Genomic DNA, 288,358 nt, shown 5'->3' with positions numbered 1-288,358 from the left:
ATTCTGGATATCTGGAGAATCTAACCATTTTTGGATATATGTGTTGCTAAACCACCTATTTTAAAATAATACTAGTTGGAGCTAAAATAGAGTTTCAAGGTTAAGAAACTTCAAATCTATGGTCTGAGTGCAATGATGTTTACACCTCACAACCAGTTACAGATTTCTTTGTTCCTTCTGCATTCCCACTGCTTCACTTATCTAGACTTATCTACAAAAAAGATTGAAAGAAATTTCAAATCTAGAAGAGTATCTGCTGTCAAATAGCTGATCAGACATAAGCACAAGGGTAAAATGAGCACACTAAAAGCCATACAACGCCTAGTAAATAATGAAATAGCAAAGATATCCAACTAACAATCAAAGGTTTTTATACATGTTTTTGTTCTAATTCATGATTTGTGTAGTTTCTGAAACCAGCTGGCTGGAAGAAGGAGCTTTACTAAATGGAGCAAAAGTTTAAGGTAACAGGTCTCAGAAGATCTTTAAATCTTAGATGTGCACTGTATGTTAATACAATGTTGAAAAGAATACAAAAAGAAAAAAATCAAAATAAAAATCTTTGATGTGCAGGAACTACGTCATGCTTTTCAACCTGGGCTGCATATAAGCATAACCACAACATGGTTACAAAATACCCAAGCCCTTGCCCCATCCTTAGAAACTCTGGTTCAGTTGTCTGCAGTGGGAACACAGACTGGTATTTATTAAAAATATGCTGGCCAGGTGTGTTGGCTCATGCTTGTAATCCCAACACTTCTGGAGGCCAAGGCAGGAGGATTGCTTGAGCCCAGGAGTTCAAGACCAGCCTGGGCAATGTAGTGAGAGCCTATCTACATAAAAAATACAAAAATTAGCCAGGCATGGCCATTTGCACCTGTAGTTCCAGTCACTCAGGAGGCTAAGGCAAGAGGATTGCTTGAGCCTGGGAGGTTGGGGCTGCAGTAAGCCATGGTTGTGCCACTGCACTCCAGCCTAGGCAACAGAGACAGACCCTATCTCAAAAAAAAAAAAAAAAAAAGCCACACACACACACACACACACACACACACAAAGCATTTAGGAAATTCTAATGTATCAACAGGGCTGAGACCCACTGAACTAAATGAAAGGATTAAATGAAAAGGTAAGAGAAAGGTCGGGCGCTGTGGCTCACGCCTATAATCCCAGCACTTTGGGAGGCCGAGGTGGGTGGATCACTTGAGGTCAGGAGTTTGAAGCCAGCCTGGCCAACATGGTGAAACCCCATCTCTACTAAAAATACAAAAATTAGTTAGGTGTGGTGGCACGCACCTGTAATCCCAGCTACTGAGGAGGCTAAGGCGAGAGAATTGCTTAAACCCAGGAAGTGGAAGTTACAGTGAGCCGAGATCACACCACCTGCACTCCAGCCTGGGTGGCAGAGCGAGACCCTGTCTCAAAAATTTTAAAAATAAAAAATAAAAAAAAATTAGCTGGGCATGGTGGCATATGCCTGTAATCCCAGCTACTCGCAAGGCTGAGGCAAGAGAATCACATGAACCTGGAAGGTAGAGATTGCAGTGAGCTGAGATCGCACCATTGCACTCCAGCCTGGGCGACAGAACAAGACTCTGTCTCAAAAAAAAAAAAGAGAAAGCAGATGACAATCTAGAAATCTGAAGATCTGTCATGGAAATTACTTCATTCATGCTAATGTAAAAAATATTAGTGACTAAATTATTAAGATTGAACACATTCTCACTGTGCTTAATTTTCTTTTTTTTTTTTTTTTTGAGATGGAGTTTCACTCCTGTTGCCCAGGCTGGAGTGCAATGGCGTGATCTAGGCTCACTGCAACCTCTGCCTCCCGGGTTGAAGCGATTCTCCTGCCTCAGCCTCCCGAGTAGCTGGGATTACAGGCATGTGCCACCACACCCAGCTAATTTTGTATTTTTAGTAGAGACGGGGTTTCACCATGTTGGTCAGGCTGGTCTCGTACTCCTAACCTCATGTGATCCACCCACCTCGGCCTCCAAAAGTGCTGGGATTACAGGCGTGAGCCACTGTGCCCGGCCAAACATTCTCTTCTATATCTCATCTATCTCCTGAATCCATCCCACCAGCATTTAAATACTTGTCTCTCCCCCATCTTAAAACATGCATCCCTGGACCCCCTATTGGTAACCTTGCCTACAATCCTATCCTAACAGTGGCTCATTGCTCAGTGCGCAACAAGACCATCAGCGCAGCTACTGAGAATCCTGGGAGTCTTCCCTCACAACAAATCATCACATTCTTCTGTGATATGGCCTTAAAATATAATCTCCCAAACATGTCACCTCTCTCCACGTTCACTGCTACTTACCATCCAGCATTGCCCCTGTACTGTATGTGTTAGTAAAAGCCTTGTAACTTTGTAGCCTCATATCCACTTTTCTCCTCTCCAATCCACTCCCCACACTGTAGCCTGACTAGTCTCATCTTAGGCAAGTACTGAATCATGCTCCATGTTTCCCATATGTGAAGTCCACTTTTTCTTCAAACAGAGCTCATAGGATTGTTGAGAAGATCAAATACTAGACAAAACCACTTAGCAACTGCAAAGCATAATAAATGGTAGCTATTATTAGTTTAACATCCAAACATTTAATACCAGTTGAACTACTGACATTAGGAGAAGAAATACTATAATATTCAGGGACTCGAAGAGCCTGCAAAATCTTGTTCAATCTGGCCTCCACCAACATTTCAGTATCATTTTAGATTTGACCCAGCAGCCTCACTCAAAGGTGTCACAATGGGGGTCCCTTTGCCTGGAATGCTCTCCCTGCCCCCACTTGGCCAACTAACTCCTGCTCATCTTTCAAGTTCTGGCTGAAACCATAATTTATCCAGAAAGCCTACCCTGAGTTTCCCACTGCCCAACCCCACAAACACTAGGTCTTCCAAACCTACTGTGCAACTTCCTGATACGACACATTTGTGGTTATCTGTCCTATGACCTTCCTTCCCACGAGACTATGAATCCTGTGAAGATCTTGTCTATAATTCCGAGTAGCACCATGAATGGAACAATATAGGTTTTCAAATATTTGATAACCGACTTTAATGACATAACTGAAAAAAAGATACCCTTTAAGTGCTATACTTAAAGGTGCTTTAACAGCCACTGTGCCCAGCCCTTGGCCTATTTTATTATAACATTAGGAAACTTTATAGTGAAGGAAAAATATTGACTTGCTTTCCCATCTTAGATTGTAACTAATTGAGCAGGATCTCAATTTTTCTCTAACTCATTACCTTACAGTTGCCTATACTTGTTATTTACTATTGAATCACAGGAGAATAGATGCCTGTAGATTTCCATCTCCAAGAGTTTTACTATATATACTACTTCCATTAAAAGTTAAATAAAAGGGCTGGGAGCAGTGGCTCATTCCTGTAATTCCAGCACTTTGGGAGGCTGAGGCGGGTGGATCACCTGAGGTCAGGAGTTCGAGACTAGCCTGGCCAATATGGCGAAACCCCGTCTCTACTAAAAATATAAAAATTAGCTGGGCGTGGTCGCAGGCGCCTGTAATTCCAGCTACTCAGGAGGGCTGAGGCAGGAGAATATCGCTTGAAACTGGGAGGTGGAGGTTGCAGTGAGCCGAGATCGTGCCACTGCACTCCAGCCTGAGCAACAAGAGCGAAATTCTATCTAAAAAAAAAAAAAAAAAAAGAAAGTTAAGTAAAAGATCAGGCCGGGCGCAGTGGCTCACACCTGTAACCCCAGCACTTTGGGAGGCCGAGGCAAGCGGATCACGAGGTCAGGAGTTCGAGACCAACCTGGCCAACATGGTGAAACCCCATCTCTACTAAAGATACAAATAATTAGCTGGGCATGGTGGTACGCACCTGTAATCCCAAATACTCGGGAGGCTGAGACAGGCTAATCACTTGAACCTGGGAGGCGGAGGTTGCAGTGAGCCAAGATCACGCCATTGCACTCCAGGATGGATGACAGGGCGAGACTCCATCTCAAAAAAAAAACAAGTAAAATCAAAACTAAAAGTGTAAATACCCATATAAGCAAAAGTTTACTGTATATATCTTTATGGGTATTTTATATACCCATATAAGCATATTTTATATACCTATATAAGCTTATATGGGTATTTTAAATACCTATATAAGCTTATATGGGTATTTTAAATACCTATATAAGCTTATATGGGTATTTTAAATACCCATATAAGCAAAAGTTTATTGTATACATCTTTATTTTTACATACAAGTTATCTTAAAGCAGTGTACTTTTTCTCTGAGCTTCTGCACTGAGAGGTGATGACTCATTTTTCCCTTGAAGTTTATTTCCTAAAACTGAGTCTGGCTTCTGGCTCAGCTCTTTCTCAGTCTGCCTTATGGTTTCATCCACATTTGCTATAACTCTGTTTTAAGGTAGGTAAAGTTGATTTTCCATGTATTTCATTTCTTTTTCCATCTTCTTTTATTCCCTACTATCAACTTCAATTCATTCTATGCCACTTTCTTACCTATCAGTTTTCTAATTCATTTCTAAAGTAAAATTTCTCCTTTTCAACCAATCACATAAATACTTTTTCCCCTGAAAGTGCCTTTTCCATTGCCCAATTTTGCTCCTTCTGCATAATTGGAATATTTCTATTTGCTACAGATCACACACAGAGTATTAGTGTTAATGTGTTCTAATGTACTATCTTCCATCAGAAATAATTAAACATGAGAAAGACAGTACTTACACAACTTATCAGCTTAAACTCCTTACCAGAGGGGAATTGGTTAGAAAAGGACTTCAGAGTCAGTAAGGGCCAGAAAGAACCTCAGGATACAGGCTGGTCCTGAAGCCACCAGTAAAGAGGAGGCTTGGGGTTAGGCTTCAGTTTGGCTTGATAAGGAAGGGGGCAGTGGAAAAGGGGAAGCACAGGGTTTGAAAGAGATCTCTGCTGTCATAATCTACATAATGAACCCATTAAGTAATGAAGACACAAATGACACAAAATCAGTGGCTAAATATACAGCAGACTGTTTAAGTGTTGGAAAAGTTTGAACAACTGGGAAATAGATCAGCAAGAACCAAAACAAACATGGACAGCTTCATGGAATAGCCAGTTCTTGAAGAACAGATAGAATTTTTTAAGTTGAGGAGAAGAGAATGAGTGGACTCCCAAGCACACAATGCATTTACTGAAGTTTAAAGATGTCAATTTAAGTAAAAATATGAGCGTCAGGTCAATTCACAGGAAAGGAGAGCAGGTTATGGGGATTCCTGAAAACATAAGAATTTAGATTTGACACAGTAAGCCATTAAATGCTTATGAGCAGAAGAGTAGAAAAAAATCAAATAGCTGGTGTTGAAAAACCTGAAAATGTTGAAAAGAATACAAAAAAAAGTAACAACAAAAATCTTAAATGTGCAAGAACTAAGTCATGCTTCTCAACCTGGGCTCACTCTCATTCATAGCAATTATTTGGGCAACAGACTAAAAGGTCACTAAGAAGGACCTCTGAGATTTAAATACCAGCCCTACCACTGATTAGTTTTTAAGTGTATTTAAGACCAGTTATTTTATTTCAGACGAGATCGGGCACGTTTAGGATGATATGACCGTAGACCAGTTACTTTGTTTCTAAGCTTTAGTTTCCTGTGTAAAATGGGTAAGAAAAAGCCCACCTCACTGGACCACTGTGATAATTAAAGGAGAACACAAGTAAAGGTCCAACAGATAGTGTGGGATATAATAAGTGCTCAAGTAATGTTAAAAGTTATTAAGGCTGGGCGCAGTGGCTCCTGCCTATAATCCCAGCACTTTGGGAGTCCGAGACGGGTGGATCACCTGAGGTCAGGAATTTGAGACCAGCCTGGCCAACATGGGATAACACAGTGAGAAGTTGAGGGGAACCACTCTCACACCTTGCTGGAATACTCTCTAAGGAGGAAAGAACTATCAAAATTAAAAACCTAGCCTTTGCCCATTTACACATCTAGGAATCCTTCCTACAGCTATACTTATATAGCACTATTTTTTTAAGAACAAAAGATTACAAAGCACTAAATAAATCATGGAACATTAATACAGTATAATACTTTGAAGCTGTAAAAGAAGGGAGCTGCTTTATACATGAATATACAGTAACTTCTAAGATACACTTTAAGTGAAAAAAGTAGGTGCAGGATATCATACTACCATTTGCGTGGGAAAAATATATGAAATAGTAAATTTGTAGAATATCTCTGATGGGCATACAAAATTGGTAAAAATGGCTGTCCCTGGTTAGAGGAACCAATAACTAAGGTTCAAAAGAAGAGAAGCAGGACTTTCCGCTGGATGCCATTTTTTTTTTTTTTTCTTTTTGAGACAGAGTTTCACTCTTGTTGCCCAGGCTGGAATGCAATGGCACAATCTCGGCTTACTGCAACCTCCACCCCACTGGGTTCAAGCAATTCTCCTGCCTCAGCCTCCCGATAGCTGGGATTACAGGCATGTGCCACCATGCCTGGCTAATTTTGTATTTGTAGTAGAGACGGAGTTTTACTATGTGGGTCAGGCTGGTCTCGAACTCCTGCCCTCAGGTGATCTGCCCACTTCGGTCTCCCAAAGTGCTGGAATGACAGGTGTGAGCCACCACACCCAGCCCTGGATGCCTATTTTTACAAGACGGAGTCTTACCACGTTGCCCAGGCTAAACTTGAACTCCTGTACTCAAGCAATCCTTCTGCCTCAGCCTTCTGAGTAGCTAGGACTACAGGTATATGCCACCATGCCCAGTTCTGGATGCCTATTTTGAAAATGTTGCCAATGTAAAAAAAAAATTGTAAAAAGATAAATGAAAATAAAATGAAACAAGAAGTTCACAGTTACCTAGACTATGTTGTGACATGACAGGTGGTTTGTGCTTTCTTATGCATTTCTGTAATATATTGAGCTTATTTTCATAATAAAATATTTTAAAGATGAGAGTATAAAGGAGGAAATTCCCAAAAAGATTACAAAAAAGATCTAGAGGGCAGGATGAATACAGAATATTTACGCTATAATAGGCAAGGCTAAATAAAGCAGACTGTTATTCTAACAATGAGATATACAACTGCGCCTTTCATAGTCTGAACTAATCCTGGCAAAACTGTGAAAGGCTAGGCTGGCGACTATTTTGATGCTGCACAAAGCAGTCTAAACTTCAGTCCATAGGCCTTTGTTGACATTAGAGCTGAGAATGATGAAAATACTATTAAGATTAAACTGATATAACAGAATGGGCCATTCTAGGAGGAAGAGTAGCCTATTTCTGGCTGACAGACATTTCTTATGTGGCTCTGGTAGTGTCTGATGGGTCCGGAAGAGCCATAAAGTCCAAAAGCTGTGCATTCTCAAAGCCAACCACCAATATGAGGATAATGTGGTTTCCTTTAGACAGGTGCTTTCTGTGTGTTTTCCTGTGCTGTCGCCTGACTAGGCTTATTGCTTTCATGTACCTAACTTTTCTGGTCTCCAGACACTGAGTTTCTGACTGCTAACAGGTACCTGAATTAAGTCACCAGACCAGATACAAGCCAAAGGGTCTGGACTAGAAGGGTGGTGGTAGATCTGGAAAGGCACAGTGGGGGAACACAAGATGCAGGCTGCCTCCTGGGGGTGTAGAGACTCAGAAGCCAGAATGCCCAGGTTTGAGTCCTGGCTTCCCCACTTACTAGGTCCATAACCTGGCACTAATGAGCTACTTAATCTCTGTCTCGTTTTTCCCCATCTGTAAAACTGTGATTTAAGAGTACCTACCTCATAGTGGTCTAGGGTTCATTGAATAAATATTTGTAAAGCATTAGTATAGTGCCTGGCAGAGAATTCATTTTTGTTAAAACTTATTGCATGCCTACCATGAGCTCAGTTCTAATAAAAATTAAAATTCAGACTTTACATTTGATAGGTACTGCAAAGGAAAAAAAGAGCAATCAAAAGTTGACAGTACAGTGGACACTAGAAATTATCTACAAAAAGGTAATAAAATCCTGACAATAAATGAATTATCCAAGGGAGAAAATTTAGATAAAAATCAAAGAGCAGATGACTAAATCTAAAAACAAAAAACAAAACAAAACAAAAACCCCCAAAAACAAAAACTCTCTGATTGGATGTGGGAAGACAGGAAGATGAGGAGTCAGATAAAGCATGATTAGAATAGTGTATCACTTGAAGGCCAGGTGTGGTAGCGCACATCTGTAATCCCAGCACTTTGGAAGGCCGAGGAGGGCAAATCACTTGAGGTCAGAAGTTCAAGACTAGCCTGGCCAACACGGTGAAACCCTGTCTCTACTAAAAATATAAAAAATAGCCAGGCTTGGTGGCAGGTGCCTGTAATCCCAGCTACTGGGGAGGCTAAGCCATGAGAATTGCTTGAACGCTGGAGGCGGAGGTTGCAGTGAGCCAAAATCGCACCACTGCACTCCAGCCTGGGTGACAGAACAAGACTGTCTTGGAAAAAAAAAAAAAAAAAAAGGTTACCACTTGAGAAACTTCTAGTAACAATAAATCCATTGCACACTGGTAAATTTTTAGTTTTCAAAGCACTCATCTCTCACTGGATCCTAATTAATGGCCCCATGAGGCAGAGGAATCATCTCCATTTTAATAAATCTCCAATTTAGAGATTAAATAAATCTCCACTTTAGAGATTAAAATATTGCCTAGGATCACACAGCTCATGAGTTATAAAACAGAAAATCAAAACCACTATTTTATATATATCATATTCTCCCGTAAAAATTCTGTAAGAATCAGGATAATTCTAGCTCCATTCAGTGGAGCAAATATTATGCTCCCTCCCATTTTTTAAAAATAAAAACCAAATGACAAAATAAATGAAGACATTTGAGACACCTGCTTTTTTTTTTTTTTTTTTTTTGAGATAGGATCTCGCTGTGTCATCCAGGCTGGAGTGCAGTGGCATTATCTCGGCTCACTGCAGCCTCAATCTTCCAGGCCCAATCAATCCTCCCACCTCAGCCTCCCAAGTAGCTGGGACTACAGGCACTTGCCACCACAGCTAGCTAATTTTTTTTTTTTTTTGTACAGTCAGGGTTTCACATGTTCCCCAGGCTGGTCTCAAACTCCCAGGCTCAAGCAATCCTCCCACCTTGGCTTCCCAAAATGCTGGGATTACAGGCATGAGCCACTGTGCCTGGCTGAAATTTGTTAAATATTGATAAATCAGAAATAAGCATGCCCAGAAAAAATACATGTAACATTTTTCCTTTTGCCCAACAAGTATATTTATGTTTTACTGATTTTTAAAAAAACTTTGCTCATTCCCCCTAAAAAAAATCTGAGCATTTACTATAAGTCAGGCACAGCTACAAGGTTAATGTGAAGACTCACATCATTATTGTACCCCATAAATATGCACAAATATTATGTGTCAATGCAAAACAAAACTTAAAAAAGATTCTCTTCTCAGAGAGCTTAGCAGGGGAGAGACACTGGTAAATATGCAATTTTGATATAATGTGATAGATGCTACAATGAGTATATGCACAGGAGCAGCAATCCAATCTGGGGAGAGGCAGGTATGGTGTCAGGAAGGAAACGAATGGAAGATGCATGGGAATTAGTCAGGTAGCACAACTGCAGGGAACTGGGAAGTGTGCCAGGCAATGTGTATACAAACAGGCTTAAGAGTAATCAACATAGGGAAACATCACACACCAGGGCATATCAGGGGGTGGGGGGAAGGGAAGGGAGAGCATTAGGAAAAATACCTAATGTATGCAGGGCTTAAAACCTAGATGACGGGTTGATAGGTACAGCAAACCACCATGGCACATGTATACCTATGATACATTCAGCACATGTATCCCAGAACTTAAAATAAAATTTAAAAATAAATAATCAATAATGCTTATACCACAAGTATATAATATCCACTCGATTTTAATTATGTTACCTTTTATTATTTTACAGTGTATTTCAAAAAATGCTGTTACAGTTGTCTTAACTACTCTATATGATCTGGAATAAAGAACTCTTAGAATTAGAACACACAAACATCAAGCTGTAAAAATACCTACTTGTCCTGAAACATTACTACCAAAGGGATAGAGTTTTTAGATAAGCAGATGTGTGGCAATGCAAAATAAAATACAAATTTGTTAGAACAGTAAAGTTTGCTTTAATGGCTATAGAAAGAAGGTGGTTTTATTTTCTTTTTTAAACACATCTGGTTCTGGCAGCAAGTTATATTATGCATTTAGAGCAATAGGTGCCCTGAAAGTTATTGTCGTTTTTTTGTTTTTTTTTTTTCAGTTTGTGCGTGTCACTTGAATCAGAAACCAAACACATGTAAAAAAATATCATCCTCAATGCCCCCCAATAACTCTCTCTCCAGAAGGTGACAATGTTAGTGAACTCAAGACTCTCATTGATGACGGTATTTTACAATGAAAACACAAGGAAACCCTCTGAGGTCCAATTTTCACATCATATTCTCCAAATAGTAAAATAGCAGCTCTACGTGTTGATGAAAAGAAATTTCAATTTCTTCCTATTTGTTTTTAGTCATATCAACATTAATATGTACCTGGATTTATTAATTTCCAAAAAGAAAATTTTAGTTACCAAATATTTCAGAAATTTAATAAAGCATTACATATATGTAATTAGCACTTATCTACCAAAAAAAATATGTGTATGTATTTATTTATCTTACCTTCACTGAAGTTCTGTTTTCTGGCTGGACATGAGAAACAGGATTAAGTGATCAATGCTGGCTTTATTTCTTCATAAGCAGTAATTTGGGTCTTTTTCATTCAATACAACTGCAGCATTTTCATAATAAATTCACAAAAGACAATACAAAGAAACACCTACTGAATAGAACTCTGTCGAGCAATTCATGTTTTGAAGTTGGACTTTATACCAAACTGGCATTATGGTATTATAGGCATTTGATTTTTGTTTTCTTATTTTCAGTCTGTCAGTTTCTTTACTACCATTATTTTTTTCTAGCCGGAGATAATGTATAATCACAAAGTAAGGCCTAGAGACCATTTATAGTTGTTTGCAATATCATGATCACACATTAACTCTCAAGAATTGATATAAGCCAAAGTGAAAAGAAGTCAACTAGAACCACATTTGGTCACATTCAAACAGTCTCCAAAAACACTTCACTAATATACATGTTTCCTTCTTGACTGATTTTGTGTTAATTTTATTAAAATTATAATGAATAAGGCTGCAAAATTTTTGTAGAGTTGTTTTTCTAGGGGACTACTGTGTTCAAATGAATGTTTTTAATCTGCAAAATGTCATTAGTAATGTCCTTTCTATAAACACGGTTGGCAAAATAAAAAGGCACAAAAGAGGGTAACAAGAAATGTTTTCAGCTTTCAGTGAAGAGTACAAAGCATGTACCCTTCATGAAGAAAAGCACAGTAAAATATTCAGTAATTCATGCACAACTTGAGCTACAAGAAAACTTCTCTTCAGGTAGGTCCTGAGGCTTGAGAAGAAAATGAGTTTTCCTAATCACATGCTTCATGTAAAATAAAATGTAAAGCTGCACATACACATGTGGTTTTAACAGTGGACCCATGGTTTTTAAATATGAGGCAATTAAATGAAAGAAAACAAAACCAAAATACTTTCATAAACAAAGCAACTCCATCTGTAGCCTCTGTCCTTTTTACCACTCAGTGGGGTAAAATGTCCAATAAAATGTGAAATGCAGCATATGCGATCATGTAATCTAAAAACTTTTCATGATAACTTATTGCAAATTGCACTTGACAGTTCACCACAACAATGGAAAACTGGCCCCTTGTTGGTTCACACAGTCCTTGAGCCCAAAAGTGAAGTCACCAATAAAATGATCTGGATAAAAAGTTTGCAGCTGTGCTAAGCCAGCTAGCTCCACCTTCTGGGTGTGAGCCGACCCGGGACACCGCTTTGTCCTGTTCCTTTGTGGGACTCTCATCCTCAGGCAGGTAGTCAGGTAGCTCTGTGTTCTGTTCAACTTCCACAGGAGTATCTTGGAATGGGACCAACATCTGATACAGAAAATATTGAGAGTTATTACAAAATCAACTTTACTCCTTATTCTAATTACCGTGGTTATTCTCAGGGTAAATTTTCCTCTTACATGACAGTAGGCCCAATTGCTGAGCACTGTGTCAATACAGAAAGGAGTAAGCAGAGTACAAATAAGAACTCAGAAGTTGATCTGCTGAATTCTAGGAGTAAATGAGCAACCTCTCTCTGCGTAATAATAACTAAAGCAAGTGTCTAGCCACTGCAGCCACTGGATAGCCATGGAACCTCCCGTCTATGAGATGGGAACCCAAATGAGCTCAAGGTATATTTGTTTCCCCCATCACAAAGCTAGTGAAAAGAGTAGCAACAGACAAGGATTTTCACCCTATTTACTTGCCCAGTGGTTACACCTTTATTTTCTGGATTGTCAAGATTAGTTAAGGTTAGGAAGAAAGTATTTAAAAATAAATGCAAGGAAGACACATATCCTTTATTTCCATGTAAAATCAGCAAGAGCAGACTCTGATATCCACAAAAGATCTCTCTATATTTCTAAAACAGTTAACTGTTAACCAAGAAACAGCACATCCTTACATACTTGGCACTATTAATTTAGAAATACTGGCAATCTGCTAGCCATAAAAAATAATTGAGAGTGAGCTGGATACAAAGAAAATTAAATACAACTTTTACCTCTTCTCCACTTTCACTTTTCACAACTTGCTGAGCTTTCATAACCTTGGTTGATGCTATTGCCGATGCCAAAGCCTAAGCCAAGATAAAAAGGAACAATTTTGAAATTGATTTGTTTACCTGTAATCTCAAATATATTCAGCCTTTTAAAATACTTACCTCAGCTTTCAAATCTGAACGGATTCGCACCACACACCTTTGAACAGCCATTTGAAAAGTAAAGCTAATAACACCTTTAATTTTTAACAAAGCCTCTTCACATAGATTTCTCCGAGACTGAAAAAGTAAAAGCAAATTGTTATGAAAATAGGCAAATAAAAGGTAATAAATCAGCGAAAACCAAGCTATATTTTGGAGGGGGGAAGAGAGCAAATGACCTATTTCAGTTTTACCATCTTATTTCAGGGCAGAGTGGGGGAGTGCTTAGTCAAATTTTTTAAATTTTACAGGATCAACAGAATAGTAATTCCTGCTAAATTTTAAAAGCTTCAATACTAATATGTAGTTTTAATAATTTTTTATCAGAAAGAAGTTAGCCAATGTTAATTTACATCTTAAATAAAGCAGAACACAACACAGGGGGAAAAAATACCAAAAAGCAGAAAAGCAGAGGTTCTTCTAGCTCACGGGTGGGGAAAACTATAGTCCACCAGCTGTTTTTGTAACTAAGTTTTATTGAAACACAAGCACACCCACTTGTTAACGTATTATCTGAGGCTAGTTTCACGCTAAGGCAGAGTTAGTAGTTATGACAGAGACCATCATGGTCTACAAAGCCAAAAATATTTACTTTCTGGTCCTATAAAGAAAAGGTTTGGCCAGGCACGGTGGCTCATGCCTGCAATCCCAGCACTTTGGGAGGCTGAGGCGGGTAGATCATGAAGTCAGGAGTTCAAGACCAGCCTGGCCAATATGGTAAAACCCCATCTCTACTAAAAATACAAAAATTAGCTGGGCATGGTGGCATGTGCCTGTAGTCCCAGCTGCTCGGGAGGCTGAGGCAGGAGAATCACTTGAACCCGGGAGGCGGAGGTTGCAGTGAGCTGAGATTATGCCGCTGCACTCCAGCCTGGGCAACAGAGCAAGACACCATCTCAAAAAAAAAAAAAAAAAGAAAAGGTTTATGATCCACACGCTAGCCTAAAAATCTCCAGGGATAAATTCCAATAGACTGAAGTTAGAATCAGTGAGCATTCAGTGTTTAAGTCACTATTCCTTAAATCACCTGGTATTACAAATATCACTGCATCATCCATTTATGGCATTCTTATGGTTACTATTGCATTCTCAAGGGTTAGACATACCCTCTGTGTGGTTCTCATTTTCCTAATACTCTTCAAAACACAATATAACATGTACCCTTCAATACTTCAATGCAGGGTACTACATTATCCTGGTCTTCCACTTTCCCACTGATTATTCCAGCTTTGTCTCACCTTAACTCCAAAGTCCAGTTCCTAAACTGATTTTCTTTCTGCTTCAAACCTCAGAAGACTATTCTCATCACTTTAGCCATCACTAACATTACTAACTCCAATATGACTTTCTTATTTGTCTGTCAGACATATCCACTTGACCATCAAGTGGTCATCTCAATACAAGATCCAAAGTGAAAATGGAAAAACTAATTGCATTTTCTCCTCATAGCTCCCTCCACCTCTGGCCCACACACCAAATCACACTCTCTACATTTTCTGATTTCTGTATTGAGACCAAGTTTTGATTTATATTTCTGAGGGGTCAATCTGCAACTGACCCACGTGCCAAATCTGTAGACTATATCCAGTTTTCAAACTTATTTCCACATCCTTCAAAACAACTGCTCATACCATTGCTCATCTCCCTACTTCCGCATTTCAACACTACTCAGGGAGACCTGGGACACGTCAGTCTGTGGCACAGCACAGGCCCACAGTGGGCTCATCTAGTGCACTGTGTCTGGACCCTGCTCTGCAGCGGCCTGCATTTGGTGAAGCCCCTTAGAGGATTGGTGCCAAATAGCACCATGTTTATCTCTTCCACATATTCAACACCAGGTAAACTTGAAAGTGAAGTAAAGCTCACACAATATATATAAGTTAGGATACTATTAATCTGATCCCTTATTTTAAATGTGAGGAAAGTGAAAAGTTGAAAAACAACTTGCCTAATTTACCACAGGTAGAGTCTGGTACTAAATGCCAACCACATGCGACAGTGAGAAACGAGATTCATAAGTCTAATTTATCTTTATTTTAACATAAATTAACACACTTTTTTAGCAAGCTTATTGCCTGCCTCCTCCAACTATGCTAGCTCCAAGAGAGGAAAAAGTTTTGCTTTTTGGTCATCGCTGTATCCCTGGTATCTAAAATAATGCCTAACATTAGGTGCTCCTTTTTATTGTAAAAATTAGTACATTCTACCATGTGAACTTTTAGATCGGGAAATAAAGTTCCAAAATCATCAGACTGATTGGCATTATTTTAAGTCCACAAATTTAGGAAGAACTAACATCCTTACAAACTTTCAGAAACAGGCATTTCATTCCATTTATTCCAGTCTTCTTATAATACTGAAGACCTTTAATTTTTTTTATTAAGTCTTGTATTTTCTTATTAAGAATACCCTTGCTACTATCACACTGGTCATTAGGTTTAAAAAAACAAAAAGAAAAAAAGAAAAAATACCCCTGCACTCTTCCTAGCTGTTTGTTTTGTTTGGGAGAGTAAAACTACTTTTCTCCTTTTAAGAAGTAACTGATTTCCATATATTTAATAATGTCACTGGATTTTTAAAATATTTTTAAGAAATTTCAGATCATTCTCCTGGATTTTCTATATTTACAGCTATACCAATAGCAAATTATCAAATTATTGACTTACTGATATTATACTAAAATATTTCACTATGTTAAATCATATTTACAACTCCAGGATAAAACTAGATTGTTTCTAGGAAATTATAATATTGTGATTAAAAGTTCGATTCTGGGCCAGGAGCGGTGGCTCACACTTGTAATCCTAGCACTTCGTGAGGCCGAGGCAGGTGGATCACCTGAGGTCAGTTCAAGACCAGCCTGGCCAACATGGCAAAACCCTGTCTCTACTAAAAATACAAAAAAATTAGCAGGGCGTGGTGGTGGGTGCCTGTAATCCCAGCTACTTGGGAGGCTGAGGCACGAGAATTACTTGAACCCAGGGGGTGGAGGTTGCAGTGAGCTGAGATCATGCCACCTCACTCCAGCCTGGGCAAAAGAGCAACTCTGTCTCAAAAAAAAAAAAGAAAAAAAGAAAAAAAGAGTTCAATTTTGAAGTCACACTACCTAGTCCAAAAAATGTTGACTAAGCTAAAGTTACATAGGTAGAGTAAACAGTTAAGTTATTTGACCATTCTAAACTCAACTTCCCCTTCTATTATAACCTAGCACTTTGGGAGGGCAAGGCAGGCAGATCACTTGAGGTCAGGAGTTCAAAACCAGACTGGCCAATACAGTGAAACCCCGTCTCTATAAAAATACAAGAAAATTGGCCGGGCATGGTGGTGGGCATCTTTAATCCCAGCTACTTGGGAGGCTGAGGCAGGAGAATTGCTTGAACCTGGGAGGTGGACGTTGCAGTGAGCCAAGATCGTGTCACAATGAACTCCAGCCTGGGCGACAGAGTGAGACTCTGTCTCAAAAAAAATAAAGAAAGAAAGAAGATATACATCTCTCTGTGCTGTCAGAAACAAATGAGAGAATCGATGGAATAAACTTATCACTAGTGCCAAGCTATGTCACCAAAAAAAGTTAACATGATAGTACAGTACTAGAGTTAACTTGCTAATATTTCATTTTGGACTTTGGTAATCATGTTTTTACTATATATTGGCCTATATATTTGTGTTTGGTTTCTGCTCGTTTTTTTTGTGTTTTTTTTTTTGAGATGGAATCTCGCTATGTTGACTAGGCTGGTCTTGAACTCTTGGGCTCTAGCAATCTTCCTGCCTTAGCCTCCCATATAGCTGAGATTACAGGCATGTGCCACCACACCTGGCTAGCCTATATTTTTGTGTGTGCTTTGCTGGGTTTTATTACTTGATTTGTGCTAGCTTTAAAAAGAAACTATATTATTCTTATTCATTAAAATTAAACACATGGTATTGGAGATATTTTATATATCTTAAGATCTTCCAGTGAATCAATTTACCTTTATCAGAACTAGCTTTCTAGAAATTGTCTTGTGACCCCACTTCCAGTAAGATAGCTGTGGACTGATTTGGGTCTGACAATATGCATATGGAAGGCTTATTTACTAAACCCCATATCCTGAGCCTAAGCACCTAAACACAACTAGAAAAAGCTGTGGGCCAGGCGCCATGGCTCAACGCCTGTAATCCCAACGCTTTGGGAGGCCAAGGCGGGTGGATCACAAGGTCAGGAGTTCGAGACCAGCCTGGCCAATATGGTGAAACCCTGTCTCTACTAAAAACACAAAAATTAGATGGGCATGGTGGCGGGCGCCTGTAGTCCCAGCTACAGGGGAGGCTGAGGCAGGAGAATCATTTGAACCTGGGAGGCAAAGGTTGCAGTAAGCCGAGATCACGACACTGCACTCCAGCCTAGGGGACAGAGCAAGACTCTGTCTCAAAAAAAAAAAAAAAAAAAGAAAAAGAAAAAAGCTGTGAATAATCTAATGTAACCTACCTGGCATTGCTAAAGAGGTAAGTGGTAATCTACCAACTGCTACCCCTAAATAGGTAAAGTTATATAACTTATCTCTGTGCAAGGTAACTTCAGGTGAACTTCCAGCTGCAGTCCAGATGGATTAACAGGGACCAGATTTAGCCTCTAGAATTAAACAACTAAAAATACAGACAAAATAAAAATTTCTGTGTGTGTGTGACGGGATCTCGCCCTGTCACCCAGGCTGGAGTGCAATGGCGCAATCTCAGCTCACTGCAACCTCCACCTCCCAGGTTCAAGCGATTCTCCTTACTCAACCTCCTGAGTAGCTGGGATTACAGGCATGCACCACCACACCCTGCTAATTTTTTGTATCTTTAGTAGAGACGGGGTTTCACCACGTTGGCCAGGCTGGTCTTGAACTCCTGACCTTGTGATCCACCTGCCTCGGCCTCCCAAAGTGCTGGGATTATAGGAGTGACCCACTGTGCCCAGCTGACAAAATAAAATTTAAGGCCGGCTGCAGTGGCTCATGCCTGTAATCCCAACACTTTGGGAGACCAAAGCAGGCAGATTACCTGAGGTAAGGAGTTCAAGACCAGCCTGGCCAACATGGCGAAACCCCGTCTCTACTAAATACAAAAAAATTAGCTGGGTGTGGTGGTGGGCACCTGTAATCCCAGCTACTTGGGAGGCTGAGGCAGGAGAAAGACTTGAACCCAGGAGGTGGAGGTTGCAGCGAGCCGAGATTGTGCCATCGCACTCCAGCCTGGGCAACAAGAGCAAAACCCCGTCTCAAAAAAAAAAAAATTTAAAAACCAATGATTTCCAGACACTAGAAAACATGCTTCTATCTGGGCTTGAAGTTTTATTTATGGCATGACTTTTAGCTACAAATTCAATTTCTTTAGCAGATATTCAACTAATTGGGTCATCTGTTTCTTCTTGAGTGAGCTTCGGTCATCTGTGTCTTTCATGAAACCTGTTTCATCTACATTATGAAATTTATTGGCATAAAGGTATTTAAAATATTCACTTATCCTTTTTTTTTTTTTTTTGAGATGGAGTTGTGCTCTGTCACCCAGGCTGGAGTGCAGTGGTGTGATCTCCATTCACTGCAACCTCTGCCTCCTGGGTTCAAGCGATTCTCCTGCCTCAGCCTCCCATGTAGCTGGGATTACAGGCCTGCACCATCACACCTGGCTAATTTTTGTATTTTTAGTAGAGATGGGATTTTACCATGTTGGCCAGGCTGGTCTCAAACTCCTGACCTCAAGTGATCCACCTGCCTCAGCCTCCCAAAGTGCTGGCATTACAGGCGTAAGCCACCGTGCCTGGCCCTCACTTACCCTTTTGATGTCTGTAGGATCTATAGTGGTATCCTCTCTCATTTCTGATATTGATAATTTATGACTTTTCTCTTTTATTCTTGATCTGTCTGACTAGAGGCTTTCAATTTTAACAATCATGTCAAACACCAGCTTTTGATTTCATTGGTTTTTCTCTATAGTTTTTCATTTCCCTGATCTTTCTTGTTTCTTCTCTTCTGCTTGTTGTGGCTTTAATTTGTTCTTCTTTTTCTAGTTTTTTTTTTTCTGAGACAGGGTTTTTGTTGTCTATGCAGGAGTGTATAGTGACACGATCATAGATCACCATAACCTTGAACTCTTGGGATCCAGTGATCCCCTTCAGCTGCTTCTATTTTCTTAAGGTAGAAGCTTAAGTCACTGACTTGATACCCTTTCTTTTTTGTATATAAACAGTTAGGCATCTGGAGCTAATGAATTTCCACTTTAAACTTTGTTTAACTACTTCCAACAAATTTCAGCTACATTTTCATGTATATATCACTTTCACTTTTACTACACTTTCACTTTTTTTTTTTTTTTTTTTTTTGAGACGGAGTCTCACTCTGTCACTCAGGCTGGAATGCAGTGGCGCGATCTCGGCTCACCACAACCTCCACCTCCTGGGTTCAAGCGATTCTCCTGCCTCAGCCTCCCGAGTAGCTGGGACTACAGGCGCACCACCATGCCCGGCTAATTTTTGTATTTTTAGTAGAGATGGGGTTTCACTGTGTTGGCCAGGCTGGTCTCAAACTCCTGACCTCATGATCCATCCGCCTTGGCCTCCCAAAGTGCTGGGATTACAGGTGTGAGCCACCGTGCCCGGCCTACACTTTCATTTTTATTCAGTTCACTTTCATTTTTATTTTTATTCAGTTCAAAATGCTAATTTCTCTTTTATTTATTGACTCATAGATTACTTTAGAAATGTGCTATTTAGCTAGGTGCAGTGGTTCATGCCTGTAATCCGAGCTCTTTGCTGGGTTGAGGCAGGAGGATTGGTTGAGGCCAGGAGTCTGAGACCTGGCAACACAGCAAGAATCCATCTCTGCAAAAACTTAAAAATTAGCCAGGCATGGTGGCACATGTCCATAGTCCCAGCTACTCAGGAGGCTGAGGCAGAAAGATTACTTGAGCCCAGGAGTTCGAGCCTGCAGTAGACTATGATTGTGCCACTGCACTCCAGCCTGGGCCACAGAACAAGACCCTGTCCCTGAAAAAAGAAAAGGAAAAAAAAAGAAATGTGTCACTTAGTTTTACAAATGTGGGGGAAATTTTTCAGATATCCTTCTGTTACTGATTTCTAATTTGCATTCACTGTGCTCAGAGAACATGCTTTGGGCCGGGCACGGTGGCTCATCCCTGTAATCGAGCACTTTGGGAGGCTGAGGCTGGCGGACCACCTGAGGTCAGGAGTTGAGACCAGCCTGGCCAACATGGTGAAACCCCATCTCTACTAAAAACACAAAAATTAGCCAGGCATGGTGGTGCACACTTGTAATTCCAGCTACTCGGGAGGCTGAGGCAGAAGAGACACCTGAACCCGGGAGGCGGAGGTTGCAATGAGCCAAGATTGTACCACTGTGCTCCAGCCTGGGTGACAGAGTGAGATTCCATCTCAAAAAATATATTAAAAAATAAATGAAATAAAATAAAAATTAGGTTAAATTGGTTGATAGCATTATTTGAGTCTTCTATATCCTTACTGATTTTCTGTATGCTTCCTGTATTGAGAGAGTTGTGTTAAAATCTCTATTTCTAACTGTGGATTTTTCTATTTCTCCCCATTTCTCTAAGTTTTACTTCATATATTTCGATGTTCTATTATTAGGGACATACATATTTTAAATTCTTATATCCTATGATTAACTGACCTCTTTAGCACAAAATGACCCTTTTTATCAGTAAAATACTGATATCGAGATTTATTCTCAAAGACTGTTAGCAAGTGGCACTGAAGAAACTATTCAGTAAACATGATTTCTCTTTCCCATCTAACAGACCTTACCGTATCATCAAGGCCATCTATATGCAAAACCACTGTTTTGGCACGTTTGTTTGTAGTTCCCAGAAAAAACTGAGCTTTCCTTCGACGTGAATTCATCTCATTAAAACTATCACCATCTGCCATATTGGAGGACTGAAGAATGTCATAGATTTCAGAGGCCAGAAGTTTTGTTTCTCCTGGAGTTGTAGTTCTTGAAAAGAAACACATATATAATTAGTCTTGTCACTTCTACTGATTCTGTAATTTTACTTCTCCACTAAAAGGAGCCTTGTTTCTTTTACTCTAATGCCTTGTTCAATTTAAAAGCAATAGCAGTGAATCCTAGAATAATCAATAATGTAAAAAAAGCATCTTGTCTATAATAATCTTCTAATTTCATTTTAAACTCGTGGCTCATTGAGATTCAAAATCCAACACTATAGAGGTATAAAAACACATTTGGCCAGGCACAGTGGCTCATGCCTGTAATCCCAGCACTTTGGGAGGCCAAGGCAGGTGGATCACTTGAAGTCAGGAGTTCAAGCCTGACCAACATAGTGAAACCCCATCTCTACTAAAATACAAAAATTAGCTGGGTGTGGTGGCGCATGCCTGTAATCCCAGCTACTCAGGAGTCTGAGAGAGGAGAATCACTTGAACCCGGGAGGCAGAAGTTGCAGCGAGCTGAGATCACACCACTGGGCTCCAGCCTGGGCGACAGAGGGAGACTCCATCTCAAAAAAAAAAAAAACCACACGTGTTTAATAAAAATAATCAAATACAAAATCAACTAACAAGATCAGGTTGTAACATGTTGCTGTATTATCACTAACATTCAACTCTCAATTTGAAAGTACCTTGACTTTTAAGAAAATACAACATATAAAAATCCAAAAGGAGAAACCAAATTTGAAAAGGATCATTCATACTATCAACTAATTTCAAGATTTCTTTGTATGTTAAAACCAATTTTTTAATTTACATTTTTTACATATTACAAATTATGTGTTTATCATAAAACCACAGCTCTAACAAAAGTTTTCATTCTTAAGTTTTAAATCCTACTACAGATCCTCACATCAACATCTAGGGGACTGTGCTGTCCAATAATCTTTCTGCAATGATAGAAATGTTCTATAGCTGCACTCTCCACTCACATGAGGCTACTGAGCACTTGAAATGTGGCTAGTGCAACTAAAAAAAATTAATTTACCTTTAATTAATTTAAATTGCCAAACAGAGTGAGTGGCTAACCATACTGGACAGCACAGTCTAATGGCTCTTATTAGTGGAACTGAACAAAGAGTAAGTACATGTAACTGTAAGAAAAGAATCCTCATTTCACCTATCAATGGGCTCAACTAAGTCCAAACCCTTTAATGTACACTCAAGGCCTTAAAATCTGGCCCCATTTGGCTATCTCCATCAGCTCATTTTGTCCTTCTATTATTCTTTGGGTTGACTATGACACTTGGCCATCTCCTACAAAGACCATGCATTTTTATATGTTCTTTGTTCTAGAATGCTTTCTACCCTTAAGTTTTGTTCAGGTCTTTCCTCAGCTGGAAGAGCTTCACCCAGACTGCAGGCTTTCCAACTCTTATTTCAATGCTTGAAGGCTCAGCTTGACCAACACCTTCTATATAATGCCTCTACCTAATAACCCAGTTCTCCCTTTGCATTCAGAGTACTATGCTTGTACTTATACTACTGATCTTAATTTTCTATTTCTTTTATAAGTATATGAACTTTTTAAGAGGAGGAAGGTATCCTTTTTGTACCTTCCATAGAACCTAACAAAAATGTTTGCAAGTTATTTAGTGAATGAGTAGGAATACTTCAATTTCTGATACTCAGATTGTATTATGTTCTAGCTACTTAGAGCTTTAATTCCAGGGGTGATAATCTGACAGTATTCCAGACACTCAATTACTATATCAAGTGCTTTTCTGAGCCACTGTTGACCACAGAGATAAGTTACTTTGGGTGACTTTAGCCGTGTGTTACAGAAAGCTATCAAAAGGACTAATTTGTATTAGTTGCCTCAGCATTTTTATTGATAGCTATTTTAGAGTTCATTGAAAAGTCACTGCAGTTCTCAGATATTTTAAATATTAACCAAGAACAAGTTATAAAGAGCATGAAGAGACAATGATTAGAGAAACTTATGAATTTAAGTTAAAAAAAAAAAAACAGGGCCGGGTACAGTGGCTCATGCCTGTAATTCCAACACTTTGTGAGGCTGAGGTGGGTGGATCACCTGAGGTTAGGAGTTCGAGCCCAGCCTGGCCAACATGGCGAAACCCCATCTCTACTAAAAAAGTACAAAAACTAGCCGGGCGTGGTGGCAGGCGTCTATAATCCCAGCTACTCAGGGGGCTGAGGCAGGAGAATCACTTGGACCTGGGAGATGGAGGTTGCAGTGAGCCAAGATCCTACGACTGCATGCCAGCCTGGGAGACAGAATGAGGCTCCCTCTCAAAAAGAAAAAATGAATAAATAAAAGAAAATAAAGTAGCCAGGTGTGGTGGTGGGTGCCTGTAATCCCAGCTACTCAGGCGGTGGAGGCAGGAGAATCACTTGAACCCAGGAGGCGGAGGTTGCAGTGGGCCGAGATCATGCCATTGCACTCCAGTGTGGGCAACAAGAGCAAGACTCCGTCACAAAAAAAAAAAGAAGAAGAAAGAAAAACTGTATTTTTGTTACTCCTTTCCATTGTCAATAGTTTTGCATCAACTAAAAAATGAATCATAACACATAATAAAACATCCAATAACTGTCATACATTTTTTGAAAACCTGGATTATTTCAAAACTGTTTAATATGCTTAATGAAGCAATAGTGATAAAAAATATTAAAATACTAAAACATAAATTATCTTTGTTTTGCATAAAAACTGTAACAGTAATTCCCTCTCCCCTCTCCCCGGTCTCCCTCTGATGCCGAGCGGAAGCTGGACTGTACTGCTGCCATCTCCGCTCACTACAACCTCCCCGCCTGATTCTCCTGCCTCAGCCTGCCGAGTGCCTGCGATTGCAGGCACGCACCGCCACACCTGACTGGTTTTCGTATTTTTTTGGTGGAGAGGGGGTTTCGCTGTGTTGGCTGGGCTGGTCTCCAGCTCCTAACCACGAGTGATCTGCCAGCCTCGGCCTCCCGAGGTGCCGGGATTGCAGACGGAGTCTCGTTCACTCAGTGCTCAATGTTGTCCAGGCTGGAGTGCAGTGGCGTGATCTCAGCTGGCTACAACCTCCACCTCCCAGCCGCCTGCCTTGGCCTCCCAAAGTGCCGAGATTGCAGCCTCTGCCCGGCCGCCACCCCGTCTGGGAAGTGAGGAGCGTCTCTGCCTGGCCGCCCATCGTCTGGGATGTGAGGAGCGCCTCTGCCCGGCTGCCCAGTCTGGGAAGTGAGGAGCGCCTCTTCCCGGCCGCCATCACGTCTAGGAAGTGAGGAGCGTCTCTGCCCGGCCACCCATCGTCTGAGATGTGGGGAGCACCTCTGCCCCGCCGCCCCGTCTGGGATGTGAGGAGTGCCTCTGCCCCGCCGAGACCCCGTCTGGGAGGTGAGGAGCGTCTCTGCCCGGCCACCCCGTTTGAGAAGTGAGGAGCCCCTCCACCCGGCATCCGCCCCGTCTGAGAAGTGAGGAGCCCCTCTGCCCGGCAGCCGCCCTGTCTGAGAAGTGAGGAGCCCCTCCACCTGGCATCCGCCCCGTCTGAGAAGTGAGGAGCCCCTCCACCCGGCAGCCGCCCCGTCTGGGAAGTGAGGAGCGTCTCCGCCCGGCGGCCGCCCCGTCTGGGAAGTGAGGAGCGTCTCCGCCCGGCAGCCGCCCCGTCCAGGAGGGAGGCAGGGGGCAGCCCCCGCCCAGGCAGCCACCCCGTCCGGGAGGTGGCGGGGGGGGGCGCCTCTGCCCGGCCGCCCCTTCTGGGAAGTGAGGAGCCCCTCTGCCCGGTGGCCACCCTGTCTGGGAGGTGTACCCAACAGCTTATTGAGAACGGGCCATGATGACGATGGCGGTTTTGTCGAATAGAAAAGGGGGAAATGTGGGGAAAAGATAGAGAAATCAGATTGTTGCTGTGTCTGTGTAGAAAGAAGTAGACATAGGAGACTCCATTTTGTTCTATACTAAGAAAAATTCTTCTGCCTTGGGAGGCTGTTGATCTATGACCTTACCCCCAATCTGTTGCTCTCTGAAACGTGTGCTGTGTCCACTCAGGGTTAAATGGATTAAGGGCGGTGCAAGATGTGCTTTGTTAAACAGATGCTTAAGAGTCATCACCACTCCTTAATCTCAAGTACCCAGGGACACAAACACTGCGGAAGGCCACAGGGTCCTCTGCCTAGGAAAACCAGAGACCTTTGTTCACTTGTTTATCGCTGACCTTCCCTCCACTATTGTCCTATGACCCTGCCAAATCCCCCTCTGCGAGAAACACCCAAGAATGATCAATTTAAAAAAAAAAAAAAATTAATCACACCTAAAATATACCTTTACTTCATGGCAACAACACACACTGGGAACGACTAGACAGGGGCAAGGGTTGAAAAACCAACTGTTAGGTACTACGCTCACTCTCCGGGTGACAGGATAATTCATGGCCCAAACCTCAACATCAAGCAATGTACCCATGTAACACACCTGCTCATGTACCCCTGAATCTAAAATAAAAGTTGAAATTATTAAAAAGAAAAAAAAAAAACTGTAACGGTAGTTCTTAGCCAATTAAGGCAGTATACTAATTAATCCTTTTTTCGGCGGCGGGGGAGGGGGCGGACAGAGTCTCACTCTGTTGCCCAGGCTGGAGTGCAGTGGCGCAATCTTGGCTCACTGCAACCTCCACCTCCCGGGTTGAAGCGATTTTCCTGTCTCAGCCCCATGAGTAGCTGGGATTACAGGTACATACCACCATGCCTGGCTAATTTTTATATTTTTAGCAGAGATGGGGTTTCGCCATGTTGGTCAGGCTGGTCTCGAACTCCTGACCTCGTGATACGCCCACCTCGGCCTCCCAAAGTGCTGAGATTACTGGCATGAGCCACGGCGCCCAGCCATTAATCCCTTTAAGAACCTAATGTAAGGCCAGGCGCAGCGGCTCACGCCTGTAATCCCAGCACTTTGGGAGGCCGAGGCAGGCGGATCACAAGGTCAGGAGTCTGAGACCATCCTGGCTAACACGGTGAAACCCCGTCTCTACTAAAAATACAAAAAATTAGCCGGGCGTGGTGGGGGGCGCCTGTAGTCCCAGCTACTCGGGAGGCCGAGGCAGGAGAATGGCCTGAACCCGGGAGGCAGAGCTTGCAGTGAGCCAAGATTGGGCCACTGCATTCCAGCCTGGGTGACAGGGTGAGACTCAGTCTCAAAAAAAAAAAAAAAAAAGAACCTAATGTAAAGTGTCTCACCAGAAAACTCCAAGTAAAAAGTTTTCCACATCAATTTCAGTGGAATTATGTCCCCATCCAAACCATCCATTTTCTATCAGTCTCAACACAGACATTTAAATTGTTTTTAAAGTTGATTTCAAATTAAACAGGGAAGGAGAACTATGATGTCAAGAAACTATCCCAATGTTTGGAAAAATCTAATAAAAAGGTAACTGTCGGGCTGGGCGCGGTGGTTTACACCTGTAATCCCAGCACTTTGGGAGGCCGAGGTGGGCAGATCATGAGGTCAGGAGACCGAGACCATCCTGACTAATGCAGTGAAACCCCATTTCTACTAAAAATACAAAAAATTAGCCGGGCGTGGTGGCACGTACCTGTGGTCCCAGATTCTTGGGAGACTGAGGCAGGAGAATCGCTTGAACCCAGGAGGCAGAGGTTGCAGTGAGCCGAGATCGCGCCACTGCACTACAGCCTGGGCTACAGAGCGAGACTCCATCTCACAAAAAACAAACAAACAAACAGAAAATGGCAACTGCTGGTAAAAGCATCATAGGTATCATTTGAAAACAACAGGGATACAAAGACAAAGATATTTACATCTTTGACTTAGTAATTCGCCAGTAAAATCTGTTAGGAAAATAGTCCATGAAACAAAAATAATCCAAAACAAAAAAAGGCCTAGAGGCAGTTAAGCAAAGAAATTTTAGAGCAGGCCAGGGGTGGTGATTCACCCCTGTAATCCCAGCACTTATAGAGAGGCCGAGTGCAGGTGGATCACCTGAGTCCACGAGTTCGAGACCAGCCTGGCCAATATGGTGAGACTCCGTCTCTACTAAAAATGCAAAAATTAGACGGGTGCAGTGTCATATACATGTAGTCCCAGGTACTCAGAAGGCTGAGACAGGAGAATCGCTTGAAACCGGGAGGAAGAGATTGCAGTGAGCTGAGATCACAGACATTGCACTCAAGCCTGGGTGAGAGTGAGACTTTGTCTAAAAAGGAAAAAAAAAGAAATTTTCGAGCAGCTGGGCATGGTGGCTCACACCTGTAATCCCAGCATGTTGGGAGGCCGAGATAGGAGGATCACTTGAGTCCAGGAGTTCGAAACCAGTCTAGGCAACATGTCGAGACCCCATCTCTACAAAAAAATACAAAAATTAGGCCAGGCGCAGTGACTCACACCTGTAATCCCAGTACTTTGGGAGGCTGAGACGGGCGGATCACCTGAGGTCAGGAGTTCAAAATCAGCCTGGCCAACATGGTCAAATCCTGTCTCTACTAAAAGCACAAAAATTAGCCGGGCATGGTGGTGGGTGCCTGTAATCCCAGGTACTTGGGAGGCTGAGGCAGGAGAACTGCTGGAGCCCAGGAGGCAGAGGTTGCAGTGAACCAAGATCGTGCCATTGCACTCCAGCCTGGGCAACAGGATGAGACTCAAAAAAAAAAAAAAAAATTAGCAGGACATGATGGCCTAAGTCCCTGCTGCTCAGGAGGCTAAGGCAGGAGGATTACTTGAGCCCATGAGGCAGAGGTTGCACTGAGCTAACATCATACCAGCCAAGGTGACATATTGAAACCTGGTCTCAAAAAAAAAGAGACAAGAAAAGAAAAATTTTAGAGCAGCACTCTACATCAGAACTTTCTGAGATGATGGAAATAGTGTCACTAGCCACATGACTAAACACTTGGAATATGGCAAATGTGACTGAGGAGCTGAGTTTTTAATTTTAATTAATTATTATTATTATTACTTTTTTTTTTTTTTTTTGAGAGGGAGTCTCATTCTGTCGCCCAGGCTAGAGTGCAGTGGTGCGATCTTGGCTCACTGCAACCTCTGCCTCCCGAGTTCAAGTGATTCTCCTGCTTCAGCCTCCTTAGTAGCTGGGATTACAGGTGCCCGCCACCACACCTGGCTAATTTTTATATTTTTGGTAGAGATGGGGTTTCACCATGTTGGCCAGGCTGGCCTCGAACTCCCTACCTCAGGTGATCCACCTGCCTCCCAAAGTGCTGGGATTACAGGTGTGAGCCACCACTCCCTGCCATTAATTTTAATTAATTTAAATTGCCACATGTTGCTATTGATTACCATACTAGACCCGTTTCAGAAAAAAAAGGAAGATGCTTCTGTTGTCATCCTTAAACCAGCCCTCCTCTTCCTGGTTAATCACTGCTTCTATCCCTCTGACTAATCACTTCTCTAGCATCCTTTCTGAACTGAGGTCCTGTAAAAGAATTTAGTTCCATTTAAAAAAAAAAAAAAAAACACAACTATCTGGGCAGGGTGTGATGGCTCATGCCTGTAATTCCAGCACTTTGGGAGGCTGAGGCAGAAGGATTGCTTGATCCCAGGACAGCAGCCTAGGCAACATAGTGAGACCATGTCTCTGCAAAATAATTAAAAAATTAGCCAGGTATAATGGCACATGTCTGTAGTCCCAGCTACTTGGGAGGATGAGGTGGGAGAATAGCTGGAGCTTGGGAGGTTGAGGCTGCAGTGAGCCATGATCATACCACTGCACTCTAGCCTCAGCAACAGAGCGAGACCCTGTCTCAAAAAACTAACCAACCAAACAAAAAAACCCAGAGTTATTATTTTCTCAATTACTCCAAGGATAGTATAGAGCTGAAACCATTCCAGATACATTGCACAGAAGATAATCCATTATATCCAATGGATTCCTTAGGGCTTTAGGGCTTAATTCTCTTATAAACCAGTTCTAGTGGCTTCCACATTAGCAGCAACAGGATGAGGGGAGAAATAGCCAAGTATTCATATTCATATTAACAATGTGCAAAGTGGGGGTATGCATGCTTATGACTGCCAGTATAACTACTGAGGCTACTTGCACTATTTTAATTATAAACTTAAGAATTTACTACAAAACTATATTACAGAGTCACACAAGCTTCTGTCTACTTAGATAAACAAAGCAGTTACAGATGAGAGATCAGCAACAATGGTTATATAAATTTTATTTTTTGAGACACAGTCTCGCTCTGTTGCCCAGGCTAGAGTGCAGTGGTGGGATCTCACCTTACTGCAATCTCCACCTCCCAGGTTCAAGTGATTCTCCTGCCTCAGCCTCCCGAGTAGCTGGGATTACAGGCACGTGCCACCACACCAGGCTAATTTTTGTATTTTTACTAGAAACGAGATTTCACCACGTTGGCCAGGCTGGTCTTGAACTCCTGGCCACAAGTGATCCGCCTGCCTTGGCCTCCCAAATTGCTGGGATTTCAGGCATGAGCCACCATGCCCAGCATGTATGAAATATTAAATGCCTCTACCAGTACCATCTTAACTTTCTTATTTTATAGTTCCACAGTTTTACCATTTTCCTACAGTAATAAATTACTTCTTGACTAATTTGTAATTTTTCTCTACCTAAAATTGAAATTTTTTTTTTTTTTGAGATGGAATCTTGCTCTGTCGCCCAGGCTAGAGCGCAATGGCACAATCTCAGCTCACTGCAACCTCCACCTCCGGGGTTCCAGCGGTTCTCCTCCCTCAGCCAGCTAAATGATTAAAAACAGTTAACTACGGGACATTAAAACATAGTAATCCAATAATAGTAGTAATCATGCCTATAATTCCAGCACTTTGGAAAGCCAAGGTGGAAGGATCGCTTGAACCCAGCATGGGCAACATAGTGAGGCCCTGTAAGTAAGTAATATAAGTAAGTATATAAATAAATGAGACACTGTCTATTGTACTTACTTCTGTATAACATTTTGTAAGCTCAACATCATACCCAGTTCTCCTTTCATCTTTTCTCTGTTTGCACGGCATTCTGCCAAGTATCGAAGAGCCTACAGCAGAAGAAGTAATAAGTTAATTCGTCTGTCCAGACTATTCAAAATTGAAACTACTACTAATTTACTGCAAGAAAACAAAAAAGGAGAAAATAGGTTTTTGTTTTTAGAATAAAATCCTTTAAATGAGATGATTCAGAATTATTCCCTAGGGAAGAAATGATCCTTTGAGCTGTAGTAGCTGATCTACTCTTTGAAATGAAGGTTCCTAACTTAGTCACAAGGTCAAAATTAGGTTGTTCTGGTTTTACTTTCACCACTTGACAGAGATGGAACTATATTCCATTTAGTGGGGAAGTGAGCTGTGATTGCGCCATTGCACTCCAACCTGAATGACAGAGTTACTGTGCCTCAAAAGAAAAAAAAAAGGTGGGGGGGGGAACGACGTGGGCGCAGTGGCTCACACCTATAATCCCAGCACTTTGGGAGGCTGAGGTGGGCAGATCAAGACCATCCTGGCCAACATGGTGAAACCTCACCTCTACTAAAAATACAAAAATTAGCTGGATGTGGTAGCATGTGCCTGTAGTCCCAGCTACTTGGAAGGCTGAGGGAGGAGAATTGCTTGAACACGGGAGGCGGAGGTTGCAGTGAGCTGAGATCACGCCACTGCACTCCAGCATGGCAACAGCGAGACTCCATCTCACAAAAAATTAAAAAAAAAAAAAAAAAAAGGCTGGGCGCAGTGGCTCACGCCTGTAATCTCAGCACTTTAGGAGGCCAAGGCGGGTGGGTCACGAGGTCAGGGGTTCGAGACCAGCCTGACCAACATGGTGAAACCCCATCTCTACTAAAAATACAAAAATTAGCTGGGCATGGTGGCAGGTGCCTGTAATCCCAGCTACTCAGGAGGCTGAGGCAGGAGAATTGCTTGAACCAGGGAGGCGGAGGTTGCAGTGAGCCGAGATCGCGCTGCCGCACTCCAGCCTGGGCGACAGAGCAAGACTCCGTCTCAAAAAAAAAAAAAAAAAAAAAAAAATGTTGGGCGCTGAGTGGTTCACGGCTGTAATCCCAGCACTTTGGGAGGCCAAGGCAGGCCGATCACTTAAGGTCAGGAGTTCGAGACCAGCCTGGCCAACATGGCAAAACCCAGTTTCTACTAAAAATACAAAAATTAGCCGGGCATGAAGGCACGCACCTGTAATCCCAGCTACTAGGGAGACTGAGGCAGGAGAATCACTTGAACCCAGGAGGCGGAGGTTGCAGTGAGCCGAGATCACACACTGCACTCCAGCCTGGGCGACAGAGCAAGACTGCATCTCAAAAACAAAACAACCAAAAAAAACCACCATCCATATCAAAGACATCATAATTATTTGCTGAAAATCACTAATAAAGTTCCAGAAGAAGCCAGAAAAAGGCATTATATAAGGTAAGAACAAGAATTACAGCAGTTTTCTTATTAGAAACCATACATGCCAGAAGACAACAAAGTAAAATTTTTTTTTTTTTTTTTTTTTTTTGGTGTGATGGAGTTTTTGTTCTTTCACCCAGGCTGGAGTGAAGTGGCACAAATTCGGCCTACTGCAACCTCCACCCTCCGGGTTCAAGCGATTCTCTTGCCTCAGCCTCCTGAGTAGCTGGGATTACAGGTGCCAGCCACCACGCCTGGCTAATTTTTGTATTTTTAGTAATGATGGGTTTTTGCCATGTTGGCCAGGCTGGTCTTGAACTCCTGACCTCAGGTGATCCACCTGCCTCGGCCTCCCAAAGTGCTTGGATTACAGGCATGAGCCACCACGCCCAGCCAAGACCCTGTTTCAAAACAAAAACGAAAACAAAACCCAAAAAACAAAAATGAATCTATATTGGGGAATAAAGAACACCAGAAATGTAAAAATGAAGGTAAATATAAAAGACCTTTTTTTGCTAGGCATGGTGGCTCACGCCTATAATCTCAGTACCTTGGGAAGCTGAGGGGGGCAGATCACCTGAGCTCAGGAGTTCAAGACCAGCCTGGCCAACATGGCAAAACCCCGTCTCTACTAAAAATACAAAAATTAGCCAGGCATGCTGACATGCACCTGTAATCTCAGCTGCTAGGGAGGCTGAGGCAGAAGAATCATTTGAACCCGGGAGGCAGAGGTTGCAGTGAGCTGAGATTACGCCACTGCACTCCAGCCTAGGTGACAGAGCAAGACTCCATCTCAAAAAAAAAAAAAAAGACATTTTTAAATTTTTAATCTCTTTAAAAGATAATTGACTGTTTAAGGCAAAAATATATACACTGTAGGTTTTTAAACATATGTAGAAGTAAAATGTATGACAAAAATAGCACAAAAGATGGGAGAAAGAAATGGAAATATACTCTTGTGTGATTCTTACACTACATGTTAAGGGTATGATTCATTTAAAGGTAGGCTGTAAGAAGTTAAAGACGCATATTGTAAAACCTACAGCAACCACTAAATAAATTAAAATAAAAACAAAAGTGTATACTAATAAGCTAACAGTGACGAAAAAAGGAAATCATAAAAACAACACACCCAATGGCCAGGCGTGGTGCCTCACACCTATAATTTCAGCACTTTGAGAGGCCAAGACAGGCAGATCACCTGAGGTCATGAGTTCGAGACTAGCCTGGCCAACATGGTGAAAAACCGTCTCTACTAAAAATACAAAAATTAGCCACATGTGACGGTGCGGGCCTGTAATTCTAGCTACTCAGAAGGCTGAGGCAGGAGAATCGCTTGAACCCAGGAGGCGGAGGTTGCAGTGAGCCAAGATTGTGCCATTGCTCTCCAGCCTGGGCGGCAAGAGCAAAACTCTGTCTCAAAAACAACAACAAAAAAATCTTTTCTTCAGCCTCTTGGGAACTTTCACTCACTGATCCCTCTCCTTAGCTCTGTCCCTCCATGACTTTATACTTCCTTCCTATTCAGCCTAGTATCTAGTGTATATCATTTCAACCAATCCTGCCAAGATCCTAAACTCCCTTGCACAATCATTCTGCCCAACTTAACCTGGCCAAGTAACAACTCTGGACAAATCCAAGTACTTGGCTCTCTGAGCCTACAGCAGGCCTGAATCATATCGATTCAGTATTACCAAACTAATCAGCCCTCAACACTGCTGAACAACTTTATCATTCTCCTCAGTTAGCAAATCTTTCCTATTTTCTGCAATTATGAGAGCCTTCCCCTCAAACCTCTCCCATTCTAGTAGCCCTTGCCCTCTGAACTTAGACATGTTATAGTCTATTTAAAAAAAAAAAAGACTTACTTCCTTTAGCCCCAAGTCCCTATCTATAGATCAACCCCCTCTTTCTTCTCATCCTTCTTGCATTTCTTATTGAAATTGAACCCAGACTGGGGGCTGTGCCATTTTTCCCATTTGTTACTACTGTTCTCTTATACCAATGTCTTTTTTGACTGCTAAACTTCATTCTGTAAAGGCAAAATAGAAATTTTTTTCCAAAAGGAAAAGTCTATATGCCTTCTGTACAAACTTGTGAAATTAGACTAAATGGGGAATCATCATGAGTCCTTAAATAAAGGGCAATAGATAAAATTTCCAAAACATTAATTTTTGTAACAACTTTTTTTTTTTTTTTTTTTGAGACAGAGTTTCGCTCTTGTTGCCCAGGCTCGAGTGCAATGGCACAATCTTGGCTCACTGCAACCTCTGCCTCCTGGGTTCAAGGGATTCTCCTGCCTCAGCCTCCTGAGTAGCTGGGATTTCAGGCACCCACCACCACGCCCGGCTAATTGTTTTATATTTTTAGTACAGACAGGGTTTCACTACGTTGGCCAAGCTGGTGTCAAACTCCTGACCTCAGGTGATCCACCCACCTCGGCCTCCCAAAGTGCTAGGATTACAGGAGTGAGCCACCACGTCTGGCCCTATTTATATGCAAAATATATAGGCATTTTTGCCAGAATAGGCAAATATAGACATACAAAAAGTAGACTAGTAGTTGCTTAGGGACAGGGAGTGTTGGGGTCTGGGAAGCAATAGATAAAAAGCTGTGGTGGGCCGGGCACAGTGGCTCACATCTGTAATCTAAGCACTTTGAGAGCTCGAGGTAAAAGAATCACTTGAGGCCAGGAGTTTGAGACCAGCCTAGTTAACATAGCTACATCCTATCTCTACTTAAAAAAAAAAAAAAAAAAAAAAATTTATTTATAATAAAAATAAAAAGTTGCGGTGATGGTGACACACAACTCTGTGAATATACTAAAATCACTTAATTGTATACTTTAAATGAGTGAATTATATGATGCTGTGTGCTTACATCTTAAAAAGCTGTTATAAAATAAAAACAAAATAAGTGCCTCTTTGAGTGTCTCTGTGTATGATATGATCCAATCCTCAAGATTGTTAAATGAAAAGGAAGTGGTAGGACATTCCATGCATGGAGTATGCAACAATTTGTATAAAAGAATAAAAACAAGGCTGGCCATGGTGACTCACAGCTGTAATTCCAACACTTTGGGAGGCTGAAGTGGAAGGATCACTTGAGCTCAGGAGTTTGAGCCTGGCCAACATGGCAAAACCCTATCTCTACAAAATATCAAAAATTTGGCTGGCATGGTGGTGTGTGCCTATCATCCCAGCTACTTGGGAGGCTGAGGTGGGGGGGGATGGTTTAAGCCCAGGAGGTGGAGATTGCAGTGAACTAAGATCCTGCCACAGTGTACTCCAGGCCTAGATGACTCAAAAAAAAAAATAAAGAATAAAAACAATGTAGCATGTTACCACTGGTGTAAACAGACCACAGACCACACATACATATGTTTGTACATACATAAATACAAACTACTAATTGCTCTCTTTCCGTTTTTTTACCTTGTCATCTAGCACTTTTTCCAAATTCTCACCTTAACTGCAAAAATAAAACAGAGATTGAAATTACTAAAGGCAACTTACAAGCAAAGCGGAGTGGACGACTGGAGGGTTGGGATGGTCCATAAATAAAATAAGGCCAGGCAGACATCCCTGATCCTGGACGATGGCTCTTCTGTTTAACGGATCTGCTGCTAGATCCCGTAACTGGTTAACTACCGATAGAGCATCAGGCTCTTCACTCATGGTGGAAGTGGAAGAATTCATCTTCTATGCCAGGCACATGAATAAAATCTTAAATTCTGTAGAAAAGGTTTGCAGAATTAGTTCTAGGCTGCTGAGGTATATTATAGCACTTGTGAAATAACCAGGATTACAACACCTTTAGAAAGAATCAGGTAACTAAAACTAAATCACATAAAAACTTAGAAATCGGCAACTCTACAGTTTGAGAAAAGTAAAATGAACGTAAGACGACCGAAAAAATTTGTGTGCACAATGTTTAAAGAACATATGTTATCCTCAATATTCCAATAAATTATGTTTTAGCATACATATTTTAACAATAAAATCACAATAAAGATCTTTACAGTTCAAGCTAGTAAGCTTTGCTATACTTCTAAAACTGTTAATATTGCCAGTGCTTTTTATCCTCTAGACTATTTCTAGCCCTAAAACAAGTGCCTGAGGGAAAAGTGGCTAGTTTACAGCTTTCTTATTCATCAATGAACAAAAACCTAGCATACTCTCTCTACAAAGAATAAAATGCCCTTGGAAAAAGGAGGCAGAAGTCTGTATATCAAGAAGACAGGAAAGGTATTTAGCCTGTGGCTCAGGCCAGTAGAGTGTGAAAGATCATAGTGAATCTACACTGAATCTAAATACATCTGTCCATCTGATTATGCCATATTCTACTGCCTAACAGAAAAGCAAAAATAGGAAGAACGAAGTAGAATTTGACATAATTCATTTGCCAGATGAGGAGACAGTCATAGAGAGGTTCAATAATTTGCCCCACATCACAAAATCTAGTTAGCATAGAACCGGCCTAAAATATTATCTACTATTTCCTAAACTCATCAGCAGTCTTTCCACTTTGCATACTTTGTTTTCCTTGTTTGTTTTGTTTGTTTTCTCCAAGACAGAGTCGCATTCTGTCACCCAGGCTGGAGTGCAGTGGCGCAACCTCAGCTCACTACAACCTCCGCCTCCCAGTTCAAGCAATTCTCCTGCCTCAGCCTCTTAGCCACGCCCGGCTAATTTTTTTTTTTTTTTTTTTGTATTTTTAGTAGAGACTAGGTTTCACCATGTTGGTCAGGCTGGTCTCAAACTCCTGACCTTAAATGATCTGCCCACCTTGGCCTTCCAAAATGCTGGGATTACAGGCATGAGCCACCGTGTCCAGCCTCATACTTTCGTTTTAAAATCAGTATTTTGGCCTGGCATGGTGGCTCATGCCTGTAATCCCAGCACTTTGGGAGGCCGAGGCAGGCAGATCTGAGGTCAGGAGTTCAAGATCAGCCTGGCCAACATGATGAAACCCCGTCTCTACTAAAAATACAAAATTAGCCGGGCGTGGTGGCACGCACCTGTAATCCTAGCTACTCGGGAGGCTGAGGCAGGAGAATTTATTAAAGCCAGGAGGCGGAGATTGCAGTGAGCTGAGATTGTGCCACTGCATGAGCAAAACTCTGTCTCAAAACAAGCAAACAAAAAAAATCAGCATATCGGCCGGGTGCAGTGGCTCACGCCTGTAATCCCAGCACTTTGGGAGGCCAAGGCGGGTGGATCACCTGAGGTCAGGAGTTCAAGACCAGCCTGGTCAACATGGTGAAACCCCGTCTCTACTAAAAATACAAAAATTAGCTGGGCTTGGTGGTGGGTGCCTGTAATCTCAGCTACTCAGGAGGCTGAGGCAGGGAGAATTGACTGAACCTGGGAAGCGGAGGTTGCAGTGAGCCGAGATTGCGCCATTGCACTACAGCCTGGATGACAGGGCGAGACTCCATCTCAAAAAAAAAAAAAAAAAAAAAGAAAGAAAATGTGATATACATACACAATGACACAATGGAATACTATTCACCCTTAAAAAAGAAGGAAATTCTGTCACTTGTGACAACATGGACAGAACTGGAGAACATTGTGCTAAATGAAGTAAACTAGGCACAGAAAGAGAAATGCTGCATGTTGTTGCTTAACTGTTGAATCTAAAACAATAGAACTCAGCAGCAGAGAACAGAATGGTGGTAAAAGGCTGGCGGATAGGCAAAATGAGGAGATGAGGATCAAAGGATACAAAGTCGTAGTAGGAATAAGTGAGGGTTTTTTTGACATCTATTGCACAAGATGGTGAATATAGTTAATAACAGTGTATTCCAGATGGGCGCGGTGGCTCACACCTATAATCCCAGCACTTTGGGAGGCCAAGGCAGGCGGATCATGAGGTCAGGAGTTCAAGACCAGCCTGACCATCGTGGTGAAACCCCGTCTCTACTAAAAGTACAAAAATTAGCTGGGCGTGCTGGCGGGCGCCTGTAATCCCAGCTACTCGGGAGGCTGAGGCAGGAGAATCGCTTGAACTTGGGAGATGGAGGTTACAGTGAGCCGAGATTGTACCCCTGCACTCCAGCCTGGGCAACAGAGCAACACTCCGTCTCAAAAAAAAAAAAAAATCAAAACAAAACAGTATATTCTCGGTCTTAAAATGGCTATGAGTTGCCAGGGGTGGTGACTTATGCCTGTAATCCCAGCACTTTGGGAGGACAAGGCGGGTGGATCACCTGAAGTCAGGAGTTTGAGACCAGCCTGACCAATATGGTGAAACGTCATCTCTACTAAAAATACAAAAATTAGCCAGGCATGGTGGCGCAAACCTGGAATCCCAGCTACTTGGGAGGCTGAGGCCAGAGAATTGCTTGAACTCGGGAGGTGGAGGTTGCAGTGAGCCAAGATCGTGCCACTGCACTCCAGCCTGGGTGACAGAGCTAGACTCTGTCTCAAAAGCAAAACAGAAAAAAATCGCTGAGTAAATTTCAAGTGGTCTCACCACAAAAAATAAGTATAAGGTGATAGATATGTTAACTAGCTTGATTTAATTGCTCCACTTTATATTCATGAATCATAACATCATTTTGTACCCCATAAATATATACAACTATAAATTACCAATTTACAATAAAATGTTTTAAAATAAATCAGGGAAAAAAAGAACCAAACACTCTGGGTGTTGGCCTTTTGCATACAACGCTGGCCTTGAAACTGAAGAGTTCCATTCTCATTCAAGGAGCCATTAGATAACTATTCAGTAGGAACTCTACTGAAAAAAAGTTACATAGCTTTCCTGTTCCTTTGGGATGAACAAAAATCAAAACAACTAAAACTTCCAATCTTCGGCCAGGAGCAGTGGCTCACGCCTGTAATCCCAACACTTTGGGAGGCCAAGGCAGGCGGATCGCTTGAGGTCAGGAGTTTGCGACCAGCCTGGCCAGCATGGTGAAACTCCGTCTCTACTAAAAATACAAAAATTAGCTGGGCATGGTGGTAGGTGCCTGTAATCTCAGCTACTTGGGAAGCTGAGGCAGGAGAATCGCTTGAACCCGGGAGGCGGAGGTTGCAGTGAGCCGAGATAGTGCCACTGCACTCCAGCCTGGGCAACAGTGCCAGACTCTGTCTAAAAAAAAAAAAAACACAAACAAAAAACCTTCCAGTCTTCAAAGAGCACTGATAAGGATTGGGCTCAAATCAGCATCTGCACAGGATCCATCAAAGACCTTAGCTAATGCAGTTGGTGCTCTGTATCCACAGGTTTCAAATCCTGAGAATATTGTACAATATTTTCGATTCATGCTTGGTTGAATCAGACGATGTCATGGGTTTACTGTATAACAGAGGCAGAAACTGTGGTCACTGCATTTCCCATGGCATTTAAAGGAAGGCAAGAAAAGCTGACAGAAGCTGTGATTTGTCCCTCAAATTAGAAGGGTTTTATGTAAAACTTCAGGAGAGAACTCCTCACAGTTAAGACTCATTTTTCTTACCTTGATATTCTTGATGATATCAAGTTACTCTGACATCCATTTCTAACTACCACATTGCTTGAATTTTTGGGGGGGAACAGGGTCTCATTCTGTCACCCAGGCTGGAGTGGCGTGGTACGATTTCGGCTTATCACAACCTCTGCCTCTCAGGTTCAAGCAATTCTCCTGCCTCAACCTCCCAAGTAGCTGGGACTACAGGTGCCTGCCACCATGCCCGGCTAATTTTTGATTTTTAGTAGAGACGGGGTTTCGCCGTGTTGGCCAGGCTGGTCTTGAACTCCTGACCTCAGGTGATCCACCCTCCTCGGCCTCCCAAAGTGCTGGGATTACAGGCATGAGCCACCACGCCTGGCCATTGCTTGAATTCTGTTTAATGGTCAATATTTCTGTGGATTGCAGCGTTCACAAAGCAGATTTTATGAGATAGCAATAGAACAGTTAGGAAACTGAAAACAGATAAACCAAAGTTACAACTCTAACCCCAATCATGTATTAGATACATATTATGTTTCTGTGTTAATTTCATCAACTTCACACACTCAAGTTGTTTGATAAAAATCTCTGCCTTTGCTGGGTGCAGTAACTCGGGAGGCTGAGGCAGGAGACTGCTTGAGGCCAGAGTTCAAGTCTACAGTGTGCTATGATCTTGCCTGTGAACAGCCACTTTACTACAGCATGGACAACATAGCAAGACCCTGCCTCTTAAAAAAAAAAAAAGTCTATCTTCATAGGATGGAAAAAATGATTTTAAATGAATATTTCAGGATTCAGTCTATCCTACCCACTATATGCCCAATTTGGCAAAGTGCAAAATAATTTTTATTTTATTTTTAAGATACGGTCTCGCTCTGTTGCCCAGGCTGGATGGCAGTGGCAGAGCCACTAAAACTTTATGCTGCTGTATAAATGCATCTCTTTTAAACATGGCTATGAACATATGAATAAAATGCTAAGCTCTAAAACTCTGTAAGATGGCCAGGTACCATGGCTCAGGCCGGTAATACAAGCACTTTGGGAGGCCCAGGGGGGTGGATCTCTTGAGCCTAGAAGTTCAAGACCAGCCTGGGCAACATGGCAAAACCCCATCTCTACTAAAAATACAAAAGCTGAGGTGGGAGGATCACCTGAGCCTGGGAGCTCGACAGAGTGACAGCTCATCTCAAAATAATAATAATAAAATTTGGGAGGCAGAGGCGAGCGGATTACGAGGTCAGGTGATTGAGACCATCCTGGCTCACACAGTAAAACCCCGTCTCTACTAAAAATACAAAATATTAGCCAGGCGTGGTGGGGGGCACCTGTAGTCCCAGCTACTCGGGAGGCTGGGTCAGGAGAATGGCGTGAAACCGGGAGGCGGAACTTGCAGTGAGCTTAGATTGTGCCACTGCACTCCAGCCTGGGCAACAGAGCGAGATACCGTCTCAAAATAATAATAATAGTAATAATAAAATAAAACTCTACAAGACACCGGGCACAGTGGCTCACGCCTGTAATCCCAGCACTTCGGGAGGCCAAGGCCTCTGGTACTCCAGAGGTTGAGGCAGGAGAATCGCTTGAACCCGGGAGGCGGAGGTTGCAGTGAGCCGGGATCGCGCCACTGAACTCCAGCCTGAGCGACAGAGCGATACTCCGTCTCAAAAAATAAAAAATAAAAAATAAAGACCATAGCCTCACTAACAAATGATGAAAATGTGAAAAGACTTTTTATACCTTTACTTTCTCTTGTTTAGTTCAACTTGGAAAAACAAATCATTCTATGACAAAGAATACTTCTCATGCTTTAATGAGCACTCTGGTCACTTAAAGGTTCCTGTTAAAAAGCAAATGCTGATTCAGTAGGTGGGAGAGTCTGAGATTCCGCATTTCCAACAAGCTTCCAGGTGAGGCCTATGCTACTTGTCACACTCTGAGAAGCAAGCAGTTAGAAGATACATGTGAGACACCTGTAATTAGGCAGATGCCTGCAAGATTTTTACTTCTCGTACAGTCAAGATTCACCATTCAATTCAAAGATTTAATTCTCACATGCCAAGAGATGCAGAGGGAATACGTTTAACCTAAATCCTTATTCAGTTAGGTGGGCTTTGATAAAAATAACATAAGCGTTGATATTAAATCTGACTTTCCCCTTACTCGAAGAGTTAACTGTAACTTTGAGAAGTTAAGTTCTTAGAGCCTCAGTTATCTCACATAACAATCCTCAGCGGTTATCAGATTAAAGTAAGAACGCGAAATGGTAAAATCAAACACCAGCAATTACCAAACCAGAATACTACTTGCTCATGTGGGGACATCTGTCCTGCCAGGTGTTGGAGGTACCTTCTGCACTGCCCTGACACTTCAGTGCACTAAGTATCACGAAAGGAGTTGCTAACTGCAAGAATACCTACCCCCGCCCTCCCAAAACACAGTCTTAAATATAAAAATGGGAACACTGGTCTCTCTTGAATTAAGCCTAACACAACTATGTCTTTCCGCTCTTAGGAGACACGCAGGTGCACAAAACTAACAGAAAGTTACCAAAGAATAACCTGGAGAGATGAAAAGATGAGATGACACCCATTAATAATACTGGGGTTAGTAAAAGTCAGATGTGAGGGGGGACAAAGAAGAAATGAGCAAAGCTAACAGATTCACGGGACACGTGGGGGTAGAGCGTGCTAAAGCGCCTCACTGGGACCCACTACTGGATCTGACAAGAGGCAGGCGAGGCGCCCCTCCCAGGTGGATTCGCTGCCTCGGTGCAGGGGCCGCTTCCCGCGGCCTTCCCGGCTCCACTGCTTTGTCTGCCGCCCGTGGACCCCACATACCGCTCCAGAGCTTTAGGAGTCCAGAGCCTGCCACACCATCAGGGCCACACCTACGGATGAGGTAGAGACCCAGGCGGCGCGGAGCGAGCCCTTCGGTTCGCAGCCCCGAACGCGGCGATCGCAAACAACCGGACTAACTCAGGGAGCCAAAGAGCGAAGGCGCTGGCGGGCAAAGGCTCTGCAGACTCTTCCCAGGTGACCTGACGCCTCTGTCGCTTATGCCCTCCTATTGGCTGATAATGAGTCCAACGTGAAGATAAAGTATCCAATCAGTGAAGGTCTTTTTAGAGTGAAGCGCTCATAGGTGGTTTAGGGAAATACACTAAGAGTCAAGGGACTGATCCAATGAGGACCCAGGAACACTATATTGGCCCTAACTACTCGCCGTCCACCAAGCCCTAACCGAAGAAATTTGATTCCGGCTGGGAAACTGTCACGCTTTCGCAACCTCAATACCCAGCTTTGCGGGGTCGGCAGGACTTCTCCGGTCCTGCATTCGGTAATTCAAATTGAGTATTTCTTCTTTAGCAACTCTTGCAATTCTAATAAAGGCAATACCTAATATTTTATTCGCTTCTGTGAGTCTTAATTCATAAATTTTTTTTGTTTTGTGTTTTACTGTGGACGTTAGCACTACATTAGGCGTTCCTTGGATTTTCGTTAATTTCTTCTTGGTGTCCACTGTCTCCCTAGCAGCTTGAAAGACGCAAAGTACAGTTTTCGTTTAAGTAGCAATTTATTTTGGGGAAGAATTTTTTTTTCTTGTAAGGAATTATCAGAATCTTCTCAAATTCATATTTTAAAATATCTTCTATGTAGTTTATCAAAGTAAGGATTTATATACTTGTTTTATGGATGGCAATCACTTGAAGTTTTTGTTTAGGCATAGATTTTATTTTTTTTTTTAATTTCTTTAAATACAAACCTACTCTTAACCCGCAGGCAGATCTTTGAGAATAATGTATCCATTGCAGTCAATAACCCCAATAAACAGATTCTGGATTCTCTCTATAACAGTTTGATTCGGCCACGTAGCTCATGTATTAAAGTCAGAAGGAATATGAGAGGCCTCTAATAGGAAAAGAGTGTGGATAAAATAAATATCCCAGATTGTATTCAATGCTAATATCTCCTATACTTCTTGAATTTAAAAACCAAGCAGCTACTTCTTGAATTTATTTACGTTCCCTTGTTCTCGGTTATCCTCTTGCTTCCAATGAACTCAAACTAGGAGCAAAATAAGCTAAGTAGAAAACAAATAGGCCGGGTGCGGTGGCTCACGCGTGTAATCCCAGCACTTTGGGAGGCCGAGGCGGGCGGATCACTTGAGGTCAGGATTTCGACACCAGCTTGGCCAACATGGTGAAACTCTGTCTCTACTAAAAACAAACAAACAAACAAAACTAACCAGGCGTCGTTGCGGGCGCCTGTAATCCCAGCTACTCGGGAGGCTGAGGCAGGAGAATCGATTGAACCTGGGAGGCTGAGGTTGCAGTTAGCCGAGATCGCGCCACTGCACTCCAGCCTGGGCAACAGAGTGAGACGGTCTAAAAAAAAAAAAAAAAAAAAGTCCAAAGGGCACAGCCAGGTTAAACATAACCCATTTGGTTGAGTTACTTTCTTCAGTATAGTTATTAAAAACAACTAAAAAAAAACCCCAGGAAATTAAACTTGCTATTTTTGTTAACGTTAATATATTAGGAAGGCAGGTACGAGGGCTCACGCCTGTAATCCCAGCACTTTGGGAGGCCGAGGTGGGTGGATCACCTGAGTTCAGGAGTTCGAGACTAGCCTGGCCAACATGGTGAAACCCCGTCTCTACTTTTTTTTTTTTTTTTTTTTTTTTTTTGAGACAGAGTTTCTATCTTCCTGCCCAGGCTGGAGTACAATGGCGCAATCTCGGCTCACCACAACCTCCGCCTCCCGAATTACAGGCATGCGCCACCACGCCCGGCTAATTTTTGTATTTTTAGTAGAGACGGAGTTTCTCCATGTTGGTCAGGCTGGCCTCGATCTCCCGACCTCAGGTGATCCGCCCGCCTCGGCCTCCCAAAGTGCTGGGGTTACAGGCGTAAGCCACCGCGCCCGGTCAGCCGTCTCTACTAAAAATACAAAAAATTAGCCTGGCGTGGTGGCGGGCGCCTGTAGTCCCAGCTACTCCGGAGGCTGAGGCAGGGGAATTGCTTGAACCCATGAGGCGGAGGTTCTAAGCCGAGGTCGTGCCACTGCACTCCAGTCTGGGAGACAGAGCGAGTCTCCGTCTCAAAATAAATAAATAAATAAATACTAAATATAATCATGCTTCTGTCATTATTGAGAAAAGTAATTCTTCCTGCACACTGCCATTACAGAATAGATGACTGCTATTAAGAAGCAGGGGATGTGTTCACAAAAAAATAATTACCAGTTTCCTAAGCACCTATGGATTATAAGCTTTAGGGAGGTATTTAAAGATTTTAATAATTTGTATTCCCATATTAAAATGTCTAAACTTGGCCTGGCGTGGTGGCTCAAGCCTGTAATCCCAACACTTTGGGAGACCGAGGCGGGCGGATCACAAGGTCAGGAGATGGAGACCATCCTGGCTAACACGGTGAAACCCCGTCTCTACTAAAAATACAAAAAAAAATTAGCCGGTCGTGGTAGCAGGTGCCAGTAGTCCCAGCTGGAGGCTGAGGCAGGAGAATGGCGTGAACCCGGGAGGCGGAGCTTGCAGTGAACCGAGATCGTACCACTGCACTCCAGCCTGGGCGACAGAGCGAGACTCCGTCTCAAAAAAAAAAAAAAAAAAAAAAAAAAATGTCTAAGCTTGACACCAGTGAAGTTATACTACCTCCCATTGTGAGTCATTGCTTGTTCTTAGCCTCAGGTATCTTCCCACAGGACACTGGAATGTCGTTTCTCAGTAGCTGTGTTGCTTAAGACATGATTCAGATACTGGCAGTTTCATTCATTTAATTATTTAACAACCGGTTTTTGAACGCATACAATGTGCCATAGACAATCTTAACTATGGATTCAAAGGTAAGGAAAATCACAATCCCTGCCCTCAAGCAGCTCATGGTCTAAAGAGCTCAAGAAACAGTGGATTTCAAAACTTTTTGATCAGGCAACACTTTCAGCTTTATATATATGTATTCGAGTACATAGCTCTGACATATTTATATGTATTTATTCCTAAATTCTATACATGTACTATCAAATTAATATGTAGTTTTGAAAATGTCAAAGTAGAAATTTTTAAAGAAAGAGAAATATTTATAAATTGAAGCTCTCACTACCCATCCAGATGAAAATAAAATTGGATCCATATATTACATCATTTACCAAAAAAATAAATTCCAGGTGTATTAAAAACTCAAACCTTGAAGACTACATATATGACCTAGAAGCAGAGGGAAACCTTGAACAAAACTGGAAACCCAAAAATTAAACAAGAAAAAAAATGGATACATTGGACTTGTTTTAAAAAGCAGCTGGCCAGGCGTGGTGGCTCACACCTGTAATTCCAGCACTTTGGGAGGCCGAGGTGGGTGGATCACTTGAGGTCAGGAGTTCCAGACAAGCCTGGCCGACAATGGCCAAACCCCGTCTCTGCTAAAAATACAAAAATTAGCCAGGCATGGTGGCACACGCCTGCAGTCCCAGCTACTTGGGAGGCTGAGGCAGGAGAATCACTTGAACCCGGGAGGCAGAGGTTGCAGTGAGCAGAGATCACACCATTGCACTCCAGCCTGGGCAGCAGAGCGAGACTCTGTCTCAAAAAAAGAAAAACAGCTCTATAGGTCAGGGTCAATCCCAAGAGCTGGTTTATAGAAAAGAATACCACAATCGCTGGAAAGTGGTGATCCTTTAACCTATTTGGATATAGATTTTTTTTTTTCTGGTCACTATGCACTGATCTAAGAAGAATTAAACTGTTTCAAGACTCAGAACAACCAAATATACCCCAAAGTCTATGACTGAAACAAAATAGCTCAACAATTTTTCACTGGGCACCATGGTAAAAACATTCATTCAAATTGAGATTTAGATAATAAATGCAGATTAAAATGTTATCTTTTCCCAACAATATGTGCTTTTTTTTTTTCTTGAGATGGAGTCTTGCTCTGTCGCCCAGGCTGGAGTGCACTGGAGTGCAGTGGTGTGATCACGGCTTACTGCAACCTCTGCATTCTGGATTCAAGTGATTCTACTGCCTCAGCCTCCTGAGTAGCTGGGATTACGGCATGCACCACCACACCTGGCTACTTTTTACATTTTTAATAGGAATGGGGTTTCACCATATTGGCCAAGCTGGTCTCAAACTCCTGACCTCAGGTGATCTGCCCGCCTCGGCCTCCCAAAGTGCTGGGATTTTACAGGCGTGAGCCACCTCGCCCAGCCCAATATGTGCTTTTATTAGTAATTAAAGGAGCTTTGAAGTCAATGGGCACTGCATGCATCACTGACTCTTGCCTCAGGTGAGATGAAGTTGGCCCACTAACTGGTCTTGACCAGCTCTCCTGTAGCCCAGCCTCTCCCAGACACATCTAGCCTCACCGTGTCTCAAAGCACCCTTCAGAAGGGCACTTCACCGTCCTACCCAATAATCTTTTACCATCCATTCCTATATTCTAATGCAGAACCTCCTGAAGCTTATTTCAGTGTGTTACATTTTCTCCAGGGGGCAATTAGAGCTGGGGAAAGAAAAAACAGAACTGGAGGAAAAGGGTCTCAACTTCCAGGAAAGATCCTTTGTAAGCTTTGCAGATTATTCAACCTGTCTCAACAAATGGGGCTGTCATTAAGCCTTATATGAGAAACAGGCTGACATAGACATTGGTCTGTTCCTACTTTACTAACCACTGGATCGCAACCACCCAAGCTGACTATATATCCTACATGGTTATTATTTATTGGGCCCTTGAGCTAAACCAGGCACTCCCTTGAGCATTTGACAAATGTTACATAATCGGTCCTCAAGGCTACTCTTTGAGCCGTCTACTACTGCCACTGTGAAAGCCAAGAAATTGAGACCCTGGAAGGCTGACTGTCTTGCTCAAGACCACACTGCTAGTCATTGGCAGAGGCATATTTCCAACAAGGGTCTGTCTGCCTCTGAAGCCCATATTCTTTCTACTACAGTATACTGCTTCATTGTCTACCAATATTAATGGGAATCTGATATTTTGTTAAATCTCTATGATGAAGGAAGCTCACAATCAGCCTTGGTCACCTTTCTTTTGCCTAATACATCTAACAATGAATAAATCTATTTGCCTAAATAATGGCATTTATAATCCTTTAATTTCCTACTCAGAATTCGGAGGCCCAAAAAAGATAAGGGACTTTTTCAAGGCCCTTATACAGTGAGTAAGAGAGCTCTGTTTCTTTCTCTTCTATTCAATAAAAACTGCAAATGGCAGACAAAGTTTCAGTTATTCCAGATTCTGCCAAGAAAACTGAGCCCTTAACTTGGGTCAAGAACTCTAGGATCAAGTACACTAAAAAGAAAAGTATTCTATTTTCTTCTCACATCCCCAAATGGATTGCCCTATAATCTTCCACATTTGTTTCCAAAGCTAGCTATGCAGAACAATCATAGTTCTGCTGAATAGACCTGCAGATGTAGAGGCCTGGGCATACATAGTTTTAAACAGCTCCATTGTGAAATTTGAGAGCCACTGATCTTGTGGAGGAAACATAAATTGTATTAATTATCTAATGTGTCATTTGTATTTAATTTTATTTATTTAATTTAACTTAATTTAATTTTTGAGACAGAGTCTCATTCTGTCACCCAGGATGGAGTGCAATGTTGAGATCAGGGCTCACGGCAGCCTCAACCTCCCCAGGCTCAGGTGATCCTCCCACCTCAGCCTCCTGAGTAGCTGTGACTACAGATGCACACCACCACACCTGGCTACCTTATGTATATTTTTTCTTTTTTCTTTTTCTTTTTTTTTTCTTTTTTTTAAGACAGTGTCTTGCAAGGCCCCCCGGGCTGGAGTGCAATGGCGCAATCTCGGCTCACTGCAACCTCCGCCTCCTGGGTTCAAGTGATTCTCCTGCCTCAGCCTCCAGAGTAGCTGGGATTACAGGCGCCTGCCACCATGCCTGGCTAATTTTTTTTATTTTTAGTAGAGACAGGGTTTCACTATGTTGACCAGGTTGGTCTCAAATTCTTGAACTCAAGTGATCTACCTGCCTCAGCCTCCCCAAGTGCTGGGATTACAGGTGTGAGCCACGACACCAAGCCCTTACGTATATTTTTTTCTACAGATGAGGTTTCACTATGTTGCCCAGGATGGTCTTGTACTCCTGGGCTCAAGCAATCCTCCCGCCTTGGCCTCCCGAAGTTCTGGGATTACAGGTGTGAGCCACCGTGCCGGTCCTGTATATCGCTTCCTAATACATTTCTACAAAAGTTGTCAACTTAACACTATAATAATTTACTAGCTTATAGTTTCTGTGCATCAGGCATCCATGTGCAGCTTAGCTGGGTGCCTCCGGCTCAGATCTCTCAAAAGGCTGCTATCAAGAGGTCAGCCGGGGCTTCAGTCATCTCAAGGGTTGAGTGAGAGAGGCTATTTTTCCAAGCTCACCTCACATGGCCATTAGTAGGACTCAGTTTCTCATAGCTGATGGAAGGAGAGCCTCAGTTCCTTGCTGAGTGTTGGTCAGAGGCTTCCCTCAGTTTCTTGCCACAGGGGCTTCTCCTTAGGGCAGCTCACATATGACATTGTCTTTCCTCAGAGCACGTGAAGGAGAGCTAGAAGGAGCAAACAGGATGAAAGCCACAATCTTTTTGTAACCTAACCTAGAAATGACATCCTTTCATTCTCGCTGTATTCTATTCACTAGAAGCAAGTTGATGCTCAAGGAGAGGGGATTATACAAGGGGCATGAATACCAGGAGGCAAGGATCACTGGGGGTCACCTTAGAGGCTGACTATCACAGAGATGTAAACAAAGAATTAAAAAACAAGGTGGTAATATATTTCCTAGCTCTGTCTTATAAGAGAAGCTAAATTCAACAATATCCTGGGCCTGGCATGGTGGCTCACGCCTGTAATCCCAGCATTTTGGGAGGCCAAGGCAGAAGGATCAGTTAAGCCCAGGAGTTTGAGGCCAGCCTAAGCAACACAGCAAGATGCCATCTCCATAAAAAATAAAATAAAATAATAAATTAAGTGATATCCCAGTAGCAATGAGATCATCCAGTACCTAAATCTTGGTTTCTAAATACCATTCCAGGACTCCTTGGAGAAATGGCTGATTTTAGGGCTGGGTAAGGAAAAATACAAGATAAGCACAGAGCATCTTTTAGTTCCAGAAAAAAGGAGATAATCAAAAAACAAAAGGACCACATGAACCTAGTTAAAATAACTCCCAATGGCCAAAGCTGAAACAATTTGAGTAACAGTAAAAATCATAGTATACTTATGAAACAAAGTATAAAATAAATATACAAGAGTCTATATGTCTATATAAATAAATGATCAAATATAAATCAATAAATGAGGAAAGAAAAATCTTCCTTACAGAATTCCAAATAAGGCTTATAGATTGTCCACTCCAGAAGTCGAAGTTTAATCCCCTATTCCACTTGAGTGTGAGCAGTATTTAGTGACTTGTTTTCAAAGAAACGAATATGGAAAGTGGGAAAATACAACTTTATAGTGGAGTAACTAGCAAATATTACCATGTGTGAGCCTCACCAGTAATAAGTTGGGGTGATAGCATGTATCCTCTGACATAATGTGATGAGAAGGTCATCTCATCATGTGATGTTTTCCCCAAACCCTATAACCACAGTCTAATCATGAGAAAAACATCAGACAAACACAAATCGAGGGACATTCTACAAAATACCTGACCAAACTTCAAAACTATCATGGTCATATCAGGGTCATGAAAAACAAGAAAAGACTGAAAAACGGTCACAGATCAGAGGAGACTAAGGAGGCTTGATGACTAAATGCAATGTGGCATCTTAGATTAGATCCTGAAACAGAAAAATAACCTTACTAAAACCCAAATGAGGTCTGGAGTTTAGTAAATAGTAATGTACCAATATTGGCTCTTTAGTTTTTTTGTTTTTTCTTTTTATTTATTTATTTATTTAAAAAATAGAGATGGGAGTCTCACTTTGTTGCTCAGGCTGGTCTTGAACTCTTGGGCTCAAATAATCCTCCCAGTTTGGCCTCCCAAAGTGTTAGGATTACAGGTGTGAGCCACCATGCCTGGCTGGCTCTTTAGTTTTGTAAGTGTATCATGGTAATGTAAGATGTTAACATTAGGGAAACTGGGTGAGGAGTAGACAGGAACTTTACATACTCTTAACTTTTCTGTAAATCTAAAATAATTCTAAAGTAGTTAATTAAAAACAAAAAGCAAAGCATCCTGCTTACAATTTTAGAAGCGTGATGATCAGAAGAGCTCCCCTAGATTAGCTTCTGGCTTAGTGCATTTCAAACTCTCTTTCTCTCTTTTTTTTTTTTGAGGCAGAGTCTTGCTGTGTCACCCAGGCTGGAGTGTAGAGTGCAGTGGCGTGATCTCGGCCCACTGCAACCTCCGCCTCCCAGGTTCAAGCGATTCTCCTGCCTCAGCCTCCCGAGTAGCTGGGAACAGGCACCCGCCATGAAGCCCGGGTAATCTTTTTTTTTTTTTTGTATTTTTAGCAGAGACAGGGTTTCACCATATTCGTCAGGCTGGTCTCGAACTTCTGACCTCAAATAATCCGCTCATTTCGGCCTCCCAAAGTGCTGGAATTATAGGCGTGAGCCACCGCGTCCAGCCCTTTTGTTTTTTTTTTTTTTTTTTTTTGAGACAGAGTCTCGCTTGGTCGCCCAGGCTGGTGTGCAGTGGCGTGGTCTCCGCTGACTGCAGCCTCTGCCTCCCGGGTTCATGCAATCCTCCTGCCTCAGCCTCCTGAGTAGCTGGGATTACAAGCACGTGCCACCACACTCAGCTTTTTTGTATTTTTGGCGGAGACGGGGCTTCGCCATGTTAGCTAGGCTGGTCTCAAACTCCTGACCTCAAGTGATCCACCTGCCTCAGCCTCCCAAATTGCTGGGATTACAGGCATGCACCACCGCGCCTGGCCTCAAACTTTCTTTCTCCTCCACTAGCCACATACTTCTAGGGCCAGGTGCCAAGGGACCCATCCCTGTATCATAGCACTGAGTGAGTTGGCAGAGCATGTCTTGCTCGAAGCCAATCCAGCACCAGGAAAGACAGCAGTAACTTATCACGAAGTGGCCCAAGTTCAATTCAACTCTCTTTTCCCCACCTAGATCCCCAAAATGTCCAAGGCCACTCCAGCGTATCTAGCATGAAAGGAAGTATGAAGGAAGGGAAGTTGGAAAGGAAAAAAAAAAAAAAAGACAGGTTTTAACCCATGCCTCTTTGAGGGGTGCTTTAAGACGTTTTCCTTTTAATAAATAAGTAGAAAACAACATATAATCTCGTAAACTCGATGCTAAAGTTCCTCTATGGACTTTGGAAACGCTGGCGAAAGTCAGCGTGCCTGAAACACAAGCTTCTTTAGCTTAGCAGTAAATACCCTCCGGAAAGATCTCAGAGGAAGAAATTAGTGCCCTTTGACAGAATCGCCACCGTCCATTGCTCCCACCCTTTCGGCTCCAAAGCTCCTGCTCTTTCATTCAGCCTCAGACAAGCACTCACTTCTCAGGAAGTATTCCCTGAGACATTATGGAGGCGCCCAGGCTCCCACCTCGATTCCATTATAATATTTGATCACATACGTTAAGTTTGTGTTTTTGTTTAGTTTGTGTTATCTCCTCGTTATCTTGTAGGCTCACTTAGGGCGTGGCTCAAGGCTTATAACAACCTTTCTGCTGTCATAGTGGTCCCCCAACAAGCCGTTGTTGAGTAAATGAGTTAATGCTCTGGGTGAAGGAGGAAAGCCCTCACTAGGAAGAGACTTGTGCCACCCGGGGCAAGAACATCAGAGATCCAGTGACAGCCCAGCGACCTCCGGGGTCAATTGCAATGGGAGGGTAAGAGAGACAGCCAATCAGCAACAGCCTCTTCAAAAGCCATACAAAAATACGGACAGGTTTCCTACCCTACATAGGAATCTTTCATCACGCCTACGCACATTACTATACTGCATAAGTTAGCTAGAAATGTAATAATCATATTTTCACGACAATTATTTGAAATCCAGAGTGTCCTAGAGTATTCAAATCTTTAGAAAGCACGTGCCCCAAATGAATCGGACTGAACAGACGCTGGAACTGAACATGGTAAAGTAAAATACTTATCCATGAGGCACTTTGTAATCCCCGCACTCCTGCTCTGCCTAAAGAGAAACATCTCGGATGTGAGGTCCGCATAGGTATTAGATCTGCCGAGTGGACACAGGTCCCTACAGCGTGGGGTGAAATGGGCTCCACATGTTAGGTTAACAAAAGCTTACGACTCGCAGCCTCTTTCAAGGTAATACACATCTGCGGCTACATTCAGAATGTGGGTGTCCCTAAACCCCTAAAGCATGAAGCTGACAAAAGCACTTCCCAGGGCAGGACGGTGAAGGCACAAAGCAAGGTCCGCACAAAAGCACACGCCCCTCGCAGAGCTCCGCGCGTGCGCACACCGACTGTGACGCTCAGCAGCCGGCTTGCGGAGCGGTTGCCGCGCCCTCTGCCGAGCTTCTTGTGCCCGCCTCCGAGCCTGAGGAAACAGCTGATTGATCAGCCTGGCTCAGGCTTGGGGCGGGGATTGGCTGATTGGCAGCAACGCCACGGGACAGCCAAGCTAGAAGCCTGAGGAGCCGGAGAGGGTGCTGGCTGCCGCGCGGCCGAGGTGAGTAGGGTGGGAACTCGGAAAAGCGGTTGGCTAGGGGGTGATGAAGTCGGCTGCAGGCCTGACGGCGATGGGATGCACTGGAAACAGTCAGAACAGGAGTTGAAGGAGCTCGGTTCGGGAACGCAGGGAGGCCGGTGGGATCCTGGGCCGGTTGAGTGTTTGCCCCGCGGCCGGGAGGCAGAGACTGCCTCGGCTGAGGGCGCGTGGGTCGGGGGCTCCGGAGGAGCTGAGGGAAGTCGGCTGACTTGCCCTGAAGGCTGAGACTCGCCCACCCGCCAATCTACCCCTACACCTCCTGTCCCCTCCCCCGACCTTCGGTCCATCTTTCGGACCCCCGGTTCCCGCGCCGGCCGCCAGGCGGCGGTCCTGGGGAGACCGCCCTTCGCGGCGGCTCCCTTGGGTGCTGCGCCCTTCAGGGGCTCAGGAGCCGGACTGCGCGGGTGCACCTCCAGCCGGCGTCCGGGAGGAGCAGTGCGCTCGCTGATCCGCCGGGAAGTTTAACCAGCTTCCCGTGGTTGCTGTGTCGTTTTTCGCCTCCTAGAACTTCCCAGTGTATCTTCTGACCATGACCAGGGTTTGCAGGAAGCCCCAAAGCCGGCCTTTGGACATTAACAACAGCAGCATTTTATTACGGAAATCTTCAAACTGTGGAGAAATTGAACGAAGTATATAAGGAATTCACTGTACTCATTACCTGGTTTCAGTAATTATCAATACATGGGCAGTCTTGCTCCCCTAATCCGGGTTATTTTGCGTTTTTGAGACAGGGTCTCTGTCACCCAGGCTGGAGTGCAGTGGCGGGATCTCTACCCACTGCAGTCTCCACCTCCTGGGCCCCAGCGATCCTCACGCCTCAGCCTCCCCACTAGCTGGGACTACAGGCAGGCGTCATCACGCCAGGCTTTTTTTTTTCCCCCCTTTGTAGAGATGGGGTCTCCTTATGTTGCTCAGGCTATCTTTGAACTCCTTGGCTTAAGCGATCCTCCCTCCTTGGCCTCCCAAAGTGTTGGGATTACAGGCGGGAGTCATCGCACCTTGCTATCCTGGGTTATTTTGAAGCAAATCCCAGACATTATATCATTTCAATTATTTTACATATTTCTATGCCTCTGTCATGATGAATAATCATACATATAATAATTTGCTTTCTAGAGGGGTCAAGTAAAATAAGGGACATATTAAAGTGTAGACAGTGCTCGTTTAGTTTGTACTACCAGAATTTAGGTAACTGCTACAGTGCAGTTTCATTATCTTGTGCTCAGGTTTTCAAAATCAGAGTTACCAGATAATCTAGACAGTAGTGCTCTTGCTTTTGAATAGTAATAATTGTACTGATAATTTCTATTTGTCGAGTTCTTAGTATGTCTGAAGGACTGTGAAGTTGTTTCCACCTACTCATTTAATTTTTGCAATAACCCTATGAAGTAGGTATTATTATCCCCATGTTAGAGTTAGGGGAAAGAAATTTGGAGAGGTCACAATTTACCTGAAGTCACACTGCTGAAAGGATGGGGGTGGGGGTAGAATTCAGAATGCTAATCTTGGCCTTTGTCATTGCAAAGTTCTTGCTCTTTTAACTGTAACTGAATGTCCTAGGAGTTGTGGAATAAATGGAACTGCTGTGGAAAATTATTTCTGTTAAGCCACAAATCAGTAATGGAAAAAAAAAGCCTGAAAATTTACACAAATACAAACAATAGTGAGAGAGGTATGTTTGTTCTTTGAAAAGTTAAAGATTATTACAACTAAATTTGATGTCCTGAGAAAACATAGCTCAACAAATACAAGTGCTAAAAATTTTATTCTTGGCCAGATGCATGGCTCAGCCCAGCACTTTGCAAAGGCCGAGGCAAGAGGACCCCTTGACACCAGCCTGCGCAATATAGTGTGACACTGTATTTAAAAAATAAAAGTAAAATAAACATTTTATTCTTTAATATGTAACCAGTTAAAGAGAAAAGGAAAATATACATCAATGAATAGCCTCTACCACTCCTTTAGCACATAGCATATATTGGATATTAATGCTAAATATTTCATCTATATCCTTCATCCTCCCAATCTTAAACTACTAAGACAACATCTTCATCCAAATAGTGTTAGATGAATAAGGAATGAGATAGAAACAGCTGGGCCTCCTCTACTTATTCAAAGGACAGTAGAGAAGGACGATTAGCTTGGAGTTTAGGAATCCTACTGGATAGGAGTAATTCAGAAGTCCGCGAGTCAGGTCAGAATCCTTTGTGAAGGAACTTGAGTGCCACTTAAAGAGTTTAAACTTAATGAGCAAAGAAGTGACATGATCAAAGTTATCTTACAGGAAGATAGACACAGGAAGATAGCTGGTAACTGTCAAAGGTGGCTTTACCAGTCATGTGAAAGGATTAGCAGTTGGTTGACCTGATAAATATAAAGGAAATAGACGTGGGGAACTGGCAAATTTATGGATATGAGGAAAGGACCAGACAGAGAATACAGCCTGAAACAGAGAAAAGAGAATGGTATATAGTAGGATTTTTTTTGTTTTTGTTTCTGTTTTTTTTGAGATGGAGTTTTACTCTTGTTGCCCAGGATGCAGTGCAGTGGTGTGATCTCTGCTCACTGCAACCTCTGCCTCCCGGGTTCAAGCGATTCTCCTGCCTCAGCCTCCCATGTAGCTGGATTACAGGCGTAGGCCACCATGCCCAGCTAATTTGTATTTTTAGTAGAGACAGAGTTTCACCATGTTGGCCAGGCTGGTCTTGAACTCCTGACCTCAGTTGATCCAACTGCCTCAGCCTCCTAAAGTGCTGGGATTATAGGTGTGAGCCACCATGCCTGGCCTATAGTAGGTTTTGAAGTGATGATAGACTTCATTTTCCATGGGTTTGTTTTCTTGGGCCATCCTGGTGATGAGTTGGTGATGAGTTTTTACTGTATCACTGTTCTTTGAAGTGGTAATTACTGCCCAGCTACTGAACTATTCTTTTATATATTTATTAGATACTATTGATAGAAATTACACAATTTAGATAAGCAACAAAAAAAAATGACACTATAATCCTACCCTTTAAAGATAACTACTTGATGGGGAAAAGGTGATAACAGTTTTAGTTAACATTTATTTGATTACTGTTGGACATTTTTCACATTTTATTTTCTGTTTGTATTTCTACTTGTAAAATGCCTACTGACGTACTATGCCTGTTTTTCCATTGGGCTTTTGATCATTTGTTTCTTTGTTTGTTTGTTTGTTTTGAGATGGAATCTCGCTCTGTCACCCAGACTGGAGTGCAGTGGCGCGATCTTGGCTCACTGCAAGCTCTGCCTCCCGGGTTCACGCCATTCCATTCTCCTGCCTCAGCCTCCTGAGTAGCTGGGACTACAGGCGCCCGCCACTAAGCCCGGCTGATTTTTTCTATTTTTTAGTAGAGACGGGGTTTCACTGTGTTAGCCAGTATGGTCTCGATCTGACCTCGTGATCCGCCCACCTCCGCCTCCCAAAGTGCTGGGATTACAGGCGTGAGTCACCATGCCTGGCCCATTTGTTTCTTTATTTGCAAGCACTTTTTATTCATTAGGGATATAAATCATTTGTTACATTAAGTTGTAAATAGGTTTCTCAATTACATGGCTCTTTTCAAAATCTTCAGAGTGGCTAGTAAAATGAAAAATATGTCAGCTGGGAGAGCACTCAGGGCTGCTGTTTTAGGGACCAGAACATTCCACCTCTGAAACAATTCCTTCATTTATGATACTGAAGTTATTGTCAACCAGTCAATCTGCAAGTCATTTTTACCAAATAAATTGTTTTGCGTAAATAGTTGATATCATTTAAAAATTTTTTTTCTGCTCCGACTCCACCAGGAGATATCATTTAACGTGTAATTTATACAACTGGAGTTGACTAGTGTGAGTTGGTTGCGGTTAAAATGTAAACAGTCAGACAAGTTAAACAGGAAAGTTAAGTTTCCATGATTGAAAAACATACATTGTAATGTACATATAAATATATATATAAAGCAGTATAATTAAGATCTTTTTAAACATTTAAGTTTTTTTTTTTAGGGACAGAGTCTTTCTTTGTTGCCAGATTGGAGTGCAGTGATGCTATCATAGCTCTAAGATATTTTATTAATTTTTTTCACCTCCCTCCCTTGGTTACTTTTTGAAATGGCCGGTTTGATATATAGTCGGCCTTCTGGATTCATAGGTTCTGTATCCGCAGATAGAAAATATTTGAAAAAACAATGATAAAATAACAATATGACAATAAGAAACAATACAAATAAAACAATACAGCAGACAACTGTTTCCATTATATTAGGTATTACAAGTAATCTACAGATGACTTCAAGTATATGGGAGGATGTGTATAGGTTGTATGGAAATACTATATCATTTTATGTTTCTTCTTTTTTTTGAGATGGAGTTTTGCTCTTGTTTCCCAGGCTGGAGTGCAATGGCACACACGATCTCGGCTCACTGCAATCTCCACCTCCCAGGTTCAAGTGATTCTCCAGCTTCAGCCTCCCGAGTAGCCGGGATTACAGGACCCCGCCACCACGACCTGCTAATTTTTTGTATTTTTAGGAGAGACAGCGTTTCACCATGTTGGCCAGGCTGTCTTGAACTCCTGACCTCAGGTGATCCACCGCCTCAGCCTCCCAAAGTGCTGGGATTACAGGCGTGAGCCACTGCGCCTGGCCCATTTTATCTTTATTTTTATTTTTGTGGGTACATAATACGTATATGTATTTATGGGGTACGTGAGATATTTTAATACAGGCATATAATGTGTAATAATCACATCAGGGTGAATGGGGTATCCATCTCAAGTATTTATCCTTTCTTTGTGTTACAAACAATCCAATTATACTTTTAGTTATTTTTTAATGTACAATAAATTATTGTTGGCTATAGTCATCCTGTGATGCTATCAAATTCTAGGTCTTATTCATTCTAACTGTATTTTTGTACGCATTAACCATCCCTACTCCATCTCCCCCCCCCCCCCCCCCACACTGTCCTTTGCAGCACCTGATAACCATCCTTTTGGGTTTTTTTGTTTTGTTTTTGAGATGGAGTCTCGCTCTATCACCAAGGCTGCAGTGCAGTGGCGTGATCTCGGCTCACTGCCACCTCTGCCTCCTGGGTTCAAGTGATTCTCCTGCCTCAGCCTCCCAAGTAGCTGGGGTTACAGGCGCCCACCACCACGCCCGGCTAATTTTTGTATTTTTAGTAGAGATGGGGTTTCACTACGTTGGCCAGACTGGTCTCGAACTCCCGACCTCAGGTGATCTGCCTGCCTCAGCCTCTCAAACTGCTGGGATTACAGCTGTGAGCCACCATGCCCAGCCTAATTTTTGTATTTTTAGTAGAGACAGGGCTATGCCATGTTGGCCAGACTGCTGGTAACCATCCTTATACTCTTTTTTTTTTTTGAGACGGAGTTTTACTCTGCAACCTCCGCCTCCTGGGTTCAAGCAATTCTCTGCCTCAGCCTCCCGAGTAGCTGGGATTACAGGCGCCCACCATCATGCCCAGCTAATTTTTTGTATTTTTACTAGAGACGGGGTTTCACCATTTTGGCCCAGGCTGATGTTGAACTCCTGACCTTGTGATCCACCTTCCTTGGCCTCCCAAAGTGCTGGGATTACAGGTGTGAGCCACCGCGCCCAGCCAACCATCCTTATACTCTTATCTGCATGAGTTAAGTTGTTTTAATTTTTAGGTCCCGTAATAAGTGAGAATATGTGAAGTTTGTCTTTTTCTGCCTGGCTTATTTCACTTAACATAATATCCTCCAGTTCCATTCATGTTATTTTCAAATGACAGGATCCCATTCTTTTTAATGGCTGAATAGTACTCCGCTATGTATATGTATCACATTTTCTTTATCCATTTGTCTGTTGATAGACATTTATTTAGTTGCTTCCAAATCCTGGCTGTTGTGAATAGCTCTGCAACAAACATGGCACGGCAGTTATTGCTTCAATATACTGATTTCCTTTCTTTTGGGTCTATACCTACCAGTGAGATTGACGAGTCATATGGTAGCTCTATTTCTAGTTCTTTGAGGAACCTCCAAACCATTCTCTATAGTGGTTGTGCAAATTTACAGTCCCACCAACAGGGTATGAGGATCCCTTTTCTCCACATCCTTGCCAGCATTCATTCTTGGCTGTCTTTTGAATATAAGCCATTTTAACTGGGGTGAGATAGTATGTCATTGTAGTTTTGATTTGCATTTCTCTGATGATTGGAGCACTTTTTTAATATACCTGTTTGCCATTTGTAAGTCTTCTTTTGAGAAATGTCTATTCAGATCTTTTGCCCATTTTTGAATTAGATTATTCGATTTCTTTCCTATTGAATTGTTTGAGCTACTTATGTATTCTGGTTGTTAATCCCTTGTCAGGTGAATAGTTTGCAAATTTTTTTTTCCATTCTGTGGGTTGTCTCTTCAGTTTATTGATTATTTCATTTGCTATGCAGAAGCTTTTTGACTTGATGTGATCTCATTTGTCCTTTTTTGCTTTGATTGCCTAATACCCCATGTGGGGTGGTATTCAAGAAATCATTGCCCAGACCAATGTCCTGGAGAGTTTCCCCCAGTGTTTTCTTGCAGTAGTTTCATAGTTTGAGGTCTTAGATTTAAGTCTTTAATCCATTTTGATTTGATTTTTGTATATGGCAAGAGATGGGTTGTAGTTTCATTCTTCGGTATGTGGATATCCAGTTTTCCCAGCACCATTTATTGAAGAGACTGTCTTTTCCCAATGTATGTTATTGGCACCTTTGTTAAAAATGAGTTTACTATACACCTATGGATTGATTTCTGGGTTCTCTACTCTGTTCCATTGGTCTATGTGTCTGTTTTTATGCTACGACCATGCTGTCTCGGTTACTATAGCCCTGTAGTATAATTTGAAGTCCAGTTATTTTCTTTTTGCTCAGGATAGCTTTGGCTATCCTGGGTCTTTTGTGGTTCCATATAAATTTTAGGATTATGTTTTCTATTTCTGTGAAGAATGTCATTGATATTTTGATAGACATTTTGATAGATATCTCATTGAATCTGTAGATTGCTTTGGGTGGTATGGACCTTTTAACAATATTGACTTTTCCAGTTCATGAACATGGAATATTTTTTCCTTGTGTGTGCCCTCTTAATTTTTTTTTTTTTTCAGACAAGGTTTTGCTCTATCATCCAGGCCAGAGTGCAGCAGCATGATCACAGCTCATGGGCTCAGGAGGCCCTCCTGCCTCAGCCTCACATGTAGTTGGGACTACAGGCACATGCCACCATGCCTGGCTAATTTTTTTTTGAGACGAAGTCCCACTCTGTCACCCGGGCTGGAGTCTGGGGTGCAGTGGTGCTATCTCAGCTCACTCCAACCTCTGCCTCCCAGGTTCAAGCAACTCTCGTACCTCAACCTCCCAAGTAGCTGGGATTACAGGTGTGCACTACCACACCCGGCCAATTTTATATTTTTTAGTACAAAAATATAGGCTGGTCTCGAACTCCTGGCCTCAAGTGATCCTCCTGCCTCTGCCTCCACCTCCCAAAGTGCTGGGATTACAGGTGTAAGCCATCATATCTAGCCCTTAATTTTTTGTTTTTTTGTAGAGGTGGGTCTCCCTATGTTATCCAGGCTGGTCTCAAACTCCTGAGCTCAAGTGATCATCCTGCTTTGGCCTCCCAAGGTGCTGGGATTACAGGCATGAGCCACCACCCTGACTCTCTTAAATTGCTTTTGAGTTTTCATTGTAGATATCTTTCACTTTGATTTCACTTTGGTTAATTCCTAGGTATTTAATTTTATTTGTGGCTATTGTAAATGGGATTAATTTATTGATTTGTTTTTCAGATTGTTCACTGTTGGCATGTAGAAATGCTACTGAGTTTTGGATGTTGACTTTGCATCATGTAACTTTACTGAATTTATCAGTTCTAATAGTTTTGTGGTAGAGTCTTTAGGTTTTTCCAAATACAAGATTACATCATCTGTAAACAAGGATAATTTGACTTCTTCCTTTCCTATTTGGATGTCCTTTATTTCTTTCTCTTGCCTGATTGCTCTAGCTAGGACTTTTTACTATGCCATTTTATATAAGGCACTTGAGCATCTGTAGATTTTGGTATCCATGGGATTCCTGGAACCAATCCCCTGTGGATACTGAAGGACAAGTGTATAATGTGTACGGGCAGGAGGGTAAATTGCTTTCCTAAAGAGATGATTTTAGGTGGAAGAAGAATCAACTTTGTATTTATTTTAGTCAAGATATCCTTTTCTGTCTGTTTTGGCTCAGATAGGGAGTACAACGTATAGTTAAGTACTTTAAAGTATATCCTGGAACAAACTTTGATTGCATCAATATTATTGCTTGGCATGAGGCTAAGTTTATTTAATTTTTAAAAAATGAGTTTATTTAAGACCAAGCACGGTGGCACACGCCTGTAATCCCAGCACTTTGGGAGGCCGAGGTGGGTGGATCGCCTCGATCACCAGGCAGTTCGAGACCAGCCTGACCAGCGTGGTGAAACTCCGTCTCTATAAAAAATACAAAAATTAGCTGGGCGTGGTGGTCTGCACCTGTAATCCCAGCTTCTCGGGAGGCTGAGGCCCAAGAATCGCTGGACCCCGGGAGGTGGAGGTTGCAGTTAGCTGTTATCGTGCCACTGCACTCCAGCCTGGGCAACAGAGCAAGGCTCTGTCTCAAAAAATAAAAATAAAAAAGAAAGAAAGAAAAAAACAGTTAATTTAAATTAAAACATTAAGAGCATCCAGATATGACAAAACTCATAAACCAAGTATGAAGGTTTGAAGTTGAGAAATACTAGTATAGCCTGTAAGGGTTCCCAAAGTTTATATATTGCTAATGTTTATTATTTACTTAGATGGTCCAAATTAGAATAATTTTTATGTTTTTACTTTTTAGATTTCAGTTATTTAATTTAGAAAATGTTACTAGTCTTTAAAAATTACAAAAGTAGGCTGGGTATGGTGGCTCACGCCTGTAATCCCAGCAATTTGGGAGGCTAAGGTGGGAGAATCACTTGAAGCCAGGAGTTTGAGACCAGCCTGGGCAACATAGTGAGACCCCATCTCTACAAAAAAGTATAAAGTTAGCCGGATGTGATGATATGCCTATAGTCCTAGCTACTTGGGAGGCTGAAGCAGGAGGATCACTTGAGCCCGGGAGCTTAGGGCTGCAGTGAGCTCTGATGGTGCCATTGCACTCCAGCCTGGGTGACAGAGTGAGACCTTGTCTCTCAAAAAAAAAAAAAAAAAAAGGAAAATCACAAAAGTACATGTATCCTATTGGGGGGAAAGAAAACATACAAACAATACAGGAGCGCATAAGTGTATAATAAAAGTGGAGGGTCTCACCACCAAGCCCTCAGGTATAGTAAGTGTTAAGTTTTGGTATGTTTTCAGATCTTTCCTCTATTTCACCACTGTTTCTGTTACTTTATTGTTTTTTAGTTATTTTTAATAGAATTAATATGTGTTTGTAACTTTTTTCATTCAGCATTTTATTATGAAAATTGTTTCATGTATGGCTCTATCTTTTTTGTTTTAATGGCTGTAAACTTAGAATGGGCATATTTAATTTATTGAATTAATTTTAACCATTTCCCTATTGATGGTCATTTAGATTACCTTTGGATTTTCTCTTTCACAGTAATGTTTCAGTGAATACCCTTGCCAGCTTTCAAAAACTAAACGTCTTTCTCCTTGGAGAAAGGTATAATTTACTGAGTTCTTCCATTAAAGCAATTTTTTTGTGTGTTGTGTTGTGTTTTGAGACAGTTTCACTCTGTTACCCAGAGTGGAGTACAGTGGCACACTAATAGCTCATTGTAACCTCAAATTCCTGGGCTCAAGCGATCCTTCTGCCTCAGCCTCCTGAGTAGCTAGGACTACAGGTGCATACCACTGTGCCTAGCTAATTTTTAAATTTTTTGTAGAGATGGGGTCTTGTTATGTTGCCCAGGGTGGTCTTGAACTACTGGCTCAAATAGTTCTCCTGCCTCAGCCTCCCAAAATGCTGAGATTGCAGTTGTGAGCCACCGTGCCTGGCCTGGCAATTTTTTATACACATAATATGCAGGGGACAGTAACTATTACACAACTTATCAACATCAACTTTATAGTGATTTTGCATCACTTCCTTGGGCCTAAGGGCAACATTTTTAGTCATTGTTGACTGCCAAGTACTTTATTTGCTTCTACTGATGTCCAGCCCAGGATCACTTAAGATATTTGAATAGTGTTTTCAAAAGATTGTTTTAAAATTTATGCCTCAGTACTTAATTCATCTGCATGTGGCTGCTTAAAATATTATGTGTCAATCACTGTGGGGTTATATTTCAGAGATTCTCACATGAAAATGTCAGCCTTTAGTTCAAATATGAATATGATCTCTGTCTCTAACTTCTTTTAAATCATAAAGATAACATCTAAAAATGTCCTTCAGAAGTTTAATTTTATATCTAAATTGCATTAGCTTGAAAGAATTTGCACCAAGTTTGATTAGCCTGTGTTCATGGACCTCTTATCTTACTAGTTTTTTTGTTGAGAGATGTGGTATAGGTCATGAGATTTATTCCCTTGTGGACTGAAAAAATGACATATGTCCGATCCTGTGCTGGTACTGGGAGTAGCAGTGTACTTAATTTTGCATAAGCCATATGGAATATTAATTCAAAATTACTACCAGTAAATTGTACCCACAGATTGAATACTATATTTTGTTTTATAGTATGGTAAAGTGTTTTGACTTAAGTACCAACTAGACTGATGTGAAGGATAGCAATGGTCCCTGGACTTGAATTTCAAAGTTTAATTTTCAAAAGGTAGTATAGGGGCCAGGTGCAGTGGCTAAAGGCTGTAATCCCAGCACTTTGGGAGGCTGAGGTAGGTAGATAACCTGAGGTCAGGAGTTTGAGACCAGCCTGGCCAACATTGTGAAACCCTGTCTTTACTAAAAATACAAAATTAGCTGGGCATGGTGGTGCGTGCCTGTAATCCTGGCTACTTGGGAAGCTGAGGCATGAGAATCACTTAAACCCAGGAGGCAGAAGTTGCAGCGAGCTAAGATCACGCCATTGCACTGGGTGACAGAGCAAGACTCTGTCTTAAAAAAAAAAAAATATATATATATATATATAGGATAGTGGGTTGATGTAGGGTTGACAACTAAACATTGTGACAAGGACATTTAAAAAAAAATTATAGCCAGGCATGGTGGTGCATGCCTGCAATCCCAGCTACTCAGGAGGCTGAGGCAGGAGAATCGCTTGAACCCAGGAGGCAGAGGTTGCAGTGAGCCAAGATCACATCATTTTTCTCCAGCCCGGGCAACAAGAGTGAAACTCTGTCTCAAAAAAACAAAACAAAACAAAAACAAACAACATTCATCTACTGTCCCTGTATCATAAAAGGAAAGTAGTAGCATTTACACCATAAGCATAGGAAGGACATAGTCTCAAAATAAAGGACATTAACTTTATTCTTTAATTTTTATTTTTATTTTTGTTAGAGCCAGGGTCTTGCTCTGTTGTCCAGGCTGGTGTACAGTGGTGCACTCATAGCTCACTGTAATCTCAAACTCCTGAGTTCAAGAGATCTTTCTGCCTCAGCCTCCTGAGTCAGTAGGACTACAGGCATGTACCACCATGCCTGGCTAATTTTTTTTTTTTTTGAGATGGAGTCTTTCTCTGTCGCCCAGGCTGGAGTGCAATGGCGCGATCTTGGCTCACTGCAACCCCCGCCTACTACCAGATTCAAGCGATTCTCACGCCTCAGCCTCCCAAGTAGCTGGAATTACAGGCACCCGCCATCAGGCCTGGCTAATTTTTTGTATTTTTGTAGAGACGAGGTTTCACCATGTTGGCCAGGCTGGTCTCAAACTCCTGACCTCAGGTGATCTGCCTGCCTCAGCCTCCCAAAGTTCTGGGATTACAACTATAAGCCACCATGCCCGGCTGCCTGGCTAATTTTTAAAAAATTTCTGTGGAGAAGGGGTTTCAGTATGTTGCCCAGGCTGCTCTTGAACTGCAGGCCTCAAGTGATTCTCCTGCCTCAGCTTCCCACAGTGCTGAGATTATAGATGTGAGCCACCACACCTGCAGGACAGTAACTTTAAACTGAATACTTTTTTGTTCTTTTTTTTAGTTCATAATCCTCATTTATTTATTTATTTATTTATTTATTTTTTTTAGACGGAGTCTCACTCTTATTGCCCAGGCTGGAGTGCAGTGGAGCAATCTCTGTTCACTGTAACATCCGCCTCCTGAGTTCAAGTGATTCTCCTGCCTCAGCCTCCCAAGTAGCTAGTATTACAGGCATGCACCACCACACCCGGCTAATTTTGTATTTTCCATAGAGATGGAGTTTCACCATGTTGGCCGGGCTGGTCTCGAATTCCTGACCCCATTTGATCCACCCACCTTGGCCTCCCAAAGTGCTGGGATTACAGGCGTAAGCAACTGCGCCCAGCCTATTTATTTGTTTTAAACCAGATTTTATTTTTAGAGCAGTTTTTGTTTTTGTTGTTGTTTTGGTGGGGACAAACCATATTCACACCATAGCAGGGTTCAAACTAAATCACTTATATGGTCTGGGCACAGTGGCTTATGCCAATGTTTTGGGAGGCTGAGGCAGGAGTATTGCCTGAGCTCAGGAGTTTGAGGCTAGCCTGGGCAATGTAGTGAGACCCTGTCTCTAAAAAAAATTTAAAAAAATAGCCAGGCATGGTAGTGCATGCCTGTAGTCCCAGCTACTCAGGTGGCTAAGGCAGGAGAATCACTCGAGCCCCAGGAGTTTGAGGCTGTGGTGAGCGATGATCATGCCACTGCACTCCAGCCTGGGTGACAGAAGAGTGAGACTGTCTCTAAAAAAAAAAAAAGCACTAATTGGGTAATGATTGTCTTCCTCTGAGTGGTAGAGAGAACAATAACTTCATGTTCCTTTTTTAATTTAACACATAATAATTGTACATATTTATGGATACATTATGATGTTGCAATACATATAATGTGTAGTACTCAGATCATGGTAGTTAGCATATCCATTATCTCAAACATTTATCATTTCTTTGTGTTGGCAACATTCAGTATCATAGTCCTTATTTTTATTTTCCATCATTTGGCCTTAAAATGTGGACTGTCATCTGTGTTGCCTTATCTGTTAGCATTCTGAGAAGAGTAAACATTATTCCAGTGATTCCTAAGGAACCTAGAAAACAAAATGCCAGCCACATAACTAAGAATATTCTATTAATCTTCTTATTTTCCCCAACTCTAAAATGAGTCATACTCATCTTTCATAATGAACATGTAGTTAAATGGCCATTTCCTTGAATAGTTCTCAAAAACCTTCTAAAAATAAGCCCCACCATGCTGTTATAATTTTGTAAATTTTTGGCATCTTAAATGTAGTGACAACATTGTCATTATTGCTAACAGAGTTATTATGAAACTACTGCTGATAACTTTTTATTATAACTATCTCAAAAACAGATATTACATTAGTTGAAGACAGTATTATTTTGTATTATTTTCAATTTGACTGCTATAAATTTTAGTCGAGCTACATACTATTATATATTTTCACAGTGTTGGTAGAAGAAAAAGAAAGTCTATTTCCAATATTTATCTAGGTTTCTCTTCTACCAGCTGCCAACCAAAATTAATTTGCTATTTCTTATACTCTATGCTAGAGTAGAGTAGATAGTCTAGAATATAAGCCTGTACCATCTTCATAACACTTGTAGGAATTGAATACACACACATGTGTGCATGCACATACACACACACACACATTTTCATTGATTCATAAGGAACCTAGAAAACAAAATGCAGCCTGATTCTTAGCAATTTTTTTAAAAACCTTATTTATTTTGAAGTGTAACACAGAAGAAAGTACAGACATAAATACAGCTCAATAAATTGCCACAAAGCAAATATCCATGTAATGACCACCCAGGTTAAGAAATAGAATGTTGTCTGCACTCTGGGGTAGTTTTGCTTTTGAGCAAGAGCTTTTAAAAGAGCTTAGAAAAACAGGTGACAGGAAACAGCACTGATGTAAAGTGTAAGAGAATAAGCAAGCAGAAACCCTTTGAGAAGGCAGTAGCTGTAGGAGAAGCAGTATTCTAAAGGGAAGCCAAGTTTCATCACGGGGAGGGAAGTAAGCCAGGGGAGTTCAGTAGTGAGTGAATCTGTTGAAGATAAGATACAGAGTTGGGGGATGTTTATAGACAAACAAGTACCAGAGAGCACTGTGAAGAAGTTTGGAGGAAGGGATAGCAGCAGGAGTCCACCGTCTATGTCACCTCCCTTCTGTGTTTAACAAGGACCATTACCTTTCTCAAAATTTTCCTTTTTGGTGATAATACCACTCTTATTTTTCTACTACTATTTTGATCTTTTTTTGGTTAGTGTCTGTTGGATATAAAAATGCTCTAGGAATAAATTCTCGGTGCTGCAAAGTGAAACCAGCACTCAGGCAAAAGTTTTCTCAGCAAGGCAATTTACTGCTGCAGAAGGGTGCCACTTGCATCAATCAAGATCACAAAAGATCACAATCAAGATCACCGAACAAAGGAGAGGTTTTTCTTTTTTTTCAATCCCTGACACGTAGTCTTTACCTCTGTGTCACTCCCCCATAGGCTGGGGTCGGACCACGCAATCTGAGCTGACCTGATTGGCTACTTGCAAATATTTTTCTAAATATGGAAGAGAAGGGGGACGTGAGGTACAGTGGTGACATGTGCAGTTTCGGGGGAACAATGTTGCAGGTAACCAAGGGAACAGATGTGAGTTATTGATTAGATCTGACAGGAAGCGGGTAGGCTGTTTACAGTAACTAGGGGCAAGGAGACATGTAGAAAGAGAAAGTTGAGTTTGAGAACAAAGGACAAGGAAGTTAACAGGCTAAACCTTTGAAGATAAACTGATTCATTGTATCTTATAGTGTCTTTTATTTTTTTCTGTTTGTTCTAAAAGTATTACTATTTCCTGAGCTTTCTGTCCAGTCTTCCCTTCTTACTCTATATGATTTAACTCATTTCATCTGTTTTTTCTAGCCAGTGCTCTGTATTCTTTATCTCTAGCCTAGACTTAAGAAATATCTTTTCCTGGCAAATAAGGATGATTTTTCAAATAATAATTTAAAAAAACCATCTGTGGGCCAGGCATCGTGGCTCACGCCTGTAATCCCAGCACTTCGGGAGGCTGAGGCTGGTGGATCACCTGAGGTCGGGAATTCAAGACCAGCCTGACCAACATGGCCAAACCCTGTCTCTACTAAAAATACAAAAAATTAGCCAGGCATGGTGGTACATGCCTGTAATACCAGCTACTTGGGAGGCTGAGGCAGGAGCATCTCTTGAACCCGGGAGGTGGAGGTTGTGGTGAGCCGAGATCGTGCCATTGTACTCCAGCCTGGGCAACAGGAGTGAAACTCTGTCTCAAAAAAAAAAAAAAAAAAAAAAGACAAAAAAAAAACCCATCTGTGGTGGTTAATTTTATATATCAACTAGACTGGTCTGAGGGATGCCCAGATAGCTGGTAAAACATCACTACTGCTGTGTATTTGTGAGGGTGTTTCTGGAAGAGATTAGCATTTGAGTATGTAGACTGAATAAAGGCATCACAAATCCCTTGAGGGCTTGAATAGAATAAAAGACAAAGAGAGAGCAAATTTGTACTCAGCTTGAGCTTGGATATCCCTCAGGCCCTCCCTCAGGCCTTCTCATCAGACTGAGATTTAACACTATTAGCTCTGTCGGCCTCCAGCTTGCACACGCAGACTGTGGGACTTTCTAGCCTCCATAATTGCATGAGCCAGTCCCTCATAATAAATCTGTTTCTATATATCTATATTTTGTTGGTTCTCTCTGGAGAACCCTGACTAAATACACTGTTTAAAAAAGGAGTAAAACTTGCACAGAGATGTTTAGAGCAGCTTTATTCATAGTTTATCAAAATGTGGAAGCAACCAAGGTGTTCTCCAGTAGGGGAAGGAATAAATAAACTGTGGTATCTCCATAAAATGGAATGTTATTCCACACTAAAAAGAAATGAGCTATCAACCATGAGAATACATGGAGGAACCTTAAATGCATATTACTAGGCGAAAGAAGCCATTCTGAAAAGGCTATATACTGTGTGATTCCAACTTCATGACATTCTGGAAAAGGCAAAACTGTGGAGACAATAAAAGGATCAGAGATGCCAGGGGTTGGGAAGGAGGGTAAATTAATAGGTGGAACACAGGATTTTTAGGGCAGTGAAACTATTCTGTATGATATAATAATGGTGGATACATATCATTATTCATTTGCCTTAACCCACAGGATGTACAGTACTGAAAGTGTACTGTTAGGTAAACTGTGGACTTTAGATGATGATGTGTCACTGTAGGTTCATCCATTAGAATAAATGCACCACTCTTGTGTGGGATATTGATAGTGGGAAGACTGCCCAATTAAGAAATCTGTACTTTCTACTCAATTTTGCTGTACATTTAAACTGCTCTAAAAAATAAACTCTGTTTTAGCCTGTAACCCCAGCACTTTGGGAGGCTGAGGGGGTGTATCACTTAAGGCCAGGAGTTCCTGACCAGACTGGCCAACATGGTGAAACCTTGTCTCTACTAAAAATACAAAAATTAGCCGGGTGCTGTGGTGCATGCCTGTAATACCAGCTATTTAAGAGGCATGAGAATCGCTTGAACCTGGGAGGGGGGTTGCAGTGAGCCAAGATCCTAGCATTGCACTTCAGCCTGGGTGACAGAGCGAGACTCTGTCTCAAAAATAAATACATAAATACATAAATAAACTCTGTTTTTAAAAATGAGCAAAAGGCCAGGCACGGTGGCTCATACTTCTAATCCTAGCACTTTGGGAAGCCGAGGTGGGAGGATCACTTGAGGTCAGGAGTTCAAGACCAGCCTGGCCAACATGGCAAAACCCCATCTTTACTAAAAATATCAAAATTAGCCAGGCATGGTGGCATATACCTGCAGTCCCAGCTACTTGGGAGGCTGAGGTGGGAGAATCGCTTGAACTCGAGAGGTGGAGAATGCAATGAGCTGAGATCACACCACTGTACTCCAGCCTGGGCAACAGAGCAAGAGTCCGTCTCAAAACAAACAAACAAACAAAAAAACAGAGCAAAAGACTTAAACAGATACTTCACAAAATAAGATCTCAAAATACCCCCAAAATGTGAAGAAAACCCTAGAATTGCTAAAATTAAAAAAGTACTAACAATACCAATTATTACTGACAAAGATGTAGAGTACCTGGAGCTCTCTTAATTACTTGTGGGAGTGTAATTGGTCCAATTACCTTGGGAAATGTTAGGCAGTTTCTTTCCCCCTCCCCTTCCCCTTCCCCTCCCCTCCCTTCCCTTCTCTTCTTCCTTCTTTTTTTTAATTTCTTTTTTTTTTTTTTTTTTTGTGACGGAGCCTCACTCTGTCACCCAAGCTGGAGTGCAGTGGCGCCACCTCGGCTCACTGCAACAACCTCCGCCTCCTGGGCTCAGACGATTCTCCTGGAATAGCTGGGATTGCAGACATGCACCACCACACCTGGTTAATTTTTGTATTTTTAGTAGAGACAGGGTTTCGCCATGTTGGCCAGGCTGGTCTCGAACTCCTGACCTGAAGTGATCCTCCCACCTCAGCTTTCCAAAGTGTCAGGATTACAGGCATGAGCCATTGCACCCGGCCATGTTAGGCAGTTTCTATTAAAACTATATATATCCTATGATCTAACAGTTTTATACCTGGGTACTCAAGCGAATGCTCAAGAGAAATGAGCATTTACATGTACCTTGCTATCTTTGTGTAAGAATTACCTTAGCACTCTTATTTGTAATAGCTAAAAACAGACAGATGAGTACATGAATTGTGTTACAATAATATAATGAAATACTTTACAGCAATGAAAAAGAACTGTAATTTGTAAACAACATGAATGAATCTCACCGTGTTGAATTATAGAAGTCAGAAGGCACAACTAATATATGGTTGCAAATGTTAGAATAGTGGTGGTTAGACAGGCAAGGCATGGATATTGACTCAGTTCTTAAACTGTTTTCTGTCTAGATCTAGGTGGTGGTTACAAAGGTATATGCATATATAAAAATTTGCTGGACACTTATGTGTATATTTTTCTGTGTAGGTTATACCTCAATTTAAATAAAAATGATAGGTTTTCCTTTGTTTTTTTTTTTTTTTTTCTCCATCTCCCAGGCTGGAGTACAGTGGCACAACCTCAGCCCATTGCAACTTTTGCCTCCCGCATTCAAGCTATTCTCCTGCCTCAGCCTCCCAGGTAGCTGGGATTACAGGCACACACTACCATACCCGGCTATTTTTTGTGGAGATGGGATTTTGCTATGTTGGCCAGGCTAGTCTTGAACTCCTAACCTTAGGTGATCTGCCCACCTTGGCCTCCAGAAGTGCTGGGATTACAGGCGTGAGCCACCGTGCCCCAGCCAAAGAAATATTTGACATTTTAGTTTTTCATGCTTTTAAAAAAAATTTTTTTTTTTTTTTTTTTGAGACAGAGTCTTGCTCTGTCACCAGGCCAGAGTACAGTGGCGTGATCTCGGCTCACTGCAACCTCTGCCTCCCGGGTTCAAGCCATTCTCCTGCCCCAGCCTCCCAAGTAGCTGGGACTACAGACACGTGCCACCATGCCCAGCTAATTTTTGTATTTTTAGTAGAGACGGGGTTTCACCATGTTAGCCAGTTTGGTCTCGATCTCTTGACCTCATAATCTGCCCACCTCAGCCTCCCAAAGTGCTGGGATTACAGGTATGAGCCACCATGCCTGGGCTTTAATGATAGGTTTTCAAACTCCACATAAAACCATCCTTTCTCCTTGCCTGTTTTTTTGCCAGTCATTTCCAGCTTTGACATCATTTTTGGTTCTTTGCTCTTTTTATTCACCATTGGCTCTCAGAGGATTCATTTATAAAACTGATAATAGATCCTGGTAACATTAAGATATATCTGCCTGATCAAAGATATAGTCACAGACCTTTTTTAGTAATCAATAAATATATATTCCTGCCAGTGTTTAGCACTCTACCACATAGTTTCATCTAGATACACTTCTGTCATCTTAGACTCACCTTCATTAAAGAGTTTTACTCTCCAGCATTTCCTTATATGATAGCCATAATTTCTCTCATCTCCAATCAAAACCTTGGAGTATTTTGATTTTTCTCCTCTTCCTCATTGCGCTAGCCAGCCACTTTACGTTTGTTGTTGTTGTTTTAAAAAGTGATGGGGTCTCGCTTTGTTGACTCTTAACTCATGAGCTCAAGGGACCCTCCTCCCTCAGCTTCCTGAGTAGCTGGGACTTCAGGCATGCAACGTCACACCCAGCTTTACCAGCTACTTTACCAACTTTGGTTAATTCTTTTATTGGCATATTGAATCCATCTATTCTTTTCCATTCCTGTTAGTATTAACCTACTTTTTTAGGATTTTTTACTAAAATGGCTTTATGCATTATCTCTATTAATTCCTACAACTCTGTGAGTACTGTTCCTATCTAGAGATAACTTGTTAATACTTACCATTTAGTAGGTGGCACAACAAGGGTACAAACTCAAGTCCAGAGCCTTCATACTTCAATATTTTATGTCATTAGCTTTAGAATATAAACGTGTTGAAAGTTGAGTGTAATCACAATATGAAAAAATTAAAATAGAAAACACCCAGCTGGGCACAGTGCCTCAGGCCTGTAATCCCAGCACTTTGGGAGGCCAAGGTGGGTGGATCACCTGAGGTCAGGCGTTTGAGACCAGCCTGGCCAACATGGTGAAACCCCGTCTCTACTAAAAATACAATAATTAGCTGGGTGTGGTGGCGCATGCCTGTAATCCCAGCTACTCAGGAGGCTGAGGCACGAGAATCACTTGAATCTGGGATGCAGAGGTTGCAGTGAGCTGAGATCGCGCCACTGCCGTCCAGCCTGGGCGATGGAGTGAGACTCTGTCTCAAAACAAAAACAAAAACAAAACACTCAAAATTTCGAATAGGTTTTTCAAACTACTCCCTTTTTGTTTAGTTACATGGTATAGTGGATAAAAGCACAGACTTACAGAAACATTTAGTTTGAGTCCTAACTTTGCCACTTATAAACATGTGACCCTTACTCAAGTTATACTAACTATGCTTTAGTTTGCCCCTCTACAAATAGAAGATAATTTGATCTCTACCTTAATAAGATGGTTTGTGATAATTGAGACTTTATATGTAATGACTTAATAAGCATAAAAATGTTCCTGATAATCCCGGGTACATAACAAATGTTCTGTGAAGTTAGCTCATTATTAATATAATTTAGTGGTGTTTGGATATTTTAGCTAAGGGCCCTTGTTTGGAATACCAATAAATAAAGGAGACTAAAAGCATTATTTCACTAATTCAAATATATATCAAAAGTTCTTTTACACTCCCTGGCACCATAATCCCTCCCATTCACTCTGTGCCCCACTTCCCATACCCAGATATACATACTGTATATCTGATAGAATTATACTTATAAAGGTAAGTGAAAAACATATTAGAAAATTAGAACTTTCCAGCCGGGCGCGGTGGCTCACACCTTAATCCCAGCACTTTGGGAGGCTGAGGTGGTGGATCGCCTGAGGTGAGGTCAGGAGATTAAAACCAGCCTGACCAACATGGTGAAACCCTGTCTCTACTAAAATACAAAATTACCCGGGCATGGTGGTGCATGCCTGTACTCCCAGCTACTTGGGAAGCTGAGGCAGGAGAATTGCTTGAACCCGGGAGGCGAAGGTTGCAGTGAGCCAAGATTGCACCATTGTACTCCAGCCTGGGCGACAAGAGCGAAACTCCGTCTCAAAAAAAAGAGGAAAGTTAGAACTTTCCGTCATGTTAAAATTTTCTATAGAGCCAAATGTGTATACTGTTTTTTTTTTTTTTTTTTTTTTTTACAGCTTTTCAAAGGATTAAAAAATAATACTTAATTTAAACTTTGGTGAATTCAGCAAACTTTCTTCTTTTTTCTTTTCTTTTTTTTGAGATGGAGTTATGCTCTTGTCACCCAGGCTGGAGTTCAGTGGCGTGATCTCAGCTCACTGCAACCTCTGCATTCCGGGTTCAAGCGATTTTCCTGCCTCAGCCTCCCAAGTAGCTGGGATTACAGGTGTATGCTACCATGCCCAGCTAATTTTTGTGTTTTTAGTAGAGATGGGGTTTCACCATGTTGGCCAGGCTGGTCTTGAACTCCTGACTTCAGGCAATCTTCCTGCCTTGGCCTCCAGAGTGTTGGAATTACAGGTGTGAGCCACCACACCCGGCCAAATTCAGCAAACTTTCTAAAACAACTATTCTACCATATTGAGTCAAACTCTTCTACCTAGGTTCAAGGTTTGTCTAATAGGATTTCTGTTTCTTTTTCCCTTTTTCCCAATATAAGCTTTTAGCTCAGATTCTCATATGAACTCACACCCTATTATACTTCATCCTGTTTTCCCCCACTGCTGTTCATTTTTACCCATGATGCTCATCCTCCTTCTTTCATTAGCGCTCAGCTCTTTTCAGTTTATTTTCACCCAGCACTTGGCATATTTGTGGCACCTTTACTTTTTCTTCGTATTCTCTGTCGTTATCTATAAAGCTCTTCTCACAACGTAGACCACAAACTGTTTCTGGTCATGATGAGATAAAGGGCTTACATCACTATGTAAATCAACTATGGCATACAGCATACTGTTTGGTTTAGCTGACTTTTTGAGCAAGATTTTCTTTTTTTTTTTTTTTGAGAGGGAGTCTTGCTCTGTCACCCAGGCTAGAGTGTAGTGGCGTGATCTCAGCTCACTGCAACCCCCCACCTCCCAGGATCAAGTGATTTTCCTGCCTCAGCCTCCTGAGTAGCTGGGATTACAGGTGTGCTCCACCACACCCAGCTAATTTTTTTTTTTTTGTACTTTTAATAGAGATGGGATTTTACTATGTTGGCCAGGTTGGTCTCAAACTCCTGACCTCAAGTGATCCGCCCGCCTCAGCCCCCCAAAATGCTGGGATTACAGACATGAGCCACCGCACCCAGCCTTTAAGGAAGATTTTCTTTTTTTGTTTTTCTTTTTTCTTTTTTTTAAGACGGACTCTCACTCTGTTGCCCAGGTTTGAGTGCAGTGGCGCTATTTGCAACCTCCGCCTCCTGGCTTCAAGCGATTCTCCTGCCCCAGCCTCCCAAGTAGCTGGGATTACAGGTTCCTGCCACCACGCCCAGCTAACTTTTGTATTTTTATTAGAGTTGGAGTTTCATCATGTTGGCCAGGCTGGTCTCAAACTCCTGACCTCAAACAATCCGCCTCCCTTGGCATCCCAAAGTGCTGGGATTACAGATGTGAACCACCACGCCTGGCCTTAAGCAAGATTTTATTGATGAGAGAGCAGTGTATTGATTCGTGTTCTGGTGCAAACTCCTTTATCTTGTTAGAGACCAACACTTCCAGTAAACTCGTCTATACCATACAAGTTAACATTGTAATTCTGTCAGATATACAGTATATTGATGGGGAGTGGGGCAGAGAATGAATGGCAGTGGTTATGGTGCTAGTGAATATTAAAAGACTTTATTCATTGGTTTTGGCCTTTCAGCATCTGAATTTCTGTTCTGTATTTCTGGAATTCATTCCTTTATGATTTTTGGTGGGAAGCTTAACCTGCTTGTTACAATAGCCAGGTACTTGCTTTGTCAGCCTCCCTTTTGCTACAACACGTGAGCTGTGGACTTGGTCTAGCAAATGCACCAGTACAGACAGCATCTTTGGAGTTGGGGACATGGAAAAGGAGGAACTGCGTGGACCCTGTCTGTGGTGGTAGTAGCAAATGCAGTGGTGTTTTCCCAGGGCCAAGTCTGCTGCAGTTTTGAACGTCCTTGGTTGTGTAGCCTATAAATTGGTTTCTCTGAAGATTATTATCCACCAGATATCTTTTCACAAATGTATTTTTTACTTAAATTAGCCATACTAGGTTTTTGTTGCTTCCAGCTAAGAACACTGACTGAAAAAAATACTAACAAAAGAAAACAAAACACCTTATGCTGTTACAGTTACTTTAAGCAAGCTGATCACAAGCAAATCTTGTTTTCTCTTAAATTACACATGAAGTTTTTTTTTTTTTTGAGACAGAGTCTCGCTCTGTCACCCAGGCTGGAGTACAATGGCGTGATCTTGGCTCACCGCAACCTCCACCTCCTGGGTTCAAGCGATTCTCCTGCCTCGGCCTCCTGAGTAGCTGGGATTACAGGCATGCACCGCCACGCCCGGCTAATTTTGTATTTTTAGTAGAGATGGGGTTTCTCCATGTTGGTCAGGCTGCACATGAAGTTTTAAAAATGTTTTAGGCTTGCTCTGTGAGACATGTAGACAGTACAAATTCTAAATAATAATGATTTCATTTTAGTATTTGCATTTTAAATTTTCAGTGTGTTTTATGGACCATGTGCTGCTATGTATGCCTGAAGAAGTACTTGAAATGCAAATGTGGGGAGACTTTGCCATATAAATGCTTGGCTGGATTAAGCGCCTAATTAGGATGGTTTTTCAACAAGTTGGAGTAAGCATGCAATCGGTGAGTGCTCAAAATTCATTTTTTAAATCCCGACATTTAGATATTTTAAGAATTTTTTCTGAGAAAATGAAATAAATCTATATATGACCAACATCTTGAATTCAATATGTTTATGTACTGTTTAATTTGCTTTCTATTTAAATCATAGAAGTGAATCTTTTCTCAGCATCTGAAGTAAGGAAGTAACTTTCTGGGTTACATTGAAAACTTACCAGTATTCATGTGACCATTAAGAGCAATATATTTGTTATTAGTGAGGAAAAGGCTTAAATAAGCAGAAAAATCATTGCATAAAATATGCTTGGCCAACACTTGACAGCGCTCTTAATGTTGTAGAATCATTAACATTGAATGCTGTTATAATGTGTTTAAACAACACAGTTGCTTAAAAGGTAAGTTATGTCTCTTAAAAATAACAACTATTGATAAGAAGAAAAAAAAGTTACTATAATGATTGTTCTATGCTAGAGATGTTAGTTTTTACCTTGACATTTTTTTATAAGTATTTTCTACTGATATATAAAGTTTGTTTAGACCTATAAATTATTAGAGCAAGTATTGTGCCAAGTACATTTTGTAGAATATTTTGTTTTACATTTTGAAATTCATTTATTTTCATGGCTATGACATAGAATTAAATTTTATTTATTGAAAATACAGGCAGGTTACATAATTTGAATGTGGGTATACTTTTTTTTTTTTGGACAGGGAGTCTTGCTGTATTGCCCAGGCTGGAGTACAGTGGAGCAATCTCGGCTCACTGCAACCTCTGCCTCCCAGGTTCAAACGATTCTCCTGCCTCAGCTCCCCGAGTAGCTGGGATTACAGGCTCACACCACCACAGCCAGCTAATTTTTGTATTTTTTAGTAGAGATGGGGTTCCACTATGTTGGCCAGGCTGGTCTTGAACCCCTGACTGCCCACCCTGGCCTCCCAGAGTGCTGGGATTATAGACGTGGACCACTGTGCCTGGCAGAATATGGGTATACTTTTTAGTGCACTTTTACTTTTTTGTTTTTGTGCCTGAACTTTGAATCTCCCCAACTTCCAAGGTTACATCTGTTTTCTTCAGCGATTAAAAAGTAGAGAACCAAATAAAATTATCTTTGTTTATAGCTGCATAATTTTGAGATTATTAGCTTGAAGATAAGCAATAGGAAAATGACTTGTAAATTTATTGGTATTTTCATATCTTTCAGATATATGTTGCTATGTTTTAAATTTCACTTAGTGGCCAGTCGCAGTGCTCAGGCCTGTAATCCCAGCACTTTGGGAGACGGAGGCAGGAGGATGGCTGGAGCCTAGGAATTCGAGACCATCCTGGGCAATATAGTGAGACCCTATCTCTACAGAAACTTTAAAAAATTTAGCTGGGCATGGTGACACGTACCTCTAGTCCCAGCTATTCGGGAGGCTGAGGTGGGAGGATTGCTTGAGCCTGACAGGCAGAGGTTGCAGTAAGCTGAGATTGTGCCACTGTACTCCAGCCTGAGCAATAGAATAGAGCAAGACCCTATCTTAAAAAAAAAAAAAAAAAAAAAAAAAACTTCACTTAGCTCAGTTTTATCATAGTGTGGATTGACATTTTAGTAATGACAGCAAAAGTTTCTTTTTCTCTTGCTTGCACAAGGAAGGGAAGTTTTTGTTATTTATGATTTCCAAAAACCAAAGCTTTATAATTTCTATTTATTATAATTTTAGTAAGAAGTATAGTTTAATGGTAAGATTGTGGGTCCTGGATTTAAACACACTTGAATCTGAAATTTGTCTCTGTCAGTTATTGCCTTCGTCTGCAAAGTAGCTGTAAGAATTGCTACTGCTATAAGAATTGTTACCTGTGGATTAAATGACAGAGTGTGTAAAGCATCTAGCACAGTGGCTTGTACAGTGTAGGTACATTCAATAATAGTTTCTTAGATTTTGCTGTTACCAGCCTCCCACCCCAGGACAGGTCAATATGAGTAGTGCTAATTGAGGCCAAAGTGCAGAATTCTGTTTCAGGCACAGATAGCATGCTTTATTTAGCTTGTTCACTTTAAGCTGGAAAGTGGGTGCCGTTCATCAAAGAATGGACCAGCTAAAGGAGGATTAACTTGCTCAAAATATTGTAATTACAACTGAGAGTCCTTCCTACTAATGGTGGATTAGCAAGATCTGTTTTTAACTTATTGAAGCTAGCATATAATCGTCAACTTTAATCAGTTAGCTGAAAATTCATATAAAACCAAATTTTCTTCTAACATAAAGCAATGTGATCTTTTGGGGTTAACTAATTTCCAGTATTTTTTAGCTTGTTGCCTAAGAATAAAAATACAAAGGAATCTTTCGAGATTTTATATTTGGGCACCAGAAAATAAAAGAAGCTTTCTTAGCTCTACCTTTCAGTGATTAACATGTATTTTCCCATTGATCTGATATATACAGGCATACTTTGGAGATACTATGAATTTCATTTCAGATCACCACAATAAAGTGGTAGTGAAATACAGTGAATCACTTTTTTTTTTTCTTTGAGACAGTCGCACTCTGTTGCCCAGGCTGGAGTACAGTGGTGCAGTCTTGGCTCATTGTAACCTCTGCCTTCTGGGTTCAGGTGATTCTCCTGCCTCAGCCTCCCAAGTAGCTGAGATTACAGGTGTGTGCCATCACACCAGGCTAATTTTTTAATATTTTTAGTAGAGATGGGGTTTCACCATGTTAGCACTTCATGCTTCTTCATCTTGCACTTTTATGTTATAGAGATGGCTTTTTTCCTTATGCCTCATTAACCAACTTCTGCTAGCTTCAGCTTTTCTTTTGTAGCTTCCTTGCTTCTCTCAGCCTTCACAGAATTGAAGAGAATTAGAACCTTGCTCTGGATTAGGCTTTGGCTTAAGGGAATGTTGTGGCTGGTTTGATATTTATTTTCTCTATGTCAGAAATAAGGCCTTCTTGCTTTCTTAACATTCATGTGTTCACTGTAGTAGCACTTTAAATTTCCTTCAAGAACTTTTCCTTTGCATTCACAACTTGGCTAACTATTTGGGCCAGAGACCTAGTTTTCAGCCTGTCTGGACTTTGAACATGCCTTCTTCACTAAGCTTAATACTTTCTAACTTTTGATTTAAAGTGAGAGACGTGCAGTGCTTCTTTTCACTTGAACACTTGGAGATCATTGTAGCATTAAACTGGCCTAATTCCAGTGTTGTTTTGACTCAGAATAGGGAGGTCTGAGATTGCGGAATAGCTGGTGGGTGGAACAGTCAAAAAACACATAACATTTATCGATTAAGTTTGCCATCTTACATGTGCTTGGTTCATGGCACCCCAAAACAATTAAAGTAGTAACAAATAACGTCAAAGATCACTGATCATAGATCACCATAATAGATATAATAAGAATGCATAAGTCAGGGCCTGGCCTGTAGAGGGATGGGGGGCAAGGGGAGGGGGAGCATTAGGACAATGCATGCGTTGTCCTGATGCATGTGGGGCTTAAAACCTGGATGACGGGTTGATGGGTGCAGCAAACCACCATGGCACATGTATACCTATTTAACAAACCTGCACGTTCTGCACATGTATCCCAGAACTTAAAGTATAATTAAAAAAAAAAAAAAATAGGCCAGGCGCCGTGGCTCACGCCTGTAATCCCAGCACTTTGGGAGGCCAAGGCGGGTGGATCACAAGGTCAGGAGTTCAAGACCAGCCTGGCCAATATGGTGAAACCCCATCTCTACTAAAAATACAAAAATCAACCAGGCATGATGGTGGGTGCCTGCCTGTAGTCCCAGCTTACTCAGGAGGCTGAGGCAGGAGAATCGCTTGAACCCAGGAGGCGGAGTTTGCAGTGAGCCGAGATTGTGCCACTGCACTCCAGCCTGGGCAACAGAGCAAGACCCCGTCTCAAAAAAAAATAGTAATGCATAAGTTTGAAATATTGTGTGAATCATCAAAACATGACACAGACATGAAGTGAGCACATGCTGTTGGAGAAATGGTGTCAGTAGACTTGGCTTGACACAAGGTTGCCACAAACCTTAAATTTGTAAAAAGAACAATATCTCTGAATTGCAGGAAAGTGAAATGCATTCCCGGCTAATTTTGTATCTTTAATAGGGATGGGGTTTCACCATGTTGGCCAGGCTGGTCTTGAACGCCTGACCTCAGGTGATCCACCCACGTTGGCCTCCCAAAGTTCTGGGATTACAGGCGTGAGCCACTGCGTCTGTCCTTTTAAATGAATTTGATACTGTGCTTGAAAGCATTCCAAGAGTGAAAACTACCTTCATCCTTTATTTTATCTTTTTTTTTTTTTTTTAAAGAAAAAAAGGCTGGCACGGTGGTTCATGCCTGTAATCCCAGCACTTTGGGAGGCTAAGGTGGGAGGATCACTGGAGTTCAGGAGTTTGAAGCCAGCCTGGATAATACAGTGAGACACGATCTCTACAAAAATTACAAAAATTAGCCGGGCATGGTGGTGTATGCCTGTAGTCCCAGCTACTTGGTAGGCTGAGGTGGGAGGATCACTTGACCCTGGGAGGCAGAGATTGCAGTCAACTGAGATCATGCCACTGCACTCCAGCGTAGACTATAAGAGTGAGACCCTGCTTCCAAAAAATAAAAAATAAGAAGAAATTGCATGCTTTTAGATTAGATTTTGTTTTGTTTCATTTTTCCCATTAGAACAGCCAGTGGTGATTGGCTCATTGTCTTTGACTCTGCACACTAATATTACTGTAATAGCCATCCCTGCTTAGCTTACTATGCCAGTGCTTACTGTGGCCAGTGCTTTTACATAAATTGCCTATATTCAATAGAACAATGCACTTTACAGATGAGAAACCTGAGGTTCAGAGTGTTTAACTGCCTTGAACAAAGTTACCTAAGTAGTAGAACTATAATGTGAACCCAATTCTGATTCCAAAATCCTTTCTCTTTTCAGTGTACTTTGCTACCCTTAGAAGGGAAAGATGACTGTTAATGTTTATTAAAAACATTATATATGGCCTGGTGCAGTGGCTCACACCTGTAATTCCAGCACTTTGGGAGGCTTAGGCAGGCGGATCACCTAAGGTTAGCAGTTCGAGACCAGCCTGACCAACATAGTGAAACCCTGTCTCTACTAAAAGTATAAAAATTAATTGGGCATGGTAGTGCATGCCTGTAGTCCCCACTACTCGGGAGGCTGAGGCAGGAGAATCCGGTTTGAACTCGGGAGGCACAGGTTGCAGTGAGCCAAGATCACGCCACTGCACTCCAGCCTGGGCGACAGAGCAAGACTCCGTCTCAAAAACAAAACAAAACAAAAAGGCCGGGCGCGGTGGCTTACGCCTGTAATCCCAGCACTTTGGGAGGCCGAGGCGGGTGGATCACGAGGTCAGGAGATCGAGACCATCCTGGCTAACACGGTGAAACCCCGTCTCTACTAAAAATAAATATAAAAAATTAGCTGGGCGAGGTGGCGGGCACCTGTAGTCCCAGCTACTCGGGAGGCTGAGGCAGGAGAATGGCGTGAACCTGGGAGGCAGAGCTTGCAGTGAGCCAAGATCACGCCACTGCACTCCAGCCTGGGCGACAGCAAGACTCCGTCTCAAAAAAACAAACAAACAACAACAAAAAAAACCATTATAAATACCTTAACTCATTTAATGCTCATAGGCTCATGAAGCAGATAATATCTCCATTTTATAGGTGAAAAAACAGAAGCATAGAGGGGTGAATAATTTGGCCAGCTTTATACAGGCAGTAAATTCGTAGAGGCTAATTTTAAAGCCAGGCCTATATGCTATAATGGCCTGTTTTCTCTTTACTGCCTTTTATTTTCCCTCAACATTTGTTTGAATTTAAAACTACATGCTCACATATCTCCAAACTTTTTATGTCCCTAAGCAAAAATGTTTTTTAAATTGCAGGAAGTGAGAATAGTGTGAAGCTAATGTGATTCTGATTAATTTCAGTATTTTATATTGGAAGAAAAGTTACTATAGCAAGTATCTATAATAATTTGTATTATTGTACTCTGGTTTTCTTTTGGTGCTTTGGAGGAGGAATGTGAGTAAGGAAGAAGAGAACTGAGGGAAGTGTTAATCTTTGGTTAAGGATTTAAAAATTGTTACAGAATTTCATCTTCCCATTTTCACTCCTTCCCCCTTCCCAACACACACTTTTAATTTTCCCTTAGCTCCCTGAGAATTAAGAATTTACATTTTGTTGGGTCCTAACTTTTTAAAGATCTGATTAACAGTATGGATGCTCTTCCCAGAAAAGTAACACATACACAATTTTGTGTGTAATTTTAGGGATACATGAACCTAATGCATTAATGCATTAATATCACATAGCTTGTCATGAAAAATATATTTTATTTATTTTTGTTTGTTCTTTGAGACGAAATCTTGTTGTGTCCCAGGCTGGAGTGCAGTGGCGCATTCTTGGCTCACTGTAGCCTCTGCCTCCCGGGTTCAAGTGATTCTCCTGCCTCAGCCTCCTGAGTAGCTGGGATTACAGGTGCCCGCCATCACCCCTGGCTAATTTTTGTATTTTTAGTAAAGACAGGGTTTCACCATGTTGGCCAGGCTGGTCTCGAACTCCTGACCTCAAGTGATCCACCCTCTTCAGCCTCCCAAAGTGCTGGGATTACAGGCGTGAGCCACCACACCCAGCCAGAAAAACATATTTTTCTTAGAGTTAAATTTATAGTTTTTCCTGCTAAAAGTTGCCCTCAAATAATAATGTATGTAAAACTAGTCTATAATAAATGAATTACCACATACAGCTTGAGTGCAGTCATCATGGATGAGACAGATGACAGCTTCAGATTCCAGCCTCACACGTCAACACTTTCTACAATAGCATTTCACAATGTTAAAAAAGAACAAACTACTTTCCTGTTGTCATCCTCCTCCTTGCTGTCATCACTTTCAAACACTGTTGCTAAATGTTATGGACTGTCATTACTAGACACAGACATGCATGTGCGCGCACACACACACACAGATTCACTGTTAGATTATGTAAAAGCAGTTTTCATAGATAAAGCATGGTTTTTCTGTTTAGCTATTTCTCTCTTTTTTTTTTTTTTTTTTTGAGACAGAGTCTCGCTCTGTCACCCAGGCTGGAGTGCAGTGGCGTGATCTTGCTCACTGCAACTTCTGCCTCCCGGTTCAAGCAATTCTGCCTCAAGCCTCCTGAGTAGCTGGGACTACAGGCACGTGCCACCACGCCTGGCTAAGTTTTTATATTTTAGTAGAGACGGGGTTTCGCCACATTGGCCAGGCTGGTCTCGAACTCCTGACCTCAGATGATCCACCCACCTCGGCCTTCCAAAGTGCTGGGATTACAGGCATGAACCACTGTGCCTGGCCCTGTTTAGCTGTTTCTTTTTTTTTTTTTTTGAGACAGAGTCTTGCTCTGTCCCAGGCAGGAGTGCAGTGGCACGATGTCAGCTCACGGCAACCTCTGCCTCCCAGGTTTAAGCTATTCTCCTGCCTTAGCCTCCTGAGTAGCTGGGATTACAGGTGTGCACCACCACACCTGGCTAATTTTGTATTTTTAGTAGAGACAGGGTTTCACCATGTTACCCAGGCTGGTCTTGAACTCCTGAGCTCGTGACCCGCCCACCTCGGTCTTCCAAAATGCTGGGATTACAGGCATGAGCCACCACGCCCAGCCAGCTATTTCTTAATGGCATTGGATTGTCTTATTTTCTAAATGAAATTGGATTATCTTGCTAGGCTTGGTGGCTCACGCCTGTAATCCCAGCACTTTGGGAGGCTGAGGTGGGTGGATCATGAGGTCAAGAGATCGAGACCATCCTGGCCAACATGGTGAAACCCCGTCTCTACTAAAAATACAAAAATTAGCCGGGTGTGGTGGCACGTGCCTGTAGTCTCAACTACTGGAGAGGCTGAGGCAGGAGAATTGCTTGAACCCGGGAGGCAGAGGTTGCAGTGAGCTGAGATCATGCCACTGCACTCCAGCCTGGCAACAGAGGGAGACTCTGTCCCAAAAAAAAAAAAAAAAAAAAAAAAAGAAATTGGATTATTTTATGACCATTTTCTTCTCCCTGCCTTCTCTCTTTCATCTAAAGAAATATTAATGACAGTTTGTCTTTAGAGGAAGTCTTTCCTTCTCTAAACTAGCATACTGACAAGACATAGTTCAGCCACAAGTTACGGTAGGAGATGCACTTGGGTCATACAGCCTCCCAATGCACAGATGGTGACTTTTCAGTACCATCTGTTCACTGTTTCTGCACAGCCATTTACAATTTCTCCCCCTCTATGAGGGCTGAATAGAAAAAAATAGAAAAGTAGTCAGACCTAGTTTTAGAGTTCCTGGAAATTAGCTATTCTTTCCCCTCACTTTTTCGTACCATCCAATAAAGGTTATGGCTCTTCATTCTAAATATTTCAGTCATTAGTTTACACAGACCCTTATTTGATATTTATTGGTGCTAAGTACTATGTAATTCACAAGTAACAGAAGAACACATTATGTTAGTCTACTGTGTATGCTTGAAAAAATAATCACATAAAGCAATCTGTTCTTTTCCTTCCTTTAACTTTGTAGAAGATACCTAAATAATCTACTTATTCCTTATAATTAAAAGCTGAATCGGCTGGGCGTTGTGGCTCATGCCTGTAATCCCAGCACTTTGGGAGGCCGAGACAATTAGATCACCTGAGGTCAGGAGTTCGAAACCAGCCTGGCCAACATCGTGAAACCCCGTCTCTACTAAAAATACAAAAATTAGCTGGGCATGGTGGCACCTGCCTATAATTCTAGCTAGATAGAATTGCTCTAACCCAGGAGGTGGAAGTTTCAGTGAGCCGAGATCGCACCACTGCACTCCAGCCTGGGTGACAGAGCGAGACTCCATCTAAAAAAATTCAAAAAAAAAAGCTGAATCATTGGCCACTTCTCTTGTTGAAGGCACCTAGTATTTTTCTGATATTAAACAGATGGAAACATAATAGTTGACATTTCACCCTGCAACATGTGTAGTGAAGAATGCTAAAAGCTGGCAGAAACATTAGTTCCTGACCTTGGCAAATCCTTTCTAAATTTTTCTTTGTGAGCTTTTTGTCCTCTTCATCTCCAGACAAGACCTTTGCTTGCCGGAGGGGAGAAAGATTCACTTTAGACTGTCTAATTGTCACATTGTGATGCACAAATAGCATTCCACTTGTACTACATCATAGGAGAATTTTGACTTGTGACTAAATAGAAGACTCAAGAAGAGAAATGACTGAATGGTATACTTACTTTTGCCCTATGGATTTATTTGTAAAAGAACAGGATCTATTAAAATGTATAAGGTAGGGCCATGTGCGGTGGTGCACGCCTGTAATCCTAGGAGTTTGGGAGGCTGAGACAGGTGGATCACCTGAGGTCAAGAGTTCGGGACCAGCCTGGCCAACATGGTGAAACCCCGTCTCTACTAAAAATACAAAAAAATTAGCCAGGCGTGGTGGCATTCACTTGTAATCCCAGCTACTGTAATCTCAGCTACTCAAGAGGCTGAAGCAGGAGAATCACTTGAACCTGGAGGGGGCAGAGGTTGCAGGGAGCCGAGATTGCTCCACTTCACTCCAGCCTGGGCGAAAGAGTGAAACTCCATCTCAAAAATAAATAAATAATAGTAATAATAATAAGGTAAAAAGTTTGCTTAAATACTGTCTTAGAGTTATTTGCCCATGTTTGTTCTTTTTTTGGTGGGTAGTCTGATGTTGACATTGTAGAACTGCGAGGCTTCCCATTTTTCTCTAGTCAGATGTTTTCCTTTCCCTTAGTCCTCACATGTTATTAAGACTACTTGTGTCATAATCCTGTATGATTATTGATGTGAATGATGTTTTCTTCTAAGCTTCAGAGTAACTTTGCTTCTTAACATTCTTTGTATACTATTCATATTTTAAAATTTTTATCTTCCTTTCTACTTACCAGTTTTCTAATCTTTGCCATCCTTTTTATTTACATTTCCGAAGCAAGAGCTATCATTTTTGTTGGTTATTGGAGTCAGTATAGGTTATAAATACTTTTTGGAACTCTTCTAGGTAAGATTCAGTGAAACTTTGGAAAATATGTGATGAAAATTATATGAAAGCTATGGCAGGTGCCAGGGGTATTATATATCCTTCTATGATTTCCACTTTGTTGGTTTTTTTCTCAGGGGGTGGGGGGCGGGGGGACATGGTCTCACTCTGTTGCTTAGGCTGGAGTGCAGTGGTGCAATCCTAACTCACTGCAGCCTGGAACTCCTGGGCTAAAGGGACCTTCCTGCTTTAGACTCTCCTGTAGCTAGGACGACAGCATGCATCACCACCCCTGGCTAATTTTCCAATTTTTTGTAGAGATGGCGGTCTCACAAAAAGACCCCAGGCTGGTCTCAAACTTCTGGCCTCAAATGATCCTCCTACCTCAGCCTCCCAAAGCACTGAGATTACAGATGTTAGCTACTGTGCCCAGCCCTGAACTCCACACTGACTCATACTGTTATCCTTGAATTGGACTTGATTGCTAAAATTTAAGAAATCAGATAGTTTCTGTGCTCATTTTATAAGTTGTATATGCTTTTATCTAAGGGTCTAGTTTGAGTTAGGTTTTGGAGCCTCCACTGTTTACAGTGAACAGTTGTTTGGTTATGCTGTTTGTTTATATTGGGGTAATTTCATTCTTTAAAGTAGAATGATCACGGATTGATCTTAAAAAAAGGGGTAGTATCCATTTCTCCAGAATTCATACTCAGCTGATTTGGTTCTTTTTAGTCTTTAGAATATAATTGTTTTTTGAGTTTTTATTTTGTTTTATTTTTGAGACAAGGTCTCGCTTTGTCACCCAGGCTGGAGTGCAGTGGTGCGATCTTGGCTCACTGCAACCTCCGCTTCCTGGGTTCAAGCAGTTCTCATGCCTCAGCCTCCCAAGTAGCTGGGATTACAGGTGTGCACCACCATGCCTGGCTAATTTTTGTATTTTTAGTAGAGATGGGGTTTTGCCATGTTGGCCAGGCTGGTCTTGAACTCCTGGCCTCAGGTGATCCGCCCATTTTGGTGTCCCAAAGTGCTGGGATTACAGGCGGGAGCCGCCGCACCTGGCCTTACATAATTGAATGTTAAAGTTTGATGAATTAAGTATAATAGTCATATAATTCTTACTCTTTTCTTTTAAAATTGCTTTTAATAGCATACTACCTTTCTTTACTTATTCTGTCCAGGCTTTCAAGTGTAGCACTCAAAACAGATGAATAGTTTTTCCTTTAAAGAGAGGTCATATACTTGGGGAGAAGTTTCAAGGTACAATTTGTAATGATTTACCTAACATTCAACACGTGTGCTTTTTGTTTTTTTTTTTTTTTTGCTTTGAGGGTTTGTTTTTGTCTTTAAGCATAGCATAATGTCCTGTTTTATTACGATTTCATCTGAGAAATTCTGCTCAGATGAAGTTTCTTACCTTTCCTTTGGGGAGCAGGCCTCCCAAGAGCAATATGCCTGGATTTCAGCCTTTTCTCACCCTTGGCCAAGCATTCTTGTGCAGCAAACAACATGGAGCACCCTGCATGGTACACATTCAGATTCTGAACTTTGTACTAATTTGGGATTGTTTTGAAAAGTGTATTACAGCAAAAGTAACATACATTTAATAAAAACTATGTATATCAAAATTCTAAAACTAAAAATATAGCAGAAGAGATAAAATAGTGTTTCTGTTGCAGAATAGTATGCAAACCTGATGAAAATAAAATTTTTACTGTAAGTATAGTATTTAAAAATTACTGGCTAGTTTATATTTTTATATAATATCTTACATTAAACTTTATTGAATTAATAATATCTATCTATCTATCTATATATGTATTCTTTATTTTTGGATTGAGAAACATTAGCTTATTTGCCATAATATTTAGAGCATTCTGATCCTGTAATTAATGTGTTAGTATGTCATACAAATAATTGTCTAATGCTTTGTCTTAACAGTTCTGTACATCTTGTAATTAAGCTTTCGGTTTTTCCTACTTCCTCAGGTACTTTGGTCTAGGAAGCCATATGGTTCGTCTCGAAGTATCGTAAGGAAAATTGGTACTAATTTGTCTCTGATTCAGTGTCCAAGAGTTCAGTTTCAGGTACTATATTTTATATATTTTAAGTATTTTATTAATATGTACATTAGAAATATAAATAGGCAAGATGGTTTTAAAAGCATTTTGTTTTTGAGACTTTTCACCAATTGATGCCACTATCAATACAATAAAAGAGGATTAAAAACCACAGTAAAGCCTTTCTAATTTTAGTTTCTCTGTGACGTGATTGAGATTTTTAAGATATTTATCCTTCTTAAGGATGCATATGTGAAGATTTAGGAGCATATAATAAGCTAAGCAGTTGTTAATTCCTAGGTGACCTCAAACATAGGCTTTATATTATTTCAGGTGCTTCATGTACCACCATTATTTTTCTTCTGTAATTATATACCTTCCTCTTTGGATAGCCACTCTGTTCCCCTGCTTTATTTTTAGATCTCTGTGGATGCCATATAAGTTGCTTTCCCTGTCATTGGTTTCAAGCTCAGCATTAATTATAGGATCCATTGCCTTGGCAATGACAGTGTCAAGACAAAAAGGTAATTGTGGTTTTCACAGTGAGGTGATAGTCAAACCGTGAATCAGGAGAACTTTTGAAAGTCTTAGTCTTAGAACTTTTGAAGGTCTTAGTACAGTATTCTCTTTTAGCACCAAATCTGGAGCAACTCTACTCTTTGCTTGGAGATATTGCTATTTTCCTTGATTTGTGCTTTTGTTTCTTTCTTTCTTTCTTTCTTTTTTTTTTTTTTGAGATGGAATCTTGCCTGTTGCCAGGCTGAAGTGCAGTGGCAGGATCTCAGCTCACTGCAATCTCTGCCTCCTAGGTTCAAGCACTTCTCCTGCCTCAGCCTTCCGAGTAGCTGGGACTACAGGTGCACACCACCACGCCCAGCTAATTTTTGTGTTTTTAGTAGAGATGGGGTTTCACCATGTTGGCCAGGATGGTCTTGATCTCTTGACCTTGTGATCTGCCTGTCTCGGCCTTCCAAAGTGCTGGGATTACAGGTGTGAGCCACTGTGCCTGGCCTTGTTTTCTTATTGTTATTATAGTATTAGACATTTATCACATAACTTTGTTCTTTTTTTAGCAATTCTTTACAACCGTAATGTAAGAACATTTCAGTTCAACATTGAATAATATAAAATTCAACAGATATCTCTGCCGCTTTTAAATAATAGATTAACATGTGGAGATATGGAAGATGTATTTAACTCATCATTCAGAAATTCAGAAGTGCCCATGTGTACCCGTTTGATAACATGTCATGTTCTTAAATCACTCCTCCTGGTAAATGGAGGTGAAATCTGTTTCTTTTTCTTTTTTTTTTTTGGAGACAGAGTCTTGCCCTGTGATCTCAGGTGATCTGCGCATCTCTGCCTCCCTAAGTGCTGGGATTACAGGTGTGAGCCACTGCACCCGACTGCCTTTTTTTCTTTTTAATAATCAAAATGAAGAAAATCTGTGGTAGTAAGTCTCTCAAGTACTTTCCAAGAATTCAATTCATTTAGACATGAACTGCTCTTATTTGCCAGTTTCCTTCAAATAGCTATTATGTTAACTAAGTTTTATAAACTTTTTTCTGATTGTTCAATTCCATCAATGTCTTTCTGGTTAACTATCTTACCTCCCTCCTAGTTCCAGGAAAATGTGCTTCAGCGTTTGCATTCATATAGCTAGAGACGTGGAGATATCTAACGTTTTCTGATTGCAACCCCCAAGTCTGCCTTGACAGTCAATGGGCTGAAGTACTAGAGTCAAGTACATTTACTTGGGAGAATTCTTTTTCTCGATGTTATCAGTCTTTTAAAAGGGTATGAGCAGAAAAAGAGTATTAGATTTAACTAATTTGAACTGCATTTGAAAAAAATGGATTAACATAAGGAGAAGAGTAAGGTACGAGAAACATTGATGACCTACTTGAGAATGTAGTGAGAGACGGAAGCCATTTGTTTATAGTTATAGATTTGTATTTCCAGTTATATTGAGTCTTTTTTTTTTTTTGAGACTGAGTTTCGCTCTTGTTGCCTAGGCTGGAGTGCAATGGCACAATCTCGGCTCACTGCAACCTCTGCCTCCCGGCTTCAAGCAGTTCTCCTGCCTCAGCCTCCCAAGTAGCTGGGATTACAGGCATGTGCCACCAAGCCTGGCTAATTTTGTATTTTTAATAGAGATGGGGTTTCTCCGTGTTGGCCAGGTTGATCTCGAACTCCCAACCACAGGTGATCCATCCACCTCGGCCTCCCAAAGTGCTGGGATTACAGGCGTGAGCCACCGCACCTGGCCCATACTGAGTCTTTTAAAATTCAACATCGGTGTTAAAGTATTTTGTCTGGTGGCCAACACCTACAATCCCAGCACTTCGGGAGGCTGAGGTGGGTGGATCACCTGAGGTCGGGAGTTCGAGACCAGCCTGGCCAACATGGAGAAACCCCATATCTACTAAAAATACAAAATTAGCTGGGCATGGTGGCAGGTGCCTGTAATCCCAGCTACTCAGGAGGCTGAGGCAGGAGAATGGCTTGAACCTGGGAGTTGGAGGTTGCTGTGAGCCAAGATCGCGCCAATGCACTCCAGCCTGGGCAATAAGAGTGAAACTCTGTCTCAAAAAAATAAAAAGCATTTTGTCTGCTACTTAAATGTTTTACATATGCTATCATCCTTCTGTATCTCCACTGCTTCTTTGTTTATCAGAAATATAAAAGATGTAGTCTTCAAAATGTATACAGGAGGCAGTTTTGAGTAAGAAAATTGAAAATGCATTTTTTCCCCTATTTTTTGTAGCTCATTTAGGGGCTAACTGATGTGGAATATATCCAGGCTATCTGGGAGTCCAATGTGGGTAAATATTATTATTGAAAGTCTGAGACTGAGAGTCTAGTATGGGGCACAGGGCAAGTGGACATCATTATACTGAGACCATATCCAAGTTGAAGTGGATTAAACTGAGAACAGGACAGTCATACGGTCAATTCAGAATAACCTGGGTTGGGAACTTGGCTGTGTGGTTATAGTAGTTTGAATACCAACTCTATTGGGTAATTTCACATTTTTCTCTCTGGTAAACCTAACCCAAGCTATTTTCTTGGACTGCAAGGAGTGGTTTTTGGAATTGGTGGTGGAAAAGGACTGTTTAGTAACCAAAAAAGTAATGAATGAGATTCCTACTAAAGCTCACACATGGTGATTAAATCTGGAAGTAAAATGGCCATTTGTTATGGCACATCTTTATATAGCAAGTAAACCTGAAATTCATATTTTATGCTAGGTGTTGGTATTGAGTGGTGAATGAAACAGCATGTATGTTTGCCCTTATTGGTTATATGATTCAGTGGGAGAGATATTTAAAAAGTCAATATGCTAATAAAGGTATAATTATCATTTGTAATAAATGCCATATAGTATGAAGTAGTGTAGCATGAGGGAGAAGATCAGGAGTTCTCAGGGAAGGCCTCTCTAAAGGAATGGCAATTAAGGATTACAAAGAGCCTGCTCTGCAGAGTTGAGGAGACAAGTAGAGGTTGAGGGAGTCATTGTGTGCAGACAGAATAGCATGTGTAGAGATCCTAAGGCCAGATAGAAATTGTTTGAGGAACCAAGAGAAGGTTCCAGTCAGTCAGGAACTATTAAAGTGGGAGACGTAGTAGTATGGTATAGTGATCTTTGAACATCTGAGCTGTTTGAAGATGCATACCTGGATTAATATGTAAAATAACTGTTAAATTTAACCGTGTGCTTCAATAACTACTAGATAATTTGGAATATGCTAGCATGTGATGTCATACTGTATATGATGTTCATTTTTTATTTTTAGCTATAATTTTATAGTCAGTTGGCCCTTAAAGATTACTGAATCCAGCAACAAATAGTATGTTTTATAAATTTTGGCATTGTGGAGCCCAGCACGGTGGCTCGCACCTGTAATCCCAGCACTTTGGGAGGCCGAGGCGGGCGGATCACCTGAGGTCAGGAGTTCAAGACCAGTCTGGCCAATGTGGTGAAACCCCGTCTCTACTAAAAATACAAAAATTAGCCAGGCATGATAGCAAGTGCCTGTAATCCCAGCTACTCAGGAAGCTGAGGCAGGAGAATCAGCTTGATTCTTGAACCTGGGAGGCTGAGGTTGCAGTGAGCCAAGATCATGCTACTGCACTCCAGCCTGGGCGAAAGAGCGAGACTCCATCTCAAAAAAAAAAAAAAAAAAAAAAAAAGGCACTGTGAAATAGTAGTTTTGAGACTAACTGAGTATGGCTGGGCACGGGGTGGCTCACACCTATAATCTCAGCACTTTGGGAGGCTGAGGCGGGCGGATCACCTGAGGTCAGGAATTTGAGACCAGCTTGGCCACTGTGGTGAAACCCCGTCTCTACTAAAAATACAAAAATTAGCCGGGCGTGATGGCAAGTTCCTGTCATCCCAGCTACTTAGGAGGCTGAGGCAGGAAGAATTGCCTGAACCCGGGAACTGGAGGTTGTAATGAGCCAAGATCACACCACTGCACTCCAGCCTGGACGACAGAGCAAGACTCCATCTCCAAAAAAAAAAAAAAAAAAAAGTAACCAACAGATGTTTGTGGCCATTTTATTCATCTCAGGCAGTTGATCTCTTAAAAATCTTGTATTTCCACAAGGATACTGCTGCTTACCCTTAAAGATTATTTTCCGAAATAGACACATTTTCCTCCCTCTGGTGGCTTTGTTCTCTTGCCTTCTACTATTCTAAGTGTGTTATGTATAGAAACTTTTAATAAATGTTCACTTAAATAGTGACCATGCAAGAGATACATTTACAACATGGTGACTATAGTTAACAGCAATGTATTGTATATTGAAAATCACTGAGAGAGTAGATTTTAAGTGTTTTCACCAGAAAAAATTGAATTGGAGGTAATCCAATTCAGTTGAACCACTGCACATATTTCAAACATAATAAATATATACAGCTTTGTAATCTTAAAGAATACTTTTTTTTTTTTTTTTGAGATGGAGTCTCACTTGTCACCCAGGCTGGAGTGCAGTGGCGCGATCTTGGCTCACTGCAAGCTCTGCCTCCCAGGTTCACGCCATTCTCCTGCCTCAGCCTCCCAAGTAGCTGGGACTACAGGCACCCGCCACCACGCCCGGCTAATTTTTTGTATTTTTAGTAGAGATGGGGTTTCACCATGTTAGCCAGGATGGTTTCGATCTCCTGACCTCGTGATCCGCCCGCCTCGGCCTCCCAAAGTGCTGGGATTACAGGCATGAGCCACTGCATCCAGCCAGAATACATTTTTAAAAAGTAATCACATTCAGAAATAGTAGTGACTGAGTCTGGGCTAGAATATTGAATTTAGTGTTCTGTCTTTCAGACTGTTGTTCTTTACACAGGTATATCACCTGGCAAGTTGATGGTGTCACTGTATGTCACTATACTGTATTAAAATACAGAAATTCGGCTAGGCGCGGTGGCCCACACCTAAAATCCCAGCACTTTGGGAGGCCAAGGCAGGTGAATCACCTGAGGTTGGGAGTTCAAGACCAGCATGGCCAACATGGTGAAACTCTGTCTTTATTAATAAATACAAAAATTACCTGGGTGTGATGGCACGTGCCTGTAATCCCAGCTACTCGGGAGGCTGAGGCAGGAGAATCGCTTGAACCTGGGAGACAGAGGTTGCAGTGAGCCGATATTGTGCCATTGCACTCCAGCCTGGGTGACAGGGCAAGACTCCGTCTAAAAAAAAAAAAAAAACAGGCCAGGCATGGTGGCTCACACCTATAATCCCAGCACTTTGGAAGGCTGAGGCAGGTGGATTACTTGAAGTCAGGAGTTTGAGACCAGCTGCCCAACATGGTGAAACCTCAACTCTATTAAAAATACAAAAATTAGCTGGGTGTGATGGCAGGTACCTATAATCCCAGCTACTTGGGAGGCTGATGCAGGATAACTGCTTGAACCCAGGAGGCTGAGGTTGCAGTGAGCCGAGATCACACCACTGCATTCCAGCCTGGGTGACAGAGTGAGATTTCATCTTAAACAAGCAAACAAAACCCCACAAATTCTGCTTTCCGTTTTTCTTTTCTTTTTTTTTTCTGAGACGGAGTCTTGCTCTGTTGCCCAGGCTGGAGTGCAGTGGCGCAATCTCGGCTCACTGCAAGCTCCGCCTCCCAGGTTCACGCCATTCTCCTGCCTCAGCCTCCTGAGTAGCTGGGACTACAGGCACCTGCCACCACGCCCAGCTAATTGTATTTTTAGTAGAGACGGGGTTTCACCATGTTAGCCAGGATGGTCTCGATCTCCTGACCTCGTGATCCGCCCACCTTCAGGCTCCCAAAGTACTCGGATTACAGGCGTAAGCCACCGCGCCCAGCCTGCTTTTAATTTTTCTTAGCATGGAAGCAACTGGTAAAAGAGAAATAATTAAATCTATGTAGGTAAAAAGCTAGAGATTATCATTTTACTATGTTGCTATTAAGACTGTGTATATGTGGGCTGGGTGTGGTGGCTCACACCTGTAATCCCAGCACTTTGGGAGGCTGAGGCGGGTGGATCACTTGAGGTCAGGAGTTCAAGACCACCCTGGTCAACATGGTGAAACCCCATCTGTACTAAAAACACAAAAATTAGCCAGGCATGGTGGTGGGTGCCTGTAATCTCAGCTACTCAGGAGGCTGAGGCAGGAGAATTGCTTGAACCTGGGAGGTGGAGGTTACAGTGAACTGAGATTGCACCACTGCACTCTGGCCTGGGCAACAGAACAAGACTTGGTCTCGAACAAACAAACAAAGAATCCGTGTATGTTATGCATTTGGCTATAAACAAATGGTAGTAAACTAGAATGAGTGTATTTACTATTATGCCCTTTGCAGAGAATCCTAGTTCCCAGCACTGTTGTGTTTATTTTATGAAGTCACAAGAGGATGAAGTTAGTACTTCTAACATTTTTATTCTAAGCTTTTCTACTATTGTACAACATTTGTATTTTACGAATATGCACTTTATTAAATGAACTGATTTTTTTGGTATATTATCAGAATATTTTAAATTAAAGTTGCTTCAGTAAGATTTCTAAAATAAAATTGAATTTTGGGTAATTTAGTGTTATTATTGAATTTTTGCTCTGAATGAAATGTGATTTTGAAAAAAATTTCTATCTCTTCACTTTTTTTTTCTTTTTCCACTAATAATAGCTGTAGTAGGACAGGACCTTGCTGGGAACCTTCAGTAAGTTGTCCTTTTCTTTCTCAAACTTCCCATCGGTCATCTATGCATGTCGTGGTGTCTAAATCATATTTCCAAGAATTTCTTCCTGTCAGTCCTTGCCAGGGCTGACTTCACCTTGACTTGTACTTTACTAAGTGCATTGTCCTGGAAATTGTCCTTTGCGTCCCATGCCTGTGTCACTCAATGAATGCTTCCCTCACCAACACCTGAAACGGCCTTTTATAAAGAAGATTTTCTTCTAGTTTTATTTTGTCTTTTGAATGAGTTTGACTTAAATGCCAAAACTATTTTGTTTTGTGGGACAGGATTTCAAGTAGAAATGACATACATCTTATCGGTTTTGGAATTGGTTCTTGAGAGCATCATTAACATTTTCATCTTATTGAGCACATATTATGGACTTGGTATCATTTGCATAATTAAGGCTTAAGTAAGATCCAAATTAAGTCCGTGGAATAGTTTGTTGTATCTTGTTGTTTTGTTTTTTTAAAGTTTGTGCAAAAGCTGGCATTTTATGTTGAATATACTAATTTTATGGAGGCATTATTTAATTTTATAGATGTAAAATTGAGAAATGTGTTTAATCCTTAATTACTATTTATGATATCCTGAAAATGAGTTAACTTATATTTCTTTGAATATGTATTCTTAGAAAAGTAGTACTGGCTGGGCGTGGTGGTGCATACCTATAATCCCAGCACTTTGGGAGGCTGAGGCAGGTGGAACCCCCGAGCCCAGGAATTTGAGACCAGCCTGGGCAACATGGCGATACCCCCCATCTCTACCAAAAATACAAAAAATGAGCCAGGTGTGGTGGTGTGTGCCAGTAATTCTGAAGGCTTACGCAGGTGAATTGCTTGAACTTGGGAGGCGGGAGGTTGCAGTGAGCCGAGATGGTACCACTGCACTCCAACCTGAGTGACAGAGTGAGACCTGGTCTCAACAACAACAAAAAAGAAAAGTAGTACTTTGTTTTTCTGTTTTGTTTTTCTTTTTTTCTTCCCTCCTCCCCACACTTTGTTTCCTTTTATAGATGTTTTAGAAGAAAACAGCTATTTTTGTAACTTCTGTAGGAAAGTAAGAAGTCTTTGTCTTAAATATACCTAACTTTCTACCAACTAGTCATTATATTGGAACAGAATTTTTATTTCTAAACAAAGGGTCATGATCAGATTGATCATCTCATGAAATAGCACCTTAGGAAGGCACCATTCAGATTTTAGTCTTAGGATTTGTCTAACACTTGTACAAAACAGCCCATTAAATACCATCTCTGCTAGGAGCCTCACAGGGCTTGGGGAACATTCCTGCTGAAGGATAGCCACATAACCCATTTAGAATCTCCTTATTACAGTGTTATGGGAATATCAGGATACCATTCTGTTTTCAGTAATGGGTAGGAACAGAACATTACCTGATTTCTCAACTCTTGAGATCAAATATGATACCCAGTTGTGTTATTTAAGTTGTATGAGATACCCATTTGCTGAATATCTGTTTGGATAAGTTTCTGAACTACAAAGGGAAGTACAAAAATCTTCCCTTTGATCTTATACCTTGAGAATTTACTTACTGAAGTTCATGCTTTTTTCCTCATCTGACTACAAATTACTTCCACTACATGCAAATTAGTATTTTGAAAGCCTTTTTATCATAATTTCATTATTAGGTTTATTTGTTTTTGTTTTTGTGGAAGGCAAGATTTTAAAATTTCTATTTTTTGAGACAGAGTCTCACTCTGCTGCCCAGGCTGGAGCGTGATGGTGCGATCACGCCTCACTGCAGCCTCTGCCTCCTGGGTTCAAATGATTCTCCCACCTCAGCCTCCCGAGTAGCTGTGACTACAGGCGCATGCCACCATGCCTCGCTAATTATTTTGTATTTTTAGTAGAGACGGGTGTTTTGCCATGTTGCTCAAGCTCCTGGGTCCTCAAGCCATCCGCCATCTTGTCCTCCCAAAGTGCCAGGATTACAGGCGTGAGCCACCGCACCTGGCTGAATTTAAGGTGCTTTAGATACTCGATGTTCTTAGTACTTTATTGTTAACATGTTTTTGGATTTTGGTTTTTTTTTGTGATCAAGTCTTGCTCTGTCGCCCAGGCTGGATTGCAGTGGCGCAATCTCAGCTCACTGCAACCTCCACCTCCCATGTTGAAGTGATTCTCATGCCTCAGCCACCCTAGTGGCTCGGGTTACAGGCGCCTGCCACCACGCCCAGCCCTTAAAATGTTATTTTTAATGCTACTTTATTAAGTTGATTAGATAATTATACCAGGAGAGTACACATACCAACAACTGATATGTTTAAAGTTTTATTCATAATATCACATTAAAGATATTTTAAACTTTCAACAATGTTAGTATTATGTGTCGCATGATATATTTTGTGTTTAAGGAAGAGGCATTATTTAAGTATATCTTCCAAAAGTTTGACTTAGCAGTGATGGCATTGAGGAGGTTTGAACAATGCATGAGTCCCAAGGGTAACCTTTTTGATAAACATATTAATGACTGAATCTCTTTGGCCTTTTCATTTTTTCCTTAATTAAAAAGTGTGGATTGATTATTTTTCTTTTTTATTTAAACCTCACTCATACTTTTAGTAAGTATTAATCTGATAACTTTATTTAAAAATTATTATTCGTTGACTTTTTGACTCAGGCATTATTATATGTATAACTAAATCTAAATTTAACTCAGTTATCTTTTTTGTTTTTCAAGATAAATTTCAAGATATCCTGCTTGTCTTTTCTTTTTCTTTTTGAGACTGTCTCACCCTGTCACCCAGGCTGGAGTGCAGTGGTGCAATCTTGGCTCACTGCAACTGCTGCCTCCCGGGTTCAAGTAATCCTCCCACCTCAGCCTCCTGAGTAGCTAGGATTACAGGTGTGTGCTACCATGCCTGGCTAATTTTTTTTGTATTTTCAGTAGAGATGGGGTTTCACCATGTTGGCCAAGCTGGTTTCGAACTCCTGACCTCAAGTGATCCGCCTGCCTTGGCCTCCCAAAGTACTGGGACTGTAGGCAGGAACCACTGCACCTGGCTGTCTTTTTTTTTTGTATTTATTTCAAAATATTCTGTTTGCATCCATGTTAAGTTTAGGTAGAGAATTCTGTTCTGCTGTTTGTTCTTTTGTTCTTTAATGCTTTTACTTAAAATTTAGGGGATTTAAGGAGTTTTAAAAAACATTTTCAACATTATAATGTATACATATGTAAAAACATTGAACAAAACAGCTATATAATAGCCATTTTAAAATATTCCTGGATTTAGCTCAAGTTGGTCTTTTGCTTGTTCTTTTTTTTTTTTTTTTTTTTTACCCCCGAGACAGAGTCTTGCTCTGTCACCCAGGCTGGAGTATAGTGGCACGATCTCAGCTCACCGCAACCTCCACTTCCCGGTTTGCTTGTTCTTATACCCCCCGCTTACACATACCTTTTAAAATCTCTTTAGAAAAAAGTGGTTTCTCATGCTTAGATTCTAAAACTTTTCTTAATTTTCTAGGATAGTTTTTTAAAAAATCAACTTATAGGCTGGGCGCAGTGGCTCACGTCTGTAATCCCAGCACTTTGGGAGGCTGAGGCAGGCCGATCACAAGGTCAGGCGTTCGAGACCCGCCTGGTCAACATGGTGAAACCTCATCTCTACTAAAAACACAAAAATTAGCTGGGCGTGGTGGTGTGTGCCTGTAGTCCCAGCTACTCAGGAGGCTGAGGCAGAAGAATCGCTTGAACCCGGGAGGCGGAGGTTGCAGTGAGCCAAAGATAGAGCCACTGCACTCCAGCCTGGGCGACAGAGCTAGACTTCGTCTCAAAAAAAAAAAAATCAACTTATAAAATGAAAACTGAATAAAGTTATAGTTCTGAGATTGTCATATACTATTAGGCAACAATATGATTATGACTATTAATCATGGAGACCTTCACTGGAAGAGTTAGAAACCACTCATGTGTTTTTAACACCAGAGCTGACAATTTTCCTTTAGGTGACTAAAAAAAATTTACTCTAACATTTTGGTGCCATCTTTGGTGAAGAACTTTCCCTATTTTTAACTTACAGATTAACAGCCATGCAACAGAATGGAGTCCCAGCCACCCAGGAGAGGATGCAGTGGCGTCTTTTGCTGATGTTGGATGGGTAGCCAAAGAAGAAGGAGAGTGTTCAGCAAGACTAAGGTTAGTTTGGAAGGCTATCAGAACTGAGATGCAATATCTATTTTTTTAAAGAATGATATTATTTGCAGTTCTTATTTTTAATAGCCTAATTTTATCTCTAGTAATGCACCCTCTTCTTTTTCTTGAACAGTCTTCTTTTCTGTTTATTTTTCTTTTTTTCTGAGATTGGGTCTTGTTCTGTTTTTCAGGCTGGAGTGCAGTGGTGTGATCTTGCTTCACTGCAGCCTTGACCTCCCAGGCTCATGTGATTCTCCCACCTCAGCCTCCCAAGTAGCTGGGATCACAGGCATGCACCACCAACCCCGGCTAATTCTTTTTTTTTTTTTTTTAGATAGAGTCTTGTTCTGTCACCCACGCTCCAGTGCAGTGGCGTGATCTCGGCTCATTGCAACCTCCACCTCACAGGTTCAAGCGATTCTCCTGCCTCAGCTTCCTGAGTAGCTGGGGCTACAGGCACGCACCACCACACCCAGCTAATTTTTGTATTTTTAGTAGAGATGGGGTTTCGCCATGTTAGGCAGGCTGGTCTCGATCTCCTGACCTCAGATGATCCACCCGCCTTGGCCTCCTAAAGTGCTGGGATTACAGACGTGAGCCACCACGCCCAGCCTATTTTTTACTTTTTTTGTAGAGATGAGTTTTCACCATGTTGCCTAGGCTAGTCTGTTCATTTTCAAGACTTGACTAGTATTTGTAAAGTTTTTAGAGACATATAATTATGTCCTAAGTCCTCATTGACAGAATTCTTTGTCCTTCAGCAGTTTACATTCTAATGTAAGAGACCAGAAACAATGATCATTAATTTTTAGATAAGTACAGTAATTATAATGGTCTCATTGGGGCAAAGGGATCAGTCTGGCTCATAGTAGAGAATTTGTGTAATTGGAGAATGTTTCCTAAAAATTTTGAGGCAAAAGGAGAATAAGAAGGAAATCAGTTGATACTGTAAAGTCTACAAAGTAATTACAGATGGTCACTGCAGGATGAGAGATGTTCAGCAAGACTTCTCAGGAGGAAATGCTAGAGCTCCATCATGAGGGCTGAGTGGGAGCCAAGTAAATGGAAGGCTGGTATTCCTGGAAGAGTAAAGAACTTGTTTAAAGGTAAAACCAGGAGACACTGTGGCATGTTTGGGAACTGCCAGATGGCTCAATGAGACTAGAGAGCAGAAAAGAAGGATAAGCTGTAGGAGATGAGGACGAGAAGTAGGTAGAGGTTTAAAGGTCTTACACGTGACTCTAAGAAACATAGAAAAGTTCACGTTTGTGGAAAGCAATATAGAACCTGAAAGCAGTGTGGAACCATGGAAGAAATTTGAGCACTAGTAAAATCAACATGTAAACAGTATGAAGAATAGAAAAGAGCCAGACCAAGAAATAGACCAACTAGGAGATGATCAGAATTTAACTGAATTAAGAAACTGGCAGAAGAGGTTCAAAGCCAAGTGAGATTCATAAGAATTAAAATGACATAGAAACTTATTAGATATGGAGATTAACGAAGGAAGAGCCTACGTAGTCAGAGTCTAGTTATCCTAAATTCTCAGGTTTCCATGTAGGATAATTATAAGGATGGTAAAACAATTTTTTTTTTGTTTTGTTTTTGAGATGGAGCCTCACTTGGTTGCCCGAGTGAGGCTGGAGTGCAGTGGTGCGATCTGGGCTCACTGCGACCCCCACCTCCCGGGTTCTATCAATTCTCCTGCCTCAGCCTCCCGAGTAGCTGGGATTCCAGGTGGCTGCCATGATGCCCAGCTGATTTTTGTATTTTTAGTAGAGACGGGGTTTCGCCACGTTGGCCAGGCTGGTCTTGAACTCCTGACCCCAGGTGATCCACCTGCCTTGACTTCTTAGAGTGCTGGGATTATAGGCGTGAGCCACCGCACCTAGCTATAATGTATAGGAATATAGGAAAACAGATTGTTTTGGCTGGGGGTAATAAGAGAGGGTAGTCTAGTCTGGAATATATTATGTTTGAGTTTTCTGTGAGATATTCACCTTGATCTAGAAACAGTTTATGTGAACGGATATTGGTAAGGAAGGCCTATACTCTATAACATTTAGATAGAACGGCTGAATATGAGAGTGCCCAAGAAGCATGTATAGAACGTGAAGAGCATTTGTACCCTGAGTGAAGCCAGCATTTTGAAGTTAAAGGAAAGAAAAAGCCTCCTCCCCCTATCACCCTCCCCAACCCCAACCCATCACCCAAAGAGCTAAGCGGCAGGAGAAGACCTGGTAGAGGGTATTGTTATGGAAGCAGAGGAGGTAGAGTTTTTGTTGAAGAGGAGTAGTGATCAGTGTCAAATACTTAGAGGCTGGGTAAATAGAAAAACTAGCAAGTTTCAATTTTGTTTTTCAGTTGGAAGATTATCATTGACTTTAGCAAGAGTAATTTCATTTGAGTAGTATTAGCTGGATAAAATAAGAATAAAATAATCTTAAGAGCAAAGAAGGAATTTGATTTGAATGACAAATAGAAATAAGGACATAGCAGTAGATAAACACAGGGATTGCAGGATTAGCAGGTAAAGAGCCTTTCTTTTTTAAGATGTTTATTTTATTTAAACTTTTTATTTTGAGATAATTGTAGATTCTTCACATGCATATTTATAAGAAACAATACAGAGAAATTCCCCATGCTTTTCACTCAGTCTCCTTCAATGGTAACATCCTGCAAAACTATAGTACAATATCACAGCAGGGTATTGATGTTGATAAGTCAAGATGCAGGACATTTCCATGCTACAGAGATCCTCCAGTTGCCCTGTTATGGCCACACATACTTCTCTTCCATCCCCAACCTCAACTCCTTCTTAATGACTAGCAACGACTAATCTGTTCATTTTAACTATTTTATCATTTAAAGAATGTTACATACATACTTCTCTTCCATCCCCAACCTCAACTCCTTCTTAATGGCTAGCAACTACTAATCTGTTCATTTTAACTATTTTATCATTTAAAGAATGTTACATACATTGAATCATGTAATATGTAACTTTTTTTTTTTTTTTTTTTAAGACAGAGTCTCACTCTGTCACCCAGGCTGGAGTGCGGGGATGCAGTCTTGGCTTACTGCAACCTCCGCCTCCTGGGTTTAAGCAATTCTCCTGCCTCAGCCTCCCAAGTAGCTGGGGTTACAGGTATGTGCCACCATACCTGCCTAATTTTTGTATTTTTAGTGGATACGGGATTTCACCATGTTGGCCAGGCTGGTCTTGAACTCCTGACCTCAAGTAATTCATCTGCCTCGGCTTCCCAAAGTGCTGGGATTACAGGTGTGAGCCACCGTGCCTGGCCAATATGTAACCTTTTGGGACTGGCTTTTTTTTTTTTTTTTTGAGACAGAGACTCACTCTGTCACCCAGGCTGGAGTGCAGTAGTGCGATCTCGGCTCACTGCAACCTCCACCTCCCAGGTTCAAGTGATTCTCCTGCCTCAGCCTCCCAAGTAGCTGGGATTACAGGCGCCTGCCTCCATGCCTAGCTAATTTTTGTATTTTTAGTAGAGACGGGGTTTCACCATGTTGGCCAGGCTAGTCTCGAACTCCTGACCTCAGGTTATCTGTCTGCCTCAGCCTCCCTAAGTGTTGGGATTACAGGCCTGAGCCACCGTGCCTGGCCAAACAAAGGTGTCTCTCCAAGTCGGAATCGAACCAGCACCTAAGGATGGCCACGGGCGTGCACCTACAGTCCCCCGCTCTACCAGCTGAGCTATTGAAGGGGGCAGGACTGGCTTTTTAAACTCAGCATTATTCTTTGGCTATTCATCTAAATTGTTGTGTGCATCAAGAGCTTGATCCTTTTTAATTGCTCAGTAGTAGTCATTTGTATGGATGTATTATAGTTTGTTTAATCATGCAATAGTTGATGGACATCTAGGTTGATTCCAGTTTTTGGCTGTTAAAGAAAGTTAGTATATAAACATTTGTGTATAGGTTTTTGAGTGACTGACTATAAGTTTTCATTTTTCTGGGATAAATGTCCATGAGTGCAGTTGCTGGGTCAAATAGTAGTTACTTAGTTTTTCAAGAAACTGACAAGCTGTTTTCTAGAGCCTATTTCATATCCCTCTGGCAGTATATGGCTAATTCAGTTTCTCTGCGTTATTTCCTTAATAGCTAATGATGTTAAACATCTTTTTATGCCATCTGTGTATTCTTTCAGGTAAAACGTATCGTGTCTTTTGCTTATTTTCTAACTGGATATTTTTAAGATTTCTTTATATATTCTAGATATGAATCCTTGTCACATATATGGTTTATAAATATTTTATCCTACTCTGTGGCTTGTCTTTTCATACATTTAATGGGGTCTTTCATGGAGCAAAAGTTTTTCATTTTGATGAAGTCTAATTAATTTATTTTTTTATTGATCATGCTTTTGGTGTCAAATCTAAGAGCTCTTTGCCTAGCCCTAGATCCTGAGACTTCTTTTTCCTTAAGAGGTTTATAGTTTTATATTTTACATTTGAGTCCATGATTTTTTTTTTTTTTTTTTTCAGAAGGATCTGGCTCTGTCACCCGGGCTGGAGTGCAGTGGCATGATCATAGCTCACTGTAACCTCTGCCTCCTGGGCTCAAGCGATCCTCTCACCTTAACCTCTTAAGTAGCTGGGGTTACAGGTGTATGCCACCATGCCTGGCTGTTTTTTGTAAAGATGGGTTTTCGCCATGTTGCCCAGGCTGGTCTCAAACTCCTGAGCTCAAGCGATCCGCCCACCTTAGCCTCCCAAAGTGCTGGGATTACAGGTATGAGCCACTGTGCCCAGCCTTAAATTTGTGATTCTTTTCAAGTTAATTTTTTCATACAGGTTGAGCAACCCTAATTTGAAAATCCAAAATCAGAAGTGTTCCAAACTCCAAATTTTTTAAAAATGGAATTAAAAAAAAACTTTTAGGTTCAGGGGTACATGTGCTGGTTAGTTACATGGGTAAATTGCATGTTATGGATGTTTGGTGTACAGATTATTTCATCACTCAGGTAATAAGCATAGGACTCAACAGGTAGTTTTTTGATCCTCACCTTCCACTCTCAAGTAGGCCCTGGAGTGTGTTGTTCCCTTCTTTTTTTTTTTGAGACAGAGTTTCACTCTTGTTGCCCAGGCTGGAGTGCAATGGCACGATCTCGGCTCACTGCAACCTCCACCTCCTGGGTTCAAGCGATTTTCATGCCTCAGCCTCCCAAGCAGCTGGGATTACAGGCGTGCACGACCACACCCACCTAATTTTTGAATTTTTAGTAGAGACAGGGTTTCACCATGTTGGTCAGGCTGGTCTCGAACTCCTGACATCAGGTGGTCACCTGCCTTGGCCTCCCAAAGTGCTGGGATTATAGGCGTGAGCTACCGCGCCCAGCCGTTCCCTTCTTTTTGTCCATGTGCACTCAGTGTTTAGCTCTCATTTACAGGTGAGAACATGTGGTATTTGGTTTTCTGTTCCTATGTGAGTTTGCTTAGGATAATGGCTTCCAGCTCCATCCATGTTGCTGCAAAGGAATGATCTCCTTGTTTTTTGTGACTGTGTAGTATTCCATGGTGTCTATCTACCACATTTTCTTTATCCAGTCTACCACTGATGGACATTTAGGTTGGTTCCGTGTCTATGCTGTTGTGAACAGTGCTGTGATGAACACGTGTGCTTGTGTCCTTTTGGTAGAATGATTTATTGTCCTTTAGGTATATACCCAATAGAGGGATTGCTGGGTCAAACAGTAGTTCTCTTTTAAGTTCTTTGAGAAATCTTCATGTTCCTTTCCACAGTGGCTGAGCTAATTTACATTCCCACCAGCAGGGTATAAGTATTCCCCTTCTTTGCAACCGCACCAGCATCTCAGGCAGTGGGCAGGGCCATAAAGCTCCCAAGCAATTATGTCCTTTGTCTTTGGAGTTCCTCAGCTTTCCCACAGAGCCTGTAGCTGCAATCCACCTCCTTCAAAGTGTCTGTGGATTCTCTGGCTTTCCTGGTATGTTCCTGCAGTAGTTCTTGGAGCAAAAGTTCACCATGTGGATCTCTACACGCTGCTCTGTTTGTCCAAGTGGGAGCCGCAAGTTAGTCCTGCCTGCTCTCTGCCATCTTCCCCGAATGGAACCTACCCTTCTGTGTTTATAACTTACAGTTTAAGTCCCTATAGAAACAAATTCTATTTAAGACTGTTCATATGTTGCAGTTTGTTTTTCTGCCTCTCATATTTATATTTGTATGAAAGCTGAAGCTCTTCAATATATTTCTTCCTTGAAATTTATGTTGATGACGTTTCTATAACAATTATTTATAATGTCATACTATTATGTCTCCAGGAAAACAGGATACATATGAGCCTTTCATAATTGGTTATTATAGAAATGATTTTTTTCAAATGCACCGAACTTGAGATTTTTATTTATAAACTAGAAGTACAGGCCGAGTGTAGTGGCTCATGCTTATAATCCCAGCACTTTGGGAGGTCGAGGTGGGTGGGTTGCTTGACCCCAGGAGTTCAAGACGAGCCTGGGCAACATGGCAAAACCCCATCTCTACAAAAAATAGCAAAATTAGCTGGGTGTGGTGGTACACACCTGTTGTCCTTGCTACCTGAGAGGCTGAGGTGGTAGGATTGCTTGAGCCTGGGAGGTCAAGGCTGCAGTGAACCATGAATGCACCACTGCATTCCAACCTCAGCAATGGATCGAGACCTATCTTAAAAAAAAAAAAAAAAAAGAAAGAAAACAAAAAAAAGGGCAGCATATTTCTGTGAAATAGAAGTATTCTACTTTGAGAAGAGAATTTTCAATAACATGAGAAAACTGTTAGTACAGTGGCATGCACAAAGTAAGGCCTCATTGTTTTTTCTCTTTTCTGTACACATTTTCATTTCCTTTTTAACTAACAGAAGCATTGACATCCTGATAACTGATGATCAGTTATCAATATAACTGATAATCTCATCTAAGATAATGTGTTCTCTTTCATAGTAGTATTCTAAGGAGAATGTATAGTCTGTGAAAGGAAAATAAACCTTGGGACTCCCAAATCACTAAGCCAAAGGGAAAAGTCAAGCTGGGAACTGCATCAGGCAAACCTGCCTCCCGAAGCTTTGCATCAGAGCAAAGCTGCCTCTGTAGCTATGTACGATAGCTACATTATAAAAAAGCTACATACCTCTCTTACAATTTGCCTGCTAGGAAATTCCTTGTGGGCCCCAAGATCCTTACCCTAAAACAGTTCTGCTAAATTTGACTCTGACAATGTGAATTGATAGCTTTTCTTCACAGGTATTGGAAAAGGACAGAACTCAAAAGTTACCCCTCTGCTCACCTGAGACAAATGCATATCTGATTGCTTCCTCTGTCCTATGTTTATTTTATGTAAAAATGCAGATTTACTGAGCTAGAGGAATGCCTAAGTGACTATTCCTCTACTGCCCCTCACATGTGAACAGCTGATCAGAGACTTAAAAGAATGTAAACTTTTGTCTCTTATCTACCCCCACCTTTTAAAAATTTCTTCCTCTTTCTCTAATATCTGCCCTTTCTCCTTTAAATATTGAAGCCCTCAAAATCATCTTTGGAGAAAGGCACTGATCTGTCTCCCAGGCGCACATCTTTAACCTTGGTAAAATAAACTTCTAAATTGTTTGAGACCTGTCTCAGATACTTTTTGGTTTATAAGTCTTTGGATAAATATACAGTATAACATTTGTACTGTATGATGAAATTAAAGACTGTAATCTCTGAGGCCTTTAGTTAACATCATAGACATTGTCATCAAGCGTTTGATTGGTTCCGAAGTAGAAGAGCAGCTAAGGAGTTTTGAAATATTTCAAGTTTAATTTGTTCATTCTATATTAATATATTAATTTCTAGTTGTATCCAGTTCTTCTGTAGAGTGTCACATACAATATCAAGCTCACTTACTAAATACAAATTTATAGGTTCATAGGGCTTAAAAATGTTTTGGATAGCTGTTTTCCTTATCCTAGGATGCTTGCAATCTAATGAGGAAGATGAACATACTTATAAAAGTCTGTAATATAAGGATAGTGAATAAAGTGAGACTGAGGTGATGATATCCAGCTTAATTTTTCAAGTGTCAGCATGAAGTATAAGATGGAATGTGCTGTTTTTTAAGGAGTGTCAGGGAAGATCCCCAACCTCTTAGAGGGTGACAGAGTAGCAAGAGTCCATAGGAAATACTTAACAAGCAAGCAGGCTGGCTCCACAGCGCCAGAGGTGCAAGAGTAGGCCAGGAGACTCGGTGGATCAGAGCAAGGTTTCCTACTCACAGCACATCAATCTGCAGATGTTACTGGTTTCTATTTTATTCTTCATTACTTGACAGTAGACATGAACTGATAAACATATGTTATTAAAATAGTATATTCAAGGAAGAAAGATTATTTTTGTTAAATACCACTTTTAGGAAGATTGAACTTCTGAAATATAAAACAACAGAAGGGTTGTGTTGAACAGAGCCTAAAACAGCTAATGAGGGAATCCCACTAGTTTTCTGGGTCTGTAGCCTACAACACTCCTGCCTGTTCCCACTGTAGATTTCTCATGGATTGCTTCCTCTGTCAAAATGATTTCCCATTCTGGTTGTCTTTATCCAGCCACTTGCCCACTTTGAAAAGACTGTTAGTTTTCTTTTCTTTGTTTCTTTTCTTTCTTTCTTTCTTTTTTTTTTTGAGACAGAGTCTTGCTGTGTTGCCCAGGCTGGAATGCAGTGGCATGATCTTGGCTCACTGCAACCTCTGCTTCCCGGGTTCAAGCGATTCTCTTGCCTCAGCCTCCCAAGTAGCTGGTATTACAGGCACCCGCCAACACACCCAGCTAATCTTTGTACTTTTAGTAGAGATGGGGTTTCACCATGTTGGCCAGGCTGGTCTTGAACTCCTGACCTCAAGTGATCCGCCTGCCTCAGATTATTAGTTTTCTACCAACTTTATATTTCAGGAAACTAAATTACCAGTTTTTTTCCCCTGGATTCTAGGACAATAGAGTATGTTTTTTTACCTTTCAAGGTTGTTCTGTAAACTAAAAAGATGAAGGAGGGTCAGTAGAAATCATTTTGGGAATAGGGCACATCTAATTTAAAACTGTGTCAGATTTTGAGTTTCCCTTACCTGTGAGATGAGGGGACAGGACCCCAGAGGTGTATTATATTTAACTTAGGGTTCTTTGATATGGGTGATGGAGCTAAAAAGGCCTTTGCATTTATGTAAATTGTGCTACAAAAGTGGCTTCCCTTGACAGTAACAAGGAAAAAAGAGAGCTAGATAATTCAGTGTAGTGTTATTCTAAGTAAGAACCTGTGTGCCTTAGGGAATTTTGGACCCAATATAAACAAAATATAACCAAAACAAATGAATGAAACCAGTAGAAATCTCACTAGCAGAAATTGGTATCCAGAAAATGGTTTTAAGAAACATCAGTTAACTGTTAAACGTTTAAGGTAATGGAAAAAAAAAAGGAAAGGAAGAAATATCAGGCCTGCATAATATATAATCCCAACACTTTGGGAGGCTTGAGGCCAGGAGTTCATGACCAGCCTGGGCAACATTGTGAGACCCTGTCTCTTAAAAAAAAGAGAAAAGAAAAAAATTAGCCAGGCATGGGTGGCACGCACCTATAGTCCTAGCTACTCAGGAAGCTGAGGCAGGAGGATCACTTGAGCCTAGGAGTTGGCAGTGTGGGTAACAGAGCGAGATCCTGTCTCAAAAAGAGAAACATCACCCTTTGGCTGTTTATCTTCTGTTTTTGGTACATCCATGCTTGATGTCTCTGGTTTTTTTTTTTTTTTTTTTTTGAGATGGAGTCTTGCATTGTCATCCAAGCTGGAGTGCAGTGGCGTGATCTCGGCTCACTGCAACTGCCGCCTCCCAGGTTCAAGTGATTCTTGTACCTCAGCCTCCCAAGTAGCTGGGATTACAGGTGCCTGCCACCATACTCAGCTAATTCTTGTATTTTTAGTAGAGACAGGGTTGCACCCTGTTGGCCCGGGCTGGTCTTTAACTCCTGACCTCAGGTGATCCACCCACCTCGGGCTCCCAAAGTGCTGGTATTACAGGTGTGAGCCACCCCACCTGGCCTCTTTGTTATTTTTGTTTTTGTATTTGTTTTTATTTCTTAAAATTTAAATGAATTACAAAAATTCTTGCAAGAGTCTATCCTTATTTTGGATTTATTCTGTCTTTGTAATCTAGTTCTTAATAGCCCTCTGTTCTTAAGGGTAGCAAAACAGATTGGTTTTAAGAATGAATGGTTTGTTGACTGTCTTAAAAAATAACGCAGGGCTCGGTGGCTTATGCTTGTAACTCGAGTACTTTGGGAGGCCAAAGCTAGAGGATCCTTTGAGCCACGGAGTTATACCAGCCTGGGCAACATAGGGAAACCCTATCTGGGCTCTTAAACCTTCATAGGTCCTATAATTACTATGTTTGAGCCCATAAATATTAAAGTATTTCACATAAGGAAATGCTGAATTATATAATTAAAGACAGAAAAGTAGTATAAAGTACAGTTCTTCACTGTTAATTAAATTGTTTTGTCAAAGGTCCTAAACTTTTTTGCTCTTACCCTGGCACAATAGTGTTCAAGATTAAAGAGTAATTTGTCCTTTATTTTCAGTAAAAAAAGCAAAAAGATAAAAATTCATCATGCAAGGTATAGGGAGATATAGAAAGTTAATCCTTTTCAGACATAACTAGTAATTAGCTTACGACTTTGAAGGGCATAAAAAGCTTCTTAGTTTAAATCAAAAGAAAACGTCAATTAGCAAAAACTTTGCTAAAATCTGTGATGCCTCTTGATGGAGTTGGTTTGTGCATATTATGTAGAGATTGACTAAGAAAAAGATGGCAGCAAGAACCCCAGCTGTGGTATGTAACTACATAAGGTTGACAAATGCTTTGCTGTTTTTGTCCTTACATGAAGGGACTTATGTAAGATCAGCCTGAAAAGAGGTTCTTGGGTGTTAATGCGGATACACTGTCAGGTGAGGATGGTGTTTCACGTTCTCTTACAAAGCCTGTGACAGTCCACCTTATGTCTTCCTTGCAGGACAGAGGTCAGATCAAGGCCACCCCTTCAGGATGACCTTCTTTTCTTTGAGAAGGCCCCAGGCAGACAGATTTCCTTACCAGACTTGTCTCAAGAAGAGCCTCAGCTGAAGACCCCAGCGCTGGCAAATGAGGAAGCACTGCAGAAGATTTGCGCTCTCGAAAATGAACTTGCTGCTCTCAGAGCTCAGATTGCCAAAATTGTGACCCAGCAGGAGCAGCAAAATCTCACTGCAGGTCTGTAAGTCCTACATTTGTTAGTTTTAACTTGCAAACTCGAAGTTAGGAGAATGCTACTTACTTTAAAATTAATTAGTAACAGCTATTGAGGTTCTTAGAAAACCAGGTGTCGGCCAGGTATGGTGGCGCATGCCTGTAATCCCAGCACTTTGGGAGGCTAAGGCAGGCAGATCACGAGGTCAGGAGACCGAGACCATCCTGGCCAACATGGTGAAACCCCATCTCTACTAAAAATATAAAAATTAGCTGGGGGCGTGGTGGCACGTGCCTGTAGTCCCAGCTTCTTGGGAGCCTGAGGCAGGAGAATCTCTTGAACCTGGGGGGTGGAGACCCAAGTGAGCCAAGATCACGCCACTGCACTCCGGCCTGGCGACAGAGCAAGGCTTCTTCTCAAAACTAAACAAAAAACAAACAAAAAAACCAGGTGTCAGTCCTTTTTGCACAGTCCAACAACAACCAGGTCAGGTTTAGATGGTGTTCATTTTGAACAATCTTGGTGCTGTCAGAGAAGGTGACTAGGAAGTATCTTTTGGAAAACACTGGAATTCATACAGTTGAATTGCTATATAGTGGATGCTTTCCTTTCTAATGGGAAACTTAGTTGTCTAGGATAATGGCATCAACCATATCAGACATGAGGTAATGCCATGGGTTGCTATCTACTTGGTGAAAGGAGCCTGGGTTTCTGTGTGGTACGTGTTGGACTGAGTGGTGTTTACTACCTGCATGTCTTGATGCAAGCACTTGACATCTCACCTGCCTTTACTGCTCTAAAATGGGGATAATAGTACCTATGTTACTGAGTTATTGTGAGAATAAATATGGAAAGTATATAAAATGCCTTTAACACAAAGCAGCTATTTAATAGTTATTCTTCTTCCTTTTGCACAGAGTAGAACCTGAACTCAAGTCTTCTGGTCTAACACCATTGGGTTTATTAGTGTGACATTCTCACATTGGGGAGCAAACTGTAGCCTTGAAATTCTAGCCCACTAACCTATTGGCAAGTAGTGGTTATTTTCCTATTGTTGTTTCCAAGGCCTGGCAAGACTCAGTATTAACCAGCTCTGTTGGATAAGGACAATTAATTACCCTGCCTCTGAGCCACTTGGCTTATACTTCTGGAGTTTAACGTAATCCAGCATGGAAACCTCATTTGACCTGGGCATGGCAGAGGTGGGTGGGGGTGGAGGCACTCTGGGCACTGATGCTGGACTGTGCTTATGCCTGTAACTTGCTAAAATTCTCCACTCCTACCCTTTTCTTGTCTTAAATTGATTTTTCCTTTTGCTTTACCTCCCTCTTCTGGCTGACTGGGAAAGTGCTACCATAAATAGATAATTTTGAAGCTCTATTTATAAGCTGAAACGTTTGAGTAAAAATATTTTACATCAACACCTCCCCAATCAAACTAGTTCACCCAATAAACAACTTTCTAACCTCCAGTTATGCAGAAAGAGGATTTTTAGGTCCTTACTTCATTTCCATAACTCTTAGTTACTTCTTGTTTTAGAGACAGGGTTTCACTGTGTTGCTCAGGCTGGTCTTGAACTCCTGAGCTCAAACTACCGCCTTGGCCTCCTAAAGTGCTGGGATTACAGGTGTGAGCCACTGAGCCCAGCCCAGTGCAGGCTTTTAATGCTTAGTAAGTCTTATATGAAAATATACTTAAAATGAGTCACAAATTTGTTAGTTTTCTCAAATCATTAAAATAGTACTAAATTGTCAAACTGTATGTAATGAAGATAGACTTGTTTTTGCAGTACTTTGTTTTATATTTCTGTTAAAAGTGATTACAAACTGTGCCATAGTCAAACTTGAACATTTGATATCACAAAAACACCTCTGTTAAGTTAAATAGAAATTTTCCATCTGGATAGTTTTGGATTGAATGATACAGTGGCTGAGATTCAGGCATATCTCATGAAGTAACTGAAACTGTCTTGCTTCTTACATAACTGAGACTTTAAGAATATTGTTTTTAGGGGTACAAAAATCTTTAACATCATTTTGCTTTTAAAAACTGATATTTTCTTTGCTTAATACCAGTGGGATTAAGTTTGTTTTCCTTTGTTTCTGTAGGTGACTTAGATTCTACCACATTTGGTACCATACCACCACACCCTCCACCTCCCCCACCGCCCCCACCTCCCCCTCCACTGGGGCTCCACCAAAGTATATCTGCTGTTGATCTGATTAAAGAACGAAGAGAGAAAAGAGCCAATGCTGGAAAGACTTTGGTTAAGAACAATCCAAAGAAACCTGAAATGCCAAATATGCTAGAGATCCTTAAAGAGATGAACAGTGTAAAACTTCGGTCAGTGAAGAGGTGAGGATACATTCACCTTCTTTCTTCCCCATTTGTTTGTCTTATAAAACCAAAGTACCAGGCTTCTTGAGGAATTTTGTTTATAACATGACTGCCATGAATAGTTAAGTTTTTAGTTTAAAAAAAAAAGATGAGCCCCAGTGGCTTCTATACACAGTAGCTAAGAGATTAGCAAAATAAGCTAACATTTCCCAGGTGATGTTTTTAGTTTTCCCATTTTATTTAAATATCAGCCTTTTCATGTAAAGTCTTCACTGCAGTTGCTCAGTGAGCATTCACTAATTCAATAAAGGTGTGCTGTGTACCACTAGCATAGTCACTAGACATGCATGGAACAGGGAACTCTATTTGCCCCGAAGGACAGTAGAGTCCATGTTCTGCAGACATATTACATGGCCTTTTATTGGACTTCTGTGTGCTTTTGTTGAGCATTAGCTCTAGGCTTCCATCTCAATGCTAGCAGTATTTATCAGGTCTCTATGGAGTAGCTATGATGCTGGAGAGGTGCTGTCAGGCTAAAGGTTGACAAAGTACTTCCCTGAGGGTGGCCAGTGTATTGTCCTGTCCCCTTGGTTTGTGTTCACTTCTCTAAGGTCAGAGCAAGATGTGAAGCCCAAGCCAGTGGATGCTACTGACCCTGCTGCCCTCATAGCAGAGGCTCTGAAAAAGAAATTTGCTTATCGGTATCGAAGTGATAGCCAAGATGAAGTTGAAAAAGGAATTCCAAAGTCTGAATCAGAGCCCACCTCAGAGAGAGTGTTGGTGAGTTATTTGCCCAGATTTCTTTCCTGTTACGTAGAAATCCATCCCATTGCAAAGCACTTGCATTTTGCAAGTGATTCACCTGTGTCATCTCTAAGTTCCAAAGGGAGGTGATACAGGATTTGGTCCCTGCCTTACAAGTAGATCACGGCTGGTTGGGAAAAGGATGACATCTTTGCTTAGCATTTACACTTTTACTTTTCTAACTATGAAAATAATAGTTGTTCATTTGGAAATTTGAAACTTGTAGAAGAGCAGAAAGAAGAAAGCCAAAGTTAACCCCTGAGCTCACTACTAAGTAATCTCCAATGTTACATTTTCTATGCAGGGTTGTATTTTTATTTAAGCATAGTGAAGTGAAATTCAGTATAGTAACAATGTATATTTTGTGATATAGAAATTCAAAGTACAGTGAGATCATTTTCTCTCAGGGCACCCTATGAAAGTCTTCTGAAGAGGGTGACATTTGATGTGGGCCTTGGAGGATGTGTACCATGTCAAAGGTGGAGACTGAGTACATTTCATGGAAGCTCCCACATAATAATTGATACATTCCCTTTATTAACATTACTGTCCTGGGGCATGTGTGTGCTAATCTATTCCAGAGAGGCAGGCATCTCAGAAATTCCAGCACCTTTGAAACTTCTTAAGACATTGGAAAGGAAACTTTGTACTTTCTCTCTTTACTCAGAGAAGTAAAATTTAACAAAAGCAGGGTATTGCCAAGATGGTTGTAGTTTTCATTTAGAGGAAGCAGTTTGGCTACTTCTTTACCTTTCATTCTGTTGATATGTTCTGTGTTCATAACAACCCATCAATTTGTAAAGGTTTTAATATTCCCAGTAGTTGCTTGGTTTTTCATGCAGAACATACCCAGCCCTCTAATCCATGATTGGGAGGTGGGGGCATATCGTTACTGTTACTTGAACCAATATCTTTATTTATACTTTTTGTTTGTTTCTAGTTTGGGCCACACATGTTGAAGCCAACAGGAAAAATGAAGGCTTTAATTGAAAATGTATCAGACTCCTAATAGACAATGAGCTGCGAAAAGACTCCTGGTTCCCCTGTTGATTTGTGAGGGCCAAGTTTGCTAGTAGAAATCGACACTGTTTAGTAAATACCTCTTTAGTATTCAGTGGTCTTCTTTTCAGGCTAATTAGTGGATTAAGCAATAATGAAAGCACTAAGTTTGGTTTTGCTTTTGTGAGATGGTCAGCTTTGGTGCTCTCCACAACATGTGTGTTCTGACATGTTTCTAATATGTGGCCAGGGCGTTCAGATTACCAGTTTTGAAAACAGTTGTATAGATTTCACAACACAAAAAGGACATTTGTGGATGTTACTGCACATTTTAAATTCTTAACACTAATTTATCTGTATAAGTGTTTTATATGCATATTTTTGGACATAAACAGTTTATGTAAAATTAGTAATGAATGATGGCAACGAGGGCACTGTTCGTTTGTTTTCAATGATCATTTAGCATTCAATGATAGAACAGCTGGTATAACATAAGTTGTTGGCATGAAATATTTGAGATTGGAAACTTCTTGCCTTGAACAGAACTTATATCTTAGATTCTCTCTCACATTTTCTTGGAGCTGGGGTTTGAATAGGAACCAGATGATGTTCACTGCTGAAATTCCATAATGCTTCCCATTGAAGGGAAGTTGAGAACCAGGAAAGCTGCTTTCACGTCACTGCCATCCAGTACTGACAGGGAAGAAAGATGTAGTTTTCCAGTAGTGATGAATCAAATTATTGAATTAAATTTCTTCTTAAGTAAAAACTCAGAATGTACCATCTTGTTTCCTTTCAGTTTATTAAATGGCATCATAAAGATGACTTTGCTAAGTTAATAGAGTTAAAAATTTTTTTAATATAAGCCAAAATATTAACTTTAATGAAACATTGACTTGGCAAATGAATTTCCTATAAATTATCATTGGTCAGAATGCTGTTTTGTTTAATTATATTACGCAACATAAACCATAGGTGTTATTAGAAGTGGAGAACTGCCTTTTTCATCTGGGGCTTTTAAGGACTTGCTATAAATGATTATTTTTTAAATGCTTTATAAATCTTCATGGTTTTTCTATTTCTGATACACTCAGCTATAGTTAATAACAGAGTATCCTACCAGGAGTAAATATTTGGAATATTTAAATCTAGTAAAAGAAGAAAGTTATACTTCCTGGCTGGGATTATTAGGAGATGGGAGTAGAGATTCACTTTTAAGTTCTTGAAAATATATGCATTCTCCTAAATATTAACAAAAATGATTTGGGGAAATGACATGGCTTGATTATTCTGTTTAAATTTGTACTGTGGCTTATGTTACACATGTTCATGTTCACCTCTCATTCACCTGTTTGTTTTATATGGTTTAAAATTCTCTTTAACAAAATTCAGAAAATTCACCTGAAACGTATTTTGACCTAAGAAACATATTTTTGTATCAGTATTGAATTTTGGACGGTGCCCCCATATAAGGAAGTTACTGTTTTAAAATAAAGCAAACAACTGTTTTATTTTCCTTGGACCATAGTGCTTCCATTTTTTCTTTTTTCACAATAGGTAAGATTCTTTTGCACACGTAGCTTCTTTAGAATAATTTTCTTTCTGCATTTTTCAAGTGGAATTATATTCCTTAAAATAAGCTCTTAAAATCACCTCTCATTCACTTTTTCTCATATAAAGGGATCTCAGCATTAAAACAGGACAGTCATGAGGTATCACAGTTGTCTCAGGGTTCTCAAACCCATAATCTACTTCTGAGATTGGTGAAATTTGTCTTCCCAGCTTCTCCCACACCCACGTCATTCAGTTTCTAGTTCTTTCACCCAACACAACACCTGAAGTAAAAGACCTTAAGAATAGTTATACCTCAGCTAGGTATGAGAAAGAAAGGTAACTAACTTTCCTATGTTTTGTCTGAGTTCTGATTGAGGGACTCTCATATATATAGAGAGAGAGAGAGAGAGAATACGAGACAGAATGGGAAGATCTGAGTCAGAGAACACTGGACTTGGAGCTTTACATGATCCCCTGTTAAATAATTTATCTTTACTTTTGCATTATTTTACACAGGGTCTCTGTAGTTTCCAATAAAATGATTTCTCCAGTGGTCCCTGGCACCTGTAAAAGGCATCATCCTATGCACTTGCTTATGCAGGCTTGGCATAGGAGGGGTAGGACTTGCAGTCTTTAGTTCTGGTTGTTTCCCCAGTCCCAGGCCCTTCTACCTAAGATTTGTGTCTTCTTTCTGTATTAGGAATGCCTATGTGTCTGTCTCTCTGGTGAAGAGGAATACACGTGGTAATAACTAGCAGAAACAAATACTTTGGAAAAACCATAGTTCTGATAACTTCCCCAGAAACAGAAGTTCTCTCTGTGGGATAGAATCTGGCAGACAGAAGTTTAAACTTTCAGGAGTTCGCCCAACAAAGTCAGCGCTGGGATTGCCAGATAGAATGAGGCACTCGGTTTCAATTGCAGTAGGTTCCTGTTTCTGTGTCTTCTTTCCCTTTCTCATCCTAGAGATTTAGCATTCTTCTCTGCTACCCTATTGATCCTATTTGTTAGGATTCTTCTTAGACTTGCCCTGTAAACCTTATAAACAATCTAGCTCTTCCTTGGTCTTGGTAGCCATCCTTTGAGGATGGGATAATAAAAATAGCATAACCAAGTAAGGATCTAGAACTTTTGCACACTTCTTCCTTCCAAGACTATTATTATCCTTAGTCTAGTTCATATGGTCTAGAAGCCTTAATGTTCCTAAAGCTGGAACTTCTCTGATACATTCTTTCTCCAGCCCCTTGTTAAGGTCACAGAGGGCTCCTTCGATAAGGGCAGAGTAGAACACAAGTGTCCTTTAGACATTTTCAGGAGGGTAAATGTTAAGACAGCTCAAACAGTGCCTCCTGATCATACCAAATGGTTATCCCAGGGCAGTCCTCCATAACCCAACTGGAAAAGCCTTAATTTGGGGAGAAAGGCCAGACTCTTCATAACAAGATTTTAACCAAAGGTATAAAAACATTCTGTTAATGTTGGCTAATGGTCACCCCTCTTCATTAGCCAGATACGCTTTTTATCGAAAGGTGAAAGAAAGCGTATTCCCCAGGTACTATGTTGTGGAAACTAGGTATCATTTTAAGGGTGAAAAAGGATACAGCTAGAGCATGGTTGGAAATCATTCTGAAATACTAGCGTTGAGTACAAGGGGAGAGAAGTGCATAAGGCACTGACCGCGGGGGCTGAGCTGTCCAGATCCCCCCAACCCCTGCCCTCCCTTCTGCAAGGGGCACGCCTGGTAGAGACTGCTCTGTAACCCAGGACACAGCCCTGATGAGCTTTTCCAATCAGGTTCTCCCTCATGAATTTGAGTAGGAAGCCTCTAGAGTGAATCAGTGCCAGGAGCTCAAATAAAGATGTTATGAGGTACAATTGTATCCATGTGTTTATATAAGTAGAAATTATCAAGAAATGAACTAAAAAGAATAGCCATAGTGACCTTTGATTTAGCACTTACTTACCATATATCAATAGTTAATTTTACTTTAAGGAACAGACATGTTATAGGTTAGGGAGCCACTCAGAAGATTAGGTAACCTGCCTAAGGACCCAAACCTAGGTCTGACAAGCTGTAAAGACAGTGCTCACCAGAACTGACCATTCCAGCACCTGGATCTCAGATTTCTAGCCTCAAGAACTGTGAGAAATAACTGTTGTTTATAAGTCACCCAGTTTCTGGTTCTTTGTTCTAACAGCCTGAGTGGACTAAGGCAAGCACTATCCTTTCTAGTATTTCCTTCAAAAAATTCATCTTTAGAGCTGTAACTTCTTTTACTAATTTCAACTAAGTTAAGGGAACTTGGGAAATCATTACAGTCTCCTGCTTCTTTACAGGACATGGCTCAACAATAAAGAAATACTTCAAATCTGTGTTCAGAAATGTCATGTAAATAAATGTACAGCTTAAAGATAGGTGTTGTAATACAAGATGGAATGTCTTGGCAAAGACTTATTGATGGGACCAGTGGAAAGCTTCAGTAAACCAATTACATCACTGTGCTTCAATTTTAAATTATAGCCAACAAGAAATCTAATATTAAAAACAGGAGTGGCCGAGTGCGGTGGCTCACGCCTATAATCCCAGCACTTTGGGAGGCTGAGGCGGGTGGATCACCTGAGGTCAGGAGTTCAAGACCAGCCTGGCCAACATGGTGAAACCCTGTCTCTACTAAAAATACAAAAATTAGCCAGGCGTGGTGGTGCACACCTGTAATCCCAACTACTCGGGAGGCTGAGACAGGAGAACTGCTTGAACCTGGAAGGTGGAGGTTGCAGTGAGCCAAGATCACACCGCTCCACTCTAGCCTGGGCAACAGAGACTCCCATCTCAAACACACACACACACACACACAACACAAAAACAAAAACGTGTTTCTCTCTTTCCCCCACCATCCTATCAGACTTTAAGGTGGGTTTCAGGACAAGTTAGGACGTGTAGGTATAAGACTAAAATATGTAATTGATGAAAGTATTTTACCTAAAGTAGCATATTGAACATTTAAAACTATTTTAGAATCAAATTTGAAGGCTAAGTAACTTTATCGGTCATAGATGTTAACTATTTTTTGAAACAGTCTTACTCTGTTGCCCAGGCTGGAGTGCAGTGGCACAATGTCAGCTCATTGTAACCTCTGCCTCTTGGGTTCAAGTGATTCTCCTGCCTCTGCCTCTCCAGTAGCTGGGATTACAGGCGCACACCACCATGCCTGGCTAATTTTTGTATTTTTTTTTAGTAGAGATGGGGTTTCGCCATGTTGGCCAGGTTGGTCTCGAACTCCTGACGTCAGGTGATCTGTCCGCCTCAGCCTCCCAAAGAGCTGGGATTATGGATGTGAGCCACCACACCCAGCCAACAATTTTAAAAATACAAGAATTACTAGATATGGTGTCATTTTTACCATTACCCGAACAAAACCCTACATTCTCCTAAACAACCCAACACTACTGATACCATACAGAAACCCGCCATATTATATAACATGTTGCACTTATTATTCTGTCACCCAGACATGTTGAGAACAGAAACCAAGGTTTGTAATTTTTAATGCCCCCCTTTATTATATCTAGTGCCATCTTCTGCACACAACAGAAACTTGGATACTGCTTACCACATGACTCCAGTATAGACGGAAGAGTTTCAATATAATCTCTTAGTAATAAATTGATAGCTAAAAAGGGAACACATTAATTCCAAATTAATTTGTTCAACAAACGTTTATTAATGGCCCAATGTACACCAGCCCTATGCTGAGCACAGGAACCAGGAAGATGGAGGAGACCTGCTGGGTGCTCTCCATCCGCTCACTCCCAAGTGGTGGTCATTCCACCTGTAGACCATGGGCTCTTGGGGGCCTTCCAGATGACACAAGTCATTATTAGCAAGGAACAGCTGCTAATTCTTGCATAGACCTATATTACTCCGTGTTTCAAATGTATGCAGATGCTACAGTGATTAATATGCACATTTCTTTGAAAGCAATACTGAATTCCTATTAGCTATTGGTCACTGTGTATTTTCTCAATCAGGAGATACCGATTGAGGGGATTTTAAACAACATTTATACATTAAAATATTTATACATGCCTGAAAACACTGGAAATACCTGATGTGAGAGTTTTAAGAAAATAGAAAGTTTAATAAAAACCAAGAAAGCATTTTGGAAAAAATCATTTTCAGAATCTTCAAGGAATTACTAGCACCTCTAATCTGTACCTCAGGTACAAATATATTTGTTTGCAAAGGACATAAAATATTTTTACTTTTATACAGAGTATCATTACCAACCATCACATTTACAGTGAGTACAAATATTGACCAGGAACCAATTTGTTTTTCTTTTTTAAAGTTAGGACTTGTCAAAATTTTCTCTCCAAGGACCTTTTACTCCTAGAGCAGAGACTCCCTCAGCCCCTGAAATGTTGAGCCAAGAGGCCCAAAGGGTGGCCATGTGTGTGAAAATCTTTAGTCTCCCATGTAAAATAAATTTTGCATTCTGTTCTGTAATATTTACTTGCTTTTTAAAAAAGTAATCTTTTAAATATTTAACTGTTTCCTAAAATTTTTTAGAAAAAAATATTCCAGTAATATAGGTCGTATTTAAGTGGAGCTATAGGCCTGATGCAGTGTCTCACACCTGTAATCCCAGCACTTTGAGAGGCCACGGTGACAGGACTGCTTGAGCCCAAGAGTTCAAGACCAGCCAAGCCAACAAAGTGAGACCATGTCTCTATAAAAAAGTTTTGTTTTTTTTTTTTTGAGACGGAGTCTTGCTCTGTCACCTAGGCTGGAGTGCAGTAGCACAATCTCTGCTCCTTGCAACCTCCGCCACCTGGGTTCAAGCAATTCTCCCGCCTCAGCCTCCCGAGTCGCTGGGATTACAGGAATGCGCCACCACGCCCAGCTAATTTTTGTATTTTTAGTAGAGATGGGGTTTCACCATGTTGGCCAGACTGGTCTCGAACTCCCGACCTCAGGTGATCCACCCACCTCAGCCTCCCAAAGTGCTGGGATTACAGGTGTGAGCCACCATGCCCGGCCACAAAAATGTTTTTAAAAAATTAGCTGGCCGGGCACGATGGCTCACGCCTGTAATCCCAGCACTGTGGGAGGCCGAGGCGGGCAGATCACGAGGTCAGGAGATTGAGACCATCCTGGCTAACATGGTGAAACCCTAACTCTACTAAAAAGTACAAAAAAATTAGCAGGGCCTGGTGGCGGGTGCCTGTAGTCCCAGCGACTTGGGAGACTGAGGCAGGAGAATGAGGAGAATGGCGTGAACCCAGGAGGCAGAACTTGCAGTGAGCCAAGATCGCAGCACTGCACTCCAGCCTGGGCAACAGAGCAAGGCTCTGTCTCCAAAAAAAAAAAAAAAAAAATTAGCTGGGTGGTGTGGTGGCACTCAGGAGGCTGAGGTGGGAGGATTGCTTGAGCCTAGGAGGTGGAGGCTGCAGTGATCATGCCACTGCACTCCAGCCTAGTTAGCAGCGAGACCCTGTCTCAAAAAAAAAAGGGCTATAGAAGGTGATTCCCACATATACATAATAAAACAACTTTTCAATGGGTTTATTATATGTGTAGGCAGGAAATGGGAGCCACACCCACGGTTCCCCTGAGAATGTGGAAATAGGATGATCTTTTCAGTTTCAAACTGTAAGAGAAACAATGGATCAGAGCAGAAGCAATCATGTATACAGGCAGAATGGAGCCCAGGTGAGCTCAACTGAAACAAGGCTTGAGGTAATGACGTTATTTAATGCATGTGCCAATCAGAAGCTGATGTAGAGAAGCAACTACTGGCAGAGAATCTCTAGCACCTTCCAGGGGAAGAGGGTACCCTGGTCCACAAACATGAATATCACAGAAGACATGGGTCTTCTGTGCACCCAAAGGGACATGGGTGCACGAGGCAACTTGCTTCCCTTGCTCAGAATCCATGCTCACCAGCTGATCATAATTTGGCTTCCCAGGAAGATTTGCCTAAAGGGAGAAAATAATTGATAGTTACATTTCTCACTGTAAATTAAAATATTGATAGTGTTTTAAAAAAATAGTTACTGTGAGCTTGGTTAATGTGGGTTTGCCATGATAGTTCCACTCTCTATGTACTGAAACAGTGGGCCTGAATTTTTAAGGATCTGAGTTATCAGACTTTCTGTACACATTAAATATTGGCCAAGGTATGGCCATCTCACGAGAGTGACCAGCTGACCATATTCCTCTACTACCCTCAGACCTCTATACCCACACTGTCCAATATAGTAGCCACTAGCCACATGTGGATATTGGGTGCCTGAGATAGGACTAGTCCAAATTGAGATGTGCTGTAAGTACACAATATACACTGGATTTCAAAGACTTAGTACCCCCCAAAAGAATGTAAAAACATCTAATTGTTTTTATATTGACATTTTAAAATGATACAATATTTTGGACGTATTGGAATAGATGTTACTAAAATTAATTCCATGTTTTCTAAATGTGGCTACTAGAAAACCGAAAATTATGTGGCTTGGATTCTGTTTCTATTGGACATCAACACTCTTCTGTACAAGTAATATGTTAATGTGTTTGATTTAGAAGTTTGCACCATATCCCTTCTAATGAGTTGGACCTGGGAAGATATAGGGAATGGCACAGTGGTACCTTGTTTACAACTGATATCAATCAAGTAGAGTGGAGTGGCCTTTTCTTATCACTTTAAAAAGGCCAATGATTGATAGAAATAAATACAACTAGTATTTTCGTACTTGCAAGAGTTGCTGATGTCTTATGCAGTTCACCACTGTGGGAACAAAAGGCCTGGCTCAAAGCTGACCTCTCCCCTGTGTTAGTCAGGACTCCAACAGCCCTAACTGGGCTTCGGCTTACTTACTTGCAACGTGAGTCATTAGTAGATAAGCTCGGACTGAGTAAACATCTGAGGGATGAATACAAGAGCCAAGAAGCTAACTTTGATTTCCTTGTAATTTAGCATTGTGTTTTCCAAAGGATTGAGTTATAAGGTAAATGTCAAGGATAAAAATATGAAAAGATAGGTTTTTATTCATCAAAAGTTAACAGCAACAGGCACATATTAAAATGAGTATGGCAAAGCCTTTTACAAATGGCTTTACACTCAAGCTTTCTCCCAAGAAAATGGCTGTTGCAACAAACTGTAAACAATCAACAGTCTTTTACAGTAACAAGGGAAATACAAATGAACTAAAAGAAAGCACCGGTTTCTCTTAAAACTAGATTACAGTTGTGCTTACTATACATAAAACAATTTAAAACAAATTACAAAAGTGGAATGTTTGAAGTTTAAAATTAGTCCTTATAGTTTGTCCTAGAAAACATCTGTTCGCATCAAAAGGCCCGTCAAAGGGTAACGTTTCATCAAAGGGAGGGACAAGAAAACAATGCACTTTTTTCAAATCAAAACAAGAAGTTTGGTCACTTAGCTATGTGCATAGTTTAAGGCAACTGGAGCAATCTGTTACAGCTTACCTACCAACCTTCCCCTCCCCCGAGTGTGGCTGCTCATTATGTCACATTCTAAAATAATAAATAAAAGCTTACATTTCAAATCTTTGCCCACATGGAGAAACATAACATGCACAGTCACACATGCACAAACATGCACGCAAACACACATCCATACATTCACACACAACATACCTCTCACTCACTGCAGCGAAAGGGACTTTAGTACCCTTGATCTGAAGGACACACTCTCCCATCCCACTTTTATTTCAGATTGGCAAATACCCTGAGCTGATTATGGTGTTTTAAACATTCCACCTTTTTCTCGCATGTGCAGGTCAAGTGTACAGTAGTGAAAACAACATGCAATGTCTTCACTGCAGAATCATAATACAGCTAGGACATTGGTGTTCTTTCCCTCCCACCCCAAATTAAAAACTAATTGTTAAAAAAAATTGCATTGCCAAACGGCACTGGAGTGAAAGCTTGGCGGTACTCTACGATAAATGCTCAGTTTCCAGTGCATGAAATAAAACTATAGCAAATGGGAGGCTTTGGTGGCATCCAAAGAAGAAAAAGGCAAACCAGGGGGAAAGAGCTGCAGTCTAAAGTTTGATCTTTAAATTTGTTTGAGTGGTTCCTTCACAATCATGCTCCAAGGCAATTTAGAACCAATATTTTCAGAGTTGATTTGTAAACATTGTCTTGCCAGAGGCAGCAGAGGCTGGGCACTTCACATTTCCATTTTCTCAGAGAGAACTTAGTGGAAGGTACAAGATACACATTGTTGCATCAGACTGGTTAAATTCCAAGAGATTGTTGCTGAACAATTCAAGTTTCACGTTTTGAAGATTAGATGCTTTGAAAAAGTCGTGGCACATATCAAAACTTCCTTTGTTACTCCTTTCGGATTCTCTCCTGCTGGGCTTTGCATATTCAAGGTTTCACATGAAAGCCAAATTCATATTGCTGTATGTTCGGGTCTTGCAATTAACAAGTGGGTTCAAATGATCCAACAGAGGAAATCTTGGAAATAAATAATGCTGGCTGGCATCACTCACTTGGAAATCTTGGCAGTCAAGAGCTAAGTTCTCTCACCTCAAGACCCCATTTCACATTTCTAAAAACCTCCAGGAGGCAGTTTGTCCCACTGGTTCTGGGGGTTATGATAACCGATTTTCCTGAGGTAATAACTGTGAGTTCAACTCAAATGCAGCATCAGTGTCCTCACTGCTGGACTGTTCTCTCTGCAGTCCCTTCCAGCTGGCTTTATTCAGCCCCACATGTCCAAGCATTGTCTGGGATAGCCTTGTATTGGAAAACCTGGCCCATTCTGTAAATAAAGGCTCCACTAGGTAAGTCATAAAACCTTGAGAAAATAGGAGAAAAAGTTATTAACATATATGCTGAAACTCTATCTTTAAAACATCATCTATACAACGTTAACCTTCCTACATCCTACTCCAGTATTACCCAGATCTTATTCTTCAAAAGATTCCTGTGTATGTGTAGGTGACAGAGTCTGTAATGTACATATCCACTTTGAAGAACTGATTTCTTAACTCAATGGAAATGTAAGTAAAAGTGAACTGACAAATATATCTAATCTTTTCTGGTTATCCTTCTCAGTGGCACAACTACATTCTTCTACTTAAGCAAAAATACACTGCCCATCTAAACTCTGAGGATACTCGGGCATAACCCAGTTCGAGGCAGAGTTGCAGTGCAACAACTGGAGGCTAAGAAGGGGTCTCCTTCGGGACTGAGGGTGATGTGGCCTGAACTGAAGTGGAGCTGGCAGTAGTCTACTGCTTTACCCCTCAGGGATGGAATCGTCATGCCTGGTCATGATTACAATTGGTCATTTTATTTAACTCAGAATTTATAAAGGCAACACTTATGACAAGAGTCAGTCTAAAAATAACAGGTGGGGTTAGTGAAAAAATCATTAAAGTGAACACCAAATGTGTACCAGAGACCTATTTTATAAACAATTCATATAATCTCCCTTAATTCACAGTCAGAAAAGGAAAATGAGTGATTTCAGGATTGTTGCATCTTTAGGTTATACAGCACTCCACTGCACATTAGATCTGACTTAATACTAAGTAGTATCTTACACAAAGTCAAAAGAAGCCCTCTAGAAAATAGCTATCAATCAAATCATATTATATATTGGGAACAAATAACATCTTTATCACATTTTGATCTGTTAAGAATGGGGAAAATATACATTCTGATTCTATCACGCTTTAAAATTTTCTTCATATCCAAGACTCTCATTGCAGCAAAAGACCATGTGGACCACAAACAACATAGGTTCCATTTATCCAACATAAGAATCTCACCAGAATTAAAGCAACCAGCATCCACTACTTTTAATCAGGAAAGTTATATATGGTCTGATGGCTGAATTTTTTAAGTGTATATAATTATGGTATCTGAAATATTAATTATGTATAATATGTGCAATAAGGCTTTCTTTCTTTCATTGATCCATTCCCTCCACACGTATTTACTGAGAACCTACTATGTCCCCGGGACTATGCCACTGTGGCTGGGTATACAGCAGTGAATAAGACAGACAAGATCCCTGCCCTCAAGGAGCTTATGTTCTGGTGAGGAGAAAGAGATAACAAACATAGAAAAGTGTCATTATAGTCAAAGCACACAGCGGCTTTCTGGCAGCCATCTTCACACTACAGTGTTATGTTGAGCCAGCCACCCAAAGCCGTCTTTCCTACGTGCCATAAAGTCATAAGCCACTGGAGTTATCTACCCACATGGCCCTTATTATTATAGGTTTCATACCATTCATCTTATTTCATCCCTCTCACTGTTCCAACTGGTTGAGATCCTTGGGGATCTTACCTCCAACAGCCAACAAATTAGCTATCACTTCTGGCTCTATGTTAACCTAAAATTTCTTTTAGGTTTTAAATACCTGATAAAAATGAACAGACCAGAGCCATGGACCAGCCTCTCTCTTGGAGGGCAGGACTCTGTTAATTAGTACCTCGAACACAGCTGTTCAACCATTTGTGACTCCATTTAATTGTACTAGCCCCACAAGCCTCTACTTTATCTTCACAGATTTCACAGGACGCCTTGTCAAATGCCTTACTCTTATCCAGTACATATTTTCTTGTTCAACAAAATTAGTATTCCTATCAAAGAAAGAAACTGTATTAGTTCAACATGACTTGTACATACTGCCCCTATGCTGGGGAGTAGTAATCACTGCTTGGTGAGTTGTTAAGAGGCTGGGATTTGATGTCCGAAAGACCTGGATTTGAAGCCCAACACCAACACCTGTTAACTGCATGAAGTGGGCAAACCATCTGAAAATAAGGATGCTCAAAGCGCTGGTCCCCTAGGGTTGTTGTGTGGAGTCAGCAGATGTCAGCAATCACCATCAGATCAGTGACCTTATCCCTGACAACCCATTCTAGATCCGTACAACACTGACAAGATCAATAGCTTGAGATGAACAGTGAAAGGGATCTAGCTTCTGTTACCTTATAAAAATTACAATGTTTTAAATCTCATTTGCAAGTTCTCCCATTAAGCAAGGGAGTAGTTTACTAGGATAAAAAGACATTCAATATTAAAAGTAACTGAGTTGACTACCGATTCACCTGTCTTCGATTCAATTCTCTTTTGTCCATTTTTTTTTTTTTTTTTTTTGAGATGGAGTGATGGAGTTTCATTCTGTCACCCAGGCTGGAATGCAGTGGCACGGTATCGGCTCACTGCAACCTCTGCCTCCCAGGTTCAAGCGATTCTCCTATCTCAGCCTCCCAAGTGGCCATCACACCCAGCTAATTTTTGTATTTTTAGTAGAAACGTGAGTTTCACTATTTTGGCCAGGCTGGTCTCGAACTCCTGACCTCAAGCGATCAGCCCGCCTCGGCCTCCCAAAGTGCTGGGATTACAAGTATGAGCTACTGCTCCTGGCCACTTTTGTCCATTTCTAATGTGTTCTTTTGCATTTGAAGATTATTCTACTTGAGAATCAAGACAAAGCATATCTGGTTCTAAATTGTTTTACTATCCTCCCAAAAGAAAAGCATCTGCTACTCTCAGCATTCCTGGCCAGTGTGAGCTCTCTGGAGATTCAGCATCCCTCACACTCCTAAAGTCTGGCCACAGTTCTACACGCTCTTCCCTTCTCTACCTGTCACTCTGAAGTCAAATCGGCCACTACCCACTTTCTTCCATGAGTATCCATTGCAATCACAATGTAAGAATTACGTTTCTGAATTTCTGGCCCCATGGCATGGTCTTCCTTTCTGAGTATGATGCCACATATTGTGCTACCTTCTTAGTTTCTGGAAACTTCATCTTTCTGAACTTTGGGCACATATTTCACCGTGTTCAGTCTGATTCTCAAAGGCCCTATTCAACACCAGCTACCAAAATTACACTCCTCCCTCTATTCCTTGTTGAGCTACTGCCCCCGTAGAATCCCCCTCCTTTATACCCAAAGCCCAACACACTCAATCCTAGTCAACCTTCCTGTGAACTCCTGCAACAAGCTACACATACTTCAGTCACAGGACATTTTCATTATGCTTTCTATAATACAGTTATTAGTTCACTCAACACACAGTTCTCAAGGGCCTCCTGCTTCCGGTGTGGTGCTACGCTCCAGGAATCCACAACCAAGTGGATCAGGCACTTTGGAATCTAGAAGAAAAGTGACTGACTCTGCCTAAAGCAAGTGGAGAGCAGCTTCTGGAGAAGGTGACATTTGAGCTGCCTCTTCAAGAAAAATAACTCTACAAGGCACATGGAAAGCACTGGCGAGGCACAAAGAGCGAAAGAACAGCGTATACTTGGGAAACACAGAAGCGTCCCGAGATGCTGTAGGCAAGTGAGAGGGAAGTTGAGGCAAGATGGCTGCACAGCATTTGAAGCTAGATTATAAGGGCCTGTCTAGGATGTTGAAGAGTTAGATTTAATCAACAGGCAGTGGTAAGAGTCTGGAAAGGCAGTGGCAGAAGCTGGTCTTCGTATTATGATCAGGCTCAGTGGGTCACCACCTATCCATTTTTATTTTATTTTATTTTTGTCATTTCTTTGTTTACCTATCCTTTTTTAAATGGCAGTCCCAAATGATGCAAAAGAAGCTTCCACATGAGCGAATAATGGATTCTTATTTACATAAGAACAGAAACAAGTTATTGCTGCTGCCTGTTCTGCAAAAATATGCTTTTTACATCCTAAAATTAAATGAGAATTAGAAGAGCCATAACAAGGGAAAACAAGGATAAAATTTCTTAAATTATTTTTAAAAATAGAAATGAGCATAATTTTAATATTTTATATTTCAAATATATTTTCCTTCTTGATAAAAACAGTAGCATTTTTCTAACCAGCTATATCTAAATATGTATAATTACCAATCTGGATGTTGGCAATAGATTCAGTGTGACGATCGCAAAGTGGACTCACACCCAAATGATACTTTTTTTCTATATCTCCTATAAATTAAAAAAAGAGAAGTATTAATATGAAGAATATCTATTGGTTAAATATACAATTAAAGGCTTGAACATAACCTGTGCATTTCTTAGGAAAAACATACTTAATCTTCATGAGAGGACAGCTTCGCAATTAGTTCTTTTTAAAATTTTAAGTTATTTACACATAGAAGAGATTGCCAAGCTGATATTTTTATTTAAATGCAAGGTGTTACCCCAAGACTGTAATTTATAACACATTAATATACAACCTGAAAGGAAGGTTCATGAAATAAAGATTCCTGGATCCGGGTTTTAAATTACACACACAAAAGTTTTACATGTTCATATGGCCCTCCACACACGACAAGGATAAAGCAAGTTCAGGGAAATCTTTCTGTACAGCAAAATTCCAAACCTAATCTATCTATACTCATAAATGCATAAGTACATCTGATCATTCCAAAAGAGGGCTTCTAATTTTCAAAACAGATGCTCAATTTGTAGAGTATTGATTAGATGTATATCTATTGTGAATTGTTACTAAAAATGTCAAGACTCTACTGCTAGACCCATATAAATTATTGAGTTATTTTATTCTTACGATGTTAAAAAAAATGAACTGCATAAATTAATTATCACTCAATACTGTAACTTGCCTTGATGGAAGAATTCCTCCGTTACTTTTTCACTCCACTGCTTGCTTAATTCCCACGTCCGACATGGGTTACAAATATCAGCACATTTCAAAGCCATCTAGCAAACAAAACATTAATATTGTTTTAAGATATATACACACTTGACAATAATACCAAAGAACCAAGTGCAAGGACTGGATTAACCATAAATATAAATAAGCCAGAAATATAATTCTCCTATTTTTAGATGTAAGAATTTATGAGAATAAAATGCTATTTCTTAATTGGTACCCTAATCTTGTAAAAATTGTTTTCATCAGAAGTCTTGAGTATGAAAAACATGTAAGCAATGATGCCTTCCTAGGTAGCAGATTCACCAGTGATCTCCTTTTGGAAGGAGTGTGCGCTAATTGAAGGAAATTCTTTAGCTTGCCCTCAAGATTTAACCATTCTGAAAAACTACACTAGAATATTCATTTTTTAGTTTGACAGTCACATAATTTATCCTAGAAATAGAATGTTTCCAAGCCCCATTTTACCTGTAAAACCAAATGTCTGTGTCTGGTGTCTTCTAGGCATAAATCACCTCTATCCAAATGGGACCTAAACAAAGACAGATACTCATTCTGGCGACTGATGTCTGTGGCTAGTATCAGAGCACCTATCTGTGTCTCCATTTGTTGCCTGGAATTAGAGAAATACAAAGAGAAAATATAAGACTTTCAATTAACTATTTATTGATTTTTTTTCTTAACCATAATAATCGGAAGGCTTTATAGAACCCTAAAATATCCAACTATCATTCAATTTAAAATTTACCACACAAAAAAATGAGTTCTATAGAATGCTTCAAAAAAGCCATTAAAATAATCAAAACTAAAACCAAGAGTTTGTAGGAAAATACCAATATGCAAACATTCCACAAGGAGAGCCTTTATTTTGCCAGCCAAGGTGGTATTATTTGCTTTAAAAAAAAAAATCAATATAACATTGGTTGTTGTCTGAGAAAGTTCCTTGCTGGGATTCTTTTGCTGGAAAATTCTCATGCTGAGGGTAAACAACTTTGGTTTGCTTTTTAGTGCCTGAGATCTGAAGGCAGAAGGAAGATTCAAATAGAAAGAATAATGGCCCATTCAACAGCTGACTCCTACAGACATTTTGACTAAGATGCCTGTTGCAATTCCCCTGAGCAACTTAATAACTGTGTTTTCAAGGTTAAACTCAAGAACCAATCAGTTATCTGTAAATGAATATCCAACTTTTCTGGAAGGAAAAAGGTAACATGTTAATATAAACAGCAAATACATACATCATTTATAAAACTGCCTCAGATCAATTAACAAGATAAACATACTTAAAAAAAATTCTTGCCTTTTGTTTTAATGGGCCATAGCAAATACTATCTCTGTATAATGATCAGTAAAGAGCTGTCAAATAGATAAAAAGACTCACAATATTGAATGTTAAAACAAACCCTAAATGAAGAAAACATTAAATAATGCTATTAGGTAGTATTCCTTATTTCCATTTTTATTAAATCTGAGAACTCAACAGGGTTAATCATCAAATGAAAAACATGATTTTTAAAAAGGGAATAATGAAGCAAACATTTTAATCTGTCTTAATTTTAAGAACCCATAATTTACATATACAGTGTGTTTAAGCAATTTTCGTATTTGTACTACAGCAAAAAATGATTTTACTTACCAGAAGTATTGTCATACTCCAAATGGTATCCGTGAATAAAGATTTAAAAAAATAAAAAATAAAGTCCAGCTTTTTTCTCACGGTCATTACACAAAACAGTTTTTTATACAGTTGTTTTAAATTATGAAAGGGAAACCAGAGAACAGCAAGTGGAACTTAAATTTTAATACTCAAACATATTTTTATGCCTCACCACTTTTCTTGAAGTGGATGGTTTTGATCCACTTTCATGGTTTGCTGACGTGCATTTTCCCTCAGTGCAACATTACTAAAAAGCTTGTGTGTGGACCACACTATGGCAATGACGTGAGATTTTATAAACCATCACCATCCTGTTAGCCTTATTCACATTAATGTTGTTTATTAGGTTCTAAAATAGCCCATTTATTTTTTTTCCTAAAATATTAGGGTTTTTTCCATTCATTATTATATCCTATAGCTCTAGAAGTGTGACTCCAGGATTATGCTATTGAGGATATAAGGCACTCTCTTTACTTTCTTGTCAGCTTTGAAAACTTCTGGGAACAGATTTTAATGAATCTATTTAATGTAATAGAATGTTTACATTCCATCCAATTTACCTTTATACCTAGACCTTAAGGTTTTATTCAGCTGAGTATGGAAATGTGTAATATCTATTTATGTAAATAAGTAGTAAACTATGGCTGAGCAATTGTGTATTTGGAGTAAATTTTATAGTATTCAAACCCACGGAATAGTCTTTGATAAAAATAACTATCCATTAAAATGTTACCGACTATATAGTAGGATAGCTCTAAATTACTAAAATTGTATATAATTTATTAAATTTGACAAACACTGAAAACTGTGGAACACCTGAACATAACAATTTTTAAAACTTTATAAAATTACTTTGCCAACTTAACTTCTATAACCAGTAACAAATTAAATTTGTCTTAATCCAACCTACCTGCTTTCTAATGGCAGATGTGAGAATAAGCCTGATTCTCTCAATAAGCCCACTGCAGATCTCCAGTGGTGATTTTCCAGTACTGAGGTATTCTACAACAAAGGACGTTTCTGAGTTACTTAATGATACGTCTCTTTCTGGACATATCATTACTAACAATACTGTTAGCAATATTAATCTGGTTAAAATTCTAACATTCATTGAGAATTTATTTTCATTACTTTCATTTCTTCAAAATATGAAACATTTTCTAGAATGCAAAAATAATAAATCTTGATGATAAAATTGCACTAACCTTGTATAAAGTTGCCAAGTAATGGTTAGTTTTAATAAGGAAAGGTTGATTAACACCTGGATGATCCAGATCATGAGTGGCAGCTGCAATTAAGCTCAGCAAGATATCCCAAGGAGTTACAGAACTGGCAAGCTGAAGTGTGACAAAAGAATAATGAATCACAGATATATCTAAAATAAGCTCTACGCCGTCACAGTAGTTTTGAATTAGCAGCCAATGGTAGTGGTGGCAATCTCCTCCCCCTTCACGTCATTCCTCAGGCGGTTGTTCATTAGGTCCACCAAGCACATCTGCCAGGTCCTGGTCGCATCACCACACTGGCGAAGGCATGATACAACAGTGGCCCTGCCCATGTGGAGTTTACAGAGTTCATCCTTAGGCCATTTCATTTTTAACAAGCTTAATTAAAATGGCAGCTAAAGCATAAACCGTTCTTTTTGAGAAATAATGGCTTTAAAATGACAAACACAGTTTGGCACATTTTTATTACTGTAGCCATTACTGAACAAAAGACCTAAAATTTTAAGGGTGTTTATTTATCAACAAATTGGTTATTGGATTTCAATAATGTAATCTAAAATGTAAGGTTATTCCTTTAGTCCTGATGTTTAAGGAGGCTACTGAGTAATCATGTTAAGTGGAAGTCTATGTCAAGTCTGTGATAAAATCCTCCCCTAACGGATGGATACATTCATAACAATGATACAATGTATTCATGTCAGGGAAAGCAATCTTGCACACCAGAAATTGTAACTTTACTCTCAATAATCATTACCAAACTTATTTAATAATCACAATAAATAAAAGTTTATGATTAGCTGACAAATGTTCAATGATAAAAAAGATCACCTTGACTATATCATCTGCTTTTCATGAAATGCCTCTCATTTTCTGGCAAACTTGGCCAGATTTGTGTTCCCACAGCACCTCATGGCCTGCCACAATACCACTCATCAGCGCATGGTATTATTTAGGTTTATGTTAGGACAGTGCTGACTAAACTGTAATGATCCTGTGCTCTAACAGTGAAAATTTTTGAGCATACACCACTTATATTAAGTATATGTACTTATGGATTATTATACTGAACTAACATTTATATGTTATACAACAAAGATAAAAACTGAAAATTTTAAAAATGAGATAAAAAATAATTTTAGATTCGAATTCTATTGTTTTCTTTCTCTGCTAGAACGAATCAATCATCTCTTTCTACTCCCTGTGTTAAGTTCATCTCAGTCAGAGAAATCACTGTCTGAGGGCTTGAATCTCCTGGAAAACTGTAAGCTACCTGGAAGCAGAGATGCATATTATTTATTTTTGTATCGCATATAATTAGTACACGGAGAAGGTCAATGAATAGGAGAAGATGAAGAAAATTATTTCCTCTTTAGGATATACAAAAGCATTGAAAAAATAAAGCATTCTAAAGCGCTGCTTACTAATCAAGATGAACAGAATGCATAGGATATAAAGCATACTGCATATAAAGCAATCTCCCCTCCTTGACATATACATGAATGGGCATGGGTGTCTATGTCTTATGAACATGTAATTTATTAGGCAGTATGCAAAGGGGTTACATTCTTATTGGCAGAAGAATAGACATCCTGGGAGAATACAATAATCCAAAATTAGACTGATTTAAAAAATTAATGTATGACTACACATGACATCAAAACAATCTCAGGTATATTAAAGAGTTAACCATTAAAAACAGGGACATGACAATAAGCAACTGAATTCTCAAAAATTCTGTGAAGAGAAAGTAACTTTAAAAACAAATCACACATGCAAAAAAAAAGATATAAAAATGTAACATTTCTGCTTGTAAAAAAAAAAACCTTTCATCAGAAAGAAAATTTTCAATATTATAACAAAGATAAGGACTTCAGTAACTTAACTTTTTAAGGTGGATTAAAAGACAGATGTTATTTCCATTCTGTGATTACATCTGTTAAGAGCTGACAATAAAGAAATGTCCAAAAAAGAAACTACAGATTATTTAACATATGTGAAGGTCAGATTTTACTTGTATCTGCAAAGCCATCATTAGGGTTCTTTTTCAATAAAATAGAAAACTATTAAGTGGTGAGTTTTGCTGTGTTCAGTGAAAAGCTTACTGTTTTCACTGCCTGCCAGCCCTTATCATTTCCCATGGTAATGGTTATCACAGTGAGTTTTGTTGGTGGTAGCTTTTTTTTTTTTTTGGCTAAATTGGCAAATCAAAAATATAGTAGAAATAGCAGAAAGAAGGTACCTGAGATACTGGTGGCTTGCTGAGGGTAAAGAGGAGGTGGCACTATCATGGAGGACAGCAGTTTAGTGACATAAAATGTCCTGAATCAATATTGTATTTTTATTTTTCCTAGTGATGCTACCTCTGAAAACAGATTCTATTTTTTTGTGACAGAGTCTTGCTGACGCCCAGCCTGGAGTGCAGTGGTGCGATCTCGGCTCACTGCAGCCTCTGCCTCCCAGGTTCAATCGATTCTCTTACTCAGGCTCCTGAGCAGCTGGGATTATAGGTGCCTACCACCATGCCTGACCTTTTTTTTTTTTTTTGTACTTTTATAGAGATGGGGTTTTACCATGTTGGCCAGGCTGGTCTCGAATTCCTAATCTCACGTGATTCGCCTGCCTTGGCCTCCCAAAGTGCTGGAATCACAGGCATAAGCCACCATGCCCTGCCTAGTGAAGACAGATTCTTGACACATTATGTCCATCCTGAGAAATTACTGAAAGAAATGAACCTCCCACACACAGAAGGCAAAAGGACAAGGCGGTCCTCGCAGGGCTCCTCAATCCCCAGGCCATGGACCGGTACTGGTCCATGGCCTGTTAGGAACCTGAGAGGAACCAGGTGCACAGCAGGAGGTGAGCTGCCAGCCCGTGAGCATTATTGCCTGAGCTCTGCCTTGGAAGCAGTAGCTTCTCATAGGAGCACAAACCCTATTGTAAACTGTGCACGTGAGGGATCTAGGTTGCGCACTTCTTTTTTTTTTTTTTTTTTTTGAGATGGAGTTTCGCTCTTGTTGCCCAGGCTGCAGAGTAATGGCGCAATCACGGCTCACCGAAACCTCCACCTCCCGGGTTTAAGTGATTCTTCTGCCTCAGCCTCCCAAGTAGCTGGGTGGCATGCGCCACCACGACCAGCTAATTTTGTATTTTTAGTAGAGACAGGGTCTCCATGTTGGTCAGGCTGGTCTCAAACTCCCAACCTCAGGTGATCCGCCTGCCTCAGCCTCCCAAAGTGCTGGGATTACAGGTGTGAGCCACCAAGCCCAGCCAGCACACTTCTTATAAGAATCTAATGGCTGATGATCTGAAGTGTAACAGTTTCATCCTGAAACCATCCCCCTCCCCATCCAAGGAAATATTGTCTTCCGTGAAACTGGTCCCTGGTGCCAAAAACGTTGGCGGCCACTGCTCTAGAGGTCTAAAAACAGAGAACTAGGCTGGGCATGATGGCTCATGCCTGTAATTCCAGCACTTTGCAGGGCCAAGGCAGGCAGATCACTTGAGGTCAGGAGTTCGAGACTAGCCTGGCCATCATGGCAAAATCCCATCTCTACTAAAAACACAAAAATTAGTTGGGCGTGGTGGCACATGCCTATCAGCTACTTGGGAGGCTGAGACAAGAGAATCGCTTGAACCCAGGAGGTGGAGGTTGCAGTGAGCTGAGATTGTGCCACTGCACTCCAGCCTGGGCGACAGAGTGAGACTCCATCTGAAAAACAAAACAGAACAAAATAAAAACATAAAAACAGAGACAGAGTAAACCCAGCCAATGATAAAGCCCATATACAATATCATTCATTAACAGCTCATATTGACCAAGCACCTACCATGTGCTGGTGCTGTTTTAGGGGACAGGTAAATATTAGGGAATAGACAGACAAAAATTCCTGCCCTGGAGGCCTGACATTCCTGTGGTTTCCACGTCAGGTTCCCATATGTTTTACAAGTAAGATTCTGGGGGCCAAAATTCCTATCTTACTCATATTTTTGTCACTAGCAATTAGCATCTACTCAGAGCATGAATAAGTGTACATCTGCAAGAAAGGCAACTCAACCATTACCAGTCTTGCTGACATCAAAGGGAAGGATGCAGGGGCCAGGGAGGGACGTGCAGGGCCAGGCTCTTTTGTCAACTGCCAGGGACAAGTAGAGCAAGGTTTAAAGGTTCAGTGTTAAAGTGGGTTTATCTCTGGGACATGTAAGCGTAATTCTTATCCAGACTTAGTTTAAGTATAGTTATTAAGTAAAATAGCTAATTTAAACTCATTATAGAAACATGAAACTAAACATTAAAATAGGAAACAAAGGGAAAATCACAATCTCCTCAGCTGACAACTATGAATGTTACCAGTGTCAATCAATCAAGGAGACTTTGGACTCAACTTGAACAAAATGCTTTATAATCCACATGAGTTCAGCCTTGAGGACATAAAAAATAAATACTCAAGTTAGTGACAATGCATATATGGAGAGATGAGTTTGTCTCCAAAATTTCCAGTAATTTCTTTGGCTTGAAATATATTTTTTTCCACATAGACAAGAGTCCAAGAATTAGCTCTTCCATATAAATTGTAAAGTATAAAAACTGAAAACAAATTTCTCACAAAATATATATACTTAAGTCTATTTACTATTCCCTCTGTACTTGGACTTTCTTATGGCTGACTCCTTAGTTATGTACTGTCCACTTAAGTGACTTCTGATCACCCTATCTAAAGTTGTAAAACTCTTGCCATCCACCTGGTCATTCTCTATATTATTATTATTATTATTATTATTATTGTTGTTGTTGTTGTTGTTGTTGTTATTTTAGACTGAGTTTCACTCTGTCGCCTAGGCTGGAACGCAGTGGCGTGATCTCGGTTCACTGGAACCTCTGCCTCCCAGGTTCAAGGGATTGTCATGTCTCAGCCTCCCAGGTAGCTGGGATTACAGGCACCCGCCACCATGCCCAGCTAATTTTTGTATTTTTAGTAGAGACGGGGTTTCACCATGTTGGCCAGGCTGGTCACAAACTCCTGACCTCAGGTGATTCACCAGCCTCGGCCTCCCAGAATGCTGGGATTACAGGCATGAGCCACCATGCCCAGCCACTAACATATTATTTTGATCAAAATTCTATTTATCTATTTGTTTAATGACTGCCTCCCCCACTAGGATGTACACTTCATGCAGACAGGGATCATTCCTGCCCTGCTCACCACCACATTCCTTGCACCAGGATAGAGCCTGGCATGTGGCAGATGCTCAAAGAGTATAAAACGTGATGCTATGCAAAGGCTCAGGAGTAAAAGAGATACAATCTTCAGGCATCTATCTAATCTATCTTATCTATCTATCTAAAGATAGGGTGTCACCCAGGCTGCAGTGCAGTGGCACTATCACTACTCTCTGCTGGACCTCCCAGCCTCAAGGGATCCTTCTGAGTCAGCCTCCTAAGTAGCTGGGACCACAGGTACACACCACCATGCCCATCTAACTTTTTATTTTTTGTAGAGATGGGATCTTGCTATATTGCCCAGGTTGGTCTCAAACTCCTGGCTTCAAGTGATCCTGTTGCCCTGGCCTCCCAAAGTATTGAGATTACAGGCATGAGCCACCACACTTGGACCTACTTCAAATTTTTCAGAATTCATTTTTAAAACTTTGAGTGACTGTTTTTTTTTTCTTTCTGTCTTTTTTTGAATAAAAGAGATGAGGTCTTGCTATGTTGACCAGGCTGGTCTCAAACTCCTGGGCTCAAGCAAGCCATCCGCCTCAGCCTCCCAAAGTGCAGAATTACAGGCATGAGTCACCATGCACAGTCCTGGGTGACTCCATTTTAAAATGTTCACTATGATAAGGGAGAAGGGAAATGCCTGCATTGTAGGGCTTTGTGATTTTATCTATATCCTTAATTGAAGCCTTGGGTAAAGTGTTCACTGAGTATGTTAAGGATGAAAAGTGTTTAAGTATTATCAGAACTCCACAGGAAAAAAGTGTTCAAAATCATGTTTTTATTAATTTTTGTCCGCATGCATCCCCACCCTGCTCACCTGGCATCACCCAGATTTCCCTGCCCCTGGCTTGGGTTGGGTGTGCCCAGAGGGAGATGGGAGTGCAGAAGCCTTCACTGACCAGGTTAACCCTTTTGTGTGCTGCAGAGAACTTATTACCATCTTTCCACTTACCAGATTGTATGGTGATTACTCATCAATCTCTCCCACAACATTCTCAGAGGATGCAGTCTTGGCCCAGAGATTTTTTTAAAGTTTAATTTAAAAATTGGGGTGGGCAGTAGAGTGAGACCGTGTCTCTACAAAAAATTAAAAAAATTAGCTGGCCTCCAGCTTGAGCCCAGGATGTCGAGGCTTCAGTGAGCCATGATCACGCCACTGCACTGCAGCCTGGCAACACTGTGAAACCCTGTCTCTTAGAGAAAAAAAAAACAGTTGGGTGGTTGGGAGTATACATTTGTCAAAACCGTACACATAAAATGTACGCACTGTATTACTGCATGTAAGTTCTACCACAATAAAGTTGATTTTTAAAATGTCATGATATATATACTAAAAAACGGGCATTTTCACATATTCTATGATCTCTTAAATAATCAGAAGACTAGCTGTGTTCTTAAGTTGGCATCAATGGGCACAAGCCAGTTTGGTCATCCTGTTTTCCGCCTAACACCTTAGCCAGAACTAAGATCTAGGGAGAGAGCAGTTTTGAAGTAGAGATGGGGTAGGCAGACATAATTGCAGAACTGCCAGGGATAGGAAATGTCCAGGGGCAAACATGGCTTTCATTAACACCTGCAGACAATGATTCCCAAATCCATACATTAAGTCTGATTTCTCTTCTATACTTCAGACTCTTTTATGTAACTCTATACTAGACCTCTATATTAGGATGTCAAATACATTTAACACCACGGATCCAAAATGGTGCTCACTGTCTCTACAAGCCTTACCCCCAAAACTTGCTCTGCTCTACATTCCTCCTCTCATGGAAGACTTCCACCTTCTACTCAACTGCCCAAACCAGTCTTCACTGACTTCTGTTTCTTTCCCCCAAATGCATTCACCACCACATCCTGTTCATTCTAATTCCCAAGAGAACTTGCAAACTATCCACATCCCTACTTCACCAAGGCCACTCTGCTCTCTTCCATGGAGCACTGAAGTAACTCCTGGCAGATGTTCAGGCTTTTGGTCTTGATACGATTTATCTTCACATCACAGCCAGGATAATTTTCTAAAGTCTCCTGCCTCCTCTCTGTAGCTCCTCATTCATTCACTGAGTCAGACCAAGGCTGTCCCTGCCCACATGGAGCCCATGTGGAGCTCAGTGTAAATGCCAGCAGTCGAGGTTTCAAGTGACCTGGCCCTTGCTTGGGCTTCTCCAGCCTCTCTCTCAACAACCACCCAGTTCTCTAGCTGTTGCACGCTGAAACAGCCAGATTCAGAAACTTGATCCAGCTAGATCTCATTCTTGTGAAGGAAGTCTGATTTTCAGTCAAAGCAGTAACTTCAGGAGAAGTATGTGAAAGTAAATCAAAAGGAATTTTCTTACGATTTTCACCTGAAATCAATGTCAACCTCTTACCTTAGGTTCCTTTAAGTAACAGTGCATGGCCTGAGTAACATCCGCAGCGTGGACTGCGTTATGGTAAGGATTTTGACTGTGGTAATCTTCTTGAATCATAACTGCATCAAAGAAAGAGATCCCGATTTTATTGTATATGAGCAACATATACAAGGGCAAAAATTGTGATAATTATGAGTTACCCACTCATACTTTTCATGTAGCTATCGGCTAAAATCGTGCCGATTCGGGCAGATGATAATCACCTCACAACTCACATGTATACCAAAAGAATCAATATCAATTTGACTCTCTATGCTATCATGGAAGAACAGACTAGGCTTCGGGATGGAGCTGTGCCCCCTGCCATCAACCTACTTGACAGCCCTAGCAGCATAACACACAAATCCAGTGGTCTCAAAGGAAAGCGAGCCTACCTGTGATGGGGAAACACAATCGCCGAGTGAGCAGGACAGACCATCAGAATTCTGCACTTGCTTCCGTCCCATCCTTTAAAATAGCCTTTCAATACCCTTGGTTAATAGTGTTTTTTTGAGACAGGATCTCACTTCGTTGCCCGGGCTGGAGTGCAGTGACATGATCATGGCTCACTGCAGCCCTGACCTCCTGGGCTCAAGTAATCCTCCCACCTCAGCCTCCCAAGTAGTTGGAACCACAGGTGCATGCCACCATGTCTGGCTGATTTTTTTGTATTTTTTATAAAGACAGGATCTTGCCATGTTGCCCAGGCTGGTTTCAAACCCCTGGGCTCAAGGAGTCCACCTGCCTTGGCCTCCCAAAGTGCTAGCATTACAGGTGTGAGCCACTGTGCCCCACCTAATAAGCTATTTTTGTATGTGGTTATTTTTGAGATGGAGTCTCGCTCTGTCACTCAGGCTGGAGTGCAACAGCATGATCTCAGCTAACTGTGCAACGCCCACCTCCTGAGTTCAAGTGATTCTCCCGCCTCAGCCACCCGAGTAGCTGGGATTACAGGCACCTGCCATCATGCTCGGCTAATTTTTGTATTTTTGTCACAATGGGGTTTCACCATGTTGGCCAGGCTGGTCTTTAACTCCTGACCTCAGGTGATCCACCTGCCTCGGCCTCCCAAAGTGCTGGGATTACAGGTATGAGCCACCATGCCTGGCCGTATGTGTTTTATAATTTATATTTTTAGTATAGTAGTCCCCTCATATTCTTGGGGGATATGTTCCAAGACCCCCAGTGGATGCCTGAAACCACAGATAGTACCAAACCCTATTTATATTACGTTTTTCCTATACAAACACACCTACGATAATGCATAATTTATAAGTTAGTCACAGTAAGAAATTAACAATAATTAAAATAAAATAGAACGATTATAATAATAAGCCAGCATCACAACTCTTGTGCTTTGGGGCCATTATGAAGTAAAATAAGGGTGACGAACACAAGCACTGTGATACCAACATGGCTGATCTAATAACCAACACGGTTCAGGATGCAATGAGATTTCATCACGTTGCTCACAATGGTGTGCAATTCAAAACTTATCAATTGTTTACTTCTGGAATTTTCCATTTAATATTTTCAGACTACAGTTGACCATGGGTAACTGAAACCACAGAAAGCAAAACCAGAGATAAAGGCGGACTACTGTACAGTATTTCAGGCATACTACTTATAATTAACACACATTAAAAAGTTTCTCAAGGCCAGGTGCGCTGCCTCACACCTGTAATTCCAGCACTTTGGGAGGCCGAGGCTGGAGGATTGCTTGAGGCCAGGAGTTTGAGACCAGCCTAGGCCATTAGCAAAACCTTGTCCCTACTAAAAAATAAAAATGTAGTCTGGTGTGGTGGTGCACACCTATATTCCTAGCTACTCAGGAGGCTGAGGTGGGAGGATCGCATGAGCCGAGAGGTTGAGGCTGCAGTGAGCCATGATCACGCCACTGCACTCAAGCCTAGGTGACAGAGCAAGACTCTCCAAAAGAAAAAGCTTCTCAAAAGCCCTATGTAATAAATTTATCTGTTTTTTTGTTGTTGTTGTTTTTTTTTTTGCCAGAGTTCTAAGTAGAAGTCTGAAGTCTGAGTTAATATTTCTAGCTCTTCATTTGGCTGTACATTCTTGGTATTGAGGCTTTTTTTTTTTTTTTTTTTGAGATGGAGTCTCGCCCTGTTGCCCAGGCTGGAGTGCAGTAGCGTGATCTTGGCTCACTGCAACCTCCACCTCCCAGGTTCAAGTGATTCTCCTGCCTCAGCCTGGATGAGGTGGGAGGCTGGCTGGAGCTTGGGAAGTTGAGGTTGCAGTGAGCCATGATCATGCCACTGCATTCCAGCCTTAGCAATATAGTGAGACCCTGTCTCAAACAAACAAACAAACAAATACTAAAAACACCTGAGTTATTATTTTCTCAATTCTCCCAAGGACAGTATAGAGCCGAAGCCATTCCAGATATGCTGCACAGAAGATAACCCATTGAGGCCAATGGATTCCTTATGGCTTTAAGGCTTAATTCTCTCATAAACCTGTTCTAGTGGCTTCCACATTAGCGGCAACAGGATGAAGGGATAAACAGCCAAGTATTCATATGAACAATGTGCAAAGTGGGGATATGCACGTTTATAATTGCCAGTATAGCTACTGGGGCTACTCACACTATATTAATTATAAACTTGAGAATTTACTGCAAAATTGTATCTGTAGAGTCACACAGGCTTGTTTACCTAGATAAAGCAGTTGCAGATTAGCAAAAATGGTTATATTAATTATTATTATTATTTTTGAGACAGAGTCTCATTCTGTTGCCCAGGCTGGAGTACAGTGGCGCGATCTCGGCTCACTCTCTCTCTCTCAATCTCACCTCTGCCTCCTGGGTTCAAGTAATTCTCCTGCCTCAGCCTCCCGAGTAGGTAGGATTACAGACACATGCCTCCACACCCGACTAATTTTTGTATTATTAGTGGAGACGGGGTTTCACCATGTTGGCCAGGATGGTTTTGAACTCCTGGCCTCAAGTGATCCACCTGCCTCAGCCTCCCAAAGTGCTGGGATTACAGGTGTGAGCCACCATGCCCAGCATGTATGAAATATTAAATGTCCCCACCAGCAACATCTTAACTTATTTTATAGTTCCACAGTTTTACCATTTTCCTACAGTAATAAATTACTTCCTGAATAATTTGTAATTTCTCTCTACTTAAAATTGGAAGATTTTAAAAAGGATATCAAATCAATGTGATGGTCTCTCATTATTAAGTATAGACATACCAGTGAGATATTTAGTGTTAAGTTCCAGACTACTAAAATAAAGTGAATATTGCAATATAGCAAGTCAAAATTTTGGGTTTCCCAGTGCATACAAAAGCTATGTTTACACTATAGTCTATTAAGTGTACAATAGCATTATGTCTTTAAAAAAAAACAATGTATACACCTTAATTTAAAAGACTTTATTGCTATAAAATGCTAATGATTATGTGAACCTTCGTTAAGTTGTAATTTTTTGCTGTATATAAGCAAAATTGTATATAACCAAAAATAAATTACAAATTAAGCTATCTCTTGATCTGGGCACTATATGAAATATCACAATGAGGGTCAGAAAATGAGACCCCAAAATATGCTGCTTTGGACTTCAAACTCGGAGCAGCAAATGCAGGAGAGGACTTTCTCAGAAGTTCTCCTATCCACCTAAAGGACGGACAAAGACTTTACCAGGAATCATGAATTCCTTCCTCAGGTAGAACCAACTAGGAGAAACTGGTGCCTATTACAAGAAGGAAGACTAGAGTTGATATCTTGTGCCTCAGCCTCCCGAGCAGCTGGGATTATAGGCGTGCGCCACCATGCCTGGGTAATTTTTTTGTATTTTTAGTAGAGATGGGGTATTTGCCATGTTGGCCAAGCTGGTCTCCAACTCGTGGCCTCACGTGATCCACCCGCCTCAGCCTCCCAAAGTGCTGGGATTACAGGTGTGAGCCACCACACCTGGCCCCAAATAATCTTTAAAGCCTACTGTCAAAGAGATTTTAGGGGTCAGAAAAAGAAGAAACCTAACTGCAATATACCTGCTCTTTTAAAGTTTTAGCCTTCAAAAATTTAGAAAAGTACAGAAATTGTGTCATCTTTGTCAGCAATCTGTGGCCAATGTAAGGAACATTGCAAAATGAAATCAAGTATTCACAATTTCCTGTATCTGTGGCTCTGTGACTTTGCAGCCTTTGCACCAACAGGTGTAGTGCATCCCTGGTCTGACTTGCTGTGGCCACTTGCTGCAGAAGTGAAGGTGGGCCGATTCTGAGCCCAGGGCTCCAGAGGCCTGGGGATATCAGCTCTCTTGGAAACCTGCCACTACTGTTTGAACAAGCTCAGCTAATTGTAAAATAAATAATTCTTTTTTGCTTTTAATGTAAATCTATTATGGTGCCAAACTCCTCTGCTTCTTTTAAATTTAACAGAAGACTATGAACAGCCGAGATGGGTCAGGCCTGGTATCCTAGCTGAGGTCTCTACAAAACCAACATGCAGCCCACCTGTTGCTGTCTGCAGGTGCACAAATGAGCTCACCCAGACCAGACCAAAAGAAGCATTTAACAGCCCCACAGATGCAAGAGCTAAATAACTGTGTGTTGTTTTAAGCCACTAATTTGGCTGGTTTGTTATAGAGCAATAGCTAACCAATATAACTGAGATAAAACTTAAACAGGTTCTTGTATAAATGTAAATCTTGTTACTGTTAATGGGTTAGAATCACTTACCTAAAAATCTACGAAGTTTCATCATATCTAAATGGAAGTACTCAATTAATCCATGAAGACTAAATAAATGAAAGGTTAAGCTTACTAGACTATTTCCTAAAAAGAAAGAAGAGACATTACATTAGTAGGAAATACAAGTCAACACAATTATATTATGCTTTGAAATACAGATTTTGAATATAAAACATGGAAAGAGTAATAATTCCCACTTTTTGTCTATCAAAAATATGCATCTTCTTACCAGTTATGAACTTTATATGTCACATCTTTGTTTCATTATAAGAAAAATTTAATTTTTGTTGTTTTACTTTTCCACAACCAAAGAACTGAAAACTAGACATTTTCAAACAGATTAATTTTTTAAAGACACCAAAATAATGAGAATAGACAATAGAAAACTTTAAAAATTGTCCCACATAGTAACCTAACTCAGTGTGGCTGCACCTGACCTCCCTCCTGACATTGCCTCTGCCATCTTGCTTTCACTGAAACTGACTGCCCCAGAGCACACTTCCTCGGCTGCAGCCTTGTTAGGTGGAGAATGTGTCTATTCTCATCCATACAGGGTTAGGAGGAGGCATCAATGACCTCAAGATCATCAGGATTAAAAACTCTGAACTCAGCCACTTGCTTTTCCAGAGTAGCTGCAGAAAATCTGAGAGTTGCTTGTGGGGTGGGGAGGGGGAATCACAAAACTAGGCAGAATATCACTATAAACTCATAGTCAACACTGCCCAGCAATCACATTGTTTTTCCAGTGAAATGGCTCTTTCACGTTTTAAAATGCCTATTTTCAAGCCTTTTATGCTCTTCTTAAACTTTCAACATACTTACTTCCCATCCACCCCCTCATTCTCCACAGCCTCATATGTCACAGAAATAATACAAGCCCTCAAGTTTCCTTTTCTTTCTTTTTTGAGATGGAGTCCGGCACTGTCACCTGGGCTGGAGTACAATGGTGCGATCTTGGCTCACTGCAACCTCCACCTCCTGAGTTCAAGCGATTCTCCTGCCTCAGCCTCCCAAGTAGCAGGGAGTACAGGCACCCGCCACCAAGCCCGGCTAATTTTTTGTATTTTTAGTATAGACAGGGTTTCACTTTGTTGGCCAGGCTGGTCTCGAACTCCTGACCTTGCGATCCGCCCGCCTCGGCCTCCCAAAGTGCTGGGATTTACAGGCATGAGCCACCACACCTGGCCAAGTTTCCCTTTCTTTCAAAAGCCAATCCATCCACACCTCCTCAGAGATATTCCTTGTTCTATCAGGTACAACTATCCCCACCCCACCCCACCAATCTCTCTCTCTTTTCTATATTGTCTCAACAAGCATCAGCATTCAGACATGCTCTAGATTCTCTCATCTTTGAAACAATAAAGAATCACAGCCTCTCCTGGCCCCCTCCAGTTTCACCTGCTCCATCCCCCTACAGAGCCGAGTTTTTGGAAAGAGCTGCTACACGCGATGGGGACTGTTTTCGTCCTCAACGTCCACTCCTTTGTCACTAACAAGTGGAGTCACACCAAGAATAGAAATTAAATTTGGAAAAACTACCATTTTTATGATGTTTCGTTTTCCCTTCCATGGTGTAACTCTCCATTTTTTATACCTATTATACTTCTCAGTTTTGTAAACTTCCATAGGACACATATACTATATTATTTTAACAATTAAATAGACCACATTTTAAATAGGCTACATATTAAAAAGTCTATTTTAAGTAGACTACATCCTTCACATAGACTCATAAATTACTGCCAACATTCAGATAATGCAATAAAATACACGATTCTAGTATTCTCTAGTCTATGATGACTCTTACAAAAATGTATGAAAGACATACTAGTCCCAAATTGAAAATTTATAATAATAATATTTATGAAGGATAATAAAGGACTGTTTGGTTAACCTTATTATCTAAAACTGCCTAACCAACTGCCAACAAAAGACCACAGCTGATGAAAAAGTACATTAATTGGAGCGTTATTTGCATAAGCAATGACAGAAAAGATGTGGCAGGCCAAAAGAGACTATTTTTAAAAACTACCTGACGTATCACCTTCATGTGGAAAGAAAAAAACATTTCAAATCTTACATTTTAAATAAATTAAATGTTAAAATGTGTTCAGGTCCTGATATGCTCTATTGGTACAAACATGAGTCCATGTGGTGTGGAGCCATTTCTGAAGAAGTGAACAACGTGTCTGTTGCTATTGCTGTAACAACCATCTTCGAGTATATAAATATTTTAGAATGCTTATTCATTCTCTGTATATTTAGATTATCATAAGGTTCTCCAAATTGTTTTTCAAATGTAACAAAACAAATTACCCATTTCTAGGATGTAGAATAAGTTTTAAGAAAGCTACAATCTAATGGGAAAATACCCTCTTTTGGAATTCAGGCAAAGTGCAGTGAAGAAACACATGTAATGTCCCCACCAAAGGAATCTGACAAGAACCAGTCTCTTAAAGTGTACTACCCATATGTAATTGAAAAGCTGCATGCAAGATACCAACTGAGGATTATAATACCAGTGAGTAGGAACACAAGTCAACAAAATATTTCAAAACAAGAGATGCTCAGTTGTGTTAAACAAAAAACAGGCACAGAAGAACTTTTTAAAAAATGGAAATGGAAACAAACACTTTCTTGAAAAAGAAAATTGTATTTTTAGAAAAGCTACCCACATAAAAATATATCAAAAGATAGAACTGCCTATGAAAGAGTGGTCCTCAATCATTTCTAGAAGGTGATCCCAGATGGGATCTGGTTGGAAGGAGTAGGCCACCCTGACAACGCAGGCCTGGCAGCTAGTGTCCTCATGAACCAGGTGGCTTTAGGAGTGACAAGCTTTTGCTATGTCGCATCACTTAACTCCCTCAATCCTACAAAAGGAACTCCAAATGCATCCTACCAGACAATAACTACTTCCCTCCTTGTAGCAGACAAGCTGGGAACCATTTGTCTTGGCACGAATCACTGCATTTTGCTTCCTCCTCTGCCTTGCTGTTCTTCCCCCAATATCAACTGGGAAATTACCAGCATAAGAAACACAAGAAAGCATTGGATCAATAAGCAAGAAGGGAAAACTATACACTTGGATACCATGAATGTATGTTATCCAGAATTCATTTCAGGTGAAGCAGTTTTAAAAGGAAAGCCATTCTCATTATATAATATAAGCTAAAGGAATTTTTTTCTGCCCATTTGTTCCCCAATAACATCTCTTTAAGTAGAAAATTCCTGAGCTTTTGAATAGCTGTAGTTAACTGAATGTATAAATCTCCACCTCTAAAATCAAAGGTGGGTAGCTAACCATGAGTGGTTTCTACTAAACCCTAATGATCTGGAATGAACCCTAAGGGGAAACTAGTTAGCCACCCTGTCCACAAATCCCATTCAAAGAGTGAGGTGATCAAAAGGAAAGCGAAGTGCTTAGTTAACTACTGTGGACCGCTGGCTATTTCTTCTGCCCATCCAGTGCACTGCTGAGCTCACGCCGCTTTCATCACCATGCCCCCAACTAGCAGAGTATGTACTTTTTAAAAATAAAATTTAGAGAAGAACAATCAACTATTTCAATGAGTGACAAGTGTCCCAGTAGACTAATAATAGGCTATGAGCTGTGAGAGTTTATGTAAGGCTAAACCTTGAAAGTGTTAAGAGTGGCATTGTTTCATCTATATTTGTCTTAAGATAATACCTAAAGTAATATTTGTGTTAAGTTAGGAAAGGGGAATTTCCCTGAGCAAGAAGAAGGTGGGCCACCTGATATTTCACTACCTATATTTTCAAAAAGGAGAAGGGCCAAGGGAAGGCTAACTGTGTAAATGATATCAGAGCCTTTCCTGTGTGTACGGGCCAAGGTGGGGGCAGGGAGAAGAACAGAACACTTAATCACCAAGGGCAAAGGAAAAGTAGAAGAGAGATAGCAAAGGGGAGGAATAAAAAGGCAGGGAGGCAGGAGGGTGGCTCTGCTGATAAAGACAAACTTCACTGTCTTCACAGTTTTGCCTAGGATCAGTCCAGTTTATTTTCTGTCAACACTGCATAAGCAAACAGAAGGTATAGACAAAGGTATTTCCACTAGGCATTGCCATACAGCTTACAGAGAATAATGGAGTGATACTAAAAGACCCACATTGATTCTCAAGAAAAATAAAGCTGTAATTTATTTGTTCATTTTACATATTTGGCATCCTTATCAAAGGAGCTTCATTCCAAAGCAATAAGAAAAAGCAGGTGATTTCAAAGTACAGCAGTGATTTCATTATTCTAAAGTCAGCACTGACTTCCTCTCAGTGTACTTTCAGCCTGGGGCAAAACATTAGTTTAATTGCTTTTTTTTTTTTTTGAGACAGAGTCTCGCTCTATTGCCCAGGCTGGAGTGCAATGGCGCAATCTCAGCTCACTGCAACCTCCACTTCCCAGATTCAAGCAATTCTCCTGCCTCAGCCTCCCATGTAGCTAGGATTAGAGACATGCACCACCACACCCAGCCAATTTTTGTATTTTTAGTAGAGATGGGGTTTTGCCATGTTGGCCAGGCTGGTCTTAAACTCCTGACCTCATGTGATCCACCAGCCTTGGCCTGCCAAAGTGCGGGGATTACAGGCATAAGCCACCATGCCCAGCCTAGCTGAACTGCTTTTACCAGTGATTAAGAACACAAATCAACAAAATATTTCAAATAAGAGATGCTTAGTTGTGTTACCAAAAAAAAAAAAACAAAACAACAACAACAACAAAAAAAACAGGCATGAAGGAACTTTTTTAAAAATGGAAATGGAAATGAACACTTTCTTGATAAAGGAAATTATATTTCTAGAAAAGCTACCCAAATAAAAATATACTAAAAGGTAGAACTGCCTAAGGTTTAGTGGTCCTCAATTGTACCACCAATAATTATGCCCACAATTTTATCCTAAATAAGAGTGATTCCCTGTTCCTTTTCCTACAGAACATGTTTCTGTCCCCAAAGAGAATAAGAAAACATGACCCCTCCATCCAGAACCAAACTAAACTCAGGAGTGATTAGAATCACCTGTGGGCATTTTCCCCCAAACCACCCATACTCTGTAGATTCTGATAAGCGCTCTTAAAAAAGCTACAGCTCTTCCCCATTCCCTATCTGAAAGCAAGGAACCACTGCTTTGGTCAGGAAACAGGCATACAACATCAGATGTGATTATAAATGGCCACAATCTAAAAGAAACCAAAAAATAAAAATAAAAAACATGAGATAATAATGTTTACTTTGGGTTATTATTAATAATAGCAGCGGCAATTGCCAACCAATCCGCCAAGTCATGATGATGATGATAATAATGATGATTTGATTACTTTTAAGGACAATAATCAAAACATAAAATTATGAGATTGATTCTGTAGGCTTTTAGAAAAGTCACTTAAAAAGAGAAAAAAATGATGCTCCCTGATATGGTCTGGCTGTGTCCCCAGCCAAATCTCACCTTGAATTGTAGTTCCCATAATTCCCATGTGTTGTGGGAGGGACCCGGTGGGAGACAATTGAATCATGGAGGTGCTTTCCCCCACACTGTTCTTGTGGTAGTGGATAAGTCTAACGAGATCTGATGATTTCATAAGGGGTTTCCCCTTTTGCTTGGCTCTCATTTCTCTCTTGCCTGCCGACATGTAAGATGTGCCTTTCACCTTCCACCATGATTGTGAGGCCTCCCCGGCCACATGGAACTATGAGTCCATTAAACCTCTTTTTCTCAATTACCCAGTCTCGGGTATGTCTTTATCAGCAGTGTGAAAATGGACTAATACACTCTCTTCCAGCAGAGGGCTCACAACCTTAGTACAGTAAATGAAAGCAACGCACCAGCGGCTGCACCATCAATGCAGTAATCTAGACTACATTAACTTGAGCAAGTCAAATTCTTCACTTACCATTTGTTAGTCTATCAAATAGAAAGATATCAAAATTCCAATTTCCAACTTTTTCCAGCATACACTGAAATGAAAACCAAACATTTCTACTGTAATTTAATTTCAATAACATTGTCTTTTGGAGATATTCCATAGAGAAGTTAAAGAAAATGTAAAGTGATTGATTTACTTTAAAAAATACAAGTATCATTTTTCTTTTAATCATGACTTTTTCAACTGGCTCCAAAAAAAATGCCAAAGGGATAAACTCCATTTGAAAAATGAAACATTATTTTGTTTTTCAATTAATGAATGCACAGGAAGGTTATGTTTCCCAGCTTATTGCTACAGTCTTGCAAACCTTTAAGAATTCTAGTATCACTTAACATCACAGAAGTGTGGTTCAAATGTTGTATGGTTTAGAAACTAAATTGCAAACAATCTAATAAAAATAAGTGACACTACTGAGTATTTACTATATTCCAGGTACTGTTATAAGTTACTCACTCTTTTATTACTAAGAACAACACTATCAGATGTTGTTTTCTTTTTTCTTTGAGACAGGGTCTCACACTCACTGTCACCAAGGCTGGAATGCAGTGGTACAAACAAGACGGCTCACTGCAGCCATGACCTCCTGGGCTCAAGCAATCCTCCTGTCTCGGCCTCCCGAGAAGCTGGGACTACAAGCATGTGTTACCATACCTGGCTAATTTTTTTTTTTTTTTTGTAGAAACAAGGTCTCACCATGCTGCCCAGGCTGGTTTCAAACTCCTGGACTCTAGTGATTCTCCCACCTTGGCCTCCGAACGTGCTAGGATTACAGGCATGAGCCACTGCACCCGGCCCAGGCATTGTTTTCAATTCTCATTTTAGGGACGTAGAAACAAGCAAAAAATAACTAACTTGCTCAGCTATAAAGTGATAGAGCTGGGATCTTAAATTAGGTAGTCTGTTTCTAGAACCTAGGCATCTGACACTGATACCACACCATGCTTAAATTATTTGTTATTCAGTTTTTAAAAAAACACTTCTAACTTATGGATATGTATTTATATTATCTAAATATGCTTATAAAATAACACAATTTACTACATTAACTTTTAGGATAATGTGTACTTCAGCCAAGCAAATAAATCCCATAAAGGCCCTAAAAACCAAATATTTTTATACCATACATTCTTAACCTGAACATTTTGTGGACTTTTTCTAGAAAAAAACTTATATTTTATATCCAAAAGTTCACTGTTGTATACATTTATGAATACACTGACATGAGCAACACTAAGATACTACTAGTAGAAATCATTAATTGTAACAGTACTAATAACAACAAATGACACAGAGATCAATATTCTCATTCTAAAAGGCAGAACTTGTAAACGTTTTAACATTTAAAGCAGGCATGAACACTTTCCACTGATTTCTTTTACTAAACAGGGAAGTAATTTTTTTCACTTTCATGTAATTGTAAAGAAGACACCCCAGCTTTACCTACACAACTTAAAAACTTACCTACACAAACTCAAGAATCTGGTCTGTAAATATTAAGTCAAAGATAACTTAAAATACATTGGAAATTTAATATTATTTAAAATCCTCATTTGGTTAAAAACAAGCTCATTTAACCCTGATGTTCAGTAAGACATTTCTTTTAAATTATATAAAGAGGAAGTAAATAATGCTCACAATCAACAAATTTAACTATGATACATCTAAACCCTCAAAAATCTCTCTCAATGCAAGAGACTATGAAGACTCATTTGACTGAAAGTCACGAGACCTTTGTGAAAAGATGTTATTAATACACACACACACACAAAAAAAGAGAAAGAGACCTAACTTTCTGTGCTGGGTTTACCTCTAACCAGCTGGGTGAGCGCAAACAAGTCCCTCGTGCTCTCTTGAACTCAGTTTCTTCATTGATGGAATACGGACATGATTAGATCAGGTAATCTCTAAGAGTCTTCCCAGCATTACAATTCTGTGAGATCTTATAGTTTAATGTTCTATTGATCTCCTTGTTACGTAATGTTATAATAATAAATGAAAACGTTGTCACTACTTTAGTTATTTCAGAAATTTCCCTTGCTCTGTAATGTCTAATTATAAAACAAACAGCTGCTCTAAAGAAAAAAACCTGGAAAACAGGCTCAACTGCTTTTCATAGACAGAGAAAAAAACTCTATAAATCATTACTGTATGGGGAATAAAGGCCTTCAGTAAACTTATCAAAAAATTAATGTTTTCTTAAAAAAACTATACACACCTTGGCTTGTCCATTATAATCATCATCTAAAATGTTTAGGGAATTTGAAACCGCAGTACCACGAAAAAAGCGTGAAGATCTAAGATATCGCTGGAAACTTAGTAGCCTTCTGATATTCCTTGCAGAGACAGACACTTCAATTTCAGATTGAGCTGAAATAAAAAGAATAAAAGGTGAGTATAGCAAGTTAAAATTATACACATGCTATCTTTGCAATACCACTTTTAGTTATATACAAGTATTTTTAAAAATTCATTTAAACAATTATACCACATTTCCATGAGAGAAGTGATACTTTATTTCTATTTTATTTTATTTTTTTAAGTGAGTTCTCACTCTATTACATTTCTATTTTCAATGAAAGAACTAAGGATGAAGGTCAATGGCCAATTTTGACAGCATTTAGAAAGCTAACGAAGACTGGTGGGATTAATAATCAGGGTTTGTTTGTTTTTTTAACTTTAAAATGCTATAACCTCTTACTCTTTTGCTTCAATATACCACATAAACATGGAGCAGAAACATGGAAAAAACCTAGTTTCAAACTACTAGAAAAGCCAGGTCCTAAGTTACATATGAGATTTTAACAATTACACAAGTAAAACATTTCATATCCCAATGAGGTATCATTTCAAATATTTACTTAAGATAATTAAGAAGAAAAGGAGGTAGAAGGGGGAGCAAAGTGGTTTATATCCTGTAAGTGTTCTAAAGGATAGGGATAAAAATTATTAAGGTGATATGCTCTAGAAAAGATGCAGTTCTGCAGTGGAGACTGGAATGTTCTCCTTCAGTGAGTCTAACATAGCCATTTTTTCCCTCTAGTGTTAGAATAAACCAGAGTTCCCTGGATTGGGCACCAGATGAAATGACAGATCTGGGGTAAAATCTGTCTTGCAGGGAACATACGTTATCTTTAGATTCTAAAATCAAAGCAAATTCAGTAAAATGTTCACAATATAAAACAGGAAAATCAAGACTGAGGATCAATAAATCATCTCTCTTAATTTAGAATCACCAGGTGAAATGGAAGGTAATCAAACATATTCTCTCTTGCATATCCAGTCACTCACTCCTCTATTAACCTCTAGCCCTGTGTTTCCTTATGTGTATAATGGCAATAATATCTAATTTAAGGGGTGCTGGATTAAATGAGATAATATATATACAAGTCAGAGAAACAGCAGGTGTTAAATAGTAGCCATGTCAAGGGTGGTAAAATTGATGCTGCTCCCACTGCTTGCAGGTATGCTACCAGTAATTATCAGAAATTCTGAATCTGCTCATCTTGCTCTAAATAAAAGCATTTCATGGCTCTTCATCATCTTAATATGAACTTCATTTCCTTAGCCTGGAAGAGAAGGCTTCACGCTCCAAGTCTGGCTCTTTGTAGACTTGACTCAGCTGTCACCTTCCCTGGGAAGCACATTCAGTACACTGCCCCTATCTTGAAGAGGCGGGAAGCACCCGCTCTGGCTTCCCAAAGCTCCCTGTGCATTCATCTATAATAGTACTTCTGATATTATAGTTTTTTGTCTCCTTGAACAAATGATGACTTTCAGTACAGGCATGAACTATCTTTTTTACCTCTGTATTCCAAAGCCTAATAGTAATGCAAAGCATATAGTAAATAATTGTAAAATATATTAAATAAATGCATACTATTTTTAAAATATCTGATGAACTCTGAGGTTCCCATACACACAAATAAACAGAAGTAAAATAATGCACACTGTTATGTGATTTACTTCTCCCATTTTTCATTCCAGTGAGTAAAATGCAAGTATCTAAAACAATTATGAATCTTAAATTTCTGATCTTTACCAATGTAACTTACTTTATAAAAAGGACTAGAACCAAAATAGTAAAAACTATTAATATCAAGTGATGATTATGTTTAAACTAGAATTGGTCTGTTTGAAGAAATTTGGGTAGATTAAATTCTATGAAAGCAGTGTTCCAAGTGCTTTGTAAAAAGAATCTCATTTAGCTATCAACAGCTTCAAAAGATAAATAGTATGCCCCACTTTACACATGAGAACACTGTGCCTACAAGAAATGAAATAACTTTCCTAAGGTCACATACCCAATATAGCGTGACACCTGGATTAAAAAACACAGATCTGTTTATAAAGCCTGTTTACTCACAAGGGTTTTTAAATTATATCTCTACAGTATTGTTTATTTACTGTCCGTTACAAAATTCTGTGTACATCCTTATTCAAAATAGTCTTTATTTCAGATGAAGGTATGGACAGAAAAAGAAACAGAAGGAAAATAGCTAATGCAAAGGAATATTAAGTATATAACGGACTCTTCTAACTTTATTACTAGAAAAAAGTGGATCTGCAAGGGACATAATAGCATGGTATGAATATGTGGGGAGGAGATAAGATCTAATTAATGTAACACTAGCACCACCATCTCTGTATTTGTAAAGCACTTTACAGTTTTACAAGAGTATGTTCACATCCACTATCCCGTTTAGTAATCATTACCATCCTGTGAAGAAGGCAAAGATTATCATCTCCATTTTACAAATATAGCCTTAGAAACCAAGGTAAAAATGCAATACAATGAATGCATTAGAGCCGACACACTTAGAAAACTTTTAGAAAATGTTGCAGAATACTTGTACTGTATTTATTATGAAAAAATAACCTAAAGCAGAGTTCAAGGTCATGAGTGCCACTTCATGAGCGTTCCCTCTGATTTACCTTAAATTACACACAAAAGGTAACAATTTTATTACTGGCAATTAGGATTGCTGTGTGTGTGTATTAGGATCACATTGTAGTATATATGTAAATTAGAATCACTGCGTGTGTGTGTGTGTGTGTCTGTGTGTGTGTGAGAGAGAGAGAGAGAATTTGAGAATCTCTTTGCAAGGACAACTGCATAAGGTCCAAAACATAAATTAGTCTCATTTGAGGGGGAAACTCCAACAATTCAATCCACTGTGCTCTGTCACCATGGTAGGATACATACTGTCAATGGTTAAGTCAATTGGTACTGTCTGGGAGCCAAGGCCCCAACCATGAAATCATGGTTGTATCCTCCCCTGCCTAACTCTTATTTTCTGGGCAACTTCTGACAAGTCATAACCTTCTGATATCTCATTTTCCTTAACTGAAAAAAAAAACATGTTTCCTGTTTCACAGAGCCCTGAAGTTAAGATTCATTATCAAGAGTTCTATTTTGACCAAGTTAAGCTGCAAATGAGTATTAGATATTGACTCACAAGGAAATGATCACTCATCATGGAAGCCCAATGCCTTCTAAGATTAATCTCATAAAGAAACCTACATAACAGGATAAGAAATGGACCTTCACTTAATGATATAGGACCACCCTTATCAATTACTGATTATGTCACAGACAAATTAAGAAAGGACATGAAGCCTGTCTAGATGAAATGGAAGATCATTCAAGGAAAAGTGTTTTCTTCACCTACAGGGTCTGAGGGCCTCATACAGGAAGCCTACACGTAACAAGATTATATTCTGGTAAAGAATGAAAATCCCACGAGACTTTGCAGAGATGCCAACTAAAACTACCTCAAAGTTTTGTCTAAGATTTAATAGAGGACCAGAACTTTCGGGGGATGTCTGGTTTGATTTTTTTCATTAATCTAATCTTTGAATATGTAATACATTCACGTTTCAAAAACAAGAAGGGAGGGAAGAAAGAAAATAACAGTGAATGATTCAACCCTCTATGTGTCCCCTATACAACCACTCTCAAGCCCTACCCCAAAATGGTAACTTTTATCTTAAAGTTTCTATTGTATCCTTCCTGAGGTTTTTTTTTTTCCTTTTCTCGAGTTTCATCTCTTGTTGCCCATTCTTGTTGTTCATTCTTGTTGCTGGAGTGCAATGGTGTGATATCGGCTCACCGCAACCTCCACCTCCGGGGTTCAAGCAATTCTCCTGCCTCAGCCTCTCAAGTAGCTAGGATTACAGGCATGGGCCACCACACCCAGCTAATTTTGTATTTTTAGTAGAGACGGGGTTTCTCCATGTTGGTCAGGCTGGTCTCGAACTCCCGACCTCAGGTGATCTGCCTGCTGCAGCCTCCCAAAATGCTGGGATTACAGGTGTGAGCCACTGCGCCCAGCCCTTCCTGAGTTTTAAAAAATTAAATATATAGAAACATATATTATTTTTCTACTTATTTTACATAAATGGTAGCATATTTTACAACCTGTTCTGCATCTTGCTCTTTAATTTATTGTGGATCACTCTCCCTGTCAGTGCATAGACACCTTCCCTGTTCTTTTATAAGGCTGTAAAGTATTCTATCATACAGATGAATCATAATCTATTTAACCAGTCCTCTACTGAAGGGCACTGCTACAGTTTTACAGTTTGCAAGAATACCTTTGTTTTGTTAAATATGCTTATATTTCTACTACTTGATTTGTCAGCTTGAGATACCATCCTCTAATTTTCAGTTATTGCACGAGGAAGTCACTCTATATGTCACCTTCTTTCCCCTTTCCTCTTCCAGTATTGTTAGTTACCAGAGCATATTTTTTTCCTTTCACTCTTATCTCTACTTTCATTTTAGGCTTAGCTGTAGAAACTGAATATACTCAATAACGCAAGACCTTTTCTCTTAATTTCCCCAGTTATCTATTTGCTTGTGTTCATCCTCTAGTAGTATCCTTAAGTGCTCATGAAAACAAAATTATCTCACAGCAATATATTTCACTCATAATATATTACTGAATGTTCAAATTTTTTTTCAGTAGTCTTTTGTCTTTCTTGGTTCTCCTTTTCCTTTCTTGAATTTCTTTGAAGGTACTGGTTCATTATCTCTGGCATTGAAACTTGCAAAATCTGAGGCAAACCTGTTATTTTTGCCCTTGTAAGTGACTAGGTATTTTTGTATGGCCGCCCACAGAATTCTTTCTTTCTCTTTAAAGGCCAATTACTTTACTAAGATATATCTCATTGTTAACCATTCTGGGTCATTTTTGCCTGGTATGTTCTTTCAATATACAAGTTTAAATCTTCTGTTATTCCTGGAAAGTTTTCTTGAATTATATCTCTAAATATCTACTTTGCTCCGCTATTTTAGCTTTTTAAAATCAGACACTCTAAACTGTCTATGTTGAAACACCTTTATCTGTTTTCTATCTCACTTTCTCTCCAATTCTTTTTAACTATTTGTTTGCTTTTCTCATTTCTATCCGCTATATCCATTACTGTGTTCAGTATATATTCTATCTTGTCGCCTTCCAAATCTGTCTTCCTTTCCATGATATATTTAAATTTTACTTCTACTATTTTCTGATTCTGAATGTACATGTCTAATGCAACTGAACTCCTTTTGTTGTCTTATCTCTTCACTGAGTTCTTAAATTTGTGCTTTATGGTAAAGCTATTGTTTAATTTAATTTTTTGAGTGGTAGGAAATTTAGTCACAATTTTCATCAGTTCTATGGCAGCACTATTCCATTAAGTGCTCTCCAGTCATTAAATTCTGCTGCTGTCTTCCACTGTTTTACTTAAAATATCTGCTGTGCCAGTTTCCTTTTTTAAAAGTCATTATTGAATGAGCTGAATTTTCCTGGACCAACTCTTTGTACCAAGTTCTTAATGGGGATAAAAGGGAGGTCTTGGGAGAGAGCAGAGGAAATCCCTCTGAGCTCTACTACCCAAATGGCTCTCTCCTTCTCTGCCAAAGAAATAAACTGCTTCTTAGGATCACACCTCTGCTATTTCTCTAAACCATACTGGGCCCAGAGAGACTGCACTGGACCCTGCTTAACCCAGATCCTAGACCAGATGTGGAAAGTGAAATAATTAGCTTTGTACTTCAGGGTGAGCTCCCCACCCTCACCCACCCCTAAGCTTTAAAAAAGAAAAATTAAGACTTCTTTGTGTCCTAACATATGGTCTATTCAATGTGCACTCGAGAAGAATTTGTGTTCTGCTGTTGAGTACTCTGTGTCTGTTACCTCTAACTGGATTATAGTGTTGCTCAGGTGCTCGATTTCCTTATTACTCTTCTATCTGATTGTCCTATCCATTATTGAAAGTGGGGTATTCAAGTCTTCATTATTGTAGAATTGTCTCTCTCTTAAATTCTGTCAAATTTTGCTTCATATATTGTGGAAATCCATTGTTAGATATACATATGTGTTTATCATCATTATATCTTCCTGCTGGATTGAAACTTTTATCAATATACAATGCCTTTTATCTCATAACCTTTTTTTCAAAACTTAAAGTGTATACTGTCTGCCAATAATAATATAGTCACCCCAGATCTCTTTTGGTTATTATCTGCATGGTATGTTATATTAGGGTTCTCTAGATTAGTTCTGTCCCTCTAAAGGGGAGTTAAGTATTAACTCACACGATCACAAGGTCCCACAATAGGGCATCTGCAAGCTGAGGAGCAAGGAAAGCAAGTCTGAGTCCCAGAACTGAAGAACTTGGGAGTCTGATGTTTGAGGGATCCAGCACAGGAGAAAGATGTGGGCTAGGAAGCTAGGCCAGTCTAGTCTTTCCATGTTTTTCTTCTTGCTTTATATTCTAGCCACGCTGGCAGCTGATTAGATGGTGCCCCCCAACCCCCCAGATTGAGGGTGTGTCTGCCTTTCCCAGCCCACTCGCTCAAATGTTAATCTCTTTTGGTAACACCCTCACAGACACACCCAGGATCAATACTTTGCATCCTTCAATCCAATCAAGTTGACACTCACTATTAACTATCATATACCTCCTTTCCCATTCTTTTACTTTCAACCTCTTTGTGTCCTTATATTTAAAGTGAAGTGAATCTCTTTAATACAGCATACAGTGGGGGTTTTTTTTTCCCCAATCTGCCAATCTCTGCCTTTAAAGAGAAAAATTTAGCTGGGTATGGTGGTGCATGCCTGCAGTCCAAGCTACTCCAGAGACAGAGGCGGGAGGACTGCTTGAGCCCAGGAGGCAGAAGTTGGAGTGAGCTGAGATTCCATCACTGCACTCCAGACTGGGCAACAGAGTGAGACCCTGTTTCTAAATGAAGAAATAAATAAAAATAAAATAGAGAAAAATGTAATCCATTGACATTTAATGCAATTTCGATAAAGAAGGATTTACTTCTGCCATTTTGTTATATGTCTTCTTCTTTTTTTTTTTTTTTTTTTGAGACAGAGTCTTGCCCTGTCGTTCAGGCTGAAGTACAATGGTGCAATCTCGGCTCACTGCAATCTCCACCTCCTGGGTTCAAACCATTCTCCTGCCTCAGGCTCCCGAGTAGCTGAGATTACAGGTGCCCACCACCATGCCCAGCTAATTTTTGTATTTTTAGTAGAGATGGGGTTTCACCATGTTGGCCAGGCTGGTCTCGAACTCCTGACCTTGTGATCCACCCGCCTCAGCCTCCCAAAGTGCTGGGATTACAGGCTGAGGCAGGTGGATCACGAGGTCAAGAGATTGAGTCCATCCTGGCCAAGAAGATGAAACCCCGTCTCTACTAAAAATACAAAAATAAGCTGGGCGTGGTGGCATGCACCTGTAGTCCCACCTACTCGGGAGGCTGAGGCAGGAGAATCGCCTGAACCCGGGAGGCGGAGGTTGCAGTGAGCCGAAATCGCGCCACTGCACTCCAGCCTGGCGACAGAGTGAGACTCTCTCAAAAAAATAAAAATAAAAATAAAAATTCTTCCATCATTGCCTGTTTATTTTTTTTTCACTGATTTTTTTTTTTTTGAGACAGAGTCTCACTCTGTTGCCCAGGCTGGAGTGCAGTGGTGTGGTCTCGGCTCACTGTAACGTCTGCTTCCCAGGTTCAAGTGCTTCTCCTGCCTCAGCCTCCCAAGTAGCTGGGACTATAGGTGCGTGCCACCACGCCCAGCTGATTTTTATATCTTTAGTAGAGATGGGTTTTCCTCAAGTTGGCCCAGCTGGTCTTAAACTCCTGAACTCAGGGGATCCACCCGCCTCAGCCTCCCAAAGTGCTGGGATTACAGGCATGAGCCACCACGCCCGGCCCATTATTGCCTTTTTAAAATTTAGGTTTTTGTTTTGTTTTGTTTTGTTTGTGCATCATTTTGATTCCCTCCTTTCCTGTTTTGTGTATTCTTAAATTTACTTAGTGGTTACTTTGGGGATTACAATTAACACCTTAAACTTATAAAGACCTAGTTTGAATAATACCAATTTAATTTCAATAGTATACAAACACTGCTCGTATGCATCTCCAATCCTCCTCCTTCCTATTGTTATTATCACAAGTTACATCTTTATATGTGTGTGCCCATTACCACAGACATAATTATTGTTACATGCATTTGCCTTTTAAATCATATAAGTAAAAGAGGTGTTATAAACCAAAAATATAACACTGGTTTATATATTTACTTGTGTAGTAACCTTTACCAGTGTTCTTTATTTCCTCTTATGGCTTTAGGTAACTGTTAATACCCTTTTATGTCATCATAAAGAACTCCCTTTAGCATTTCTTTCTTATTCTCTTTGAAATGGAGATCTCACTATGTCGCCTAGGCTGGCCTTGAACTCCTGAGCTCAAGAGATCTTCTTGCCCTAGCCTCCTGAGTAGCTAGGATTACAGGCATGTGCCACTGTGTTGAATCTACCATTTCTTGTAGGACAGGTCTACTGGTAATGAACTCCCTCAACTTTTGTTTGTCTGGAAATATGTTAAACTCTCCTTCATTCTTCAAGGATAGTTTTGCCAAATATGGAATTCGTGGTTGACAGTTTTTTGTTTTTGTTTTCAGGACTGACAATATGTTAGCTTATTCCCTTCTGGCCGCCAAGGTTCTTAATGAGAAATCAGCTATTAATCTTATTGAGAATCCCTTGTACAAGACAAGTTGCTTCTCTCTTGCTGATTTCAAAATTCTTACTCTTTGGGTTTCAACAATTAGACTATAGTGTGTCTCAGTGTGGATTTCTGAGTTTGTCCTGATTGGAATTTACCGAGCTTCTTGGATGTGCATATTCATGTCTTCACCAGATTTGGGAAGTTTATTTTTTCAAATATTTTTTTCTGCCCCTTTTTCTTTCTGGGACTCCAGTGATTCATGTACTGGTACACTTGATGGTGCCACCAGTCTCTCAGGCTCTGTTCATTTCTCTTTTTTTCTCTCTCTCTTTCTACTCCTCAGAATGGACAGTTTCAATTATCTTGCCTTCAAGTTTGCTGATCCTTACTTCCCCCTGCTCAAAGGTTTCAACCGCAGATTTTTCATTTCAGTTATTCTACTTTTCAATTCTAGAATTTCTGTTTGGTTCCTTTTTACAATTTCTTTCTCTTTACTGAGATTCTCATTTTGTTTGTACATTGTTTTCCTTATTTGTTTTTAGTTATTTGTCCATGTTTTCTTTTAGTTCAGTAAACATTTAAGATAGTTCATTTAACATCTTTGACTAGTAATTCCAATGTGTGGGCTTCCTCCGGGGTGGTTTATATCAAATTCTTCTTTTTTCCTGTGGGCTATATTTTCCTGTATGTTTTGTATTTTTTTGTTGGAAACTGAACATTCCAAGTTTTACACTGGGGAAGCTCTGGAAACTGAATTATTTTACTCCTCCAGGATTGTTTATTTTTAAAATTTTGCTGGCTTATGATAAAGGGTATTTCAAGGAAACAGATAAAGGGATGTATAGGGCGAGGTATGGGGGAAGGGGTGCAGAGCTTCCATGCCCTCCGTAGGTGCACCACTCTCCAGGAACCTGCAGGTGTTCAGCTATGTGGAGGCTCCCTGAATGCGGTCCTCTTGGGTTTTTATGGAAGCTTCATAATGTCAGCATTCCTTCCCCCAAGGTATAGGGCAAAACTCTCTCTGGGGAAGGTCTTAGGACCCACAATCAGAAAAGTGGGCAGACATCAGAGTCCTGCCTTGGGGCAGGTGAAAGGAGGGCAGGAGAAGGTCAGAGAAATTGTTTTTCTTGAGGCCTGCTCCTGAGGCCTGACACACTCAACATTACAACAAAAGACTGTAACAAGGGCTATGGAAGTTACAAGCCAGGAATTGTGGGCAAAAACATATAATACCGCAGGTCATCCCCTGGTTTTCAAACACGGATCCTTTACATCAAAAGAATATACATAATTATTAATAACTAGTCCAGTCCATCATAGTGCATGACTGTCTCCCAGGATGAAGCTACTCAGGTTTGTAGGGTTTTTTTAGATCTTGTCAGGTTCCAAAAGTAGCAGTAGTTTGGCAAACATACAGTGTTATTCTTTCCGGCATCTGGAATAATTGAGCTAAGAGATAATGTTGTCTCTTGCTCCAATACTTTGTTTTTGTTTTGTTTTGTTTGTTTTTTTAAGACTGAGTCTCGCTCTGTCGCCCAGGCTGAAGTGCAGTGGCATGATCCGGGCTCACTGCAACCTCTGCTTCCTGGGTCCAAGTGATTCTTCTGCCTCAGCCTCCTGAGTAGCTGGGACTACAGACGTGTGTCACCACGCCCGGCTAACTTTTGCATTTTTAGTAGAGATGGGGTTTCACCATATTGGCCAGGCTGGTCTCGATCTCCTGACCTCATGATCCGACCGCCTTGGCCTCCCAAAGTGCTGGGATGACAGGTGTGAGCCACCACACCCAGCCAACTCCAAGACTTTTAATGTAATGTTTGATTTCCCTCAGTTTATAACCCACTTACTCATTTATTTACCCTCAGTTATTAGTCCTCCTTTTCTCCACTTGTCATTTATTTTTACTCAAACGTTTCCACATTTGGAAGGAGCATTAAGTTTGGTCTCTGTGCTAGTCCAGATTGCTGGCTGTAATACTAGTCTAGCACGTGCCTTTTCCTGTGTCCATTCCCATTCATAGAGGGTAGGGTTACAAAGGTTCTGAACTAGTGAACCATTTTTACCACTAGGCAATAACAGCCGTATTCACTCTCAGCCCCAATTTTGCCAGATGGGGTGAAGGCACAACCCACCCCCATCAGGCCCTCAGGAATTCTGGCATAAGGCTTAAAAATACAGTTACACTTTCTTGCTTAGAAATAATCCTTGTTTCCAGCACTTGTAGTCCTAGGACTACTGTATCAGGTAAGGGGGAAAAATGTTTTTAGGTGATTTGGGGAAGAAAGAAAAAAACTATAGTTGTTATACTAGTGCACTTCTCCCTTGGCAAGAATTTATAGTCATATCAGCATCCTCCACAACCCCTATTCACCAGATCAACCAGAAAAAGACAAAAATCTTGTGGGGACACTCCTTTAGTCCCACTCATGCTGAATGTGAGCACACACTTGTGACGGTGAGTAAGCCAGCCCTTTGTGCTTTCATCTCCCTCTGTTATGGACAGTGTTTCCATTGCCATTTCTACTTATCTTTCAAACTATACTCTGAAGAGGTTATCTCTCTGCCCAGTGCTGGACATTATGGGCTGTACAGTATGTTCCTTTGTCTGACAACTGTTGGCCACCGAAATCCATGCAGTACCTTCTGTTCTAGCTCTTTAATGGCACTCTAAGCATTTGCATCTTCCACAAGTAAGCAAAGCCCAATCCAGAATCAGGTCTATCCCATCTGTAGCCCCCCAGGGCTACCAGCATCAGTCTCACTTGCCAGCTATGTTCAGGGCGTTCCTACCATGGAATCTGTCCCATAACCATAGGCAGCCTCTGTCTCTCTTGCGGAGAAACAGGACTGTTCTTACCGTCATTATGTGTCTGAGAGGGGGCAAAAGGAACATGTCTTGATTCAGCCCATCTCTACACTGCTGCAGTACCCCCAGATCCACTCATTCCATGGACCTCAGGGAGGCACACGGGGATACTTGCTTGCATTTTACGTCTTTTCCAAACTATTTTTCCCTTTGCTTGTCTGTTTGCCTTTTTCTATTCCTTATATGTAATCACTGAAGTTTCTGTTCCATTATCTCTGCAGTCAGCCAGTGATGTGGCACAGATTTCCTTAAGTGTCTGGCTCCAAAATGGGGGTGAGGGGGTCAGGACAGTACTGTCTCCTTAAATCTCCTGACAGATGCCACTGGGGGAAACCCCTGAGGCCAAGAGGGCCAAATCTTGTGAAAACATCTGCATCAGTCCCTCAGGGATCCGCCAGAATGACAAGAACACCAAGGTCCCCACTTCCCACCCTGGCTTCAGCCAGATACTGCAGGCATATGGGCCATATCCCCACAGGCCACAGGGCTGAGGAATGGGGGATGGCTACTGGTTCACCCAAGCTGTCTTGCCAAAAAACAGTGGCCTCTCCCTTCAACAAGTACTCTCTTGGTGACTCTAAGTGTCCAATCAGGGCCCAGAATGCTGAAATAGTTGATTCTGGTCATTTTTTCTACTTGGGTAGTTGTTTCAGTGGAGAGATCAACCACTGGAGGTTCTTACTCTGTCATTTTGAATGGCATTCACCCCTTTCTTTTAAAGGGGATTTTTCCTAAAGGTCCTTTCTGGGATGAGACATCCCAAACCCTCTCTTTTGCTCAGCCTAGGTTTGAGAATGGGGAAAGGTTGCATGTGAGAGCTTAACTGTCCAGAAACAACCATTGTTAACACCTCACCCTGGTACTCTAGATTTTTTTTTAAGAATTATTTTCTATATGTATATATACGTATAATTTTTCTTTCATCTAAGAAAGTTAATACTATTTTTTTCACATCAGAATTTATCGGCTGAGCACGGTGGCTCACACCTATAATCCTAGCACTTTGGGAGCCCGAGGCAGGCAGATCACTTGAGGTCAGGAGTTCAAGACTAGCCTGGCTAATATGGTGAAACCCCATCTCTACTAAAAATGCAAAAATTATCTGGGTGTGGTGGTGGTCGCCTGTAATACCAGCTACTTGAGAGGCTGAAGCAGGAGAATCATTTGAACCTGGGAAGTAGAGGTTGCAGTGAGCTAAGATCGTGCCACTGCACTCCAGCCTGGGCAACAGAGTGAGACTCCTCAAAACAAAACAAAAATGTATCTATTATCTTTTCATGCCAATAAATATATGTAACATCACTTTTACTAGCCATGTATTAGTCTAATGTATGAAATTATCATCACTTAATCTTTTTGCTATAAAACTGTTTCAAACTTTTATTTTGCTTACAAACAATTCTGCAATAAAGATCCTTATAACTAAATTTTTGTACACAACCTAATAGATTCCCTTAGAATAAGTATTCAGAAGTAGAACAAGGAATAGGAGTGCACTTCAATAGTGTCTAAAACCCATGCCAAACTGGCGACTAAGTTCTAAAAGAAAATTAGAGAGATTTCCAGAACTGTCCTAGAATTGCTTCCAAAATATGATCTAAGAAAAGGGATCAGGAACTATAAATCAAGGATAAAACATGATGAGATCACTTTAAGACTGTTGGAAATTTTTAGTTTCTTCATGTTTACTCCACACCCCCACTCCCCTCATCACACAGACACTGTTTTCCTAGAGTAATGACATGTAAAATTCTTACTTTGGAAAAGCCTATAGACTCCTATTATGGGGAAAGGAAGGAGGGTAGTGCTGGGAAGGTTACACCCAGGTGTTCTGTCAGCAGGTTAGCGAAACCTGAGTGAAAAAAGCAAATAGAGGCCACTACAGAGAGGAAAGGATATCAAGCTGAATAATTAACATCATTTAGGAATACAGGAGAGAGGATACATGAGGAACTGGGAACAAGAGTGACTATGAGAATTTAACTAGTACTTTCATCCGAACAATTACTAAAAAGCTCACCCTCTGGCTGTATTACACAATATCTGACCTTCTTACCAATATTGTTTTTTTTTTCTTTTTTTTTTTTTTAGACAGAGTCTCGCCCTGTGGCCTAGGCTAGAGTGCAGTGGCGCAATCTCAGCTCACTGCAACCTCCGCCTCCCAGGTCCTGATTCAAGCAATTCTCCTGCCTCAGCCTCCCGAGTAGCTGGGATTACAGGCACTCACCACCATGCCCAGCTAATGTCTGTATTTTTAGTAGAGATGGGGTTTCACCATGTTGGCCAGGCTGGTCTTGAATTCCTGACCTCGTGATCCACCCACCTCGGCCTCCCAAAGTGCTAGGATTACAGGCATGAGCCACCACGCCCGGCCTTCTTACCAATATTCTCATGAGCTCACTGTGACATGAGACAAATTATTTATTTCACAGCATAATGCACAACAGATTAAACTTGCCTTTATTAAAGCTCCACTTCCATCAAGCCTGGACTATTTATTTTAAGTCCCAGGCTTGTGCTAGTTTACATGGTTACCTACATTCCAATCCAGCTTAGAAAGCCAACAGGGCTCAGTGAATTAATCAAGTTACTATTAAAGAGCAGTTGGCTTTGCTGGCTCTTTTCTAAAATATCACATTACTTCACTATGTGACCAAGAACAAACTACCAGCCTCCACCAAACCTAAATGAACACTGTGACTTACTGATCACGGGTATTACTTCCAGTTAATGATTCTTAGCTTCTCTAAGCCAAATCACAAAAAGTGGGATAGCAGACGAATGTAAAAGACATGTTTTTCTCTTGCTTTTCCCTCCTCATATTAGAAAGTAGATAGGAAATACAAGCCCCAGGTCAAGGAAACAAAAGAGCTGAAGAACCAACACAACTGGAGCAGTATTACTCTAACTCTTCCACAGATTCTTTTCTATCACCCAAATCGCATGTTTTGCCACAACCGATGTCAAAAAAGAGGCCTTTAACAGAAAAGCCTCTGGCTCTTGAGACCCGACCACTACTTGCTTTAACAGTCCACGAGAGGGAGCCCTGCAGCCACTGTATCTGCCACCTTAACAATCATGAAGATACCAATCATGAATTACCCTTGGAAATTATTGTTTAAAATTTTTTTAATTCAGTCATATAAGGTTTTAACTCTAATCTAGGGCAAGGTCATGTTGAATGGCGCTGGTATTAAAACAAACCTGAAGACGTTCTATATCCTAACCTTCCCTTTCTTTCTCTTGATTTCCCTCAAAAAGAACAGGAGTGGTATCTAAAAGCCTATTGTTAACATCGGGTAATTACACTTACCCTACATCTACAGGACACATTTTCTTAGAAAAAAATTTTACATTTAGCATGCATGAATGAATGGGGGAAAATCAGCTAGGTGTCTGCAGCAACGGTCATTAGTAGAGCAGCACGTGCTGACATGGAGAGGCAGAGCAGCAAAGTACATGAGAACACAGGGGCTTAGGAATTAGACACATCTGAGTTTGAATCCCAATTCTGCCACTTTTACTAGTTTTGTGACATTAAACAGGTTAGTTAAGGTCTCTAATCCTCAGTTCTTCATCTGTAAAATAGGCCCCACAAGACTGTTACAAAGATTAAATGAGATAATATAAGCAGTATGTCTTTGCACATTTTTGGCAAAGAAAAAGCACTTAAAATTAATAGACATGGTCATTATTATGAATATCAAATATTTTTAAATATGTCATACCATTTTTTTTAACAAAACCAGATGTATTTTTCATGACAGTATAACTTCATCCTGAAAACTAATGTGCTAGAGAAATAATTGGAAACATTTAAAATATTTCAGAATAAGCATACAATCTCATTACCATAAAACAAGTATATTGGCCAAGTATGGTGGCTCAAACCTATAATCCCAGCATTATGGGAAGCCGAGGTGGGAGGATTGCTTGAGCCCAGGAGTTTGAGACCAGCCTGGGCAACATAGTGAGCCTCCATCTCTTTATATTTATATAAAAACAATGTGTGTGTGTGTGTGTGTGTGTGTGTGTGTGTGTGTGTATAAAATGAATATACAGCTTAAACTTCAGTATGAACCAAAGAAATAAATTAGCCACTCATAATCTAAAAATCAGATTAATGTTAAGTGTATAACCAATATTCCCTCCCATAAGAATTGCTTAAGGGAGTGAATATTTGTTATACATATAACATTGATCTAAGTTTTAGATTATGCAAAATTCAATGTTCACTTTGAAAAAATTTAATAAAATAGGGATATGGGAGACATAAAACCCTATAAAAAGGTTACATACGGTGGCTCACGCCTGTTAATCCCAGCACTTTGGGAGGCTGAGGCGGGTGGATCACCTGAGGTCAGGAGTTCGAGACCAGCCTGACCAACATGGTGAAACCCTGTCTCTACTAAAAATACAAAATTAGCTGGGCGTGGTGGCGCAGGTCTGTAATCCCAGCTACTTAGGAGGCTGAGGCAGGAGAATCACTTGAACCCAGGAGGTGAAGGTTGAGGTGAGCCGAGATCATGCCATTGTACTACAACCTGGGCAACAAGAGTGAAACTCCGTCTCAAAAAAAAAAAGATTGATTATTCTTACTGTTACGGATTAGGCATATTTTTACTCTTCAGAGCTGGGATATGGGATATGCTGGATCCCTCTTATGCTGAAACTCAGATGCTGAACATAGCATAGCTCCTCAGTCATTAAATTCTTAATTCCCTTATTAAAGTAAGCTGAGAAAGAAAGATGAAAAAGAAAGTACACAAAGTCTTAATGCAGTTCCTTCAAAACTTAACATACAAAATAAAGCTGAATTTCCAATTTCACCAACTTGCCAAAGGACAAGTAAAATTAAACTACCATTAAACTGTATTAAGATTAAGGTCCAATACATATCGGTCAATTTCCTAATTTATGCTATCGAGTTAGGGAAGATATTTAGAAGACAGAACATTCTGTTCTTTCAACTTTAGGACAAACAAGAAACAAAGATTAGTGGTTCTTAAATGTAGGCACTTATGAATCACCTGGAAACTAGGTAAAAGTTTTTTAAAAAACTGCACATACATGGGGCAGAATGCTCTGTGTCCTAATGCAATTCAGTACAGCAGTGCTAATCTCTACAAGCACCACTTTGTAAGGAATTACAATAGAAAGGAGATAGGAGCATGGGTGATAGAAAAGACAGGAAAAAGGGACATGGGATTATTGTTTCCTGGGATATCGCCATAAACTATTAAAGAAATGTTTGCTCTGAAACAACCTGATATGACTTCAAGAGAAATGAACGACTGGGAAGAAATTAAAATTTAATAGACACTCCAGACAAATAAGATCTTAGTCTACAATACCATAACTACAAGCACAGGCTGGCAAACTCGAGTTTGAATGAGAGACTAAATTACAAATGATGGATAGCTGCTTTCGCAGACCAAACAGATAATGGTTGGAAAAAAGTATGCTTGTGAATAGGAAACTAATGACCATGCAGTACAGTATGAAAGTTAGATAAGAGAAAAATACTATAATGAAGAAAGCTGCATGGCTGAGGGAAATGCTGAGCAAACTATTTGTACACCTAAAGAAAAGGGGAAAAGCACTAAAAGCTTCCAAATGTAACAGAATCTACCCTTGTATGGGAGTTACTAGATATTAAAGACTGAGATAAACTAAGACAATATAATCAGTACGATATGAGCTTTTAAGAAACATGTTCTTTCATGTCATAATACAACTAAGTATGAAACAAATAATCAAAGTCTAACACAGTCTTATCAGAAAAACAGGAAACAACTCCAAATCAAATATACATGAGGAACTAAGGGAAATTTAGGGAAAATTCTGTATGCTTTCATACAGTCATTGTAATAAAGACAATATGAGACACATGATTCAACAGAAAGGCAGCAACCAGCCTGAACTTGGTTAACAGTTAATACAGATTATATGGAGAGAACTACAAACAGGCCCCTGTAAAATCTAACTGTAGGAGATACACAGCCATAGTCAATTCAATGCAATAAAAATATACTCAGTCTCTACTATGAGCCAGAAGCTGCCAGAGACCAGAAATAAAAAGATGAATAAAACTAAAAGCCTAAAGTGAAGAGCTTATAGGCTACAATGTAAATATCCTGAAAGGTCCCCCTGCTGCCCTAGCATGGGATGAAGTAAACTGTTAAAATGAATACAGAGCTCAAGATAATGGGTGAAACATACTTACATGGACTGGAACATTACTGTGTCCCAAGAGTAAAAAGAAAATGGAAAAAACTGCATTTGTGTTGACATGAGAAACACTGAAAGAAAACATATTCCTTGTATTACATCTTGCTGGATGTTGGCAGAGAGACCAGGCCCTCCAGTCTGGATGACGTCAATGAGCTTTGGCAAATTCCATGAAGAGAACTGTCAAGCTGACAACTTCCATTACTATTTAATAATCATGCCAGAATTGTTCAAAAGAACACATCAGACTAGAAATTCTAATGGGCATGCAGAATGGGATTATAATAATTCTTTAATGTTTAAGACATTAGTATCTCTTATACGTTAAAAATAATGTGTAACTAAAGAATGATTTATTAAGTTTAGAGACAAATTTAGAGCAGAAAAGAGATGAAATTTTATTTATTTATTTTTTTTTGAGATGGAGTGTCACTCTGTCACCCAGGCTGGAGTGCAGTGGCACTATCTCGACTCACTGCAACCTCCGCCTCTTGGGTTCATGCCATTCTCCTGCCTCAGCCTCCCGAGCAGCTGGGATTACAGGCACCCGTCACCACGCCCAGCTAATTTTTGTATTTTTAGTAGAGACGGGGTTTCGCCATGTTGGCCAGGCTGGTCTTGAACTCCTGACCTCAGGTGATCCACCCGCCTTGGCCTCCGAAAGTGCTGGGATTACAGGCGTGAGCCACCATGCCCAGCCGAGATGAATTTTTGACAAAAAAGTCAATATGGAATTTATTTCGTGTTCACTTAATTTAGGACTCAAAATATCTTATTTCAAGAGACCAAGTATGTGGCTAATTGAACAGAGGAAAATCTCTGTAGGAATATTTGAGACTCTTACTTTAGCCGACTGAAGTTACTTATTCAAAAGAGTGAAACTAAACGAGGAGCCTCCTGGTTATCTTTACGGAGTTGAATGAAAGCAGGAACTTGAGAAGCCTAGTGAGGAGACGCTGCCATAGTAAAAAATGATGCTTAGGAGCAAGGGAGCCTGTTAGAACACGTAGAAAGCTCTGGGCACCTTTCAGTGTAAACCACTCTATGGTCAGCCCAGCATTGACGTCAGTCTCTTCCTCTCTCCCATGCATCACCCTCTCTCTATTTCTCCCTCTCTCCTCTTCCTCCATTATCTTTTCCTCCCAATTTGTTGGGGCTACCCATTGCTCATTGTTATTAAGTGCCTCAAACTCAAATTTTCCCAGCATCAGTCAGGAGACCAAACAGGTTAACGTTAGCTGAATGAAAGGGCATCAAGAATCAGTTAATTAAATGCAGGAGGACCACAAATCTGTACCTTAATGGGTGTAATACTTAGATATAGGGCAGGTCTGAGGATTAGGAATCTTTTTAAAATGGGATGAGAGTTGAGGAAGTTTCTCAATGGGTCTTGGAAAAGTATTAATGCCAACATTTTCAGTTTCAATATTTGTCAGAAATCAGTCTGTTCATTCAAAACAACAACAACAACAACAACAACAACAACAACAACAACAACAACAACAACGCCTGGACCACTACATCCAACTGAATCTTGTTTTTTAAAAAAGGTATATATTAAATACATCATACACTTAAAAGAATTAGATCCTTTATTTGTGGCTAATCTTGTAGCCCTCAACACCAACACAGGATTGCATGCACAGCTTTGGGGGACAGACACAGGGCAAAGAGGTTAAACATGAAGCATGAACCTCAGATTTTTGTTACGTAAATAAATCATCAATGACCAGCACAGTATGAATGTTTATGGATTAGTTGTCATGATACATTTCCAACTGCATGACCAGAGACTGTGCTTTCTGTTGTATAAGCAACCACAGTCCTTCTATCAGGTTGAATAAAAGTTTTTAACTAATGGGAGTGTAGTATTATGATGTATATATTGGTTTTCATCCACAGTCCCAGGCTAACTCCTATATCCCTTGTTACAGTCTTTTATTAAAACGTTGGGTGTGTTAGGCCTAAGGAAACAATCTCTCCAATATTCTCCTATCCTCCTTTCACCTGTTTCAATCTCCCCTGGCCTTTCTGATTGTGAGTCTTCAGACTCTCCCCAGCGAGGGTCTTGCCCCATACCCTGGGGGAATCTGGGGGAAGGAATGCTGACCTCATGAAGCTTTCATAAAAACCCAAGAGGACTGGGTTCTGGGTGCTTCCACATAGCTTAACATGTGGAGTTTCTTGGAGGGTGGCATCCCAGGGAAGGCGTGGAAGTTCCGCACCCCTTCCCCCATACCTCACCCTACACATCTCTTCATCTGGATCCTTTGCAATATCCTTGATAATAAACTGGTAAATATAAGTGTTTCCCTGAATTCTGTGAGCTGCTCCAGCAAATTAATCCAACCCAAAAAGAGGGTCCTGGGAACCGCAACCTAAAGCTGGTCGGTCAGAAGTTCCAGAGGCCAGGACTTGTGACTGGTGTCTGGGTTTTGGGGGCTGGGAGGCAGGTTTAGGAACTGAGCCCTTAACCTGTGGGATCTGACACTCCCTCCAGGTAGATAGTGTTGGAACTGAATTAGAGGACACCCAGTTGGTGTCCACCGCTTGGTGTGTTGGGAGAAACCCCTCCACACATTTGGTCACAGAAGTCTTCTGTGTTGATGACTGCCATGGTGGTGTGAGAGCAGAGGGAAAACACAGTTTGAGGGTTTTTCCTACACAGTGAGCATCCACAAATTTAAACAGTATCTTTAATGAGCTAAAATATTCCAAATCTCTCAACACAAGCCACTAGTATAATTCTGATATGGTTTGGCTGTGCCCCCACCCAAATCTCATCTTGAATTGTAACTCCCACAATTCCCATGTGTTGTGGGAGGGACCTGGTAGGAGGTAGTTGAATCATGGGGGTGCTAATTCTCATGATAGTGAATAAGTCTCAGGAGATCTCATGGTTTTAAAAAGGGGAGTTTCCCTGCACAACCTCTCTTGCCTTGTCTGCTGCCATGTGAGATGTGCCTTTCACCTTTGGCCATAATTGTGAGGCCTCCCCAGCCAGGTGGAGCTATAAGTCTAATAAACCTCTTTCTTTTGTAGATTGCCCAATCTCGGAATGTCTTTATCAGCAGCGTAAAAACAGACTAATACAAATTCTTACTGATACCTGTATTCTCTTTTAATCACAAAATAGAACATTTCCCAGAGAAGAAAATACTATTTCAAGAAAATACTCCAAGAATGTTTCTGGTCATCCTAAAGTGATGTTAACAATGACTTCTTTATGTAAAAAATCCCTTTCTCAAACTCATAAACTATGTAAATATGTATGATAAATATTACCTTCTGTGCTACAATAATAGATAATAAAAGATATAATCAAAAATAATACAGAAAGGTCAAGAATGCATCAGAAAACTTCTTTAGTGACAGATGCTACGTGAGGAAATTTTTTTATTCTGGCATGAAGAGCCCACTAAAAGTAACAGACATGGCCAGGCGAGGTGGCTCACACCTGTAATCCCAGCACTTTAGAAGGCTGAGGTGGGCAGATCACTTGAGGTCAGGAGTTCAAGACCAGCCTGGCCAACATGGTGAAACCCCGTCTCTACTAAAAATACAAAAATTAGCCGAGCGTGATGGCAGGGGCCTGTAATCCCAGCTACTTGGGAGGCTGAGGCACGAGAATTGCTTGAACCAGGGAGTTGGTGGTTGCAGTGTGCTAAGATCACGCCACTGCACTCCAGCCTAGGTGACAGAGCAAGACTCAGTCTCAAAAAAAAAAAAGTAACAGATGCATGCACATATTTTTTTTAAAAAATTGTTATGAAAGTCTGCATGATACGGCCATCTGAGAAATGACTTAACTTAAAAATTACAGAATTTATTGATTAAATCAGAGTCATTGCAACAAAGCTGCCAAACTAACCCTGAGAGCATATTTGTACCAGATCTTTGAGAAACACTTCTTGGCTAGAAGAATTCGTAATCATCAAAATCCCTCTATCTTGTGTAACCACGAATACAAGTTAGTTTCAAAATGTCTTCCCAAAGCTTGAACTCTCTCGGTTCTTTATAAATAACTACAGAACTGGCCTAATTTCAGTTAATTAACAAATATGTGATCTAGACTGGGTGCGGTAGCTCATACCTGTAATCCCAGCACTTTGGGAGGCTGAGGCAGGCAGATCACTTGAGGTCAGGAGTTTGACACCAGCCTGGCCAACATAGTGAAACCCCGTCTCTACTGAAAATACAAATATTAGCCGGGCATGGTAGTGATTGCCTGTAATCCTTGCTACTCGGGAAGTTGAGGCAGGAGAATTGCTTGAACCCAGGAAGTGGAGATTGCAATGAGCCAAGATTGTGCCATTGCACTCCAGCCTGGGTGACAAGAGTGAAACTCTGTCTCAAAAAAACAAAAACAAAACAGAAAAACCCCACAAATATGTGATCTGAGTATAAACCCGTGATTTTTAATTAGGTGAATAATTTCATAATACCATACTCTTAAAAATTTTTGTCCAGAGATAATTTCAAAACACAAACATACAAAAAGTTACAAAAATAAATAGTATAAAGAACACTCTTTTCTCAGATATGCATTGTTAACATTTGTCTTATTACTTGCAGTATACTTCTGTGTGTGTGTGTGTGTGTGTGCAACACCTAATTCTTTTTTCTGAACATTTGAGGGTAGGTTATAAGCACTCTAGTCCTTCACCTCTGTATTAGTCTGTTTTCAACGCTGCTGATAAAGACATACCTGAGACTGGGTAATTTATAAAGAAAAAGAGGTTTGATGGACTCACAGTTCCATGTGGCTGGGGAGGCCTCATAATCAGGGCAGAAGGCAAAAGCCACGTCTTACCTGGCAGCAGGCAAGGGTGAATGAGAGCCAAGCAAAAGGGAAACCTCTTATAAAATCATCAGATTTTGTGAGACTTATTCACTACCACGAGAACAGTATGGGGGAGAACTGCCCTGATGATTCAATTACCTCCCACTGGGCCCCTCCCAGAACACATGGGAATTATGGAAGCTACAATTCAAGATGAGATTTGGGTGGGGACACAGCCAAACCATATCAACCTCCAAACACTTCAGTGAATAACACCATAACTTAATACATGTTCCTATTATAAACAAGGTGAAAGTGAATGTCTTTGCACATACATTAACATTTATATATGATGACTCCATTTGCATACATTTCTAGTGGTGAAATCAAAGAGAAAAAAAGTTTAAAGGTGATACATATTACCAAACTGCCCTCCAGAAAGCCTGTAACAATTTGAACTTCTTCCACCAGCTCCTTAGCTGATTGCCTAAGTTTCTAAATTTGATAGGAATTTGTTTAGATGTGAGGTTTAGCATTGTTTCTTGTGTTTAATGTGTTTCTGTGCTCAACTGATTTTCTTCTTTTGCCTCTTCATACCCTTTCAGAAAAGACTCGTAAAAGTCAGAACCTGCTGGACAAGAAGGCCTATGGCAAATCCTACTGAAGATAAATTTATAAGCCTTAAGAGAATAAGGACTATGACAAAAACAATCCAAACCGCAATAATTCATGGTAGGAAATATTGTGGCATCTACATAATAAAATGGTTGAGGTCCTTCTTTTGTTAATTTTGAGGCCTATAATTGCTCCTTAACTGATCAGGTATCTTAGATGTCAGCTGGCTCACAGGAGAATGTATCTTCATAATATAAACCCAAACATTGCTTATAATAAACTGTACATATAAAAAATCTTAAAAGAAAAGTTCAATATTGCAATATAGATGTCTAATTTCTAGGTAAATTTAGTAAACAGAATATGTTCAACATGGAGAAAATCACACTCCAGAAATAAGTTAAAAATATTTCAACATCTAAAAAAAAATTCAGCAGCACCCACAGATACAGCACATAGAAGAAATTAAAAAATTATGAATAGTTTTAATAAATAACACTAATATCATATGTCTTTAACCTGTTGATATCGATCTCCCTCTATATTTTAAGCTCTCTTTCTCTTTAAAAAGACCTGACCCTGGGTAAAGGGTAGAGGATGGATCAAAGAACAGATAATCCTGGCTGGGCGCACACAGTGGCTCACGCGGTGGCTCATGCATGTAATCCCAGCACTTTGGGAGGCCAGGGCGGGCGGATCACCTGAGGTCAAGAGTTCGAGACCAGCCTGGCCAACATGGTGAAACCCCATCTCTACTAAAAATACAAAAGTTAGCCAGGCGTGGTGGTGGGTGCCTGTAATCCCAGCTACTTGGGAGGCTGAGGCAGGAGAATCGCTTGAACCTGGAAGGTGGAAGCTGCAGTGAGCCAAGACTGAGCCACTGCACTCCAGCCTGGGCAACAGATAGAGACTCCGAGACTCCCTCTCTCAAAAAAAAAAAAAAAAAAAAAAAAGAAGAAGAAGAAAGAAGGAAATATCCTGAAAGTAGGGATAACGGTTAGTTAGGAGAATACCAGAATAACCTCAGACAGTGGTGATAAATGACTGGTTCAAGGAGAATAAGAGATAACGAGGCAGAAAAGAGATGAATAGAATAGGCTATGTAAGCATACAAAAACCCAAAGGATTTAATGAGACTGGATTTAAGCAATGAAAGAACAGAAAGAGACAACAATTTTACAACAGGGAAATTAACAGTGAGTTTAGGGTAAAAGTAAACAGGTGCAGAAAATAAGTGGGTTGAGGAGCTGTAAGCAGAGAACATTCTAGCTTTAATGAATTTAATACACATATCCAGAATTTTGCAAGCAGAACACCTAGGAACTATTTTTATTTCAGCATGCATGTAAATTTTTGTATCATTAGGGAAAATAGTCTTATTTTTAATTCTATACATGGTAGAGGGCACATTATAGTCTTTCAAAGCTTCAGTACCTCTGAAGGTTTAAACACATCCTGCAAGGTTGCTTTAGTGTTTGTATCTTTGCCAAGTCTGAGATTATAGGAAGTGAATGGGTTTGTGGCATAAATCACAAATTCCTAATCCAAGGAACTTCACAGGGAAGAAGAGGGGTAAAAAAGGACAACGTTGCCTCCAGGTAAATAAACTACTGATATCTTCAACTAGTGCAAGGGAGAAAGGAAATACCCCACAAGGAAGAAACCTTAAGATTCATAACTGGAAAGAAAAGAAGGATAATCCTCCTGGTCATTAAGTCCAAGGCAGCTCAACTTTACTGTGCATAAACTCAAGCCTAGGGTTAAACTGGCCAGGTGAGGTGGTTCATGCCTATAATCCCAGCACTTTGGGAGGCCAAGGCAGGCAGATCACTTGAGGTCAGGAGTTCAAGACCAGTCTGACCAATATGGTGAAACCCTATCTTTACTAAAAATACAAAAAAAATTAGCCAGGTGTGGTGGCACACACCTGTAATCCCAGCTACTTGGGAGGCTGAAGTGGGAGAATCACTTGAACCTGGGAGATGGAGGCTGCAGTGAGCTGAGATCGTGCCACTGCACTCCAGCCTGGGCGACAGAGTGAGACTCTGTCTCAAAAAAAAAAATTAAGAAAAAGTTTTGTAAGCTAACTCCTGCAGAGAACAAGTTCAGGCTAATGTTTAGGACAATCAGAGGAGTCAGTAGAAGAAGGGAAGGCCTGAAGATGACTAACAGATTTTAGTCATAGCAGGAGCACGTGCTCATTTCTCTGATTAGATCACATTTCACAAAACACACTAGATTACAATTTCAAAAGGAATTCCAAGCTGTGTGATAAGCAGAACCTATTATAAGCAGCAAAGAATAATGCATTTTTCTCTATTAAAAAAACCCCTCTAAATTATATTACCATGGTGGCTTAAAGAGACATATTCTTGTTTTGTAATAACTATAGGAGGACCAAGTCTATAGCAAGAGTCCATTTTCAACTACAACTTACACATTTGTCACCTTTTATGAACAGCATGATGAGATCAAGAGGATAATCTGCTGCTCTTAACACTGAGCTGCCTCCAGTGTTCTAAATACCATACTACAAAGCTTCCACATCACTGGATCAGGATGTAAGTATAGATACCAAAACCTCAAGCCCGGTTCTGCTTCATATTAATTTGAACCATTTTTTTGTCATTAAGTTTCATTTATTATCCAATTTGACCTTCTTTATCTCTTAAAAGGAATATTTAACCCATTTATCTTTATTACTAACATTGATATGTTTGGTCTTCCTTCTCTTGTCTTTTAGATTTATTTTATTTGCTCCTGGTTTCCTAGTGATTTAGATAGTACATATCCTATTTTAATTTCATTAGAGATACTTCTAACAATCTAATCATTTTTAATATCCCTCCCCCACCAAAACGTCCCATTATGCCCCCTATTTAAAACTTCTAACAGTTATATTTTTCGAATTCTCTTATTTTACTAAATTCAGTGAATGTTAGGGGGTAGGCTGGAGACTCCAAATACAATTGTACTTTTCTTTATACAAATATCAATATTTAGACTTAACTCTTTTACTGATTTCCTTACCCACAGCCAATCCTTATTTATTGCAACACCAAAACATACTTTTACTTAAACTTTCCAATGAGCAATACATTCACATGAGTCAAAATTCAAAAGGTCTACAACTAAGTTTCTTTCCCCTCCCATCTCCTCAAGCCACCCAGTTTCTATCCTGGAAGCAACCAATGTTATCAGTTTCTGCTACGTTATTGCAGAAAAACTATGTATTGAATCATCCTTGCTTCCTTTTCTAAAACAACCCCACTATCGCTGAAGTATTACTCTTTCATGCTGTTGGAAATCCTTATGCTAATAAATATTTTTAAAAGATTTTTTGTACTCACATTTATAGTGAGAATATTATACTTATAAAAAGTTATATTTGCTTTATAAAATTACTCTGAATGGTTCCCTCTTTATAATCAGAAAGTTTAAAGAGCTTTGAAACTAATCATCAATCTTTTAAAGATCTTAAATAATTTGCCTATAAAATTCTCTGGCCCTCAGGCTTTTAGAGAGATAACTCTTACACAACTTTCTCTAACATATTGGTTCTCAGGAGTCTTTCACACTCTTAAAAATTATTGACAACCCAAACAACTTTAACTTTATATGGATTATAGCTATCAATATTTACCACAGAAATTAAGTATTTACCATAGAAATTAAATTTTTAATATTTAAATATTTAGTTAATTTAAAAATATATAAAACAAAATTTATTTGAAAATATCTAATGGCTAAATATTGTTTAAATTTATTTAAAAAATTTATTACTATAAACCCATAACATGTTAACATAAACAACATTTTTATTAAAAATAACTATATTTTCCAAAACAAAGAAAAATTTAATGAGAAACATCCGGCTGTTTCTCATATCTGCTAATACACTGAATTTACTGAGACATCACACATCATGCAGCCTTGGAAAACTCCACTGTATCCTTGAGAGAGAATAAAAGCAAAAAAGGCAAATAACATCTTAGTATTACGATGAAAATAGTTTTAACCTCACAGACCGCACTTTAAGTACTGCTGGATTAATTTATGTTTTCTACATTCAGTTCTGATAAACTGTAATTTTTAAGAAAATTTTCTGGATCATAAAAGTGTTCAAATATATTTTTGGGGTCAAGCAAAATAGTCCATTTCGATTCTTGTATTTTCTCTTTATCTGTGGTGTTTTCCCCTCTTATTTTTTGAGTATGCACGTTAGCTCCATTCAATCTTTAAGTTAGCTAGCAACTTATCTGTTTTATTGCAAACAACCAGCTCTTAGTTACAGAGTTCTACTTTTATTTTAGTTTACTAGTTCATTGATTGCTGTTTTTTATCTTTAACAACTACTTTATCTTTTCTTAGTGTATTTTGATATTATTTTTCTAACTTCTTGAGTTGGACTACTTAGTTGACTTATTTCATTCTTTCTCATTTATGAATATAAGTATTTTTTAAGGCTATGAATTTTCCTGCAAGCACTGCATTAGCTGAATTTCATAGATTTTCCTATCTAGTCTTTAATTATCACGTTTTTATGGTCTACCTCTTTGACCCAAGAAGTACTTATTTCAGAATTTGAAAAATTTCCAGGTGGCCAGGCCTTTTTGTTTTCTAGCTTTGCTATTAATTTCTAGTATCAGTGATCCTACGTCCTCTGTCAGTTGCCTCTCTTACTTCTTCCCTTTTCTTTGAGACGAAGTCTCGCTCTGTAGCCCCGGCTTGAGTGAAGTGGTGTGATCTTGGCTAACTGCAACCTCCGCCTCCCAGGTTCGAGCGATTCTCCTGCCTCAGCCTCCCGAGTGGCTGGGATTACAGGCACGCACCACTGCACCTGGCTAATTTTTACTATTTTTAGTAGAGATGGAGTTTCACCATGTTGGCCAGGCTGGTCTTAAACTCCTGACCTCAGGTGATCCACCTGCCTCAGCTTTCCAAAGTGCTAGATTACGGGCGTGAGCCACCATGCCCGGCCTCTTCCCTTTTCTTTGCAGCAAAAGTCTCTAAAAGAGTTGTTTATACTTGCTATATCTAATTCCCATCTTTCTGTTCTCTCTTAAATTCACTTTAATTTCAGGCTTCCCCTACACCATATCCACATTGCTAAATCAATGTTATTGATTTAGCATTCCTCATCTTACCTGAATTATCAGCATAATTTGGCAAAGTTAATCAACCAAAATTTGATTTTTTTAATGCATGGTGTGAACAGGGTCCAAGATTCACTTGATTTAGTGAAATCGCTATTTCTACCCATTGCATTATTTATCTTCTACCTACTTCATTACCACACTTGTCACAAATCAAATATCCATATATGTGTGGGTTATTTCTGGATTCTATAGTATGCCTTTATTCTATTTGTCAGTCCTTGAATTAACATCACCTTGACTTAATTATTATTGTTTATAATAAGTTTGATATCTATGAGATGTAAACTCCATAATTTCATTCTTCTTCTTCCTAATTGTCTTGGCTATTCTTGAAGCTGGGATTTTTCACTGTGATTTCACTAAACCTATACAGATCAATTTAGGAAAGAAGAAAAACTGGCATCTTTAAATACTGAATCCTCCAATCCATAAATAACAGTATATATACTTCTATTTAAGTTATCTTTAATTTTTCTATGTAATCACTTACAGTTTTCTATGTAGAGTTATACATATCTTTAGTTAGATTTATCCCTACATATTTGATGTTTCTTGATACAAATTCAAATTATATATCATGTTAATTTTGTCACTGTTACTTTACAGAACTCCCACTACGTACTGACTTTGTATCCAGGAAAACTGCTAAATTCACTTATTAATCCTAACAATTTTCTAAGTACATAACTATGTCATACATAAAAATGATACTTTTTCTTTTCTAGTCCTTATACTTTTCATTTCTTTTTCTTGCATTACTATACTGTCCAGAACCTCTGAAACAATACTGAATAGGAAAGATGATGAAAGATATTCTTGATTTCTCATCGCAGAAAGAATGTTTTAATATTGCAGCATTAAATATGATGTTTACTATGGGTTTTGTAGCTAATGTTTCAGACTGTTTAAGTTTTTCTCTGTTCCTAGCTTGCTCAGAATTATAAGAAAGAACAAATACTGAATTTTATCAAATGCTTTTTTTTTTTTTTTTTTTTTTTTTTTTTTGAGACAGAGTTTTGTTCTTGTTGCCCAGACTGGAGTACAATGCAATCCTGGCTAACCGCAACCTCTGCCTCCTGGGTTCAAGCGATTCTCCTGCCTCGGCCTCCCAAGTAGCTGGGATTACAGGCATGCACCACCACGCCTGGCTAATTTTGTATTTTTAGTAGAGACGGGGTTTCTCTATGTTGGTCAGGCTGGTCTTGAACTCCCGACCTCAGATGATCTGCCCGCCTCAGCCTCCCAAAGTGCTGGGATTACAAGCATGAGCCACAACTTTTCTCCTTTATTTTATTAATATAGTGAATTACACTGATTGATTTTTCACTGTTAAACCAATCTTATATTCCTGGAAAAATACTAATTGGGTCAAAATATATTAATTCTCCCTTTGTGTTATAGATATAATTTGATAATATGTTATTTAGGATGTTTCCTCTATATTCATGAGCGATTTGGCTGTTATTTTTTGTTCTTTCCACAACCTTGTCATGTTGTAGTATCAAGATTACATGCTAGCCTTACGTAACAAATTGTGAAGTGTGTCCTTTTCAGAGTTTGTGGATGACATTTTTAGTTTGACAGTTTATTTTTTTCTAGCACATCAGAGCTATTTTTCCTTTGTCTTCTACCTTTTTAGTTTCTGTGGAAAATGAAACAATCTGTTTCTGGCAATCTCATAATTGCTCCTTTGAAAGTAATACTCCACTACCCCTCATTACTTTTAATTCTTTGTCTTTGATTTTGGTTTTCATAGTTATACTCTGGTACACTTAGGTGTGATTTTCTTTTAATGTTACTCTGCTTGAGATTTATAATACTTCCTGAATCTGTCCCTTAATGTCTTTTACCAACTTCTAGAGATTTCTCAGCCATTGCTTCTTTAAAGACTGCTCCTGCTACATTTTTCCCTCTCCTCTCCTTCTAGGACCTTAATTACTTTTTCAAAACATTTTGTGCCAGATTACAGATGGGAGATTAAAAAGGTTTTGACCTTGCATCCCTTTGACAACCAGGGTTGGGAGAGGGCTGTGTCTTCCCTCCATGACCCTGAGCAAGCTGTGTGACACGGCTCATCAACAGAATATGGAAATGTGATGTTATGCCAGGGTCTGGACCCAGATCTTCAGACACTATGAGTCCTCACACTTCCTCTTTCTTGAAATGCTTGCTCTGGGAGAAAGTAGCTGCCATGTAATTAGTCCAACTACCCTAAGACTTCCCTGAGACTGCCATTTATGGAGAGAGAAAAATGTTGGCACCACACCTAAGAGTGCAGAAGCCATCTTGGAGGTTCCAGCCCTGGAAGATGACATGAGATGGACCAAGGCCCTGGACATAAGGCTCCAGTGTCACCATCCCAGCCATTTTTAAGCTGTCTGAACCATTCCAATCAAAGACCAAGACACTGTAGAGCACAGGCAAGCCAAACTTGATATATACCCTGACTGAATTCCTGATTCTCGGAATCATGAGCATTAAAAATCATGGTTGTTTTATGCCAATAAGTTTTGGGGTCATTTGTTACTGGGAGAGTTAATCCTCCTCCGAGGCCCCGAGTGTCCCTACACATTCTTACTGATGTCTCAAGAATACAAAGCCCTGACTACTCTTTGCCTAGGACATGTCCCAGGGCTCTGTTTGCAGCTAGCAAACTTAAGGGATGAGTAACATCTCTGTCCTGCAGGTGGCAAGAAACATGAGTCACAGATCACGTTAATGTATTCAGTGAGTGAGCTATTTCAAAGTTGGGATTTATTGCTAAGACATAGCACTTTAGGATTCCAACCGAAGCCTGAATGGTTTACCAGCACCAACCTTCCAGCCTTGCTGGGCTCTAAACACCTGTTTTTGTTTCTCTATCCCTAAGTGTCCATAAAAAGCTCTGCCCATCTTCTAATCCACCTTTCCCAGAATCAGTACATGCTATTAAGAAGAAAAGTGGCCTGAAGTTCTGGACTTATCTCTCTGCCTCAATAGCATTCAGATACATTTGAATACATACATGTCTTTTACATTTTGAATAGTTTTTCTCATTTTTTAGAGCATCAATCCAAATTACTTTAGCCAACATTACTGAAAGTGGAACTCCTCCAGAAACAGATTTAATATGTTTAATATTTAAGGTGTTTAGAAGTTCTGTTTTTTCCCCTTTCCCTCCACTATAGGCCAAATCCACAAAGAATGCTTGTTTTTGAAATAGGCATTCTACCAAGCATCTTTAAAGGTGATATACATTTTCAAATAAACCTAAAAGATAACACTTCGTTAAACTACTGAAATACCTTTATAAAATATCATTTGCACAAAAACATTTCAGTTGAAGTAGCGAAGACTAACCATTTGGAATAAAACAACTTAAAAAAATATCTTTTTAAAGAAAAAAAGTAATAAATTAGAGGAGAAGAGAAAAGCTATATCAACTTTCATATTTTAGTATCTTCCTCTTCTAATTGTCTCTAAGTATTTACTAAGATTACCTAGAAATAGTGTCATTTACATGACCCAGGTTTTAAAAACATTCCAAACATAATAGAGTTTTTTTTCTGGTATTCTTTTTCCCTTGGAAAACTGTGTAATTTTATTAAAATTTGTAGTGAAAATCCAAGAGAAACATCATGTCTACCAACACTTACAGTGGAAAATACGAAAATCAATATATGGGTGAGAACCTCTTCTTTCTGATTCAAATCCTGCTCGGCTCCTTACACGTACATCTCCTGGACAGAATCAAGAATAAAACATAAGTTTAGAAGGTTGTCATTCGGGAAGAAGCTTCCATATGCAACAAAGGTCCGTGTGGTATCATATTCATAAGTAACAGCCCACTGAACATATATGTGGAACAGGTAGTTAAGAGCTGATTTATTCAAAAGGGTTCACAAAATCTCAGTAATGAATTGTAAGGCTGAATGAGGAGGATTTTTTTTTAAATCTACCCCTATAATAATTATTATAATCTATATTTTAATAAGTTAGCCTTCTGAAAGAGGATTCAAGTGTATGATAAGATGACCTAATATATTATTCACATGGGCAACATTTTTTTTTTTTAAAAAAAGGCCATTGGGAAGCAATATCTGTTTTACAGGAGGTTGAAAATCCTCAGCACAAAACTTTAGAAAGCTGCAGAAAGAAGCAACATATTTATTAAGAGCCGACTCTGTGCCTAGCACTATACTATGGGCTAAAAGGGATATGAAAAATGGAAAATACATTACTTATTTTTAAGCAGTTTACAATTTCATAGATGTGTAAAAACTTAAAATGTTAAAGACTTTGTTTTAAAGTCAATCTGATTAATCACTCTTTTCTCATTGACAGTGGGTACATCCAAGGCCTTTAGCTGAGTCTTAAACTTTCGTCTTTGGAAGCTCAGTGTCGTTCCTACATGTGCCCACATTACTTCCAGATTAATTTTTCTATACAGCAACATAACCATAGCAACCATGTTCTAGACACTCTTTTTCGTGTTTTACAGGCATTATTTTATTTTCTTCTCTCATCGACCCTCAGAGATAGGAATCTTAATCCTCATTTTACAGATTCAAAAACTCGACTTTGAGAAGTTAAATAGCATGCTCCATGCCACAAAGCTAGTACAAAGGGTAAGTCAGGATTTAAACCCAGCTCCATGGGTTCCAAAGACAGTACTTTTCTCACTACACTTTTACAGCCTCCAAGTTCATAACCTTTAAATCTTCAGCCTTGCCTAGAGGGCACTCCTGCTTACTCTGTTTCTCTCAGTAGGACCACAACTTCCTCCAAGGCTCACTTCATCGACTATAATTCCATCCCACAATGACTAGTCACCTGTCCTGTGGCCATTCCTTCATGCTGCAACAAATGTTAACATGTCAAGCACTGCAAATACAGCAGTGAGCAAAATACATAAAGTCCCTGTCACTGTCCTCATGAAGCTTATCTTTTTGTGTGATGACACAAATAATAAATACCAAATTTCAGTCTATGGAAGATGATGAGTTACATGGAGAAAACTAAAGATAAGAGGAATAGCGAGAGAGGAGCAGGGGAGGGTGACTCATTAGTGCAGTCAGAGAAGGCCTCACTGAAAAGGAGGCATCTGGGCAGGGACCTAAAGGAAGTGAGGCAGTGAGCCAGGGAGGAAGAGCCAGCGTAAAACTCCCCAAGACAGAAGCATGCTTGGCACAGTCAATGGCAAGGCAAGAGGCTGGCGTGGCAGGAGCAAGGTGAGTGAGGGGAACTGGTGGGGGTGGGGTGGAGAGGCAGTGGAGTCAGATCATGCTGGACCTTTGCGGCCATCAGAGACTTCTGAATAGAGGAGTCAGATGATTATGTCTGAAAAGGTTCACTCTAGGTGTGATGACAACAGAGTCAGGGAACACAGGTAGACACAGGGCCTCCAGTTAAGGAGTAAGTAATAAATGTGGTGGTAACAGCATTGGTGTGGTGAGATTTGGGTGTATTTAAAGGTATCAACCAGTAGGATCTGCTGATGAATTCAATATGGAGTGTGTAAGAAATAGGAAGTAAAAAAATGACTCTGAGGTTTCTGACCTGATGACAGGAAGAGTGGAGTTATATTTACTGAGATGGCAAAAGACTGCAGAACAGACAGACATGGGGAACACAAATGTTTTGCTTTAGACATGTTAAGTTTGAGGTATCCATAACATTTACATGGAGATGTTCTACAGAGTTAAAGAAAATATGAATCCAAAGCTCTGTCTTAAGGACAGCGGAATCCTGAACATGTTTGTTAGAGAAAGATGGAGACAGCAAGGAGAAAAAGGCTGCGCATTCGTGGGGGAAAAATATGTACTGGAGTAGAAAAGAACTGAGGCAGGTAAGATACACAAGATATAATAAAGAGGACAAAAAGGAATAGGAGTTACAATAGAACTCTGGGGAACACTTCAGCTTAAAAGTATGAAAAGGAATTAGTGAAGGTGGCAAAGAAGAAAACAAAAGTAGGTGAAGAATAAGGATGGATCAGTATCATAAAGTTGAGGGAGGAATTCTGAGCTGAGGAGGAGTCGTGGGAGAGACTTCTAACAAAAAATGAATAAATTTGCCTGTTGGAATCTTAATATGCATGTTTAATAATATGAGTTAAAGTGCAAGGATGAAGGAGACATGGATGAAGACAGAAATCTGGCACAGACAAAAAGAGAAAAAGAAAATTAGACATATATACGCACATATCTAAATTCATTTTACCTTGCGGAATTGACTAATATATAAAAAATTTAAGCACCAGAACTAGAAGAAGTCAAATGGTCTTCCTTACCAGCCAACTGAGAACAAAATACATCTAGTGACAGGACTATCTGAGCAGGTGTTTCACAGCCTCACCTTTGTCCATGCTGGCATTCATCTATTTGGTATTTAGCCACTCTACAAATCTAAGACTATTTTCTATGAAGAATGTTCAAGATGCAATTCGAAACTGTGTACTAATGACAGTGTCCCAGTTATTAGGCCAAAGATTTCTCAATTACCTATAACTCTAAAATGCCTCTCTTTATTCACATCACATTCAATATTGGTTTCCAGACTCTAAACTCCATGAATAGGTTATTTCTACTACAAACAGTGATGAAAAGCTATCTAATGAAAGATACCTCAAACTCAAATAACAACAGGTAATAACAAAATTAACTGATATTGGTATAAAATAAATAATGCTTACCTAGCATACGAATGTATAATGCAGTCTGATCAGAACTGTCATAGGAAATAGCTCCACGCCTCTAGAAAAAAAAATACACATTATAATACATGACAATTAAATATGATACAAAATTCAACTCAACAAACATGTATTCATCATTTATTATTTGTGAAGCACTGTGCAAGAGAAGTTGGATACACAAAATGAAATTAGATATGGTACCTGTTCTTGAAATCTCTGGGGTACGGGGATGACAAATAATTGTAATACAGTATGGTTAAGAACTACCACGAAAATGGATACAAAGAGAGACACATGCAGCCTCTCTTTGGAAATTTAATCTGTTTGAGTAAGTCAGTAAAGGTTTTGGGGTGACATCTGTGTTGACTCAAAAGGGATCGATAGGAGTTGCCAAATATTAATAGAAAAGAAAGGAAAGGACAATCCACTGGCTTTCCTGCTGCATCTCTTTGGTCCCCATTCCATGCTTCACATAAAAGCAAAAGTAAGCACTTCAGCTCCTGCTCAAAACCCTCCAAAGGCTCTCCATCACACTTGGGGCTCCCCAAACGTTACTTTCGAGAGTCATCTGTGACCTGCCTGCCCTCTTGTACTGTGGCCTCCCCCACTGCTAGGAGACAGCCAAGCTGGTCTCCTGGCTTTTCCTCATCTACACCAAATATACAGCCTTTCCAAGTGCTGTTCCCTCATCCTGGATCACTGCTTCACTGTTCCCTTCTTACCATGCAGCTTCTAGACAAAGCATCATCTCTTCAGAAAGGGATTCCCTGACTACCAAATCTACAGCCACCTAGAAGCCATCCCCTTCCACAGCTCCCTACCTCAGTCCTCTGTGTAGCTGCAGCTGAAGTTGTCTTGTCTGCGTGTTACTAAAAGCTCCACAAGAGCAGAAACTTTGTCTATCTTAGTCATCACTGCATCCCTGGTCTCTAAAACAGGACCTATTATTTAGTTAAGTTCTAAATAAAAATTTGGTAAATAAATGACTAAATGGACTTATTGCAAATTAATAATAACTGATAAATTGATGAATAAATTAGTCACTAACAGAATGGATATAAATAAGGATAGATTTAAAAATGAGGGAGATAAAATTGATCAAACCAGAGCTTAGACATAAAATCTAAGCTCTGTGGAGGCAGGGTTTTCAGTCACTGCTATATTCCTAGATCTAGGATAGATCCCAACATTTAGAACAGTGCCTAGCATGTCAAAAGTGATCAGTAAAATCAGTTGAATTAACAAGCAAAAAAAAAAAGTTTAAGTAGTAATAGGCCAGGCATGGTGGCACACACCTGTAATCCCAGATACTTGGGAGGCTGAGGCAGGAGGATCCCTTGAGCCTAGGAGTTGGAGGCTGCAGTGAGCTAGGATGGCACCACTGCACTTCAGCTTGAGAGACAAAGTGAGACTCTGTCTCAAAAAAAGGGGGGAGGGGAATGGACTAGCACCATGGGATAGTAACAAAGTAGTGTGACATTGCAAAGAAATAGAGAAAATAATCAATAGAGACTCTAGAAGCAAATCCAAGAGTGATTCTGTATATGATAAATACAGGACTTAGAATCTGTGGAGGAAATACTGATTTTTAATAAATAATGTTAGATTAAGTGGTGCTATCTAGAAAAACATAAAGCTATATTATTACCTTCCTGCTCCAAAATATATTACACATGCAACAATGATTCAAATGTTAAAAATTAAAGCATGAAAATATTAAAAGAAAACAGGACTGTATTTTAAAAAGTCTTAGATAGGAAGGCCTTTCTAACTGTCCTATAAAAATCCCTAAGTCATGAAACACTGACAAATTTGGCCACTTAAAAGTTAAATTATGATGGTAAAAGTTATCACAAACAAAGTAAAGGATAAACTTCAAACCCAGAAAAGTGAGTTCAACTGATATGACAAAGGGCTAATTTTCCTCTACTATCCCCCCACCAAAAAAAAAAATTTTAAGTGTCTTACAAATCAATTAGAAAAAGACTAAAAAGCTGTAGAAAAACAGGTAGGACATAAATATACTATTCACAAGGTTAAAAAAATACAAAAAAATGCTTGACTTCATTAACTAAAGAAATACATATTAAAGCAATGAGATTGTATTTTTACATATCAGATTAATGATCATCTTCCCTCACAAAACCCTGGCATGGGATTTACAACTCCTCAACATATACCTACAAATCTCCAAAAAAAAAATCACATTTTTTACAATTATTATATTGAAAATTTACTGAAAGCCCTCACTTGGATTTAGTGTGCAAAAGAACTACCCAAAACATTAAGTTATTATATCCTTAATGCTTATCTTTTAAGAGAAAAATATCAACTAAAATCTTACATGATTTCACAAGTTCTTAAAAAAACACAGTTCATGAAATATAAGAGGAACAAAAATTTCAAACAAAGATAAAATTCTAACTATCACCACCGGGTGTCTCCAAGAAGGCTGAGGGATACAGAGGTAGGAGAGGGGCTTTTCAATGTTTATCTTTGCACTTTTTGAGTCTTGCAGTGTGTGTAATTATCATATATTCACAAAATAAATAAAATTAAAATTGAAAAGTAAAATAAAAATCTACTACAAAGAAAAACATGATCTTAAATCCCAAGGGACCAAATCATATAGACTACACTTCTGGCATCATGCTTGAAGTGTCTTCCACTAATAGAATATCCCAAGGAAGCCTCCTGCAGTGTTTCATGGTATTTACTCTGGAGCAAACAGCCACTGTTAAAAGGCACCACTCACAGCTACTGTGCAAATCCCCTCCCCAACGTATTTAGCTTACTAGATTACAGGTCTCTCCTCAATACCACCAATCTAGGGGTAAACCTAGTAGCCTAGGAAGGGCATATGTGGCAATAAATATTCCTATCAGCTAAAGCAAATTAATTAAACTGCAGATACTATGTAATAACTTGTCATGACCTATCAATTTGATAGTGTCCAGTAACAACTCAGATAAATAACTTGTTAAAATAAATTTTAAGGTGTTATCTCTAACAGTTCTCTTTAGGAGGGGAGTTGACATTATTATTATGATTTTTTTTAATGTAGGAAGGGCATTTACTATAACAGTTGCTATTTAGAAAGGTAAAATATTTATCACTTCACACATTAAGGATTGTGAAAGACTGACCAATATTAGCTCTCTGTTAAATATCACAAAATAATATTAAGTCAAAAACTGGGTAATGCGCATAGTCTAGATAACACCATGGCATACTAAACTTAACTAAGGTAATCATTTTAGCCTCATTTATAGAAGCACTAATTTAGATATTAAAATGGTAGGGTCTGTATTAATCTTAATTTCTTAAGCAAAAAAGGCAGAGTTTAATTTTAAAATAGATACAAATTACATAGGTCTGTGCAAAATATCCAAGTTATTCTATTCATTATAAGGTACTAATTTAAGTAAGGCTAGTCTACAAATACTTAGCTTAAATGCTATACTGAACCACAAGACATAGCTTTTATGAAATAAATCCAAATGAGACCAAAACTGTTTTTAAAGAATGGACTTTAAAATAAACATCTGAACCCATCAACAAATACATCCTGAGTGATAATTCATTCACCTACCCACTTAAGAATTAAAATTAAAATGAATATTAAGTTCTCTCACTAGGTAGAATAATCTAAAGTAGGTAGGTAGAATAATCTACAGTAACTCATTTTGGAAAAAACACTATAAATTATGAGTTCTAACAATAAAAATTTGACCTCCAGGTTAGAATCATGTTGTTTTAAAAATAATTATATCTACTTTTATATAAGACTGCTGCAAATGTAAAAAAGATTTCTTTAAAGATTATCATTTTAAAAACCATATACTACTAGAATTTTCTTTTTAATAACAGTAAAACAAATTTCATCAAAATCCTGTGTCACACTGTCAGTCATAAAACTCTCAGAGCTATCACCCACATTCCCACCTCACTTCACCAGTGAATGGAAATAACTGAGAGGCTTCTACTCGTGACTTTTCTAATTTAGCCATCCTGGGAACAGCTTGTAAAGCAAACTAGTATAGGTCAAAACATGGGCGAGGCTGGGCTAATCAGAAACTGACAGCAGTAGCACAAACAAGTTAAACTGTAAAGCACCAAAGGACCCACTGCCTCACTAACAGGAGTTCTGAGTGCCCTGGTAAGACTCACCTTGAATTAGGGTGAATCATTCTTCCACAAAAGATTTGACTTGAAGGTAAATGATAAAAGGTGTAAAAGTTGTTCCCAATATTAGTTAATACATAACTTTTAAAGACAGACATGTTTTAAAACCCAGCAAAGATATTTTAAGTGTCATTGTTTTTATTTTGTTCCAAGTTTTCCACTAAATGATTTATTAGCAAAAGCAAGTGCCATTTCCATTACACGGTAAGAGTAATAATATATTAACTAACATTTGCTGTGCTCCTTGTGCCAAAAAAATGTTCCAAGTGTTTTCGCACAAAATCTCACTCAACCCACACAAGATCTCTATATGGTAGGCTTTATTAGTTCCATTTTGCAGATTCATAAACTGATGGTTAAAGGGCTTAAACACGGGAGCACTGAACAAAATTTTTGGCAACACTACCGAAAAAATAATAATACAGCAAAAGATGAAGCCCAGCCAAAGTTGTGAAGTCAGTTTCCTCTGACATAGCAAAATGAGCTTTATCAGAGTAGTCATCTTACATATGCTAGAAAAACATGCTTGTACTTGAGTGGCTAAAGTATTCAAATATTGCACTGATCTACCAAACAGTATCCTTCCCATTCTTCTTCCTTTTTTCGACAGTTTTTTAAAAAATAAAATATTAGCATTGTTTTTGTTTAAAAACAATTTAATTTTTTGGTGGCAATTAAAAGAGTAAAGTCTAGAGGCCAGGTGCATTGTCTCACATCTCAGTTCTTTGGAAAGTTGAGGTAGGAGGATTGCTTGAGCCCAGGAGTTTGAGACCAGCCTGGGCAACATAGTAAGACCTCATCTCTACAGGGGGGGAAAAAAAAAAGTAAAGTCTCTGAAAACACCCACAAGACAACTAATGCATTATTAACATTAACTTGACCTTCATTCAATAAATTGGCAAGCCAATCCTTTAAAAACAAGAAAATAGCTGTCACTGCAACAAAATTAATTCTTAACTTTTAAAACACAAAGATTTTAAAATTTAAATACATTATTTTTCTTTAAGAGATTTCTTCAATCATATTCACTAAGAAAAGAAGACCAAGAAATAATTATGCTTAAAACATTATGTTTAAACGTGGAAAATTACATAGCAGGTATTAAAATCTTGCTTAAGAAAATTAACTTTATAGAAGCTTTGTTTCTAAGTGATAGCCTTAAAAAATTCAGTTTCTCAATCTAGAAAGAAAAAAAGCTGTGTGGTGGATGAAAGATATAATCATTTTTATAGAAGAATAGAAAAAAATAATTTCAAAGAGTATAATTTTAAATATGTTTTACTTTAGTTTTAGACCCTTCTCCAGATGGCAAATGGCTAGCTAGCATTCTATCAAGAATTTCTCAAGCCTGACATTTAGAATTCAACTTCAAAAACAACATATATGTAATCCTACATTTATGTCATTATATTATAGCTAAGGCACGTATTTTAGCAGTAGCAAGACCTTAGGAGAAAACATGATAGACGGTGGTTTTTCGTTTTTAAAAAGTTTATAATTGTTTAGAAATCCTCAACATTATACTTTAAATACACAAGTGTTATTACATTTTCTCCGAGAGAATGTTTAAAATATATACACCAAAAGTATAACTTAATTTTATAATCTTAAAAGTTAAACTTCTTTAGTCATAAAAACTTCTTTAAGGCAGTGATACTGAGGAATGCTGCTTTGATACTGAGGAAAGATGCTATAAAAAGCCCTTAAGAAGAAATAATGTGGGATAAGAACAAAAACTACAAATAGTAAATTTAAGCCCTTTGGTCAACAGATGAAACTCACAGTTCTTTTAACCAGAGAATAAAAACTGAGGCAAAAGGAGGAGAAAATCGAGCTATTTAATTCCTATCAAATATGTAAACTAATGATGTCACCATCCTAAAAATAAAGATGGCCTACCTTAGAGGTGATCCACTTGATAAGAACCAAGGCCAGACACCAGATCAATGTAATTCCCATTGGATCACTCAAAAGCCCGCTGCATAATCTCTCTCTTCTACTAGGGAGCAAGGAAAACTTCTTAGGAGTCTGATAAATAACCAGCTGTCCCGAGGCAAAAGAGAGGGGACACTGACTGCCTTGGAGCTCAAGCAGCTGCCTTCCAACAGTGATCACCTGACTCCTCTGGGAATGCACTACCCAGCCAGCCTTCTTACCCAGCGCATGCTTCATGCCACAACCGCACGGTTGGGGTAGAACTGCCTAAGTAATGTTGGAAGAGGGGAGGGAAAAGACTTTAGTGAGCGCTGACCTAACAGTCTAACAAAATGTAGGCAAAGGAGGCCTCAGGCCAGCCCCAAACACTTCTACAATCTTAGTACTAACAGAGTGCCTTAAAACAACTTTTAAAAAATGTGTGGCAGTACTAAAAATTTCTTCATTCTTTTCACATAGAACTGTTTCACAAGCACAGTGTCCTGTGACATTTTAAAATATTAATGCATTTTATTCCATCTTTTCAATTTTTAATTGAAATTTGTTCAACTTTTTATTTCTTTTAGGGATAGAATTACTTTATGAATATTAGAGGCTGTCATATTATCTATGCTTCTTAACATTATAATTCACTCATTTTGGACTTACTGAAAAAAAAGCTAGTCTAATAGTGCATTTTCAAATAATTAAGGACATATTATTTTCAAGCACTAACTGCAATCTAACTTATATTTTTGGTACAGATCTTGTTCTCATGGCTGTAAGTGAGCTTTCTAATAACAAAGTATGCTTCTATTCATCCATCTTCATAACCGAGAGGCTGCAGATAATACTGCTGAGAAAATGCCTTTTGTGAAACCTTCATTCAAGTATTCAGCAAATATTTATTAAGCTGCTAATATGTACCAGGCTCTGCACCAGATGGCAGGGATATAAGCACCAAGTAAAAGCAGACAAGGTTCCTGCCCTTGTGGTGCTTGCAATTTAGTTGGAGTGTACATTAATCAAATTATGTAAATAAACACAAAATTGCAACTGTAACAAATGCGATGAAGCAGACTTAGGAAACGCCAACAAACCTGAATCTGACCTAGTTAAGAGGTGAAGGACTTCTTCCAGAATCTCTGAAATGACCCTGAGATAAAGTGTGATGGTGCAAGAACTGTGAAGACAGAAGACAGATCGTGCAGACGAAGAACAGGCGTGAGGGCCAAAGGGTGAGACAAAACCAAGCCAAGCAAGTCTGAGAGACAGAAAGACCAGGGCGGTCAAGGGCAGGGAGGAGGAGCCAGGTGACGCTGCAGCCCTGGGGAGCAGAGGCCAGGCCCTACCAGGGCCACCGGGGGGTGTCTTGTCTGAATTTCAATCTACTGAAGTACTGTAGTAGATTTTGCTTTTTAAAAAGACCACTTTGATCAATTATAGGGAGGTGGGGTAGGGGCTGGATGGGCAGTCAGGCCACCACTGCAGAGGTCCCAGAGAGGTGAAGATAGCTTGGGCTGACTGAAGAACACTCAGGAGGTGACTGCAGTCCATGACAAGACAACGTCATCTGATTATCAATGTACACAAATGATGATCCTAAAATATTTGAAAAGAACCAAAATAGTTCAAATAATAATATTATTTTCATTATCTAATCCTCAGTACAAAGAGCTTATTTAAAAGAGAAGTCAGTTCTAGGCTTGTCAAAATGAAGTGCAAATTAAATTTATAGGTGTAAATCCAAATTTTCCTAACCTGAAACCATTCTTAACACATGGCCATAAAATTTTCACTTCTTGCTACAGAACTAACAAGTTATAATACTCATCTTTGCACAAATCCAGATAACATTTTAATTTTTGCCATGAGACTAGCTTTAATATGAGACCGTCAAGGTCTCTGATTACTCTGTCTTCCAGTAAGGTTCTAGCAACTAAACTTGAAGGATGCCTAGGCATGAGACAGAGCAGCAGAGTGTATCTTAGGCCAATGCTCCAGGGAAACACTGGCGGTCATCTGTAAGAGGCTGTGCAGCCTGGGCCCCCGGCTTCGAGGTCATTCTCTGCCACTCTGGCCTGGGCTATACACTCCAAACCAGCCTACGACCTCGATGCTTGGCCCAGGGATGCTACCCTTCCCACCTTCACATTTCTCTTCCCATCAACTGCTCAAAAAGAGTCAAGTTTTGGAAAGCGAATACATGATGGCTATTTTTGGTACAATACTTGAAAAATCATAATTGAGATGAAGATTTAAAAAGAGGCAGTAAGAAAGGCAGTTCTAAAAGTTGTCTCACTGAAATGAATTTCTATCTAGATTATTTCTACCATCTCAAAACTCTACTGTGCTTGAAGTTGAGAGCCTAGATTTATTTCCCAGCTTTACTGCCATGGGCAAATCACCACTTCTCTGTGCCTTAATTTTTCTCCCCTTCATGGGAGGTAAGTGGTATCTATAAACGAACAGCTAGCTCGTAGTGGACTCTCAACAAATTTTTGCTAAATCAGAATTAAATTCTGCTGTATTTAAAACCTAGAAATGAGAATGCCCTAAACACTCTAGCTTCACCTTAACTCTAGACCTAACTGCAATCACAATGGTCCATGAAGGGAACTTGCACTGTGTTTGCAAGTGCCCTGAGAAACCTCCGATTCTCAGCAGGATTAGGCTCTTGGCTTTCATTTCTCACGCTAGTTAATAGGTTGGCTCCCTAAAATGCTTCCCCCAGCATCCACTTCCTAATTTCCACTAATGTCTGACACGGTAATACAGAGATAATCAAGACACAATACTCCCCCAGATCAGAAAATTTCCTATTAGAACAGAAACAGCTACTGAGTTTATGTCTGAAGTCGTAAAGCTTTCATTGCTAATGACACATTTACATCACTCAAATCTTACAAAAATCTCAGGCAACACAGTTTTTCTTAAAGTAGTAATCTCAACTTTCTCAATGTCATAAACCTAATGGCTGTAAGACTTTTTCTTATTTTGAGATACACTTAGTACTACTTATCTTGGTGATTTATAATTAAATTTTAATAATAAAATTTCAATAAGATGAAATAAAAACAAACGCTGTTTCAAATTACTATAAAATCTCTTTTACAATAAATATTATGCTTATAACTTAGATAATTCTCCTAAAAGTTTATTTTTCCAGAGTTGGATCATGTAGTTTATTATTCTATAAAGTTACCTCTTTTACACTAACAACAAATGTATTCTTTTACATTAACTGTTTTCGTAGTTGTCTCATATCCTTAGTGAAACATGGCAAAGTAATAAATCAGGTGACTATTCTAGAAAAATTAATGCATAGGATACACTTAAAATTTTCAAAAACAGAATTTGATACTATAAGAAGAAAGTATAAAACTTTTTACCTTTCTGGGGTTTATAAGGCTAATATCAGAAAAGCTGAGTTAAAAGCAGACCTCACTATTTTATGAGTGTGATCAATAGGAAAAAAATATGACTTTGTTCATTGTTTCTTAGAGAAGTAATCCAAGAGAAAATTTTATCCCTGGGGCTCTCTGCCACTCACAGGACACCTGTCAATCTTGGCAATAGCCTTTAGCTATCCATACAGAGACTCGGCATGTCCCTCTCTTGCCCAAATTAGGCTAACCTCATCTGCATTGACATCAGTGTCTACAATTTTGGAATCCCATGGACAGAAATAGTCTATCACAGAGTTCTTTATACAAATGTAGTGTCTGTAGAAAACTATAACCAAATTTGCGACAGAAAAAATGTGAACACTATAGTAAAAACCCTCCAACTGTGCTCTCATTGTTTTGAATTCCAGCCCACTTTAATAACAAGTAATAAATCAGAGTAAGGTTTTGGTTTATTTCTTTTACTAACAACCAAGGCTTATTATTCTTCAAATGGTATGAATTTTAAGTGACATGAAACTAAGAAAAAAGCTTCCATAACTAACAAAAAATTATTTAAAAGCTATGGTACTATGAGAGTTTTGCCATTCAATTAAGACCTTTCTGTAATACTGACTTAGAGATGTGAATTTTTTGTCATGTAGTATCCGAATATTTGATGAAAATGTCATGTGATTCCTCCTAGTATAAAGAAGTAAAAAAAAAATCTTGACACTTTACCAACAATTCAAGTCTTCAGGTCCAGAAAACATCACCTTATGATACTAAAAGCACTTAGAAAGTCTCTGGTGACATTCTTAAGAACCAAACAGAGCCCCATGCTACAATTAGGCACACTCCTAGTTGAACAAACACACCCAGAGATAAAGTATTTGGGCGGAAATACTTTCCCACCCAATTCTTCAAACTAGTGGAAGAATTCTAGAAGTAGCCAACAAGACTCTTCATTAGATCTTGTCTTGTTCCACAGTTTATTTACTGGCGTGTAGATCAGAAAAACATATAGCAAATCTGCATATAAAACACAATAGGTATATCAGCATGCTGAATTACAAAATTAAAAAAATTAAAGGTATGTCAGTATGCTGAATTTCAAAAATTAAAAAAAAATTGTCTGCATTTTGATATAAAATAAATTGCATACCTATAAAACAATGAAAACACGTTTTTAAAGTTTCCTAAAAAAAAAAAAAAAGGCAAATATGGTTAAATTCTAAATGAGAGATAATAAGTGAAGACAATCTTAGGAGGCAATGAGATCAGGTACGTTTCCAAATCAAGGATGCTCCACCATCTTCAATACGGGCCACATAAGAATGAATTCAGTTCTGAATACCACTGCAGATGATGCATGATTACATGCATATTTTAATGTCGACAGGGATACAATATAAGGAATAGTTTTAAAACTGAAGCTTTAGGCAAAGAAACAAAAAGAAAGACAGAATAGGTGTTAAACTGCTGTAACATAAAATAACCTAAGAAGAAGTTTAACTTTATTTTGGGAAATTACATAAGGCAGAAGTAGGACCAGGAGCACAAGTTTGTTAAAAACAGAATTTGACTCTTATTTCCTAAGAACTTTCTACAGTTTCTTACAACTTTCTACAATTAAAATCATGTAAGGATCTGCCTCAAACTAGCCTCTGTTCAGGGGCTTTTCGGGTAGGCTAGAACAAATGACTTTCAAGGTCTCTGCCAATTCTAAGGCTCTACAGTAATGTAACTGACAGCTCATAAGTGCTTATAGGCTAACAATTTTAATTTTAAACTTTAAACTTATGGCAAACTTGAACCAAATCATGACAAATTTTTGTACTAGTAATCTGAAAATGCTATCACTCACAACTCTGTGAAATGAAAAATGGAAACATTCTTTTTCCATACACAAAAGATAAATAAGATTAGCATGGCATGAATGCACCTTCTTCAATTTAATAATGAAAGAAGTCTTTCTAAGAAAGCTACTGTTATCAAAGGCTCCTCAATGGGACAGTGCACCCACCACCACACCCCACAAGACCAAGCCACATGAACTTCCTCAAAACTACTATGGCAACTAAGTGGTTACAGTGTTTATCTTGAAAGATACTTTTTTTAATGAGACCGATTTGTAGGTGAGGGAAAAAAAAAAAAACTTCACCTATAAGTAGTATTATAAACAGACCAATACTTGTAGGCAAATATAAATTATAACATAGACATTAAGGAGAAAAACACCAATCTTGGCAGAAATAGGATAAATTTTAAAAGAAGACTTCTGAATAAGAATGGTAACTGTCCATAATTGCCTGTCTCTCCAAACCAGTGTAGAAGTCCAAAAATTTTCTGAAGTATACTTGAGGCACTTTGAATTGAATAGTACTATTTCATCTCCACATATAACATTGCAAGAGAGAGACACACACACAGAGATTGAGATCTTCACTGTGTTAGGCACAAGGGAAATAATGTGAATGAGACACAGTCCTTGCCTTTACACAGCTTAAGTTTTTGTGGGGGCTACAAACAATCAGCATAACAACAAGTAATTACAATTACATGTAAATCCAGAGTGCTATAAGTACCAAGTATGACAATTAACCCGGGATTTGTTAACATCAAAGAAGACTACCAGGAAAAATGCGACAATGTAATCTCATCCTTAAAAATGATGAATAAGAGCTTGTCAGGTACAGGCAGTGGGGAAAAGAGCCCCAGGCAGAAAGAGCAATATGTACAAATTATCAGAGGTGAGCTAAATCTTCACCAGTAAAAAACATAAACAAGATTCAATAAATTATAAGGTAACTGGTACTGGACTAGCTCTCCCATTATATAAACAACTAAAAAGTTAAGCTTTCAATATGAGATACATGAAACATTGTTTTCAGATGTTAGACAGCAAGTACTGCAGGACTTGGTCCCTGAGAGAATGGAAAAAACCAAGGTAAGCCCTAACATTGCCCAGGCTCCTTCCTATAGGCAGTCGCCAAACCTGAAAGCAAGGCACAATCCTGCAGAGCACAGGGGTCTCACAAAGCTAAGGACACAGAGACTGCAGCTCAGGGAGGCCGAGGTACCTGGAATTTGCAGGGCTGAATGCCAGAGAGGAGGGAGCTGTGAGGACAAGGAGCTCCAGAAGTCTGATGGTGGATCCCCTTGAATCTTTGGCTGAATACTAAGCTGAGTATGTGTAGGATTAGACTCCATGAGGTCAGAAAAATAATAACTACCAGGGAAAGAACAACTACAGGAGAGTTCTGAGTCCCAACCAACCACAGAGAAGAGACCTCAGGGAATACCTGGTACATTCCATAGAGATTCCAGAAATGCCATACCGTTAGGAGGTACTAGTCCATCAGTGTAGAAAGCCCTATCAGAAACACTAACAAAACTTACAATAAGCGTAAAGGGATCAGGTGGATCTGCAAGTCACTAAACTGCCTACCAGAACAGAATTTAACATTCTTTAAAAGATGACAAATCAAAAATTACAAATTAGTAGGAAAAATAAAAAAGTCACCTCAAAACTGGGGTGGAGAGGAGTGTTCAATAAAAACAAACCCAAAAATGATTAAGATAATAGAATTGGTAGACAAAGACTTCTTAAATGTTATTGTAAATATGTCCAAAGATTTAAAGGAAAACATGTACACAATGAAAAAAAAAAAGAAACTAAAAAAATGGATCATCTATAGCTGAAAAATACAGTATCCATGCTAAGAAATTCACAGTTGGGCTTAATAGCAAACAAAACACAATATAAGAAAAGATCAATAGAAATTAGCTAACCTGATGCACACAGAGAAACAAAAGCCAATAAATAAATAAATAAATAAATAAATAAATAAATAAATATTTAAAAAAACCATAAATCTGAACCTGTGAGCCTGCGGGACAACATCAAGCAGTGGAGTAATTAGACTCCAAAAAGGAATGTAAAAGATAGCAAACATACTTGAAGCAATAATGATGAAATATTTTTCTCATTTGATAACAACCAACAATCCATATGTCAAAGCAGGTTAAACGAACTCCAAACATAAAAAAACACAAAGAAAACTATACCTAGATACATAGCAATCAAATGCTGAAAATCCAAAAGCAGACAATGACATTACAAGAAAATAAAACCATAGACTAATATCCCCTATAAACACAGATAAAACAATCATTTAGAAAATATTAGTAAATCAAATCCATTAGCATATAAAAAGGAAATACATTATGAGAAGTGGCGATTATCCTAGGAATCTAAAGCTGATTTAGCATTCAAAAAACAATAAATGTAATTCAACATTAACAGAATTAAGAAAAATCATACAATCAGTTCAATTGGTAAGAAAAATGCATTTGACAAAATTCAATAGTCATTATGATAAACAATCTTAATAAACTAAGAATAAAAGAAAACTTCTTCACCATATAAAGGACATCTATTAAAAAAATCCATAGCCATCATTGTACTTAACAATAAGACTAAATATTTTTGCCCTAAGATCACAAGCAAAGTTGCTCTACCACTTCAACATGGTACTGAAAGTCAAAGCCAATAAATACATTAAGGCCACAAAAAGAAAAAGCATAAGGCATATAAATTAGAAACAAAGAAAAAACCGTCTTTTGTGCAGACAACATGACTGTCCATGTAGAAAATCCTAAAGACCCTACAAAAGAGCTACTGGAACTAATAAAAATTAGTACGGTCAACAGACACAAGTTTGATATTAAAAAAATCAACTGTATTTCTATATATTAGTAAAAAATGATTGGAAAATGAAATTTTAAAAATACCATTTGCAATCATAACCATAAACATAAAATACTTATGGATAAAATCAATAGGATATATGCATGATCCATACAATGAAAACTACAAAACATAGTATGGGGTTGAATTGTGTCCCCCCAAAAGATATGTCAAAGTCCTAACCCCCAGGTGCCTGTAAATGTGACCTCATTTGGAAACAGGTTTTTGCAAACGTAATCAAGTTAAGATGAGGGCATACTGGGTTAGTGTGGGCTCTAAATCCAATGACTGGTGTCCCTCTAAGAACAGGGAAATTTGGACAGACCACACAAATGCACAGGGGAGAAGCCCATGTGAAGACAGAGGCAGAGATTGTAGTGATTTATTTATAAGCCAAAGAACACCAAGGATTGCTATCAACCACTAAAAAGAAGCTAGAAGAGGCAACTGCCTCCGGGGAGCAAGGCCTTGGCTGACAACTTGATTTCAGACTTCCAGCCTCCAGAAGTGTGAGACAGATAATTTCTGTTGTTTTAAGCCACCTAGGTTTTGATACTTGGTTTTAACAGCCCTAGTTACTAATACATATGTTTACGGACTGGAAGACTCAATACTGTCAATTTTCCCTTAATTGTTCCATAAATTCAATGCAGTCTCAAAATCCCAGCAGACTTTTTTTAGAAATTTGATGCCCAACAAAGGTACCAAAGTAATTCAGGGGAAAGTATAGTCTTTTCAATACATGACACTGGAAAAACTATATAAATATTTTTTAAATGAATAAAATAAATTTTAAAATGAATCTAACAATCTCATGCCATACAAAAAAATTAAAAATGAATTATATATTTAAACATAAAGACTAAGATAATAAAATTTCTAAGAAAATGTATGAGAATATATCCATAATCAAGGGTTAAGTAAAGATTTCTAGACACAAGAACACCAATCACAAAAGGAAAAAAAAAATGTGTTAATTGGACTTCACTAAAACTAAAAACCTCTGTTCTTCAAAACACAGTGTTAAGATATAAAAAGGCACAGACTCAGAGAAAATTATCTGTAGTATGTAAGTCTGATAAAGAACTTGTACCAAAAAAAGGCAGAATAAAAGAATTAGTATCCAGAAATACATACATATGTGTGTGTGCATATATATATATATATATATATATTTTTTTTTTTTTTTTTTTTTGAGATGGAGTCTCGCTCTGTCACCCAGGCTGGAGTGCAGTGCAGTGGCATAATGTTGGCTCACTGCAACCTCTACCTCTCGGGTTCAAGCAATTCTCCTGCCTCAGCCTCCCAAGTAGCTAGGACTAAAGACATGCACCACCACCCCCAGCTAATTTTTGTATTTTTACTAGAGATGGGGTTTCACCATGTTGGCCAGGCTGGTCTCGAACTCCTGAGCTCTGGTGATCCACCCGCCTCGGCCTCCCAAAGTGCTGGGATTACAGGTGTGAGCCACCTTGTTGCCTGGCCATATTTAAAAACTCATAACTTAATAAGACAACCCAATTTAAAAATACAAGCTAAAGATTTAAACAGACGAGTCACAATAGAAGATATACGAATAGCCAATATGCATATGGATGCTCAACATGTTTAATCATCAGATAAATGCAAACCAATGTAACTACAAGATACTATTAACCACAAGAATGGCTAAAATTGAAAACTGACAATATCTCGTGTTATCAAGGATGTGGAGCAATTAGAACGCCCATGCTAATTAAAATGTATATATGAAAAATAACTTGAACACAAATATTCATACCAGTTTTATTCCTAAAAGTCAAAGCTGGTAACAACATAAGCATTCATCAACTGATGAATGGATAAATTGTGGCATATCCATACAACAGAATACTACTCAGCAATAAGATAGGGCAAACTACTAATACATGCAATGAAATAAATAAATATCAGAAACACTGAGCTAAGTGAAACAAGCCAGGGAAAGAGAAAGTATACTCTATGATTCCATTTATATGAAGTTCTAACAGGCAAAACTAATCAATAGTGATAGAAGTCAGATCAGTGGTTGTCTGGGGCAGGGGCTGGGGGGAACCTATGGCAAAGGGCCCCAAAAGAACTTTTTGGAGTGACTAAAGAGTACAATATCTTGATTGGAGTACTAGTTGCATGAGTGTACCTGCTTGTTAAAATTAATCAAACTTTGTGTCAATTATCCCTCAAAAAACTGAATTTCAGAAAGAGGAGCAAAATCCATCCCACCCCCAACCCCCAGAGGAAATTTAGCATAATTATTAATAGAATTTAAAGTCAAATTGGGAGCAACAAGAGGGTTGAGACCACAGGAGTAATCAAAACTGTCAACCATAATAGGGAGTCTGAATTGCATGCAAAGACAAAAGGAAGTCACTGAGAGGTTTCATCCAGGAGACTAATACACATTTTGGAAAAAATACTCTAGGTCCCAGAGTGGAATGGATTAACACAGCGGAAGACTTCACTTTTCAGGGAGATCTGTAAGAAAGCTATTGCCTTAATCCAGAAGAGAAGATGGTCTAGACTAGGGTAGTAAACAGGAGAATAGAGAAATGTGACGGGATTTAAGAGGTTGATTTGCTTTAATGTTAGGAGAGGTTAAGTGTGTGGATACTAAGGACAACTAAGTGGAAATATTCACTCATGGCTGGGCATGGGTCTCACGGCCTGGAAAGAGAGCTGGGCTGAAGAGAGGGACTTGGAGTAATCCTCTGCCAATCAAGACTGCTAAGTAGGATTACCCAAGGAGAGAAGTGAAGACAGCTAAAATCAAAACCTTTAGGCTCACAGACAGAAAAGGACTGGGAGGGCCAAAGGCCAAAACTCACAACTGGTAACTATTCAAACTAAATAGCAGCCCCTGAAGATAGCTGTTTTTTGAGACAGAGCAGGGACTCCCTTTTTTAGGGACTCACAAAGGAAAATCCTTAAGTTCCTTCAAGGGAAATTCCAGGCATCTAGCTAGCCCCAGAGGTAACTACTAACTAGAACAAGAAGGTAATAGTAGCCTAAAACAACAGCCAAAGAAGTTAAAGCTCCAGAGATGTTTGCTTTCCCTATAGAAACTAAAAATAACATCTGAACATATGTCCCTGAATTGTCTTTCAGAGGCTCGGACCCCCACCTAACAGATCCACTGGCACCTGGAGTCCAGATAAGGAGACAGTAAAAACTAAACTTTATAACTGCTTTTTGTTCTAAGTTTCTTCCTGCAGTGCTTGGAGAAAGTCACACCCCCTAGCCAGTTAACATTTTTCTACTGACCCTAAATTTTTAAACAAAGCTGCTCTTCCTTAACTAATGGCAAATCAGAAGATCTTTGAATCTACCTGCAACATGTAAGCCCCTGCTTCAAAATATCTCAACCTTTTAAACTTAAACCAATGTGTAATCTCCCTGTATTGATGTATGATTTTGCCTGTAGCTTCTGCTTTCCTGAAACTCACCCCTGTGTTTAAAAATCCTTGCCTGCAAGCCACTGGGGAGGCCAGGATTTGAGCATTTAGCTGCCTGTCCTCCCTGCTTAGCACTCTGCAGTAAACACCTATTGCTGTGTTCCTCTGTGTGGGTATTTGGTTTTACTGTGCCGGGTGAGTAGGCCCTAGTTTGGTTCTATAACATTCTCTCTCACACACATACATACCAGTAACATTCCTCTCCCTCTCACACCTCAGTAAGGTTAAAACCAGAAAGACGCCACTTTGAATACAATATAAAAATAAAGTGACAAGAAGGCCCTTGCTCAACAAACGTCAAACAGAATCTCCTTTTAGGGCTTAAAGTTTCGTCCAGTGCTAGGCTAGAAAAAGAACATTAGGTTCAAACCCTCTCCATCCCCCCATCTGCTCCTTTAGTGCCTTCAGAAGATGAAAGCAAGCTATTGCAGCTAACATCAAAAATTCTTTCATTCGGGTCTATAACAGACACGAACAGACACTGACTTAGTAGTCAAAAATACACAGTGGCAGAATCAGATAGAGTCGTGCACCACTTTTGTCCCATCAACTCAGGAGGTTGAGGCAGAAATTCAGGCCTATGATCACACCTTTGACTAGTGACTCCAATCCAGCCTGGGCAACACAGTGAGACCCCCAAAGGCGACAAAAAATAAAAACAAAAAACACACCAAAACAAAATCTGTGTTCCTATTATTACTGTTAACTGGGTTGAGTGAATGAAACTATTTAGCAAAATCTCTAAGAATACTTCCATTTCCAACAATGGACTAGTTTAGAAATGCAACTCTACCACTGAAAACAGCTAAAAATGCTGGAAGATATTGAAAATATATTCTGAAATGAATCCATGAGCAGTTAAGAAAATAATTATTCTGACAAAAACAGTAAAAGAAGGAATGCAACAAGTAATGAAGCTGGCTTTCAACTCAAGGTCAAATTAAAGTGGGTGAACCTGAGTTTTAGGATTTTCACAACCTCATGGGTCAATGGAACAAAAACTGACAAAGCCAAGGACCTGACCAAAGTATAGAGCACCCCCCAGTAACTCTTACTAATGGAATACAATGAGCAATAATCATTATATTCTACACTCATTCAAAAAAAAACAGCTTGAATCAAAAATAAGTAAATAAATAAATAGAAGTAATAGCTTGAGTCAAATCATGTGCAATTTGATAACCATCAGCTAGGAGAACATGATACAAATTTATGCAGGCTGGCAAAAAGATAGTCATCTCTTGGATTTGTTACTCATTTTGATGAGCTTAATTGCAAAGGCAATTAAGACTAACAGCAATGCAACTTAAGGAACTCTAACTAGAACAGTGTATAAAAAGCAGTTTAGTAAGGTTCAGGAAAAAACTATTTTCTCTTAACACCATTTGTTTACATTTAATAAAGTAAGAGGACATGAAGCCTTCTGTATTTAGCATATGTAATTATAACACTTTGTTTAAAATAGAAGAGACAAAAAATTAAGAAGTCAAAAATAACTTAATTTGCATTGAAGTACATGGTACTTCTTGTTCGAAAGAAATTCATTTATGATCAACACTCTACAAAGAAATTTAAAAGTTAAGCCACATGATCTAACATCAACAAAACTTTCTCATTAAGAAAATACTTTGTTCACAAACACAGAAAGTAGAATAGAGGTTACCAGAGGCTGGGGAGAGCAGGGAATAGCAAGTTATTGTTTAAGGGGTACAGTATTTCTGTTTGGGATGATGAAAAAGTTCAGAAAACAGATAATGGTGATCACTGCACAACACTGTGAATGTACTTAATGCTACCAAAGTTCTGCACTTCAAAATCATTAAAATGGCAAGTTTTATGTTAGGCATATTTTACCACAATAAAAAAATGCAAAAGAAAAAAGTATTTTCATGTAATTCATTAAAGTTAGGAATTCTCTCTAGTCTGAAATTCATGCAAACAAATATGCTCTTAAAATTGGACCAGGGGAGCACTGGCTTTGGGTCATCTGATCACTGATTCAAATCCAGTGTTTACTCTTCCTAACTACAGAGTCTTCATACAAGTTATATTCTAAACCTCAGTTTTCTCCACCAGGATAATGGGAAGGTACTTGGACAGTTGTTACAAGGATTAAAATAGATACTGATGGTATTCATAAAAATAATCCAGGAAGATAACCAAGTTGTTTTTATCCAATTCTCTCACAAGTCCAAATAAAGTCATCAATTAAAACTTGCAAACCTGAAAAATCATCTCTCTTTAACTAGTATGATATAGTTTGGATATTTGTCCCTGCCCAATCTCATGTTGAAATGGAATCCCCAATGTTGGAAGTGCAGCCTGGTGGGGGGTGTTTGGATCATGGGGGTGGATCCCTGATGAAAGGGTCCGGGCCATCCCCTTGTTGATAAGTGAGCATTCTGGGTTCACTCATCTGGTCGTTTTAAAAGTGTGTGGCACCTCCCCCTCCCCACACTCTCACTTGCTCCTGCTTTTGCCACATAATGTGCCTGTTCCTGCTTTGCCTTCTGCCATGATTGAAAGCTCCCTGAGGCTTCACCAGAAGCCAAACAGATGCCAGCACCATGCTTCCCATAAAGCTTGCTGAACCGTCAGCCAAGTACACCTCTTTTCTTTATAAATTACTCAGTCTCAGGTATTTCTTTGTAGCAAAGCAAGAACAGCCTAATACACAGTGCTCTGATAATATATTCAGGCATATCGATGACTTGATTCAATTCTTTAAAATGATTTCTGCCTCTCTACAGAGCAGACATTACTCAACCTTGTTCCCATTGCTCCCATTTAAACGGCCAGCTTCTCTAAGTTACAGCAACAGACAGACATGGTACTTTAAAAAGAAATAAACTGAAGATTCATTATCAAGTAAAAGTTTGACCATAGTGCTCCCCTTTTCAAGTTCTGGCTAGCCAGCACTCATGGTACTCAACGTAATAGTCAATTTTCAGTCAGCTGCATCAGTAATCAGGTGTGCATTTAACAATGTTAAACCAGTCAGAAATTTTCCCAAGTGTCTGACAGTCTAAATCACAAATTTACTTTCAGGAGACAAGACATGGCTGGCATAGGTGGTGTTTAATCTTTTGAAGAATGACAAACCCCTTTTAATGGCAAAATAGATTGCACACACCCACAAGATAGGCCTTTTTCTTCTGGTATCCACTGAGAAAAGTACAAAATAACATAACATTATTGTGAATTTATGTTTAAATGGATTTAATTCATCACAACAGTATTTATATTTGAAATATGCTTATATATATATATGTATGAGAGTTTTTAAGTTTACTTTCTGAAATATACATGAATTCATGAAGCTCCTGTCAATTCCCAAATTCTCTTGGGATTTGCCACCAGCAGTTGGGAACCATAGGACAGAGGATAAGATTGGGAGAACAAACCAGCAGAGGCAAGGTGTGTGTATATGCATCCCTCCTTGCACCTCTCCTACACACAGACACACATACACATTCTAGAAAAAATATGCATCATTCAGTATACCAACATATCTCTTTTAATATGCTGATATAATTCAAACTAATATGGTAAGAAAAATCAATATGACCAAGGTTTAAAATGGGACACAGCAAAGAACATACAATATGTAACCCTCTTATCAAACTGCATACACCAGCACTTTATCACACATCCTTCTCTAGCCAACAGCATGATATTTTGTATTACAAAGACAGAATATCATTTTTAAAGTCTCTCTCATGGCACAAATTTAATTCTAATATTTCATTTTTTAACCCTATACCTACCCTAATTCAAGCCAAATAGTTACTCATGATTTCCTGAACATGGCTTGGGCATTACCACTGTCATATTTTACCCAATTTATTTCCTCATTTTAGAATGAATTCCCTCCATCCCAAGAAAGTCGTGTCAACTTTAACATCTCTAACACATAGGTATAAAGAGAAAAATGAAATTCAGTCATATTTGGACACCAGAATTGCTTATTTCAAGATTTACTGGAGAAGCTTTAAAAACCCCAAAATAAGTAATTTGAGAAAGCTGAAAGTTTCATTTTGTTGCTTTTTTTTTTTTTTTTTTGAAGACAGTGTTTCCGTTGCCCAGCTGGAGTGCAGTGGCGCAACATCAGCTCACTGCAACCTCTGCCTCCTGGATTCAAGCTATTATCCTGCCTCAGCCTCCCAAGTAGCCAGGATTACAAGCATGTGCCACCACACCAAGCTAGCTTTTTCTATTTTTAGTAGAGACAGGGTTTCACCATGTTGGCCAGGCTGGTTTCAAACTCCTGACCTCAAGTGATCTACCCGCCTCGGCCTCCCACAGTGCTGGGATTATAGGCATAAGCCACCGTGCCCAGCCAAGTTTTCTTTTATTTTATTTTGAGATGGGATCTTGCTCTGTCACCCAAGCTGGAGTACAGTAGTGTGATCAAGGCTCACTGCAGCCATGACCTCCTAGGCTCAAGTGATCCTCCTGTCTCTCATCCTCTCAAGTAGCTGAGGTCACACCTGTGTACCACCATGCCCAGCTAATTTTTGAAAAATTTTTTGGTAGAGATGGACTCTCCCTATATTGCCCAGGCTGATTTGGAACTCCTGGACTCAAGCAATCCACCTGCCTCAGCCTCCCAAAGTGTTGGGATTACAGGTATAACACTGTGTCCAGCCAAAGCTGAAAGTTTTAATTCATTGTATGAACAGTTAAGAATCAGTTGCATATAGTACAAGCAGTTTATGGGTGATGACTAATATATATTTAAAGAGCCCCTTATTTAGAACCTGGGATACAAACTGGTACCACAGTAGCTTTGCTTATTTGAGGTAATGCTTCAAGTACATTTGATTTTAAAATTATGACTCATGTTCACTGAAAAGTTTCTAAAGTGTTGAGCAGAAAACAATTTTCAAAAGTAGTCAAGTAAACATTTAATTGAGCAGCAGAGATTACCCTATATAAAGAAAATAAAATATGGTGCTGTAGAGGCTAAGGCAACTCCATCTTGGTTGCTAATCTACCATGTTGACTTCTAATTAACCTGTTCTGGGAAGGCCTCTAAGATTTCCAGTTTATCTATTTCCTGTGTAACAGCATGGACTTACCATCAATCTTGCTCTTAGGTCAAAACAACCTTCATGTTATCATTTTTCAGTTGTCCTACACATCCCTTCTGAATCACATACACCCCTTCCCTATGGTGTTTAAGCCCTGGTTTGAGGGATAATGGTGCTGCGGATTCACCCTCGTGTCTTGCTGCTGCCTAAGACACACGCATGGCTTCTGTTCGTAAGTCCCTATTAAATGCTTCTTTCTGAGAAACTGGATATGTTAGCCGCCTTCTCAGCTCTCTCAAACTTTGGGGGTAGGTTTGCACAGACCTGCCCACCACAGAACAGTCACTTACTGTATTATTATACTTTAAAACTTATATGAGTCTTTCTTACATCACTGTTTGAGCAAAAATTGGTGCAAACTTCTGGAAGGTAATTTGGCCTTGTTTATCAAAGACTTAAAGCTGCACCTAGCACTGTAACTAGTTACACTACTTCTAGGAATCTTAAGAAAACAATCATGGATAAGCATGAAGATTTAGCAACAAAGATTTTCATTACAGCATTGTTTATAATAGTGAAAAACTGTAAACGCTCTAAATATCCAACAATAAGGAATGACTGCTTGACTAACTGTAAAAGTAGAAGTACGAAATATTTACAATCATTTGAAGTAAATGCTGCAAAACATAAATTTTCAAACTATCTCCCAAATGATAATAACTTAATTCATGGACACTTTTAACTATTTTAAATTTGTAGTAAAAAAAAAAGTACATATTCACTTTGTAAATTCATAGAGACAGAAAGTAGATTATTAATTGCCACAGGTTGAGGGAGGAGGGAGTGGGGAGTGCTATTGAGTATAGAGTTTATTTTTGAGGTGATAAAAAAGTGCTGGAATTATAGTAGTAAAGGTTGCACAACTTTGTGAATAAACTAAAAGCCACTGAATCATACACTTAAAAGCGTGAATTTACGGTATGCAAATTCTTTCTTTAAAAATGCACATATTCAAACACTTTAGAATTTTAACTTGGTGGGACTCCTACCACAATATTAACTTATGTTGCCAGATAAATGTGTTTATATGAATCTTAAATTAGGCTGTCCCTTGGCACCTCTGTGCATGTAAGTGAATGTTCCATACACGTGTTACTGATTCACAAAGTTTGGGCTCTGCGCTGGCCTTCATCCAAGTTGGAGCACATGTCAGAAATTCATTCCTTTTCCATGCGGCTGTCCAGTTGTTTAGCACAATTTGTTGAAAAGACTATTCTTTCCCCATTGGATGGCCTTGGTACCCTTGTCAAAAATCAGCTGACCACAGACACATTAGTTTATTCTTCTACTCTCAATTCTATTCCATTGATCTATGTGTCTAAGCTTATGCCAGCACCCCACTGTCTTGATTACCATTGCTCTGTACTAAGTTCTGAAATCAGGAAGTGTGAGTCCTACTTTGTTCTTTGTTTCAAGATTGTTTGTGTTATTTTGGGTCCCTTGCAATTCCATATATTTTTTCAAATCACTTTGTCAATTTCTACAGCAATCAGCTGGGATTCTGAAAGGGACTATACTGAATCTGTAGATCAATTTGGGGAGTACTGCCATTTTAACAATATTAAGTTTTCCAATCCATGAACATGGGACATTCTTCCATTTATTTAGGTCTTCAATTTCTTTCAACATTGTTTTGTAGTTTTCAGACAATACACTTTGCACTCCCTTTGTTAAATTTATTCCTAAGTATTTTATGCTTTTTCATGCTATTAAAAATTGAGTTGTTTCCATTTCATTTTCAGGTTATTCACTTCAAGGGTACAGAAATACAAGTGATTTCTGTATGTTGATCTTGCATCCTGCAACTTTGCTAAACTCATTTATTAGTGCTAAAATTTCTTTAGTAGATTCCTTAGTATCTTCTATGTAGATAATCATATCATCTATGACTAGAGATAGTTTTACTTTTTCCTTTCCAATCTGGATGTTTTTTATTTATTTTTCTTGCCTAACTGACTTGGCTAGAACCTTTAGTTCAATGCTGAATACCAGTAACACAAGCAGACATGCTTACCTTGTTCCTGGTCCTACAGGGAAAGCACCCAGTCTTTACCAGTAAGCACAATATTAGCTGTGGGTTTCTTGTAGATGCCCTTTATCAGGTTGAGGAAGTTCCCTTCTATTCCTAGTTTTCTGGATGGTTTTATCATAAAATGGTGTTAGATTCTGTTAAATGCTTTTCCTGCATCTACTGAGATGAGCACATGGCTTTTTTTTATTCTACTGACATGTTGTATTACATCAGTAGCAAAAGAGACAGAACATGGGTCAGTGATGATGATTCTGAGCTGCTGAATTAACCACATCTGGAGCCACTAAACCCTGGGTCTTCTAGGTAAATCTTATTGTATACAAGAATTTGGAACAAGTTTTTTGTTACTTGCCACTAAAGAAATTCTGGCTGATACAACGAGTGTCATGCTGGAGCCTGCTCAAACTGTTTCAGGAAAGCCAGTTCTGTACATGTCTTCCCCACCCCCATTCAGTGATACTGCACTGACAGCTTCAAATCAGCCATGGTAACAGGATGTACACTATTTAATCTCTATTGAAGTATAGAGAAGACTGGAATAGGAACATTCAGTGCTAGTAGTTAAAATGAGCAGAAATTGGCAAGCACCATTTTTCTTTCAGAGATCCAGTTGCTACACATTTAGCAGCATACCACTGGATACAATTCTATTTCAAAGTTTTCTTTTCATCAAATCTACCTTCTTATTCCCATAATAAAGTTAATAATAATGAATAAGTTACTACAATAAGAATTTTACCAACAAAATACTGTATATATCTGGGTTTCTAATAAGACCTTACTAGAAAAAAGTCTCCAGTATTTATTTCTATAAAAGAATATTTCAGAATATGGAAAATCACAGACATTATAAGTTTTTTTTAAAAACAAACTGATTATAAAACATTACACACAGTAGGAGAAAGAATTTATTTCAATGAACAGATACTAGGACTGTCGAGCTAAACACCAATATGTTCACAATGTTATTATCTCCGGGTAGTAACATTACAGATGATTCTTATATTTTTGCATGTTCTTTCCCTTGATTTTTAATGATGAACATGTATTAACTTATTAAGAGTAATAAAGAAAAATGCAATTTATATTTTCAAAAGGAAGAAACGTAAAGTATAGTAATTTTTGTCCGTGAGCACAAGAAGACACTTTTTTTCCTTCCATTTTATCTAGGAAGAACCTATACAATTCCTTGCAGGTAGGAAGGTAGCACTAGTTCTTAAACTGGGTGATTCTTTGTTGCTATTTATAATACAAAGTTATAAACTTGTTTCTACCTCAAGAAAATGTAGTCATAACTTACAATATGCATTATAAGAAAAGTGCTGTATTCTTCACACATAATCGCTTTGAAAAAAATGTGATCTGATTCATGAAATTGCATAACCTCTACTCCTAAAGACGATATAGTAAAGTGAAGTAGCACTGGACCAAGAGTTAGAAGATTTGGTTTCTGGTTATAGAGTTAAACCTTATTAGCCATGTGACCCCTGGCAAGGAGCAATCTCTCTGAACCTAAATCTTCTCATTTGTTAAATGGAGCTAATAACACCCATTCCTCTTCACAGGATGAGATAAAGTATATGAAGACTATCAAATGAAAGATGGTATCATATGCCACTGCTTCATTACATAAACATTAAAAGTCTTATAACAACCGTATTTTGTTCCATTTTGATACAGAAAAACAGCTTTATAATCAGGAAGTTATGATGCCAGTTTTTCTGGTAACAGGTTAATTTGCTCAGTGCTTTGAAGATCTTTGTATCAAAAAAAAGTTTTAAAAATATTTTCTTTACTGTATTACTCTTTTTAATTTACCTCAAAAAATCCAAGGATGTCAACAGATTAGCATTACCACAACATGACACTAGAAAAGCCAAGAAAGCTATAGATTGATTTCCGTAAGAAATATTGCTGTAAAAGAAACTACCATCAGAGTGAACAGGCAATCTACAGAATGGGAGAAAATTTTTGCAATCTACCCATCTGACAAAAGGCTAATATCCAGAATCTACAAAGAACTTAAACAAATTTACAAGAAAAAAATCAAACCCCATCACAAAGTGGGCAAAGGATATGAACAGACACTTTTCAAAAGAAGACATTTATGCAGCCAACAGACACATGAAAAAATGCTCATCATCACTGGTCAGAGAAATACTAATCAAAACCACAATGAGATACCATCTCACACTAGTTAGAATGGTCATCATTAAAAAGTCAGGAAACAACAGGTGCTGGAGAGGATGTGGAGAAATAGGAATGCTTTTACACTGTTGGTGGGAGTGTAAATTCGTTCAACCATTGTGGAAGACAGTGTGGCGATTCCTCAAGGATCTAGAACTAGAATTATCATTTGACCCAGCAATATCATTACTGGGTATATACCCCAAGGATTGTAAGTCACGCTACTATAAAGACACATGCACACATGTTTATTGCGGCACTATTGACAATAGCAAAGACTTGGAACCAATCCAAATGTCCATCGATGATAGACTAGATTAAGAAAATGTGGCACATATACACCATGGAATACTATGCAGCCACAAAAAAGGATGAGTTCCTGTCCTTTGTAGCGACATGGATGAAGCTGGAAACCATCATTCTGAGTAAACTATCACAAGGACAGAAAACCAAACACCGCATGTTCTCACTCATAGGTGGGAATTGAACAATGAGAACACTTGGACACAGGGTGGGGAACGTGACACACCAGGGCCTGTCGTGGGGTGGGGGGATGGGGGAGGGATAGCATTAGAAGAAATACCTAATGTAAATGACAAGTTAATGGGTGCAGCAAACCAACACAGCACATGTATACATATGTAACAAACCTGCATGTTGTGCACTATACCCTAGAACTTAAAGTATAATAAAAAAAGAAATATTGCTGTAAAAGCCCTAAATAAAATATTAGCAAGTAGTCATCAATAGAATAATACATTTTTTTTTTGTTTTAAAAAAACAATATATTTTAACCAAGTAAAAATCATCCTATTTTTTAGGGATAAATTAATATTAGAATATCCACTAAGGTAATTTACTATATTAGAGCAAAGGTGAAAAACTTAAAGTATCTCAATAAATGACCCAAAATCATGTGAATAAAATAAACAATCACTCCCATATAAATACTCCTAATATTCAAACATATTTTAAGAAACAATCATTCCCAATAAATATTTCCTAATAAAGTAAGAAAAAGGTAAAACTGTTATTTGCAGGTGATTATGAAACAGACAAGAAAAGGGACTGAAAAACTATTAGAAAAAATAAACAGTATACAACTGATTTACAAAATTAATTCAAAAATTATTATAGTTTGCCCACATACAACCAATTAGGTAGAAAACATAATGAGGGAAAAAATTTATATCTGCAACCAAATAAAAGTAAATCTGGGTGTAAACAACAAAAATTATAAAGGCCTCTATGAAGAAAATTTAAATCTCTATTGAAGGATAGAGAAGAGTGGAATAGGAACATTCAGTGCTAGCAGTTAAAATGAACAGGAGGAGGAAGTGGAGAAAAAAAGGAGGAAGATGAGAGCAACTTTACCAGTCAGGTTCCCAGCAGAAAACTGATGACAAACTCAAGGAGGTAACTAAAGAGAACTTCATGAAGGGACTATTTACTGAGGTCTGGCCAGGGTGCAGCACCCAGGGGCTAGCAATAGTGGGAAGATGTTACTACTGAACCCTAGTGAAGACTCTCACTGTGGGAGAGAAGACAAGCAATGTGGCCTTAGGTAAACAAACACAGCCCTCCTGGGGGAAAAGCTGGGAAATGTACCCTAAACTCTCTCTCCTCCCACCCGCCCATCTCCTGCTAGGCCTCCCATTGGCCAACCCAACGAGAAGCCAGACGGCATGAGAGGCTGGATGATTCCACAGAGGTTAGCCTCTTTCAGCACAGAGCAACATGAAGAGTAGAGAATATATTTGAAGGATAAAAGGAATATCCAGCACAGCAGCTATTCTCCTTTGACTGTTTACACCAGGCACTGCTCTAAGCACTTTATTTGGATTAATCCTTTTAACTCTCACATGGTCTAATAATGCCAATTAACCCTAAACTACAAATTCAAACAATTCCAGTAAAAATACTTGGTGTGTAGTTAGAGGGAAGAAGGGAGTTTTTGACAAATGATAGATTCTTCTAGAATAATAAACATACACGCAAAGTCAGGGAGGGGGAAAAGAGAAAAATAATCCTATCAAATACAAAAACTAATTATTAAACTATTAGTTTAAATGGTTTGATACTGGAACATGAATAGACAGATCAATGGAAAAGAATAGAAAGTCCAGGCCAGGCGCGGTGGCTCACACCTGTAATCCCAGCACTTTGGGAGGCCAAGGCAAGTGGATCACTTGAGCCCAGGAGTTGGAGACCAGCCTGGGCAACATGGCAAAACCCCATCTCTACAAAAAATACAAAAAATTAGCCAGGTGAGTGGCGTGTGTCTGTGGTCCCGGCTACTCAGGAGTCTGAGGTGGGAGGATCATTTGAACTCAGGAGGTGGAGGCTGCAGTGAGCCAAGAATGCACCACTGCACTCCAGCCTGGGTGACAGCGCGAGACCGTTTCAAAAACAGAAAAAAAAAAAGTCCAGGAATAGAACAAAATACATGCACAAGAATTTCATATGTGATAGAGGTGGTGTTTCAAATAAATGGAGAAAAGATGCAGTATTTAATAAATGATTTCGGAGAAACTGGCTAGTAAATAGAGGAGGAAAGGCTAAATTCCTGCCTTATTCCTTATACCACAATAAATTCCAGATGGAGCAAAGATCAAAACATGAAAAACAAACTGTGGAAGCAGAACCATAAAGAATAATGTAAAAGAACTGTATAAGAACACAACAATGGAAGTATTATCTTGAAGTAGTAAGGAGAATATTCTAAGCATGATATAGCACCAGAAGCCTTAAAAGAGGGAAAAAAATGACACATTTAATTAAATAAAACCACCACACACAAAAAAACTACCATAAAAAGTCAAAAGACAAGGCATTAGATAAAATATTGGTAATATTGTAATAAAACCTTATTTTTCTTATATTACTCTTACAATGCAACAAGATAATGACCAGATACATATTTTTGAAAAATACAAATGCTATTAACATAAAAACATGCATAGCACCACTTTTAATAGAAGCAAAACAAACCTAATGAGATACCTTTTTATTTTAACCTATCACACTGGCAAGGATTAGAAAGACTGATAACACCTCACTGCCAGTAAGGGTATGGAGATAACGAGAAAGAAACAACAGATACCCGCACTGTTCAAAGGCTCACTAGCCAACTCAGGAACCAAACACATTAGAATAAATTTTCAAATGAACCCTCATTATCTGGACTGTCCCTACACTTGCTCAGGAACTAAACAGATTTGGATAACACCATATCCCTCACCATTTGAACTCACTGTGCTAATTCAAGAAAAGGAAAAGATTTGGACGGAGTACGCACTGTGAAAAATACAAATAAAAATACAAAACATACAGTTTTGTAGTGAGAATGTAAGTTAGCATAACCCTTTCAGAGATATCAAAGTTGTAAATGCACATAGCTTCTGACCCAAGTTCTACCACTTCTAGAAATGAATGTCACAGATATATTAGCATAGGAATGTAAATATATACACACAGAATATTTACTGCAGCACTGTTTGAAAGTACTATTAAAAAAAAAATACAAGAAACCCAACAACCAAAAAACTGTTAACAGCCTAAGCATCTTGATTAGTAGGGACCTGATTAAATTACAGTCCATTCATAGAAAGTTATGAAATCCTAGTTTTTCAAAGATGATTGGTACGAACTGGGAAAAGACCATTTAGTGAATCTTCTTAGACCAGGAACCAAAATGTAATTGTAAATATTGAAAATGATAGCTGATTTTCAAATTTTGACTTGAAAAATAAGACAAAAATATAAAAACAAGTTTAAATTATTTTATATTTGACAAAATTTAAGTTATAATTTCAACTGCAAAATTCTTAGACTAAAAGAATGAATCAAGCATTGACTTTATTTTTTAATGTAATCTTTTTGACAAAACTGTATAATAGCACTATTGGATATCCTTCATGTTTTTCTCTTATGGGACAATTACAAAGAAGATATTCTTGCAAAAATTCTGAAGGGTTCCATCCATTTTCCTAAGGTCCTCTCTTTAATCATCTGGTAGTCAAATCAGGCTCCCTTACAGCATCTATTATATCATCAACCTTGATAATTTTCTCTTCTTCAACTGTCAATAGCTTTGAGTTCTTTAATATCACACCCATGAACTTCATAAACACCTGCATATTTTGCAAGTTGAGCAATTTCAGTTTGCAAATGATTTTATTCTCTTTTATTAAAATTGTTAATAAATGGTCAGGAGCAACATTTGAGTGCAAACTAATTTTAAAAGTGGTGTTTTCATTACTGAATTTTTTTTTCTGAAGACCTTGGCTTACATAACCAATGCAGTAACACAGATGCTAAGCAGATGATTAAATGAAAATGACCTATTATACTGATATAAAGATGTGCAAGATACATTTATAGAACAATATGTAGTATGATTCCATTTGCTTAAAAAGGACTTTCATATGTGTATATATATATAATACGTACATATATAATACATACGAAGATGTCTATCTTTATATGTGAACAAATTTTCAGAAAAAGCATTCAGGAAACTATAAACATTGCTTAACTCTGGGGAATTGCTAAGAAGAAGTTACCTTTAAGTGTATTTTATATCCTTCTAAATTATTTAATTTTGGCCAGGTGTGGTGGCTCATGCCTATAATCCCAGCACTTTTGGGAGGCTGAGGAGGATGGATCACCTGAGGTCAGGAGTTCAAGACCAGCCTGGCCAACATGGTGAAACCCCGTTTCTACTAAAATACAAAAATTAGCTGGGCATGGTGGTGGGCACCTGTAATCCCAGCTACTCGGGAGGCTGAGGCAGGAGAATTGCTTGAAACCAGGAGGCAGAGGTTGCAGTGAGCTGAGATTGCGCCACTGTACTTCAGCCTGCGTGACAGAGTGAGACTCCATCTCAAAAAAAAAAAATTAATTTTGCCACAAAGAATAATACACATTTACAATAATGTTGACAATATTTATAATAATGTATTTACAGTAATGGTGATGTTGATATAACTAGGTTTTAAATTAAATACATAGTAATGATAGATAATCTATGATCCCAGCTTTCGAGAGTTTAAACTAAGCCCTAACTTATAAGAGCCATTAAATTTAGAAATCTCAAATACTAATTAAACCATTTAAATAACATTCTAATGCAAGGCTCAATTACCCTAGCAGTTTTTTTCAAATCTAATTACTTCAGACAGAAAACCTTTGTTTACCTTTTTACACTTTAGAGACAGGATCTGGTCTCTGATTACCAAGTTGTGAAACAAAATTTGAGATTTAAGAACTAGGCAAAAGATAAGCAAAACTAACTCCCAATTATGACACAAAAAATATCTCTGCTCACTGAAGCAACTTTAACTGTTTTAAAACTTTTCCTAAGAAAAAAGAGAGATGTGTTCATTTTATACTAAAATTCCAATAAATGTTAAAAATGAAAGAATAGTCAGATGATTCTCAAAGTGTGCTACAGGGAGACCCAATACCTTTTCAAAGGGTCTTAGAGATAGAATTATACATTGCTAAGATCCATTGATAGAATAATGGATTTTAATGTAACAGTACAAAAAATTCGTTGATATGGTTTCAGATCCTATGTTGTAACTAACTTTTACAAAACTATCACTTCTTGAGTTTTACTGTCATTATCACAGAATTTTCACCATTATATGAAAAGGCTTTTAAAATATACCTCCAACTACATCTTAGTGGGGCCAGATTTTCTTCACTTACTTCAGCCAAAGCAACACACTATAACAAATTCAGTGCAAAGCCTAAAGTGAAATCCAGTTGTCTTCTATTAAGGTAGACGTTAATGAGATTTGAGAATGTAAAGCAATGCCACTCTCCTACTTCATTTTGGAAAATATGTATTTTCATTTAACACGTTATTTATGTTAACATGTAATTGGTATTTCTTGTAAATGAATAATATTTAGCTCTTTTCTCAGTTTTAATTTTTTTTTTTTTTTTTTTTTTACTGATCATTCTTGGGTGTTTCTCACAGAGGGGGATTTGGCAGGGTCATAGGACAATAGTGGAGGGAAGGTCAGCAGATAAACAAGTGAACAAAGGCCTCTGGTTTTCCTAGGCAGAGGACCCTGAGGCCTTCCACAGTGTTTGTGTCCCTGGGTACTTGAGATTAGGGAGTGGTGATGACTCTTAACGAGCATGCTGCCTTCAAGCATCTGTTTAACAAAGCACATCTTGCACCGCCCTTAATCCATTTAACCCTGAGTGGACACAGCACATGTCTCAGAGAGCACAGGGTTGGGGGTAAGGTCACAGATCAACAGGATCAAGAATTTCTCTTAGTACAGAACAAAATGAAAAGTCTCCCATGTCTACTTATTTCTACACAGACACAGCAACCATCCGATTTCTCAATCTTTTCCCCACCTTTCCCCCTTTTCTATTCCACAAAACCGCCATTGTCATCATGGCCCGTTCTCAATGAGCTGTTGGGTACACCTCCCAGACGGGGTGGTGGCCGGGCAGAGGCGCTCCTCACTTCCCAGTAGGGGCGGCCGGGCAGAGGCGCCCCTCACCTCCCGGACGGAGCGGCTGGCCGGGCGGGGGGCTGACCCCCCACCTCCCTCCTGGACGGGGCGGCTGGCCGGGCGGGGGGGCTGACCCCCCCACCTCCCCCCCGGACGGGGCAGCTGCCGGGCGGAGACACTCCTCACTTCCCAGACAGGGTGGCTGCCGGGCGGAGGGGCCCCTCACTTCTCAGACGGGGCGGCTGCCAGGCAGAGGGGCTCCTCACTTCTCAGACGGGGCGGCTGCCGGGCAGAGGGTCTCCTCACTTCTCAGACGGGGTGGCCGGGCAGACGCTCCTCACCTCCCAGACGGGGTCGCGGCCAGGCAGAGGCGCCCCTCACATCCCAGACGGGGCAGCGGGGCAGAGGCGCTCCCCACATCTCAGACGATGGGTGGCCGGGCAGAGACGCTCCTCACTTCCTAGATGGGATGTCGGCCGGGAAGAGGCGCTCCTCACTTCCTAGATGGGATGGCAGGCGGGCAGAGATGCTCCTCACTTTCCAGACTGGGCAGCCAGGCAGAGGGGCTCCTCACATCCCAGACGATGGGCGGCCAGGCAGAGACGCTCCTCACTTCCCAGACGGGGTGGCGGCCGGGCAGAGGCTGCAATCTCGGCCTTTTGGGAGGCCAAGGCAGGCGGCTGGGAGGTGGAGGTTGTAGCGAGCTGAGATCACGCCACTGCACTCCAGCCTGGGCAACACTGAGCACTGAGTGAACGAGACTCCGTCTGCAATCCCGGCACCTCGGGAGGCCGAGGCTGGCGGATCACTCGCGGTTAGGAGCTAGAGACCAGCCCAGCCAACACAGCGAAACCCCGTCTCCACCAAAAAAATACGAAAACCAGTCAGGCGTGGCGGCGCGCGCCTGCAATCACAGGCACTCGGCAGGAGAATCAGGCAGGGAGGTTGCAGTGAGCCGAGATGGCAGCAGTACAGTCCAGCTTCGGCTCGGCATCAGAGGGAGACTGTGGAAAGAGAGGGAGAGGGAGACCGTGGGGAGAGGGAGAGAGAGACCGTGGGGAGAGGGAGAGGGAGAGGGAGACCGTGGGGAGAGGGAGACCGTGGGGAGAGGGAGAGGGAGAGGGAGAGCTTAATTTCTAATACAATAAATATCAGTACATAAAACCCATATAAACAAAAGCTCTCTAGAGTTCTCAGAATAATAAAAGTGGAAAAGAATCCTGAAACAAAAAATTTTGAGAATCATTATCACAGTCTATTCTATGAATCAAAAGGCAAAGAGGTGAAAGCAATTTGCTTACAACTAGGACGAATGTGCAGAAGGTAAAGTTAGATACTAAATTTGTTTTTTAGATAGAATTCAATGTTTTTTAAAGAAGAGATGAGAAAAAATATATTTATAGTCTTCTATATTAACCTACATATTGACATTTACAGTGCTCTTCATTTCTTCCTGTGGATTTGAGTTTCCATCTGGTGTCATTTCCTATCAACCTAAAGAACTTAATCTTTTAGTATTTCTTATAAGGTAGGTCTGATAGCTACAAATTCTGTCTTTCTGTAGGAATGTATTTATTTCACCTTCATTTTTAAAGGTTAGTTTTGCTAAATATAGACTTCTTCACAGACAGTTTTCTTCTTCCAGCACTTTGAATATGTCACCCCACTGCCTTGGGCCTCCACCAATACTGATGAGAAAGCAGCCCTTAGTCATTGCTGATGCTTCCCTCTTGTGTAGTGAGTTGATTTTCTCTTGCTGCTTTCAAGATACTCTCTTTATCTTTCAGGAGTTTGACTATGTCTAGGCATGGGTCTCTTTGTATTAATCCTAGTCACATTCACTGACCTTCTGGATGTGTAGTTTAATGTTTTTCATCAAATATGAGAAGTTGTCCAAAAGGTCATTTTTCTGACCCTTTCTCCTTTTGAGATTCTCATTACACATCTGTAGTACACTTAATGTTTTTCACAGATTTCTGAGCTCTGTTCAATTTTCTTCCATCCTTTTTCAAATGTTTTCAAGATTGAATAATTTCTACTGGTCTGTTGTTCATGGATTCATTTTCTTGCCATCTCAAATCTGCTACGAGCCTCTCTAGTGAATTTTTAATTTCAGATATTGTATTCTTCAACTCTAGAATTTCCATTTGATTTTTAAAACTTTTAACTTTGCAATAAATTATTTACAGAAAAGTTGCAAAGATAGTACAGTGTTCCTATATATGCCTCCCTAATGTCAACATTTTCTCCTAATGCTAATTAATATCTTCCATAACTGTGTTATACTTACATACCATATACATAAACACACATCTACAAATACACAAACATGTCTATATAAAACACATTTACATTAACAGACATAATAATGGAAATGTCTTACATAACCATGGTACGTTTATCAGAAATAACAAATTTCCATTGGTGCAACAAAACAAACTAAAATATAGACTTTGTCACCAGTTTTTCTATTGTTATTTTCCTGTCCATGATTCAATACACGATGCCACATTGCATTCAGTCATCATGTCTCTTTGATCTCCTCTGCCCTGTAATAATTTCTCAGTTTTTCCTTGTGTTCCATGACCTTGACAGGTTTGATGAGTACTAGTCAGGTGCTCTTACGGAATAAGCCTGAGTTTGGCTTTATCTGTTGTTTTCTCATGATCGGACTCAGGTTATAGGTTTTAGGGGAGAACACTACAGAGGTGAAGTCCCTCTCATCATATCTCATCATATCAAGGAGTGTTTTTTTTTTTTTTCCGAGATGGAGTCTCACTCTGTCGCCCAGGCTGAAGTGCAGCGGCGCTATCTCTGCTCACTGCAAGCTCCGCCTCCCGGGTTCACACCATTCTCTTGCCTCAGCCTCCTGAGTAGCTGGGATTACAGGCGCCTGCCACTGCGCCCAGCTAATTTTTTGTATTTTTAGTAGAGATGGGGTTTCACCGTGTTAGCCAAGATGTCTCAATCTCCTGACCTCGTGATCCGCCCGCCTCGGCCTCCCAAAGTGCTAGGATTACAGGCGTGGGCCACCACACCCAGCCAGTTTTTTTGTTATTTAAAAAAATAATTTCTATATTCTTGTTGAGAATCTCAATTTGTTGACATTGTTATACTTTAAATATAATTTCCTTTAGTTCTTTTCACATATTTATAGTAATTTAAGTCTTTACTAAATCCAGTATTTAGGGACATTCAGAGACAATTTCTACTGACTTTTTTTTCCTCGTGTATGAGTCACCCTCTGTTTCTTTACGTCTTATAATTTTTTTTTGTTGTTAAACCTAGGGATTTTAGATAATGTAGTGACTCAGAATTCTGTTTTCCCCATTAAAGGCAGTGTTGCCATTTTGTTTCTTTTTTGTTTAGCATCATGATCAAGACAAATATGTGAAATCTGTCTCCTCTGTTGTACACAATCACTGATATCTCTGCTCATTTTTTTAATATGTTCTCATTTTTTATTTTTAAGCCTGCCTTCCTAGTTGTCCCTTTGCACAATTTAGTAGTCACTGTGACACTGAACAGAGACTGTGTTCAAATACCTCAAGATAGCAAGGCTTCCATCTCTGTTGATGGGCATGTGTGTGGGCAGGGAAGTGCATTCAAAGTTCAGTCTGTTTTCAAGTTTGCTCTGAGTTGAACTTCCCAAAGGGAGAAATTTCAAGTCTCCTATGTGCAAGCATGTACCTTTGGAACCAGCCAAAAGTACGTGAATACCTTAGGCTTTCTAAGGTCTCTGTTGAGCACATGCACAGCCTCATCCAGGAATATTCTTTCCCCAAACACTACTGAATCTTCAGGCTATTTGAGCTGAGCCCCTGGTCTTCCCTTGTACCTCTGGAAATTCATATCCACAACATTATCCACCATTCCAAAGAACTAAGCCCCCTTCAAACTGAGGTCCTTATGTCCTGCTTCTCACTGGCAGTACCTTCATGCCAACCAAGCTGGGGCAGAATTGGGGGAATGTGAGTGGCCTCAAGCTAGAATGGCCACTGACTCCCACTGTTCTCACTCCAAATTCAAGAGCATAACATTTTTGAAAGTTTTATACAATTGGCCTTTAGTCAACCTCCAGAGCACTGAAATGGCTGCTTTACAAAAGTAATGTAAGGATGGGGTGGGTGTAAGGGCTCATGTCTGTTATGCAGGCACTTTGGGAGGCCAAGGTGAAAGGACTGGAGGCCAGGAGTTCAAGACCAGCCTGGGCAACATAGTGAGACACTGTCTCTACAAAAACATATATTTTAAGTTAGCTGGGTGTGGTGGCACATGCCTGTGATCCCAGCTGCTCTGAGGCTGAGGAGGGAGGATCACTTAAGCACAGACGTTCAGGGCTGCAGTGAGCCCAGACCACACCACTGCACTCCCCCCTGGGTGACATAGCGAGACCCTGTCTCAAAGAAAAGAAAAATTGTTTAAGAAATAAAAATTCTATTAAAATGTTCAAATTGTTTGGACCAATAATTCCACTTCTATAAAAACCATCCTTAAAGAAATAACACCAAAATATGGAGAAAGCTGTAATTAGCATGTCCTTACAAAGTTATTGTTAACAGCAAAAAATTTAAAGCAATGTAATTATTTAGCAGAGCTAGATATTAATAAAACCAAGGTACACACAACTGATACATAATCCTTAAAAGTTAAAATTACAAAAATTATTCCATTGTAAACTTCTTAATTCTTCCCATTGACAAAAGTTAGTAAGATTAATTTTATTCAAATTGTGGCACACTACTAGTTGTCTCCCAAAACATCTATTCTCATGTTCTTCCTGAGCATACAATCAGTCACATAGGCTCTATTTCCCAGCCTCCCTTATAGGTAGGCATAGCCGTGTCACTAAGTTCTCACCAATGATGCAATGTGAGTAAAAGAAATAGCAGAACTTCCTGCTCACCTCCTCAATGGCAAACTGTCCTGAATTTCCTCCTTTTCCTCCCCACAGACTGAAGTGTGAAATTGTACAACCATGACAAGTGGATCCCTGTATTACTTCATGGAGCAGAATAGAATATCTCCAACCTACTACATGACAGCAAAATAAAATGTTATCTTATTATGAAGACTAAGTAACTGTAAAAATCCACATTTTAAAAAGTATTACATGGCCAGGTGTGATGGCTCACGCCTGTCATCCCAACACGTTGGGAGGCCGAGGCAGGTGGATCACTTGAGGCCAGGAGTTCAAGACCAGCCTAGCCAACATGGCAAAATCCTGTCTCTACTAAAAATACAAAAATTAGCAGGACATGGTGGCACATGCCAGTAGTTCCAGCTACTCAAGAGGCTGGGGTGGGAGGACTGCTTGAGTCCAGGATGCGGAGGTTGCTGTGAGATGAGATCATGCCACTTCATTACAGCCTGGGTGACAGAGTGAGACCCTGTTTCAAAAAAAAGAAAAGGAATTATATCCCCCAAAGCTATAAAATTAAATGTACCAAATGATCAAAACTACCTTAAAATATGTATATAAACATAGGAAATACATAAAAATAATATTTGGTGGTAGAACTATTAATTATTCTTTATCAAACTTTCAGTAATGTTGTTTAAATTACTTTGACAATTTTAAGAGTTGAAATTGTTTTTGTTTGTTTTTTGAGATGGAGTCTCGCTCTGTTACCCAGGCTGGAGTGCAGTGGCACAATCTTGACTCACTGTAACCTCTGCCTCCTGGGTTCAAGCGATCCTCGTGCCTCAGCCTCTCAAGTAGCTGGGACTACAGACGCACACCACTATGCAAGGCTAATTTTTGTATTTTTAGTAAAGACAGGGTTTCACCACGTTGGCCAGGCTGGTCTCGAACTCCTGACCTTAGATGATCCACCCGCCTCAGCCTCCCAAAGTGCTGGGATTACAGGCGTGAGCCACCATGCCTGGCCGAAATTGTTGATTTAAACAACTGAGGACATAAATAATAAAACAGTGAAAAGCAGTTCCAAAATAGATTTAAGAAATTTTTATCCTATTGACTTTCATATTATAAAACATGGGTCCTCTGGCCAATATTCCAAATCCAAGGTGCTTGGTCTGCAAATCAGTGTCATCTGCATTCTTTAATAAGAATTATCTACTCATACTTCTCAAGGGCACTAGCTAGTAGCCTTAACCAGTAAGACTACCTCCATATAACTAAATAGGCCTTTTCGACTTTTTTTAAAAAAAAAAAAACAACCCTTTTTTCATATTTGTATTAAGAGAAAATAATGCCTCAATGCAAGGAGACATGAGAACCAGATCTAAAAAGCTTTATGAAGCTTCCATTAACCTAAAAATCTGTCTAAAGAAGGATGAGCACTGTTCCCACTGTGAAAAGCATAGCTTCTCATAAAATAGCAATTTAAGGTTAAAATTCCCTCCTCCCCAAACCAAGAAACTAAAACAGCCCAACCCAAAGAAAGCAAAATAAATGTAAAAACTTTGCCATCCTCTCATATTTGAAACTATATAATCACTCTAAAAATATAGCCAATTTATACAGTATCTTGATATTCCCCAACTATTAAACTTAAGTTTTGAAGAGGAAGAAATGTGTATAACCCTGTAATATATTGCTACTGCAAATCTATAGAAGTGGTACCCCGACTCCCAAGCAATATGTACCATAAATGTTCATTTTTAGAGCTGTGCTGTCCAATGAGAATCACTAGCCATCTGTAGCTACAGAATACTTGAAATGGTGATAGTCAGAATCAACATGTGCTCCCAGTAGACAATACACACTGAATTCTGAAGACTTATTATCTAAAAACTATAAAATATATCAGTATCTTTCTAATTTTTATTACGTTAAATTGATAAAGTTTTACATACAGTGAGTTAAATAAAATTATTTTCGTGTTTCATTTTACTTTTTAAAATGTGGCTACAACAAAATTTAAAATTACACATGTGGCTCACAGTATATTTCTACTGGACACCAATAGTGTCATACCTGAACGAGCTGATCTAGTTCCTAACAGGCAGAATTTTATAACCATTGCCTTTTGGCTTAGTACTCTCTAGTCCCATACTTTTATGCTGAAAACAAAGAGGGTATGTTGACCTGGGGTTATGTCCCACAGATTACCAAAGCTAAGGGCTGCCTATAGTCATCCTGCTACTCAACAGGGACCCATCTATTAAAGAAAGAAGTCCCCAGGAGAAATCCAGAGACCTTTGTAAAGTCTTTAAGGGGCTGGAAACCTGCCCCCTCATTCTGACCTTGCCGTCCATCAGCTTTATATGAGAGACTGTGAATGCTGTACCACTTCAAGAAGTGCTCCAGAAATCCTCTGTCATTCTAAGAAAAAACAGTAGCCACGTTGAGATGGCATATGATATTTTAGAACAGAAATGACTGAATGCCACCACAGAGAAAGGGATGGCATTGTGGGAAGGAGAAAAAGGAGGAAGTGTGGGTAGAGCAGACAGCCGGACTCTCCGTAGGACTGGGTCACTGACAGGACTTGATAATGGTTTGATTCACTTTCTATATTTGCTAATATCTACTTGGTGTGAAGCACTGGGCTTACAAAAGTGAAATAAACAGTATCCACTCTTAAGAAGCACATATTCTAACCAAACATACTGAAGTCGGAACAGATCAGTGGACAAGGTCAGCTGTGCTGAGTTAATCCTAGGCTGTAACCTTAAGAACTGAAACCAGAGTTGGTTAATGAAGTCAAATAAATCAGTAGAGAAAAAGCTGAGGGCAACTGGACTCAGGAAGCAAAGAAAGTTATGGATACTTGGTATCCTAGGGGTATGATGAGTGAACTTCAAGAACCCCCAAATGTTTGAAGTGTTACAAAATGTTTGAAGTGTTACAAACATTTCTATACAGGCTCCCCGACTCCCATTTTTGGAGGAGGTAGAAATAATGCATAGTAATTTAACAGATTATCTGAGGCAGTAGTCTCCAAAATTTTAAAGCACTTATTATCTTATCTATCTCATTATCTTATCTATAAACTTATCTATCTATCTACATACACAAACACTATGGAAAATAAAACTAGGATCAAAAAAATTAAAGTTAAAAATAAATACAAGTAAAATCTTCAAGTTTTTTCTATTTCCAGTGGTTCTTCTTGCACAGCCCACTTGAATCCTGCTCTAAGGTGGCCTAACATTAAAATAAAGACATTTAAAAATACCACTGATGGGGAGAAGAGGGTGGAAAACCTCTAAAAAGTTTGAAAAACCACACCTCAAATAGAAATGAGCTGAGGCCAACCACCAAAATCCTTAAAGTCACTTCCAGAAAGTTTTTCTCCAAAAATGAATTTGGAGAATTTTCATTGTGAGACAAAGAAAACATTAAACTGAATAATGATGTTTCTACAGATGCAGGTAATCTATGTTCTGCTTTTACCTTCAAATTGTCCTCTTGTATGTTATCATTATTTAAAAATCCCTTTAAATGTTTGCAAGATATAAATTCTCCTTAAAAACTTAAAAGTTTTAGAAAACTAATCTGTCTAAATGGGTCTTATTTTCTATTTTTCTTACTATAACATCACAAAATTAAAAATACTTGATTTAGGAGGAGATTATGTGTGGCAATTTCTTTAACACTGAGAGTGCTTCTGTAGTACATTCAGTTACACGCATAAAAATTTTTCCTCCCATTCCACATTCTCAGGTCTAGAAAAATATTTATCTTGTCACCTTTACCATATATTAAAAACATGAAGAGATAACTAGTCATTAATTACTGACAATTAGCTAATGCAATATATTAAAATCTTTATCAAACTACTATATTGAAGACAAAAAGTTTACATGTGGGAGATTTATAAAATACTAAAAACTTTTATTAATAATAAACTTACTGCTATTATTACATCATTACAGCAACTAAAGACTTACTAGGTAAGATCTGGCAGTACAAGTAGGACATTAAAAATAAGGCAAAAAAAGGGAAAGTTTCCCACAAATATGACAAAATGTTCTTTCTCAATACAAAATAATTCAAAAATTGATATAAAAAATACTAAGTTGACAACAGAAAAACAAGAGCCAATAGAAACAACTCACAGAAGATACAGGAATGCCTTGCTTTATTGTGCTTTTCAGATACTGCATTTCTTCTACAAAATGAAGGTCTGTGGCAACTGCACCTAGTAAGTCTACTGGCACCATTTTCCCAACTGCATCTGCTCACTTCTTATCTCTATGTCACATTTTGATAATTGTCACAATATTTCAAACTTTTTAATTATTATATTTGTTATGGTGATCTGTGATAGTGATCTTTAATGATACTATTGCAATTGTCTGGGGCACCATGAAACTTGTCCACATAACACTCAAATTTAATCAGGAATTGCTTCTTATTGATGAGCAAAGAAAGTGGTTTCCGGAGTTGAAATTTACTTCTGGTGAAGATGCTGTGAACACTGCTGAAATGACAACAAAGAATTCAGGATGTTACATAAACTTGGTTGATAAAGCAGGGTTTGAGAGGACTGACTCCAATTTTGGAAGTTCTGCCTGTGGATAAAAATGCTATTAAACACTATCACATGCTACAGAAAAATCTTTCATGAAAGGGAAAGTCCATCAATGCAGCAAATGTCATTGTTATCTTAAGAAATTGCCACAGCCACCCAACCTTCAGCAACCCCCACCCTGATCAGTCAGCAGCCATCAACTGAGGCAAGACCCTCGACCAGCAGAAAGATTACAACTTGATGAAGGCTCAGATGACTGTTAGCCTTTTTCAGCAATAAAGTATTTTTAAATTAAAGTGTGTACATTGTTTTTATTAGACATGCTACTGTACACTTAATAGACTACAGTACAGCACAAACATAACTTTTATATGCATGGGGAAACCAAAAGACTCACGTGACTTGCTTTATTGTGATATTAGCTTTACTGTGATAGTCTGAACCCACAATATCTGAGGTATGCCTATAGATAGAGCCGGTAATTAATAACAAACATATATTACAAGTTTAATATTTTAAAAATTCCAGAAATGGAAACTAAATATATTGGAAATATAAATTGGCATCATCTTTCTGGAAACAAATTTGACAGTATGCTTTGATCTAGTAATTACATTAGGAAATGATTTCAAAATTCAAGATTTATGCATAAAAATCATCACAATATTTTTGCATAAAAAATACTTGATTAAAATATTCTAAAATGTTAATAGTGGTTATCTCTCAGTGGAAGAACTATGGATAGTCTTTACTTCTTTACATTTTTTCATATATTCCATGTATTTCATAACAAGCATACATTAACTTTAGTCCAAAAAAAATTCAGGTTACTTTTTAAAGGTTCTGTTAACAAATATCACCCAGTTCTTCTTATAGAAACAAACAATGAATGTTTGCTATTTCTATTCCAATGGACAGGGCTCCTATTCTAATTCTGGATTTATACCTCCCACTTACCAAGAAGATCAGCCTCCACACCAGCATAGCAGAGGAGCTTTAGTTAGAGAGAGATCTAAGTTTAAATCCTAGAAATACCACTTATAGCTGTGTTACTTTGGGCACATTACTTTTCTAAACTTCAAAGCATTCTTAAATAAGACTTGCATATATTATATTCATATATTTAGAGATTAAGATAGTTCCAGTATTACAAAGGGCAATTCAGAAAGGGTATAAAGATGAAGGTGGAATCTTGGAGGAGGTAGGTGGGAAGAATACAATTTGGGATTCATCCAAAGGAAAGTTATGGCAACATATGCTCTGACATGGTATGCATGAGATTAAATGATTAGGTTTTTCTTTATTCTTTTGTAAAGAACACTTCCTATGTGATGTACACTAGGGACACAGTATGAATAGGGTAAACAGGACTCCTGTTGGCTGACCACATATTCAATGGCGGTGAAGGTGGGGGGTGAGGCGGAGGTGAATGCCAGGTAGAGACATACAAATCAAATTAGTGAGGTGTGTCATAAATAAAACAAAGTGTAACAGGTAATGGGATAGATGGGGGATGGGTGCTATTTTGAAGAGGATGGTCAAGGAAGGCTCCTCTGCAAAGACTGGGCTGACACTTGAATGACATGGAGCCATGGGAAGAAACTGAGTCTGACAAAACAGCCAATGCAAAGACAAAGACCAGAATAAAGCTGGCATATTCACAAACAGCAGGGAGACCACTGTGAAAGGCCAAGAGATTGAAGAGGTAGCAGGGACCAGATCACATGGGGCCATATCATGAAAAGGAGTTTGAATTGTGTTTTACTGTGATGAGAACACACTGATGTTTTCAATAGACTGACACAATCTTACTGCATCTTAAAAATTACTTCAACCAAATTGTGGAGGTAGAATTCTAGTGACAGGAGGCTACTGCAGCCAGCTAAATATGCTTTGAACTAGGTAGGACTGATAGCACTGCAGTGGCAGAATAAAACAGAATTCCCATGGAGGCTGGTTTCAACTCTATCTTTGAAACCAAACACAAAGATCTCACTTCGTAAAACATCCCAGGTTCTCCTAGCTTCAGGTGCCATCACTTAACTTCATACAACATTCTAGTGAAAACATGTATCAAAATGTATTGCAACTGTCTATTTACAAAGCTGCTTTTTCTACTGAGTCAAACCCCAAGAATGAAGGCAGGAACAATGTCTTATTTATCTCTGTAATACCTAGCAGAGTGCCTGGCATGTAAGTGCTCAGTAAATTTGATTGAAAGAATGAACAAATAAATTTGAAATAGTCAAAACCATCTGTAATAGTTTCCTAGGGCTATTAACACAGTACCACAAATCGGGTGGCTTAAAACAACAGAAATATATTCTCTCATAGTTCTGGAGGCTGAAGGTCCAAAATCAAGGAGTCAGCAGGTCCATGCTCCCTTTGAAGGCTTTAGAGGAGAATTGTCCTTGCCCCTTTCTAGTTTCTGATGTCTCCCAGCAATCCTTGGTGTTCTTGGCTGGTGGCTGCATCACTCCAATCTCTGCCTCCATCTTCACATGATTTTCTTCCTTGAGTGTTTCTGAGTTTCTGGGACTCCAGAGATACCACTCATTGAATTGAGGGCCTGTCTTAATCCCATATATTCTCATCTTAACTACATTTGCAAAGACCCTTACTCCAAATAAGGTCACATTCTGAGATTCCTGGTGAACAAGAATTGTTGGTAAACACTATTCAACCCCACTACACCATTAAACACCACAATGCATTGCCTTATCAAGTGGTAACCTTCCTGCTCCAAAAGTGTTCCATAAGGCTGAATAGTCAAAATCAGAAACATTCAACAGAAGAGATTTCCGTATTGCCTTTGTGTGTCCTTTAACCTCTCTAGTTTCAGCCTACTGATCTGTATGTTATGAGAAGTTTACAGGCTCTTCTAATAGTAATATTCTATGATCTTCAGCCGTAATTTTTCTTGACAACTTTTTAGATTTTACGAATGTATTAGGCATATAGAGACCCTCAAATATTTTAGTAAATTTAAATGATAACAGAAAGTTTATTTTCTTAGCTTTGAAGTAGGTAGAATGTTTTTTGTAAACTAGCCACCATAACACTCACTTTAATTTTCTTCATTTTTCATTAAGAATGCAGCATATTCCTCCAAACATTATAACACTATACAGTCATGTGCCAAATAACCACATTTTGTTCAATAATGAATACCATGTATAACAGTGGACCCATAACATTATAACACTGTATTTTTACTGTATCTTTTCTATGTTTAAATGCACAAATACCATTGTGTTACAACTTCCTACATATTTAGTACAGTAACATGCAGTACAGGTTTGCAGCCTAGAAGCAATAGGCTATACCACACATCCTAGGTGTGTGGTAGGCTATGCTATCTAGATTTGTGTAAATATGATGTTCACACAATGACAAAATCGCCTAATGATGCATTTATCAGTATGTATCCTCATCGTTAAGCGACACATGACTCTACTTTCATTTTAACAGACTATACCTCTGAACACCTTCTATGTGCCAGGCACACAGGGCTATGGCAGTGAATAACCCACTTCCAACTCACATACTTGTAACTCATTAGATTATTAACTAACTAGACCTCAGTCTCTTCATAACTTAAAAATTCCACTTATATGATACTCTAACAGACATGTTACTTTTTTAAAGGGACTATTTCAAAAAATAGCTTTGTCGATTTCTGAAATAGATATATTTTCATTGTTTAAAAAAAAAAATCAGAAAAGTAGGAAGATGGTAAAAATTACCAGAAATCTCACTACCCAAAGATAGGCACTGTTAACATTATACTAAATAACCTTCCAGATTTGGATGTTTTCACACATTGATATACAATATCTTCCATGATTTTATCCAAAAATACAGATGTAGAAAGCAGCATTAAATGGCATGTCTGTTAAATTGACAGGCATGCCATTTTGCAACTAGTTTTTTCCCCCAAAATTGTTATGTATATCTTTCTATGACAAATATGGCTATTTGGCATCATTTTATTGGATACAGAGTTTTCTGTTTAATTAAAATATCCATAATTTATCCAATCCCCCACTGATAAACACTGAAATGAATTAAAATATCTATCATTACCAACGTTGCAAATTGTTACCAAAAACCTGTATACATATATCTTAGCAAAGTTTTGCAATTGCCCCTTTGGACAAATTCCAGGACTGCAGAAAGGGTAGTATCCACATTTAAAATTTTCATCTGTATAGCATAGACCTTCTGTCCTCTCAAAAGGTTGACTCAAATGATACTCCAACTCCACATATAAGATTACTCATTTTCTTATATCCTTTCCAACAGTGGATTTTGTCAGTCTTCACCAATATGAAAGTACTCTTCTGCCAAAACAAAACAAAGCCAAACCACCTTTTATCTGCATTTCCTTTATTACTAGATAAGCTATACATGTTTTGCTACATTTATATTTCTTCTTGGAACTGCTTGAGTCTTTTGCTAATTTTCTACTGAGTAGTCTTATATTCGAGTATTTTGCTAATTTTCTACTGAGTAGTCTTTACATTTTTGGGTATTTGATTGTATTATCCTTGTTAAAAGTAAAAAATCTTTTCATTTTACTTTTTAGAATAACTTCATTGTTTTTCTTAAAATACATATTCACTATGAAGAATTTACACAAAAAGTAAAATTTTAAAAAAATTTAAATTACTAAAAAATTCCACTACTCACCATTTCATACATAACAGTGCTAGAGAGTGAGCTCGCTGTATGTTACGAATATTAACTTTTGTTCCCCAAGGTGAAAATGGCTTCATTCATAAGTTAATTTTTAAAGGCAAGTAAGATATGTCTTTCTTTATAAAAGGTTAGGTTGCACATAAATCACATTTCAACAAATCAAATGCTATCTTCCCAAATGACCCATTATACTTTTCATAATGGTTTTGCTTTATCTCTGATTATATGTTAATTAAAAGTAACTCAGATATTTTTAGAACTGAGTGTGTTTGTACTCTTAACTTTTTCAAACGATTACTGGGCCATAAACAGATGGCTTCAATGTATTAAAGAAGATATGCCACCCAAATAATGTCCATTAAAGAAAGACGGCAACTGAAATAACTCCTACAGCTCAATCCTTTTATAAGGAAGCAGGGAATATAGTGAGAAAAGCAACAGATTAAAAGTTGGAAGAACTAAATTTAAAGCCCTAACTTCTCCACTCTCTTACTGTGTGATCCGGGACAAATCACTTAATCTTCTGAGCCTCAGCTGCTAAATTTCTAAAATGTTGGGAATGGAATTATTTATAAAGTCCCTTTCAAGCACTGATATTCTGATTCCACAGAGTGATGAAGTATGGAAACCCAGAACTAGTAACAATCAAAAACCTAGGAAAAAAATGACAGATGAATAAGGTATTATTTCTGTATAGCTATGGAGAGCAGTAAAATACAGCAACAAGGCAGCAACAAGTAACAAAGGGAATACAGTAAACCAGCAGTCCACAAATTGGGTCATGTATACCCCTGGAAGCATATCAGCATGGAGAGTTTCAAGAGAATTGATGATTAGGTTCTCACTTTCCATCTGTACAGTTTTCTAGAACCACTGTGTTGACACAGCATGTCTGTTTTCCTTTACTTCCACTTCCTCTTTCCCTTTACCTCATTCCCCTCTGCCACTTCATAAAAGAAAACTGTAACTCTCACATTTTCTGAAACTTGCTGTCGAGTACTGTCTTTGGGCTAAAAATATCCAGGTGGCCAAAAGGACATTTCAATATATTCATGTTGAGAAAGTTAATTACTCTAAAAACACTGAAACCTTTTTCTTTCTTTTTTTTTTTAACATTTATTTTAAGTTCAGGGTTCTTTTTCAAATCAAGGTGTCACCACTTCCATGAAAATGAAAGGAGAATCAAATCCAGTTGCTACCTGACAAAGCAATAAGAATAATTTTGATTATGGATTATTTTGTTGTTTTATGCATACAACCTAGAAGAATGGGTGCTACTGCTAATATAAAGCACTTTTTAATGACCATCTACTAAATTCGTAAGTGAGGTTTCTCAACACTTTCAAATATTAAAGTAAAAAAGGAACAGAATCAAGCAGAACCCCATCTTTTCTAATATTTAGAAATGGATAAAATAATTGAAATAAATCGGCCCCATCTATCCCACTGAAAACGCATTTCTGACAAAATTTTACTTTAATACTTATTAAAATTTGTAATTAACATATGTTGTTTTGATTGTCTACTGGACATGACTGAATTGATAACTCAGTCCAAAATAAATCTGACACAGAGCATTATGGACATACACAATTTTCGTATTTTTGTATTATAACTGTCCATAGAACTCAGAACTGAGTGACCATTAAAGCACTTTTTATTCCCATCTACTAAATTCATGAATTTCCTTTTGTCGCAGAAAAATATAACATGATTGATAAAAATGCTTTCCAGCATAAAAGAATACATTAGGATAATATGTAGAGAAAGTAAAACAAAAATAACAGTTCAAAGAAAAAAAAAAGACTATAAAAAATTGTTAAAATTAACTTTGTTCACATATTTTTTAATGAATGAATTGTTAAAAATCCCCCCATATACATTTAAAATTGTGATTTGAACAACACTACCAGAAATTACATCATTTATAGATATTAAAACTTAGATGAAAAACTCCAGATGTGGGAGAAGGTACACAGTTTTTTTGTTTTTCAAGTTCTTTGAAAGGCTGTATCAGCAAAATGTTTGAAAACCCTTACACTAAAGGTCAGAATATATCATCAGTGCTAACCTTTCTACTGGACATCCTCATCCGGATGTTCAGACACTTGAACTCTACATATTCGAAGTAAACTTATCTAACCCCCTCTACAAATGCACACATTTGTTTTTGAAAGAAGAAAGAAAAACAAACCTGCCTCTTCTTCCTATTTGCATTTTTGTTCCTAGCTTCACAATCTACCTGGTCTTTCCAAACTAAAACAGTAGGAATACTTTTTACCTCCCAAAGCAAATCACTCCCTAGGACCTAACTCCTAACTTTCTCTCTTCCTTCCACCACTGCCATTGTTGAAGATCTCTTCACCAGCTGTCATCAAATAGCTCTTCTTCAAAACAATAACTATACTTAATTTTACCTCCCAGGATCTCTCATGGAAAGTAAAATTACTTTACAATAATCAGAGCTATGCAAGTGTACCTGTCATGCATATATATGACTTACCAAAAAAAAAAAAAAAAATCACAGAATCACGAAGGTGGAAGAAATCAGTCAAACCCTTGGAGACTATCCTTATCTAAATACCTTTCAAGCTGCTGTCTCAACAGTCACTGGTTGAGAATTTATAAACTCATGAGCTGCCCACCCTTTATGAACAGCTTTGCCAAAGATCTGGGTCCAAATACAACTCACTTGACTTATTAGTCCTAAATTAATTTGGTTAAAAAAGAGATTCATGTTAATACAAGAATATCAATAAAATTACATACAATTATAAAGAAGTTAAAAATAACTTATAATTTCACCACCCAGCGATAGCTTCAGTTAGCATTTTGGGATACATCTAGCTTTCTCTTTATTTTTTGGCAAGCATGCATGGTATATAGATATGTATGTATTCTGTTATTTGTTTTTTAAACACAATTAAGATAATCTGTAGATACTCTGGGTTTTTTCTTCACTTAATTATGTTGCTAGCATTTCTTCCATGTGATTAAAGATTCTTTAAATTCTTCAAATCATTTTAGTAGATATACAATATAGAAATAATACTAGAATCCATTGAGCCATTTGTAAACTATATTTTTATATATCCTTTAAATTTTTCAAGGCATTTAAGTGCTAACATAATACAGAAACAATGAAAAATACTATACTACATAATACTACAATCTACTTCATCATTTGTAAATTATGTTTTCAATTTTTCACAGTGATAAATAATGGGACGAATAAACTTGAAGATTAACCTTTATCTACATTTTTAGTCATGTCCTCGGAATAGATTCCCAAAAGCAAATTATCAAAAATACTAATTTAAGTATTAATTTTTAAAATCTTACTAGCATTGTGTACGTGTAACCTTCAAGCTATGAACTCACTTTGGCTGCAGTGTAGTAGCACGATCACAACTCACTGCAGCCATGACCTCCTGGGCTCAAGAGATCCTCCCACCACAGCCTCCAGCTTAGCTGGGACTACAAGCACGTGTCACCATGCCTGGCTAATTTTTAAAATTTTTTTTGCAGAGACAGGATCTCTCTGTGTTGCCTAGGCTGGTCTCAAATTCCTGAATTCAAGCAACCCTCCCACCTAAGCCTCACAAGTGTTGGGATTATAGGCATGAACCACCATGCCCAGCCAGTATCACATTTTTTAGTATGCATTTCTTTGATTACCAGCATGGTTAAACACAAGATCTCCTTATTTCCTACTGTTCCTAGCTATTGGTACTTATTTTACCCTCTGAGGTAACGTCCTTTTCCCATGTGGCAAAAGGAAGTAGAAGAGAGTACACAGGCTTTAGAGTCAGCATGACCTAGAGTTTAACCCATTTCCACTACTTAATTGTGTTACCTTGGACAAATGACAGCTTTAAACTTATATCTTCTCCAAATTAGAGAACACTTAACACAAAGTAGGAAGAGTGCACAGCAATCAACAACATACAACCAATCGAAATCTATAACATATTAACCCTCTTTTTCCTTTTATTCACATGGCAGTCCTTTAAATCTGGAAGACAGCAATGCTCTGTCCCCTCTCACCAACTCTCCATCTCCATCTCTATCCCTGCTGGCTAAAATCTGAGACTTTTTTTCTCCAGAGAAGTGGTTTCAAATCACCTTACCAACCTGCTCATTATCTTCAGAGAACAATTTAGCTGAGTTATATCCTCCTAGAACATGGCATTTAGAACAAAATACTCCAGATATGATTTGAAAAGATCAGAATGAAACTTATTACTTCAAATAATTACATCAAATAATCAGTCAAATGTGTTTTCCTAATCCACATCCATAAGACAACAAAATTTATAATTTGTAAACTCAAAATTCTAACTGTAGTCCACTCATCTTCCCTGATTAGGCAGGCCAGATTAAAAGTGAAGGTCTTGGAGCACAACAGGCCTTTCTGGAAGTTCATATAATACCTTGAGCAATTTAATGTCTGGAAACTCAGTTTATTCTTTGGTAAAAATGAGAGTAATACTACTTAATCTCACAGAGTTTTTGTAAAGATCAAAAACACCAACTGGGCCAGGCACGGTGGCTCATGCTTGTAATCCCAGCACTTTGGGAGGCCAAGGTGGGCGGATCACTTGAGTCCTGGAGTTCCAGACCAGCATGGGCAACATGGCAAAACCCCATCTCTACAAAAACTAGAAAAATTAGCCAGGCATGGTGGGGCATGCCTGTAGTCCCAGTTACTCAGGAGGGTCATTTAAGGCCGGGATGCAGAGGTTGCAATGAGCCGAGATACTGCCATTGCACTCTAGCCTGGGAGACAGAACAAGACCCTGTCTCAAACAAAACAAAAAAACACCACACTAAAAGTATCTGCCACATAGGAGTTACTCCAAAAACAGAAACAAACACAGTTGACAATTCAACATGGGTTTGACCTGCAAAGGTCCCCTTACAAGCAGATTTTTTCAATAAATATACTAAGAAATTTTGTGAAGATTTATGAAAATTTAAGAAAACTTGCAAAGCATCACCCCTGAGACAGACCAATCCCTCCTCTTCCTCCTCAGCCTACTCAACATGAAGATGATGAGGTTCATGAAGACCTTTACGACGATCCACCTCCCCTTAATGAATAGCAAACTCTTACTTCTGATATTCTTAATAACATTTTCTTTTCTCTAGCTTGCTTTTTATTGTAAGACAGAATATAATACATACACAAAATTTGTGCTAATCAACTGTTTATGTTATCAGTAAGGCTTCTCACCAAGAGTAGGCTATTAATAGTTAAGTTTTTGAGGAGTCAAAAGTTATATGTGGATTTTTGACTGCACGGGGAATTGCAGCCTGCATTGTTCAAGGGTCAGCTGTAATTATAATTGTTACTAAAGCAAAACTACTGCATCTTTATTAAGAACCACTTGCCAAGTACTTTATATGGTCCTGAACTACACTTTGTTCTACTCAAAATCCTGATAAGTAAAGCAGACTTTGCTGAAATTTAGTTACCCAGTTAACAACTAATTTTCTCCCCCAAATTCTACCCTGACTTGCCTTGGTCTTCTCCATCTCCCTCTAGCCATCACTTTCTGAAAATGAAAAGCCATCCCTACCAGCAGGTGGAGGCATGGAGCAGTGTTCCAAAATTGCTACTCAAAGAAAATTATAAGCAGGAGATGCTTCAGTGTCAACCATACAATCATTGGCACAGTCCCTTCCCTTATAAAAGGAACCTACCAGCAGCCAAAATAAAGCCCTGCAAGTTTAGAAGGCTCATCTACAAATCCAGTTTTTGTTCCTCTCCTCATATGCTGATCCTATGAACACTTACACCTGAATGCATATATGCAAAAGTATCACTTATTTGTGAATAACCTTTTGAAAAGCATGTTTGGCAACAATACAAAAATATCAACAAAGTCTATGTTACTTTTAGGCAAGAGTAAGCCATTTAAATGTGGAAGAGAATAAAGTCAAAATTGTCTCTCAATTCAAATTAACCATAAAAGATAAGCAACTTCACAGCCAGAATTTAAGTTTTGAATTATTTTTAAATTAGAAGATTCAAAATGAATTGGAGTTTTTTGTAGTGAACACAGGGAATTTAAGAATGTCTAGATCTGAAAAGATCTTTAGTCAAGAGACTTCTAACAAAATCAGAAATAGATTTTACATAAACACATAAACAAATGTGATCCATAAAGTCAAACAAAGAAAATTAAGAAAACAAAGAAAAGCAAATTCCTTAAGAGGGCCTGCATGCAATAAGGCTTCTTCATCATCTAAATTTACTAGGTCTTTAATCCAGTTAAATGACTGTTAACGATCTTAGACAAAAATGAGACAGAACCTAAGTTTTGTCCACTCCCCCTTTCTTCAGCTCTTCTTTTCCCAAACTTGCCCCTACACTCATCCTCAGAAAACACAATTCTCTATAACTGCTCTGGTCAACAGTGAAGGAAGAGGAGGGAAGAGAAAAGAAGAAAAGAGTTGAAAATTGCCTCAAAGAGAATGAAGGGCACCTCTCCCTCTTTCCACCCAAAGTGAGCTCCCTCTCTTCCTAACTTCTGTGAAGGGCTTAATATTTTACCTCTTGCAGACTTTGGTGTTTAAGAAGGAATTCCTGGGTAGACAGCATGTACAGCTGATGGAACTCTAGGCATAGCAACAAAGCAGTAAAATCTCGGCATATAAATCACATCTCCTAGACTGAATGTGTTCCTGACAACCTATAAACTAGCAATTTGAACACCCTGTTAGAACTACACTCCCACTCCAAATACACTATGGATTTACATTAATATTATGTTTGAGCATGTATCTGAAATATAAACATATATTAGCTCAGAAGTGAAAGCTAAAGTATGGTAGTATTAAATTTAAATCAAAGTATGAAGCATTTCTGAAAACAGAAATGAAGCCAAGTTCCCAACAAAACAGGTGTTTTGAGAATACACAGGTAGGAAGGTCTCATAAATATAACCACTTCCCTTGGGGTATCCCACTCACTGGCCACACTAGTCCCTGTATCAGCTTCTGTATCTAAGTTTGCAAAGAGGCAACTATTATGCTAACAGTGATTTGGAATAATGCACATTTATATACTGATGTTGGGTACACAAGAGCCCTTATAAACAAGCACGGGATATGCAAATAAAATTTCACAAAAGAGCAAATACAAATAGCACAAGCAATACTTCAGAAAGCACACTCTTGCTTACTGCAATTTAAAACAAACTCAGTGTACCACAGTGCATCTACTATAGTAGCAAAATGTTTATAAAATGTCTAATAATATATGACTGGAGATGAAACAGACAGGATCACCTATTTTGGTAATATCAAAGGATAGATCCTTTTGTGAATTTCAAAAGATGTTCTTACCTTTTGACCCAACCTAGTGATTTTAAAGACTCTATCAAGCATGCATGAAGGTATTTATTAAATGAAGTTTTGCATACATCAACAAAAACCTAAAAACAAAAATGTTCAACATTCAGAGAATGTGTTGCTCATAGATTAACATGACTTCACTCTAGTTTATTGACAATACCTCTGCTCTGCCAATTGAAAAGCTGCTAGCCATATGTAGCTATTTAAATAAAACTGAAGTAAAAATTCATTTCTTCAGTCATACTAGCCACATTTCAAGTGCCCACTAGCCACATAAGGCTAGTGACTATCATCAGATAGTGCAAAAACATTTCCATCATCACAGAAAGTTCTACTGGACATCTCTGATCATATCCATGTGGGCCATCCTCCTTCCTCCTCCCCCTACATTTCACCCATTTGTCTAGAAACAACTGCTTCACCTTCGGTCCCTGGCCTAAGCAAGCCTCAACGATTACATAAGGCTAACCCTGATTTAAACCAGAAATTTAGGCATACATGCCTTATCATCTCATAACACTTTGATAACTCCAGTATAATAATTACACCACATATAATCATACCATTTTCTCTATCACAATTCTGCAAGCTTCCTGAAGGAGGAACCAACTTTTATCCAAGGGGCTTTGAACTATTCTCGCACTCACAGGACCTGGATAATTTGTCATATACTAAGAACACTGCTAAAGAGAGAATGGAAATAATGACTGTAGTTGAAAAATGGTTGTGTATAAGGAAGGGTATGCATACAAAGGAAAACTTGGTTAGGGTGGCAGTGTTACAAACGATTAAAACAACAACAGCAACAAAAAATTACTACAGGCTGAGTATCACTATCCAAAATGCTTGGGACCAGGAGTGTTTTGGATATCAATCAGACTTTTTTGGATTTTGGAGTATTTGTGTATACATCATGAGATACCTTGGAGATAGGACCCAAGTCTAAACACAAAGTTCATTTAGATTTTGTATACACCTTATAAACATAGCCTGAAGGTAATTTTACACACTCTTTTAAATAATTTTGTGCATGAAACAAGGTTTGTGTACACTGACCCACCAGAAAGCAAAGGCGTCTCATCACTCATGTGGTTGATCTGTACTTGTTTGGCATCACCATCATTTGACTCTGAATTTATATGCTAGTGATAAGCAATCATTTCTCACACTTACACAAATGTACTTAACAGTAAACAATACAACATACCACTAATACAGTGAGAAAATAATGTGTTTAGGGTAACTAGGCAGCACAGTAGCAGCCCCAGAATAACTGCATCAGCTGCTCAACAACAGCAACAAATAATAGCAGGCTGTCTCCGTGTCAGCACTCAGAAAGTTTCCACTTGAGGGCATTTTGGATTTTCAGACTAGGGCTGCTCAGCCTGTAATTCTTTACATTTTCTCAATGCATAACACAAGGAGCCTCACTCACAAGAAGCTATTCTATGAGTATATATTTGTGAAATATTTCTTAAAAAAAAAAGACAAATGATAACTTAGCAACAATATAAATTAACAATAGATTTCTAAAAATTAAAACTCAAATTTCTAACCCATATAAGATTTGCTTCCAGTGCATAGAAAATCTGACTGAATAATTCTAACTGCAGTGCTTTGGCATACCCATCAATATACTCACTCAACTTTCACATCTACCAAGAACCTACCTATGCAAAGTACCACAGATATGATGGTGAACAAGACACAATTTCTGCCTTCACAATATTTTTTTTCCAAATATGAATGCTATTCTGAAAGACAAATCTTTAAACTCAGCTATCAACAATAGATATCCAAAAACGACAAGGAACAGGCTTCATCTACTTTATCATTCACTAATTCAAAAAACTCATACTAACCATCTGAAATAGTATACATCCTAGTTTAAAACAAAAAATTAATGCCTCATTTACTTGGCATCCTTGGAAGAGCTGGTGTTCCACATAAATGAATTTTCCAGGTAACTCAAGCTTGTCCATTTCAGCATCAATACTTAAACTCTTTGGCATGGAAATCTTTTTAAAAACAAAAAAACAGTAAGAATCTTTCAACTTTTAAAAACAGGCTCTATTAACATTATTCTGACTAAAAATTATTGTGTTATACAACACTCAAGCCCCTCAACTAAATGTCCCAGGGTGCTTGTAAAAGTTGCTGGCTTCTAAGAGTTTTTCTTCTGATCCCTGGCTTTTGGTGTGTCTGCTGTCAACCTTTGCTGCTGTCAGTGTGAACTGACTCTGGCAGCCTCCCACCCCACTTCAAATTTGCTGCTACTTGGAAAACAAGTTGTGTCAGAACTTTGCCTAAAACACACGGGCTTTGAGACGATCTCCAAATTAATTTTGGTCACTCAGTCTTTTCTGTGTATTCCTGGAATTGTTACGGTCTGCAGTTACAAGTTCCAAACCAAGTTTTGGATAAATGAATTTGTGCTGTACCTTCATGCTCCATATTGTTTTCATATTTAAAACTGATGCTCAGTCAGAGATAATTTCATTACCTATTCATTCATTCAACAAATATTTATTAAGTACCTACTATGAGCTGGGCTCCATCCAATACTATGGTGACAATAAGGAAATGAAAAGGAAGGTTGCCACTTTTAAGCATATTTTAAAGTACAAAAACTGTAACTATTTAACTTAATGTCTTTTTTTTTTTTAAAAAAAAGGGTTTTTTTTTTCCTAAGTATCTTAAAATTACAAAACCAGTTAAACTTTTTATAACTTCTGTACCTTCAGGCTTAGGAACTAAAAATTTAAGGGTAAAGAGAGCATTTGATTAAACCAAATGTTTATTTTACAAGTTCTGAGCAGGATTCCAAGGTTTTCTGTCTCCTTTTTTTTTTTTTTCCTATTACAAATTCACATCTAGGCCTAAAGAAATCAATATCAACATATGCTTTATTATTAAATGATATGCAAAGTCTTGATAATGATAAGTACGTCCATCTCAGCATCCACTAAGTTTACATTTACCACAATGTTAATAGAAAAAAAAAGGGTTAATTGAGGAAAATTTCTGTCCAAAGTTTAAGAAGTTCCTGTATACTTCACTTTGGGGTTCAGAAATGTTTTTAAAAGTTGTAAGGGTTAGCAAAATATGGTGTAATTCTACAATATTTGCTTCATCTGCCACAATCATATTTTAAAAATTCCATTACCCATTTAAACCTAAGGCTGGAAAAATGAATCAAGAAGTGGAGCTTAAAATTGGTCTCTGTGGATTAATTAAGACATCAGGAAAAACCCCTGGCATCAGCCTCATTTTAATCCCTTGGAATCTTCCTTCTCATTCATTTTCTTCTCAGAGAGCACAAGAACTTTATTCATGTTTTATAATTGTATAAATAATCAGTGATTGCCTTTATTATTCAGATATAACTGGAAATGAGTTGCTAGTCATGTGCCTGCTGATCTGAGGAAGTAAAATAATATTTAGAAGTGAAAAAAGTTACTACCATTAAAAACCTTTACTACTATTAAAAACCTTCTTCAGCAGTGCATTAATATTTCCTCAAAATTAATTCTGGAATCTGAACATGCTTTAAGTGGTACTAAAAAGGCAGATCACAGGTCTAACCTTCAAAATAAATAACCATGTAGTATTATTCTAAATGACACATTATAGTAATTTTCACAAGTCTGCTCTGACTTCATTAGCATACTACCTTGTGCTGTGAAATAAGTTTTAGTTTAAATAAAAAGGATTCAGAGAGAGACCCAAATATAGGCTCTTGCTCCTTCTACAAACACTTTAGGCAAAGAAGTAAATGACAAATATTTACTAGACACTTATTATACGCAAAATTTCTACCAGGTGCTGTCCACACTACCTGCACACACACACACACACACACACACACCTTGCTCAAGATACAATATAACTGGAGAGAGAAAATATACTCCCATAAAAGATAGTATTAACCAATAGGAAAAATATATTTGATTAATAAAAGTGATCATTAGCCATAACTTCTGGCAGCAGAAAGTGAGGGCACTCAGTTCAGATGTAAACAAAATTCTTTTTACCTCTCTGTTTTAAGTCTGACAATCAAAATTAGACAAACCTAAGGAATTGGGCCAACGGCATCACCACAGGAAAAAAACAGAAATGCTCAGGAGCAACTGGTATTGGACCACTCAAAGTCTTCCCATGAGTGCACATCAGTAGTTTCTCTCCTAAAATCTCCTTATCAAATTAAAAACAAAACTGATTCCTGGCTATGAACTTTGCAGACTTGTTCCTCTGATACCCACTACAGCCCAGCCACAGAAACGAAGGAGTCGGGGAGACTACAGCAACGGGGCATCTAGGCCTATTGTTCAGAGGGAACCGCAGGACCAGGCGAGCGCCGCGGGGCGCGCGGGAGCTTGGGGAGGAGAGGCGCGAACCCCGTACAGTTGTGTGTATGGAAAGGGGGACAGGTATGTTGCAACGCGGGGGAGCACAGGTGTACTCTGGGGCCACGACTAAGGAATAAAGACTCAACTTCCAGACCGAAAAAGACGAGGGCGGTCATTCCTGAGGCTTAAACTGCTGGGCACAGAGGGTGACGAGGCTGGGGAGGGTCTGATGAGAGGATCCCGGAACCCACCAGGGTGGGGTTTTGGGGAGGCTGGAGAACTGAGGGGGGACAGCCAGGAAGATTCAAAGAAAAGGCTCTCCAATCGAAAGGCCAGCCTAGAAATCCCCAGACAATGGACAATGCGCGGGCTGGGGGTTGTAGAGGAGGTGAAGCTGGGTGGGCAGAGGGAAACAAAAGAGAGAAGCCCTCAAGTGTGGGCCCGGCGGCGGCGATTACCTGAGAGAGCTGCCGGGGATTGGGGCAGCCGAAGAGAGCGGAGCTGGAGCTGAAGCTGATGGCTCCTCGGCGGCTGAGGACGTGCTGGGGGACCGGCCTGTCCAGGGGCAGTACCGGCAGCTGGTAACATACTTCCATTGAATACGCCCGCCCTGCCTCCGCGCGGCGCCCGCCCTGCCGCGGCCGCCGGCCCCTGCACTGGGAGGGGGCCGCGGCTCGGGGGCTCCGGGCCGAGACGGGGGCAGGGCGGGCGGGGACCGACCCCGGGCCGGGAAGCCGCGCTCACGCCTCCCCAACCCCAGCCCTCCGCTCAGGCCGCCGGCGGGAAGGCTCTGCGGCGGCCGCGGCGCCAATTACCAGGACCGGCGCGCGCCTCGCTCCAGGCGAGCGGGGACGGGGTGCAAGCGGGGTCAGCACAGGCAAAGTCGGAGAGGGAACCCCGCCGCCCTGGGGCTCCTCGGCCGAGAGGAGCAGGTACCCGGACTGCAGAGTTCGAGCGCAGCACGAACGGAGCAAAGCAGTGCAAGAAAAGACAGCTAGAGCCAGCGGCCAGACCCAGGGCGCGCGGGACTCAGGAGCAGCGACCAGCTCGGGCCGCCGCCGCCGCCAGAGTCCTGCTCCTCCCCTCCCCCGGAGCCTGACTTCACTCCGCCGCCGGCGCGAGCCCGGCGTAATTCACACTTTGCAGCCGCGGACCTTGCGCCAACCACGGCTGCCGCCACCGTGACGTCACGACGCCGCGCCGCAGGCCCAGCGCCCCGCTCCGCCGCAGCCCCCAGGGAGACTGGCAAGCGGCCGAGGGCGACAGTAGCCTTCCTTGTGTTCTGCACCCTGGAGCTCTCTTGGAGTCGCCTCCCGACAAACGTTTTCCCCCATCTATCTCATCCGCAGTTCCCTTCACGCCCCGCCGTAACTCCCTTCCCTAGCTCCTCGCCAGCCAAGGCGCGTGCGCACGAGGCCCTACCATTTCGGGGCATCCCCCCGAGCGCTAAATTCGTGCGTTCCAGCGCGCCTAGGCTATGGGGTGTGCTCGTCCCGCGCTAGAGGCGCCGTTCCGGCCTGCCGACCCCAGAAACCCAAAGCACGCGGCGCACTCGCCGTCCTCAGCCCTAACCGCGGGGTCACTGCTGGCTTTTCCCTCCTTGAATTCCCATTCATGGGTTTCGCTAGAGACCGCTGCGGCAGTGACGTCAGCGGGCCGCGCGAGCACCGTCCTCCTGGCTACGTCACTGCCAGTCCCTCGGTGGGGCCAGGCTCCAGTGCTCCCCTGGCAGATGCGGCCCCGGGGCCATCCCGAGCCCGAGGGGCGGAGAGGGGAGCCGAGGATTCGGAAGTGAGAGGGGGACCCAGAGACAAAGGGAAAAAACCAAGACTGAGAAAGAAGTGAGAGCATGGGTGAAAAGAATGAGAAAGGATGATACTGAGAAGACAAAGGGAAAAAGTAGACTGCATGCCCCTCTACCAAGTATTGTTTGTTGACTTTCGATTTTTCGAAAGCGAGAAAAGATAAAGAGCTCTTGACCTGTTTTGTAAGCTAGATATGTAATTTGAGTGTTCATTTTGTCACATTTCTCACTAAACGGTCAAAGCTTTCAGCATCAACTGATTGTTTCTAATGCATTCCAGCCTTTGGGATTTCAGCCTGAACAACCTCTCCCCTGCTGGCAAAATTATTGCTTTGGTTCAGTTCTTAGGGCATCCACCCTTCTACTGATTTGAGATGACTAGCCACTGACAAGGTGGAAGGCCTTTGAAAGCACTGCATAACTTCCACTGATGATGAGATCACGTACCAAATGCACATAATCCGGTAAATGAGCAAAAGTAGACCTTTTATCATCTTCCCATGGCATGTTTCTTTTCTCTTGCTAAAACTTTATACCTCCTACGTGGATATTTTTCTACCTGTCTGCTTTCTACTATTAAAAGAACTATAACCTCCAACGTGGTCTTGTGGATTTTGTCTTCATTAGATGATGTAAGCTCCCCTTTAGTACAGCTGATCCAACTCATCTTTGAAATCCAAATTACTCCCACAACTTCTAGTAGATGTATTGAGCATCTACCATATGCTTGGGATTATACTGAGCAAGTTTTCCTACGTTATCACGTTTACTTCTCACAAAAACCTCATGAGGTAATTATTAGTACCTGAGTTGAGAATAGGCTCATGGAAACACGCTTGCCCTAGACCTTACACAGATAAGTGGCAAGAACTAACCTCAAATAATGTTTGAATTCTGTGTAAATCTAACCATCCAGGAGGTGATATTGGTGTGATGTTACTGTGTGGAAATAAAATAACTATATTACATTTAATAACGTCTAAGAGACTCAGGTTGATTAAATCATTTAATGACACTCAAAGCACTAAGTAGATAACTAAAAAATGTATCCCCCTTCAACATAGTTGGTTACTATTGTGCACCTGTGAACCAAGAACCATGACAGGCATTCTACTTACAATGTTTAACTTTACCCAACACAATAGCCACGTAAGTCAGGTAATTTTATCCTGATTCTACAGATGAGGAATCAGATTACAAGACCATAAGTCATTTGTCCCAGTGAACTCTGGTCTATGATTTCATAGCCATGCGTTTTCCACCATACCACACAGTATCTCAAGACCAGAGTTTTTCAGCTCTTTACAGTGTTCTTTACAGCACATTAATCAGGTTATTCAGAGAAACACAACCCATAGGATGTACATATAGAGAGAGGGAGAGAGAGTTATTTTAAGGAATTGGCTTATGTTTTTGTGAAGGCTGGCAAGTCTGAAATCTGTAGGGCAGGCCAGCAGGCTGGAAATTCAAGTAAGAGTTGAAATTGCAGTCTTGAGTCTGAAATCTGCACAGCAGAACCACAGGCTGAAAACTCACACAGGGTTTCTACATTGGAGTCTTGATGCAGACCTGAGTCATCCTCAGGAAACCTAAGTCTTTGCTCTTAATGCTTTCAACTCTTTGGATGAGGTCCACCCACTCCATGGAGAGTAATCTGCTTAAAACCAATGGATTATAAATGGTAGTCACACCCACAAATATCTTCATAGTAACATCTAGACTAGTATTTGACCAAATGACTGAACATCATAGTTTAGCCAAGTTGATACATAAAATTAACTATCACAGGGAGCAAAAGTTAAATAAAGAAATGCTATTACTTTCTGTAACAAAAAGAAAAGTACCTAAGAAAAAAGTATCAAAAACTGCAAAATTCTTATAAAGGAGGCTTTTACATGGTTGAAATATAATAGCCGACTTGAATATTTAGAAAGTATTTGCATGAAACACAAATATCTTCACATTATGTGCCCATTTAATCTTTCCAACATGTTTTCCTTCCCCAGACCTCCTTGTCACCAGTTTTCTAATCATATTCCTTCCGAGGTCCAAACCATCTATCCAAGCAGTCAGATACTGCTCATGAATCAGTATAGACCTCCACATGTAGCTATTCCCCTTTCCAGACAAAATGAACAACCAGGTATGCAGCTCGAAGTTCTGCTGACTGGGAGTATTTCTCTTCACCGCCTCTAGAACCACCACAGAGAGGGGCCATTGTGTTGTAGCTGTCCACTGTCTGCACCATAAAATGCAGAACTATCTGTAAATCAGTTGCAAATATTTTTCTCAACAGGTTATAGGGGACCACATGCCTTGGATGCCTTCTGGCTCCAAGGTTTCTGCTGAGAAATTAAATAATAATCTCATTGAGAATCCCACGTATATAAAGAATTACTTTTCTTTCATTGCTCTCAAAATTCTCCTTGTCTTTTTTTTTCAACAGTGTGATAATGTCTTGGTCTGGGTCTTTTTGGGTTTGTCATACTTGAATTTGGCTGATCTAAGATATCTAAACATGATTTCTATAAATTCAGGGAGTGTTCTGCCATTGTTCCTTCTAATAATCTCTCGCTTCTTTCCCTTTTCTCTTTCTGTAAATACCATAATGCATGCATTAGTCTGCTTGATGGTGTCACATATGTTCCTTAAACTCTGTTCACTTTTCTTTACTCCTTTTTATTTCTGTTTCTCAGAATTTGTAATTTCACATGTCCTATAGTCAAGTTCACTTATTCTTTCTTCTGCCTATTCAAGTCTGCTGGAGAACCCCTCTAATAGATTTTTCAACTTGATTATTGTATTTTTCAGCTTCAGAATTTGGTTCCAGTTTATAATTTCTATCTCTTTGCCAATGATTAATTTTGTTTACATATTGTTTTCCTGATTTCACTTAGTTCTCTGTCCATATTTTCCCTTAGCTCTTTCAGCATATTAAGGACAGCTATTTTAAAGTATTTGTCTAGTAAGTCTAATGTCTGTGTTTTTTCAGGGAAGGTAACTGCTACTTTATTTTCTTTTTGAGAGGGACACGTTTTTCTGGGCTTTTGAAATATGTCTTGTGGGAGTTTTGTTGTTATTGCTGAAAATTGGGCAGTTGAGAAAACAGATACCTCCTCCAGTCTTTGCACACTGGCCCTGTGCCAGGGAAGTTTTTCACTAATTAGGTGGCCCATGGTTCTAAGCCTTAGGATCAGCTTAAGGAGAAAGCTTAAGACCTTACAAGTTCTTGTATGAGCATGCATCTTGCTCGGGCCATTGTGTGGCTTTTTAAATTTCTCTGTATACACAGCTGCTTTTTAATGTCTTATTTTCCAAATGAGTTTCTCCTTGAGGCCTTTGGTGGTCTATTATATATCTCTACCCATAATGTCTTACCCCAGGTGTCTACGGGCCAGTCTCCCTGCAACTTTCCCAAGCAGCAGCCACTGCTTCTCCCTGCTTGAGATCTGAGTTAGGCAAAGTGGAGACCAGTCCTTCAGGCATTCCCTAGTAGGTTAGAACATTACAAATAAAAGTCTGCTCTGCTCCTACTGATTTATAGTTTTGTTTGGTACTGTTTTTATCTGGCTTTGGTGTCGGGTCAATATTTGCCTCATAAAATGAGCTGGAAAGGTTTCATTACAGTTCTATTTTTCTGAAAGTGTTGGTGTACAAAAGTGGAATTACTTCTTCCACAGATATCTGATAGGGTTCACTAGTAAAACTATCTCGACCTGCACTTTTTATTGTAGGAAGATTTTAAATGACTAATTCAATTTATTTACCTGATGAATCTTATAAACTAAGCTCTATATAACCCCAAAAGCAGTCTCCAAGGTTATAGGCCAAAATGTTAGAAGTGGTGGGATTGCAGTTTTTCCTTTTCTTTTAAAATGTTATCCTAATCAATTATGTTTGCCAAATTTTCTAAGATAAACCTATATTATTTTATAACAAAACTTATTCATAGCCTAGGCAACATGGTGAAACCCTGTCTCTACAAAGAAAATACAAAGATTAGCCAGGTGTGGTGGCATGTGCCTGGAGTTCCAGCTACTTGGGAGGCTGAGGTGGGAGCATCACTTGAGTCCCGAAAGTTGAGGTTGCAGTGAGCTGTGATTGTGCCGCTGCACTCCAGCTTGGGCAACAGAGCAAGCCCCTGTCTCAAAAAAAAAAGCCAGTTATTTATTAAATATATAAACTGTGAGTAAAAATAAAATGTCTATAATGTGATGATAAACACACAATACAATAAAAGAGTAATTGAAGAAAAAATTTCACTTGAGGGTTAGTTCCCTAGACTATTTAGTAGTCCAACACTAATCAACAAGCACTTCTATAGTAGTACACTAATGAATAACCAGTCAGAAGATTTCTAGCTAAACACAGCAGATTGTATACATGTATTTGTCTGTTTCCTCCTCAAACTCTCCTAAATGACACTGAAAGAAGAAAATAAAGCATTATTTCAGGACAAAGAGAAAAGAAGGAGAAATGAAAACTGATAAGAAGTTCATGTTTTGGAAACTGAAGGTGATGAGTAAGTTATACATGTCTTAGCAAAACAGAAAGCTAAACCCCAAGCTTACAAGTGGAGAGGGCTACATCCAGCTGATATCTGCTGTGGAGACACAGGAAAGTATCAGAAATTTAGAGACCCCACCCATCTTGCAAGGCAAGGATCCAGGTGGGCTGAAAAAGAAAAGATCACTGAAGTTCTTTATAACAAGTGGTCAGAACCTCAGATCTCCTCTCCAAGGCTGTGCAGACAGGCAACTTGCTCTTCTTCACCTCAGCAGAAGATTGGATGGACTGACCCAAACAGGCTCTGGACTTGGATTCACCAGGCAGAGCTGAGGGTGAGGTGAGAGTACCATATGCAAAGAGGTGGCATAAGTGAGAGTCTGCATACTTGGTGACAGCCAAGTTTATATCCTCCAGGCAAGAGCCTGGAAGATTCCTCTTTCAAAAAAATGGAAGTTTTGCTGGTGCTGTCAGTTGGGAGTCCTCCGACCAAATAAATGGGTCCACATATAATTCTAAAGTAAACCCCACCCATGCACAGGGAGCTTGTAAACAGCATCTCATTCTTAAACATGAAAGAACAATCAAGCATTATCAGAATTTTGAAAAATCCTGTAGCATGAGAGATGATAGAAATGAACAGAAAAAAGAAACAAGGGAAAACAGAAACAATACAGAGAAATCCCTTCAAAAAAACCAGTAATATTCTTAGAGAGATAAGAAATTATAAGGTATAAGGGCAGAATGATATGCAACAAAATAGTTCTTTTAAAATAAAACTATAATAGCAAAAAACTAAATATTTAATGAATGGGTTAGATGATAAAGCTAAATATATCTTCCCAAAAGTAAAACAAAAAATTAAAGATACAGATAATGTGAGAAAAGACATTAAAATTAAAGTCCCAGTCCAGGGGGCTAAATGTCCAAATGATAATGATTTCAGAAAGAGAGAATTGAGAAAATCATAGGGAGGAAATAATTTAAGAACATTTAGCAGAACTGGAAGGCACATTTCCAGATGGAGATTGCCAAGTCTGTGCTTAGAATAATGGACAGAGAAAAGATAGACACCAAGGGATAGCGTTGTGAAATTTTAGAATAATGGGGACAAAATTAAGAATTTAAACATCTTCCAGGGAGTATACGTAAAAACAGGCCACATACAAAGGACCATGAATCAGCATAGCAAAGATCATCTAAACAGCAAATTTGGAGCTAAAAGGTAATGAAAGCCTTCGAAATTCTGAAGAAACATGGTTTTCCATCTAGGAATCTGTATACCTGGCCATACTATCAATTTAGTGTGAAAGCAGAATAAAGATAATTTTCAGACACTGAAGAACTCCAGTATGTAGCTCCCACTGCACCTTTTCTCAGGAAGCTATTAGGTAATGTACTCTAGAAAGAGGAGGAAGGATATCACGAAAGGGAAATACAACAATCAAGCAAACAGGGGCGTCAACAGAGGGGAGAGGGGAAGGAAGTCCTAAGTGATAGTCCCTGAGTCACAGCACCAGAGAAGACCGAGACAGCAACAAGGCCACATGTGAGCAGGAGGATGGAAGCTCTGGGAAGAAAATGGAACTAATAAGTGACCTGTAGTAGCTAAACCCAGTGAGAGAAGCTCTGGCAGAGAGTTTGGGAATACATTTATTATGACGACATAGAAAATTAAGCCTATAAACTTCAATTAATAACACTGAGAAAAACAAGCTGTAAAAGAAATTTAATCATCATACATTACATGGCTAGTTTATAAATAAGCTATTCATTACATATTCACAACAATATAATCACTGAATATTGATTTAGCAAAAATATGGTGTTATAGCTAAATATATTGAGAGGTGGAAGGGGATGAAAGGTGTGTGTCTCCTTGGGCGATATTAGAGAGCCAAATTTTCATCTTACACAGTAGAATATTAATAGATAACATAAAAAATAGAGATATGAGATATATATATATATATATATATATATATATATATACACATTTTTTTTTTTTTTGAGATGGAGTTTTGCTCTTGTTGCCCAGGCTGGAGTGCAACAGCATGGTCTCAGCTCACTGCAACCTCCACCTCCTGGGTTCAAGCAATTCTCCTGCCTCAGCCTCCCAAGTAGCTGGGGCTACAGGCGCCTGCCACCATGCCCTGCTAATGTTTTGTATTTTTAGTGGAGACAGGGTTTCACCATGTTGGCCAGGCTGATCTTGAACTCCTGACCTCAGGTAATCCGCCCACCTCAGCCTCCCAAAGCGCCAGGATTACAGGTGTGAGCCACCGTGCCCGGCTGACATGTGATTTAATAATATGAAACTAAATCCTTGTAAGAAACAACTAAAAGCAGTATATATTCTTGCCATAGCAGAGCAAAAATTGATAATGCATAGGGATGGGACAGGATGCTGCTAGGTTTATTATGACATCATCAACATTGAACTCTAAAAGCTATGTACATGCATTATGCTTTTCATTCAAAAAACAAAAATAATCATATTATGCCGAGTTGTGTCCTGCAAAAGACATGAAGAAGTCCTAACTCCTGGTATGTGTCACCTTATTTGGAAATAGGGTCTTTGTAGATGCAACCATGTTAAGATAGGATCATGCAGGATAAGGGTGGACCCTATATCCAATGATGGTGCCCTTATAAAAGGAGGGAGATTTGGAGGCACTCATACATGCAGGGAAGAAAGTCATGTGAAAACAGAGATGGAGACTCAAGTGGTAACTATACAAGCCATGGAACACCAAGGACTGCCAGTAACCACCAGAAGCTAGGAAAGAGGCATGATCAGATTCTCTTCTAGAGCATTCAGAGGGAGCCTGGCCCTGCCAACACCTCCATTTTAAACTTCTGACCTCCAGAACTGTGGGAGAATACATTTCTGTTGTTGTAATTTACCCAGTTGATGGTCATTTGTTATAGCAGCCTTAGGACACTAATATAATCATGTTAATTCTGTGTATCTGAATTGGAGCAGGAGATGTTTCACAAAGCGTCAATTCTTCTAAATTCATTTCTACACTTGAGGTTAAACAACACAATAACAACAACAACTAATCAATTTAGTTTTTTTTAAGGCACAGTAGAAAATCCATCTGTTTAATTAAGGGATGTGGGAGGACTAGCAATATGGAATCACAAATTTTAGTTGCTAGTTATAAATATTGAAGTGAATGCCTGTCTGAAGTTGACTTTCTGTTTTTAAAAACACCCCTCAGTTTCCCTGCTATCTCTGAAGAAGAATGTAAAGAACAAAGGGCCTTTTACCTCACACCCCATACAATAACAACATAAAATATTGAACAGAATAAATCTTACTTAAAACAGAAAAATCTTTTATAGTGAAGCTAAAAATCAATTACTAAACAATTTTTTGCACTAACAAATATCTCTGAACTTAATTATAATTTTTATATAAAATAGTGACAGATTTAAAGAAAGCACCTGTATTATTTACATTTTCTACACTCTTAATTCCAGTGCCCCCTCTGTCTAAATATCTGCTTAAAAGTAGTTTAAATAGGGCCAGGTGCAGTGGCTCATGCCTGTAATCCCAGCAGTTTGGGAGGCGAAGGTGGGCGGATCACGAGGTCAGGAGATCGAGACCAGCATGGCCAACATGGTGAAACCCCCTCTCAACTTAAAAAAAAAAAAAAATTAGCTGGGCATAGTGGCACACACCTGTAGTCCCAGCTACTAGGGAGGCTGAGGCAGGAGAACTGCCTGAACCCAGGAGGTGGAGGTTGCAGTAAGCCGAGATTGTGCCACTGAACTCCAGCCTGGGCAATAAGAGCAAGACTCCATCTAAAAAAAAAAAAAAAAAAAAAAAAAGTAGTTTAAATAACGAAATATTTAAGATCTTTGAAGCCAATTGGTTATAGTGTGTTTTAATGATGAGGTAGGAGGCAGGACTAAACTCTGGAGGTGGGGCTCGGACATGGGACCTAATTGAAGACTAGCTAAAATAGGGCTGGGGTGAAGCTGCATTCCATGAGACATGCCCACCAGTGTGCCATGTTAGTTTACCATTGCCATGCCAATGCTCAGAAGTTACTGCCCCTTTCCATGGCAATGACCTGATGACCTGTATGTTGTCATTCTTTTCCTAGAAATTTCTACAAAGCACACCTTTTAATTTGCATATAATTAAAAGTGGGTATAAATATGACTGCAAAACTGCCCTTGAGCTGCTTCTCTGAGCACACTGCCTACAGGGTGGCCCTGCTCTGCAAAGAGCAGTACCTCTGCTTCTGTACACTGCCACTTCACTAAAAGTTGCTGTTTAACACCACTGGCTTACCCTTGTATTCTTTCCTGGGTGAAGCCAAAAACCCTCCTAGGCTAAGTCCCAATTTTGAGGCTCACCTGTCTTGCATCAATGGGTTGAATTATGGTTGCCCCACCACCCCGCCAAAAAATATATATGTTGAGATCCTAACCTCCAGTTCCTCAGAATGTGAACTTATTTGGAAAAAGGGTCATTGCAGATGTAATGAGTTAAATTAAGATAAGATCACAGGATTAGGATGCACTATGAAGATGTCCTTATAAGAAGACAATGATGACCGGGGGTGGTGGCTCATGCCTGTCATCCCAGCACTTTGGGAGGCCTGGGCAGGCAGATCACTTGAGGTCAGGAGTTCGAGACCAGCCTGACCAACATGGAGAAACCCCATCTCTACTAAAAATACAAAATTAGCTGGACGTGGTGGTGCATGCCTGCAATCTCAGCTACTCAGGACGCGGAGGCGGAAGAATCACTTGAACCTGCAAGGTGGAGGTTGCGGTGAGCCAAGATCGTGCCATTGCACTCCAGCCTGGGCAATAAGAGCAAAATCCCATCTCCAAAAAAAAAAAAAAGACAATGATGTGAAGACAGAATAATCCCCTAACACATTATGACAGATGTCCTCATGAGAAGACAGCAATGTGAAGGCATAGACACAGGGAGAATACCACGTGAAGATGACACCAGAGGCTGGATTGCTGCATCTATGAGTCAAGGATGGCAAGTATTGTCTGCCATCACCAGAAGCAAGGAGAGAGGCATGGAACAGATTCTCCCTCAGAGGTGCTGGCAAGAATCAACCCTGTTGACACCTTGATTTTGGACTTCTGACCTCCATAACTGTGAGATCATAAATTTCTCTTGTTTTAAACCAACCACTTTGTGGTACTTTGTTGCAGAAGCCCTAGGAAATTAATACACAGGGTTTTAATCAAAATTTTTGAAAAGTCTTTGATTTATTTTAATTTCAAATCAATTTTTCATTCATTTGTTTATTCACCAAATATTTATTGAATGACTACTATCTGTTAGGCACTCTGGTAGGCACTAGAGATGAGATGGAGACTGGCCCCTGCCTTAATGATGTTAAAATTTTAATGGAGGAGAGTGGAAATAAACAAATAAATGCAGTCATGCATTGCTTAATGACAGGAATACATTCTCAGAAGTGGCCTTAGATGATTTTGTCATTGTGCGACTGTCATAGGTTAGTATAACTAACCTAGAAAGTATAGCCTACCACATGCCTAGGCTACATGGGATAGCCCATTGCAGCTAGGCTCCAAACCTGTAAAGCATATTATACTGAATACTGTCGGCAATTGTAACACAATGGTATTTATGTATCTAAATATATCTAAACATAAAAAAGGTAAAGTAAAAATATTGCATTAAAGATTTTTAAAATGATGCTCCTGTGTAGGACACATCACGAATAGAGCTTGCAGGACTGGAAGTTGCTCTGGGTGAGTCAGTGAGTGAGTGGTAAGTGAATGTGAAGGCCTAGAATATTACTGTACACTACTGTAGACTTTATAAATACTGTACACATAGGCTACACTCAATTTATTTAAAAAATTATTTCTTCAATAATAAATTAAACTTAGCTTACTGTAACTCTTTTGCGTTATAGACATAAAGTTTTAAAAATGTTTTGACTCTTTCATAGTAACTATCAGCTTAAAACACACATTATGTAACTATACAAAAATATTCTTCCTTTATATTTATTCTACAAAGCTTTTTCCTATTAAAACATATGTATATTTTTAACTTTTTATAGTTTTTTGTTAAAATCTAAGACACTAACACACACATTAGCCTAGGCCTACCCAGGGTTGGGATTATCAACATCACTGTCTTCCACCTCCACATCTTGTCCCACTGGAAGTTCCTCAGGGGCAATAATACTCATGGAGCTATTATCATCTAAGATAAAAATGCCTTCTTCTGGAATACCTCCTCACCTCTCAAAGGACTGGCCTGAGGCTGTTTCACAGTTGACTTTTTTTTAATAAGTACAAGAAATATACTCTAAAATAATGGTGAAAAGTAGAGTATAGCAAATACATAGAGCAGTAACATAGTCATTTATGTAAATATAAAATATGAACTGTACATAATTGTGTGTGGTGTACTTTAATACGACTGGCAGCACAGTAGGTTTGTTTACACTGGCGTCATTGTAAACACATGAGTAATGTGTTGCACTATGACGTCCAGACGGCTACAACATCACTAGGAGACAGAAATTTTTCAGGTCCATTAAATCTTATGGGACCACTATGGTGTATGTGGTTCATTGCTGGCTGGAACGTGGTTATGCGGCACATGACTGTGCATGACATGACATAATATGACATAACAAGCTAGTGTTAGGTGCCATGAAGAAAAATAAAACAGGGAAGTGTATTAGAAAGTGGGATACAGAGGTCAGGGAAGCCTGCTTTAAGAAGATGGCATTGGGCTGGGCGCAGTGGCTCACACCTGTAATCACCAGCACTTTAAGAGGCCGAGGCCAAGGCCAGTGGATTGCTTGAGCCCAGGAGTTTTAGGCAACATGGTGAAACCTCGTCTTTATGAAAAGTACAGAAATCAGCTGGTTGTGGTGGCACGCCCGGTGGACCCAGCTACTCCGGGGGATGAGGTGGGAGGATCAACTTGGGCCCAAGTCAAACTCATAGAAACAGAAAGTAGAATAGAGTTACTAGAGGTTAGAGAAAGAGACAAATAAGAGTTAGTGTTTAATGGGTATAAAGTTTCCATGTGGAGTGATGAAAAAGTGCTGGAAATAGTGGTGAAGGTTGTACAACACTGTGATTGTACTTAATGCCATTGAATCGAACACTTCTAAAGGACTGAAATGGTAAATTTTATGTTAGGAATATTTTACCACAGACCATTCCCCTGGCCCACCCCAGGAGACGTAGAAAGGAAGGGCCAAATATGTTCTTTGAGAGTTCACTTCTTTGGCCCACCACTCTTATCTGAGCTCTGGAATGAGACCCCTGCGGAGGCAGGTCACCACACTGGCTTGGAAGGCACAGCCCCTCCAGTCTCCCAGTGCTCGCATTCTCACAGCATGACCATGATTTTCCTTTGCTACAGGTGCCAGAGCCTGTGATACTTCTCATCACAGTTCCTATCATACTTTTTCCCTCTACTGTTTTTCCAGAAAGCCTTGAAAAAACTTTTCAGATATTCTGACACTTACTTTTTCTTTTTATTTCAAATATTTTGAGTTGACCAAGAAAAAAGGGGTCCTTCACCAAGTTGGTTCACTTATTATTTTCCTTGACACTTTCTATACGTGGATTCTTTAATTCAGATTGAGCCTATTGTAAGGGACATGAATGTTACCAATCATGCCTATACACTTTGTTGGCAACAATATGTCTTGAAACTCAACTTTTGGTGTCTGTTTCCTTGATTAAAGCAATCTATCCAACCCCAGCAGACAAAATAAAATAATTGCAATGTACCTGCTGGCAATTATGATAAACCACACAGACTACAAGCCTCTCCACAAGTAAAACTGTAGTACACACAAGGGAACAGATAAACCATAAGGCAAACAAAAAATAATACAATTTAAATGAAAGGAATACTTTACAAGTAGAAGATTTATTTTTTTTACATAAAATATCTAAAAAAAATTCTGAAACAAAGCCACAAGAAACAAATTACTTTTACTATAGACAAGTTCCAGTCACATAAAAGAGATAACTGGAAGAATTATTTTTCATAACCTATGGAGTGTTTCACCTGCCAAAGAATCCTCAGTTGACCCTCCTTCACTCCAACAGTGAGATCACACTGTTCAGACCTATAATAAATGTAGGAGTGATGAAAGTTCACGAAGAAATAGAAATAAAAAGTTTGCACATGCATGAATAAAATTTGACCCAGCTTAAATGTCATATCCTTAGTGAAGCCTTTCCTGAACTCCTCAGCTGGAAGAAATCTCTCTCTTATGAAGTCCTATAGGACCATCTGTACTTCTCTTAAGGTGCCTTCCTTTCTGCATATTGTATTATATTTCTTCGTATACATATTTGGATCTCTCTGGACTCCTAAATTCAGATGTTCTCCAAAGGCCAGTGCTGAAGCCCCTTGTTTTGTCAGTCTACATTACATCCACACACACACAGAGACACACACATATCCCCCCACCATGACCATCCTCCCCACTGCTTCACAATCTCTTACCTCTGTGAACATGACTTCAAAATCTCTATTCTTTTTCCCAAAGTTCAGTCACTAATTTCTGACTGCCTGCTAGATTTCTGTACCACAGTGCCCCTTTAAATCTCAAGCTCACTAAGTCTACAATGGAAATGATCACCCTCCCTGCCCAACTTTATTCCTCTGATCTCCTTGTGTTAATGACAACAGTACCATCCTGTTCAGTTGGGTGCAAAACTCCCCAACCATCCTCACTGCCCACATCCAATCAGTTACAAAGCCTTGCCAACTTCATTTCTGTAATATTATTGTAATTTTAACCCTTTCTACTTACCCCATCTCTCTCTGCCCCATACTTCAACTACTACTGCATCTTGTCCATCACTGTATCCACAGTATCTAGAACAGTACTTTATCTAGAGTGGAAAATCAATAAATACAAAATAAAATAATGAATGGATGAATGAATAAATTTCCCACCTCAATGCCTTTTCTCAGGCAATTCTCTTATCTTGGAATGCTCTTGTACCATATTGCCAGTATTTGCAGTATTCTTCAACATACAGCTCAAACACTTGCCCTCTATGAGGTTTTCTCACAGAGACAAATTTCATGTGTCTGTATTAGTCAAGGTTGTTGGTTGCAAACAATAGTAGCCAACTCCGATAATTTTGAAGAAAAGAAGAGCAAAAATGATTTATTGAATAAATGTGGTGAAGACTCACAAAATGGGTGGCTGAAAAGCCGGTGGGGTTATCTGTAGGCCAGACAGAAGCATCTGGCAAGGATGCCACCACCCTTATTGTTACCATATCCCACTGCTGCTGCTAGGTCTAGGAGCCAATATGATCTCTTCTTCCTGTCCTTCATCTTTCACCTCTTGCTTAAGATTTGAAGTCCAGGGTGGGTACATGCATTTGCTAATCCTAAGTTAAGTGCCCACAGTCAAAATGGTAGGGTTTAAGGACACGGAATATCTGACTCCTTGACTTTCATAGTAGATGGTAAGACTCTGCCTCTCCCAAAGACCCATACAATGGGAGAGTCCCTACATTTACAAAATAATTAAGTTACTGGGAAGCCAAAATAAAGCAACAAATGTCCACTGCCCTCCAGCATACACGTCTCCACTCTTCTGCAAGATTGTAAGTCCCATGAAGGCAGAATTTGTCTGACTCATTTTTGTATTCACTGAAGTTCCTAGAAAAGCACCTTGCACTTCTCCTAGTTGAGATAGTTCCTTTCTGATTACTTCATCATATCCATCTCATCAAAAAATTTCTAGTTTAAGCTACTCCATGCCACTCGAAATTTTTCAGATTCTTAAAATTTTGGTCGTTTTTGTTTTGTTTTGTTTTGAGATGGAGACTTGCTCTGTCACCAGGCTGGAGTGCAGTGGTACCATCTTGGCTCACTCCAACCTCTGCCTCCTGGGTTTAAGCAATTCTCCTGCCTCAGCCTCCTGAGTAGCTGGGACTACAGGTGCCCACAACCACACCCAGCTAATTTTTGTATTTTTAGTAGAGATGGGGTTTCACCATGTTGGCCAGGCTGATCTCAAGTGATCTGTCCACCTTGGCCTCCCAAAGTGCTGGGATTACAGGTGTGAGCCACGGTGCCCGGCCTCGGCCATTCCTTTTATGGCAAAAACCACAGTTACTTTTGCACCAACCTACTATTTGTCAAATAAGAAAATGAATGATGCTCCTTGTAAGCAAAGAAGCCAGTGTTTTACATACATTAGTTTTCTCACTCACTTTTGACCAGTTTGTTAGCTGTTTTTTGCTGTAGCACTTAATACAATTATGAACACATTTAAAACTAATAAAGCACTCAAATTCTGTTATTGAAAGGGAAATCTTCAGTTCCCCCACTTAACCATACACCTTTATTTTCTGTTCTCAGTTCCTGGGGCTAAGAAACCCTACTTTATAATTTTTCTCAATCAAATTTCCATTTAATTACTCAAAATAGCTAAGAATAAAAACATCAATCTATTTCTTAAACTATACTGTGCCTCATTTAATTTCTCACTTCTTGTTATAAGCATTTCTTTCTTCTTGCTGAAAGTTCATGCACCGCGTCGCTCCTTTAAACCTCAAACTCACTAAGTCTAAAATGGAAATGGTTTTTTATCGTATCTATTTTGTTTGAAAGTTTTTTAGTTTAAGCTACTCCATAGCACCTTCAAATTTTCAGACTGATCACATTTCTGATGTCTGCTTTACATTTTTGTCTTCTCTAACACCTCCTGTGATCTTTATGGGCAGCAACCATTTCCTGGGTTCAATGAGTACCCAACACACAAATAATATTTGTCAAACAAACTGATTAATAAGAAATGAGAAGTAGTACAGCTTAAGAAATTACAGGGATGCAAAGGATTATAAATCATGCTGCTGTAAAGACACATGCACACGTATGTTTACTGCGGCACTATTCACAACAGCAAACATTTGGAACCAACCCAAATGTCCATCAATGATAAACTGGATTAAGAAAATGTGGCACATATACACCATGGAATACTATGCAGCCATAAAAGAAGGATGAGTTCATGTCCTTTGTAGGGACATGGATGAAGTTGGAAACCATCATTCTGAGCAAACTATCGCAAGGACAAAAAACCAAACACCACATGTTCTCACTCATAGGTGGGAATTGAACAATGAGAACACTTGGACACAGAAAGGCGAACATCACACACCGGGGCCTGTCGTGGGGTGGGGGGAGAGGGGAGGGATAGCATTAGGAGATATACCTAATGTAAATGACGAGTTAATGGATGCAGCACACCAACATGGCACATGTATACATATGTAACAAACCTGCACGTTGTGCACATGTACCCTAGAACTTAACGTATAATAATAAGAAAAAAAGAAATTACAGGGATGTCTGACTCAAGCGCATAAATGGTAGCAATTATATTCATACTATCATTATTAATACAATGTGGTTCAGAGGTTCTCAAAGTGTGGTTCATAGACTCTAGGGTGTCCTAGAGACTCTTTCAGAAGGTCTGCAAGATCAAAACTCTTCCCTGAGAATACAAAGGCATTATTTGCCCTTAACACCGTGTTGACATTTGCAATGATGGTATGAAAGAAAGGGTAAAACTGCTGGTTCTTAGCACAGAGTAAACTGTGCTACTAGTCATTTCATTCTTCACTGCTATGTACTCACATTTCAGAAATGCCAGTTTTAGCTTACAAATGTCCTTGAAGTAAAGATTATTAGTTTTATATGTCAACCCTTGAGTCCACATCTTCTTAATATTCTGTGGGATGAAATGAGAAGTGTGTGTATAGCACTTATGCTGCTCATGCTTCTCTCAAGGAAAACACTTGTGCCATTCTTTGTACTGGGAACTGAAGCAGCTGCTTTTTTCATGAAATACCATTTTACCTGAAACAATGACTGACAGACAAATTAGGGTTATTAAGTCTTTGGTATTTGACAGACATTTTCTCTAAAAGGGATACAACTTTACCTCAAGGTAAACAACTGACAGGATTTGTCATCAATGACAAAGTCCAAACTTTCAAGTGAATATTAGGATTTTGGAAAATATTATCTACCACCATGAGTTTAATTCTTAATGTATTTCTGATGAGATCAATGGTGATTTTAATGAATATAATTTTTTATATTGTGTAATAAAATGTGCCAACATTTGGAAAATCTGCATAACAAAATGAAACAATATTTTTTAAATGATGAATGTATAATTTGCAAAAGTATGCAATGACAAAAAGATACATTCAGAACTCAAGACAGCCCAGTGGATTTTAATGTAACAGAATAAGAAAAAAAACATTTGTAATAAAGTTTCAGATTTTACATTGCAACAAACCTGTAAGAAACTACCATTTGTGAAGTTTGGGTGTTGTATCAAAGAATATACACAATTATATGAAAAGCCTATTAAAATAATACCCCCTTTTCCAACTGTGTATGTGAGTTAGATTTTCTTCACATAAGCCAACCAAAACAATATATTGCAACAATTTGAATGCAGAAACAGATATGTATATTTAGCTGTCTTCTATTAAATCAGATATTAAGGGTATTTGCAAAAATGTAAAACATTGCAACTCCTTTCACTATTTTTTTTGTTCTGTTTTGGAAAATACAGTTTTTTTTTTACAAAAGTGTTATTTATGTTAACATGTAATAGATTTATTATAGTTATTTTAAAATAAATACTTTAAAAATTTAAATTTCTAATATGATAAATATTGATAGATATAACTCACATAAATGAGAGCTCTTTGAGATCCACAATATTTTTTTGTTATTCAATATGACCTTTTTATTACTCTTTTAAAAATTCATAGACTTTTTTTTTTTAGAGCACTTTTAGGTGTATAGAAAAATTAAGCAGGAAGTAGAGTTTCCATAAAACTCCTCATTCCTACACACACACACACACACACACACACCCCAATGCTGCCCCCCAACAATTTCCTGTATTATTAACATGTTGCATTAATGTAGTATGTTTGTTATAATTGATGAACCAATACTGATACAATATTATTAACCAAAGTCCACACTTTACATTAAGGTTCACTCTTTCTATCAAAACCCATTCTATGGGTTTTGACAAATATATAATGACATGTGGCCACCATTATAATATTATACACACTAGCTTCACTGCCTTAAACATTTCCTGTCTTCTACTTACTCATTCTTCCCTCCCTCCCCTTGAACTCCTGGCAACCACCGGTCCTTTTACTGTCTTACCTAGTTTTGCCTTCTCTAGAATGTCACACTGGAATCATATAGTATCATATAGTAATCATATAGCCTTTTCAGATTGGCTTCTTTTGCTTAGCAATATGCATTTAAGGTTTCTCCCTGTTTTTTTTTCTAGCTTTTTAGCAATGAATTATATGCCATTATATGAATGTTTCATGTTTGTTTATTCATTCACCTATTGATGGACATCTTGGGTGATTTCAAGTTTTGGCAATTATGAATAAAGCTGCTATAAACATTCATGTGCAGGTTTTTGTGGACATATGTTTTCAGCTCATTGGGGTAAATTCCAAGGAGCACCATTGTTGGATTATATCGTAAGAGCGTGTTTAGTTTTTAAGAAATTGCCAAATTGTCTGCCAAAGTGGCTGTACCATTTTGCATTTCCATTCACAATGAATGAAAGTTCTTGTTGCTTCACATTCTTGCCAGCATTTGGTGTTGTCAGTGTTCTGGAGTTTAGCCACTCTAACAGGTATGTAACGGTATCTCATTGTTGTTTTAATTTGCAATTTCCTTATGACATATTATAAGGAATATCTTTTCATATGCTTATTTGCCATCTGTATATTTTGTTTGATGAGGTGTGCAGGCCTCTTGCCCATTTTTAATTGGGTTCTTTGTTTTCTTATTGTTGAGTTTTAAGAGTTCTTATATATTTTTTGGATACCAATCCTATATCAGAATGTGTTTTATAAAGATTTTCTTCCAGTCTGTGGCTTGTCTTTTCATTCTCTGAATATTGGCTTTTACAGAGAAGAAGGTTTTTTTCATTTTAAAGAAGTCCAGCTTACCTTTTTTTCTTTCATCAACCGTGCATTTGGTGTTGTGTCTAAAAAGTGATTACCAGCTCAAATTAACTTAGATTTTCTTCTTTGCTATCTTCTAGGACTTTTATAATTTTGCATTTTACATTTAGGTCTACAATCAACGTTAATTTTTATGAAGGGTGTCTATAGTCTTTTTTTTTTTTTTTTTTTTTTGCATGTGGATGTCCTGTTCTAGCATCATTTGCTGAAAAGACTATCTTTTCTCCATTGTATTGCCTTTGCTCTTTTGCCAAAGATCAGCTGACTATATTTGTACGAGTCTATTTCCAGACTCTATATTCTGTTCCATTGATGTGTTTGTCTGTTCTTTTAACAATACCATACTGTCTTGATTATTGTAGCTTTGTAGTAAGTCTTAATGTCTGGTAGTGTCAGTTCTCTGACTTTATTTTTCTTCTTCAATGCATTGGCTATGTTGTCTTTTGCCTTTCTCTATCAAACATCTTAAAATAAGTTTGCTGATGTTCACAAACTACACTTGCTGAGCCTTTTAGTAGCATTGCATTGAGGCTATAGATCAAGTTGGGAAGAAATGATATTTTAACAATATTGAGTCTTCTTGCATGCACATGGAATATCTCTCCATTTACCTAGGTCTTTTTGGACTTCTTATCCAAGTTTCATAGTTTTTGTCATATAAATCTTGAACATATTTTATTTAGATTTATACCAAAGTATTTCCTTGTTTTTGGTGCTAATATAAATGGTATTGTGTTATTAATTTCAAATTCCAATTGTTCATTACTAATAATTGAACATAACCTTTTAATTTGACTTTTATTTCTTCTTCTGCAGAATTTCTTCGTTTCCTCTTAAATAATTTTTTTAAGTTCTTTTTTTGTTTCTTGAGATGAAGTCTCTCTCTGTTGCCCAGGCTGGAGCACAGTGGTGTGACCTCAGCTCACTGCAACCTCCACCTGCTGGGTTCAAGTGATTTCTCCTGCCTCAGCTGCCTGAGTAGCTGGGACTACAAGTGCGCACCACCACACCTGGCTAATTTTTCTATTTTGAGTGGAAATGGGGTTTCACCATGTTGGCCAGGCTGGTCTCGAACTCCTAACCTCAAGTGATCCACCAGCTTCGGCCTCCCAAAGTGCTGGGATTACAGGCATGAGCCACCATGCCTGACCCCCCCCTTAAATAATTTTTAAGAGTGTAAAGGAGTCTTAAGGTCACAATGTTTGTGAACAGTAGTGTGTTTTGGAATGAGCATGGTCTTTGGAGCCATGTGGAAGAAACTAGTTTTCAATTCTATCTTTAACACTTATTTTCTCTATTGCTATACGGACCTTGTTCAGGTTTTCTTTGTCTCAGTTTACCTGTGGGCAAAATGTGGTAATAAAAAATAACTAGTACATAGGGCTGTCTTTAGCATAAAAGTGATAAAATCTGGAGTGTGTTTGACACATAAAAGGAACACAATTAATAGTAACTATTGATATTTATATTGTTTTGACCCAGTCATTTTACACTGGAGAATAAACCTCAAGAAAATAACTTCAAAGGTGGTATTGGGCTGAAAGACATTTTATAAAAAGTGTTTATATCAGCATTCTAAATAATAGTAGCAACATATCCGGCTACCATATTTTGACATTTTAGAATCCAATTATGACCATAAGAAACCCATAAGGCCTGTGTTACAAACCAAACTTTTTTTTTTCTTCAAGGAAAGAATTGTTGTATTACTGATAAGAGTCGTTAAAGTGATTATGGCGAATCATCACCTTTAACCTTAAATTCCGGCAAAGCAATGAAGATTGTTATGCTGTAGACGCTGCCTTTCAAAATGGAAACTTCTAGAAATGGCACAGCAAAATTCTCAAGAGAAATTCCCTCTCTACCCGTGGAAGTTCATTCCAACTGCTGATTTGCCAGACCCAGGTTTTAGTGGCCTTCTGAAAGATTCTCCCCGGAGCCTGAAAGCTTACGGGAATGAATAACTCCTCCCTCCTCAGGCCCAGTCCCAAGGCACAAGGCCACTTGTACCAGCAGTGTGCATCAGTAAGATAGTAGAAGCAGGAAGAGAGCTGGCCAGAAGACACATACCCCTGAAGATCGAGGGGGAGGCCATCTGAGTACTATGCAGCAGTCACATCAGACTGGGACACTTCCTGTTTACAGAGGACTATAAAATCCCTGCCCCATCCTCATTTGGGGCTGACGCCATTTTAGGTCTCAGCCCATCTTCACCTAGGCACTTATTAAAACAGCGTGTTGCTCCACACCCCCTCGTGTTGTCTGTTGGTGGGCTTTCAGGGTTTGAACCAATACAAGAGCCTTTCATCTGGTGCCGAAACTCAGTAGGGGCTTTGGTCCATGTCCCCCAGGGACCTACCCCTTCACCTGGGAGAGCAGGCCATAGCAGCCAGACAAAGGAAGCTCTGCAGCCTCCAGCGGGCCTCTCTGTGCATGCACATCGGTCACTGATACCACCTACTGGTTTCTCTGGTCCAAAAATCCAACGTTGGTCCAAGAAGACTCCAGAGTGTGCCAGGCACTCGCTGATCATCTGGTCTTAGGGGACGCCTCTAAGCCATTTGATCCCATTCCGGCAACGAAAAAGGCAGCAGTGACAATCGCTCCTTTTATTGTCTCCCTCTGGCTGTCCAGGACGGCCTCCTTTTTCCTGTTCTCTGGAGCCTACCCCGGCTATGGGAAATTCCCAGTCTTCTATTCCAAAGGACAGCCCTCTAGGTTGCCTCATAAAAACCTGCAAACCTTAGGCCTCAGGCAAGATATCCACCCTAAGCGCCTTGTCTTTTTTTGCAGTTCAGTCTGGCCACAGTACGGGTCCAAATGGTTCGCAAATGGAACATTCAACTTTATAATTTTAACTGACTTAGGCAATTATTGTTGACGACTGGAAAAATGGGGAGAAATTCCTTATGTCCAGGCCTTTTTGCACTCAGATCACAACCCGACCTCTGCAATTATTGCTCACCTATTCAAATCCTTCTCCATTCTCGCTGCGCAGATCACCTTTCTCCTCCCCACCCCACCTCTTTTTCCTCATTAGATCCAGTAGACTGCTGTCCACCTCTCCCAGCCCCTACCTCTCCCTCTCAACCGTCTTTTTTAATCCAAGCCTCCTCTTTATCTTCTCAGCTGTGATCTTCTCAGCCACCATCTACCCAGCCGCCATCTTCCCAGTAAGCAGTATTAACTTCTTTTCCTACACTGTCCCCTCTTCAGGACAATTCTAGTATTGCCTGTACCCATTCTCCTCCCCCACCGCCCTCTCCTAAGGCTTGTAAACCCATCCTGCCACCTTACGCCCCTATCCATCCTCCACTGCCTGTTAACTCAAACCCTCTTCCCCCTTCAAACCCTCAGCAGGAACCACTTCCATGTTCTTCCTTCTCTCCTGCCCATACTCGCTCAGGCGCCATCTTTGGCCCATGCCCCACCCTTACTTCAGCATCTGTGCTAGAGTGCCCCCTTCAGGAAGTAGCAGGAACTGACGGTATTGTCAGCGTTCATGTTCCCTTCTCCCTCACTGATTTCTCTCAAATTAACAAAAGACTTGGTTCATTTCCAGAAGACCCTACCTGTTATATTAGAGAGTTTCAATACCTCACCCAGTCTTATGAACAAACTTGGCATGACCTCTACGTTATCCTCTCTTCCACCCTCACCCCAGAAGACCAGGACCGTATCTGGACCCTAGCTCAGGCACATGCTGATACAATTCATCACCAAGCTCCTGCCCAGCCTACTGGTGCAGAGGAAGTCCCTAACCAGGACCCCCACTGGGATTATCAAGACGGGTCCCCTGGACACCACCATCAAGACCACATGATTGTGTGTCTCCTTGCAGGACTCAAAAAGGGTGCCCTAAAGCAGTCAACTATGAAAAACTTTCAGAAATCACCCAAGGTCCCGACGAGAACCCAGCCCTTTTTCTCTCTCATTTAACTGAAGCCATGAGAAAGTATACCAACCTAGAGCCAGCCAGCCCAGAAGGAACCACTACCTTAAACCTTCGGTTCATCTCCCAATCCATTCCCAATATTCGGCGCAAGCTTCAGAAGCTTGACGACCGCCCTCAAACCCCACAATGAGACCTTCTTAATTTAGCCTTCAAAGTCTTCAACAATCATGATGAAGAAAGCAAAAGGCAAAAACAGGCAGAGTTTCAAATGCTTGCCTCCGCCATCAGGGGCCCTGCAGGCTCACAGGGCTGCAGCTCTACACAGAAGCCTCCTAGACATTCACCTCCACCTGGCGCCTGTTTCAAGTGTGGCAGTGAAGGCCACTGGTCCAGACAATGCCCAAACCCAGGTAAGCCCACCAGGCCGTGCCCCCTCTACAGAAGACCCCACTGGAAGTCAGACTGTGGGTGGCCCCCACAAGGACCGCCCCCATCCCTTCCTGAGCCAGCCAAATCCTCCTACTCAGATCTCATCAGCCTTGCCACTGAAGACTGACGGTGCCCTGGAACGGACGCCCCAGCAACTACCATCTCTTCCTCTGAGCCAAGGGTAACCCTGATGGTGGCAGGTAGGCCAGTATGTCTTTTTAAATTAATACCCTGGCAACCTACTCTGCTTTACCTAATTTTTCAGGACCCACCCAGTCCTCCCAAGTCTCTGTTGTGGGAGTTGATGGACAAGTCTCCAAACTCCGAGCCCGTCCTCCACTTTTCTTCTCCCTGCACACCTTTCCTTCACTCACTCTTTCTTAGTCCTGCCCTCCTGCCCAACTTTGCTCCTAGGCAGAGACATTCTTTCAAAACTCCACACTGTTCTCCACTTCCACGTTCCCCATAGTACCCAACGCATCAACCCAGACCTCTCCAGGGCTTCCAACTTTCTTCTATTCCTCCAACCTCCCACCTTAAAACATGGAACCTTTCCTTATCCCCCATCCATAGTTAACCCTGCTGTTTGCAATACTTCCACACCCTCAGTCACAGAACACCACACCTCCGTCCGTATTACCCTTAAAGAGCCCACCCAGTTCCTATCACAGAAGCAGTATCCCATCCCCCAAGCAACTCTCATAGGCCTAAATCCTATCATTTCTCGCCTCCTCACCAGTCACCTACTCTACCTGACAGACTCCCCTTTTAACACACCAATTCTATCTGTCAAAAAGCCAGATGGAACTTATCACTTAGTCCAGGACCTCAGGCTCATTAACCAAGCTGTACTCCCAGTATGTCCAGTAGTTCCTAACCCATATATTTTACTTTCTGCAATTCCCTCCAATACCACCCATTTTTCTGTTCTAAACTTAAAGGATGCTTTTTTTCATAATTCCTTTACACCCTGATTCCCAAAACCTCTTTGCCTTTACATGGGAAAACATTGACACCCACCTTTCATGTCACCTTACCTGGTTCATACTACCTCAAGGTTTTAGAGACAGCCCCCATCTTTTCAGACAGGCCCTTGCTCATGACCTCTGTACCTTATCCCTGAAACTGTCCACTCTCCTTCAATATGTTGATGATCTGCTCCTGTGTAGCCCCTTTCAAAGAGACTGCAATGCCCTTACTATCTCTCTTTTAAACTTCTTGGCAGAACGGGGGTATTGGGTCTCCCCTAAGAAAGGCACAAATATGCACCCCCTCAGTCACCTATCTAGGCCTAGCTCTTACCCCACAAACCTGAGGGCTCACAACTGACCACATATCTCTCCTCCAATCCCTCCCATCTCTGCAAGACTAAGCAAAAAATTCTCTCCTTTCTAGGACTGGTGGGATATTTTAGGCTCTGGGTCCCCTCCTTCACTCTACTTGCGAAACTATCATACCAAGCCACCAAAGGCCCTCTCCATGAGCCTTCAAACCCTGCACAGCCTATTACCCAACCTTTCCATCTACTCCAGAAGGCTGTCACCTCAGCTCCCATCCTCACTCTCCTAGACCTCACCAAACCTTTCTCCCCTTATACCAACGAATGGCGTGGAGTTGCACTAGGTGTTCTAACACAGTCTAAGGGACCCACCCTCCAGGTTATGGCCTACCTCTCCAAATAGCTTGAAGTCACAGTTCTTGGATGGCCTGCCTGCCTCCGAGCATTGGTGGCTGCTGCTGTCCTCACCCTTGAAAGCCTAAAACCATCCCTCCATGCCAACCTAACAGTTTATTCAACCCATAACATCAAGGACATGCTAGCTCACCACAGTGTACTAAGTCTCATCTCTGCCCCACAGCTCCTCCAACTGTATGCTCTACTCATAGAAACTCCCCATATCACCATGCTAACCAGTTCCCATCTAAACCCGGCCATGCTCTTACCTGAAGCTACAACCACCCAAGACCCTATACACTTCTGTGTGAACACTGTTCAAACCTTTCTTATCATTTTCCAAACCTAACAGATTAACCCCTTCCAGATGCCTCCTTTACTTGGTTTGTAGATGGCAGCTCCTTCCTACATCAAGGATGCTGGCATGCTGGCTGTACTATAGTGTCACCCCCATGCACACTATTGAAGCCAATCTGCTCCTCCTAGGCACCACCTCCCAAAAAAGCTGAACTCATCACCCTCACTTGAGCTCTCACTCTAGCAGCCGGACAACAGATCAACATATATTCAAATTCTCATTATGCTTTCCACACAGTGCTCTCACACTCATCCATCTGGAAAGAATGAGGTTCCCTAACTGCAAAAACACTCCTGTCATAAATGGCTCTCTCATCAACAAACTCCTTCAAGCTACCAGGCTCCCACAGAAAGTTGCCATCATTCATTGCAGGGGCCACCAAACCCCAGACAATCCTATATCAGCTGGAAATGCACTAGCAGATCAGGTAGCCAAACAATTAGCCCTACAACCTGTGCAAGGCCAGTTTCTGTCCCTGTCCTTGTTCTCGCCTCTTTACTCCTCAGAAGAAAAGGAGGACTTCTGAGCCCCAAACCTTCAAAAGCAAAGACCATGGTATGTCAAGGAAGGGCACTTTGTTCTTCCTCACTCTCAAACAATCCCTATTCTCCAAAGTCTCCACAACTCTTTTCATGTTGGTTACAAACCTCTCTTACAACTTCTCCACCCTATTGTCACTTGTCCTCACCTTTCCAGCCGTGTTCGAGAAATCACCCAGTCCTGCTCTATCTGCCATTCAGTGTCACCCCAGGTCTCCCTCTGGCCACGGCCTTTTCCTACCCACCAAGCCCGGGGCCAGGTATCTGGGCAAGACTGGCAAGTAGACTTCACTCACATCCTGCCCAATAAATGGCTCCGCTATCTTCTAGTCTTTGTCTGTACTTTCTCTGGGTGGTAGAAGTGTTCCCAACAACTTCAGAAGGTGCAAATGTCGTCACACAAACTCTCACCATGCATATACTTCCCCACTTTGGACTCCAAACATCCATCCAGTCTGATAACGGGCCCGCCTTCATCAGTCAAATTACTCAAGGTGTCCCTACATCATTAGGTATAAAATGGGTTCTCCACACACCCTACAGGCCTCAATCTTCAGGCAAAGTTGAAAAAATTAACTCTGTCCTTAAAGCCCAACTCACCAAGCTGGCTCTAGAAACTTACCAGTCATGGACAAAAAAACTCCTTTTCGCCCTCATGAGACTCCATGCAACACCAAAGGCACCCTCTTTTTATAGTCCCTTTGAAATAATGTATGGCTGAACTTTTATCTTGGAGCCTCCACCCTTACCAGACTCTGAGCCACTCGAGAATTACCTCCCCTTCTTAATCCAGACACGGTCTTTCATTCGTGAAGCAGCAAATGAGGCCATGCCCCTCCCTGTCAACACCTCCTTGTCCTCTCAACATAACTGTCTTGCAGGCACAGAAGTGTTTATCTGCAAATTCGACCCTCACAAAAACCTACAACTGAAGTGGACAGGCCCCTATGCTGTGATACTCAGTATGCCAACTGTAGCAAGAGTCCAAGGACTCCCCCACTGGATCCATTGCACCAGGGTCAAGCTCACCCCCAAGGCTACTCCTTCCTCCAAAACATTAACAGCGGACAACACCCTCAGAGTCCCTGTATATAATAACCTAAACAAACAAACAAAAAAAACAATACTTAAAGGTAGGAGGAAGCCAAAGATGGCAACAGGATGAATGGCCTCCACAACGGATCATCAAACATTATGGTCCTGCCACTTGAGCTGAGGATGGTTCGTGGGGTTATCGCACTCCCATATACATGCTAAATAGAATAATTAGACTACAGATGGTTCTAGAGATAATCACTAACCAAACCACCTCAGCCCTGGAAATGCTTATGCAACAACAAAACCAAATGCATGCAGCAATTTATCAAAACAGGCTAGCACTAGACTACTTATTAGCAGAAGAGGGTGAGGTCTGTGGCAAGTTTAATATCTCCAATTGTTGTCTTAACATAGATGATAACGGAAAAGCGGTTCTAGAAATCACTTCAAACATCAGAAAAGTAGCCCATGTACCAGTCCAAACCTGGAAGGGATGGGACCCGACAAACCTTCTAGGAGGATGCTTCTCTAATTTAAGAGGACTTAAAACGCTAGTAGGGATAGTAATCTTCATCACTGGGTTCCTCCTATTTCTCCCCTGTGTTATCCCACTGATAATAAAAGCCATTAAACTCTTGTGGAAACTATAGTTAGCGGCCAAACAATCCAGACGATGCTCCTGCTACAGCGATGTGATGGATACCAACCCATCTCTCAAGAATACCCCAAAATTAAGTTTTTCTTTTTCCAAGATACCCATGCCACCCCTATGTCAGCATGAAGTAGTTATGGAGAAAGTTGTCCCTTTTCGTTTTTCTATAACCAAATAGGAATGAAAGACTCTCCCCAGGGCCTGAAAGCTTAAGGGAATGAATAACTCCTCCCTCCTCAGGCCCAGTCCCAAAGCACAAGGCCACTTGCATCAGCAGCATGCATCAGCAAGATAGCAGAAGCAGGAAGAGAGCTGGCCAGAAGATACATACCCCCTGAAGATCGAGAGGGAGGCTGTCTGGGTACTACGTAGAAGTCATGTCAGACTGGAATGCTTCCTGTTTACAGAGGACTATAAAACCCCTGCCCCATCCTCATTTGGGGCTGACGCCATTTTAGGCCTCAGGCCATCTGCACCTAGGTGCTTATTAAAACAGCATGTTGCTCCACACCGCCTGGTGTTGTCTGTTGGTGCGCTCTCAGAGTTTGAACTGATACAAGAGCCTTGCACCTTCAACATAAAGTTTCCCTCAAAGAGGATTTTGTTTTGGTTTAGTTTTGGTAGGAAAAAAGAAAGTTATTGTTTCTGTTCTCTGCTTCTAAAATGCATTTTGTTTTTGATTTTATGAGATTTACTTTTCCGATTTCATTGACATTTTGTTCAGTTAAGATATTTCTGGCTGATATTTCATTAAAAAAAATTACTCGTTAGAAGTAGTATTTTAAATAACCTGGGCTTCTTTCTTTTTTTGTTTGTTTGAGGCAAGGTCTCACTCTGTCACCCAGGCTGGAACTCAGTGGTATGATCATGGCTCACTGCAGCCTTGACCTTTTGTGCTCAACTGATCCTCCGGCCTTAACCTCCCATGTAGCTGGGATCAGGTGTGTGCCACCATGCCTGGTTATTAATTTTTTTTTTTTATTCTTTGGAGAGACAGGGTTTTACCATGTTGTCCAGGCTGGTCTCGAACTCCTGGGCTCAAGTGGTCCTCCTGCCTTGGTTTCCCAAAGTGCTAGGTTTACAGACGTGAGCCACTGTGCCTGGCCTTGCTTTTGAAATGATGTTCAATGCCATAAAATTATTTTTTTAGTAGAAAATTAAAAGCTATTGAAATTGTCCCTTTTATTAACAAACCTTATAGAAGTAGTTATCCCAAGGAAAAGCAAATTTTTACTCATCAAAGGTTAGGATACTTCATGTTACAGTAAGATAATTCTGGAAAAGATAATCTGTTGACTATAATGTGCATAGACATTGCATTTTTGTTTTTGTTTCTAAAATAAGCCACAAATGACTTATTTTCAAGGACTTTCCTAAGGGGTTTTTAAATCAAGTTTAGCCTAAAGCTGTCTCCTGACATATTTTAACTTTGCCCTAAAGGTTTCTCTGTACATTGCGAACTATAACCTAAATGGATTTGTATACAGACTGTAGTCTACTATTGGGCCAATCACCAAGTTTGGACATTCAAAGGTGACCAACTGTTCAAACTGTGTTCAAATAAGGCAAACGCTAAGCGGTAACCAATCTGGCTGTTTCTGTCCCTCACTTTCATTTTCTGTACATCACTTTCTTTTTTCTGTCCATAAATCTTCTCCCGTGTGGCTGCACTGGAGTCTCTACACTGGCATCCCTATTCTGGCTTGGGAGACTGCCCGCTTACAAATTGTTTTTTGCTCAATTAAACTCTTTTAAATTTAATTCGGCTAAAGTTTTTAACAGATGGCATCAGAAGTGGGATCTGAAATAGAGCTTCAAATGATCCCCTGAAGCACTGAGTGACCAAGCAAGGTACCCGCCAGGCCCATTGTGTCCATTGCTCTCTCGGGGCAGCTGGGGATCATGGTAAGTCTTCTCTCGGATTCTGAATCTCCATGGATTTCTGTTTTAAGCTCTCCCAGTTTCTCTGAGCGAATTTCTGATCCAAGTGGGGTTTGAAAGTCCCAGAAACTGGACTGAGGCCAGGATTGGATTTCATCTGGTAATGAACTGGCTTGGATCCATTTAAAGTCCTCTTACTTCTGACTGAGTCAGAAAGAAACTTAGTAAATGGCAATATTGCAGGGGATGTAACATTTGGCTTTTGGAAATTTGCAGGGATTTTTGTGTTCTACCTCTTTGTTTCATTTTTCTTGCATGCTTAGGTTGGAAAAAAATCATTGGCTAAGTTGATCCAGGAAACCTGAGAGCCAAAGCCAATATTTGAGGTAAAAATGGGATCCTTAATTTCTGAAGAACTGAGTTTCTTCCAGCTTATCCGTGCATAAGTATTAGGCCCCAGAAGCTGCAAAGTCTTACAGAAATGGCAACATCTTACTAAAGGTGCAGTGAAATGTTCCAAATGAACAGCACTGCACTGAATTGCATTTGAAAACAAAGGCTCCCAGTGAGTCTCATCTTGGGATGCCTATTGATATGCAGAAGCTTCTAAAAAGATTTCAACATTTTTATTTAAAAATTTATAAATAGCAAATACAAAGCTTAAGTGGCTAAATGATTTAAAAAATTAAGTCTGCTAACCTTTTGTCTTGGTTACTATCCTGCCTCAAAGGTGGAAAGAAAGCTATCCTAGATAAGGTGTTTATAAAAGGTAGGCCTCAAGTAAAATAGGCTTGTTTCTTTTTTAGATCTATCCATGCTGAGTCCAGGCATCCAGTGCTTTATTGGCCCTGTTTCTTAACGGGCTCCACCTATTAGCCTGAACTCAGCAATTTTAGCTAAAACACAGTAGCTAAATTAAGAATACCCTATTAAAGCAAAATACACCTTTTTGGAATTTAATTGGCTACCTTGAATCTCTTTTCTAAAAGAAATTTACACCTATAAAGGAAATCTCCACTTCTAAGGATGTCTGCCTATGTACATTTGAAATTCTTACCACATTCTTTTAAATTTACATAAGAAGTCACACCCTTCTTTAACGTGCTTTTCTGGCCATCCTGTCCTAAGTGAACTTTTGAGTGGTTTTTTTTCCCCTTGGTTTGAGCAAATAATGATGCAATATTTAGGCCTAAAATCTTAGCTCTATGCTTATAAAACATAATTTTTTTGTTCCACGTAAGAGTTGTCCTTTTAGAAATGCTAATTTGTTGCCTAATTAACAACGGCTTAGGGCAATGAAATCTATAATTGTTAAGATTGACAAGACCAAATGAGGAAAAGAAAAATTATTTAAAAGCCGGCAAATGAAAATCCTTTATGACAGCTATAAGATCTGCTTCTATGTGTTTGTATGTCCATATGTGTAATGGGTATGTGATATTTGGTAAATAAACCTAGTTTTTAAATTGTTGGTAAAATAAAAGCGGTTTCAAAATTATCAGTTAAATATAATTAGATACTTGCTTGATTTGACTGAGAACTTATGCCTTTGGTTTAAGAGTCTCTGAAGGTCGGGTGCAGTGGCTCATGCCTATAATCCCAGCACTTTGGGAGGCCGAGGCAGGCAGATCACGAGGTCAGGAGATCGAGGCCATGAGATCAAGGCCATCTGGGCCAACATGGCGAAACCCCGTCTCTACTAAAAAAAAATACAAAAAATTAGCCGGGCGTGGTGTTGGGCGCCTGTAGTCCCAGCTACTCAGGAGGCTGAGGCAGGAGAATGGCGTCAACCCAGGAGGCGGAGCTTGCAGTGAGCTGAGATTGTGCCACTGCACTCCAGCCTGGGTGACAGAGTGAGACTCTGTCTCAGAAAAATAAAAAATAAAAAAATAAAGAGTCTCTGGATTCAGGGGTCTAGATAGTGACCACAGTGAGGTCTGAAGACATATTCTTACTGCCTAGACCAGCAGCTACAAGCCAGAATCAAGCCCAATGTGACCCCTTCTTCCCTGCTTTCCTCTGTTTTGCCTTCTGGCTATTTTGGGAGGAGTTGGATCCATCAGATGTCAAAGGCCTGTGAACTATAGCAACTCCATCTTAAATAGGGGCTGGGTAAAATGAGGCTGAGACCTACTGGGCTGCATTCCCAGACAGTTAAGGCATTCTAAGTCATAGGATGAGATAGGAGGTCAGCACGAGATACAGGTCATAAACACCTTGTTGATAAAACAGGCTGCAGTAAAGAAGCTGGCCAAAACTCACAAAATCAAGACGGTGAAGACAGTGACCTCTGATCATCCTACTGCTACACTCCCACCAGTGCCCTGACAGTTTACAAATGCCAGGGCAATGTCAAGGAGTTACCCTCTATGGTCTAAAAAGGGAAGGCATGAATAATCCACCTCTTTGTTAGCGTATCATCAAGAAATAACCATAAAAATGAGCAACCAGCAGCCCTGGGTGCTTTTCTGTCTATGGAATAGCCATTCTTTTATTCCTTTACTTTCTTAATAAACTTGCTTTTGCTTTGCTCTGTGGAATTGCAAGATCCAAGAACCCTCTCTTGGGGTCTGGATCAGGACCCCTTTTCTGTAACACAGGTATAGTCTTCACAGCTCTGTCTTCTGTCCTAATGGACTCAGACAGGCCCTGACCTTCATAATCCTCTTGGGTGCCACACGGCTACTTGGGACCTAGAACTGCTGGGGGAAGACATTAGGGAAGCTAACTGTGTCATAATTTCAAAATTCTTTTCAGTAATTTAAAATCGTAGAGTCATGATATATTAAATTAAATAATACATAATCATAAACTATCTGAATAATTTGTAGGTAAAGATACTGAAATATGAATTATTAAATGAGTTTAAGTCTATATACCTTGACATATTATTTTTATATGGTTTAGAAAAGCTAGATATATTTAGATCTGTTAATAAACAATACTTCGAAGAACTATTGAAACAGGAGTTTCCTTACCCCCTGTGGCAGAGGGAGTGGCTTGCTTCTTCAGTGCCCCAGAGCTCAAACCTCTAGGAAGAGCATGCAGATGGGCAGGTTGTGGGAGTGTTTTGGGGCTCCAACCCCATGGCAGCATCTAGGGTTGAGTGTTTACAGCTCCCAAAGCCCCAGTGTGTGTGAGTTATAGGGTGCTCTTTCAGTTTTGCCGTCTGCCTGTGGCTTGTGTTAATCAGCTCAATTAGACCCTCTGCCTTATTGCAAGGACAGAGGGCTTTCTGTATCCTGGGGTTCTTGCCCTTGTGTATAGAAAAATCAGATCACACGTGGGCTTGGAGAATGAGTGAGAGGTTTTATTGAAGGGTGGAAGTAGCTCTCGGCAGATGGATGGGGATCCAGAAGCAGAATGGAGTGGGAAGGTCATTTTCCCCTGGAGTGGGACTGCTCAGCAACCAGGCTCTCCCTCGACTGCTCTTGGCTGAATTTCACATTGTTCTGCTGTCTATGGCCTGCTGGCATCTGCTGGTGCCTGTCAGTGTGCTCTTTCACTTCTCTGCTCCTCTTGATGTCCAGCTGCTTGTATGTGTGTCTGCTAGGGTCTCGGGGTATTTACAGGCACAGGATGGGGGACATGGTGGGCCAGAGTGGTCTTGGAAAATGCAACATTTGTGCATGGAAACAGGAGTGCCTGTCCTCACTTAGGTCCATGAGCACAGGCTTGAGCATGGAGCCTTCGCCAGGGACCCCGCCCTTCTCTACCCAGCACTCCCCTGCCCCCCTCCCATATTATTTTTCTAAAAAATTATAAAATGGTTTTTATCTACAAATACTGATATAAAACCATTCAAAATTACTTTCTAGGGTTTTCACTAGAAATTAGGGTTACTAAGAGTTAAAAACTACTAGATATGAGAGAAACAATTCTGTATACATAATGTATAAGCAAAAGCAAAATATGCATTTGGTAAGGAAAATTATAAAGGCATAAAAACGTGTGTTAAAACTCTTGTCTGGTTTAAAGTTAAAGGTTTCAAATTGAAGAAGTAAAAGGATAGATAAAACAAGATAAATATAGAAAGGGAAAAATATGAAATAAAAGTATTATGGAAATCTTGTTAAAAGATGACAGACTTGATCAATTTATTTATGTTTTGTTAAAACTAGTGTTAATAGTGATAATACACTAATAAAAATGTAAAACTTGGTTTTCTCTATTGAATAAAAATTCTGTGTAGTATTAATAAGACACAGTAAAATATTTTCATTCACCTTTTGAGTAAACCACAAAAAGGAAAAAAAAGAGAGAGAAAAGAAGAAGAGACAAATTCTGTCTTAGGTCTTTTGACTGTTTGGGAAACTGAGTCTCCTTTATCAAAGAGTACAGGTTTTTGTTTTTAAAAATCTCCTTTGGTTTTTAAAAATCACTTTGGTTAAATAAATGACTTGTTTTTTGGTGGCCTGTGATCCTGTTTTGGTCAAGTATTTTAAACCTTTGACATATTTGACAGGCTTCCCAAAATCAAATTTTAGCTTCAAAATTCTTTTCTGACCCCTAACTTTAGGATGCTGCAGAGGGTCCCTGAAGCATCCAAAAGAGAGGTAAAGAGGATTATTTGGCATGTTAAGTTTACATGGGAAGCATTGACAAATAAAAAATAATGTTTAAGCTTCTTCAGCTTATATTTTAATGAATATGATTAACGTGTTTCAAAATTGTATGGGATTTCTAAAATTCTAATATGTCTGAATGTATGCTATTAATAATTATTATGGTTATTAGGTTAAGTTATTGTAGACCACAGAGATAATAAAATTTCCTTGTCAATTGTGTCTTTAACTATGACTATTTAAAGTCATTCTGAGCTAGGTGCAGTGGCTCACGCCTGTAATTCCAGCACTTTGGGAGGCCGAGGCGGGTGGATCACGAGGTCAGGAGTTCAAGACAAGCCTGACCAACATAGTGAAACCCTGTCTCTATTAAAAATACAAAAACTAGCTGGGTGTGGTGGTGTGCACCTGTAATCCCAGCTACACAGGAGGCTGAGGCAAAGAATCGCTTGAACCCAGACAGCGGAGGTTGCAGTGAGCCAAGATCACACCACTGCATTCCATCCTGGGCGACAGAGCAAGACTCCATCTCAATAAAAATAAATAAATAAAATCATTCCCATAGCTAATTGCTTAATTCTGATGCAGTTTCTGAAAACTTCACAAGCACAGAAAATTCTAGAATACGGTGTCTTTAAGGAGGTACATGAAAGGGTGGAAAGGACTCTGAAAAGCACTCTTAAATACAGGTTTCTGATAACTTTAGAATCATATCATTTGGACTGGGTAAGAATTCCTGGAACGTTAATGTAAAGACTCAGTGGTTTATAAAACTACTAACCCAAGCAGAAAAAAAATTAATTTAATACGAAGAAAATATTTTGCCAGATTTTCATGCTAAATCAACCAATACTGAAATTGTTTAGATACACAGTTTGAATGAACTCCCTGGTCTAATTTAAATTACCTATGATAACCCATCAATTATCAGTGCTATGCACCTAATTGGAGACACAACTGGTATTCAAGAGGACAAAAGTCCAGTGTTAAACGTAGACTCATGGAGAACCAGGATGAGCGCCTTAATCCCCATAAGTCCTTAAAGCTTTTGTTATTAAAAGTTCTGCATTCCATGACTTATCATGGAAAAGATAAAATGATCCAAATTAAATATATATTGGTGTGGTGACTTCTAAATTGCTAAAATAGTTTATGACCAATATTTGGCTTGTCAAACCCATATTCCTGGGAAGACAATAAAAACTTCAGGTTCATGGAGCCTCAGTGGGAGTCCACGGGGGAGGAGGACGCCTACTTCCTAGTCCTTGACCAGAGACTTTTCTAGGTGCAGGGAAACTTGAACCATGTCTGTCAGACCCATGACTGCCACAAGAAGATGTCTCAAGACCTGACTGACCCATGAATTGAAGAAAGACACTTCCAGCTTTCAGAGGGAGTTGTTCTTCCATGATAAATGGCCCGGGAGGGCTGCATGGCCACCACAGCCACTGAGAGAATGCTCCAGGTGCTCCAGAAAGAAAATGACAGCAACAGGTGGAAGCTGGCTGACTGCAAGGCTAACTTCCAGCCTTTCCTGAGAGGTCCTTTGGCTCCTGGGGCTCTGCCCGCAGCCCACAGGGGCCTGGAAGTACCAGGGGGACTGTAGGCCCCCAGGTTCCCCAGGAGGGAGGCGGGTCACAATGTGAGGGCTTGGGTCCAGAGCACCTGCTGGGTTGATTCTGTTTTCCCTGTAGCCAGGCCATGAATGCCCAGAGACTCTGCAGAACATCAGGTGGTGCTGCTACCTTTAAAGCATTTGTGATCAGTCTCTTGTTTAGCTATGATTCATTAGTTGATGCTGAAATTGCTCTTATTGAAATTTGATAGATAGCATTAGGATTGTTAAGTACTGTTTTTCAAATAAAGATTGTTTAATATAAAAAACCCAAAGGCTGCTAAAAGAAATTCTGATCTTTTATTTGTGTAATATTTTTCTCATATGAGACTCAAAACTCTTCTATGTATTTTCCCTTATTTGTGGTTTTGTAAAGAAATCCTGATCTAGCATCCTGGCTTAGGAGATATGGTCTCTGACGGAGTCTGTACAGGGTAGGGTAAAGTCACATCTGAGAGGTCTCAGCTTTAATTAGAGTTTCTCCCTGTCGCAGATCTTAACCACTAACATACACATAGTGGTAACCTAATGTTATGCCGTCTCAGAGAAGAGATAACTTGGAGGATATTATGTATAGACAGAGAGGAAAAAAGGAAGAAAGGAAGGAAAACAGGAGGACAGAAAGAGAAAGACAAAACAGAAAGAATACGAGAAAGAGAGGAAATCCAAGGGTGTTGCTGCTCTAAGTCTATCATCTTAACAAGAGATAAAATCATCAGAAGTATTCCAGAAACAGACAAGACTTGAGAGGCAAACTACAAACACAACTTTGAATCTTTTTTGTCGTCAAATTTCTACTAATTCATGAAGTACGTTTTAAACTCCTTTATAGTTTCCTCATCCTAAAGCTTTACTGTTGATTAATACAATTATGCATTTACATGAAATAACACTATATTATTTCTTAAATTCAAAATTATACAAATACTTTAGTCAAGTGGCATTATGCTATTTTTACTTCTTCAGTACTGTTTTCTCTTTTCTAATCTTTAATGAATGTAATTGATCATTTATTGGTTTACCAAAGTCTCACAAAGTCCCCAAGTTTGTAGATGGTTCTCTAGACCTTGGCATTAAGGCTCCTACGGCATCTGTTATAGGTGGCTGTGGCTGGGAGGAGACTCAGTCTTCCTGCTACCAAGCAAAAAGGAATCTCTGAGGCAGTTTGGGAGAGGCGTTAAGCTTATAAAATTATTGCTGTGACTGCTTCCTTCCTAGTGAGCTATTGAAATAAATTCTCAGATTTAATTCTTCCTTTGAGAGTGAAGTCACTGTCCTGTAGGTTTTCCAAGGCACAGGGCCCAGATGTTGCAGCCAAGGGCACACCCTGCCAGCAAACAGACTACCTTGCCTCTCCTTCTAACCCGATGATGTACCCATTTTCAAATAACTGTTATTGAGATGCCAAGAGAACAAAATTAAAAACTTTTTTGAAAAAAAAATCACTATCTCACCCCAAAGCACTCCAACTCTTTTTCATTTTTGCATATAACTTTCCAGTCTTGTTACTAGGTAAATCTATTTTACGTAGTCGTAATTTCACATCCTCTTTCTTAAAATAATGTTATTTAGCATCTGTTCCTTTCAAAAGCCACAGTTTCTGTTTACCTCTGTAGGTGACTTTTCATGAAGCCAGTGTTCATGCACCCCAAGTGCGAAGGACCAGAAGAGAGAGTGTTATCATTACGTAATCTTGGCACTGATTTCTAAAATCTCTAGCATGTTATCTGGCCTTCCCAGATTGACCTAAATTTCATTCCATGCTCACGCATTAAATTATCCCCTTCTGCAGTATTTCATTCAATGTTGTGTGAAAATAAATAGATATCTAACATTTTAAGTAGATACGTAATCTTTTTTTTTTAAAAAAAGAAACCAAGAATTGCTTTAGCTTATTAACAATAAACTGGCAAAATGTTGCCATGGAAGATGTGACATCACCAGGACAATGATTGTGAGAACCTTGTCTGGAGAATTATATTCACAGAGGAGAATGAAAAGGAAAGGAAAGCTTTCATTTGCCAACAAATTGAATAGCCCAGCAAAAGAAAGTATTAGGTACCGTTGAAGTTCCATGACTTTTCTCATTTAGTGTTCTAAGGATCATTAAAGCTGTAATTTTTATCAAGAGACTTACTGCAAAAGAAGTTTTGGTTTTCCTAGCTTAGTTGCCTGTTATGAATTCAGATTTTACAAATTACTTAAGCATGCTTCCAAAATTCTGTTTTATTCCTATTCACATGACAATGAAAAAAATACTTTAAAAGAATCTATTAGGAAATATCAGGAAATAATATTTTGGTGATTTTTCTATGGTTTTTTTCAAGGCACATTTAAAATTCTTATGGCTTTTTTTCTGTTTGAGTGGTAAAATGTTAACATCTTAAATATTGAAAGGCTCAGCTCATATGGTTTATAAAGAGCATTTTTATTCTACAAATAAAAAATTTCTTTTTTATTTTTTAAAAAGATTTTTTTATTTGTAGAATCACAAAAATATCTATAAATATTGCAGATATTTGTGATTAATATACTATAAAATTCCTAATAAAGACACATCCAAGACTGGGTAATTTATAAAGGAAAGAGGTTTAATGGACTCAATGTTGCAATGGCTGGAGAGGCCTCACAATCATAGTGGAAGGCAAAGGAGAAGAAAAGGCACATCCTACATGGTGGCAGGCAAGACAGTATGTGCAGGAGAACTCTCCTTTATAAAACCATCATATCTGCTGAGATTAACTATCAGAGAACAGGACAGGAAAGACCCAGCCCCATGATTCAATTATCTCCCACTGGGTTCCTCCCACGACACATGGGGATTATTACAATTCAAGGTGAGATTTGGATGGGGACACAGAGCCAAACCATATTATCTGCCTTCAGGCACAAATAAGTCTTGATCTAATGGAAGGACAATTTTCTTCTAGGGAGTTAAAACACCTTTCTCTCTGTCTGTCTGTCTGTCTCTCTCTCGCTCTCTCTCTCTTTCTTTTTTTTTGACAGGTCTGGACTCCAGGCTGGAGTGCAGTGGTGCAATCTCAGCTCGCTGCAGCCTCTTCCTCCTCAGCTCAGGCAATCCTTCCACCTCAGCCTCCCAAGTAGCTGAGACTACAGGTGCGTGCCACTCTGCCCGGCTAATTTTTTTTTTTTTTGGATTTTTTATAGAGACAGGGTTTCGCCATATTGCTCAGGCTGGTCTCAAACTCCTGGGCTCAACTGATCCACCTGCCTTGGCCTCCCAAAGTGCTGGGATTACAGGCATGAGCCACCTGGTAAGATCGGTCCCAGGTATAAACTGTCAAGATAGCACCGTGGATGTTTGGCGTTTTCCATTTCCCCTTTTGAGGTATCTTTTCCTCTAGTCTCCAGCGGCTGCTCTGCCTGCCACACACCCATGATAGCAGCCCTGGGCCAATAGTGCCGGGCGGCCACTCAGATCATTGTCCTGATTCACTGGGCCTGGGTTTCATTTCCATGGCATTTGTTCCTTTTTCTCTTCAATAGGTAATTTCCCTTCATTGTCCCAAGGCCACT

At 39.7% G+C, this 288,358-nt stretch overlaps 4 protein-coding genes and 1 pseudogene across 12 annotated transcripts; 3 read left to right on the top strand and 2 right to left on the bottom strand.

The window, feature by feature from the left end:
- Window positions 1-9,886: 9,886 nt before the first annotated feature.
- ARMC1 (armadillo repeat containing 1) lies at window positions 9,887-42,151 on the bottom strand. 2 transcript variants are annotated; one of them, XM_004047101.5, is made up of 7 exons: window positions 41,501-42,151; window positions 34,738-34,955; window positions 29,774-29,865; window positions 20,695-20,884; window positions 12,855-12,971; window positions 12,696-12,770; window positions 9,887-12,019 (listed from the first exon to the last, which is right to left on the bottom strand). In XM_004047101.5, exons 2-7 carry the CDS (start codon window positions 34,918-34,920, stop codon window positions 11,828-11,830), a joined length of 849 nt encoding a protein of 282 aa, XP_004047149.1. In that variant the 5' UTR covers window positions 34,921-34,955; window positions 41,501-42,151; the 3' UTR covers window positions 9,887-11,827. The 2 variants fall into 2 exon arrangements, with proteins under 2 accessions (XP_004047149.1, XP_018888377.1); XM_019032832.4 differs by lacking the exons at window positions 20,695-20,884; window positions 41,501-42,151 and having other exon boundaries at window positions 34,738-34,804.
- A 9,239-nt stretch (window positions 42,152-51,390) lies between these two features.
- On the top strand, window positions 51,391-179,172 carry MTFR1 (mitochondrial fission regulator 1). 7 transcript variants are annotated; one of them, XM_063709245.1, is made up of 9 exons: window positions 51,391-51,507; window positions 75,803-75,948; window positions 87,953-88,051; window positions 99,271-99,386; window positions 110,426-110,661; window positions 112,747-112,993; window positions 113,587-113,755; window positions 176,602-176,728; window positions 179,007-179,035. In XM_063709245.1, the coding sequence occupies exons 2-9, from the start codon at window positions 75,883-75,885 to the stop codon at window positions 179,018-179,020; spliced, it is 1,074 nt and encodes a 357-aa protein (XP_063565315.1). In that variant the 5' UTR covers window positions 51,391-51,507; window positions 75,803-75,882; the 3' UTR covers window positions 179,021-179,035. The 7 variants fall into 7 exon arrangements, with proteins under 7 accessions (XP_063565315.1, XP_055205474.2, XP_063565316.1 ...); XM_063709246.1 differs by lacking the exon at window positions 51,391-51,507 and adding an exon at window positions 52,168-52,315 and having other exon boundaries at window positions 179,007-179,172; XM_055349496.2 differs by lacking the exons at window positions 51,391-51,507; window positions 179,007-179,035 and adding exons at window positions 52,168-52,315; window positions 179,073-179,092.
- PDE7A (phosphodiesterase 7A) lies at window positions 123,360-248,944 on the bottom strand. 2 transcript variants are annotated; one of them, XM_063709244.1, is made up of 14 exons: window positions 248,265-248,410; window positions 194,531-194,627; window positions 188,444-188,504; window positions 185,406-185,489; window positions 153,330-153,481; window positions 151,082-151,145; window positions 145,166-145,261; window positions 140,439-140,539; window positions 132,834-132,965; window positions 132,539-132,630; window positions 130,440-130,584; window positions 129,922-130,018; window positions 129,203-129,283; window positions 123,360-125,166 (listed from the first exon to the last, which is right to left on the bottom strand). In XM_063709244.1, the coding sequence occupies exons 2-14, from the start codon at window positions 194,588-194,590 to the stop codon at window positions 124,961-124,963; spliced, it is 1,371 nt and encodes a 456-aa protein (XP_063565314.1). In that variant the 5' UTR covers window positions 194,591-194,627; window positions 248,265-248,410; the 3' UTR covers window positions 123,360-124,960. The 2 variants fall into 2 exon arrangements, with proteins under 2 accessions (XP_063565314.1, XP_018888007.4); XM_019032462.4 differs by lacking the exon at window positions 194,531-194,627 and having other exon boundaries at window positions 248,265-248,944.
- Window positions 248,945-249,096: 152 nt separating this feature from the next.
- Window positions 249,097-250,208, top strand: LOC134759086 (uncharacterized). Its single transcript, XM_063709247.1, has one exon. It carries the CDS (start codon window positions 249,284-249,286, stop codon window positions 249,599-249,601), a length of 318 nt encoding a protein of 105 aa, XP_063565317.1. The 5' UTR covers window positions 249,097-249,283; the 3' UTR covers window positions 249,602-250,208.
- A 19,922-nt stretch (window positions 250,209-270,130) lies between these two features.
- LOC129524012 (transcription factor NF-E4-like) lies at window positions 270,131-272,683 on the top strand (annotated as a pseudogene).
- The last annotated feature ends 15,675 nt before the right edge of the window (window positions 272,684-288,358 follow it).

Source organism: Gorilla gorilla, chromosome 7 (genome assembly GCF_029281585.2).
Source record: "Gorilla gorilla gorilla isolate KB3781 chromosome 7, NHGRI_mGorGor1-v2.1_pri, whole genome shotgun sequence".
NCBI lineage: Eukaryota > Metazoa > Chordata > Mammalia > Primates > Hominidae > Gorilla > Gorilla gorilla.
The sequence above is the reverse complement of the archived record's forward strand: the minus strand, read 5'-3'. Positions and strand labels throughout refer to the sequence as shown.

Excerpts from the sequence above, each read along its gene's own strand:
- MTFR1 (XM_063709246.1), top strand. The coding sequence starts at position 75,883 with ATGCTTGGCTGGATTAAGCGCCTAATTAGGATGGTTTTTCAACAAGTT. Across the intron at positions 88,052-99,270 it reads GTCCAAGAGTTCAGTTTCAG|ATTAACAGCCATGCAACAGA; the intron begins GTACTATATTTT and ends TTTAACTTACAG. Across the intron at positions 113,756-176,601 it reads CCACCTCAGAGAGAGTGTTG|AAAAGACTCGTAAAAGTCAG; the intron begins GTGAGTTATTTG and ends ATACCCTTTCAG.
- PDE7A (XM_019032462.4), bottom strand. The coding sequence starts at position 248,402 with ATGGAAGTATGTTACCAGCTGCCGGTACTGCCCCTGGACAGGCCGGTC. Across the intron at positions 129,284-129,921 it reads GGAGGAATTCTTCCATCAAG|GAGATATAGAAAAAAAGTAT; the intron begins GCAAGTTACAGT and ends TTTAATTTATAG. Across the intron at positions 125,167-129,202 it reads TATTGCCAACATCCAGATTG|GTTTTATGACTTACCTAGTG; the intron begins GTAATTATACAT and ends TATTTTCTCAAG.
- ARMC1 (XM_004047101.5), bottom strand. The coding sequence starts at position 34,920 with ATGAATTCTTCCACTTCCACCATGAGTGAAGAGCCTGATGCTCTATCG. Across the intron at positions 20,885-29,773 it reads TTACAAAATGTTATACAGAA|AACTACAACTCCAGGAGAAA; the intron begins GTAAGTACAATA and ends TTTCTTTTCAAG. Across the intron at positions 12,972-20,694 it reads TAGATGGCCTTGATGATACG|TCTCGGAGAAATCTATGTGA; the intron begins GTAAGGTCTGTT and ends TTACTTTTTCAG.
- LOC134759086 (XM_063709247.1), top strand. The coding sequence starts at position 249,284 with ATGGGGTGTGCTCGTCCCGCGCTAGAGGCGCCGTTCCGGCCTGCCGAC.